A 288,358-nucleotide genomic window follows, 5' to 3' on the forward strand; every position below is an offset into this window, starting at 1 on the left:
GGAGAGAGTGAGTGTGTGTGTGTGGGAGAGAGTGAGTGTGAGTGTTGCTTGGGAAGCAAGCTGTTGTCTGTGTAGCCCACTCCCCTTCTCCGCACATCTGATGAACCCAAAGAAACGGCAGAGACCGATACAGTTTGACACCAGCGACGTCACGGGTGTTGCCAGTAGCGCTGAACTCTTCTCCCATTCCCCACTCTTACCTCTCTCACCCGCCTATCACCCCCCACCCCGTGTCTCCCCTTCCCTTTCTCCTCTGCCCCACTCTCCTCACCCAGTAACTTCCTTTCTCCAGCATCTTTACCTTTCCAACCCACCTGACTTCAACGATCACTCCTTCCCCTCCCCTACCTTTTTATGTTGGCATCTTCCCACCCCCCCCTTCCTTTCTAGTCCCGAAGGAGGGTCCTGGCCCGAAACGTTGGCTGTTTGATTCACCTGTGGTGCCTGACTACCGACTTCTGCATTTCCAGCATCTGCAGAATCTCCTGGTTTTGGTCGTCAGAGGCTCCCCCTGGGTCTGCTTCCTCTCCCCACCACCACCCTGGGCTTACAGCAACCTTCAGGAACCATGTGTCTTACACAGCCTCAGATTCGTTTTCTCTCACTCACAGGAAAATAGAATGCATGAAAACCCTTCCCTGTCAGAGTAGTGTAGGGATACTGTACCCGCTTGAGTCATTAATGAACCTTTGAAGGCAGGCTGCCTGAAAGAGGCTACCAGATGTGTATCTTTTTTTCTCATTTTCCAGTCCTGAGGAAGGGCCTCGGCCCAAAATATTGACTGTACTCTTTTCCATAGATGCTGCCTGGCCTGCTGAGTTCCTCCAGCATTGTGTGTCTGTTGTTTGGATTTCCAGCATCTGCAGATTTTCTCCTGTTTGTGCTACAGGTTGTGGAGACAGTTCAGGCCGTGGTGATCCGGCAGCCTGCTGGTTGTAGGGTAACAACTGTTTCTGAACCTGGTGGCATGTTGGAGCCAGGACTCTGCAGACAGGCAGGGCGAGGTGGGGTTATGGCTGGCAAGGAGTGTTAGACCTTGGTACTGCTCCTGCCGTTATCCCAATATCTACCGTCTCCGTGTGTACACTCAATCGGCTTTTTATTTTAAGGTTTCTGTCTACAGATTAGCTTTATTTGTCACAAGTGAATGCATCGTTTGTGTCAATAACCGACAGTCTGAGGATGTGCTGGGGGCAGCCCACAAGTGTGGCCACACTTCCAGCGCCAACGTGGTAGTGTGTACTGTGGTCACTTGGGTATGATGTTCTCCTCAGCAGGGGCTGTCTATTGATGCTATAGAGGCCAAACGGACACCCACACAGCATCCTACAATTGTCCAGCCTCTTTGGAGTGTGGGAGGAAACTGGAGCACATGGAGGAAATGCAAGCCGTCGCGGGGAGAATGTAGTTTTAGCAAGCAAAGACATCCAGATACCAAGACCAAAGCAATGTAATTGCACCTAAAAATCCGTTTATTTTTAAGACATGGGTGTGTTTAATCCCAGGCATTCTGTCTGAAATACCGGAGAAGGCATTACTTCACAGAGTTGAGTGTGTTCCCCAAAGGCCCCAATCAAAAGCACTGTGGTCAGGAGTTACACTTGCTGTGTGGAGGTTGGCATATCTGATGGTGGCAGGAAACGTGCAGGAGAGTTTTGTTTTAAGATGGAAAACCCACTACACTGGGGCAGTTCCACTCCCCTGACCTTGGAAGCCCGGGTCCAGTGGTGCAGGTAGTCGTCACAAACTGGCCTTTTCCTCGGTTGCAGTGGATGACCGTGACGTCGTCTGTGCCTCGTCATGCCCCTTAGCCCTCCATGAAGCCTTGCAGAACCAACTTCCTGGCCGTTCGAACTCACTGTTGATCTCATCCGCCCAGTCTGCTGGAGCTGGCTCCCCTCCCCTGGCTTAGCCCGCCTGTCGAGGCGGTGTACCGGAGCGTGGCCGCTGTCTCATGCAAACAGGGGCTCAGAGCTACAGCTGAGAGCTGAGGGTCCAGTGAGGACCAAAGTTAAGTGAGCTGCCCCAGAATGGACACAATCTGCCCCTTCACCAAAGTGCTACCCCCTCCCTGGACACCCCATACATGGGAAAGTTACTGATCTTTGCCCACAGAAAGGGTTTCATTATGAGAAACTTAGTAAAAGTTATGTCCCTATGATGGAAGCTTAAAACTTTTATAACTTTGAAGATACCCAATTTCAATACTTTTTTGTGGATGTTGTATTAGGACCCCCAGTCTGTCTCGTTCGGTTTAGAGCTGGATCTCATTGGGCTCCAAGAGTGGAAGTCTACAAATGAAATTAAAAGCAGACCTGACCCACCTGTCAGGAGGCCAGGTACTACCCCAGAACTGACAATTCATAAGTCAGAGGAGCAGAATTAGGCCATTCAGCCCATCGAGTCTGCTCTGCCATTCAGTAATGGCTGATTTATCATCCTTCTCAACCCCATTCTCCTGCCTTCTCCCCGTAACCTTTGACACCCTGACTAATCAAGAATTTATCAATCTTCACTTTAAACACTTGGCCCACACAGCCCTCTGTGGCAATGAATTCCACAGATTTGCTACCCTCCAGCTAAGAAATCCTCCACTTCTGTTCTAAAGGGACGTTCCTTAATTCTGAGGCTCTGCCCTCTGGTCCTAGACACCCCCCCCCCCCCCCCCAGTTACAGAAAACACCCCTCCATGTCCACTCTGTCTAGGCCTTTCAATATTCGGTAGGTTTCAATGAGATCACCCCCCCCCCCCACCGGCCCTTTCATTCTAATAATCTCCAGTGAGCACAGGGCCAGACCCATGAAACACTTCTCATGTGTTAACCCTTTCATTCCCGGGATCATTCTTGTGAACCTCTAAAAGCCTCTTAAGCTCAGAGGAACTGTCTGTTTCCTCTACTGCCCCTGGTAGCCCTGACCATTCTCTGCATTAAAAAAAACCCTGCCCCTCATATCAGCTTTGACTCCTCACCCCCAACCTTAGAAGCACATCTGCAGTTTGACATTTCTACCCTGGTGAACACTTTCTGACTGTTTCCCTCCGTCAGATTCCCCCCTCAGTCTCTGACACTCCAGAGGGCACATCCTAAGTTTATCCACCCTCTCCTTCCTCGTACGTTTCTAGAAGATTCATCGTATCTTCCCTCCCTTTTATTCCCTTAGGGATCCAGCTCCACAACTTTCTGAGGCAGAAAATTCCCCAGACTCACCACCCTCCGCAAAGTAGTTCCTACACACTTCAGTTATAAATGACCAGCCTCCTGCTGTAACTCTTGACTTCTCATTCAAGATCCATCCACCAATTAAAACACCTGCCCTCTTAGGGTTTTACCTGGCCTCCATTGCACGAGTACCACGAGTAAGGTCAGGGACAGGTTGAGGAGTCTGGGGCACTGGGATGAAGGTTACTGGGCCCTGGTACTGTGGCTGTCAGGGCTGCACTGTTGCCCTGGCCTTTAGACTCTTTGGGAAGGGGTTGGGCCCATGGAGTAGCTGTGGACAGCATGACAACACAGACCCCACCCCTCACATTTCTGTTCCCTTCTATTGGACTGCACCCTTTCCGAGGTCACTTCCAGAGCCGGTCAGAATGGACGGAAGGGAAAATCAGCTTCCCGTACACAGAGTACTCCCCAGGGAAAAGCAGCGTACATGGAATACACTCATCTCCAACCCCCACCATTCTTCATCGATCGGCCTAGTCAGGATCAACACCTCCCAAACCCACAGGGCAGAGCCCCAGTCACCTCCTGACTTTACTCCACCCCAACTGGGCCACTTATCACTCCTCCATCGTTACCACTGGGTCAAACCCTCGGACCTTCCCACCAAACAACATGTGAAGTGATTTCAAACCATCAAAGGCGATGGTTCGCAAAGGTAACAGGTGGTATTAATGAGACCCCCAAGAGTGATGCCCAGGTCTGAAGAACGAGCAAAAAGACAAGCAGGTTAAAGTTAATACCACCTCTTCTGTTCTAGCACAACTACAATAATGGTCCCCAACATCAAAGCTCAGCTCCAGAGATGCAAGGTCTTCCTTCATCATATTAAGCACTGCCAGCCTTTAGGAATCAACGTACTTTGAAACGTCGGTGTGGCTATCCCGGATGGAAAAGGGGGTCCAGGCCAGGATCTGCAGAGCCGCAATGCACATGGGAACCAGGCAGATGAGCCAAAACATGGCCCCATGAAGGTCCTCCAAAGCACTGCAGGGAAGAAACAGGACAGAAGTGGCTTCTCATTGTTAAACATAGAACACGGAACACTACAGGCCCTTCGGCCCAAGATCAATCTAACCCTTCCCTCCCGCATCGCCCTCCATCTCCCTATCATCCATCTAAGAGTTTCCTAAATACCCCTGACGTGTGTGTCTTTACCACCACCCCTGGCAGTGTTTTCCACACAGCCACTACTCTCTGTGGAAAGTATCTATCTCTGACATCCCCCCTATACTTCCCTCCAATCACTTTTAAATTATGCCCATCGTATTAGCTACTTCTGCCCTGGGAAACGGATTCTGGCTATGCCTCTTATCATTTTATCCACCTCTGTTAAGTAAGCTCTCATCCTCCTTCGCTCCAAAGAGAAAATCCCCAGCTCACCCAACCTATCCTCATAAGTCATGCTCTCAATTCCAGTCATCATCCTGGTAAACCTCCTCTGCACCCTCTCTAAAGCCTCCACATCCTTCCTATAATGAGGCCACCAGAACGGATCACAACACCACAAGTGTGGTCTGATCCTTCACTTCTGGTTCTACAGCGATTCTGAGAGTAACATATTCCAGGGAGCAATACTACATGTTCTTTGAATTACATTTTATTAACTTATTTATAGTAATAAGTGTATTTTTTTTTGCATGATTGTTTTGAGTGTGCTGGGCATGTTTTGCTCCTTGACTCCAGAGGAACACTATTTCGTTCGGCTGTATTCATGTGTGGTTGAACGATAATCAAACTGGATTTGATTGATTTAATATTTTGTTTAATGTGCTGTGTGAGATATGTGTATTGTGGGTGCACTTTGGTCCAGAGAAACATCGTTTCATTTGGTTGTATATATTACAGTCGGATGACAATAAACATTAATTTTTCAAGTCTCTGAAAAATTTAGAAAAAATCATATTGGATTTTTTAAGTTCCTTGAATAGAGGTTTGATAACCCGAAATGTTAACTATTCCTTCTCCACATATGCTGATAGTTTCTGTTGCGTGTTTGCGGAACAAGAACGACAACGGAGTAGTATTTTACTGAGTTACATTAGTAACGCTGCTTGCTGGGAAACTTTACAGTGCAGGAATGACGAACCAGTCCCGCTGAGATGAAGCACGTGCACACTCAAAAGCCCCCACAAAGAGAGAGCACCCCCTGCACATAGGAGAAACAATCATCCCATCATCCACACAGGTTCTCACAATCCATCTGATGCAGTTCAGTTTACTGTATTCTCTGGTTTTGGTAATAATATTCGATCCATAGTGGATCGATTCTGACAACTAGCAAGTGCACATGTGGCTGATTGTGCAATAACCCGATCGGGTCTGCTACACGCAGGAGACACTCTCCTTTGCTGCGAGGTTTCAAGTGACATTTTGGTCTCGGTGGACCTGCTTCGTCGTTCCTGTGCTGTAAATTACACAGAGCGTCTCATTACTAACATGACCCAATAAACACATTTAATCCCGCTGCCCCAGCAAATATTGGCAGAAGGTTCTGGCTCTTACCTTTGGTCTGATCGTGTAAACTCATCCTTCAGCTTCTCGTAGTCAAACTGGTTAAGCAGGGCCACGACCAGCATCGGAGCTAGAGACTGGGCTGGCTTCGTAAACAGAGCATTGGTTCCAAACACCATGGAGGACAGGGGGAAGCTGAAAGAGGGGGGACAGAAGTGACTCTTAAACTGCCTGAGGTGTATTTATAGACCACTATAACACAGAAACAAGCCACTCAGCTCATTCTGCCAAGTCCCATCCAGACCTAAGCCCTCCACACCACTCCCATAAACATACTTATCCAAACTTCTCTTAAACGAACCCACATCCAACACTTCCTCTGACAGCTCTTTCCACACTCGCACCACCCTCCAAGTGAAGTTCTCCTTCTTGTTCCCTTTAACATTTCACCTTTGACACTTAACCTATGGCCTCTAGTTCTAGTGTCACCCAACTTCTATCAAATTTCCCGATTCTTCTATGTGGAATTTGTGGAAAGCGGAGGTTGACAGGTTCTTGATTAGCCAGGGTGTCAAAGGTTATGAGGAGAAGGCAGGAGAGTAGGACTGAGAGGGATAACAAATCAGCCATGATGGAATGGCGGAGCAGACTTGATGGGCTGAATGGCCTCACTCTGCTCCTGTATCTTATGGACTGACTGTTTCTCCCAAATCCCAGCAAGATCTGGTGAAGTCTGGAATCCCAGCTCTCCAGGACATTACAGCGTGACACTGGCGTTACTCAGGAACGTCAGTGTACACCCTTGTTAACGAAGTGCTAGACACTCGCAAACGACCGCGAAGCCAGCGAGCCGGGACGAGCCTCACCTGCGTTTGTGCTTCTGAAGGTCGGCATCGATAAGGTCAGCCAGGGGCAAGTTAAAGAGACTGAACGTTGCTGACACCATCACCCTGGCAGAGACAGACATGTGGAGATGGGGATCTGATTAGAATTTTCACATCAAGAAAAAACATTCAGGATTGTTTAACGTCATTTCCAAAACACAAGTGTAAAGGAGAATGAAATAATTGTTACTCCAGATCAGATGCAGCACCAAAAAACATTAATAAAAATGACAATAAATATAAATGCAGAAGATAGCTGATATACATCGACTGATTGTATGTTCATAACATGATAAAATAGTGGTGCTGGGGGGTGTGGAACGGCCAGAGTAGACAAGACGGTACAGACTAGATGGGCCAAAGGGCCTGATTCTGCACTCTAATAGGCAGACTCCCAGAGGATGCAGATGTCAAATATCGGTTTTCAGAGCAATGTGGCTCTTAAAAGACAAGTAGCCTTGCACTGAGACCCACAATGACACTGGTAATCCGGATCTTCTCATCCCTTCAGTCGTCCTACACTCTACCTCACTCCATCCATAAACTGGGTGGGAATTCTTTCAGGAGAATTGTTTCTTCCACAGAAGCAGGTAAGTTCAGGGGAGAGGACACTGACATACCAGAGAACATCAACGCGGTCACGCTGGGGCAGCATGGTAGTGTAGCGGTTAACGTAATGCTTTACAGCGCCAATTGCCAAGACTGGGGTTCAATTTCCACCCCTGCCTATAAGGAGTTTATACATTCTCCCCGTAATCATGTGGATTTCCTCCGGGTGCTCTGGTTTCCTCCCACATTTCAGAGACGTACAGGTTGGGGTTAGTATGTTCTGGGCACGCTATGTTAGCACTAGAACTGTGACGACCCTTGTGGGCTGCCCCCAGCACATCCTCAGACAGTGCTGGTCATTGACACAAACGACACGTCTCTGTATGTTTTGACGTACACATGACAAAGCTAATCTTCTACAAAGTAAGCGGAGTAGAAAGTCTTGAAGTGGGTAAATCTGGGTGCATCCTAGGATGTTGTTGGGAAGAGGAGAGAATGCTTGGGCCCTGGCAGAGATTTTCACTCATCTCTGTCGAGTTATCCATCTACCTATTTAGCAAAGGGCCGCTTCCAGCCCCTCGAGCTGCAACGCTCCACCAGCAGCCCCCGATTTAACCCCAGCCAATTACAATGACCAGTTAACCTACTAACCCGTACGTCTGTAGACTGTGGGAGGAAACCAGAGCACCCGGAGGAAACCCACGCGTCGCACAGGGAGAATCCTAACAGACGATGCAGGGACTGAACTCTGAGCTGTAATCGTGTGGTGCTAACGGCTACGTTACCGTAGTGACCGCAGGTTTGTACCTGTGCTAGCCACAGGTGAGGTGCTGGGAAAATGGAAGCTGTCTGATATTGTGCTTGGAGGAAGAAGCCAGGGAACTACAAGCTGGTGTGTGTTACTGTGATGCTGGGAAAGGGATTAGGAGAGACATGATTCAATTGCATTTGGAAAATGCAACAGAAGATTAGGGATAGTCAGCGTGGCTGTGTGCATAGGAAACCATGGGGATTCTGAAGAGGAACCTCGTTCGAGGGTGGAACAAGCTGCCAGTGGCAGATGCACGATTGATCTCAATACTTCAGAGAAGTTTGCTAACTACATGGATGGGAGGAGAATGGTCCAGGCTAGGGTGTAGATCGATGGGACTAGACAGAATGACGGCTCAGCACAGGACAGTTCGACCAAAAGGCTCGTACTGCAGTACACGATGACTCTATAAATCTGATCGAGGCTTTTTGACACGATGACCAAGAGGACTGATCAGGGCAGGCTCGAAGACGTCGTCCACACTCTGTACGGATCTCAGCAAGGTCCCTTATCATGGCCTGGTCCGGAAGCTTGGCCATGTCATGGCAGGCAGCGTGACACCATTACAACTGGAGGCGTTCCGCAGTTCCGAGTTCATTCCGGCACTGTTCTGTAAGGAGTGTCTGTACGTTCTCCCCGTGGAATGTGTGGGCTTTCCCCGGTGACCAAGTCTCCTCCCACAGTCCAAATTAACCAGGTAGGTTAAACGGCCTTTGCCAATTGTCCCACGATGAGGTGAGGGTGAAATTGGGTGGGAATACTGATGCTAGGGCAGCATGGCTTGAGGGGACAAAGGGCCGATGCTGCGGAGGGAGGGAGGGAGAGGGGGAGAGAGAGGAAAGGAGGGAGGGAGAGAGGGAGAAAAAGAGAGAGGGAGGGAAGGAGGGAGAAAGAGGGAGTGGGGGAGAGAGAGAGAGAGAGAGAGAGAAAATGAGAATAAATGAATATGAATGAGAATTAATGAATAAATACTCGGGATCCAGGCTGACATTCGCTCTGCCCTGCTGTGACAGGACGTGGCAAAAGGACAACACGAGGCTTGTCACTTACATGTTTCCTACGAGGAAGACTGACAACAGATAGTGATAACTTGGTCCCAAAAGCAGCATGATGCCGGCGCTGAACAGCTCCAGGTAGAAGGTGGCAAGGATGATTTTGTAATAACCGACCCTCTTCAGCAGTGACTGGCCACTCAGAATCAGGAGCTGAGGAGAGAAAAGAGAAGCTATTTGATGCTGGGCACCAATTAGAAACCCCTCAAGTCCTAGCTTTTGAAAGATATATTGCCAGATGGTGCACAAGCTCCAGGATTCAAAATCTGCTGCAACACAAACCACTGGCCGTACTCAGCAGGTCAGGCAACACCAGTGAGGGGAATGGACAGTCAAGTGTTTCAGCTGGAGATCACTCACCCGGACTGCGTTATCAGTCCGTTTACAAAAGCCCAAGGAAGTAGTTTTCTGTCTGCACCTCTCGCTGCCTCAATAAACCAGCAGGCATGAAGACCAGGGACGTTCCCTCTCCTCCCCTCTCCCATCGAGCTGAAGGTACAAAATCCTGAAAGCACGTCCCACCAGGCTCAAGGGCAGCTTCTATCCCACTGCTATCAGACTACTAAATGGTTTTCTAGTACAATAAGATGGAATCCTGTCCTCACAATCTACTTTATAATATTGTATCTTATCATTTACCTGTGCTGCACTTTCTCTGTAACTGTGACACTTTATTTTGCACTGCTCTTATTTTACCTTCCTCTACCCCAATTGTCGTCGCGGCTATCTCTCGAGGTCGAGGATGATGGTCTTTGTTCTGTTGATCTGCTTACGGGCTCTCAAGTGGCTTGTGAGTCCAATCTTGGCTTTGAAAGTTCTTCCGCATTCAGGACAGGTCGTTCCAGATGGCAGATCGGGCTTTGGTTGTTGCTGCCTCTCTTTCCATTTTCTTCTCTTTTCTTCTAATTCTGCACATCTGTTGGCTTCGAAAGTTGCTGTTCCTTCTCGGATGATGGCTTGCCAGAGTTTCCTGTCCTTGGCATTGGTTTCCCAATTGTTGATGTCGATGTTACATTTCTTCATGTTGGCTTTTAAGACGTCTTTGAATCTCTTCTGTTGTCCGCCTCTTTTACGTTTGCCTTCTTTAAGCTGGGAGTAGATTTGTTTCAGCAGACGTTCGTCTTTCATCCGAACAACATGACCGCTCCATCTTAGTTGGTTCTTGATGACATAGTCTTCAATGCTTGTTGTTTTTGCTTCATTTAGCACACTGACGTTGGTTCTTCTATCTTCCCAGCTGATATTTAAGATGTTTCAAAGACAGCGTTGATGGAACTTTTCAAGTGCCTTCAGATGTCCCCAGTGCACTGTGAAATCAGCTGATTATTAATGATAGAAGCCATAAAACACTACAGCATAGAAACAGGCCCTTCGGCCCATCTAGTCCATGCTGAGCTATTATTCAACCTGAATCCGAGCCACAGCCCTCCCATCCATGTACCTATTTAAATTTCACTTAAATATTGAAATGGAAATCACATCCACCGCTTGCACTAGCAGCTCACTCCACTGTCTCACCACCCTTTGTGTGAAGAAATTCCCCCTCATGTTCCCCTTAAACATCTCACCTTTCACCCTTAACCCATAACCTCTACTTCAAGTCTCACCCAACCTCAGTGGGAAAAGCAACACACACACACACACACACGCACGCAATGCTGGAGGAACTCAGCAGGCCAGGCAGCATCTATGGGAAAAAAGTACAGTCGATGTTTTGGGCCGAGACCCTTCAGCAGGACTGGAGATAAAGAAGATGAGGAGTAGATCTAAAAGGTTGTGGAGGGGAGAGAGAAACACAGTGGAAAATTCCTGCTTGCATTGACCCCATCTATACCCCTCATGATTTTGTATACCTCTATCAAAAGGAACACCTCATCTGTGTGAACGGTATGTGAGTCGAGCTTTTCACTCTATCTCAGTACATGACAATAATAAACCAATTCCAATTTGCACCTTAATCATACACCGTCTTGTCATGGACAACCTCTACAATGAAGTAAAGATTCTTGCCACCTGCCCTCTCGATCTCCCATGTCACAGTGACCAAATTCTCTCGAAGCATACGGACAGGCTGCATCACAGCCGGGTGCAGACACACCAGCACCCTTGAATGGGAAACCCTACAGAAAGCAGTGGGTACGGCCCAGTCAATCACAGGCAGAGCCCTCCCAACCACTGAGCATATCTCCGTGAAACACTGTCGCAGGAAAGCAGCAACCATCATCAGGGACCCCCACCACCCAGGCCGTGCTCTCTTCTCACTGCTGCCATCAGGAAGAAGGTACAGGAGCCTCAGGACCCACACCACCAGGTTCAGGAACAATTATTACCCTCAACTATCAGGCTCTTGAACCAGAGGGGATAACTTCTGTCACCCCATAACTACACTGTTCCCACAACCTATAGACTTACTTTCAAAAATTCTTCATCTCATGTTCTCAATATTTATTTATTATTATTATTATTTCTTTTGTATTTGTAGTTTGCTGCTGTCTGCACTCTGGTTAAACATCCAAGTTGGGCAGCCTTTCATTGATTTTGTTATAGTTATTATTCCACAGATTTGCTGAGTATTCCCACATGAAAATGAATCTCAGGGTTGTATATATATACTCTGATAATAACTTTGCTTTGAACTGTGATAAATCAATTCCAATTCTCATCTTAAACATATGCTCTCTTGTCACTGACAGCCCCACCATGGATAAAGATTCTTGCTCTCTACCCCTTCTATCTTCCCACGTCACTTTACAACCAACGTATATAAGCTGTCTTATGTATACTTATTGTGGGGTTTTTGTGTGGCATCAGATCTGGAGTAACAATTATTTTGTTCCCCTTTCCACTTGTGTACCGGAGATGAGGTCAAACAAACAGTTGACAACAGGGTGGGTTACCTGCGGGCAGATAAAGCCGGCGCCATACATGATGCTCTTCACAAAGCCCGGGAGCACGTCCTGAGGGATGAGGTGGTCGGCGAAGATCAGCATGAAGTTGTTCATGAAGGCCAGGTGGAAGACCTGGAAGAAGTTCATGGTAATGAAGAGCAGGAAATCCTTCTCGGTGATGATCTGCTTGGTCAGGTAGAAGACGGAGGTCCAGGAGAGGTCATCCACGTTGTCCGCTCTGCACTTTGCCAACTTTTCGCCTTGCTCGTACTGGCTGATGCTGCGGTGGCCGGTATAGTGCATGCAGGCGAAGGCCAGCCCCGCGACACACAGCATGAAGAGCTGGAAGTTAAAGAAGTTCTCCATGTTGCTGGAGACAAGGCCGCAGAACAGGACACTGGAGGAGCCGACCAGCGAGGCCACTTGGTTGTACTTGATCAGCATCAAACGGCTCTCGTGCCTGGTCGAGATCTCGGCAAAGAGCGCGCACTGCGCCAGCAGGACGAAGGTCAACATCCCGTCAAAGGCGCACAGGGCGACGACCAGGTGGATCCCGCAGAGCCAGTCACCCTCCCGGTAGGCCCGCCAGGGGAACCAGGGCAGCAGGAAGGCGATGGCGTAGAAGGGAGCACCGTACAGGATGGAGAGCCTGCGCTGGGTGCAACACCGCAGGCTGGAGTTGTCCTGTAAGTAGCCAAACAGGGGGTCGTTGAAGGCATTCCACACCATGAAGACCACCTGAAGGGAAAAGCACAGTACATTCACTGCCGTGTCATACAGGCCCTTTGGCCCAACCAATCCATGCTGACCACATTGGTCAAAATTGATTAATAATGTGTATTGATTATCATTAATCATTGATTATGTTGATCAATTGATTAACATTGACCAGTCAATTTGAGATTAATAATGTATACTGATTATCATTCATCATTATTAAATGATCAATAATCCCAATTTCCTGCTCTCTGCCCACATCCCTCTCAGCCCTGCCCCTACATGTAGTTAACCAAGTGATCCTTAATTGTGCCTGCTTCCAAACACTGTCTCTGGCTGGCAAGTCATTCCATACACTCACCACCCTCTGCGTGATACAGTCCAGCCCTCAGCTCCCTTTCAGATCTTTCTCCTCTCATTCCAACTCAATGCCCTCTAGTTCTGGATTCCCCTATCCTGGAGAAAAGATTGTTACCGTCCACGTTATCCCTGCCTCTCATAGTGTTAAACATTTCTCAAGCCACCCCTTGTTCTCCTGCTTTCCAAGATATGAATACCTAGGCTATCCAAACGCTCCCCGTGACTCAGGCCCTCAAATCCCAGCAGCTCCCTTGCTGGGTTGTTACAACCTGGGAAAGACTTCCTGGTGGGAAATTTGGATTTAAGAAGGGAGAAAATGGTGGAAACACATCTCAAGGAGCTGACACCGGCACAGTAGCTGAATGGTGAGTGTGTTCTGAGATTCTACAGCACAGAAACAGGCCCATCAACCCACCTAGTCCAGCCCAAACTATTTGTCCGTCTACTCCCTCCACACCCCTCCCATCCACGTACTATCCAAATTTTTCTTAAATGCTGAAATCGAGCCCACCACTTCTGCCAGCAGCTCGTTCCACTCTCTCACCACCCTCTGAGTGAAGACGTTCCCTTAAACATTTCACCTTTCACCCTTAACCTATGACCTCTGGCTCTAGTAACCAATGGGACTCATCGGCAAATCTGAAGGCCCTTTACACTCCCATGTTACTGATCTAAAAACAAATACCTGCTATTATAATGGACCTCTTGTATGCTGTACTCTAGATCTCCAAACCCACCTGGGTGTAGTAGTAACCCTTGCACCTTTATGTCCCCCTGCCCTGCACTTTCTCTAGAACACTGTATTCTATGTTCCGTTATGTATAGATGGATAATTTATTGATCCCAAAGGAAATTACAGTGTCACAGTAGCATTACAAGTGCACAGAGAGATATTAGAAGAGAAGTAAGAAGAATAAAAAATAAGTTACCTTAAAAATAAGATTTATGAAATTTCCAAGTCAAAGATGACGGGATTTATAAGGTTTCCAAGTTCACACTGATAAGATGGTAGTGCAAGAATTATTGTAATATTATACAGTATTGGGCACACGTTCACACTGTCATAAACTCGATGTGCTTACATACGGACTGGTTTGTCTGGATGAAGTGTAAAGCAAAGTACTTCACTGTATCTTCGAACATATCACAATGATAAACCTCTCTACGCGGCAACAAATCAAAGCCGCCCCCCCCCCCCGTCCCGGACATTCTCTCGTCCCATAAGACAAGGGAACAGAATTAGGCCATTCGGCCCATCGAGTCGGCTCCACCATTTCGACTATGGCTGATCCATTTTCCCTCTCAGCCCCAGCCTCCTGCCTTCTCCCCGTATCCCTTCACGTCCTGACCTCTGCCTTAAATACACCCAGTGACTTGCTGGGCTGTGAGGCTCGTTGGGCCAGAGGGGCATGCTCCGGCTAAATCTCTATATAAACATGACGTTCCAAGATCCTATCTCTTCCTTTATAAGGAATTTGGGAGTCACGTTAAAATCACAAATTAACAAGGCACAAATATTCGAAGCTACCTTCCAATCTCTTCCCATCCCAACCTCCCACCCCCTGGAACCACGTTCTGAGCTCGGGGTGGGCTAAAGAGGCAGAGAAGTACACCAGGTTCTGCTCCCGTACCTAATAAAGTGGCCACTGAGTGTACGTGGTATGAAACGTGTTGTTATGTGGCAGCAGTACAGTGCAAATTAGTACAAATACCAAACACAAGTAATGGAAAAGAGTGAGAGGTAACACACACAAAATGCTGGAGAAACTCAACAGGTCAGGCAGCATCTATAGAGGTGGTGTTTATGAATGATTCAGATGTCTGACAGCAGAGAGGAACAAACTGTTCCTGAATCGTTGACTGTGTGTCTCCAGGTTCTTGTCTCTCCTCTCCATGCTGATGCAGGGTTTTGGCCCGAAACATCCCCCCAACCCCCAGCAGATGCTCCCAGACCCACTGAGTTCTTCTAGCAGACTGTTTGATGGTTCAACTCACCTGTGCCTGCTGAAAGTCCCTTTCCGATATTCTGTACCGATTTAAAAAGAGCTTCACATAGTAGAAGCTAAAGAGGTTGTTCATTAGCGCAGCCCCCAATGTTGTGAAGGAGTAGGCGAGCGCGTTCTGATGAATCCCCAGCAAGCTCAACTTCATCTTCATTAGTGAAGGACGTCCCAGCTGGAGGTGAAAATATTTTCCTGCCCGTATATCCACATCCACCACGTAAACGGCAACAGAATCCTAAATCTACCCTGGGGGAGAGAACAAGGAGAGTTTCAAATGATTCTCAAAAATAAAACTCATCTTCAAACATACTGAACAACTCCCAACTACTCTTAGAAAATCCCCAATGCTCTATCGAGCACCTTTGCTCCATCCACAACCATCAGCATTTCCCAGTGCCCAACCACCACCCATTCCCATTCTGACATGTTGGTCCATGGCCTCCTCTACGAAGAGGAATGAGGATTCTTTTCCAGAACATCGAAGATCTCCTCCTCCTCCAAAGAACAGGGTTTCCCTTCCTTCACCGTTGATGCTGCCCTCAGCTGCACCTCGCCCATTGTCCAGGCATCTGCTGCCACCCCATCTTTCCATTACCATAACAGGGATAAAGTTCCTCTTCTCCTTACCTACCACCCCATCAGCTTCTGTGTCTAGCACAACACTCTCCACAACTTCCCCCATCTTCAACGGGATCCTGCTGCCAAACACATCGGTCCCTCACCCCACCCCCCCGCCGCCCGCTTTCCACAGGGATTGCGCTCCCCACTAATCTCCCTCCTGGCACTTACCCTTCCAAGTGGGGCGAGTGTTACATCTGCCTACTCATCTCCTCCCTCACCTCCACTCAGGGCCCCAGACATTCCTTCCAGGTGAGGCATTTACAGTGTCCAGTGCTCCTAGTGCAGCCTCCTCTACCTTAGTGAGACCTGGCGAGGACTGGGGAACTGCTTCCCACTGCAACAGGATTCCTTGGTTAATTCCCACGCACCACTCCACAGCCTCCTCTGCTGCCACAATGGACAGACCCCGAATGGTAGTGAGGGAGGAGGCGGAGGGGCAGGTGTAACACTTGCAGGATAAGTGCCAGGAGGGAGATCAGCGAGCAGGCACGAGATGGTGGGAGTTACGGAGAATTACATGCTGGACGTGGAGGCTGGAGGGGTGCCGGGTGAGGACGAGAGGAACTCTATCCCTGGTCGGTGATGGGAGAATGAGGCGAGAGCGAACGTGCGTGAAATTTACAAGCAGAAATATCCTTGCAAGCGGAACAAGTGCTGCACCTGCCCCACACCTCCTCCCTCACTACCATCCAGGGCCCCAAACAGTCCTTCCAGGCGACGTGACACTTCATCTGTGAGTCTGTTGGGGTCATACACTGCATCCGGTGTTCCTGGTGTGTGAGACCCAACGCAGATCGGGAGACCGCTTCGCTGAGCACCCACGCTCCGTCTGTCAAAAACAGCGGGATCTCCCAGTGGCCACCCACTTTAATTCCACTTCCCATTCCCATTCCGATATGTCCATCCACAGCCTCCTCTACCGTCGTGATGAGGCCACACTCAGGTTGGAGGAGCAACATGTAGCCTCCAGCCTGAAGGCATGGACATTGATTTCTTGAGCTTCTGGTAATGCGCTCCCCCCGCCCCCCCAGTCACCATTCCCCTCTCTCAATTTATCACCTCCCTCTGGTGCTCCTCCCCCTTTTCTTTCTTTCTTCCATGGCCTTCTGTCCTCTTTTATCAGACTCCCCCTTCTCCAGCCCTGTATCTCTTTCACCAATCGACTTCCCAGCTCTTTACTTCACCCCTTCCCCCATTTCACCTGTCACCTTGTCTTTCTTCCTCCCCTCCCCCCACCTTCTAACTCTTCACTCCTCATCTTTATTCTCCGGTCCTGCTGAAGGGTTTCGGCCCGAAACCGCGAATGGTTAATCTTCTCCATAGATGCTGCCTGGCTTGCTGAGTCCTCCAGCATTTTCTGTGCGTGCTTGGATTCCCAGTGCCTGCAGACCAGTCCACAACTACTTTAAGACTAGAACTGTGGTCACTGGTCCCACGGTGCTCCCCCAACGTCCCCACCTATAACTGAAGGAAAGGCTAGGCTTTGGGGGTGATAATGAAGACGAGCTCCCAGTGGTCTGTGTCTCAAAACAGCCCCTGATGACCAAGTCCAGCTCCTGGCCTTCACATGTGGCTCAGCTACGAAGCCCAGTGGAACCATTTCTAATGACAGAAGGGGCAAAGGCGGGTTACTGGTGCCGGAAAACCAGTCATTCTGGGAAGATGGGGCTCGTCAGTTCACCTAGGAGAAGAAAAACTCTGATCTCAAACCTCCACTGCTTTGCAGCCACACCCACTCACGGGGAAGGCTTCAGGAGTAAAACCTGAGGAAAAATCCAGAGCTGGAGTCCCTGAGGCAGTCCGATGTTGAGTTCAACGCCGACCGGCAACTCCCGCGACACCGCTGGTGCCAAACTGTATCGGTCGCTGCCGTTCCCTTGGTATGGCTCTGCGTAGAGAGGGGTCAGCAGGCAACAGCTTCCTCTTCATCTCGCTCTGCCCAGGCATGTGTACCATGCAGATAGCTGGGACACGACATCCATGCCCACTTTGCCCTCCCTCTATACACTGCCCACGGAAACGTTCCTGCGTTCACTAGACAAATTCCACCTCGTTTGAACCCCTGACATTATGGCAATCCCAAACTATGTTAGGGAAGTTAAAAGCCCCTACCATGGCAACTCAGGGTCACATTTATCATCACTGATTTGACATGAAATTTGTTGTATTGCACAGGAATAACAAGATATGGTTCACGGACCTTTCAGAAGAGCGATGTTAGAGCAGATGTTTCTGAATCATTGAGTGTGTGTCTCCAGGCTCCTGTACCACCGCCCCCCCCGCTGGTATTAAAGGGAATCTGGGTGATGTGTGCCCCCTCCCCGATGGTTTTAAAGGGAATCAGGGTGATGTGTGCCCCCCCGATGGTATTAAAGGGAATCTGGGTGGTGTGTGCCCCCCCGATGGTATTAAAGGGAATCTAGGTGGTGTGTGCCCCCCCTGATGGTATTAAAGGGAATCTGGGTGGTGTGTGCCCCCCCCGATGGTATTAAAGGGAATCTGGGTGGTGTGTGCCCCCCCCGATGGTATTAAAGGGAATCTGGGTGGTGTGTGCCCCCCCCCGATGGTATTAAAGGGAATCCGGGTGGTGTGTGCCCCCCCCGATGGTATTAAAGGGAATCTGGGTGGTGTGTGCCCCCCCGATGGTTTTAAAGGGAATCTGGGTGGTGTGTGCCCCCTGATGGTATTAAAGGGAATCTGGGTGGTGTGTGCCCCCCCCCCGATGGTTTTAAAGGGAATCTGGGTGGTGTGTGCCCCCCCGATGGTATTAAAGGGAATCTGGGTGGTGTGTGCCCCCCCGATGGTATTAAAGGGAATCCGGGTGGTGTGTGCCCCCCCGATGGTATTAAAGGGAATCTGGGTGGTGTGTGCCCCCCCGATGGTTTTAAAGGGAATCTGGGTGGTGTGTGCCCCCCCCGATGGTATTAAAGGGAATCTGGGTGGTGTGTGCCCCCCCGATGGTATTAAAGGGAATCTGGGTGGTGTGTGCCCCCCCGATGGTATTAAAGGGAATCTGGGTGGTGTGTGCCCCCCCGATGGTTTTAAAGGGAATCTGGGTGGTGTGTGCACCCCCGATGGTTTTAAAGGGAATCTGGGTGGTGTGTGTCCCCCCCGATGGTTTTAAAGGGAATCTGGGTGGTGTGTGCCCCCCCCCGATGGTATTAAAGGGAATCCGGGTGGTGTGTGCCCCCCCCGATGGTATTAAAGGGAATCTGGGTGGTGTGTGCCCCCCCGATGGTATTAAAGGGAATCTGGGTGGTGTGTGCACCCCCGATGGTTTTAAAGGGAATCTGGGTGGTGTGTGTCCCCCCGATGGTATTAAAGGGAATCTGGGTGGTGTGTGCCCCCCCCGATGGTATTAAAGGGAATCTGGGTGGTGTGTGCCCCCCCGATGGTTTTAAAGGGAATCTGGGTGGTGTGTGCACCCCCGATGGTTTTAAAGGGAATCTGGGTGGTGTGTGCCCCCCCCCAATGGTTTTAAAGGGAATCTGGGTGGTGTGTGCCCCCCCCCGATGGTATTAAAGGGAATCCGGGTGGTGTGTGCCCCCCCCGATGGTATTAAAGGGAATCTGGGTGGTGTGTGCCCCCCCGATGGTATTAAAGGGAATCTGGGTGGTGTGTGCACCCCCGATGGTTTTAAAGGGAATCTGGGTGGTGTGTGTCCCCCCGATGGTATTAAAGGGAATCTGGGTGGTGTGTGTCCCCCCGATGGTTTTAAAGGGAATCTGGGTGGTGTGTGCCCCCTCCCCCGATGGTTTTAAAGGGAATCTGGGTGGTGTGTGCCCCCTCCCCCGATGGTATTAAAGGGAATCTGGGTGGTGTGTGCCCCCCCGATGGTATTAAAGGGAATCTGGGTGGTGTGTGCCCCCCCGATGGTTTTAAAGGGAATCCGGGTGGTGTGTGCCCCCCCCCGATGGTTTTAAAGGGAATCTGGGTGGTGTGTGCCCCCCCGATGGTATTAAAGGGAATCTGGGTGGTGTGTGCCCCCCCGATGGTTTTAAAGGGAATCTGGGTGGTGTGTGCACCCCCGATGGTTTTAAAGGGAATCTGGGTGGTGTGTGCCCCCCCCCAATGGTTTTAAAGGGAATCTGGGTGGTGTGTGCCCCCCCCCGATGGTATTAAAGGGAATCCGGGTGGTGTGTGCCCCCCCCGATGGTATTAAAGGGAATCTGGGTGGTGTGTGCCCCCCCGATGGTATTAAAGGGAATCTGGGTGGTGTGTGCACCCCCGATGGTTTTAAAGGGAATCTGGGTGGTGTGTGTCCCCCCGATGGTATTAAAGGGAATCTGGGTGGTGTGTGTCCCCCCGATGGTTTTAAAGGGAATCTGGGTGGTGTGTGCCCCCTCCCCCGATGGTTTTAAAGGGAATCTGGGTGGTGTGTGCCCCCTCCCCCGATGGTATTAAAGGGAATCTGGGTGGTGTGTGCCCCCCCGATGGTATTAAAGGGAATCTGGGTGGTGTGTGCCCCCCCGATGGTTTTAAAGGGAATCCGGGTGGTGTGTGCCCCCCCCCGATGGTTTTAAAGGGAATCTGGGTGGTGTGTGCCCCCCCGATGGTATTAAAGGGAATCTGGGTGGTGTGTGCCCCCCCCGATGGTTTTAAAGGGAATCCGGGTGGTGTGTGCCCCCCCCCCGATGGTTTTAAAGGGAATCTGGGTGGTGTGTGTCCCCCCAATGGTATTAAAGGGAATCTGGGTGGTGTGTGCCCCCCCCCGATGGTTTTAAAGGGAATCTGGGTGGTGTGTGCCCCCTCCCCCGATGGTTTTAAAGGGAATCTGGGTGGTGTGTGCCCCCTCCCCCGATGGTATTAAAGGGAATCTGGGTGGTGTGTGCCCCCCCGATGGTATTAAAGGGAATCTGGGTGGTGTGTGCACCCCCGATGGTTTTAAAGGGAATCTGGGTGGTGTGTGTCCCCCCGATGGTATTAAAGGGAATCTGGGTGGTGTGTGTCCCCCCGATGGTTTTAAAGGGAATCTGGGTGGTGTGTGCCCCCTCCCCCGATGGTTTTAAAGGGAATCTGGGTGGTGTGTGCCCCCTCCCCCGATGGTATTAAAGGGAATCTGGGTGGTGTGTGCCCCCCCGATGGTATTAAAGGGAATCTGGGTGGTGTGTGCCCCCCCGATGGTTTTAAAGGGAATCCGGGTGGTGTGTGCCCCCCCCCGATGGTTTTAAAGGGAATCTGGGTGGTGTGTGCCCCCCCGATGGTATTAAAGGGAATCTGGGTGGTGTGTGCCCCCCCCGATGGTTTTAAAGGGAATCCGGGTGGTGTGTGCCCCCCCCCCGATGGTTTTAAAGGGAATCTGGGTGGTGTGTGTCCCCCCAATGGTATTAAAGGGAATCTGGGTGGTGTGTGCCCCCCCCCGATGGTTTTAAAGGGAATCTGGGTGGTGTGTGCCCCCTCCCCCGATGGTTTTAAAGGGAATCTGGGTGGTGTGTGCCCCCTCCCCCGATGGTATTAAAGGGAATCTGGGTGGTGTGTGCCCCCCCGATGGTATTAAAGGGAATCTGGGTGGTGTGTGCCCCCCCGATGGTTTTAAAGGGAATCTGGGTGGTGTGTGCCCCCCCCAATGACGGATGCCACCTTCTTGTGGCACTGCATCCTGATGTTTTCGATGTTGGGGAGGGTTGTGTCTAGGACGGAGCTGACTGAATCTACTGTCCTCTGCAGCCTTTCAGACCACCACTGCTGGATTTTAAACTAAAACCAGGACAAGGGCACATACGACTCCCGTCCTAGCTCCCCGCATTGCCTTCCCGTGCCTCTTACCTGTTTTTAAAGCTCTTGGGACCAGATTACATCACAGAATGTTCTTTGTTTCATAATCCTGCACGAGCTCTCAGGTCTTCTTCTGCCGGTCTTTTAAATTTAAACAATCTCTCTCAAAAGAGAATTGGCAGATCAGCTTTTCTGAACTACGCTCTTAAACTGTGGAGCTCAATACCTAAAACCATAAGGGATGCAGACTCAGTTGACACTTTTAAAAATCAGCTCAAAACCTGTTTATTTAAGCTTGCCGCTAACTAACAATTTTTAACTTTTAATTTCACTGTAGCAGTGGGAGGTTGAAAATGTCGTGGAATACTCTGGCCAGCTGGTTGGCACAAGCTTCCAGGTACAGTACTCCATCGGGGCCATAAACGTGATGGCATTTACAGGCTGCCCTCGCCACAATCCTCGCTAGTTTGATCTGGCACAAATGACACATTTCACAGTATATATGAATATACAGAAATAAAGCTACAAGCCTATCTTTAAAAGCTGAGGATATTATGTCTCTGTCAAGTCACCCCTCATCCTCCTTCGCTCCAAAGAGAAAAGCCCCAGCTCACTTTTCCTCCTAAAGACAAGCTCACTAATCCAGGCAGCATCCTGGTAAATCTCCACTGCACCCTCTCTAAAGCTTCCACATCCTTCCTATACGGGCATCCTAGTGTGCATGCGCCGGCCTGCATGCAGCCTGTTACAGCCGTTCCGACCAGTATTCTTACTTTTTTAACTTACGCTATTTTTTGTATTTTTTTTCACAGTAACACGTTGAAGCTGCACCCTCTCTAACATGCTGGTAGAGAGAGTTTTATTTGGGTTCTTAGCGCTGGAAATAGTTACATTCCGACACGTCTCATTAGCGGGGCAGAAGCATGGTTGCACTGTTTATTCCAGGGACCAGCTGACTGAGCTTATGCCGGCCGGTTTAACGAGCAGAGCGGCGGACACCCCGGCTGAAATCTGGAGGAAAACACACAGAGGATGCGGGGGGGATCACAAAGGCGAGGAAAGAGGACCGGGTCGAGACAACAGAGACTTATGGAGAAGAGGAGTTCGCTGGGTAATAAAATGGATGAGTTCACGGTGCTAGCCAGGCGTCAGAGAACATTTCGGGAGCGCAGTGTTATGTGTTTCACTGGAACGGGGCTGCACGAGGACATACCCGATCTTTTCCATGGACGGCTTCCAGACCGTTCGGACTGACCAGAAGTGCACTGAGAGCGGTAAGCGTAAAGGAGTTGAGTGCTTACTGTTCTGGTTAACAACGGATGGTGCAATCCGGGGCATATTACGATCGAGGAACGTGTTTGTAGACCGGATATTGAACTTTTTACTGTTGGACCCCGGCCATATTCCACCAAGGTACAACACTGGGTGTTACGGGAGGTTGTTCCTGCCTGTGGCCATCGAACTTTGCAGCTCCTCCCGTGGAGGATCAGACACCCTGAGCCAATAGGCTGGTCCTGGACTTATTTCCATCTGGCATAGTTTGCATCTTGTTGTTTGATTGTTTGTGGTTTTTGTATTGCTATATTTATGCTCTATTCTTGGTTGGTGCAGCTGTAACGAAACCCAATTTCCCTCGGGATCAATAAAGTATATCTATCTATCTATAGTAAGTGACCAGACCTGAACACAATACTCCAAGTGTGATCCAATCAGACCTTTACTAAGCTGCAACGTTCCCTCAACGCTCTTGAACTCAGTCCCTGACCAGTCAAGCCAAACACTCCATTCACCTTATTAACCACCCTATCAAGATGAGGGGGGAGCTTATAGAAACATTTCGAATGTTGAAAGGGTTGGACAGAGTAGATGTGGGAAGGCTGTTTCCTTTGGTGGGTGCGTTCAGGACAAGAGGCCACAGTCTTAGAATTAGAGGGTACTCATTTAAAACAGAGATGGGGAGAAAATTTTTTGGCCAGAGGGTCGTGGATTTATGGAATTCATTGCCACATACAGCTGTGGAGGCCCGGTCATTGAGTGTGTTTAAGGGGGAGATTGATAGGTATCTAATTAGTCAGGGTATTAAGGGATATGGGGAGAAAGCTGGAAATTGGAACTAGATGGGAGAATAGTTTAGCTCATGGTGAAGTGGCGGAGCAGATTCGATGGGCCAAATGGCCTACTTCTGCTCCTTTATCTTGTGATCTTGTAAACATGCACAGCAATTTTGAGGGATCTATAGATGACACCTCTGTTCCTCCACATTGCTGAGAATCCTGTCATTAACCCTTCAAGTTCAACTTCACACTTTTCCAGATTAATCTCCATCTGCCACCTCTCAGCCCAGCTCTGCATCTTTCCAATGTCTAATTGCAGCCTACGACAACCTCTATTCACAACTCCACTTTTATGTCATTTACAAACTTACTAACCCACCCCTCCACTTCCTCATCTCAGTCATTTATAAAAAATCACAAAGAGCAGGGGTCCCAGAACAAATTCCTGAGGAACACTCACTGGTCACAGAGCTCCAAGGCGGAATATGCTCCATCTGCAACCACCCTCTGCCAACTCTGAATCCACACAGGGCATTCTTACCTAGATCGTACACCTTCTGTCTATCATGGGGAACCTTAACAAACCCCTGACTGAAATCCAGATACACCACATCCACTGCCCTACTCTCATCGTGCTTTGTCACATTCTCAAAGAATTCATCGTGGCTCATGAGGCATAACCTGCCCCTCACAAAGCTGTGTGTAACAGTGTAACTGGAGCGTGTGTGTGTGTTACAGTGTAACTGGTACTCGTAGGTGTGTTATGATGTAACTGGTGCCCATGTGTTACAGCATAAATGGCGTATGTGTATTACATTGTAACTGATGCACGTGTGTGTGTAACGGTATAATTGGCGCCCATGTGTTACAGTGTAACAGGTGCATGTGTGTTATGGTGTAACTGGTGTGTGTGTGTTAAAGTGTAACAGGTGTGTGAATGTGTTACAGTGTAACTGGTGTGTGTGTGTGTTACGGTGTAACTGGCGTGAGCATGTGTGTGTGTGTAACGGAGTAACTGGTGTGCGTGTGTTATGGCATAACTGGTGTGTGTGTGTGTGTGTTACAATGTAACTGGCATGTGTGTGTTACAGTGTAACTGGCGTGTGTGTGTGTGTTAGTTACAGTGTAACGGGCGTGCGTGTGTGTGTTACAGTGTAACTGGCGTGTGTGTTACAGTGTAACTGGCGTGTGTGTGTGTGTGTTACAATGTAACGGGCGTGTGTGTGAGGTACGGAAGAGATTTAACTGGGGGTGAGGAACCTGGCGAGCACCAGTGGGGAACAGATGTGCTCAGGGAAATGTGCAAGAGGAATGTGGAGATCGCTGGGTGGTTTGTCCCACTAAGGCAAGGAAAGGATGGCCGTGTGATGGAACCACGTTTGACAGGAGATGTGGAGCGTCTAGTCAAGAGGAAGAAAGGAGTTTACGTAAGGTTTAGGAAGCAAGGATCAGACAGGGCTCTCGAGAGTTACAAGGCAGCCAAGAAGGAGCTTAAGAATGGATTTCGGGTAGCAAGAAGGGACGTGAAAGGGCCCTGGTGAGTAGGATTAAGAAAAAACTCCAGATGTGTGAAGAACGGGAGAGTGACTAAGAGTGAAAGTAGGAACGATCAGGAACAGAAGAGGAAATGTGCCCGATGTCAGAGAGGTTGGGGAGGTCATTAATGAATACCTTCCATCCAGTGTTTGCTCTGTGGTGTACGTGTGTGCGCACACACATCTTTCGCTACTAGTGCAGAAGGGAATCTAAACTGCACACAAAGGTTTGTCACCCTCTACCTCGTTGGCATGTTGATTATATTTCATGATCGTACACAGTCATATTTCTTTTTCCGGTTTCTGATATGGATGTTGCTGACAGTGTGGAGTTCGCAATGATTCGTCTGCAGATTTTAGAACTGGTTTATTATACGGTTTAAATTGAAGAAATTATTGATTCACCATGTCAAATTCCAAAGAGCAAAGGATGTGAAGCACAAAAGTCTGCTCAATCGTTTAAAGCAGAATGGCTTCATGACCATTTCAAACAACTTTAATAATGTGAAAAGATTGATATTATTCCATAGTCTATGACAAATACAACTCAATGATCTGTATTGTTTTATTTCTTTCACACAATGAACAACAAACTGGCCTGGCTAGTTTATTATCTTTAGAAACACTTCCAGTTTACTTCCACTTAAAAACTCAGTGTGCACACATTGTTGTCACTGGGCAAAAAAACTGCACAGCACAAGATTTTTGTACACACTGGACATTAAAGGTTTGAGGGAACGTTGCTTGTATCACTGAGAGGGATCCTGATGTTGGTGAGGGTGGTGTAAAACGGGCTGATATGTTGGAACATGTCAATGGAACTTTTGAAAAACATTAGGAAGTTACCAGGGTGCACCCAGGTTGCTATGGGAACGAGGGAAGTGATGACTGCGCCTTTGGCTGTGATCTTAGTGTCCCACTGGCCACTGGGGTAGTACCAGATGATTGGAGGGAGGCAAATATTATTCTTTTGATCAGGAAAGAGAGTAGGGATAATATTGGGAATTATACACCAGTGAGTCTTACTTCAGTGGGGGGGCAAATTATTGAAGAGGATTTTTACACTGTAACACACACACATACCAGTTACACTGTCCCCTGCCACACTGTAACACACGTGCACCCATTACACTGTAACACACACTGCAGTTACACTGTAACACACACACACCACAGTCACACTGTAACACACACACTTCCCTGCCACACTGTAACACATGCATGCACACACAGACAGGTTACACTGTAACACACTCCCTGCCAGTTACACTATAATGCACACACATCCCACCAGTTACACTGTAACCCCCCCGTTACACTGTAACACTCCTCCCATCAGTCACACTGTAACATACATGTTCCGCCAGCTACATTGTTTTTAAAAAACATTACACTGCGACACAAACACCCCCACCAGTTACAGTGTATTTCCCCTGCCACCTCTGGGCCACTTACACTGTCCCCCCCCCCCCAGCCGGTTACACGGTATCCTCCCCCCACACACACACACCCCGGTTACACTGTATTCCCCGCCCCCTGGCACAGTAACACTGTGTCCCCAAGGCCAGTCCCCCCCCCCCCCGTTACACTGTATCCTCGGGGCCAGTTACACTGTATTCAGCCCCCACACCCCGGTTACTCTGTATCCACTGACTGGTTACTCTGTATCCCCGGGCCCGGTTATACTGTATCCCAGGGCCCGGTTACACTGTATCCCCGGGGTCCGGTTACTCTGTATCCCGGGGTCTGGTTACTCTGTATCCCCGGGCCCAGTTACACTGTATCCACTGATCCACTGACCGGTTACTCTGTATCCCCGAGGTCCGGTTACTCTGTATCCCCGGGCCCGGTTACACTGTATCCACTGATCCACTGACCGGTTACTCTGTATCCCCGGGGTCCAGTTACTCTGTATCCCCGGGGTCCGGTTACTCTGTATCCCAGGGTCCGGTTACTCTGTATCCCCGGGCCCGGTTACACTGTATCCACTGATCCACTGACTGGTTACTCTGTATCCCCGGGGTCCGGTTACTCTGTATCCCCGGGCCCGGTTACACTGTATCCACTGATCCACTGACCGGTTACTCTGTATCCCCGGGCTCTGGTTACTCTGTATCCCAGGGCCCGGTTACACTATATCCCCGGGCCCGGTTACACTGTATCCACTGATCCACTGACCGGTTACTCTGTATCCCCGGGGTCCGGTTACTCTGTATCCCCGGGGTCCAGTAACTCTGTATCCCCGGGCCCGGTCACACTGTATCCACTGATCCACTGACCGATTACTCTGTATCCCCGGGGTCCGGTTACTCTGTATCCCCGGGGTCCAGTGACTCTGTATCCCCGGGCCCGGTCACACTGTATCCACTGATCCACTGACCGATTACTCTGTATCCCCGGGGTCCGGTTACTCTGTATCCCCGGGCCCGGTTACACTGTATCCACTGATCCACTGACCGGTTACTCTGTATCCCCGGGCTCTGGTTACTCTGTATCCCCGGGGTCCGGTTACTCTGTATCCCCGGGCCCGGTTACACTGTATCCACTGACCGGTTACTCTGCATCCCCGGGCTCTGGTTACTCTGTATCCCCGGGGTCCGGTAACTCTGTATCCCCGGGCCCGGTTACACTGTATCCACTGATCCACTGACCGGTTACTCTGTATCCCCGGGGTCCGGTTACTCTGTATCCCCGGGCCCGGTTACACTGTATCCACTGACCGGTTACTCTGTATCCCCGGGCTCTGGTTACTCTGTATCCCCGGGGTCCGGTTACTCTGTATCCCCAGGCCCGGTTACACTGTATCCACTGACCGGTTACTCTGCATCCCCGGGCTCTGGTTACTCTGTATCCCCGGGGTCCGGTAACTCTGTATCCCCGGGCCCGGTTACACTGTATCCACTGATCCACTGACCGGTTACTCTGTATCCCCGGGGTCCGGTTACTCTGTATCCCCGGGCCCGGTTACACTGTATCCACTGATCCACTGACCGGTTACTCTGTATCCCCGGGGTCCAGTTACTCTGTATCCCCGGGGTCCGGTTACTCTGTATCCCAGGGTCCGGTTACTCTGTATCCCCGGGCCCGGTTACACTGTATCCACTGATCCACTGACTGGTTACTCTGTATCCCCGGGGACCGGTTACTCTGTATCCCCGGGCTCTGGTTACTCTGTATCCCCGGGCCCGGTTACACTGTATCCACTGATCCACTGACCGGTTACTCTGTATCCCCGGGCCCGGTTACACTGTATCCACTGATCCACTGACCGGTTACTCTGTATCCCCGGGCTCTGGTTACTCTGTATCCCCGGGGTCCGGTTACTCTGTATCCCCGGGCCCGGTTACACTGTATCCACTGACCGGTTACTCTGCATCCCCGGGCTCTGGTTACTCTGTATCCCCGGGGTCCGGTAACTCTGTATCCCCGGGCCCGGTTACACTGTATCCACTGATCCACTGACCGGTTACTCTGTATCCCCGGGGTCCGGTTACTCTGTATCCCCGGGCCCGGTTACACTGTATCCACTGACCGGTTACTCTGTATCCCCGGGCTCTGGTTACTCTGTATCCCCGGGGTCCGGTTACTCTGTATCCCCGGGCTCTGGTTACTCTGTATCCCCGGGGTCCGGTTACTCTGTATCCCCGGGCCCGGTTACACTGTATCCACTGACCGGTTACTCTGCATCCCTGGGCTCTGGTTACTCTGTATCCCCGGGGTCCGGTAACTCTGTATCCCCGGGCCCGGTTACACTGTATCCACTGATCCACTGACCGGTTACTCTGTATCCCCGGGGTCCGGTTACTCTGTATCCCCGGGCCCGGTTACACTGTATCCACTGATCCACTGACCGGTTACTCTGTATCCCCGGGCCCGGTTACACTGTATCCACTGACCGGTTACTCCGTGTCCATGATCTCCAGCCCGCAGCACCTTCACCGGATCCCGACCGCGGATGTTAGTCGGTGGTCCCGCCCCTTCCGCTTTCTGATTGGACACTGTAGAGGAAACGAGGGGGCGGGAGGCCGTCACGTGTCCAGGATCCCGGAGCGCGGATTGGCGGTGAGCGGGAGCGGTGGGCGGGGCCAGCCGCCGTCACACCCAGCCCAGTTCCGGGTGGAGCTGGACACGTCCCGGAGTTCAGGCCGGGTCCCGCTCCCGCTCCGCAAACGGGGCTCGTCCGCCCAGAGTTCACCGTCTTCCCTGCGGCATCTGTGGGAAAGCGTGAGCCGCCGGCGGGTTATTCCCTCTCCACAGACGCTGCCTGACCCGCTGAGTTCCTCGCATTTTGGTTTCTCCCGTTCTACGGCCCCTCCAGCACACACAACACGCTGGAGGAACTCAACAGGTCAGGCAGCATCTACAGAATCCAGTTCCACTCCCTCTCAAGCAAGGGGACATCAAAACATTTTAATATCAGCAAATAGACTCCCTGATGGGCTACAGGGTCAGACGTCTGGAGTATGAAGGGGCAGATGCAGAAAGGACAATCAATCCATCGCACGAGGAGTGCTGTGAGTGAAGACACCTCCCCCCGCAATCTGTCTAAAACAATGAAAACCTGAAAAGCCGAGCTGCCATTCCTCTCCTCCCACAGCCCAGTCACTGTATCCTCATAATTCCACCGCCTATTCCTGTTGTGTGTGCTGGACAGGCTCTCGGGTGGTGGGGTGGAGATGCATCCCCACCAAAGGAGGTGTAAGGAGCTCCTTCCCTCCGCCAGCCTGCAGGTCACCCTTGGACAAGGTGTAGCCCCCCGATCAGGGTCATGTGAAGCCATGGGAGCAGATGGTGGATGGTCGTACGAGCAGCCGGTGCAGATCACAAGTCCTGGTTATGTGACCACTGACACCAGGCAGACAATCTCTGAAGATAATGATAATGGCTGGGGTCACCCATCTTGTAAAGACACTACCCAGAAGAAGGCAATGGCAAAATTGGCAACAACAATCATGGTCATGGAAAGACGATGATCGCCCACATCACACGTCACAGAACATAATGATGATGTCAGATGATACAGTGTGTAATGATGTCACATGACAAAGCACATACCAAATGAATGATCCTATGCTCTAAGTTCATCTACCTGACCTGTAATTCTCCTTGTTTTGAAATGTATGCAACTCAGAACTTCTGTTGAATACACTGGCCTGGTGAGGTTGACAATGTGGCCTTACCAGTACGATACCCACACCCGAAGGGTTAAGCTGCAAATTGTGCCCCCAAAGACAAGGGACGATGAACCCCAGCTCGGGGTCAGAGGTCCCTGCAAGACCAGCGAGTCCTGAGGGTAATAACAGATGTCAAAGCCCCTGGGCCGGTACGTCCAGAGGTTGGAGGCTCAGTGCCTGTGAGTCTGTGTCCAGGCCAGGGCCTGAGTTTGGAGCTCCAGGGGTGCCCTGTCTGTCTGTCTGTGGGTGGGGTGGGATGCTGGGGAGGAAAGGGGCTTGTCCTGCTGAACATGGTGGGCCTGCAGTGCTGGTACCAGAATCAGGGCCAGATTAACCTAGTAGCAAAAGTAGCAGATGCTACGGGCCCCGCCTGCTTGCAAGCTGCAGTCTGGTGAAATCAGCATCTCACCGTCTCCTCACGACCGTTAGAGTGAGTTTCGGGTAGACGATTCATTTACACTTAAATAAATAAATCAGCCATCAGTCTTCTGTTCTTTGACAAAGTACTGTGAATTGAGTTCATAACCATGCATTTCCAAAAAGCTGTGAACCCAGTTTCATTTGTAATAATGCATCTCTGGCGCCTCTGAGACAAGAATGCTCAGTTTACAGGTAGTTGCGAGGACACCATATCTATGCTTTTTCAATATGAATTGTCCTCTATGTGAGCACGTATCATACCAGATAATGTATTATGGATTTTAACTTGCATTCCTAAAGGCCATGAATGCCAGTTTTGGCATACTGGCACCAGTAGAATGACTTTAATCAAGAGATGTGAAAACTTCAAAGAATTGTCTATACTTGTAACTATGAACTGTCCTTTGTGTTTAGCAAATAAATATTGAGCCTCAATCACAAGGTGGTTAGATCTGTCCTGCCAGGAGTCTCTGCCTGCTGTAACCTTGTTTTGTCGAATAAAGAAACTGCCTTGTACCTACCGGCAACGCGACACTCTGTGATTTCATCCACGCCACAACGACGACTATCTGGCAATGCTGTTGTTTTCATGTTGGGGAGCTGCATGCTGCATGGTACAGCATGTGTGTGCAGGCGTGTGTTGGCTCCTTGCTGTGTCGTGGTATAAATGCTCATGTAAACCAAGGAAGGGGACATAAATCATACCTATCTAAAACAACATGTGAGGAATTCATCAGTCTGACTGGATCCAGCATACTGGATCACATCATCAGTGAAGTGAAGAAATACAACTATTATTCTGTTTCATTGGATTCTGCTCCAGATATATCTAATGTGGACTAGCTGACTTCGACTGTGCGCTATGTTTTGCCGTCTGGACCAGTTGAAAGATTTGTGAAGTTTTTGGATATGGAAGGTCATAGTGCTGAACAGCTCGCTCAAAGTTTACTTGACTTTTTAAAAGAAAATGACATTGATATAAAAGGCTGCCGTGGTCAGGGTTATGACAATTCCAGCAACATGAGTGGCAAGTATAGTGGCTTACAAACGAATTAAAGAGCTGAATGAGTTTGCGGATTACATTCCATGTTTTGCACATTCACTAAATTTGGTTGGAAAATGTGCTGCTGAATGTTGTCAAGAAGCATTAATTTTCTTTCAATTTGTACAAAGCCTGCACACATTTTTTTCTGCTTCTACTTATTGATGGGATCTCCTTTCTGCTGCATTATCTGATGGTGGTGCTCATTTGCCCATTGTGAAAAGAATGTCAGATACAGGTGGTCAGCTCGTGCAGATGCAACAAAAGCATTTTTACACAGCTTTTCTGCAATAAAACAAGGCTTGGATGACATTTCAAATAACAATGATCAGAAGGCAGAGTGTCGACAACAGGCTTGTGGACCACTTTCAACCACGATGAAGTTAGGAAGAGGAATAATGGTCATATTCTGGGATCAAGTATTACAGCGTTTTCAAATGACCAGTGCTTCTTTGCAATCTTCTGGCCAAGACTTGAACTCAGCTTGTGCACTCTATGAATCCTTGCATGGATATATTCAAGCTATGTTTCTACTTTTTCAGACATTGAGCAAAAAGCCAAGGATCTGACTAAGTGTGAAGATTATCAACAGCAAACTTGAAGAAAACACAAGCAAAATTGCGCATATGATGATTTCAGTGGTTCCAGCACTCTTGATCCACTTGTTGAATCTCAAACGCCTTCTCAGAAGTTTAAAAGCCGAACATTTCTTGCCATTATTGACAGCTTGCTTTCTGCCCTGTCAAAAAGGCAGAAAGCTTATCTAAAGGTGAGTGGTGTTTTTGGATTCCTTCATCAGTTACAGTCATTTACACCTGAAGAGATCGTAAAGAGGTCATCAGATCTTAATAAATCATATCCGGTAGATCTGGAGGAAAGTCTTGTTGAAGAATTTGTGCAGTTTACTGAGCTGTTGAAAATTGATGTTGCTTCTCATATTGGTGCCAAACAAGACCTTGTAGAGTTACAGTTTTACAGTTTGATAACTGACAATTCTTTGGAGTCATGTTTTCCAAACGTAGAAGATGCCTTGTGCATCTATTTGTCACTCATGGTTACCACCTGCAGTGGAGAACGCTCATTCTCATAACTGAAAAGGACTGAAAATGAACTAAGGAGCACCATGGGTCAAAACAGATTGAACAATCTCACTCTAATGAGAATTGAACATGAATTTCTGCGTGAAATAGACATTCCCAGTGTCATCAACAAATTTGCTCATGCTAAATCTAGAAAATCTAACTTTTAAATTGTATTTTTGTTACTTTTGACATTTGAAATTGATCCCTACATGTAAGTAATACTATTACTGAAGTGTCAGACATTTGTCGTATTATCTGGCTGTATAGCAAATGAAAAAATTATATTACTTTACTATGCAAGTAAATAATTTATGTTTTAATACTTATGTGCATTTTTAAAATTTAGGGCCCCTTTATAACATATACTACAGGCCCGGCACCAGCTTAATCCGGCCCTGACCAGAATGTGTGGTGACACTCGTGGGCTGCCCCCAGCACACTGTTAGGTTGTGTTGATAGCTAACACAAACGACATATTTCACTGTCTGTTTCAATGTACACGTGATAAGTAAACCAATCAGAGATTACACAAACTGAGGTTACAATGTGATTTGATCAAAGTCTTTAATAAACTACAGGACTGATGAGGTAAATTCAGAAACAGATAATTTCTGCTCACACAGACACAAGAGAGTCGGCAGATGCTGGAAATCCAGAGCAACCCACACAAAATGCTGGCAGAACTCAGCAGGTCAGGCAGCATCCATGGAGGGGAATAAACAGCTGACGTTTCAGGCTGAGACCCTTCCTCAGGACTGGAAAGGAAGGTGGAAGAAGACTGAATAGGAGGGTGGGGGGAGGGCTGGAGTACAAACTGGCAGGTGACAGGTGAGACCAGGTGGGTGGGTGGGGAGGAGGTGATAGGTGGAAAAGATAAAGGGCTGAAGAAGGAAAGGAGAGGAGAGGAGAGTGGACTATGGGAGAAAGGGAAGGGGTTGGACTAGAGGGAGGTGATGGGCATCTGAGGTGAAGAGAAGGGATGAGGAGGGGAGCTAGAATGGGAAGTGGAAATACAGGAAGAAGGGGAGGGAGAAGAGGGAGATGACTTCTGCTGCTCAGGATCCTGGGGACAAGGAATTCTGGCATGAAATTGGGAAGCACTTCTATACTCTAATGGTGGGAGGTTTTGAATTCTCCTATCTCAGGATCATAAGACATAGGAGCAGAATTAGGCCATTTGGCCCATCGAGTCTGCTCCACCACTCAATCATGGCTGATTGATTTTCCCTCTTGACCCCACTCTCCTGCCTTCTCCCTGTAGCCTTTGATGCCCTGACTAATCAAAAACCTGTCAACCTCCACTTTATATACACCCAATGACTTGGCCCCCACAGCCATCTGTGGCAATGAATTTCATATTTTCACCTCCTTCCGGCTGAAGAAATTCCTTCTCATCTCTGTTCTGAATGAGTGTCCCTCTATTCTGAGGCTGTGCCCTCTGGTCTGAGACTCTCCCACTATTGCAAACAACCTCTGCACAGCCACAATATCTAACCTTTCAATATTTGGTAGAGTTAAATTTTTTTATTCTTTTAGACTCCATTGGTTTATCATTGGGGGTTGGTAGATTTTGGTAAATTGGTTATTATTGTCTCATGTGCCAAGGAACAGTAAAAGATTAAAGAGATTTGCTCTATATAACACACCGTACTTCAAAACATACAGCGGAATGCACGCTTCCCAACAACTCAAATCAGTCGGTATCTTGTATGCCATCCAAACAGAGCACTGAGGGAATAATAACAACAGAACACGGAGTCCAAACACTACAGGATGGAGGAATACAATCTCACTGACGTGCGGGACAGGTTTCGATGGGCTGAATTCCCCTGTTCACGTCACAAACTGCCACGACGCTCCTCGTTCTGGGTGCGGTACAACACACGGCCAGCAGGTGGCAGCCTCACCCCGCGGATTTGGATGGTTCTGTCGTTCACTTCGCTGTTGAAAATACCTCCAGGAAATGATGAATTGAGGAATAAACACACCCGTAGATAGAACCACGTCGCCATACAGCAGGAAAACAGGCCCTTTGACTCAACTTGTCAATTCTGAGCAGGATTCCCATCTAAACTAACGTTCATAGGTCAAAGTAAATTTATTATCTTGTGTTACCTTGAGATTCATTTTCATGCAAGTGTTTGCAGAAAAATAAAGAATTACAATAAAAGTTACGAAATAAAAAGATATTGAGTGTGTGTCTTCAGGCTCATGTACCTCCTCCCTGATGGTAGAAGCGTGATGGATGAAGCTTTTTGAGACGTGGCCTTTCGAAGGTGGCTTTGATGGAGCGGAGGCTTGTGCTGTGAGTTTACAGCCCTCCGCAGCTTTTTCCAATTTCCTTACATTCCATAACTTCCTTAAATTTACCGTGGAGTCTGTTGCCTGGTTGGTGACCAATTTCCCCAAAGCCAACATATCAGTTCTCTCTGAGTCTTACAACACAGAATCAGGCCCTTCGGCCCATCAATTCCATGCTGCCTAGCAACCACTATCCTTTTACATTGCCAACAGTTCCCCCAGATTTACACCTCGCCCGCACACTGGGGGCAATTAACTACCCACCTGCAGGTCGTTTTGAGCGTGGGAGGCAGGCAGAGTGCTCGGGGGACACCCCTGCGGTCACACAGACAGACGACTCTGTCGGCGCCGCAGGGCACCTCAGCCTTCAGTTCCAAATCTGGGCGCCAGAGGCCAGTCTCAGGTTGTGACCCAAGGGTCACGGTACAAAGATCAGATTTTCACGATCTTCCCAGATCTGGAGACTTGCAGAAGAACCCAGCCAGGCAGCCATGGGTGTGAATTCGAGTTCAGTGTTGGATTCAGTGGGAGCGGGGAGCAGGGGAGGTCCGGGGGGGGTAGGGTAAGTGACACGTGGGGGAACTGGGGTCATGAACGGCAGAAAGAGAGGTATGAGCTCAAATATCTGTCTGTGTTTGTATCTGTCTCTGTCTGTCTGTGGCTGTATATTTCTGTCTGTGTTTATATTCGGTATTCACCAATGAGAGGGAACTTGATGATGGTGAGGACAATATGAGTGAGGTTGATGTTCTGGAGCATGTTGATATTAAGGGAGAGGAGGTGTTGGAGTTGTTAAAATACATTAGGACAGATAAGTCCCCAGGGCCTGATGGAATATTCCCCAGGCTGCTCCACGAGGCGAGAGAAGAGATTGCTGAGCCTCTGGCTAGGATCTTTATGTCCTCGTTGTCCACGAGAATGGTACCGGAGGATTGGAGGGAGGTGAATGTTGTCCCCTTGTTCAAAAAAGGTAGTAGGGATAGTCCGGGTAATTATAGACCAGTGAGCCTTACGTCTGTGGTGGGAAAGCTGTTGGAAAAGATTCTTAGAGATAGGACCTCTGGGCATTTAGAGAATCATGGTCTGATCAGGGACAGTCAGCATGGCTTTGTGAAGGGCAGATCGTGTCTAACAAGCCTGATAGAGTTCTTTGAGGAGGTGACCAGGCATATAGATGAGGGTAGTGCAGTGGATGTGATCTACATGGATTTTAGTAAGGCATTTGACAAGGTTCCACACGGTAGGCTTATTCAGAAAGTCAGAAGGCAGGGGATCCAGGGAAGTTTGGCCAGGTGGATTCAGAATTGGCTTGCCTGCAGAAGGCAGAGGGTGGTGGTGGAGGGAGTACATTCAGATTGGAGGATTGTGACTAGTGGTGTCCCACAAGGATCTGTTCTGGGACCTCTACTTTTCGCGATTTTTATTAATGACCTGGATGTTGGGGTAGAAGGGTGGGTTGGCAAGTTTGCAGACAACACAAAGGTTGGTGGTGTTGTAGATAGTGTAGAGGATTGTCGAAGATTGCAGAGAGACATTGATAGGATGCGGAAGTGGGGCTGAGAAGTGGCAGATGGAGTTTAATCCGGAGAAGTGTGAGGTGGTACACTTTGGAAGGACAAACTCCAAGGCAGAGTACAAAGTAAATAGCAGGATACTTGGTAGTGTGGAGGAGCAGAGGGATCTTGGGGTACATGTCCACAGATCCCTGAAAGTTGCCTCACAGGTGGATAGGGTAGTTAAGAAAGCTTATGGGGTGTTAGCTTTCATAAGTCGAGGCATAGAGTTTAAGAGTAGCAATGTAATGATGCAGCTCTATAAAACTCTGGTTAGGCCACACTTGGAGTATTGTGTCCAGTTCTGGTCACCTCACTATAGGAAGGATGTGGAAGCATTTGAAAGGGTACAGAGGAGATTTACCAGGGATGCTGCCTGGTTTAGAGAGTATGCATTATGATCAGAGATTAAGGGAGCTGGGACTTTACTCTTTGGAGAGAAGGAGGATGAGAGGAGACATGATAGAGGTGTACAAGATAATAAGAGGAATAGATAGAGTGGATAGCCAGCGCCTCTTCCCCAGGGCACCACTGCTCAATACAAGAGGACATGGCTTTAAGGTAAGGGGTGGGAAGTTCAAGGGGGATATTAGAGGAAGGTTTTTTACTCAGAGAGTGGTTGGTGCGTGGAATGCACTGCCTGAGTCAGTGGTGGAGGCAGATACACTCGTGAAGTTTAAGAGACTACTAGACAGGTATATGGAGGAATTTAAGGTGGGGGTTTATATGGGAGGCAGGGTTTGAGGGTCAGGACAACATTGTGGGCTGAAGGGCCTGTACTGTGCTGTACTATTCTATGTTCTATGTCTATGTCTATATCTGTCTGTCTGTCTGTAACTGTGCCTGTTTGTGTATGCCTGTGTCTGTCTTTGTCTATGTTGGTACCTGTGTCATATCTGTCTGCGTCTGTGTCTGTGTATCTGTTTCTGTCTGTGCCTGTCTGCCTGTGTCTGTCTGCATCTGTCTGTCTGCCCATCAAATTATCAGGTTAAGTGGAGTTCACTGTGCTGTACAGTGAGCTACAGTACAGTGGAAAACTTGCTCTCAGCAGCTTCAGACAACACACGGACAGAAATTACACACACGTTGAAATCCAGCACAAAAAAGCCCAGAACAGTCCCCTCAACCCCGAGGCACTGGAACAAGGGAGCAGGGTACAGAGAGAGAGGGAGAAGGAGAGAGGGAGGAGAGAGGGAGAGAAGGGAGAGAGAAAGAAAGGGGTAGAGAGAGAGGGAGGGGGAGAGAGAGGGAAGGGAGAAAGAAAGACAGGGAGAGAGATGGGGAGAAAGCGATAGAGGGGGAGAGAGGGGAAGAGGAGGAGAGGAATTGTTTGTGTGCATTAGGCAGAAAGTGAGGGATAAACTCGAACCACACCTTTGATGAAGTAGAGATAATGATGCAGACAGTCTCACTGTTCAGTTGCATTGGCAAGTGCTGGTTTGAAGGTTACACAAGGTGTAAAGTACAACCGAAATCTTCCTGTGCTTGCAGTTCTAATAAGAGCACGTGTCCAGTCCAATCTACTCCAAGCCTGCAATTAACAACACCACCCTTGTGTCAAGGTGAAGAGCAGCAGAGTGGAAAGCACCCTTTGTGACCCAGTGCTCACATCAGTCAGCAACACAACAGTTAGAGTGTTGCACCAGCCATCTCCCAGCCACTGTCTGTAAGGAGTTTGTCCGGTCTCCTCGTGACCCTGTGGGTTTCCTCCCACATTCCAATGACATACGGGTTCGGGTTAGTGAGCTGTGAGTATGTTACGTTACCCCAGCACCTCCTTAGACCGGGCTGAACACTGATAGACACAAGTGAGGCATTGCACTGCACGGTTCCATAACACCATTAGACATAGAGCAAATCAGGCCATTCGGCCCATCGAGTCTGCTCTGTCATTCCATCACGGCCGATTTATTTTCTCTCTCAACCCTATTCTCCTGCCTTCTCCCCGTAACCTTTGACACCCTGACTAATCATGAATCTATCATCCTCTGCTTTAAATATACACAATGACTTGGCCTCCACAGCCGTAACAGTGAATTCCACAGATTCACCCCCTCTGGCTAAAGAAATTCCTCCTCATCGCTGGCCTACAGAGATGCCCCTCTATTCTGAGGCTGTGCCCTCTGGTCCTGGGTGCCCCCGTTATAGGAAACATCGTCCCCACATCCACTCTGTCTAGGCTTTTCAATATTCAATACGTTTCAATGAGATCAGATCCCCTCCCTCATTTTTCTTCATGTGACTAGTAAAGCCATTAGGTGGTGCATTCCATGGGAAATATCCACGTTTCTATAGCAACATTCACAGCTCCGGATGCCCAGAAGCCCTTTGCAATCAATGATACTCATCCAAGATGGATAGGTGTTTGGGTTACAGACAATGTTGCCAGGACTCCAGGGCGATGGTTGTCGGGGGACTGGGCAGGCTGGCACTTTCCAGGACTCCAGGGCGATGGTTGTGGGGGGACTGGGCAGGCTGGCACTTCATGTCTTGCCTGGTAAGAGACTTTTTGAGGTGTGTAAGATCATGGGGGGCAGAGATAGGGTGAATTTACTCCGTCTTTGTCCCAGATGGGGAATGAAGATCCAGGGGGCAGAGGTTTAAGTTGAAGAGGGACGGAGTTAACAGGAATTTGAAAAGCAACTTCTAAACACAAAGAGTATTGGAATTGGTTTATTATTGTCTTGCATACTGTTCACACAGATCAGATCATTGCAACTGTGCCTTGAGGTAGGAAAAGGTAAAACAATAACAGAATGCAGGATACGTCACAGTTACAGAGAAAGTGCAGACCGCCATCACCATTATGTGCTGTTGCATATGACATCACCATTATGTGCTGTGTCATATGACATCATCATTATGTACTGTGTCATATGACATCATCATTATGTACTGTCTTATGTACTTGCTTCACGTGACCCTGATCGGGGGCTAATCAGATGCTACACCTTGCCCAAGGGTGATCTGCAGGCTGGCGGAGTGAAGGGGCACCTTACACCTCCTTTGGTGGAGATGTATCCACCCCACCACCCAAAGTGGGGCGCGGGCAGACAGTAAGGTGCAAGATCCTAACGAGGTAGACTGAGGGGTCAAGAGGCCTCTTTTATCATACTAGAGGTATACTCTAGACGCTGACACTAGTGGGATAGAAACTGCCCTTCAGCCTGGTGGGACGTGCTTTCAGGCTTTTGTGTCTTCTGTCCGATGGGAGAGGGGAGAAGAGAGATTGTCCGGGTGGGTGGGGGCTTTGATTCTGCTGAGGCGGTGAGAGGTGTAGACAGGGCCCATGGAGGGGAGGCTAACCTGTGTCCACAACTCTCTGAACTTCCCTGAGGTCATGGACAGAGAAGGTGCCATACCAAACTGTGATGCCTTCCATGGTGAGAGTGGTCAGTGTATAGAACGTTACAGCACAGTACAGGCCCCTCGGCCCACAACGTTGTGCCGAACTTCTACCCTACTCTGTGATCAATCTCACCCTTCCCTCGTCCGTAGCCCTCTATTTTTCATACAGACAGATAGAATGAGCTGCCAGAGGCAGATACAATAACAAGGTTTAACAGTTGCTTGGACTGGAAAGGTTTCAAGGGACATAGGCAGGCAATTGGGACGAGCTTAGATGCGAATCGTAGTCAGCATGAATGAGATGGGCTGAATGGCCTGACATTGTGCTGTGTAAATAAATAAATGGTGCAAAGAACGAGCAAAACGGTGCGTTCATGGGTTCCTGGACTGTTCAGAAATCGGATGGCGGGGGAAGCTTTTCCTGAATCATTGTGTGTGGGTCTTCAGGCTCCTGCACCTCCCAGTGAGGGGGGGGGGGCACATCCTGCACAGTGAGGTTCCTTAGTTATGTTTTGCCGCCTCCTGACGATGTCCTCGGTGGTGCAGCGGCTGGTGCCCATGGTGGAGCGGAATGGGTTTACGACCCTCAGCAGCTTCCAGCTCTCCTCTACGTTGACCCCTCCGTTCCAGACTCTCCTCCATAGACCTCCAGAACTCTGCAGAACTTCCTTACTCTCCTAACGCAGTAGGGCCGGGGTACACCTTCCCTGTGATTGCATCAACCAGCTGGGCCCGGAGGTGCTGACACCACGAAAATGAAGCCCTTCACCCTTTTTGTTTGATTCAGCCGCACCGCCTTCGACAGCAGTGCACGGCAGATGAGATCACCTGTCACAGTGAGAAGTCCACGGCCTCTATCTCCACAGGGTTATTACTGCTGCACCTTCACACTCAGACACTGCCTGACTGAAGACATGCCAAAAGCTAAACCAGGAGGAATCTGGAAACTCAGCAGCCGGCCGGGCAAAGGTGAAGGCAGCCGATCAGTCTGAATCTATCCTGGGCCCAACATAGAGACAGAGAAAACCTGCAGCACAATACAGGCCCTGCAGCCCACAACGCTGTGCCGAACATGTCCTTACCTTAGAAATTACCTAGGGTTACCCATAGCCCTCTGTTTTTCTGAGCTCCATATACCTGTCCAGGAGTCTCTTAAAAGACCTTATTGTTTCCACCTCCACCACCATTGCTGGCAGTGCATTCCAAGCACTCAGCACTCTCTGCATAAAAAAACTTACCCCTGACATCTCCTCTGTACCTACTCCCCAGCACCTTAAACCTGTGCCCTCTCGTGCTAGCCATTTCAGCCCTGGGGAAAAGCCTCTGACTATCCACACGATCAACGCCTCTCACCACGTTGATGCAATTGCAAAGAAGGCATAATGGCAGCTATATTTCATTTGGACTTTGGGGAGACTTGCTATGTCACCAAGGACTCTCACAGATGTACTGTGGAGAGCATTCTAACTGGTTGCATCACCGTCAGGTATGGAGGGGCCCCAGGGTCGGAAAAAGCTGCAGAGAGTTGTAAATTCAGCCGGCTCTATCATGGGTAGCAGCCTCCCCAGCATCCAGGACACCTTCAAACGGCTGTGCCTCGAAAAGGTGGCATCCGGTATTAAGGTCCCTCCTAAACTGGGACACGGCCTCTTCTCATCGCTACCATCAGGGAGGAGGTGCAGGAGCCTGAAGACACACACTCAGTGTTACAGGAACAGCTCCCCCCGCCATCAGATTCCTGAACAGACAATCTGTGTCACTAATTGTTTTCCTCTTTTGCTCTGGTTTTGCATGACTCAGTCACTTTAATTTTTATATTTTTTTGTTTCTTACTGTAATGTTCGGGTTTTTTTATTGCGCATTGCAATGTTCTGCTGCTGCAAAACACCGGATTTCACAATGTGTGCGGCTGATATTAAACCCGGTTCTGATGGGTCCTCTCAAGTGGAATATTTCACCAGGTGTCTCTCAGAGTGAGGGAGGAGGGATCAGAGATGCTTCCTCTAACTCCTCCGGACCCGTCCCCTGTCCCAAAGTTGTACAGGCCTGCGGGTTCATCTGCCGCTGTAAATTGCCCACCGTGTGGGTGAAGGGGAGAGGGGAGTTGACGGAAATGGATCGTGGGGAATGGAATTGCTTGTATTGACTCAATGAGCCAAAGGGATCTCCTTCTATTTCCTAGAAATATATGGAACAGTCAGTCAAAGGTCAAAGTTCTAATAGTTTCCTTTCTTGTAAAAGTTATGAGTAATTAATGTTTATTTTATGTGAAGCTGCTGGTCTGTTGTGATGCTGCTGTGAGTTTCCCATTCTCCTGTGCACACACGGACTTCTGCAGGTGGCAATAAACTCCACTTTGGCTACTTAGCTCCTCAACACAGGTTTTACTGACCATGTTACCGTCTCAATCTTCAAAGTAAATTTATTATCCAAGTACCTACAGTACTGTGCTAACATCTTAGGCACGTGTAAAAAATCTGTAAAGTGAAGATGCTTACAAAAATAATGGAAGATGAAGTTTCTAAATATAAAAAAAATACTATAAATAGCAGTAAACAGTAAAAAAAAACTAAAATCAACATTTGGTGTGACCATCCTCTGCCTTTCAAGCTGCATCAATTCTCTTAGATACACTGTTGTGCAGTTTTATAAGAAAATCGGCTGCTAGGTTGTTCCAAGCACCTTGAGAATTTGCCACAGTTCTTCTGCAGACTTTGGCTGTCTCTCCAGGTAATCCCAGACAGCCTGGATGACGTTGGGATCAGGGCACAAGACGATAAAATGTGTGAATAAAAAATAACACACTAACACTGAGAAGGTGAATTGTGCAGCTGTTGAAAGTGAGTCGGTACGTTGTGGAATCTGTTCAGTGAAGTTACCCATTCCAGCTCCAGAGCCAATGGTTGAGGGGTGATAACTGCTGCTGAACCTGGCGTTGTGGGTCCCGAGGCTGCTGTGCCCTCTGCCCAATGGCAGCGGTGAGAAGGGGGTACATCCTGGTGGGTGGGGGTCCTCAATGACAGACGCTGCTTTCCTGCAACAGCACTCCCTGTAAACGTGCCCAGTGGTGTGGTCGACTCTGACATATCAAACCTTTCTGTAGACTTTCCATTCCTGACCATTGGTGTTTCCATACCAGGCCATGGTGCAAACAGGCAGGATACTCTCCACCGTGCATCGGTAGAAGTTTGTCAAAGTTTTTGGAACAATTCACGGGGAGTAGGTTTCTGTAACCAGGTGATCTCAACATGTTTGGAAATATTGACTAAACCTCAGGACAAACTTTCCTTAATAACAAACCACTGGTTCCTAGTTATAAATTGGGAGCTTTCATAACAAGCACTTGAGTGGAAACTAAACAGAACCAATCAATTACATTTGTCCCACCCAGAGTGAAGCACAGATTTAACGAGGAGCTTGTTGATTTTTAATTTATTTTATTTAGTGATACAGTGAGGTAACAGGCCCATCTGGCTCAATGAACCGTGCTCTCTTCTCCCCTCAGCCATCAGGCAGGAGGTACGGGAACCTCAGGACCCACACCACCAGCTTCAGGAACAGATATCACCCTTCAGCCATCAGGCTCCTGAACCAAAGGGGATAACCTTACTCAGCACAACACTGAACTGTTCCCACAACCAATGGGCTCTTCATCTCGTGTTGTCAATATTTATTGCTTATTTATTCATTATTATTATTTCTTTCTTTTTGTATTTGAACAGTTTGTTGTCTTTTGCTCTCTGGTGAACACCCGGGTCAGTGCAGTCTTTCATTCATTCTATTACAGTTATTATTCCATTATGGGCTTATTGAGTATGCCTGCAAGAAAATGAACCTCCGGGTTGTAAATGGTGACATGCATATACTTTGATAATAACGCAAACAACAGGAAATTCAAGCAACACACATCAAAGTTGCTGGTGAATGCAGCAGGCCAGGCAGCATCTGTAGGAAGAGGTGCAGTCGACGTTTCAGGCCGAGACCCTTCGTCAGGACTAACTGAAGGAAGAGTGAGTAAGAGATTTGAGAGGGGCAGGGGGAGATCCAAAATGATAGGAGAAGAAAAAAAAGGGAAAAGAAAAATAAATAAATAAAAATAAGTAACAGATGGGGTATGAGGGGGAGGTGGGGCATTAACAAAAGTTAGAGAAGTCAATGTTCATGCCATTTTTTCCTCTCCTTTTTCTCCCTCTGTCCCTCTAACTCTCTGACTATACCCCTTGCCCATCCTCTGGGTCCCCTCCCCCCTTCTTTCTCCCTGGGCCTCCTGTCCCATGATCCTCTCGTATCCCTTTTGCCTATCACCTGTCCAGCTCTTGGCTCCATCCCTCCCCCTCCTGTCTTCTCCTATCATTTTGGATCTCCCCCTCCCCCTCCAACTTTCAAATCCCTTACTCATTCTTCCTTCAGTTAGTCCTGATGAAGGGTCTCGGCCTGAAACGTCGACTGTACCTCCTCCTACAGATGCTGCCTGGCCTGCTGCGTTCACCAGCATTTTTTTTTGTGTGTGTTACTTTGATAATAAAGTTACTTTGAACTTTGCTTCCACCACCTCTCCTGGTCACCCATTTGAGGCACTGACCATCCTCTGTATAAGACACCTGTCCCACTCCTATCCTCTAAACACCTGCTCTCTCAGTTTAAAGTTATGAACTGAAATCTATGTTGGAAACGTTAAAACCCCCCATTGCTTTTACAAGTTACTGCAGAGTACTTACATATCTGTTCCTGCTGACTACTGGGAGGCTTGTTGTATTATGCTTGCCGATGTCGAAGTAAAGTTATTAGCAAAGTATGATATGTTTTTAAAAATGTAGTTACTGATTGAGATACAGACAATCCTGGCTTGTTTGAGCCACACCACCCAGCTACACTCCTGTTTAACCCAGGACAATTTTCAATGACCAATTAACCTACTAACCAATGCATTGTTGGACTGTGGGAGGAAACCAGAGCACCAGGAGGAAACCCACAGGGTTACGGGGAGAACGTACAAACTCCTTACAGGCTACTACCCTGAGATTAACTTTATTTCGGACACTTACAGGGAAATAAAGAAATACGATAGAATTTATGAAAAACAGCACATAATCAAAGACTGACAAACAACCAATGTGCAAAATAAGACAAATTGAGCAAATGGTAATAAAAGTGTCATACTGAGAACGTGAGCTGAAATGGGACCTCGAGGGTGAGTCTGCAGGTCGTACAATCAGTTCAGAGTTGAGTTGAGTGAAGTTATCCACACTGGTTCAGGAGCCTGATGGTTGAGGGGTAATAACTGTTCCTGAAACTGGTGGTGTGGGACCTGAGGCAGGCTCTCCTTCGTGATGGCAGCAGCGAGAAGAGAGCCTGGCCTGGAGGGTGGGAGTTGTTTGTTCTTTGTAAATGTGCTCTATAGTGGGAAGGGCTCTGCCTGTGATGGACTTTTTAAAAATTTATTCATTTACGGGACATGGGCATCACCAGCTAAGCTGGCATTTATTGCCCATCCCTGGTTGCCCTCAAGGTGGTGATGAGCTGCCTTCTTGAACCATCCCTGAGGTGTAGGTCCACCCACAGTGCTGTTAGGGAGGGAATCCCATGATTTTGACCCAGCGACCATGAAGGAACAGCGACATATTTCCAAGTCAGGATGCTGAGTGACTTGGGGGGGGGGTGGATTTCCAGCTGGTGGGTTCTTGTTCCAGGTATCTGCTGTTCTCGTCCTTGGTGGTGGTGGTGGGTCTGGAGGGTGCTGCCTGTGATGGAGCAGGCTGTATCCACCACTCTCTGTAGCCTTTTCTGTTCCTGGGCATTGACGATACAACCAGTTAGGATTCTCTATACTGAGCATCTATAGGGTGAACACCCCACTCCTGTTAGAAACTTCTTCCCACATGACTTTATTGGAAGATCCCTCCTGGATCTGGAAAAGTACTGCAACACTCTCCCTACCCAGTGGTGTGACACCCTCCCTAACCAGTGGTGTGACCATCTCCCTATCCAGTGGTGTGACCATCTCCCTATCCAGTGGTGTGATGATCTCCCTATCCAGTGGTGTGACTATCTCCCTACCCAATGGAGTGACACTCCCTTTCTCTTACTTACTCTCTCGGTGTGTTTATTTTCTCAGGTGTTTGTGCATGGAGGATCCTCAACCATCTTGGACCTGTAGGACAACTTCACTTGTTCCCACAACAAATGAACTCACCTTCAAGGACTCTTCACCTCATGTTCTCGATATTTATTGCTGATGTTTCTGTATTTACAGTTTGTTTTATTTTACACACTGGTTGTTGTCTGTCCTGTTGGGAATGTTCTTTAATTGATTCCATTCTGTTTCTTGTATTTGCTGTGAATGCCCGCAAGAAAACAAATCTCAGGTTGTATATGGTGATGTGGGAGTACTTTGATAATAAATTTACTTTGAAGTTTGTTTTCTTTTTGTATTTGTAAATGTTTACAGATGAGCTGTAAAGAGTACCCTGACTTCATCACTTCCCGTCACAGTCACCTCACGTACAGACACTCCTGTGCCCAGCGTCTCTTTATGGACAGACAATCAATCTGTGTGTACAAGCTACCTCAAGTATTTATATTCATGGTGTTTTACTATGATTATATTCTTTACCTTCTTGTGCTGCATCAGATCTGAAGTAACAATTATCTTGTTCTCGTGTACCGGAAATGACGTTGAACAATCCTGAATGCTAATGGTTGCATCTCAGCCGGGCCCGACAACTGCCCTGCACCACCGGACCCTGCAGGGGGAGGTAGGGACAGGCCAGTCCATCACAGCCTCGTCACGTCCTGCATCCAGCCCACCTTCACCTCCTGGCCAGTCGCTTGTCTCTGAGAGAGGATACAGGAGCTAGAAAACCAGGTGACCTGCCAGCTTGGACTCCTTCACCCCACCTTCTGATTCTGGGTTTAGCCCCCTCCTTTCCAGTCCCGATGAAAGGTCTTGGCCTGAAACATCAACTATCCCCTCCACAGACACTGCCCGACTTGCTGAGTTCCTCCAGCATTTTGTGTGTGTGTTGCTCTGGACTTGCAGCATCCGCAGAGTCTCCTGCGTTTCAGGACAGGTTCTTCCCCACCGCTTTGAGAAGCCTGAACCAACTACTTCTTTCACACCCCTTCCTGGTGGTACAGCAACATTCTCTGAATCTTAAATTCAATATTTGGTTATTTCATGATTGTTACTTCCATAATCTTCTCTTGCTTCAATTCAGATATGCACTACAATCAGAAACAGAAGGTAGTGGATATGGCCCAGTCCCCCCCACCTCTGAGCAGATCTACAAGGAAAGCAAAAAGCAGGTCCCCCACCACCCAGCCATGCTCTCTTCTCACTGCTGCCGTCAGGAAAAAGATACAGGAACCTGAGGGACAGTCATTACCCCTCAACCATCAGGCTCCTGAACAAGACAGTTAGAAGGTCTCGGCTCAAAACGTCGACCGTTCACACTTTTCCATGGATCTACCCGGCCTGCTGAGTTCCTCCAGCATTTTGTGTGTGTTGCTCTGATTTCCAGCGTCTGCAGATTTTCTCTTGTTTGTAGATACAGATACTTTATTGATCCCAAAGGAAATGAGTGTCACAGTGGCAGTACAAGTGCAGATATAAAAATGAGAAGTAGAAAGAATAAAGTTACCACAAACAGTCTGACAGGAGGGGGTCATCACTCCCCCGGCTATAGTTTGACTCATTATCGAGCCTAATGGCCGAGGGTAAGAATGACCTCATTTTGCACTCTTACTAAAGTGCTCCTCTGTTCAGCCAAGGGAGGGGGATAACCTCACTCACCTCAACACTGAACTGATTCTACAACCAATGGAATTTCAAGGACTCTACAACTCACGTTCTCAGTAATTAATTATTTAACTATTATTTATTTGAATTTGCAGTGTCTTTTAATTTTTTATAATTTTGAGATGCGGTGCAGAACAAGCAGCACTCACCTAGCCTAACCACAGGACAATTTACAATGACCAATTAACGTACTAACCAGTACGTCTTTGGACTGTGCGAAGAGACCACTGCGCTCCATGGGAAAGACGTACAAACTTCTTACAGAGGGCGTCGGAACTGAACTCTGAACTCCGACATTCCGAGTTGTGGGGACGTCGCGCTGACCACTAGTTAGTTGTGACGGGGCCAGTTGTCAGTCTTTGTGTGCAGTTTTGTCACTGGTTTTACTGTATTTCTTTGTTCTACTGTGAATGCCCACAAGAAAATCAGGGTAGTATATGGTGACATATATATACTTTGATAATACATTTGCTTTGAACTTATTGTTGTATTCATTATTTCCACATATACTGCAGGTGAGCCAGGAATTTTACTGCGTAACAGCACTAATGGAAGCTTTTGCATCGACTCTGTCACATCCATTGCCATAGCCACAACAGCTGCCATAGTTGGATACATCAGCAAGGGAGATGAGGCTGAGTACAGGGCTACGGTAGGAAACTTTGTCACATGGTGTGAGCAGAATTATCTGCAGCTTAATGTGAAAAAGACTAAGGAGCTGGTGGTAGACCTGAGGAGAGCTAAGGTACCAGCGACCCCTGTTTCCAGCCAGGGGGTCAGTGTGGACATGGTGGAGAATTACAAATACCTGGGGATACGAATTGACAATAAACTGGACTGGTCAAAGAACACTGAGGCTGTCTACAAGAGGGGTCAGAGCCATCTCTATTTCCTGAGGAGACTGAGGTCCTTTAACATCTGCCGGACGATGCTGAGGATGTTCTACAAGTCTGTGGTGGCCAGTGCGATCATGTTTGCTGTTGTGTGCTGGGGCAGCAGGCTGAGGGTAGCAGACACCAACAGAATCAACAAATTCATTCGTAAGGCCAGTGATGTTGTGGGGATGGAACTGGACTCTCTGACGGTGGTGTCTGAAAAGAGGATGCTGTCCAAGTTGCATGCCATCTTGGTCAATGTCTCCCATCCACTACATAATGTACTGGTTGGGCACAGGAGTACATTCAGCCAGAGACTCATTCCACTGAGATGCAACACAGAGCGTCATAGGAAGTCATTCCTGCCTGTGGCCATCAAACTTTACAACTCCTCCCTTGGAGGGTCAGACACCCTGAGCCAATAGGCTGGTCCTGGACTTATTTCATAATTTACTGGCATAATTTACATATTACTATTTAACTATTTATGGTTTTATTACTATTTAATTATTTATGGTGCAACTGTAACGAAAATCAATTTCCCCCGGGATCAGTAAAGTATGACTGAAGCTTCAGTGCTCTTCACGCAGCCACGCTCCCGATGAATGCAACAAGCGAGCGCTCCGGTAATTACACCGGGAGGAGCCCCGCCAGCTCCATTGTCTCGACCACAGAACTTTCAATGAGCCGCGCCCTCTCGGGGGGGCGGGACGCTGTCGGTCACGTGGCGTCGCGGACGCGGCGGATTGGCTGGGATTCGAACCGCACTCCAAGAGCGGGTGGGCGGGTCGCTGTCGGTCAGGTGACGTGGCGAGCGCGGCGGATTGGCTGCGGCTCGGTTTGTTACACAGGGGGCGGGGCCTGGCCGGCGGGGTTCCCGCCCCCCGGCCGGCGGTCCCAGTCTGGGCTGCTGCCCTTCGCCGTCCCGCCGCTGACTGCCACGTCGCTGCGATGGAGTGAGCGCCGCGGCGGTGCCGTCTGGCCGAGCGAGCCCGGCTGGCAAGCGGTGCGGTGCGGTGCCGAGGGCTGGGGCTGGGAGAGCCGGTGCTCGCTAAGCGCCACACGGAGGGAGGATGCTGACGGACAGAATAATGGAGGAGTTTGAGCTCCGGGAGGATTCCTGGTTCCAGCAGCAGCGCGATATGGAGCACGGTGAGTGAAACCTCGTGTCTTTTCTCTCGCGGTGGACTGTGCCTCTGTTCCGGGGCGGCGCCTCGTTCGAGTCCCGGTCCCGCGTTCTGTCACCTGCACCGGCCTTTGGTAGAGGAGACCGTCTCTGTTTAAGATTAAAAACCCTCTGATAGAACAGGTCGGTGCAATCTAGTTACTTTGTTCTTCTCTGCCCACCGCCTAAAGAAAACTTGAAGAAGCCCGGCTCAATTGGTTCTTTAACACAGCTGTCCCGGCTCGGGACGAAATGACCTCTGTTCCCATGCCTCCATCGAGGCGCCTTGTGTTTCGAGCATCTTGTGTCTTCGCTTCCTTTCGCTCCGCCGGGGGTTGGTGTTGAGTTTTACACAGTGATCGGCCGGGAGTTGTCCTTAACAACGCGGTACGGGGTAAGAATTATCCTGGGTGCTCAGGATTGTCCGAAGTCCTTGCATTGTAAAAAGGAAGGTTCTACGGTGCAAGTCGCAAAGACAGGAGATTCTGTGGACGCTGGAAATCCGGAGCAAAGCACTTAAAACGCTGGAGGAGCCCAGCAGGTCAGGCAGCATCTGCGGAGGGGAAGAGACAGTCGGCGTTTGGTCCGCGACCCTTCATCAGCACTGGAAATGAAGGGGCAATAAGTCAGGGAGGGTAGGGAGAGGGGCAGCAATACCGGGGGGGGTTGGAGTGAGAAGCTGGGGCGTGATGGGTGGAAGAAGTAAAGGGCTGAAGAAAGAGGAACCTGATAGAGGAGAGTGGACCATGGGGTAAAGGTGTGGGGCACCCCCAGGGGGAGGTGATGGACACGTGAGGATAGGGGATTCGGAGTGGGGAATAGGGGGAGGGGTGAAATTACCAGAAGTTAGAGAAATCGATGTTCATGTCAGGTTGGAGGCTACCCAGACAGAATATGAGGTGTTGCTTCTCTAACCTGAGAGTGGTAGAGGAGACCATGTCGCGATGGGGACGGGTGGCCACCTGCAAAGCCTGTGTTGTAGTAGATGGAATGAGGGTGCTCGACCGTGTAAGCTCGGGGACTGGGTGTTAATCAGGATCAGAGGTTGGGTGCTCAGGGAAAGTCCCACCCAAATGTGCACCTTGATGTCCTAGGATTGTCCCTGTTTGTGCTTGGAATGTGGGGGTCTCACATTTGTCCCAGGGCAGAAGCTGGTTGGCTCATGTTGTGCTGTTGCCGAGGGAGATTTTGCATTTTAGATCCAGTGACACTGAGAGGTGATGGTTGGGCTTGAAATCACTGGGGGCAGTTTTCTCTGGGAATCTTAGATTTAAAAACTGGGATGTGAAATTACTGAAGGGCTAGTATGAAGATGGGCTGAATGGCCCGTGGGACCACTGCTTCCCATGGCTTGGGCTTCCTGAAGAGTTTGGGGGGGGGGGGTTGTTACTGTGAACCATGCATATCTGCCTCTCTCTACAGTCAAAGCTCCCTGTGGTATCCTGCCTGGGAAAAAGGCCATTCAATCCATCAAGACTGTGCCTGCCCTGCGTTCCAGTGAGTCTCGCTCTTGCACCCGCTGTGTCGCTATGGCAACAGTGTTCTGAGTGAGCGCGCCGGTTGAATTGGACCTCGACAGGCGTGAATTCCCTTTCAAACTCCCTGAATCTGCGTCCGCTGACCTTTCAAGGAGGGTGTTCAGATCACAAAGGATCAACCCCTCCACCACCTCCCGCCCTTCCCAGTTCTGCCCCTCTCCCTCCCGCTGTTCCTAATAGTTATTTCAACTCGGCCTCCCTTGGCTCAACCCCTCCTCCCTGTCCACATTTAGTGGCAGAATAAATCCCAACAATGGCTGTTCTTTTGTTCCCCTCGTAACTCTGCCTGAGGATGCAGACAGATCTGGCCTTGTGCTGAAATGTTTGTGAAGAGTTCAGAGATCACAGATGATGGAATCCCCCATTTCTAATGAGGGTTCCAGTCATAGGACAGTACAGCACTGAAACATCTAGTCCATACCAAACTATTATCTGCCTGGTCTCATTGGCCTGTACCTGTACCATAGCCCTACCTACCCCTCCCGTCCAAAGATCCCTTGTGTTGCAATCAAACCTACGTGTGCTTCTTCCTCTGGCAGCTCATCCCACACTCTATCACCTTCTGAGTGAAGAAGATCCCCCTTAGATATTTCATCTTTCACATTTAACCTATAACCTCTCGTACTGGACTCTCCCAACTTTACTGGAAAAAGCCTGTTTGGATTTGCCCTCTCTAAGCTGCTCATAATTTTGTATACCTGTATCAAATCTCTTCTCATTCTCCTTTGCTCCAGGAAAAAATAGTCCTAACCTATTCAATCTTTCCCTATAACCCAGGTTCTCAAGTCCTGGCAACTCCCTTGTAGATTTTCTCTGGGCAGCTTCATGTTATTTGCCACCCCCCCCCCCCCCACCCCGGGAGTTGTGTTTTCTGGTTTAGTGGCAGCTTGTAACTGGCTGTAGGTGAAGATATAACTCTCTAAGTAATGCTCCGTATTTCTGTGGTTAAACTCAGTCATTGACCTGCTCTTTGCCATTCCTAAAGAGAGTGGCTGGCTAAATGGTCAGATTCAAGTTTATTGTCACTGACATACACCTGTAGACCTTGTTAATGCAACTATCTAATCAGTTGATCATATGACAGCAGCTCAATGTACAAGAGCATGCAAACACGGTCAAGAGGTTCAGTTCAAACTTCAGAACGGGAAAGAAATGTGATCTGACTGTGGAGTGATTGTTGGTGCCAGACGGGGTGGTTTGAGTATCTCAGAAACTGCTGATCTGGGATTTTCACGCACAACAGTCTCTAGAGTTTACAGGGAATGGTGCAAAAAAAAAGCATCCAGTCAATAGTATTCCTGTACCTAATAAAGTGCTCAGATGTTGCAAAATTAGTTATTTTGTAATACATTAGTGTAACACATTAAGAAAGTAACTACAAATTGCAGTAAGGAATGTGTGTGACAATCGTCATCTCGTTGCAGGAAGGATGTGGGAGTTCTGAAGGGTCAGGGGAGATTTACCATGGTGCCTCCTGATTCAGAGGGAATGTCCGGGGCTTTTCTCTTTGGAGCGAGGGAGGACGAGGGGTGGCATGGCAGTGGAATGGTCAGCACAATGCTTTACAGTCCCAGTGGCCCGGGTTCAATTCCCCTCACTGCCCGTAAGGAGTTCATACATTCCCCCTGTGATTGCCTGTGTTTCTCTGGGTGCTTCCGTTTCCTTCCACAGCCCAAAGTTGTACCAGTTGGTCAATCGGTCATTGTAAACTGCCCGCTGATTAGGCTAGGGTTAAATAGGGGGGTTGCTGGGCGGCTCAAAAGGGTGGGCAGACCCTGTTCCCGGCCGTCTGTCAATTGATGAATAAGAGGCATAGATAGAACGGAAATGGCGGATCAGTGAATCAAACAGCTAATACGAACAAAATAATTGAGTCAAATGGCTAATATGAAGGAGCATATTTTAAGGTGTTTGGATTGAAGTATGGGGGATGTCAGAGCTAGGTTCTTTTTAAAGAATGGTGAATGTGGGGTTAGAGGCAGATACATCAAGGACATTTAAGAGACTCGGGCACATGGATGAAAGAAAATTAGAGGGCTGAGTGAGAGGGAAGGGTTGGGTTAATCATGGACTAAGTTAAAAGGTCAGCACAACACAGGGGGCTGACTGACCTTGTGCTGTAATGTTCTGTCTTCTATGTTCTACAAAAGTAGTGGAAAAAAAGAGAAAATAGTGACAAGATGACAGAGCATAAAGGAAGAGACCCCTGTTGTGATTCTGGTTCTAGCTGAGACGGTACCGAGCTCCCAGATGTAAAGTTCAAAGTAAATTTATTGTGAAGTACACACAATTCGCCATACACAACCGAGATTCATTTTCTTGCAGGCACTCTCAATAAATACAGAGAAACACATTTAAAAAAACACTTAGAATACCGATTAACCAATGGAAGTGCAAAAGGCAGCAAACTGCAAAAACAAGAATAATAATAATAAATAAATATTGGACAGGAGATGGAGTCGGTAGGTTGTGGGGATGGTTCAGTGTTGGTAATCGGGTCGGTTGTAGGTTCGTAGCAGGATAAGTGTCTCAGTGTTGGTTCACTGTCTTTGTTGCCCTTTCTTGCATCATACAGTGAGGCAGGCTGAACACAGGGAGGGAGCGGCGAAAGAATCTCCAGGCTGTCTGTCTTGGCAGCCGGGCAAGGCAAGAAAAATACTTAGCCAAAGCCTTCTCGGTGTGCAGGCAGAACAAATCCGACTGCTTTACACACCGGGCTGTACAAAACACCTCTCCTTTGTGACTAAGAGTAGAATGTTGGTGTTGATCGTTTGTATGCCCACCAAATCTTCCTCCTCCCTGAGGGACTGGCTGAGACACGAACAAAGTGAGCGGCAGTTTTGGGAAGTGACTGAGCTCTCTCTTCTGTGTTGTCCACAGCTGAATCTGTTGCTGATGCATCTCGGATTGTCAGATTATACAGATTAGCTTGTCACTGGCTGTATCAGAGTCTGTTATGGAGGGGCCAATGCACAGGATCGGATAAACTGCTGTAAACTCAGCACAGAAATCTACAGCACATTACAGGCCCTTCGGCCCACAATGTTGTGCTGACCATGTAACTTACTCTGAAAACTGCCTCATAACCCTCTCCTTTTCTAAGCTCCATGTACCTCTCTAAGAGTCTCTGGGGGGGGGGGGACCCCTGTTGTATCCGCTTCCAGCACTGTCGCTGGCAGTGCATTCCCCACACCCTCCATCAGCACCAGCCTCCCCACCACCCAGGGCATCTTCAAACGGTCACGCCTCAAAAAGGCGGCAGCCGTGGTTGAGGACCCTCATCACTACCGTCAAAGAGGAGGGACGGGAGATGAAGACACACACTCATAGCTCAATGTTTCAGGAGCAGCTTCTTCCTCTCCGCCATCACATTTCTGTAAACACTCTCACTTTTTCACTCTTTGTACATCATTTTGTAGTGATTTTTAATATTTTACACTGGTACTCCTGTGCAGAACAATAAATTTCACAGCTTGTGTCAGTGATTCTCATTCACTTCATTGAGCTACAGTGAAATGCATCGGTTTGCGTCAAAAACCAACACAGTCCGAGGGTTTGCTGGGGTCAGCCCGCAATGTTGCCTCACTTCAGGCAGTAGCCCAGCACGACCACCACTCGCTAACCCTCACCCGTCCGTGTTTGGACTGCGGAAGGAAACCGGGTCACCGGTCCTGGAGAGAACATACAGACGGTGGCGGGAATTGAAAACTGTTCTTGGAGCTGTAAAGTACTGTGCTAATCGCTACGCTGCTTTTACCTGTTTTGGGTGTGAGAGTGTGGGTTAGGTTATCAGTCTGGGGAATGGACATTGACCTGAAATTTAAACATCCCACATCACTGGGTTCAGGAACGGTTATCACCCCTCAGCCATCAGGAAGGAAGTACAGGAGCCTCAGGACCCACACCACCAGGTTTGGGGACAGTTATCACCCCTCAACCATCAGGCTCCTGAACCAGAGGGGAAAACCTCACTCACCCGAACACTGAACCTGTGGCCTCGCTTTCAAGAATTATTTATCTCGTTCTCATTTGCTTATTTATTATTATTTTTCCTTTTGCGTTTGCACGATTGTTGCCTTTTGCACATTGACTGCTTCTGTCCTGTGTGTTCTGTTGTGAGAGTTCCTGCAGGAAAGTGAACCTCTGGGTTGGGTATGGTGAAATGTAGGTCCTTTGATAATAAATTTACTTTGAACTTTGTTCTCTAGACACTGTTCCATCTCATTTGTGTTTCTAAATATCTGGTGGCTGCGTCAGCTCTATTAACACTTTCCCGTGTTGATCTGTCGATGTTTCTGTCCCATTACTGACTCTGACAGCAGTGTGAGAGAACATCTTCTCTCACGCACGGGTGCGATCACACCTCATCTGCCGTTTTGCTTGTTCGTTCTCAGTTGCAGCAGGAGGGCTGGGCTTTACAGTCTGCTCTGCTTACCCTCAGCTTGCTTTGTCTGTTGGAAAAGAGCAGGTTCATCGTTGATCTGAGCCACTGGGTGTTTGTCAGAATCGGGTTTAATATCACCAGCATACAGGAAATGTGTTGTTTTGTGGCAGCAGTACATTGTAATACGTAATTAAAAAATCTAATTTACATTACTGTCCAAAATCTTTTGATGCACGCATGCAAATCTGCTTGGGAATGGTGAGGGTGGAGCACTGGGGTGGGGTATGATGTGGGTGCAGACACACTCCAGCCCTGATGCACCAGGTAAGGTTGTTTTGATTCCAAACAATCAGTTTGGTGTTGCTTACTGAATGTCTCTCTGGTGGTAATGTATATGGATTCATTATCCATTCAGAAATCTGATGGTGGAGGGGAAGACGCTGTTCCTAATGTGTGTCTTCAGACTCCTGTATCTCCTTCCCGATGGTAGCAATGAGAAGAGGGCATGTCCTGGGTGGTGGGGATCCTTAATGATGGATGTCACTTTTATGAAGCACTGCCTTTTGAAGTTGTTCCTGGTGGGGAGGCAATGTTCAAACAACCACTCATTACAACAGTGGTGTGCAGAAGAGCATCTCTGAACGCACAACGTGTTGAACCTTGAGGTGGGTGGGCTACAGCAGCAGAAGACCATGAACATACACATGGTGGCCACTTTGTGTGGTGTCTGGACCTACTTGTCGTTCTACCTGTACTGCACTCGTGCATGGGACGATAAACTCGACTATCTTTGTTCAGGGTGCCGTTGAAATTGGAGGCCCACCAGGGTTGTGGTTCTCGGGCTGGTGTTGGGACCCACTTCTTTTCACGTGGTACGTCAACCACCCGGATGACGGAGTTGGTGGCTTTGTGGCAAAGTTTGCATAGGATTCAGAGATGGGTGGTGGGTCAGGTAGTGTTGAAGCAGGGAAGCTGCAGAAGAACCTGGACAGATTGGGGGAATGGGCAAAGGCAGCATGGTAGTGTTGGGACGTGTAGGGTTATGCACTTTGATATAAGTATTGAAAACACTGTTTTCTAAATGAGGAAGTGAATTCAGAAATCGGGTGCAAAAGAGCAATACACAATAGGTGCAGAAGTAGACCATTCGACCCCTCGAGCCTGCACCACCATTCTGAGATCATGGCTGATCATCTACTATCAATACCCGGTTCCTGCCTTGTCCCCATAACCCTTGAGTCCCCTATCCATAAGATACCTATCTAGCTCCTTCTTGAAAGCATCTAGAGAATTGGCCTCCACTGCCTTCTGAGGCAGCGCATTCCACACCTTCACAACTCCACTGACTGTAAAAGCTCTTATAGATATGTAAAAAGGAAAAGACTGGTAAAGACAAATGTAGGTCCCCTACAGACAGAAACAGGTGAATTGATTATGGGGAGCAAGGACATGGCAGACCAATTGAATAATTACTTTGGTTCTGTCTTCACTAAGGAGGACATAAATAATCTTCCAGAAATAGTAGGGGACAGAGGGTCCAGTGAGATGGAGGAACTGAGCGAAATACATGTTAGTAGGGAAGTGGTGTTAGGTAAATTGAAGGCAGTAAATCCCCAGGGCCAGATGGTCTGCATCCTAGAGTGCTTAAGGAAGTAGCCCAAGAAATAGTGGATGCATTAGTGATAATTTTTCAAAACTCGTTAGATTCTGGACTAGTTCCTGAGGATTGGAGGGTGGCTAATGTAACCCCACTTTTTAAAAAAGGAGGGAGAGAGAAACCGGGGAATTATAGACCGGTTAGCCTAACGTCGGTGATGGGGAAACTGCTGGAGTCAGTTTTCAAAGATGTGATAACAGCACATTTGGAAAGCGGTGAAATCATCGGACAAAGTCAGCATGGATTTGTGAAAGGAAAATCATGTCTGACGAATCTCAGAATTTTTTGAGGATGTAACTAGTAGAGTGGATAGGGGAGAACCAGTGGATGTGGTATATTTGGATTTTCAAAAGGCTTTTGACAAGGTCCCACACAGGAGATTAGTGTGCAAACTTAAAGCACACGGTATTGGGGGTAGGGTATTGATGTGGATGGAGAATTGGTTAGCAGACAGGAAGCAAAGAGTGGGAATAAACGGGACCTTTTCAGAATGGCAGGCGGTGACTAGTGGGGTACCGCAAGGCTCAGTGCTGGGACCCCAGTTGTTTACAATATATATTAATGACTTGGATGAGGGAATTAAATGCAGCATCTCCAAGTTTGCGGATGACACGAAGCTGGGTGGCAGTGTTAGCTGTGAAGAGGATGCAGAGTGACTTGGATAGGTTGGGTGAGAGGGCAAATTCTTGGCAGATGCAATTTAATGTGGATAAATGTGAAGTTATCCACTTTGGTGGCAAAAATAGGAAAACAGATTATCTGAATGGTGGCCGATTAGGAAACGGGAAGGTGCAACGAGACCTGGGTGTCATTATACACCAGTCATTGAAAGTGGGCATGCAGGTACAGCAGGCGGTGAAAAAGGCGAATGGTATGCTGGCATTTATAGCGAGAGGATTCGAGTACAGGAGCAGGGAGGTACTGCTACAGTTGTACAAGGCCTTGGTGAGACCACACCTGGAGTATTGTGTGCAGTTTTGGTCCCCTAATCTGAGGAAAGACATCCTTGCCATAGAGGGAGTACAAAGAAGGTTCACCAGATTGATTCCTGGGTTGGCAGGACTTTCATATGAAGAAAGACTGGATGAACTCGGCTTGTACTCGTTGGAATTTAGAAGATTGAGGGGGGATCTGATTGAAACGTATAAAATCCTAAAGGGATTGGACAGGCTAGATGCAGGAAGATTGTTCCCGATGTTGGGGAAGTCCAGAACAAGGGGTCACAGTTTGAGGATAAAGGGGAAGCCTTTTAGGACCGAGATTAGGAAAAACTTCTTCACACAGAGAGTGGTGAATCTGTGGAATTCTCTGCCACAGGAAACAGTTGAGGCCAGTTCATTCTCTATATTTAAGAGGGAGTTAGATATGGCCCTTGTGGCTACGGGGATCAGGGGGTATGGAGGGAAGGCTGGGGCGGGGTTCTGAGTTGGATGATCAGCCATGATCATAAATGGCAGTGCAGGCTCGAAGGGCCGAATGGCCTACTCCTGCACCTATTTTCTATGTAACTCTCTGGGAGAAGTTGTTCCTCCTCAACTCTGTCCTAAATGACCCACCCCTTATTCTTAAACCATGCCCTCTGGTACTGGACTCTCCCAGCATTTAGAACATATTTCCTGCCTCTATCTTGTCCAATCCCTTAATAACCTTATTTGTCTCAATCAGATCTCCCCCCCCCCCCCCAATCTCCTTAATTCCAGCGTGTACAAGCCCAGTCTCTCTAACCTCTCTGCGTAAGACAGTCCGGACATCCCAGGAATTAACCTAGTGAACCTACGCTGCACCTCCTCCACAGCCAGGATGTCCTTCCTTAACCCTGGAGACCAAAACTGCACACAATACTCCAGGTGTGGTCTCACCAGGGCCCTGTACAAATGCAAAAGAATTTCCTTTTGGAAAGGATTGCCTAAAGCTAACTTGCCAGTGGTAAGGAAGGCAAGTGTAATGTTAGTATTCATTTTGAAGGGATTAGAATATAAAAGCAAGGATGTAATGCTGAGGCTTTATAAGGCTCTGGTTAAACGGCACCTGGAATGTTGAGAAAGTAGAGATGTGCTGACATTGGAGAGGGTCCAGAGGAGATTCCCAAGAATGAAAGGGTTCACGTGAGGAGCGTTTGCCTCTGGGCCTGTACTCACTGGAGTTTAGAAGTCAGTGGAGATCTCACTGAAACTGGCTGAAAGGCCTAGATAGTGGATGTGGAGAGGACGTTTCCAATAGTGAGGGAGTCTAGGGCCAGAGGAGATGGCTTTGGAATAAAAGGATATTCCTTTAGAACAGAGATAAGGAGGAATTTCCTTAGCCAAACATTGGAGAATCTGTGGAATTCATTGCCAAAGATGGTTGTGGAGGCCACGTCATTGGGTATATTTAAAGTGGAGATTCATAGGTTTTTGATTAGTCAGGGTGTCAAAGGTTACAGGGAGATGGCAGGAGAGAGTGGGATTATAAATCAGCCATGATGGACTGGCAGTGTTTTCTCAATGGGCTGAATAGCCTCATTCTGCTGCTAGGTCTTGTGGTTTAATGGTCGTGGTGTCTTATCTCCTGTCCTAGACCTGTACCTGGCAGCAGAGCTGGGCAAGGCCCTGCTGGATCGCAACACGGAGCTGGAGGAGGGGCTGCAGCAGATGTACAGCACCAACCAGGAGCAGCTGCAGGAGATCGAGGTGAGGCTGTGGAACTATGCCCCTCGCTGGGGGGGGGGGGGGGGGGGGAGAGGGTATATGGAGTCCCCTCACTAACGTGCCAGCCAGTTACATTCCAAACCATACAGAGGCCAGTGCTTACACCGAGATTTATTGGGTAGGGGCAGGAAGAGGCCATTCCTCCCCTCTGCATTGTCCTACTGTTCAACTGGATCGAACCTGTTCGGTATTTGGTCTGACAGATGGATACACAGCAGGTCAGGCAGCGTCTACGGAGAGGATGTTCGAGCTGAGAACCTTCATCAGGACTGGAAAGGAAGGAGGCAGAAGCCAGAATGGGGGTGGGGGAGGGAGAAGGAGTTGAAGCTGGTAGGTGAGGGGGTAAAGTGAGGAGCCAGGAGGGGATAGGTAGAAAAGGTTAAAGGACTGATGGAGGGGAGTAGACCATGGGAGAGAGGGAAGGAGGACGGGCACCAGGGGGAGGAAGGTGAGCAGCTTGTGAGGGTGGGGTAAAGGCATGAGAGGTTATAGAGATCGATGTTGATCCCATCAGGCTGGAGGCTACCCAAGCGGAATGTGAAGTGTTTCTCCTCCAACCTGCGTCTGGTGTCAGTGGGGCAGAAGAGGAGGCCGTCGACGGACATGTCATTGGGGAAGTGGAACTGGCCAGCCACTGGGCAGAGCCAAGTTCCTGCTGGTCGGCATCTAAATCAGGTTACTATCACTCACATACCATGAAATTTGTTTTGCGGAAGCAGTACAGTGCAAGACAAATTACAATAAATTGCAACAGGAATATTAAACAAGGCAAAGATTAAACCAGTGAGGTGTTCAGCAGTTCATGAACCATTGAGAAATTTGGTGGAGGGGAAGAAGCTGTTCCTGAAACAATGAAATCTAAATCATTAGACCAAACAGTTCATAAATTGTGTATCAGAAAGCACCTGATTGGCTGTAGATTGCTTTGGGATGTTGTAGGAGGGACAGAGTCCATTTTCTCCTACTTCACTAAAGCAGTTCATCTTAATCATAGACCCCACCTACCACAGACATTCTCCCCCCCGCACCCTGAAAACGCCAGACTCATACCTGTGTGGTCAGACACTTGATGGGATTTCTAGTACGATAAGATGGACTCTTGTCCTCAGTCTACCTCGTTGTGAGCCTGCGTCTTACTGATGGCACTGCCCCTTCTGTTTGTCGTTTGAGTTCATCAGGATGGATAGGATACAAGTGTTTCACTGGCGAAGGCTCTCAGCTCCCCTCTTCCTGCCCCCACCACCTTCTCTTTCTGGCGTCTGCCCCCTTCCTTTCCAGTCCTGATGAAGGGTCTCATCCCAAAACATCTCCTGGTTATACAACCACTGATGCCAGGCTCTGAACAGTATTGATAATGGCTGGAGTCACCTGTCTTGTAAAGACACCGCCCAGAAGAAGGCATTGGCAAACCACTTTTGCAGAAAAATTTGCCGAGAACAATCATGGTCAATGATGAACCAAGATCACCTATAAAATAAGACATGGTAGATGATATGAAGAAAATTCCAGGTGTGAGGTAACCAAGGCACTGTGTGCAGGAGTATTTCAGTGAGTGCACAGCCATGCAGCTTAGAGAGAACAATGCTCAGGAAATGAAAGGCAGTGATACAGACGGGGAGGAAGTTCTTCTTCCTGTGATGCCATTGTGCAGCTCTCTTGGGGAAGGGGGGTTTCCAGTCGGACAGGCCTCCCCCCTTCCTGCAGCCTCACTGCTTCTGTCCCGTCTCTCAGTACCTCACCAAGCAGGTGGAGTTCCTGCGGCAGACAAACGAGCAACACGCCAAGGTCTACGAGCAACTCGACGTGACTGCCCGCGAGCTGGAAGTGACCAATCAGAAACTAGTTATGGAAAGCAAGGCATCAGAGAACAAGATAACCAGGTAATGTGATGCTTTACCGTGACAGACTTGATTATCACAATCCGTGCGTGGGGCAGGTCTCCTTTTAAGCAACACTGAAGATTTTAAATTGCCTCTTATTCTGCCTTCCGGCCCCTTCCATGGTCCACTGTCTTCTGCTATTGAATTATTTCTTCAGCCCTTTTACCTTTTCCACCTATCCCCTCCCAGATTCCTACTTCACCTCCACCTCCCGGTCCCACTTATCACCTGTCAGCTCGTACTCTTCCCTTCCTCCTACCTTATTTTGGCTTCAGCGTCCCCTTTCCTTTCCAGTCCTGATGAGGGGTCTCAGCCCAAAATGTTGATTGTTTATTCCCCTCCGGAGATGTTGCCTGATCTGAGATCCTCTGGCACTTTGCGTGAGTGTTGCTCTGGATTTTCACATCTTGTGCCTGTTTGCCATTCAGCTTTGCTATGTCAACAGTCACGCTGGAATTGCATGCTCTAGCCAGTAGGGAGTGTTTGTTCACCCTCGCCCTCAGCAGATGCAAGTTGAAATGTGTGTGTTAACGACACAGCCACTCAGTGGTGACCTGCAGACACCCAGATCAGCCAAGGTTCCCCACAGATGGATGCACGTTGGTTCTTGTTGGTGAGATAGGGTCCACTTTGTGACCAAGGCTTACAAATTCATTAGCAGATCATAGAAACATAGAAAATGTACAGCACAATACAGGCTCTTCGGCCCACAAAGTTGTGCAGAACATGTCCCTACCTTAGAACTACCTAGGCTTTACCCATAGCCCTCTATTTTTCTGAGCTCCATGTAGCCAGCCGGGAGCCTGTTAAAAGACCCTATCGTTTCGGCCTCCACTGCCGCTGCCAGCAGCCCATTCCACGCACTCACCATTCTCTGCATGTAAAAAAAAAACTTACCCCTGACATCTCCTCTGTACCTACTAACAAGCACCTTAAAACTGTGCCCTCTCATGTTAGCCATTTCAGCCCTGGGGAAAAGCCTCTGACTATCCACACGATCAATGCCTCTCATCATCTTATACACCTCTATCAGGTCACCTCTCATCCTCTGTCGCTCCAAGGAGAAAAGACCAAGTTCACTCAACCTATTCTCATAGGGTATGCTCCCCAATCCAAGCAATACTCTTGTAAATCTCCTCTGCACCCTTTCTATGGTTTCCACATCCTCCCTATAGTGAGGTGACCAGAACTGAGCACAATACTCCAAGTGGGGTCTGACCAGGGTCCTATATAGCTGCAACATTACCTCTCGGCTCCTAAACTCAATTCCACAATTAATGAAGGCCAATGCACCGTACACCTTAACCGCAGTCAACCTGCGTAGCAGCTTTAAGTGTCCTATGGTCTCAGACCCCAAGATCCCTCTGATCCTCCACACTGCCAAGAGTCTTACCAGTAATGCTATATTCTGCCACCATATTTGACCTACCAAAATGAACCACCTCACACTTATCTGGGTTGAACTCCATCTGCCACTTCTGAGCCCAGTTTTGCATCCTATCAATGTCCCGCTGTAACCTCTGACAGCCCTCCACACTATCCACAACACCCCCATCCTTTGTGTCATCAGCAAATTTACTAAACCATCCCTCCACTTCCTCATCCAGGTCACTTATAAAAATCACAAAAAGTTGGGGTCCCAGAACAGATCCCTGAGGCACACCAGTGGTCACCGGCCTCCATGCAGGATACCTTATCAAATGCCTTGCTGAAATCCACATACACCACATCTACGGCTCTACTTTCATCAATGTGTTGAGTCACATCCTCAAAAAATTCAATCAGGCACGATCTGCCTTTCACAAAGCCATGGTGACTATTTCTAATCACATTATACCTCTCCAAATATTCATAAATCCTGCCTCTCAGGATCTTCTCCATCAGCTTACCAACCACTGAAGTAAGACTCACTGGCCTATAATTTTCTGAGCTATCCCTACTCCCTTTCCTGAATAACGGAACAACATCCACAACCCTCCAATCCTCTGGAACCTCTCGCGTCCTCATTGATGATGCAAAGATCATTGTCAGAGAGGCTCAGCAATCTCCTCCCTCATTTCCCACAGTAGCCTGGGGTACATCCTGTCCAGTCCTGGTGACTTATCCAACTTGATGCTTTCTAAAAGCTCCAGCACATCCTTTTTCTTAATATCTACATTCTCAAGCTTTTCAGTCCACTGCAAGTCATCTATAAAATCGCCAAGATCCTTTTCCGTAGTGAATACTGAAGCCAAGTATTCATTAAATACCTCTGCTATTTCCTCGGGTTCCATACACACTTTTCCACTGTCACACTTGATTTGTCCTATTCTCTCACGTCTTATCCTCTTGCTCTTCACGTACTTGTAGAATGCCTTGGGGTTTTCCTTAATCCTGTCTGCCAAGGCCTTCTCATGGTCCCTTCTGGCTCTCCTAATTTCATTCTTAAGCTCCTTTCTGCTAGCCTTATAATCTTCTAGATTCCTATCATTACCTAGTTTTTTGAACCTTTCGTAAAGCTGTTCTTGACTAGATTCACAACAGCCTTTGTGCACCAGGGATCTTGTACCCTACCATCCTTTCCATGTCTCATTGGAACGTACTTACTCAGAACCCCACGTAAATATCCCCTGAACATTTGCCATATTTCTTCCGTGCATTTCCCCGAGAACATCTGTTTCCAATTTATGCTTCCAAGTTCCTGCCTGATAGCCTCATATTTCCCCAAACTCCAATTAAACGTTTCTCTAACTTGTCTGTTCCTATCCCTCTCCAATGCTATGGTAAAGGAGATAAAATTGTGATCATTATTTCCAGAATGCTCTCCCATTGAGAGACCTGACACCTAACCAGGTTCATTTCCCAATACCAGTTCAAGTACAGCCTCTCCTCTTGTAGGCCTATCTACATATTGTGTCAAGAAATCTTCCTGAACACACCTAACAAACTCCACCCCATCTAAACCAATCTATTAGAGTTTTTCGAGGAGGTTACCAGGAAAGAGGATGAAAGGAAGGCAGTGGATGTTGTCTACATGGACTTCAGTAAGGCCTTTGACAAGGTCCCACATGGGGGGTTAGGAAAATTCATTCGCTAGATATACATGGAGAGGTGGTAAATTGGATTAGACATTGGCTCAATGGAAGAAGCCAGAGAGTGGTGGTAGAGAATTGCTTCTCAGAGTGGAGGCCTGTGACTAGTGGTGTGCCACAGGGATCAGTGCTGGGTCCATTGTTATTTGTCATCTATATCAATGATCTGGATGATAATGTGGTAAATTGGATATAAATTTATATAAATATAAATAAAAGGCCAAATCTCGATCATTGTGTACAGTTCCGGTCACCGAATTATAGGAAGGATGTCAATAAAATTGAGAGAGTACAGAGGAGGTTTACTAAAATGTTGCCTGGGTTTCATCTCCTAAGTTACAGAGAAAGGTTGAACAAGTTAGCTCTTTATTCTTTGGAGCGTAGAAGGATGAGGGGAGACTTAATAGAGGTGTTTAAAATTATGAGGGGGATTGATAGAGTTGATGTGGTTAGACTTTTTCCATTGAGAGTGGGGAAGATTCAAACAAGAGGGCATGGGTTGAGAATTAGAGGACAAAAGTTCAGGGGTAACATGAGGGGGAACAACTTTACTCAGAGAGTGGCTGTTGTGTGGAACGAGCTTCCAGCAGAAGTGGTTGAAGCAGGTTCGATGTTGTCGTTTAAAGTTAAATTGGATAGATATACGGACAGGAAAGGAATGGAGGGTTATGGGCTGAGTGCAGGTCCGTGGGAATAGGATAGGGTAAGAGTTCGGCACGGACTAGAAGGGCCGAGATGGCCGGTTTCCATGCTGTAATTGTTATATGGTTATATATACGGATCAGCAAACTTGCTGGTGATACAAAGATTGGAGGTGTGGACAGTGAGGAAGATTTTCAAAGCTTGCGGAGGGATTTGGACCAGCTGGAAAAATGGGCTGAAAAATGGCAGATGGAGTTTAATACAGACAAGTGTGAGGTTTTGCACTTTGGAAGGACAAACCAAGGTAGAACATACAGGGTAACTGGTAAGGCACTGAGGAGTGCAGTAGAACAGAGGGATCTGGTAATACAGATACAAAATTCCCTAAAAGTGGCGTCACAGGTAGATAGGGTCGTAAAGAGAGCTTTTGTTACATTGGCCTTTTATAAATCAAAGTTTTGAGTATAAGAGTGGGAATGTTATGGCTGAATTTGGAGTATTGTGTGCAGTTATGGTCACCAAATTACAGGAAGGATATAAATAAGGTTGAAAGAGTGCAGTGAAGGTTTACAAGGATGTTGTCGGGACTTGAGAAACTCAGTTACAAAGAAAGGTTGAATAGGTTTGGACTTTATTTCCTGGAGCGTAGAAGAATGAGGGGAGATTTGATAGAGATACTTAAAATTATGATGGGTATTGATAGAGTGAATGCAAGCAGGCCTTTTCCACTGAGGCTAGGGGAGAAAAAAACCAGAGTGACTAGTGGGGTACCGCAAGGCTCAGTGCTGGGACCCCAGTTGTTTACAATATATATTAATGACTTGGATGAGGGAATTAAATGCAGCATCTCCAAGTTTGTGAATGACACGAAGCTGGGTGGCAGTGTTAGCTGTGAGGAGGATGCAGAGTGACTTGGATAGGTTGGGTGAGTGGGCAAATTCATGGCAGATGCAATTTAATGTGGATAAATGTGAAGTTATCCACTTTGGTGGCAAAAATAGGAAAACAGATTATTATCTGAATGGTGGCCGATTAGGAAAAGGGGAGGTGCAACGAGACCTGGGTGTCATTATACACCAGTCATTGAAAGTGGGCATGCAGGTACAGCAGGCGGTGAAAAAGGCGAATGGTATGCTGGCATTTATAGCGAGAGGATTCGAGTACAGGAGCGGGGAGGTACTACTGCAGTTGTACAAGGCCTTGGTGAGACCACACCTGGAGTATTGTGTGCAGTTTTGGTCCCCTAATCTGAGGAAAGACATCCTTGCCATAGAGGGAGTACAAAGAAGGTTCACCAGATTGATTCCTGGGATGGCAGGACTTTCATATGAAGAAAGACTGGATGAACTGGGCTTGTACTCGTTGGAATTTAGAAGATTGAGGGGGGATCTGATTGAAACGTATAAAATCCTAAAGGGATGAGACAGGCTAGATGCAGGAAGATTGTTCCCAATGTTGGGGAAGTCCAGAACGAGGGGTCACAGTTTGAGGATAAAGGGGAAGCCTTTTTGGCCCGAGATTAGGAAAAACTTCTTCACACAGAGAGTGGTGAATCTGTGGAATTCTCTGCCACAGGAAACAGTTGAGGCCAGTTCATTGGCTATATTTAAGAGGGAGTTAGATATGGCCCTTGTGGCTACGGGGGTCAGGGGGTATGGAGGGAAGGCTGGGGCGGGGTTCTGAGTTGGATGATCAGCCATGATCATAATAAATGGCGATGCAGGCTCGAAGGGACGAATGGCCTACTGCACCTATTTTCTATGTTTCTATGACATGGCTTAAGGGGGAAAAGTTTAAAGGGAACATGGGGGGGGGTGGCTTCTTCACACAGCGAGTGGTGGGAGTGTGGAATGAGCTGCCAGATGAAGTGGTAAATGCGAGCTCACTTTTAACATTTAAGAAAAACTTGGACAGGTACATGGATGGGAGGTGTATGGAGGGATATGGTCCAGGTGCAGGTCAGTGGGACTAGGCAGAAAAATGGTTCGGCACAGCCAAGAAGGGCCAAAAGGCCTGTTTCTGTGCTGTAATGTTCTACGGTTCTATGGTTGTAAACCCCTCACTCTAGGGAGATGCCAATCAATATTTGGGAAATTGAAATCTCCCACAACAACCCTGCTATTACTACTCCCTTCCAGAATCTGTCTCCCTATCTGCTCCTCAATGTCCCTGTTACCATTGGGTGGTCTATAAAAAACACCTAGTAGAGTTATTGACCCCTTCCTATTCCTATCTTCCACCCACAGAGACTCCATAGACAACCCCTCCATGACTTCCTCCTTTTTCTGCATCTGTGACACTACCTCTGATCAACAGTGCCACAACCCCACCTCTTTTGCCTCCCTCCCTGTCCTTTCTGTAGCCATTTCTGCCCCTGAGCCATCCAAGTCTCTGTAATGGCCACAACGTCATAGCTCCAAGTACTGATTCATGCTCTAAGCTCATCCGCTTTGTTCATGATGCTTCTTGCATTAAAGTAGACACATCTCAAACGATCGGACTGAGCGCATCCCTTCTCTATCACCTGCCTATCCTCCCTTTCACACTGTCTCCAAGCTTTCTCTATTTGTGAGCCACCTCCCCTTCCTCTGTAACTTTCGTTCGGCTCCCACCCCTGAGCAATTCCAGTTTAAACTCTCCCCGATAGCCTTAGCAAACTTCCCCGCCAGGATATAGGTCCCCCTGGGATTCAAGTGCAACCTGTTCTTTTTTGCACAGGTCACACCTGCCCCAGAAGAGGTCCCAATGATCCAGAAATCTGAATTCCTGCTCCCTGCTCGCATTGCCCTCTCCCATCTCTGAGCCACAGAAACAGGCCCTTCAGCCCATCCAGACTGTACTGAACTGTTCTGCCCAGTTCCATTGTCCTGCATCCAGATCCTAGCCCTCCATAACCCTCCCATCCAAAATTCTCTTCAATGGTGTAATCAAACCGGCATATCTAATTTTTCCTTCCCTCCCCCCCCCCACCCCTTCCCAAGCATCCGAATGTTCCCCAGACCTCCAGCGGATGGTGGGAAGCTCCAGATGCCGAGCCTTTCGTAACTTGTCTCCCTGACCCCGCCCAGTGGAATGGCAGCTGGTGGTGCCTGGCAATCCCTCTAACTGAGCGTAGTGGTTAGTGTGCTGCTATTACACCTCGGCGTGCTGGTTTCCGGGTTCATTTCCAGCGTCCCCTGTTAGAAAGCTTGTACGTTCCCCCCGTGACGGTGTGGGTTTCCCCCGGGTGCTCTGGTTTCCTCCCACAGTCTGGTAGTAGGTTAATTGGTCGTTGTGAATTGTCCTGGGGTTGAATCGGGGGTTACTGGGCAGTGCGACTCGTTGGGCCGGTCCCATGCCGTGTCTTTAAACGAGTAACAGTAATAAGCAGTGGTGCCTGTGCCTGTTCTTCCTTGCAGCCTGACGGAGATGGTGGAGAGTCTCCAGTCTCACGTGGATGAACTGCAGCGGCAGATCGAGGATCTGAAGAGCAGGTCCCGACAGGAGTCGGAGAAGCGGAGGGCGGCGCAGAGCTCCCCCTGTCTCAAGGAGCTGTGTGACTTCCAAGGGTAAGACTGCCACGCCTTAAAACCTCTTGCTTTGGATCCAGACACAACAATGGACTCAGGGTGTCTGTCATGGGGGAGAAAGACTGTTCAGCACATCTCTGACCAGAGATGTTACTGGGGCTGGATGAAGTTACCCTGCAGTGACACTGGTGGCAGAGAGACCTTGTATGAACTGGGTTCCCAGCCTGAGACGCGCGGACCCCAGCATCAAGGCTGGGAACCCATCTCAATGCAGGCAAATGTGGTTAGTATGGATGGAGTTCAAAAAGAGGCCTGGAGGCCCATTCCCAGAAGCCTGGCGGACGCAGAAAGGATTCACGAGGATGTTACCAGGACTGGAAGGCTTGAGTTACAAGGAGAGACCGGATAGGCTGGGAATGTTTTCCCTGGAGTAAAGCTGAGGGGTGACTTTTTATGGAGGTTTAAAGTCGTGAAGGTGAACGGTCTGTCTATTCCCCCGGGAAGGGAGCCCAACACTAGAGGGCATGGGTTAAAGGTGAGAGGGGAAATTTAAAGGGGACCTAAGGGGCAACTTTTTCTCCCTGTTGGGGGAGGGAGGGAGTGGTGGTGATGGTAGGGACATAGAGCGAGCTGGTAGAGGTGGGCACCATTGGTGTTTAGACAGGCATAAGAAAGCTCTAGGTTATGAGCCAAATGCAGGCACATAGATTAGCTTAAGAAGACTCCTTGATCAGCATGGGTAAGTGGTCTGTATAACCCCAGGGAATGATTTTTCATGCATCTCCTGATTATAACTGGAATGTTAGCAGAGGAAAGTATTCTGTGTGGACTGCATTGGCCTGTTTAGAACTCTGTGAGCTAATGGGCTGGGCTGGGACAGCAGGAGTGGGTAGGGCCAAGTGGCCTTTCTCTGGCCTCATCTCTTCTCCCTTGCTGTGTGTCCACCCGCAGGTCGCTGGAGCAGGACCAGGCGCTGGCGGAGGAGCGGGAGCGGCTGCGGCGGACTGTGTCGTCGCTGCGGAGCCAGCTAGCGGCCGAGCGCCGGCGCACCGAGGAGCTGGAGGAGGAGCGGCGGCTGGTGCTGAGCGAGAGCGGAGGCCTGGAGCGCGGCCTGGCCGCCCTGCATGACTACACGCAGCGGCTGGCCGAGCTGGAGAGCAGTGTGGCCGATCTGCGGCGTCGCAGCACCGAGCCCCGCGACTTGGCCGGCCTGCTGGACAGGCTGCTGCTCTACCCGGAGCCAGCGAGCGACGGCCGGCCCGATAGCCCGGGCCCGGGCCCGGACCCCGGCCCCGCCGATGACCCGGTGCGCGGACACGAACTGACCTGCATCAGGCGGGCGGAGGCGGTGCGGCGCCGCGGTGTCTCGCTGCTCAACGAGGTGGACGAGCAGTACAGCGCGCTCCAGCTCAAGTATGATGAGCTGCTGAGGCGCTGCCAGCGCCCCGCCGCTGGGTTCTCCTCCTCCGGCAGCAGCCACAAGGCGGTGCAGACTCCAGGCCGGCTGGGCCCAGAGCCCGCTGCCCGCTGCAGCCCGTCCAGAGCGCTGCTGGGGGTCGAACCTGCCTCCATCTCAATCTCGACCTCGACCTCCACTGACGGTCAGCCCGAGTACAAGGCCCTTTTTCAGCAGATCTTCAACTGCATCCAGAGGACAAAGCAGGAGATCGAGGAGAGCCGTTCCAAGTACAGGCGGGGACAAGCGGCCGAGCGGAGGGCTGAAAAATAAAACTACCAGTACTGTGGCAATAAATCTCTCAGACTGGATCCAAACTTCATCTAATTTATTCAACAAAGACGATTTATTGCTTTGTTCGTTTTTCATTGTGGGTTGGGGGAAGAAGCCATTTTGATTCGAGCCAGATGACACACTTGGATGTAAATGTCTTTGTAAATCCCTCTGGAGTGTGACTGGGAATAGACTTTTCCTCAGAGAAAATGAATCTGTTTTTTTTAATTACAAGACACATTTCCAAAACTTGAGAACAAAAGCAGAAAATGCTGTGAATACTCGTGGGGTCAGCCAGCATGGGTGGACGGGGAAACGGGGTGAGTGCTTCAGGTGGAAGACGCTCCACGGAACTTGGGTACAGAGAAATGTTCTATGATGCAGCGACGGCGGGGAGGATTGAGGAAAATTCTGTTGGGGCGAGACCGCGATTGTCTGATGTGGAACTCATCCAGTTAGTGGAGGGGCAGATTAGTGTGGGAACAAAAGGGTTAAAAAGTTGTGGATTGCAGGGTAGTGGGGCAGGCAGTAGAGGCACAGCGGATAGTTCATTTGGAGCAGAAATGGGGAGTGAGTAAAGGACGGGTAGCTTGCATCCACATTCGCCTTATACCTGCACTGCTCCCATGGGTGCTGCTGAGGTATCCACCTGGACAGTGGAACGTTTGTCGAAGTCTGTGCTCTGAGGGTGTTTACACGCTGGCTTGTCCATGCCGCTGGGTTACTTACAAGCTTCCCAGTGCAGCCCGAGTGGTGAATTGGAAATGAACCTGGCATGACTCCCAACCAGACCCAGGAGGACTTGGTGTGAGGTCGATGACTTGCAGATCACTTCTGCTCAAACCTGTCCGTGTCCCAGCTGGTAGCCGAGGGGTCTGGCTTCCCTTTTTGTACATTGGGGGTGAGACCAGCAATATGAATAGTCCCCAGGCCCCTGCACAGATGGTCCAGGTGTTCTGACCATGTCTGGCTGTAGATGATAATGACATCTAGGTAGTCCTCACGGCCTTGGAGAACCTGTTCCATCAGCTGCTGGTGAACCATGAAGTCCAACTATGAACTGAATCAGTTCAGGAACCTGTGATGTGATATCTGCCCCCTCTGCTGTACAGCAACATCAGTTTCTGCCTGTCTGTGTCACGGACTCAGTTCCCTCCCTTGTCACCTATTGGGCAAGTGTCACTCCACATCTTGTGTCCTGCCCTCGAACTGCCCCAGCCACTCCTTCACCTCTAGAATTGATCCTCGGCATCAGTCCTGCACCCCCAGAGTACAGACATCCCCATAATCCACTCGGAAACTTAAACAACTTTGTATTCTGACCAAGGACCTCTCACCAGAAACATGAAACCTTTCTTCACCTGCTGCTTGGCCTCCTCTGAGTAATGCAAGCATCCTGATTTTTGTTTTGATCACCTTGGTCAATCTAACTGAATGTGCCAGAGGGTAGGGAGGGAGTGAAGGGGAGAGGGAGTCTCCTGTTACATTTCCCCACACCATCTCCTTTCAGATGGTGAAGTCCTAGTGGGTGAAGGGTTCCTAAGTCTCTCACAAGTGTGTTTGTGTAGGCACACTGGGGAATCATGGCCCCACCAACCTCTGCACTAGAGTCTGACCTCTTTCTTCCTAAGCTGAGCACACCTACTGCTGACAGCAGCTCAACAGTCCTCTCCTGGTCCAGACTTTCAAATTGCTCATCAAAGATCCTTCCTCTCCCGGGGATGAGGCCTTCAGAGCTTCTGTTGCTGTTCCTGTAGCTCTGGATTTTAATCGAATGGAGTTGCTAGCCCCATATCCAACCCTCCTCTCACAATCTGGCTCGGGACTGGCCATAGCAAAGTTGGAGCCTGTGCTCACGTGTGAAATTACCACCCTTGCATGCACACAGTGATCAGGCCTTTGGTTTGTGCGGGATAGAGTGCCCATGTGGAGATGCTCCGGTGTGCAAGTGTGCAAGTAAAATTCCAGTTACAGTGGACATGCTGGTGGTGCAGTCTTCTGTTTAAGTTGGTGGCTACCCCCTCCGTCCCACCTGTAGTAAGGAAAAATGCCCCAAATGTTGGAATTAGATTGATCACTCAAGTGGAGTATGATGATCTCATGATTGTTGGTGGGTCCTCCAGTGGCTGATCAGGGATCCACGTATTCCGGTGCTGTGTGGGCAAGAGTAAGTGGTGGCTGTAGTTGGGTCTTTTGATTGTTCAGTCTGTCCTTGTTCTCTGAAGTGGACTGGAAGTCGCTCTCATGTAGCACCCCCCCACCCCCCGGAACGGATTTCCTCCGGGTGCGTTTCTTAAATGTGGTCCTGAATGTTCAGCATCTGCACGTTGACCTTCCCTGTGGCCATGAAGCCGCAGAAGATGGGCAAAATTAGACTGACCAACATGCATGCGCACACTGCAGGAACTCAGCGGGTCGGGCAGCATCTATGGAGGTGAGTAAACAGTCGATGTTTCAGGCCAATATTGGTCATCAGGACTGAAAAAGGGAGAATCTGCCAGAATAGGGAAGCGGGGGGAATTGATGGAAGAGGTGAAGTGCTGAAATGGGTAGCTGTTAGAGGAGAGTGGACCATGGGAGAAGGGGAAGGAGGGGCACTGAGGAGAGGTGATAGGAAAGGAAGTGGAATGGAGAAGAAATCATTGTAAGTTAGAGAAGTTGATGATCATGCTGTTGGGTAGAAGGCCACCCATATGGATTGTGGTAATTAGAGTGGGATGTGGTGCAGGGTTGCAGCTCCTGCAATGCTAATTTGCAGATGGTTTCTGGGGGAGGGTGTGGCACAGTCCAGGGCTTTGAGCTCAGCCAGGAGTGAGGGGTGTGTGCAGTGTTGTCTGGGGGTAGCTGAAGGGAAAAATCAGCCCTTTTGAAAATGGAGAGTTCCTACCTTACTGCACCAGGGAGACTCTGGGTTCAATCGCAACCTCTGGTGCTGTCTGTGTGGAGTTTGCATGTTCTCCTGGTGCACCTGTTTTTTTAATCTGCCCCAGTTACTCTGGTTTCCACCTACATCTCAGAGGTGATGGTTGATGGGTGTTTGAAGATCCTCCAGAGGGAGGATGAGTTCTTCAGAGCTTCTGTTGGTGGGCTCTGTATTTTTATGGAGTGGGGTTTCTGGCCCCATGTGCAACCCCCCTCCTTTCACAGGGAGGCTTGGCAGAGTTTGAGTGGGGATTAATAGGTTTTGGGGGGGGGGGTGATGATTGTAAAGGGTTTTGATGGACTGTATGACTTGTAGCTACTCTCTCCTGGGTGGGGGGGGGAGGTGTGATGTGAAACAATTTATGTTAAAGGCCTTGGAGTAAGTGTGGCATTGGGAGAGGGAGGGGTACTTGCCCCTGGATTCAATCAACCCATTGGGGGGGGGGGGGGACTGGAACTTTGGCCCTGTGGGAGAGTCCCTTGTGAAGATGAGGTGGGACTGGTCCATAGGCTGGAATCACTTTAGTCTCAGAATTGCCCCTCCTACTCAGAGTGACAGTGGGCCATTGGTCTGAGCAGGAGGGAGCTGATGGTGCATCAACCTCCAGTCTTCTTCAGTGGAGGAATTACAGTTGACGTGCTAAATTCTCTTCACAATGACAAAGAAATTGTATTTCTGCTGGGTTTTTTTCCTCATCTTCTCCTGTTTGAATAAACTGTTGCTCTGGTTTGTACACTTCGTTCGGTGTTTTCATTGTAATAAACTTTCTCCCCACCCCACCTTTGATTAATGGCACTGAAATCTAGTGTAAGACCTAATCTTACCACTGAGGTAGTTTGTGCATAGGATGTTTCAGAATTCCACGGACCAGGAAAATTAAAATGTTCGTCATTGCCTGTAACCCATCTGGTCTCATCAAAATGACTGGATGTGCTGTGTTGTCTCATTGCCCTGATTTACTACTGCTTGATTATACAATGACCTGCTGTTTCAGGCCAAAACTTTTTGTCAGCAGTTTGTGTGCACTTTGAGTTCATTACTATTAACTACAGTCAGTTCACCATATCTCAGTCAGTGAAAACACCTCACTTTGGTTGAGGAAATATTAGAAAGAGGCAGAGTCTTACACTAAGGGTGGACTTCTGTATGCTAGAGTTAAGGGTTAAGACCCCTCATAAAATCGTAAAACACTACAGCAGAGAAACAGGCCTTTTGGTCTCCTAGCCTCATTCTCCCAAAGCCCCGGCTCCTAACAACAGTTCCATCCCAACCAATTGTCCCTGCTAATTTTCTGAATGCAGCAGTCAACATTTAAAGAGAGGAATAAACAAGTCAAAGTTTCAATGTTTTATTTACAGTTTAGCTCAGATGATACGTGGCAGCCATACCCACTGCCCATGTTCCCTCTTTCGTGAATTGACAACTTCACATTAAGATGCAATCTAAAAAATTCAATCATGTTACACGGGGAAAAACCTATCAAAGAACGATGTGGATTTGGTTACAACTCATCAGTATTAAAACCATAAAATTAAACTTTAATAGTTTGGGTGAACTTTTTGGTCACTGTGAGATTGTTCAAGATCACTGGCTCTCAATAGTGGGAAATTATTAGACTATGAATTTCTATTGAATGAAATAGAATCCTAGCCTTTTGACTAGGTAATGTTACTGATCTAGACCTTAGCCACGATGTATGGAGATTAAGGATGACTGCGAAGACTTTAAATGATATTTCATGATTCCTCACAGATAGATCCATTTTCCATCTACACAAAACCATAGTTTGAACAGAGGGTGAGCGTCAATAGGTCCGCGACTCATAACACTGAGTTGTGAAGGTGAACCAGATCTCTATTTGCCTTCCCTGGGGTTGCTCTACACAAAACTGTAGTTTGAACAGAAGGAGAGAGTCAATAGGTCCGAGTCCGTTAACACTGACTTGTGAAGGTTATTCACTTTCCCCGGGGCTGTTCCATCTGGTTCTGTCCGTTACAATCAAGTGTCCACGCCAACCATCACAGGCACACAGGCGTTAACCCAACACCATCGCTTGCTAACTTCACTGCCCAGCTCCGGAGTCAGAGCGGGGCATGGTGTAGCTGTCAGGAAGGTAAGGTCCCTTTCAGATACCACATCCCACCGTGGCTTGCACAGCAGTCCTGTGAACAGAGTTGAGATGGATGGGTACAGCAGAGAAACCACTTGTACAGGCAAATGGCCCAACCCAACACCGCACGGATATGCAGAGTTGTGGTCGCAGCTCAGTCTCCCCTCCATAGACCCGGTCTATACTTTTTGCTGTCTTGGTAAAGCAGCTAGCACAATCAAAAACTCAACCCACATCAAAGTTGCTGGTGAACGCAGCAGGCCAAGCAGCATCTGTAGGAAGAGGTGTAGTCGACGTTTCAGGCCGAGACCCTTCGTCAGGACTGAAACGTCGACTACACCTCTTCCTACAGATGCTGCTTGGCCTGCTGCGTTCACCAGCAACTTTGATGTGTGTTGCTTGAATTTCCAGCATCTGCAGAATTCCTGTTTGCGAAAAAAAAACTCAACCCAGCCCCGTTCTCTCTCCTCTTCTGGCCACACCTCCCACAGGGCAGAAGGTACCCAAAAACAAGGACCACTCTATAAGACTAATGAACAGTCCTTTGGAAAATATACTCTTGATGTCACAATCTACCTCATGGTGGGCTTGCACCTTATTGTCTAGCTGCAACATAGCTGTTACTGTTTGATTCAATCAGTATGGAGAACAACCAATGTGCAAACGATAAACGGTGCAAATAAAACTCAGAAAATAATATTGAGAATAGGGCATGGTAGCGTACCAGTTAGCACAATCACTTTACAGCTTCAGTGATCACCACCCAGGGTTCGATTGCTGCCACTGTCTGAAAGGAGCTTGTAGGTTCTCCCCACAGCTGCATGGGTTTCTTCTGGGTGCTCTGGCTTCCTCCCATAGTCCAAATGATGGTGGCTTATTGATTTATTTATAAATTGAGACCTTCCAGATCTTCGAGCAGTGCTGCCAGCAATCTCCTGCTTTAACCCTAGCCTAACCACAGGCAATTTACAATGACCAATTAACCTAGCATCTTTGCACTGTGGGAAGAAACCGGACAACCCAGAGGAGACCCACGTGGTCACAGGGTGAACGTATAAACTCGCTACAGGCAGCGGTGGGAATTAAACCTAGGATGCTGGTACGGTAAAGCACTGTGCTAACCACTACGCTACCGTGTTGCTTCTACACTTTGACCTGTTTGACATGGGTGACCCTACCAAGGGCCAAACCAAAGCAAAGCCAGCATAGCTCCCCGGGTCATTGAGGCACTCAACCCTCCAAACCCAATGACAAAGTTGTGGTCCTCTTGGAGGCCTTGCTATTGAAGTGTCTGGCAAGGTGGAAATCTTGTCACATGAACTTAGTTGAGTTTTTTTAAGATAAGATCATAAGATCTAGGAGCACAAGTAGGCCATTCGGCCCATCGAGAGCACTCCAATTCTTCCAGTCATCCCCACCCCCCTGCATTCTTCCCACATCCTTTGGGCGCATTTAAGGCATAGATAGATAGGTTCTTGATTACCCAGGGCATCAATGACTCTGCCTCCACAGCCACTCGTGGCAAGAAATTCCACAGATTTACCCCCCTCTGACTAAAGTAATTTCTCTGCATTTCTATTCTAAATGGATGTCCTTCGATCCTGAAGTCATGCCCTCTGGTCCTAAACTCCCCTACCATGGGAAATAACTTTGCCATATCTAATCTGTTCAGACCTTTTGACAGTCAGAATGTTTCTATAAGATCCCTCTTCATTCTCCTGAACTCCAGGGAATACAGCCCAAGAGTTGCCAGACGTTCCTCATACAGTAACCCTTTCATTCCTGCAACCATTCTCGTGAATCTTCTCCGAACCCTCTCCAATGTCAGTAATTCCTTTCTAAAATAAGGAGCCCAAAACTTCACATAATACTCAAATGTAGTCTCCCAGGTGCCTTACAGAGCCTCAACATCACATCCCTGCTCTTATATCCTATACCTCTAGAAATTAATGCCAACATTGCATTTGCCTTCTTCACCACCAACTCAACCTGGAGGTTAACACTTCAGGGTATCCTGCACAAGGACTCCCAAGTCCCTTTGCATCTCTGCATTTTGAATTCTCTCCCCATCTAAATAACAGTCTGCCCGTTTATTTCTTCCATCATACACTTTCCAACATTGCATTTTATTTGCCACTTTGCCCATTCCCCTAAACTATCTAAGTCTCTCTGCAGGCTTCCTGAACACTACCTGCTCCTCCACCTATCTTTGTATCATCGGCAAATCCATTAATCCCACAGTCCAAATCATTGACATACATTGTAAAAAGCAGCAGTCCCAACACTGACCCCTGTGGAACTCCACTAGTAACTGGCAGCCAGCCAGAATAGGATTCATTTATTCCCACTTTCTGTTTTCTGCCGATCAGCCAATGCTGCACCCACGCTAATAACTCCCCTGTAATTCCATGGGCTCTTATCTTGCTAAGCAGCCTCGTGCAGCACCTTGTCAAAAGCTTTCTGAAAATCCAAGTACACCAAATCTACTGCATCTCCTTTGTCTACCCCGCTTATAATTTCCTCAAAAAAATCGCAGTAGGTTTGTCATGCAGGATTTTCCTTTCAGGAAATCATGCTGGCTTTGGCCTATCTTGTCATGTGCCTTCAAGTCTCATCCCTAACAATCGATTCCAAGAACTTCCCAACCACTGATGTCAGGCTAACAGGTCTATCATTTCCTTTCTGCTGCCTCCCACCCTTCTTAAATAACGGAGTAACATTTGCAATTTTCCCAGTCATCTGGTACAATGGCAGAGTCTATTGATTCTTGAAAGACCATTGTTAATGCCTCTGCAATTTCTCCAGCTACTTCCTTCAGAACCTAAGGGTCCAGGAGATTTATCCACCCTCAAACCATTAAGCTTCCTGAGCACCTTCTCAGTCGTAACTTTCACTGCACAAACTTCACTTCCCTGACACTCTTGAATGTCCGATATACTGCAGACATCTTCCACCGTGAAGACTGATGCAAAATACACATTCAGTTCCTCTGCCATCTCTGTATCTGATTACAATATCTCCAGCGTCATTTTCTATTGGTCCTACTCTCTTTTACCCTTTATATACTTAAAAAAGCTTTTAGTATCTTCTTTGATATTAGTCACCAACACATTGGAATTTAGTTTCTCCTTCTCAAATTTCAATGTGAGCTCGATCATATTGTGATCACTGTTCCCTAAGGGAACCTTAACCTTAAGCTCCCTTATCACCTCTGGATCATTGCACAACACCCAATCTAGCATAGCCGATCCCCTCGTGGGCTCAACAACAAGCTGTTCTAAAAAACCATCCCTTAGACATTCTCCTGAGGTCCAGTACTGGCCTGGTTTTCCCAATCCACTTTCATGTTAAAATCCCCAATGATTATCTTGACATTGCCCTTCTGACACGCCTCTTCTATCACCTGCTGTAATTAGTAATCCACATCCCGGCTGCTGTTTGGAAGCCTGTTTACAACTGCCATCAGGGTCCTTTTACCCTTGCCATTTCTTAACTCAACCCATAGAGACTCTACACCTTCCAATCCTATGTCATTCCTTTCTAATGATTTAATATTATTTCTTATACACAGGGCCACACCACCCCCTCTGCCTACTAACCCATCTTTCCGATACATCGTATATCCTGATACGTCTGATCTTGCTATTCTTGCACTCGTTAGCACGTGGCATAGGCAGCAATCCCAAGATTACTACCCTGGAGGTCCTGCTTTTCAGCTTCCTACCTAAATCCCTGAATTCTCTCTTCAGGACCTCCTCCCTTTTTCTACTTATGTCATTGGTATCAATGTGTACCAAGTCTTTTGGTTGTTCACCCTCTCCCTTCGGAATACTTTGCACCCGATCCGAGACATCCCATACCCTGGCACCTGGGAGGCAACACACCATGCGGGTACCTCTATCAGGCTTTCAGAACTTTCTGTCTGTTCCTCTCACTATTGAATCCCCTACGACTACCACATTCCTCCTCTCCTTCTCTCCCTTCTGCACCACGAAACCAGGTTCAGTGCCAGAGACCCGATCGCCATGGTCATCCTCTGTCAGATCACCCCCCTCAACAGCATCCAAAACAAGATAACGATTACTGAGGGGGGAGGTCACAGGGGTGCTCTCTACTATCTGAGCTCTTCCCATCTCTTCCCTGACAGTCACCCAATTATCTAACTCCTACAGCCTCGGGGTGACTAACTCCCTGTAGCTCCTATCCATTTCCTGCTCACTTTCCCTAATAAGCTGTAGATCATCAAGCCGCATCTCCAGATCCCGAACACGGTCTATCAGGAGCTTCACCAAGAGAACTGAATATTTTTTTTGCATCAATGAGCAACACAGTCGAGAATGAGCTGGGGGCAGCCCACAATTCACTAACACTAACACGTCATTGGAATGTGGTAGGAAACCCACGTGATCATAGGGAGAACATACAAACTCCTTATATAGACAGTGGCAGGAATTGAACCCAGATTTCCCGTGTAGTGAAGTGTTACGTGAAACACTGTGCTACGGAATGGAATTGGTGCAAGATCAGTGTGGTCGAGATCACGGTGTCTGGTACAGACTCAGTGCACGAGGGTCCTGTTGTCAGGGTATGTGTGATTCGCCCAGGAAGGGGTGCAGGAGGAGAGAGACTGTATTAACCCTCACACATCATCTAGACCACACCATTACTGGGGTAACCTGACTCCCCATTTGCACTTACCTTCAGCACTCTGTCCACGTCGTGTTTACTGAGATTGTCTCCAAAATCCTGGCAGAGTTTGGACTGGATGACGTTCCGACGCACACGGTAATTTTTTGAAAAGATTTCAAGTAGTATCTGCCGATACTGAAACAAAAATGTTGTGAAGACACGTCAATGTCACATCTCTGAACAAGACCACTCAAGCCCATTCACATTTATCACAGGACTAGCACAAGATGGTAAGACATTAGGCCATTCATCCCATCGAGTCTTTCACTATCCTATCATGGCTGGTTTATTATTCCTCTCAACCCCATTCTCCTGTCTTCTTGTAACCTTTGACTATTCAAGAACTTATCAACTTTTGCTTTAAATACACCCAATGACTTGGCCTCCGTAGCTGTCTATGGTAATGAATTCCACAGATTCACCACCCTCTGCATAACAAAGTTCCTCTCTATCTCTGTTCTCAGTGGACGTCCTTCAATTCTGAGGCCTTCCCCCCAGTCCTAGACTTCCCCATTATGGGAAACATCTTCTCTACATCCACTAGCCCTTTCAATATTTGGCAGGTTTCAATGAGATTCCCCCTCAATCTTCTAAACAGCCATGGCACAGCAGGCCCATCCTGTAAGGAAAGCCCCATAATGACTCCCTTCTCCTATCCATGGAAACTGCAGCATTGTGGGCATTTACCAGATGCCCATTAGTGTGATGTGGTGAGTCAGCAGGTAGTGCTGATGTCCAATGGCCTGCATTCAATACTGACTCTGGGTGCCGTCAGCGCACGCTCTCCCTGTGACTGCTGTCAATGAACCCTTAAACGGGTATTGGCAGGCAAGAGATTGTGTCCGGGAAAGAGGGCGAGTGGGGCAGCTGAAATTACTTTGCTAGGAGCTAGCATAGACCCAATGGACAGTACGGTCACATTTGTTATAAAAAGGAAGTCTTTACTCTCAGCAGCCTCTCAGGTTCTGCAGATGCTGGAAATCTAGAGCAACACACAACAAAACACCGGATGACAGGTGAGGGAGAAGGTGGGCAGATGGGTGGGTGAAGGGGGATGAAGTAAGAAGCTGAGAGGTGTGTGATGTGAAGGCTGAGGGAGGAGGAATCTGATGAGAGGATATTTGATTTTGGAAGAAAGGGAAGGAGGAGAGGAACTGGAATGGGGAATGGAAAACTGCATATCAGGGAGAGAGGTGGGGGAGAAATTACCAGATGCTGGAGAAACCGATGTTCATGCCATCAGGTTGGAGGTTACCCAGACGGAATATGAGGTGTCCCTCCTCCAACCTGAGTGCAGCAGTAGAGGAGGCCATGAATCAACATGTCAGAATGGGAACGGAAGTCTAATTAAAATGATGGCCACCAGGAAATCCAACAATTGTGGCAGATGGAGTGAAGGCACTTTGACAATTTCATTTATGTTTTGGTTGTGTTTCCACCTATGTTAAATGTTTCATGAGCCCAGTGCACGTTACCTTCGCTAATACTGCCCTGGGTGCCAGCTTCATTGCCTCTCCTTTACCCAGAGACAGGCCAAAACCCAAGGGACATCATCGGTCTCAGTCAGAACAAGACACTTTGGTGGAGCTTACCTGGTCGAAGGAGTCCCCAGCCTCCCAAAGTGCAAAGATCTTCTGTTCGTCAGCTGAAGCGGTTGTCTGTGGAGGGAACTGCACAGGGAGTATACATCAGAGAAAGGGTCTGCACACTCGAACACAAAATGCCCACAGGATACAGAACCACCAGATAGACTGGAAACTCCTTACAGACAGTGGTGGGAGCCAAACCTCGATTAGTGATTGCTGGCACTGTAAAGTGACTACACTACCATGCCACCCCGAAAGGCTGGGCCCCGGCCCTCTGCCCAGCCCCTACACTGAACTGTACACATACCGTAGTTCTAACTCCTCCATTTCCAGCAATCTGAGAACCAGAGGGAATACCAGTGCAGTGTGCTCAACCTACAATTGCACACAGGCTAAACCAGGTAGGAAAAAGAATGTTCCTACATAAATAACATTAATGAATCAACAAGACATAGACTTCAACATAAATCAGGATGTTGCCTGGATTAGAGAGACTGTCTTTGAGGATAGGCTGACAGAGTGAGGGCTTTTCTCACTGAAGCGGAGGAGGATGAGAGATGACTTGTTAAGGGCGTACAAGATGATAAGAGGCAGAGATAGAGTAGACAGCCAGACATTTTTTTTCAGGGTGGAAATGACTAACATTAGGGATGATTGGAGGGAAGTATGGGAGGGGGTTTATAGAGTGTCAGAGGTAAGGTTTTTTTAAAAATATAGAGTAGTGGGTGCATAGAGGCAGATAAGTTAGAGGCATTTAAGATAGGCACACGGATGATAGAAAAATGGATGGCTACGTGAGAGGGAAATGTTAAATAAACTTGGAGTAGTCAAAAGGCCGGCAACAAATGGGCAACACTATTACAGCTCGGGTGTCGGAGTTCAATCCTGGTGACCTCTGTACGTCCTCCCCGTGGAATGCAGGAGTTTCCTCCAGGTGCTCTGGTGTCCACCCACAGTCCAAAGACATTATCGGGTAGGTTAACTGGTCATTGTAAATTGTCCCTTGATTGGGTTAGGGTTAACTTAGGGGTTGTTGGGTGATGCGACTCAAAGGGCCGAAAGGGGTTATTTGGTGCCGTATCTCAGTAAACAAATAAAACACCCTGATCTAAACGGCCTGTACTGTTCTATGTTCCAAACAGAGATTGATACACAATGAACGTGCAAAAGACAAGACATGATGGACACTGCTCTCTTGAGGGGCAGCACTCCATGTAAATGTGCTCGGTACTGGCGAGGGCTTCGTGGGCATGGACTGGGCTTTTCTGCTCCTGGGCATCGGTGTTTCCACACCAGGCCATTATGCAACCAGTTCACCGGGCATCCATGGATGTTTGTAATGATTCTGGTGACGTGCCGAATCTAAGCAAACTTCGAAGAAAGTACCATGCCTTCTTTGTGATGATGCTTACATGTTGGTCCCAGGACTGACATGGTAACGCCAAGGAATTTAAAGCTCTGACTCAGCTCTCATTCTCTGCAACCACAACTGCTGCCCTATTATTTTCTAGAGTAATGATCTAAATAACAGGAAGGAAAGCAGATCCCTTTAATTTAATGTCTGTTCTGAAGATAGGAGGCACTCAAGGTCCATTTGTGGTCTATATCATCACCAGGAGGAGGGAGTGAGCTGCCGACCTCGCATTGGATCCTGTGGTTTGCAGCATCCAGTGTGAATAGTTCAACCTGTCAACCTGAACTAAACGGGGAGATCTGAGCTCACCAAGGTCCCGAATCTGGACCTGGGTCCATGTGGGTGAAGGGAAACCAAATTAACAAGAGCAGAGGTGACCATTCAGCCCCTTGAGCTTGTACTGGCTGCTCGCCAACTAGCTCCACTCAGTATAGGATTACCTCAATTGCGGAACACGTTAATTGGATTAGCCAGCACAACTTTAAACACAAAACTCTCACAATTCTATACTTTCCTCCAAACACCTTAAAACAGGGGCTCTCAACCTTTTTTATGCCAAGGACCAATAGCATTAAGCAAGGGGTCCACGTACCCCAGGTTGGGAACACCTGTCTTAAAATTATGCCCTTTTATGCCATTTCCACCCCAGGAAAGTGTCTCCGGCTCTCCACTCAGCCTATGCTCCCTATCATCTTGTTCATTTTTATCAAGTCACTTCTCATCCTCCTTGTGCCTGGGAACTCTGCCAGTCTGACACACCACAGGGACAGAGGAGAGCAGATTGTAGAAACTTTTACGTCAGGGCAAGTTTCCAATCAGGCGCCAAGACCACACTAAGTGCAGCATTGCCTGGAAATCCACTCCCATTACAATGACTGGTGGATAACAGCCACTCACCCTCCTCATTCTGTGTGGTTGTTGTGCACAGATAGTTGTATTACAACCTTGAAAACGACCATGAATCACAAACTGCATTTCTGTGGTCATGCAGTACAGTCATTGTTTTGTTGAAGCACACAAGGTTGTCCTGCTGGCTTTGTGCCCACGACCAAGGAACCACTGGCCTCTTGACTAGCTATATGTCAACACATCCTTTCCAAGTACCAGGAGTTCACAAAACTTTGGTTACACTGTTGTGACACACAACCCCTGGGACGCAGCAGCGCAGTGGTTAGCACACTGCGATTCCAGCTCGGGCCGGAGTTCAGAGTTCAATTCCAACACCATCTGTAAGCAGTTTGTACGTTCTTCCCATGACCACATGGGTTTCCTCCCAAAGCCTAAAGATGGGTAATGGTAAGTAGGTTAATTGGTCCAGTGATTAGGCTGGTGTTAAGTAGGTGGGTTACTGGGCGGTGTGGCCTGTTCCACAATGTCCCTCTACATAAATACACTCAGAGTATTGAGTTCAGTTCTGGTCGCCTCGCTACAGGAAGGATGTGGAAGCTTTAGAGAGGGCGCAGAGGAGATTTACCAGGATGATGCCTGGACTGAGAGCATGTCTTACGAGGATAGGTTGAGTGAGCTAGGGCTTTTGTCTTTGGAGTGAAGGAGGGTGAGAGGTGACTTGATAGAGGTGTACAAGATGATAAAAGGGTGCACAAGAGTGGATAGTCAAGAAACTTTTTCCCAGGCTGGAATACAAGGAGCCATAATTTTAAGGTGATTGGTGGAAAGTATCGGTGGGGGTTGATGCCAGAGGTAAGTGTTTTACACAGAGAGTGCTGGGATGCCGGTAGAAAATGGAGGGTTATGTGGAAGGGAAGGGTTAGATCCATCTTGGAGTAGTTAAAGCACTGGTACTGTGCTGTACTGCTCTATATGCCAGTTCCAAAATCCAAATGTGCAGGAACATAAACAGCTGTGGAGGGGATTCTGCCCAATACATCACAGACATATCCCTCCCCACAACTGGTAGTACCTGCAGAAGAGTCCCCCTCATGAAGACAATGGGTACCAAAGATCCCCACTGTCCAGGCCATGCCACCTTCTCACGGCTACCACTGGGCAGGAGGTACAGGAGCCTGAAGCCCCACACTACCAACCAACACAACCCTAATCACTATCTCTGTATAGTAATGCTGTCACCACTTTATGCTCTACATTGGCTCTTTGAGTTTCCATGGCAATTGCATTCTTTCAAAGTTTATAGTACTTTCATTATCAAAGCATGAAAACTTGCCTCCTTACAGACAGCCACAAAGCAAAGAAACCCAATACACCCATTAAAAAAAGACCGTCAAACACCCAATGTGCAGAAAATAACAAACCGTACAAACAATAACAGTAAGCAAACGCCATTCAGAACTGAAGTTCTTGGAAGCGAGTTCACAGTCACTGCTGGTCCAGGAGCCCGTTAGTTGCAGACCACAGTCTCAGTTCAGCGCAGAGACGAGTAAACCTCACGGAGCAGTCAGCGGAACACCAGCCCATATCTTTCCTCTGGCCCTGACACCCTGACCTTTTCAATCTGGTCCGGTGTTGAAATCGGCCAAACGCTGGGTCACTCTCACTCTCAGCCCCGGGCCCTGCTGCCTTGATTTGGCCTGTACCCAAGCTTTCTAATCTGGCCCACCATTAAATCAGCCAAAGAGTGGGCTGCCCCTTGCTCTCAGGCCCGAACCCTGCCACCTCAACTCTGTCTCGCTTCCAAGAACGCTTCAGTGATGGCCAAACAGTGTGTACAAACCGTCCCTGCTCTCAGACTCAGACCAGTGCCCCAGCCCCACTGTCTCAATTCAGCCTGTACCTGCCACGCCGCAACCATCCTGCACCTTCAAGACTTCAGTTCACATCACAAAAATGCCAAGTCAGAAGCTCAACTCCAAAAGGGAAGATAAAGGCAACAGTGCAGTAATTAAGTGGTAATGATTGCAGTGATCATTTCCTAGAAATAGTGTGATTAATAAAGTAGCTAGTAGTTTTGCTTGCTACATAGAAACATAGAAAATAGGTGCAGGAGTAGGCCATTCGGCCCTTCGAGCCTGCACCGCCATTTATTATGATCATGGCTGATTATCCAACTCAGAACCCCGCCCCAGCCTTCCCTCCATACCCCCTGATCCCCGTAGCCACAAGGGCCATATCTAACTCCCTCTTAAATATAGCCAATGAACTGGCCTCAACTGTTTCCTGTGGCAGAGAATTCCACAGATTCATCACTCTCTGTGTGAAGAAGTTTTTCCTAATCTCGGTCCTAAAAGGCTTCCCCTTTATCCTCAAACTGTGGCCCCTCGTTCTGGACTTCCCCAACATCGGGAACAATCTTCCTGCATCTAGCCTGTCCAATCCCTTTAGGATTTTATATGTTTCAATCAGATCCCCCCTCAATCTTCTAAATTCCAACGAGTACAAGCCCAGTTCATCCAGTCTGAAATTCCTGCCATCCCAGGAATCAATCTGGTGAACCTTCTTTGTAGTCCCTCTATGGCAAGGATGTCTTTCCTCAGATTAGGGGACCAAAACTGCACACAATACTCCAGGTGTGGTCTCACCAAAGCCTTGTACAACTGCAGTAGTACCTCCCTGCTCCTGTACTCGAATCCTCTCACTATAAATGCCAGCATACCATTCGCCTTTTTCACCGCCTGCTGTACCTGCATGCCCACTTTCAATGACTGGTGTATAATGACACCCAGGTCTCATTACAAGCAAGTCGTCACTGTGTTTCACCAGCACATCTTAATCCTTTTATGAAAATTTATGTTTGTTCTTGTGAACGCTGTTTATCTGATGCTCAGTGCCTGTGATGCTGCTGCAAATAAGTTTTTCATTGTACCAGTGAACAAGTACGAGTGACAATAAACCCCACTTTCACTACAGCCTGATATACTTACATCAACAACATTACCTACGTGCAACTCAGCAGCCCCAAATTCTATTACTACATTAACTTTCTGGTGTTGATCTCTCTCACTTGAGTTAGTGTGTTCACTCCCTTGGTGTCTGTGCTGGGACTTTGGTAAAGCTGTATTTTCAAGTGCAAAGTGAGAGAGTGAGAGAGTGAGAGCTGGACGTGTCTGAATAGGACATTAACGAGACTCAGAGTGTTCCTCCCTTGAGCCCAATCAGATATTAATGTTTACTCAGCATTGTTAAGGGTGTGGGCTGTTCCAGTGTCATTTAGTTAAAAAGCAATTCCGGAAGCCTCAGTAATCAGCCCAAAGGCTTGTGGTGTCTTGTATGGAATGTGGCTGGTTTCATCCACACAACACTGAGTTTCAGGACATTCACTGGCAAAGACCTTCTGTGAGGTGATTATGTGCATTATTGCTTCAGGAAGCTGGAATGTGCCTTTTGATTGCGGGACGGGGTGGGGTGGGGTGGAGGAGCCACTTTGTCGAGCACCTTTACTCCGTCCACTAAGGGAGGCATGATTCCCAGCAACACACACAAAATGCTGGAGGAACTCAGCAGGCCTGGCAGCATCCATGGAAAAGAGTACAGTCAACGTTACGGGTTAAGACCCTTCCATAAATGCAGCCTGGTCTGCTGAGTTCCTCCTGCATTTTGTGTGAATTGCTCAAGATTTCCAGCATCTGCGGAATCTCTTGTGTTTATAATTAACTTCAACTGACATTTTAATCTTAATTTCAAAAACCAACCAACAACAGATGCCATTTATCGGTCAGATCTGTCGAGCTTCTGGATCACAAACACAAAGATCCCTCAGCCTAACTATTCATCATCATGTGCCGTGTCGTGTCGTATGACGTGGGCGATCATGGTCTCTCCATGACCACGATTGTTCTTGGCAAATTTTTCCGCAGCAGTGGTTTGCCATTGCCTCCTTCAGTGTTTTCACAAGATGGGTGACCCCAGCCATCATCAATACTCTTCAGGGATTGTCTGCCTGGTGTCAGTGATCACATAACCAGGGCTTGTGATATGTACCAGTTGCTCATATGACCGACCCCACCTGCTCCCATGGCTTCACGTGACCCAGATCGGGGGGACAGGAGGGAAAAGAGATGCTAAGCAGTTGCTAGACCTTGTCCAAGGATGACCTACAAGCTAGTGCAGGGAAGGAGAGTGTTACACCTTCTTTGGTAAAGATGTCTCTCTACCTTGCTACCCGCAACTATTGTTCCTTTCCACACCTCGTGGTGCATCGGGGGGGGGGGGGGGGGGAACCTTGCCATTCCTTTAGCATTCTTGTCTGATTTTTTTTTTTAAAAAGAGGCTGGAGTTACTAGCTCGATGCTCAACCTGGCACGGATGGAATGTGTGCAAGGAGCTGGCTGCATTCAAACCCAGGACCATTTGCCTCCACGTGTGGTGCAGATGCCACTACACCACTGGCTGGCAGCCTGTAACCACTAGCACTGGTAATTTAATAAGCTCCAAGAGGTTGCTAACATATCTAACAAAAATAGCAATTCACCAGTCCTGGCATCAACACACACAGAGTCCAGCCAGATTAGCTGAAATACTGAAAGTAATTCATTCAGTCTCTAATCCTGCCATCACCTTCTCAGTTCTTTTCTCCTGATTAAACTAATCTGTCATTCTAAAATGTTAATCGGATTATATCCATATTGGTTCGTTAAGGTTGTCATTGCTGAGGGTGGTACTGGGGACAAGCTCTCACTGCCTATTAAATGCTTCCAATGACGTGCGTCTCAAATAGCCTCCGACAGCCAAGTTCAGCTCCTGGCCTTCCTGTGTGCTTTAGCTACTAAGCCCAGTGGAACTGCTTCTACTGACAGGAGAAGGGGCAAAAGTGGGTTACCGGTGCCTTAAAACCAGTCGCTTCGGGCAGATAGGGCTCACCAGCTGTGGTTGGCAGCTCATCTAGGAGAAACTGTGCCCTCTGGTCCTGGACTTGCCCACTATAGGAAACATCCTCTTCATTTCCACTCTATCCAGGCCTTCCAATATTCGGTAGGTTTCAATGAGATCCCCTCATTTCTCTAAACTCCAGTGAGTACAGGCCCAGAGCCAGCAAATGCCTCTCATACATTAACCCTTTCCTTCTTGTTCACTTTACACCAAATGTGGTCTGGCCAATGCCTTACAGTCTCAGCATCACAAAAGCATAACCCACCATCAGGTTGAAAAATCACAGGTAGAACAGAGCAATGGAAGGGAAAAAGCAGAAGCCTGCTAACCCGCCTCATCTCCTGTCTGAGCCAGTTCTCACTCCTCCCTAAATATGCCTAACGATCTGATGTCAACAACCCATCAGGGCAGAGAATTTCGGTAATCTCCACACTATACAGAACATGACCACTCCATAATCTTAACCATGTTCTCTTGCTTGAGAGTGCTGCACCTGGCAGCATTGAAAGACACAGAGATGTTTCCTACAGCGCAGGAGTCTAGGACCAGAGCACTCAGCCTCAGAATAGATGGACGTCCATTTAGAACAGAGAAGAGGAATTTCTTTTGCTTGAGATAGCTGAGGGGACCAAATCATTGGATATATTTAAAGAAGAGGTTGATCAGTTCTTGATTAGGAAATACATCAAAGGTTACAGGGGAAGACAGGAGAATGGGGATGAAAAGTTATAATAATCAGTCATGATGGAATGGTAGTGAGGGCACAATGAGCCAAAATGCCCAATTCTACTATGGCTTTAAGGAGCCCACTGTGAACACCTAGCATCCCATACCCAGTACAATACAGACTGCGGCTAGGGAAGAGCTTTCTTAAAGCACTGTTGGATGCTCTTAAGTCAGGAATGGTGTTAATGACTGTCTTGTTCTGCCTTAAGGCCTGGTACAGGACCTCTTGCTGGTCCAGGAGTATCCTACCTTATTAAGTAACCCACTTGGCACGGACACTTCTGCAAAGACACAACTGATGCATGGGATGGAGGCACCATCCAGGATATTGCCATTCTACACTGACAAGCAGGCCCATGGCCACCTCTAGGGTCACGAAGAAGCCTCTCTCAGGTTGGAGGAGTAACACATCATATTCCACCTGGGTAGCCTCCAACCTGATTTCTCCAGTTTCTACCCTTCCCACTTCCATTCCCCGTTTTCCTGCCCATCATCTCCCCCTGGATCCCCTCTCCTCCTTCCCTTTCTCCCATGGTCCACTCTCCCCCGCCATCAGATTTCTCATTTTTCAGTCCTTTACCTCTTCCATCTATCACCTGCCAGCTTGTACTTCTTCTCCCCCTCTCCTTATTTCAGCTTCTTTCCCCTTCCTTTCCAGTCCTGATGAATAGTCTCGGCCCGAACGTGACTGTCTATTCCCTTCCATAGACGCTGCCTGACCTACTGAGTTCCTCCAGCATTTTGTGTGTGTTACACAATCCAGGACATGCCCTCTTCTCATTATTACCATCAGGGAGGAGGTATAGAAGCCTACAGGAGTGTGTACAGGTACACACTCAGTGATTTAAGAGCTTCTTCCCCTCTGCCATCAGATTGCTGAACTGTTCAGAATTCTACTTGTTCTGTTTATTCCCCTCTCTTGATGCTGCCTGGCCTGCTGAGTTCCTCCAGCATTTTCTGTGCGTTGTTCTGGGCTTCCAGCATCTGTACAATTTTGTGTTACCTTACTATTTTGCTCTTTTCACACTATTTTTCATATATTCTCATTGTAACACAGCACTTTTTAAATGTCTTGCGTTATACTGCTGCCACAAATCGAATTCCACAATTTATGTCAGTGATAATAAACCTGATGCTGAATAATGTTCTTGCAGTTGATGCAAACAAGTCCTGTTAATGGCATGATTTTTAGCAGGAGAGGAGGGAGAATGGCTCGGCACTTCGACTCCCCACAGACTGAAACATGACAGAAGGAAGGAAGATGTGTGAAGGTTTAGTGTGAGATCGACACCTGGTGTCTGCCATTTCAGCAGCTCAGATTGCTGTTCTCCAGTGAAGTGAAGGCAGCACTGGTATCTGAGCAGTACAGCGTTGTCACTCACACGTTCCTGAAGCTAGTACCAGACACTCCTGACTGCAGCCATCCCCACTGTACAATCTGTAACAATCAGCCCAAGATGAAGGGCAAGGCATTTGGCCACAGAAATCCATAATAGATAGGAGCAGAATAAAGTTATTCGACCCATCGAGTCTGCTGCATTATTTGATCATGGCTGATTTATTTTCTCTTTCAACCCCACTCTCCTGGTCTTCTCCCCATCGTCTTTAATGCCCTTCCGAGTATCTATATTTAAATATATCCAATGTATACCCGAAAGATGCATAATTATTATCTTCACTGCCAAATGAAGCAAATTTTTTTTGTTTTTTGAACACACCCCAAGAGCAGTGAGATATTTTCACAGGAAATATCTCACAGCGGCTTGGACGGTTGTGAAAATACGTGACCCTGGATGGCCGATATTTGACCTCAGTACTATTCTCCCACAATAACACTGAACCCTGTTAGATTCCAACAAACCTTTCTATCTGTCACAATTTACTCAGTGACTGAACCCTCTGTGATAAAGATTTCAAAAGACTTTTCACCTCAGCGCTAAATGGATGACTACTGAGTTGCCTGGTCCTCCTGTCCAACGCAAGTCCACCCCAAAAGGGTCACTTGGCACTGGAAGGCACTAGAGGTCCAGCTTAAAATTATCTGGTCTCTGGAGGCCAAAGATCCCATGAAACTACCCCAAAGGCAGCAGGGTAGATACGCCCAGTGTCTAGGTCTAACTTCACACCAAAATCACAGAACTGAAACACTACAGGAGTGCACCCAACAGAACTTCAGCATTCAATACATCAAGCTCGATAACCCGAGCCAGCACCATTACCCCATGCTCCATAACATCTGGCTACTGCCTTGCAGTTTGGATTAGAAAGAGAACATTACAGCACAATACAGGCCCTTTGGCCCACAACGTTGTACCAACTGTTTTTAACTTACTCTATCAATCAATTTAACCCTCCCCTCCCACATAATAGAAACATAGAAAATAGGTGCAGGAGTAGGCCATTCGGCCCTTCGAGCCTGCACTGCCATTTATTATGATCATGGCTGATTATCCAACTCAGAACCCCGCCCCAGCCTTCCCTCCATACCCCCTGATCCCCATAGCCACAAGGGCCATATCTAACTCCCTCTTAAATATAGCCAATGAACTGGCCTCAACTGTTTCCTGTGGCAGAGAATTCCACAGATTCATCACTCTCTGTGTGAAGAGGTTTTTCCTAATCTCGGTCCTAAAAGGCTTCCCCTTTATCCTCAAACTGTGGCCCCTTGTTCTGGACTTCCCCAACATCGGGAACAATCTTCCTGCATCTAGCCCGTCCAATCCCTTTAGGATTTTATACGTTTCAATCAGATCCCCCCTCAATCTTCTAAATTCCAACGAGTACAAGCCCAGTTCATCGAGTCTGAAATTCCTGCCATCTCAGGAATCAATCTGGTGAACCTTCTTTGTAGTCCCTCTATGGCAAGGATGTCTTTCCTCAGATTAGGGGACCAAAACTGCACACAGTACTCCAGGTGTGGTCTCACCAAGGCCTTGTACAACTGCAGTAGTACCTCCCTGCTCCTGTGCTCGAATCCTCTCGCTATAAATGCCAGCATACCATTCGCCTTTTTCACCGCCTGCTGTACCTGCATGCCCACTTTCAATGACTGGTGTATAATGACACCCAGGTCTCGTTGCACCTCCCCTTTTCCTAATCGGCCACCATTCAGATAATAATCTGTTTTCCTATTTTTGCCACCAAAGTGGATAACTTCACATTTAACAAAAACAACAGGAATTCTGCAGATGCTGGAAATTCAAGCAACACACATCAAAGTTGCTGGTGAACGCAGCAGGCCAGGCAGCATCTGTAGGAAGAGGTGCAGTCGACATTTCAGGCCGAGAGCCTTCGTCAGGACTAACTGAAGGAAGAGTGAGTAAGGGATTTGAAAGTTGGAGGGGGAAGGGGAGATCCAAAATGATAGGAGAAGACAGGAGGGGGAGGGATGGAGCCAAGAGCTGGACAGGTGATAGGTAAAAGGGGATACGAGAGGATCATGGGACAGGAGGTCCGGGAAAAAAGACAAGGGGGGGGGGACCCAGAGGATGGGCAAGAGGTATATTCAGAGGGACAGAGGGAGAAAAAGGAGAGTGAGAGAAAGAATGTGTGCATAAAAATGAGTAACAGATGGGGTATGACGGGGAGGTGGGGCCTTAGCGGAAGTTAGAGAAGTCGATGTTCATGCCATCAGGTTGGAGGCTACCCAGAAGGAATATAAGGTGTTGTTCCTCCAACCTGAGTGTGGCTTCATCTTTACAGTAGAGGAGGCCGTGGATAGACATGTCAGAATGGGAATGGGATGTGGAATTAAAATGTGTGGCCACTGGGAGATCCTGCTTTCTCTGGCGGACAGAGCGTAGATGTTCAGCAAAGCGGTCTCCCAGTCTGCGTCGGGTCTCGCCAATATATAAAAGGCCACATCGGGAGCACCGGACGCAGTATATCACCCCAGTCGACTCACAGGTGAAGTGTTGCCTCACCTGGAAGGATTGTTTGGGGCCCTGAATGGTGGTAAGGGAGGAAGTGTAAGGGCATGTGTAGCACTTGTTCCGCTTACACGGACAAGTGCCAGGAGGGAGATCAGTGGGGAGGGATGGGGGGGACGAATGGACAAGGGAGTTGCGTAGGGAGCGATCCCTGCGGAATGCAGAGAGAGGGGAGGAGGGAAAGATGTGCTTAGTGGTGGGATCCCGTTGGAGATGGCGGAAGTTACAGAGAATAATATGTTGGACCCGGAGGCTGGTGGGGTGGTAGGTGAGGACCAGGGGAACCCTATTCCTAGTGGGGTGGCGAGAGGATGGAGTGAGAGCAGATGTACATGAAATGGGGGAGATGCGTTTAAGAGCAGAGTTGATAGTGGAGGAAGGGAAGCCCCTTTCTTTAAAAAAGGAAGACATCTCCCTCGTCCTAGAATGAAAAGCCTCATCCTGAGAGCAGATGCGGCGGAGATGGAGGAATTGCGAGAAGGGGATGGCGTTTTTGCAAGAGACAGGGTGAGAAGAGGAATAGTCCAGATAGCTGTGAGAGTCAGTAGGCTTATAGTAGACATCAGTGGATAAGCTGTCTCCAGAGACAGAGACAGAAAGATCTAGAAAGGGGAGGGAGGTGTCGGAAATGGACCAGGTAAACTTGAGGGCAGGGTGAAAGTTGGAGGCAAAGTTAATAAAGTCAACGAGTTCTGCATGCGTGCAGGAAGCAGCGCCAATGCAGTCATTTATCCACATTAAATTGCATCTGCCATGAATTTGCCCACTCATCCAACCTATCCAAGTCACTCTGCATCCTCTTAGCATCCTCCTCACAGCTAACACTGCCACCCAGCTTCGTGTCATCCGCAAACTTGGAGATGCTGCATTTAATTCCCTCATCCAAGTCATTAATATATATTGTAAACAACTGGGGTCCATTGAGCCTTGCGGTACCCCACTAGTCACCGCCTGCCATTCTGAAAAGGTCCCGTTTATTCCCACTCTTTGCTTCCTGTCTGCTAACCAATTCTCCATCCACATCAATTCCTTACCCCCAATACCGTGTGCTTTAAGTTTGCACACTAATCTCCTGTGTGGGACCTTGTCAAAAGCCTTTTGAAAATCCAAATATACCACATCCACTGGTTCTCCCCTATCCACTCTACTAGTTACATCCTCAAAAAATTCTATGAGATTCGTCAGACATGATTTTCCTTTCACAAATCCATGCTGACTTTGTCCGATCATTTCACCGCTTTCCAAATGTGCTGTTATCACATCTTTGATAACTGACTCCAGCAGTTTCCCCACCACCAACGTTAGGCTAACCAGTCTATGATTCCCTGGTTTCTCTCTCCCTCCTTTTTTAAAAAGTGGGGTTACATTAGCCACCCTCCAATCCTCAGGAACTAGTCCAGAATCTAACGAGTTTTGAAAAATTATCACTAATGCATCCACTATTTCTTGGGCTACTTCCTTAAGCACTCTAGGATGCAGACCATCTGGCCCTGGGGATTTATCTGCCTTCAATCCCTTCAATTTACCTAACACCACTTCCCTACTAACATGTATTTCGCTCAGTTCCTCCATCTCACTGGACCCTCTGTCCCCTACTATTTCTGGAAGATTATTTATGTCCTCCTTAGTGAAGACAGAACCAAAGTAATTATTCAATTGGTCTGCCATGTCCTTGCTCCCCATAATCAATTCACCTGTTTCTGTCTGTAGGGGACCTACATTTGTCTTTACCAGTCTTTTCCTTTTTACATATCTATAATCATCCATTTTTCTATCATCCATGTGCCTATCTAAGATTCTCTTAAATGTCCCTAATGTATCTGCCTCCAGCAAGACCCTTAGCAGCATGCTCCATGCACCCACCACTCTGACATCCCCCCTATACTTTCCTCAAACCACCTTAAAATTATGTCCCCTTGTATTAACCATTTCTGCCCTGGGAAGTCGTCTCTGACAGACCACTCTATCAATATCTCATCTGTACACCTCTGTCAAGTCACCTCTCATCTTCCTTCAATTCAAAGAGCCCTAGCTCTTTCAACCTCATAAGACATGTTCTCTAATCTGGGCAGTATCCTGGTAAATCTCCACATCCTTCCTATAACGAGGCGACCAGAACTGAATGCAATATTCAAAGTGTGGTCAAACCAGGGTCATACAGCACTGCAACATGATCTTGCAGCTCTCAAACTCAATATCCCAACTGATGAGGTCCAACACACCATACGTCCTAACCACCGTATCAACTTGCACGATAATTTTGACGTAGTCCCTCTGTTCCTCCATATTGCTAAGTATCCTGTTATTAACCCTGTACTCTGCCTTCAAGTTTGACCTTTATAAAAGCATCACTTCATATTGTTCCACAACAAACCATACCCTCTGGTAACCTCCCCAACAACCCACACCCTCCATCTAACCACTGTTTTCATCAGTAATTAAGACAATGAACTGAAGTCCCTATCCGAGGGTGTAAAGGAATCTCTCCTGTTGCTGCCTCAGGCCGTATAGCCAGGCAGCTGAAACTAGTTACTGATTAAGTCCAGGAGCTAGATATTACAGCTGTATTTGGAGAATTGTGTATAGTTTTCGTTACTCTTCTATAGCAAAGACATCATTAAACTAGAAAATGTGCAAAGTTTAATGAGGAAGCTGGTCTTGACCTGGTAACAGCTGCTTCCCTCAGGCTGTGAGGCTAATGAATACCCTGTCACCACCAAGGTCTTGTCACTAGGACAGTGAGCTGTTTACCTGTGCTGCACACTATAAGCATTTTTATATTAAAATTTTAGTCATTATAAATATATTTCATTCACTTATTTATGGCAATATTTTGTCTCGCGTGCCGTGTATGATACGTTTTGTGGGCGCACCATGGTCTGGAGGGACATTGTTTTGTTTGGTTGTATATACAGTTGCAAGAAAAAGTTCGTGAACCCTTTGCAATTACCTGGTTTTCTGCATTGCTCATAAAATGTGGTTTGATTTTCATCCAAGTCACAATAATAGACAAACACAACCTGCCTAACAAATAACACACAAACAATTGTACTTTACATGTCTTTACTGAATACATTGTTTAACCATTCACAGTCCAGGCTGGAAAATGTGAACCTTTGTATTTAATAAGTGGTAGATCTCCTTTAGCAGAAAAAACCTTCACCAAACATTTCCTGTAGCTGCTCATCAGACCTGCACAATGGCAAGGAAGAATTTTAGACCATTCCTCCATACAAAACTGTTTCAGTTCATTAGTATTTCTGGGATACCTTGTATGAACAGCCCTCTTCAGATCATGCAACAGCATCTCAATTGGGTACAGATGTAGACTCTGACTTGGGCTATTCCATAACATGAATTTTCTTACTTTTAAACCATTCTGTTGATTACTCTTGTGCTTTAGATCATTGACTTGTTGCATTATTAACTTCTAAGTTTCAGGTGATGGACCACTATCCTGACATTTTCCTGTAAAATGTCTTGATACAAAATTGTACTCATTGTTCCCTCAACAATTGCAAGCTGTCCAGGCCTGACGCAGCAAAGCAGCCCTAACCATGCTGCTCCTTCCACTAGGCTTCACAGTGGGGATGAGGCTTTGGTGCTGGTGTGCAGTGCCTTTCTTTCTCCAAACACAGCAGCGTGCATTTCTGCCAAAAAGTTCAACTTTTGTCTTATCTATCCGCAGAACATTGCCCCACCAGCACTGTGGAACATCCAGGAGGTCTTTTGCAAGCTTGAGATGTGCAGCAATGTTTTTTTTGGAGAGCAGTGGTTTCCTCTGTGGTGTCCTTCCATGAACACCATTCTCATTCAGTGCTTTTCTGATAGTGGACACATAAACAGAGACAATAGCAAATTCTAGAGATTTCTGCAGGTCCTTTGCTGTTCCCCTTGGGTTCTTTTTCACCTCCTCCAACATTGCACATTGTGTTCTTGGTGTGATCTTTGCAGGATGGCCACTCCTTGGGGAAGTAGCGACAGTACTGAGTTTCCTCCATTTGTAGACAGTTTCTCTTACTGTGGACTGATGAATACTCGGGTGTTTAGAAATACTTTCGTAGTCTTTTCCAGCTTCATGTTCTCTACAATTTTTCTTCTAAGGTCCTCTGAAAGTTGTTTTGATTGAGGCATGGAGCACATAAACATATTTTTCTTGAGAAGAGCAGGTTCTATCAGTAACCTGACTGTGTGTCTTTTTTTCATAGGGCAGTGCACCTGTATAATCCAGACCTCCAATCTCATTTCATTGCTTGGAGCACCTGACTCCAGATAGCTTTTGTAGAGGGCATTACCCCAGAGGTTCACATACTTTTTTGAACTTAGACTGTAGTTGTTTAAATAGTGTACTCAGTGTTGATGAAAAGTACAATTGTTTGTGTTTTATTAGTTCAGGTAGATTGTGTTTGTCTGCTATTGTAACAGATGAAGATCAGACATTTTATGAGTAATTAATGCAGAAAACGAGGTAACTGCAAAAGGTTCACAAACTTTTTCTTGTATGTATAGTCAGATGACAATAAACGTGAACTCTAAAGTGGTAAAGTGGAAGACAGACAAATGCGAACTGAGGTGCTTTGGGAAGTCAAATCAGGATTTGTACAGTGAATGGCAGAGCCCATGGGACCGTTGTACAACAGAAAGACCTTGGGGTAGAGGTAAATGGTTCCTTCAGGTTCATGTGCTGTGTATATATAGTTTTGTCTGGTTGTACATTTTTACAGTAAGATAACAATAAACATGAATACTTGAACTATAGGGAGAAGTTCAATGGCTAGGACTTTATTCCTTGGACCATAGGAGTCTGAGGGGTGCCCTTACTAGAAATGTATAAAATCACGAGGAGTAGAGACTGGGTGAATGTGAGTCTTTCTCCCAGGGTTGGAGAATTACACTCAGCGGGCACAGGCTTAGGGCAAGAGGGGAAGAGATTTAATAGGAAACTTTAGGGGTAATTAGCTGGTCAGTATGTGAATGCTGTCCTAGTGACGAGGCTGTGGTTGTGCCAGGGTACTAACTCTCTCAGCCTGTGGAAGAAACTGTTACTCAGTCAAAACCAGCTTCCTCGTTAATCTTTTCTGCATGTTTCCCAGCTTAATGATGATCAATTCCAAGAACCAGGCAAGTAGGCATGATCAATCAGATCCTGGTGAGAACATGGCAACTGAATGGCTCTACTATACACTGAAGAACCTTCCCTTTCTCTGCAGGCTATTGAGTGCACGTATTTGGCAGGTCATGAGCCAATGAATCACAAAGAAGACATGCTACACTCCATTAGGATTTTGAGGAGACCCTAGTAAATTTCCACGGGTATATGGTGCATCATCATCTGGTATGGAGGCTCCAGTGTGTAGGTTTGAAAGACCAAAAGACCATCATACATGAGATGGCATAATAATAATTTGGTGATTCGGCCCGGAGTCTGCTCTGCCATTCCATCATGGCTGATTTATTTGCCGTCTTAACCCCTTCTTTTGTCTTCTTCTCATAACTCTGAACACCCCGACAAATCAAGAACCTATCAGCCTCCACCTTAAATATATCCAATGACTTGGCTAACACGAATCAGTGCAAATGTTTAACCCTACTTCTCTGTTGTTGTTCTTGCTTTGCGTATACGTAACAGTATGTGAAATAAGCTGCCAAAAGGGGCATTTGAGGCAGGAACTATACATAGGTGGTGGGGTGGAGATATGTCTCTACCAAAGGAGGTGTGAGGTGCTCCTTCCCTCCGCCAGCCTGCAGGCCACCCTTGTGCAAGATGTAGCACCTGCTTAGCCCCCAATCAGGGTCACGTGAAGTCATGGGGGCAGATGGTGGATGGCTGCATGAACAGCCAGTGCATATCACAAGTCCTGGTTATGCGACCACTGACCTCAGGCAATCTCTGAAGAATACTGATAATGGCCGGGGTCACCTGTCTTATAAAAACACTGCCTAGGAGGCAATGGCAGACCACTTTTGTAGAAAAATTTGCCAAGAACAATCATGATCACCCATGTCATACAACACACCACATAATGGTGATAACAACTGTACATCAGTGACATTTAACAGACACTCAGACAGGTAGATAGATAGGAAAAGTTTACAGGCCAAAGAAAGGCAAATGCGAAGAACTGAGATGGAAATCTCTGGTGACACAGACAAGATGAACCGAGCTGCATTACTCTACGAGTATATGGAAGCCTGGTATGGAAACACCAGTGCCTGTGAACGGGAAACCCTACAAAAAGTGGTGAATATGGCCCAGTCCTTCACAGGTAAGGCCCTCCTCACCACTGAGCACATGTACAAGGAGCGTTGTTGCAAGAAAGCAGCATCCATCATCAGGGACCCCCACCACCCAGAACATGCTCTCTTCTCACTGCTGCCAGTAGGAAGGTGGTACAGGAGTCTCAGGGCCCTCACCACCAAGTTCAGGAACTGTTATTACTGCTCGAACATTAGGCTACTGAACCGGAGAGGATAACTTCGCTCACCTCATCACTGAACTGCTCCCACAACCAATGGACTCACTTTCAAGGACTCTTCATTTCAAGTTCTCAATATTTATTGCTTATTTATTTATTTATTATTGTTTGCTTTTTTGTTTCTTTGTATTTACTGTGAGTAACCACAAGGAAATGAATCTCAGGGTTGTATATGGTGATGTATATGTACTTTGATAATTAATTATTCATTCTAACAAACCGTTCTTGAATTTAAGTTCTTCTAACGAATGCATTCTTTTATTTTTCCTACCCAGTTTTACCCCCCTTCTACCTTCTTCATTATAACTCCGGTATTCTTGGAACCCAGCCCAAAAGATGCCCTTCTATATGCTCGGTTACTTACAGGCACCAAGATCTGCTTGCAGCCACAGTCCAGAACGGTCTCCTGTAACATTCGGTCTGAGATGCCACTGAATAAGATGTGGCCAGGGGGCAGACTGGCCAAGTGCAGGTTAAACAGCCGCTTCAGTTCACTTAAACTGAGCACGTAGTGTTTCCTGAGCATGCTGTACACAAAGTCCCTCAGCTCCACTGACGCCAGCTTGCTCTGCCCGCCCGCGTGCTCATCCGCTGACTCACGGGAGCTCTCGTCTGTGTGGATGCCATTGGTTACCCTGCTGCCCGACCACGGCTGTGTGTCCATGGGTTCCTCCTCACTTAGCGGCTCCTCCTTGATCCTGACAGGAAGCAAGGAGCTGCCGGGGTCCTGCGTGTCCGCTCCATGGGGGGACTTCCGCCGCCAGTAGTCGCTGTCCAGGGTGGCATGGTTCTCCCGAAGGCGCTCTTTGGCTGCGGCTACCCGCCGCTCGCCGCTCAGCACCACAGGCACAGCTGTTCAAAGACAAAGCAAAGGCCAGTCACTCCCAATGCTTTCATGGGAGAGGGGGAGGGGGCACAATAACATAGCATCTAGCACAACACTTTAGAGCGCCAGTGTCCCGGGTTCAATTCCAACCAGTGTCTGTAAGGAGTTTATATGATCTCCCTATGACTGTGTGGGTTTCCTCCAGGAGCTCTGGTTTCCTCCCACATTCAGATTAGATTAGACTATTTTCATTTAAAATATGTACATTGAAACAGACAGCGAAACATGTCATTTGCATTAACAACAAACCGAGGATGTGCTGGGGGCAGCCCACAAGTGACGTTACACATTCCGGCACCAGCCTCAGACTTAAATAAAAAATTCCAATTTCTTTAATCTCTTATAAAAGTCAGAGAACTATAGCAAAGAATCAGGCTATTCATCCCATCTAATCTAAAGTAAAGGTATCTGTTAGTCTTGCGAGACCATGGATCTGCGCCTGGAAAGTCTTCACTCTCCAGGGCGCAGGCCTGGGCAAGGTTGTATGGAAGACCAGCAGTTGCCCATGCTGCAAGTCTCCCCTCTCCACGACACCAATGTTGCCCAAGGGAAGGGCATTAGGACCCATACAGCTTGGCACCGGTGTCATCGCAGAGCAATGTGTGATAAAGTGCCTTGCTCAAGGACACAACACGTTCCCTTGACTGGGGCTCGAACTCACGACCTTCAGGTAGCTAGTCCAATGCCTTAACCACTTGGCCACGTGCCCACACCCATTTAATCTACACTGCACTATTACTGGCCCCATCACTGAGTTGCTGCCAGACGATTGGCTGATTAAATATTTGCATTAACGAGTACACACTGAGAGTGCATGTCTGAATGTTACCTGCTAATGTCATTCAAGGGAAGTAATGCAGACAGGCCCTATTATGCCTCATCTGCTGGTACCCAGGTCTCAAATGGGAGTCACAAGATTGAAATAGGCTCCTTCCCCATCCCAGACCAATCCAATGACCCATGTTCAAAGACAGATTCTGCCCCACTGTTATTGATCAGTCTCCTAGTATGAAGTGTTGACCTCATAACTTTGAACTTCATTGTCTGCCCACACTACGCTTTCCTGGCATCTTATATTTACTTATTTAGAGAATCAGAACAGTAACGAGCCAACTACATCCATGTGACCAGCTAAGCTACTAATCCATACGTCTTTGGAACATTCGAGGAATCTCAAACATTACAGGAAGAATTTACAAACTCCTGAGACAGTGGAGGAGTTGAACCCAGGTTGCAGAAGCTGTAACAGCATTACATGAACCAAGAGGCTACTGTCATACTAACAGTAACACTTTAATCCGCATTCTGTTATTGTTTACCCTTTGATCTGTATGTAAGACAACTTCTTCACCCTACTATCACAGTATGTGATAGTAATAAAACTATTTACCTATCTGGGATTGACTGTAAGCCTTTCCTGCTTCCATTGAAAGGCCTAGATAGAATGGACGTGGAGAAGGGGTTCCCTATAATGGGGGGGGGGGGGTCCAGGAGCACAGCGCACAGCCACAGAATTGAGGGACATCCCTTTAGAACAGAGACAAGGAAGAATTCCTTCAGCCAGAGGATGCTGAATCTGTGGAATTCATTGTCACAGATGACTGTGGAGGCCATCATTGGACGTATTTAAAGCAGAGGTTGCTAGGTTCTTGACTAGTTAGCGTGTGGAGAAGGCAGGAGAATGGGGTTAAGAGGAAAAATATATCAGTTATGATGCAATGATAGATCAGACCTGATGGGCCGAATGGTCTAGTTCTGCACCTATGTCTTATGGCCATATAAGCCAGCTATTGATTTTGGTAAGGCACACAAAATGCTGGAGGAATGAACAGTCAAGAGGTGGCACACTAGTGCAGTGATTAGCATGATATTATTACAGTGCCAGTGACCCGGGGTTCAATTCCCGCTGCAGTCTGCAAGGAGGTTGCACATTCTCCCCATGGCCGCGCGAGTTGCCTCCCCACATGCCAAAGACCTACAGGATAGTAGCTTAATTAGCCACATGGTTGTAATCAGGCAGCTCAGGCTCATCGGACCTGTAACTGTGCTATATCTAAATAAAACAAAATTCAGACCAAGACCCTTCATCAGGAGCCGATTGACTGTTTATTCCCTTCCACAGATGCTGCCTGATCTGCTGAGTTCCTCCGGCACTTTGTGTACGTTGCTCCGGTTTCGCAACATCTGCAGAATCTCTTGTATTCTGATCTTGTTGGTTTTCCTAGTCACTTATGCCGTCTCAGAGTTCTGCAATCTTGCAGCATTTAGATATTATTGCTCACTTTTCCCCTCCCCACACCTTATTCTGGCATCTGCCCCCTTTCCTTTCCAGTGCTAATGAATGCTATTGGCCCAAAATGTCCCGTCCATTGATGCTGCTGAGTTCCTCCAGCATTTTGTACGTGTTGCTCTGGGTTTCCAGCATCTGCAGAATGTTTGTGTTAATAATATATTGCAGATGTTGGTTAGGATCTGATTGAGTGCACAGGTGTCTCATATGTTAACTCATTTTCAGGGCCATTCCCACAGGACTGCATGATCAGGAGCTGATCTAATCTCAGGCACCATCACCGCGCAAAGAAACAACAGCTGTGTCTGAGGGAGAGTGCGCTGTGAAATCTCAAAGAGCCACCAGCTATGCTGCTTGGCACCTAACAACGAAGCCTCATTAACATCTGCGGTCCACTGGCGTGCAAGCTGATTCCTGGCTGCCTGCAATAATCTAATTCACACTTGGCTGCTACAATGCCAAAACACATTTGATTGATGGAATTGTTCTCAGGTTCAGATTTCTATACTACAACAACATAAAAATATACAGTAAAATGTGTCATTTGCACAAGGCCAACACAAGGATCACACACAAAATGCTGGAGGAACTCAGCAGGTCAGGCAGCATCTGTGGAAATGAATAAACAGCCGATGTTTCAGGACTGGAAAGGGGAAAGATGCCAGAATAAAAAGGTGGAGGAGGGGCCCTGAATGAAAGTAAGGGAGTACGTGAATGGGCAGCTGTAGCACTTTGGATTGTAGCACCACTGTAGTGTAGTGGTTAGTGCCATGCTATTACAGCTTGGGGCACCAAAGTTCAGAGTTCAATTCCAGCACCCTTTGTAAGCAAGCTTGTACATTCCTTCCCGTCTGCGCGTGGGTTTCCTCTGGGTGCTCAGACCAAAGACGTACTGATTAGTAGGTTAATTGGTCACTGTAGATTGCCCCATGATTAGTCTAGGGTTAAACTGGAGGGTTGCTGGGTCATTCTGGCGGGTTGCTGGGCAGTGCAGTTTGAAGGGCCTACCCGGCACTGCGTCTCTAAATAAACGTGCTGGGGGCAGCTGTAAATATTTCACATTCGAGTGCCAACACCACAGCAGAGAAAGATGCTCCCTCTAATCCATGCCTAACTATTATTTTGCCGAGTCCCTTTGACTTGCACCTGGACCATAGCCCTCCCATCCATGTACTTAACAAAACTTATCTTAAATGATGCAACCGAACCCACATCCACCCTGAGTGAGGTTCCCCTCAAATATTTAAACTTTCACCCTTAAACCCATGACCTCCAGTTCTAATCTCATCAACCTTAGTGGAAAATACCTTATCTGTACGCCTCATAATTTTGTACATCTCTGTCAAATCTCCCTTCATTCCCCTACGCTCCAGGGAACGAAGTCCTAATCTATTCAAACTTTCCCTTTAATCCTACGATAACATGCCCACCATGAGTGAGTCCAACCTTGCTCATCCACAAGATGTGCGGTGCCAAGAACAAAGTTCAGCAACACTTCACAACTGAACTTACATTTGATTTGTCTGATAACACGAATGAGGTTTCCCTACAAAAAGCAGTGGATCCAGCCTAATCCATAAAAGGCAAAGCCCTCCCCAGCACTGAACACATTAACAAGGAATGCTGCCACAAGGAAACAGCCTCCATCCAGGACCCCTGCTGAGCTCTTCTGGCTGCTGCCATCGAGGAGATACAGAAACCTTAGGTCCCAAGTTCTCGGGTTCAGGAACAGTCATTACCCTGCAACCATTAGGCTCTTGAACCATGTGGATAACTTCCATCACCTCAACAATGAACTGACACCACAACCTATGGATTCACTTTCAGGGACTCTACAACTCGTGTTCTCAGTATTACTTATTTATTGTTATTTGTATTTGCATTGACTTACTTTGCACATTGATTGTGTGTAGTTTTACATTGATTCTATTGTTTTTCATTGTATCTACTGTAAATGCCCACAAGAAAATGAATCTCAGGTTACTATATGCTGAAATGTAGGTACTTTGATAATAAACTTATTTTGAACTTTGAGGTTTTACAATCATAATGAGTCGCTTGCGATTTGCAAGAATTAATATTTAGCACCGATTTCCCAATTGATTAAAAGCTGGTGACCTTATCGCTCTTACCTGGTTGAGAGTCGTGTTTCTTTGGCATCATGTCTTCCTTGGAGAGGTTGTAGACTTTCTCTAACCTGCAGACAAAAAAAAACCCAATAATAAACACAAGGGATTCTGCAGAGAAGTGATGTGTCAAGAAGCTGGCATCCATCGTTAAGGACCCCCATCACCCAGGCCATGCCCTCTTCTAATTGTTACCACCAGGGAAGACGGACAGGAGCTTGAAGACACATGCAGTAAAACAAATTTCACGACGTACATCTGTGATAATAAACCTGATTCTGAGATTCACGCACAATATGCTGCAGGTCAGCAGGCAAAGGTTTCCAACCTGGGGTCCAGGACTTGCTTATTGGTCAATAGCATTAAAAAAAATTGGGAACCCCTGATGCAAGAAAAGGAATAAAGATTTGCTTTTCGGACTGAGACCCTTTATTAGTCCAAGTTGCAGAAGCAAACTCACGACCCCACATTTAAGTCTACAGTCTGCCTTGCGAACACAATCAATCTGTGATTTTATGTCACAGGATTCTGAATTTCTGGGTCAATTTGGATTCATTATTCCTTGAAAGTGGCATCACAGATAGATAGGGTCATAAAGAGAGCTTTTGGCATATTGGTCTTCAGAAATAAAAGTATTAGGTACAGGAGTTGGGATGTCATACTGAAGTTTTGTAAGAAATTCCTGAGCCTAATTTGAGAATTGTGTGCTGTCCTGGTCACCTACCCACAGGAAAGATGAAAATAAGACTGAAAGATGCAGAGAAAATTTACAAGGATGTTGCTGGGATTCGAGAACCTGAGTTATAGGGAAAGGCCGAATCAGCTGGGTCTTTATTCCTTGGAGCACGGGAGAATGAGGGGAGATTTGATAGAGGTAGACAAAGTTACAAGGGATATAGATAGGGTAAATGCAAGCAGCTTTTTTCCCCTGAGGTTAGGTGAGACAAGAATTAGAGCTCGTGGGTTAAGGGTGAAAGTTGAAATATTTAAGGGGAACCTGAGGGGCAGCTTCTTCACTAAGAGGGTGTTGGGAGGGCAGAATGAGCTGCCAGCCGACGTGGTGGATGCGGGTTCAATTTCAGCATTTAAGAGAAATTTGAGAGTGGTACGGGGGCTATGGTCCAGGAGGTATGGGGGCAGAGGGTCTAGTGGGGCCATGGTCTGGGTATGAGGGGCATGGAGGGGTATATGGGGGTATTGAAGGAGTATGGGGGGGTCCATGGTCCAGGTATGAGGAGCATGGGAGGTGGGGGGCTATGGTCCAGGGGTATGGAGGGGCTATAGATACACATATGGGAGGGGTCTGGGTATGAGGGGCTATAGATACACATATGGGAGGGGTATGGCGGGGCTATGGTCCGAGGGGTATGAGGGGTGGCATAGATACACGGATGGGAGGGATATGGTGAGGCTATGGTCTGGGAGGGCAGGCTAAAGATAAACGGATGGGAGGGGTATGGGTGGGGGCCAGTGGTCTGGGTAGGGGTCGATGGGAGTAGACAGATGATTAGTTTGGCACTGAATAGATGGGTCAAGGGTCCTGTCTCTGTGCTATAATGTTCTATGACTCTATATTAAATATAGAGACTTTCAAAATTAATTGTCCCTCAAATTAAAGTTTTGTTTAGACTACAGGAGCAAATAAGTTGCCAAACATGCACAAGGGCCCCCTCCACCACAGGTAATGTTTTAATGAGTTATTACTCTTGCTATCAATTTGTGCAAACTTAACGAAGGATTCTGATAAGGGTTGCGATGTCACAGTCTTGTTAAGGGGAAACTATTGGCACTGGCCGTTATTTCTCGAGTTAACCGACAAAGGCAGCTGGATTCCCACGCGCGGAGTTTATCAGAGAAAGCCTGAAGCGGCTGCTGACAAAAACACCAGCAGCGTTTCTCCAGCAGGTGCAGGGTTTCACCGACAAGCGAATGAACATTAATTACTCAAATTATGTGAACTTAAGCTCCTCATCGGCTAACCCTGCTGCAAAATACATTGAGAGCTGTTCACTATGTACCAAATGTTTTTTTCTTAAAATGAGTGTTCAGTACTGAATAGCAAAAGTGCCTGCTGTTATTGAGTTATTCTGTGTTCTTTGAGTCTTTCAAATAAAGTTACTTTCAAATAAAAATTTCAATCTCTTAAACACAAGAGATGCTGTAGATAGTGGAAATCTAGAACCACACACGCAAAATGCAGTGGAATTCAGCATCTATGGCAGAGGTTCCCAGCCTGGGATCCACAGACCCCTCGCTTAATGGTGTTGGTATCTCTCCACAGCATAAAACAGGTTCCAAACACCGATCTATGGAGAGGAATAAATAGCTGACATTTTGGGCTGAGACCCTTCATCAGGAGTGGGAGGAGAAGGAAGCCAAAGCCAAAACAATAAGGTGGGTGAGGGGGAGGAGGGGAGGAGGACAGGATCAGTTTACTCAGTTCTATATCACATCTCTGTAAGCCACACTGGGGCGGTGGGGGGGGGGGGGGGGGTTGTTAGAGGAGTAAGGACACATTTATTAATAATACTGAGAGAAGCAAAAACGTTTGCAAGTGATGCTTGATGGAGGGAGGGGAGAGTCATAGTCATACTTTATTGATCCCGGGGGAAATTGGTTTTAGTTACAGTTGCACAATAATAAATAGTAATAAAACCATAAATAGTTAAAAGTAATATGTAAATTATGCCAGGAAATAAGTCCAGGACCAGCCTATTGGCTCAGGGTGTCTGACCCTCCAAGGGAGGAGTTGTAAAGTTTGATGGCCACAGGCAGGAATGACTTCCTATGATGCTCTGTGTTGCATCTTGGTGGAATGAGTCTCTGGCTGAATGTACTCCTGTGCCCACCCAGTACATTATGTAGTGGATGGGAGACATTGTCCAAGATGGCATGCAACTTGGACAGCATCCTCTTTTCAGCCACCACCATCAGAGAGTCCAGTTCCATCCCCACATCATCACTGGCCTTACGAATGAGTTTGTTGATTCTGTTGGTGTCTGCTACCCTCAGCCAGGAGGAGGTTTTCACTGAAATAGACGCTGTCTTTGCAGTTTTGCTGAGTACACCTCCATTCCTGCCATATAATTTGATTCGAAGAAGGAGTCTGAGAGTCTGAGTGGGAGTGCCGAGAAAGACATTTTTGAAATTTTCGTTATTTTTTTTTTCTCCAACGGCGTTCAGAGAGGCGGGACTGCGCAGGTGTGTGACGTCGGGCAGTGCAGCGCGGCAGATTTAAAAGGAACAGAGCCTCATAGAGCGGGCAGCGGAGTGAGCCGGGAGCAGAGTGAAGACTTAAGGGCTTCGGCTCAACGGGCTTAGGTGGAAACGGGCGAGGCGAGGGAGGTTTGGCATTCATTTTCTGTTGTTATTTGAGGAGAGGGGCAGTATGAGTGTGAGGGCAGTTTGCTGTTCTCGGTGTCGGATGTGGGAGGCCCTGGAGTCTACAAGCCTCCCGGACGTCTACATCTGTGCCAAGTGCATCGAGATGCAGCTCCTAAGGGACCGCGTTACGGAACTGGAGCTGCAGCTCGATGACCTTCGTCTGGTCAGGGAGAGTGAGGAGGTGATAGAGAGGAGTTGCAGGCAGGTGGTCACGCCGGGGCCACGGGAGGCAGACAAGTGGGTCACGGTTAGGAGGGGGAAGGGGAAAGGTCAGGTAATAGGGAGTACCCCGGTGGCTGTGCCCCTTAACAACAGGTACTCCTGTTTGAGTACTGTTGGGGGGGACAGCTTACCCGGGAGAAGCGACAGTGGCCGTGCCTCCGGCACAGAGTCCGGCCCTGTAGCTCAGAAGGGTAGGGCAAGGAAGAGGAAGGCAGTTGTGATAGGGGACTCGATAGTAAGGGGGTCAGATAGGCGATTCTGTGGACACAGTCCAGAGACCCGGATGGTAGTTTGCCTCCCTGGTGCCAGGGTCCGGGATATTTCCGATCGTGTCCAAGATATCCTGAAGTGGGAGGGTGAGGAGCCAGAGGTCGTGGTACATATAGGTACCAATGACATAGGTAGGAAAAGGGATGAGGTCCTGAAAGGAGAATATAGGGAGCTAGGAAGGGGGTTGAGAAAAAGGACCGCAAAGGTAGTAATCTCGGGATTACTGCCTGTGCCACGCGACAGTGAGAGTAGGAATGCGATGAGGTGGAGGATAAATGCGTGGCTGAGGGATTGGAGCAGGGGGCAGGGATTCAAGTTTTTGGATCATTGGGACCTCTTTTGGCGCAGGTGTGACCTGTACAAAAAGGACGGGTTGCACTTGAATCCTAGGGGGACCAATATCCTGGCAGGGAGATTAGCGGGGGCTACTGAGGTGACTTTAAACTAGAATGGTTGGGGGGTGGGAATCAAATTAAAGAGGCTAGGCGTGAGGAGGTTAGTTCACTACAGGGGGATGGGAACCAGTGCAGAGAGGCAGAAGGGTGTAAAGTGAGGGTAGAAACAAAAAGTACTATGGAGAAAAGTAAAAGTGGCAGGCCGACAAATCCAGGGCAAGCATTAAAAAGGGCCACTTTTCAGCATAATTGTATAAGGGCTAAGAGAGTTGTAAAAGAGCGCCTGAAGGCTTTGTGTGTCAATGCAAGGAGCATTCGTAATAAGGTGGATGAATTGAAAGTGCAGATTGTTATTAATGATTATGATATAGTTGGGATCACAGAGACATGGCTCCAGGGTGACCAGGGATGGGAGCTCAACGTTCAGGGATATTCAATATTCAGGAGGGATAGACATGAAGGAAGGGGAGGTGGGGTGGCGTTGCTGGTCAAAGAAGAGATTAACACAATAGAAAGGAAGGACATAAGCCGGGAAGACGTGGAATCGATATGGGTAGAGCTGTGTAACACTAAGGGGCAGAAGACGCTGGTGGGAGTTGTGTACAGGCCACCTAACAGTAGTAGTGAGGTCAGAGATGGTATTAAACAGGAAATTAGAAATGTGTGCAATAAAGGAACAGCAGTTATAATGGGTGACTTCAATCTACATGTAGATTGGGTGAACCAAATTGGTAAAGGTGCTGAGGAAGAGGATTTCTTGGAATGTATGCGGGATGGTTTTTTGAACCAACATGTCAAGGAACCGACTAGAGAGCAGGCTATTCTGGACTGGGTTTTGAGCAATGAGGAAGGGTTAATTAGCAATCTTATCGTGAGAGTCCCCTTGGGTAAGAGTGACCATAATATGGTGGAATTCTTCATTAAGATGGAGAGTGACATAGTTAATTCAGAAACAAAGGTTCTGAACTTAAAGAGGGGTAACTTTGAAGGTATGAGACGTGAATTAGCTAAGACAGACTGGCAAATGACACTTAAAGGATTGACGGTGGATATGCAATGGCAAGCATTTAAAGGTTGCATGGATGAACTGCAACAAATGTTCATCCCAGTTTGGCAAAAGAATAAATCAAGGAAGGTAGTGCACCCGTGGCTGATAAGAGAAATTAGGGATAGTATCAATTCCAAAGAAGCAGCATACAAATTAGCCAGAGAAAGTGGCTCACCTGAGGACTGGGAGAAATTCAGAGTTCAGCAGAGGAGGACAAAGGGCTTAATTAGGAAGGGGAAAAAAGATTATGAGAGAAAACTGGCAGGCAACATAAAAACGGACTGTAAAAGCTTTTATAGATATGTAAAAAGGAAAAGACTGGTAAAAACAAATGTAGGTCCCCTGCAGACAGAAACAGGTGAATTGATTATGGGGAGCAAGGACATGGCAGATCAATTGAATAATTACTTTGGTTCTGTCTTCACTAAGGAGGACATAAATAATCTTCCAGAAATAGTAGGGGACAGAGGGTCCAGTGAGATGGAGGAACTGAGCGAAATACATGTTAGTAGGGAAGTGGTGTTAGGTAAATTGAAGGGATTGAAGGCAGATAAATCCCCAGGGCCAGATGGTCTGCATCCCAGGGTGCTTAAGGAAGTAGCCCAAGAAATAGTGGATGCATTAGTGATAATTTTTCAAAACTCGTTAGATTCTGGACTAGTTCCTGAGGATTGGAGGGTGGCTAATGTAACCCCACTTTTTAAAAAAGGAGGGAGAGAGAAACCGGGGAATTATAGACCGGTTAGCCTAATGTCGGTGGTGGGGAAACTGCTGGAGTCAGTTATCAAGGATGTGATAACAGCACATTTGGAAAGCGGTGAAATGATCGGACAAAGTCAGCATGGATTTGTGAAAGGAAAATCATGTCTGACGAATCTCATAGAATTTTTTGAGGATGTAACTAGTAGAGTGGATAGGGGAGAACCTGTGGATGTGGTATATTTGGATTTTCAGAAGGCTTTTGACAAGGTCCCACACAGGAGATTAGTGTGCAAACTTAAAGCACACGGTATTGGGGGTAAGGTATTGGTGTGGGTGGAGAGTTGGTTAGCAGACAGGAAGCAAAGAGTGGGAATAAACGGGACCTTTTCAGAATGGCAGGCGGTGACTAGTGGGGTACCGCAAGGCTCAGTGCTGGGACCCCAGTTGTTTACAATATATATTAATGACTTGGATGAGGGAATTAAATGCAGCATCTCCAAGTTTGCAGATGACACGAAGCTGGGTGGCAGTGTTAGCTGTGAGGAGGATGCTAAGAGGATGCAGAGTGACTTAGATAGGTTGGGTGAGTGGGCAAATTCATGGTAGATGCAATTTAATGTGGATAAATGTGAAGTTATCCACTTTGGTGGCAAAAATAGGAAAACAGATTATTATCTGAATGGTGGCCGATTAGGAAAAGGGGAGGTGCAGCGAGACCTGGGTGTCATTATACACCAGTCATTGAAAGTGGGCATGCAGGTACAGCAGGCGGTGAAAAAGGCGAATGGTATGCTGGCATTTATAGCGAGAGGATTTGAGTACAGGAGCAGGGAGGTACTACTGCAGTTGTACAAGGCCTTGGTGAGACCACACCTGGAGTATTGTGTGCAGTTTTGGTCCCCTAATCTGAGGAAAGACATCCTTGCCATAGAGGGAGTACAGAGAAGGTTCACCAGATTGATTCCTGGGATGGCAGGACTTTCATATGAAGAAAGACTGGATGAACTGGGCTTGTACTCGTTGGAATTTAGAAGATTGAGGGGGGATCTGATTGAAACGCATAAGATCCTAAAGGGATTGGACAGGCTAGATGCAGGAAGATTGTTCCCGATGTTGGGGAAGTCCAGAACGAGGGGTCACAGTTTGAGGATAGAGGGGAAGCCTTTTAGGACCGAGATTAGGAAAAACTTCTTCACACAGAGAGTGGTGAATCTGTGGAATTCTCTGCCACAGGAAACAGTTGAGACCAGTTCATTGGCTATATTTAAGAGGGAGTTAGATATGGCCCTTGTGGCTACGGGGGTCAGGGGGTATGGAGGGAAGGCTGGGGCGGGGTTCTGAGTTGGATGATCAGCCATGATCATAATAAATGGCGGTGCAGGCTCGAAGGGCCGAATGGCCTACTCCTGCACCTATTTTCTATGTTTCTATAATGTAATGCTGGGGGTTTATAAGGCATTAGTCAGTCAGACCTCACTTGTAGTGTGTGAGCAGTTTTGGGCCCCTTACCTCAGAAAGGTTGTGCTAACATCGGAGAGGGTCCAGAGGAGGTTCACGAGAATGACCCAAGAGGAATGAAAGGGTTAATGTATAAGCAGCTTGTGATGGCTCTGGACCTGTACTTGCTGGGGTTTAGAAGAATGGGGGGGGGGGCAGGAAGAGGAGATCCCATTGAAACTTATCATATATTGAAAGGCCTAAACAGGGTGGACACAGAGAGAATGTTTTCTATAGTTGGGGAGTCAAGGACTGAGAGGTACATTCTCAGAATACAGGGAGATCCATTTAGAATGGAGATGAGGAGGAATTTCTTTAGCCAGAGGATGCTGAATCTGTGGAATTCATTGCCACAGGCGGCTGTGGAGGCCAAATCATTGGGTATATTTACAGCGGAGACTGATGAGTTCTTGATTAGTAATGGCGTCAAAGGTTATGGGGAGAAGGCAGGAGAACAGGGTCGAGAGGGATAGTAATTCAGCCATGAAGGGTCTCGGCCCAAAATGTCGATTATTTATTCCCCCCCACAGATGCTGCCTGACCTGCTGAGTTCCTCCAGCATTTTGCGTGTATTACTCTAGATTTCCAGCATCTGCAGAATTACTTGTGTTTATAGAATGTATTAAAAAGCTGGCTCTCCCACACAATGCATACCAGCAGTTCCTGTGGAATGCAATATCTATAGCAGACAGCACATTGAACAGAAGAATAAGCCCCGTTCTCCACACACTTCCTGACTAAAGGACCTGGGTTTTGTCAGCAATCCCTTGGTAAAATAACATCACACACTCACTGAAATCAACAATGGTGCACTGAGAGACTGGAGAGGCTTCTCCTACCAGGGAAAGAACCAATGAGAGAGTGTAAAGAAGCCTGCACCAAGGGCTTTGTGTGAGCTGTGATTAAAATATTGCTGCCTTTGCACTGAGAAAACAGGAAAACAAGCTCAACTAGTACAGCATTTTAATAAAATTTCAATTATGTGGAATATTGCACAGGAGGCCAATGGGCGGAATAAAAGGCAGCCAGATCAAATTAATATCTTCAGCGCAGACTATTATGTTACCGTAGCAACAGTTTCACCTGATGGGAAACCAAAGGGAAGGCTGAGCTCAGGAGTCGCAGCCAATACCTACAGCCCACCTCTCCATCCCCACGGTGAAACAATGCAACTTTTCAACCAAGGTCAGCGAGTAGAGGTTGAAGGCCTGATGCCTGCATGCCTGGGGCCTCGGTCTGAAGGCCCAGAGGCATCCTGTCATGGGTTGGAAGCCTGTGGGTGTGTGCATGCAAAAATGGTTTGTTTTGTTCAACACACACACAATGGTGGAGGAAAGGGAGCATCTATGGAATGGAATAAACAGTCTACGTTACAGGCCGAGACCCTTCAGCAGGATTGGAAAGGAAGGGGAAGACATCGGGATAAAAAGGTGGGAGGAGGGGAAAGAGCACTATTGTTGCTTGTGGTATGTTGTGTTCTGCTGAACATTGTGGACATGCTATATGTTGAAGCTGGAATGTGTGGTGACACTTGCGGGCTGCCTCCAGCACATCCTTAGCTCGCGTAGGTTGTAAAACACAGAACGACACATTTCACTGTATGTTTCAACGTACACGTGATAAATAAATGAATCTAATCAAATTTGAAAAGGCAAAAGACTCTCAGCTACCAGATGGCCAGCTTAGTTGACTATCCAACCTTGGAAACTCACTAAAGTCTGAGGGAGAAAGGCTAAAAACATGAAGGAGAGACATCAGAGATGCTGTCCTTCTTCAAGGAAAGGGGCTTCCCTTCCTCCCCCATTCCTCTACCCTCATCCATGTCTCCTCCATTTCCTGGACATCCACACATCCCATCTTCCCACCACCTTAACAGGAAGAGTTTGTCAAGCACCCCTGCTGAATCCAGCAAACGCGGAATTTCCCGGTGGCCAACCATGTTAATTCCTACACCCATTCATATTCTGATATGCTGGTTCATGGCCTCTTTTGCCACGAGGCCACTCTCAGGGTGGAGAAGAAACACCTCATATTCCGTCTGGATAGCCTCCAACCTGAAGGCATGAATATCGATATCTCCTTCTGGTAATTCCACCCCCTCCCCCTTCTATTCCCAACTCTGGTCTTTTACCTCCTCTCCTCACCTGCCTTTCACACCCCTACCCCGGTACTTCTCCTTCTTCACTTTTTCCCATGTTCTACTCTCCTCTCCTATCCTCCTTTCCTGCCCTTTACATTTTCCACCCAACTGGTTTCACCTATCACCTTCTAGCTGGTCTTCCTTCTCCTTCCCCACCTTTTTATTCCAGTATCTTGCCTTAAGGGCCTCGGACTGAAACATCAGCAGTTTATTCACTTCCATTGATGTTGCCTGACCTGCTGAGTTCTGCCAGCATTTTGTGTGTGTTCCTCAGAATTTCCAGCATCTGCAGATTCTCGTGTCTAGTCAAGATAACTGAGTGTTTTCTGGAAATGTCCTTGGACAGGGAGCTGCCGTTTGTTCGGAACAGTCCTGGAGAAGAGAGTCTGCATCTCGCTGGACACCTTAGGCTCCACTGAACCCTACCTGGCGGCCCTTAAGGAATCTGAGCCCCTTCATCTCGTGTTTATTTGGGAGAAAGGCTGAGGGCAGTTCAGGGGTTCCAACATCACTGTCAGATGAGACTCTCATGCAGTGAAGAGGGACCACAAACAGGAGGTACAATATTTCAGATGAAACATCACGCTGTCAACCTAGAGTCCATGGACCTCTCAGCTAATGGTAGAGGAAACTCTGCCATAGACCAAAAGACACAGAGCAGAATTAGGTAATTCGGCCCATCCATTCTGCTCCTCTAATTGAACATGGCTGATCCATTCCACTGTCAACCCTACTCTCCTGCCTTCTACCCGTAACCTTTGATATCCTGTTTAATCAAGAACCTATCTACCTTCACTTTACATATACTGTACTCACAGATTCACCATCTTCAGGTTAAAGAAATTCCTGTTCATCTCTATTCTAAGGGATCTCCTTGTACATAAAGATACCACAGTAGTTCTGAGGAGTAGGAACTTCCCCAGTAACCTAGAGCCAACATTGTTCCTCAATTAACACTGTTAATACTGATGATAATGTTGCGGTATGTGGGAGTTGGTGCGTAAGTGTTCGCTTTGTTTCCTGCACTGTCACAGTGACTTTATTCTAAATGTTCACTGGCAGTCAGAAACTGTGATGTGTGCTGAAGAATTACAAACTAATCTTTTTTGAGCATAGGGAATATCTGAACAGCATAATAATATTTGACTTGGCTCATCTAGTTCGTGTCAAACTATTGTTCTGCCAAGTCCCATCTGGACCATGCACCTTCAAACTTCTCTAAATTGTTCAAACGGAACATACATCCATCACTTCCCCTGGCAGCTTGTTCCACACTTGCACCACCATCTGAGTGAAGTTCCCCCTCAGGCTCCCCCTTAAATGTTTCACCTTTTACCCTTAACCTATGACCTTTAGTTCATGTCTCATCCAAACCTCAGTGGAAAAAGCCTGCTTGCATTTACCCTATCTAAACCCCTCAATTTTGTATACCTCCATTACATCTCCCCTTATTCTCCTACACTCCAGGGAATAAAGTTCAAACCTATTCCACCTTTCCCTCTAACTCAGGTCCTCATGTCCCAGCAACATCCTTGTAAATTTTCTCTGCACTCTTTCAATCTTATTGATATCTTTGCTGTACACAGGTGACACGAACTGCACACAACACTCCAAATTCGGCCTCACTAATGTCTTACACAATTTTAACGTAACATCCCAACTCCCGTACTCAAAACTTGATTTATGAAGTCCAACATGCCAAAAGTTTTCCTTACGAAGCTTACATTAAAATAATGCTTACATCAACACTTTGAACCAGTTCCTTATGCTGCCCCATAGTAAGGACTTTGCTTCTTTTCATTTACTATACTTTCCTTCTATTTCCTTTCTGTTCTGTACGTCCTGCATTCAGGGATTGGGCAGAAAGAACCAAATCCTCAGCAAACTATAGAAAGGTATTATTAAAAATGCAGGAAAAGAGTCCGTGCACCTCTCCTCCCCCAAGTAGTCCCCGCACCCCTCCTCCCCCAAGTAGTATAAGCAGTTCTACTCATTACTGCTGGTGTGTTTAAGGCCAGTTTCTCAGCTTCACCCAACCCCACCCCATCCCGGACCGAGTGAGGCATCAGATTACTTGGCCTGAATTCCCATCCAAAGCATGTGCTGCCTCTGGGCCACATCCGGATGCTTCTTCACAAACTTGGAGTCGTGGGGAAGCAGGAACTCCCAGCCTTTGTTGACACGGGGAACAGCCATTTGCTCCAGGAAATCCTTCACATCTTCAGGAGGGAGCTGATGAAATAAAGACAAGCAGAGATGAGGGATGAAGGAGGTTGCACAGCCTTCAAGTTACTGAACTCCCATCTTGAGTGCGTGCAACAGACTGCCGGGGCTGGTGGCGGAGACAAATGCATTAGGGACATTTCAGAGACACTTAGATAGGACAATGGAGGGAAGGGTGAGATTGAACTTTGAATAGATTAAAATCTACCAAGGTAATGTAGTGGTTAGCATGACACTATTATAGCTGGAGGTGTTCTGGGATTCGGAGCTCAGTTCTGGCATCATTCTGTAAGGAGTCTCTGTACACCCTGCCCGTGCAATCAGTGGGTTTCCCCTGGGTACTCTGGTTTCCTCCCACAGTCCACAGACATCATGAGTAGGTTAACTGGTCATTGTAAATTGTCCCGTGATTAGGTTAGGGTTAATTGGGGTTGTGTGGCTCGAAGGGCCGAATGGTCTACCCCACCCTGTACCAATAAATCAACAGTAAAACAAAAGATTGGCGCAATATCAAGGGTCAAAGTGTCTGTGCTGTGCTATAATATTCCATCATGTTGAAAGAATGTAGTTAACAACCAGGCAAGCACGGCTTCTAACTGTGCTTACGCACTGAGGTTTCATTTGCAGACAATTTTCTCCACTGTATGTTTAAGATAATATCCTGTGTGTTGTTTATACAGATGTGCCTGTGGTGCTGCTGTAAGCAAGCTTTTCAATTGTCGCACCTCACTGTACTTGCACGCGACAATAAACTCAACTAGGAAAGATTAAACCATAAGGCACAGGAGCAGAATTAGACTATTCGGCCCATCTAGAATGCCCTGCCATTCAATCATGGCTGATTTATTATCCCTCCCAACCTCGTTCACCTGACTTTCCCCTGTAACTGGTGACGCCCTGACTGATCAAGAACCTATCAACCCCCACCTTAAATATACCAAGTGACATGGCCTCCACAGCCACGTGTGACAATGAATTCCACAGATTCACCGTCCCCTGGATAAAGAAAGTTTTCATCTCTGTTCTGGGGCTGTGCCCTCTGGTCCGAGACTCACTCAGTACTGGAAACATCCTCTCCACGTCCATGCTATCTAGAACTTCCAATATTCAATGAAATCCTCATTATCGACACCCCAGCAAATACAGGCCCAGAGCCAAACACTCCCGTGTTAACCCTTTTATTCCTGGGATCATTCTCGTGAACCTCCTCTGGATTCCCTCCAATGCCAGCACATCTTTTCTTAGGTGGGCCCAAAACTGCTCACGATATTTCAAGCACAGTCTGATCAATGCCTTACAAGTCTTCAGCATCACATATTCTAGTCCTCAAAATAAATGCTAACATCGTATTTGCCTTCCATACGACCAACTCAACCTGCAAGTCAACCTTTAGGGGATCCTGCAGGAGGACTCCAAAGCCCGCCTGCACCTCTGATTTTTGAATTTTATCCACATTTAGAAAATGGTTTACATCTTTATTCCTTCTACCACAGTGCATGACCATGCACTGAATTCACTACACTGTACCCCGTCGGCCACTTCTTTCCCATTCTCCCAATCAGTCTAGGGCCTTCTGCAGGTAAGGCTCAGAGTAAAATTTATTCCCAGAGTAAATTCACTTCACCACAAACATCCCCGAGATTCTTTTTCTGCAGCCATACTTAGCACAACTGTAGAACAGTAACTGTAAACATCAGGAACTGTTCACTGTAAACCGTGCAAATGTAGATGTAAATAAATAGCAAAAGCAGGTACCCTGCTTCCTCAATACTGCCCCTCCACCTATCTTTATATTATCCATGGACTTGGCCATGCAAATCACTGAGAACATGAAAAGCAGTGGTCCTAACACCCATCCCTGCAGGTCATCACTAGTCACCAGCAGCCAACCAGAAAAGGCTCCCTTTATTCCCACTCTTTGCCTCCTACCAATCAGCCACTGCTTTATCGAAGCTAGAATCTTTCCTATAATACCATGGGCTTGTAGATTGTTTAGCAGCCTCATGTGTGGCACCCTGTCAAAGGCCCCTGAAAATCCAAGTAAACAACATCCACTGACTGTCCTACCTGTTATTCACAGAATTCCAACAGATTTGTCAGGTTAAGATTTCCCCAGTCAGTAAACCATGCTGACCATGGCCTATTGTGTCAGGTGCCTCCTTGTAGTCTGAAACCTCATTATCACTGAGACTCCAACATTCTTCCAACCACTGGCCTATAGTTTCCTTTCTTCTGTCTCCCTCCCTTAAAGAGTGCAGTGACATTTGCACCACCACAAGAGTGGCTGACACGGGCATCGCAACACATCATAAGTCTGGCAGAGATAACACTCCAGTCACCTTGATTACAGCAGCGACTTCTTTCCGGATGACCCACAGGTCCTGCGTAAACTTCCACATCTACAGATGGGGAGACAAGGAAAAGATTAGACAAAATCTGGTGGCACCGTAGTGTAATGCCATTACAGCGCCAGCCACCTGGGTTTAATTACTTCAGTCTGTAAGGAGTTTGCACATTCTGTCCATGACCGCACGGGCTTTCTCTTGGTGCTCTGGCTTCCTCCCGCATTTGACAAATGTACAGGTTAGCAGGATAATTGGGCAATACGGGCTCGTTGGGGCAGAAGGACCTGTTATCACACGGTATCTTTAAACAAACAGAAATTGAAAGTCAGGGTGAAGGCTAAAAGCATGGGCCTTGCTTGCTCATTTTCACAATGTACTTCTCAAATTTGAGACAGGACGACGATCTCCTCATGAAGACTACAGCAGCTGGTGGGATAGATGATGGGAAATTATTCCTGCTGGTGGGATAGCTGATGGAAATTATTCCTGCTGGTGGAGAGAGCCTAAGGTAGAGGGGACTGAACCCTGGAACTTGAGGCTGCCCAGGGGAGAGGTCAATAAGTACACCATCACACAGTGCGAATATGAGTCTTGTCCTAACCTCTGTCTCCTTCAACACACCCTCATCCAATACAGCAGAGCTCTGCCACGTCCAGCACAAAAGGCAGGGTCTCCTAATGGCCACTGATTTCAATACTACCAGAGGACACATTCAGGGTGGAAGAGCAACACCTCACATTTCATCTGGGTGGCCTCCAAGCTGATGGCATGAACATCGATTTCTCCCTCTGGTAATTTCTCCCCCCTCTCCCTCCTTTTCCCATTCCCACTTTAAATCCCTTCTGTTCTCCTCACCTGTCCATTACTTCCCTCTGGGTCCCTCCTTCTTCCCCTTCTCCCATGGTCTACTCTCTTCTATCAGATTCCTTCTTCTCAATCTCTTTATCTTTTTCACCTATCACCTGCCAGCTTCTTGCTTCACCCCGTTCCCCCACCCACCCACCTTCCCTCTCACCAGGTCTCACCTATCACCTGCCAGTTATACTCCTTCCTCTCCCTCCAACTCTTATCGTCTTTCACCCCCCCCCACCCACTTGCAGTCCTAATGAAGGGTCTTGGCCCAAAATGTCTACAGTTTATTCATTTCCATAGATGCTGCCTAACCTGGTGAGTTCCTCCAACATTTTGTGTGTTGCTCTGGATTTCTAGCGTCTGCAGAATCTCATGTTTGCAACCTGAATTAAATTATTGTTTATGTTGGAACATCACAAATGAAACAGCTTTTTAGATAAATAACAGACACAACAAAAATGTCTGCATTATCTAATGCTTCAGAGCCTGATATAAAGACCGACAGTGCATTTATGTGATGCCTTTCCCAACTTTCTCACGGCACTATACAGAACGCAAACAGGGCAGTCTCCCCCCCAATGACTTGGCATTAGCTTTGTCACATCGAAATAATGTGAAGCATGCTGCTTGTGTCAATAACCAACAGTCCCAAAATGTGCTGAAGGCAGCCAGCAAGCTGTCCCAAATGCTTCAGGCACCAACACAACATGCCCTCAACTTACTAACCCTAACCTGGAGCAGCCGGAAAAAGCCAACATGGCTATGGGAAAAACGCACAAACTCCTCACAGTGGCGGGTTTGAACCCAATTGGTGATCGCTGGTGCTGTAAAGAGATTGCGCTGTTTTGTTATTGTATCGCCCTTGTGTGACAAAATAAAGTTCAGCTCTCATTATTAACCCCTTCATCATCATCAATGAAATATCCATTTATCCTGGGACTTTTGTCAATGTAGGACATTAGTGCCTGCACTGGGACATACCAAAAGTGCTTATAGGATTGCACGTCATCCTTATTTAATCCAGACCTGATCTGATATGTCTGCATTTGTGTACTCACAATAAAGTCCCTTCCTCTGCACAGAACTTCCGCAGCAACTCCACTGTGGGGACTGCAGGTATCCTTGGGGTACAGCACGTCACTGGCCAAGAGAAGACAGCGGTACATTAGTCGAGAGTTAAACACCGATTCAAAAGACAAAATCCAACCACAGAAATGCTGCTTCTCCATAGGTCTGATGAATTGAGAGCTAATGTGACAGGGCAGCACAGTAATGTAACGGTTTACAGCGCCAGCATTCGGGGTTCATTCCCGCTGTTCTCACATCTGACCACATTCCAAAAACGTACGAGTTAGGGTTTGTTGACTATGTTGGCACCAAAAGCATGGTGACACCTGCAGGCCGGCCCCAGCACATCTCGGACTGTGTTGGCTGTTGATGTAAACGATGCATTTCACTGTATGTTTCAATGTACATTAACGAAGCTAATCTTATCTTCCAACTCAAATGTTCAGTTGAATGAACGCAGACTAAAGTTCATTAAACCTACACAGAAATGCTCAGCAGGTCAGGCATGTGGAATTGGAATCAGTTACTGTCACTTGTATCGAGGTAGAGTGGAAAAGTAAACTTGTAAGAAAATGTCATAATGTCAGCGATTGGTAGAAGTAGCAGGTGAGAGATATGCACAAGAGATTCTGCAGATGCTGGAAATCCAGAGTAACAACACCACTGTCTATAAGGAGTTTGTATGTTCTCCCTGTGAGTTTCCTCTCGATGCTCCAGTTGCCTCCCACAGTCCAGACATACCTGTCAGTAAATTAATTGGTCATTGTAATTGGTCCTGGGATTAGGCAAGGGTTAAGCAGGCGGGTTGCTGGCGACACAGCTGGAAGGGCTGGAAGATACTATACCTGAATAAATAAATAGTGCTGGGGGAACTCATGCAGCGTCTATGAAAATAAAACATCAACTGTTTATTCATTTCCATAGGTGCTGCCTGACCTGCTGAGTCCTGCCAGCAGTTTGTGTGTGTGTGCTGCGTTGCTATGGGAGAGATAAGGGAGAGTTTAAACCAGCCAACAGCACAAAGGTTCAGTTCAATTGGGCCGAATATTCAGAGATTATGAAAAAAAATTAAAATAGATGCACATAAAAGGGTTTGAACGATACTGGGTCCTCAAGGGAGCAACTTCAGTGTAGAGTGGCATTAGAATGACAATGTCAGCTGTTCATTAAGTGATCTGGGTAAACGCTGATGGACAGAGTTGGGACAAGACCATTGTACTGAGGAACAGGAAAATGCTCCATGAGGAATGAAGAATGTGGTCAGTGGGGTAGGGTGAGGGCGAAGTATGAACATATACTGTTCAGCACAGAAACAGGCCCTTTGACCTACCCTATCTGTGCTGACCACACAGCCAAAACACACTTACGCAAAAAGTAAAAGATACCACAGTAGTATAACCACTAGTGTGATGCTATTAGAGCACCAGCGGTCTGCATTCAATTCCTGCTGCTGTCTATAAAGAATTTATACGATCTTCCCACGATCACACGGGTTTCCTCCGTGGGGCTGCCACACTCTGAAGGTGTGGGTTTCTCGGTTAATTGGTCACGGGTGTAACCGGACGGCACGGGCTCACTGGGTAGAAAGGGCATGTTACTGCACTGGATCTCTAACTAAAATAACAAATTCCCCTCAACTTGGAGAATTCTTCTGAAGGCGATGTTTCCTCAGCCTAACTCGGGAACAGGAAGCTTGTCCTGAACAAGACACTGGGCGATTCTTGGCACCTACCTCTTAACCACCCAGCATCCCTGAACCAGCATGGCCACCTGTTGAATACAACGCAGAACGGCCGTGGAATCGACACCCGAGCCCAGGAGACCCATCAGATTCGCAAACTGCACCACCTTCACTGCAGTGAGAGAGGCAGAGAACCCCGTTAGAAACAGAACTTGTGTCAAGCAAAGCTCATATTGCAATGACTGAACCAACATTATGCTACACCACAGTAGAACGGCGGTTAGCGCGATACTATTACAGCTCAGGGTTCAATTCCGGCACTGTCTGTCAGCAGTTTGTACGTCTTTCCCTTGAGCATGAAGGTTTCCTCTGGGTGCTCCAATTTCCTCTGACTGGCCACAGACGCACCACATTAGCAGCATTTAAAAGCCATCGAGACGGGTCCATGGACTGGAGATGATTAGACAGCTATGGGCCAAACACAGGAGGATGGGTATGGACAAGCCGGGCGAAGGGGCCTGGTTCCATGCTGTGTGACCCGATGACGAAATAGGACACTCATCTCAAAATGCCCCAACATCACTCACCGTTCTTCATCAGCGTTCTGACTTGATCTGCCAGGGGCAGAGTCCGCAGCTGAACCATAGAGAGTACGTTGCTGGGGGCTAGGGGTACCTTCCTGCAAGAGGAGCATAGGCCATTAACACCACAGGACCTCACCATTCAGCCCATCAACGCTGCTCTGCCATTCCATCATGGCTGATTTATTATCCCACTCAACCCCAATCACTTGTCATTTACCCCGTAACCTTTGACATCTTTACTAATCAAGAAGTTAGCAACCTCCGCTCTAAATATACCCAATTTCTTGACCTGCACAGCAATGAATTCCACAGATACACCACCCTCTGGTCCGAAACTCTCCCACTTATTGGAGACATCCTCTCCACATTCACTCTATCTAGGATTTTCAAATAGAATGCTGTAGCAGCACTTCTGGGCTATATCATCACCCACAAAGACCTAACCTCAGCACGAACAGAAGCTGGGGCTAACAACAAAGATCTGCGGGATTTTGAGGTTGAATAGGTTAGGACTTTATTCTCAGGGGTGTAGGGGAATGAAGGGAGATTTGATAGCGGTATACAAAATTATGAGGGGTATAGATTGGGTAAATGCAAGCAGGTTTTTTCCCCTGGGTTGGGTGAGACTACAACTAGAGGTCATGGGTTTAAGGTGTAACGTGAAATATTTAAGGGGAAATTCCTTCACTCAGAGGATGGGAGTGTGGAACGAGCCACCAGCATAAGTGGTGAATGCAGGCTTGATTTTGATGTTTGAGAGAAGTTTGGATAAGAACGTGGATGCCAGGGGTATGGAGGGCTGTGGTCTGGGTGCAGGTCGATGGGATTAGGCAGATTAACAGTTCAGCACGGACTACATGGGCAGAAGGGCCTGTTTGTGTGCTGTAGTGCAGTATGACTGAGGTATATAAAAAATGTCGACTTACAACTCTTCTTCTTCAACTGGTGGCATCAACATGGACAAATACTCGCTGCAAAGAGAGGGAAAATCTCAGTGATCTGAGCAAACCGGACTTGGACCTCTGCAAAATTATTGGCCCCCAGGTTTCCTAAGGTTGTCATAGCCTTGGGGGGGGGGGGGGCAGAGAGAGGGGTAGTGGGGTTAAGCTCCCACTACCTATGAAATTCTCCCAAAGGCATGCATCTCAAATAGCCTGATAACCAAGTCCAGATCCTAGCCTTCACGTGTGGCTTAGCTACTAAGCCTGGCGGAACCGTTTCTACTGACAGAAGGGCCAAAGGTGGGTTATTGGCGTCTTAAAACCAGTCGCTTCAGGCAGATGAGGCTTGTCAGCCGTGGTTGTCAGCTCATCCAGGAGGGAAACTCAGATTTCAAACCTCTGCTGCCTTGCAGCTATACCCACTCATGGGGAAGGCTTCAGGAGTAAACCCCAAGAAAAAAATCCGGAGCTGGAGTTCCTGAGGCAGTCCTATGTTGAGTTCAATGCCGACTGGCAGCTCCTGCAACACTGCCGGTGTCAAACTGTATCGGTCTCTGCTGTTCCTTTGGATTCATCAGGTGCGTGGAGAGGGGGAACCTGCTACTTGGCCAAGAACTAGCTCTCCATATCATACTGCCCAGGCCTGTATATCACGTAGATATCCATGGTCAACCCCAACCAACGGCATGCCTCCTAGTCCCCAGGACATTCAGCTCAATTGAGAGACACTTAATACAGCTTTGGGAAGAAGCCCCAAACTTATCTGTACTTAATGAACAATCTGCTAGGGTGCTGGAGGCAGGCAGGCCGAAGGTGGCCTGTCCTGGGGTTAGAGAGCTGCCTGTGTGTGTGTAGGTGCATGGGATGTAGCAACAGGGCCTGTTCACTCTTGCCTCTGTTGTTTTGTGAACATTGTGGACATGCATGTTAACAGCAGAAAGTGTGGCGACATTTGCAGGCTGCCCCCAGCACATCCTGGGGCAGTGTTGGTTGTTAACACAAATGACTTATTTCACTGTATGTTCTGTATTATCATGTCTTTGGGAACATTGTGAACGTGCTAATGCTGGGCTGCCCCCAGCACATCCCCAGATGTGTTGGTTGTTAACGCAAATGGCACATTTCACTGCATGTTTCGATGTACACACGTGACAAACAAAAGAATCTGAATCTACTTGTTTAAATACTGTCTGTAGATTTATCAGATACTATATCCAAAAATCTTTGGCAAAAAAATCCCTTCATAGACTTGGGCAAAACACTACAAGGTAGATCAGATTTTTATATCTTTATAACTTGAAGCACACTGTACATCCTGTCCGTACACATTCTACGGGCATCACGATAAGATAATGTGAAGCGCAGCACGCGAACACCCTGCTCATACCTGGGGGATTTGGTTAGTTCAGACGTCTCCACCATGCTGGCCAGCTGACTGAAGAGATACTGCCGCTCGTGTTCAGACCGGCTGTCCTGGATACAAAGCAGATGCACTTTCAGTAACTCAGACGCAGCCAACACTGCCCCCTGGTGCCCATCTCTGTAACAATCTGGTGGCTCCCAACACTCCCCAATGAAGCCCCACTCTTTAAAAATATAACAGATCCATGCCAGGTACACTAAATTAAACATGCTCCTTTAAACACCTTTGATGCCTTCTCAATCTTCTCATAAGGCATGCTCTCTAATCTAGGCAACTTGTTTAAATTAAGGGACACACAGGGTGGTAGCTTGGAGCTCAGGTTTGAGAGGGACCAAATCAGAAATATTACCACTGATGTACTGTATGTCATGTAATCTGTTGATCTGTTGCTTTGAATAGAGTACTCCTGCCTTCCCACTACTGGACTGACTCCCATCCACTTCTCTCAAGGATGCTGATGAAGAAAACTGCGAGGCTCCCCACCTGCGTTCTAGCAGAGCACATTGAGAATGGGAATTGCAAGGCAAGACCCTGCAGTGGATTGTGAGGAGTGCTGAGGGAATCGTCGGTGTCATTCCCACCCTCCCCCAACCATTCAGGACATGTATCAGAAACGTTATTTCCATAGGGCTCTCAGCATTATCGAGGACCTCTCCCATCCACCCCACAGTCTCTCTGACCTTCTACAGTCAGGTAGAAGGTACCGCAGTATAAGAATGAGGACTGTCAAGCTGGGTAACAGCTTCTTCCCCCAGACTGTGAGACTTCTGAACACCCAGCTACCACCTAGTAGGTATGACAGCACTAGTGGCAGTAATATTGTTGTTTATTTAATCATATGTAATATATGCACTGTCAACTTGTACATCCATAGAATATTTATCTGTTAATATTATTTTAGATGCTGTATGTGATATACGTACTGAGTTTTGCACCTTGGTTTTGTTTGGCTGTATACATGTGTACCGAGTTTGACACCTTGGTCTCGGAGCAATGTTGATTTGTTCAGCCTTATACACGTGTACAGTTGAGTGACAATAAACTTGAACAAGCCCACAACGTCAGGCTTGTGCCTCTGTGGAAGATCAGAGAAACGCTAATGGTGTAATCAGACAGAAGTGGAAGCAATACCTGGGAATCTGCAGAATACAACCAGGTGGACATTTATATTAAAATGGACCATGAAACAGGAGCAGGATTCCTACTCCCTGTGCTGGATAGAATGTAATTGTGTAAGTGACCAGAACTATAAGATGGTACAATGATAGTGGGGACAGAGCATACACACCTTCACACCACAGTAGTGCAGGTAATGCCAGGGCTCCTCCGCCTGTTTCTTCTGTAGGAACTCGTAGGACTGAATCCGACGCTGGCGAGCCTGCTCGGTCTCGGGACGTGAGAAACGCACCTAAAAGTAACACAATAGTGTGTCGGGTAGTAGGCACAATTATTTTTAGATGTACAGTGAGGTCCCACAGAGAGAAGCCCAGCAGCTGAGAACGATCAGGGTGGCACAGAGTGTAATCCAGTGCCCGGATTCGACCCCTGCCGCTGTCTGTACGTTGTGACTGTGTGGCCTTCCTCTTGCTGCTCCGGTTCCCCCCACATCCCAAAGACATACAGGTTAGTAGGGTAATTGGTCACACAGGTGATTGAGCCGCACAGGCTTGTTTGGACAGAAAGTCCCGTTACTGTGCTGTACCTTTAAATAAATATAACAAACAACCAGAACACAGAACTACATAAAGTAACCAATAAAATTACTACACAAAAACCACTAATAAATAGAACTACAGCACGTTACAGGTCCCATGGTCCACAATGTTGTGCTGACCCTTTAACCTACCCCAAGATTAATCTAACTCTTCCCAAACCCATAGCCTCCATTTTTCTATCATCCATCTGCCTAAGAGTTTCTTAAATGTCCCCAATGTATCTGCCTCTATCACCACATTCCACACAGCCGCCACTCTCTGTGTAAAAAACCTTACCTCTGACATCCTCCCCATACTTTCCTACAATCACCTTAAAATTATTCTCCTCATATTAGCCATTTCTGCCCTGGGAAAAAGTCTTTGGCTGATCAATGCCTCATTTCCTTGACCTCATAGAGCAGGGGTTCCCCACCTTTTTTATGCCAATAACACTGACCATTAACTGAGGCCCATGGACCCCACATTCGGAATCCTTGGCTTTACAGTGACATTACATTAGTTTACTTTTTACCCTTGGTTATTAAAAACAGAACTCAACCACTTGATTGTGAAAAGTGAAATTTTAAGGCTTTGTAGAGTTGAGTACCCCTACAGAGGTGGAGCACAAGGCCCACTTACTGTGATCTGCTTCACATCATCTTCGGCTTCATCCTGGGAAGAATCACCAGCTGCAGGAGAACAGGTCATATTTACTCATGGGCTTGAAAACCACGAGACAATAGACAATAGGTGCAGGAGTAGGCCATTTGGCCCTTCGAGCCAGCACCACCATTCACTGATCATCCACAATCAGTACCCTGTTCCTGCCTTCTCCCCATATCCCTCCACTCCGCTATCATTAACAGCTCTATCTAACTCTTTCTTGAAAGCATCCAGAGAATAGGCCTCCACTGCCTTCTGAGGCAGAGCATTTCCCCCCAACCTCTGGCAACTGTGGAGGCTGTGGCAAGGCAAGGGTTAATGTCGTGGCAAGGATAGATCACAGTCAGTCCTGGCAAGAAAGCTCTTTGAAGAGCATCACTTCCCTTTTTCACAGCTGCAAACTGGAGCCATTTGGTATCCAGAGAAAAAATAATAGCATAAGGATTCATGGTTCACAAACCAACTGTGGGACAATTGTCGGTTGTCAGTTTGTACGTTCTGCTGACTTTTAACACCTCCATTCTGAATGGTGGCAAGGTGGAGATACATCTCGACCAAAGGAGGGTCTCCTTCCCTGCTCAGGGTCACATTAAGCCATGGGAGCAGGTGGTGAATGGTCGTATGAGCAGCCGGTGCACATCACAAATCCAGGTTATGCGACCACTGATACCAGGCAAACAATCTCAGAACTGATAATGGCTGGTGTCACCCATCTTGTGAAGACACTGCCCAGAGGGCACAGTAGCAAAACAACTTCTGTAAAAAAGTTTGCCAAGAGCAATCATGAAAAGACCATTATCGCCTACATCATACAACACGTCACATAACGAACGATTGTGAATGACCATTGATCTTGCAAGTAAGGACTTCAAACACAGTTTACCAAATGGTCAATATTCATAACTGCTGATGAATTTGGTATAACAATGCCATTTCTCTGTTCAGATTTCAGTCCTGTTTGGTGACAGGGACCGGGATATTTTCCTTGTGCACAAGTAAATGAAGAGTGATTGAGGAATGAGCACGAGTTTTCAGAATCTGGTTAACCAACAGCAGATAAACATGCATTCACCTCCGTCACTCATTGACAGAAAATTTTAAAAACCAAAATAAGCTTTGTTCATAATGAAATAAATTTACAAAAAAAAATGGACAGCACCTTTTCATTCTTATATTCGTAGACAACACATTCAGGGTTAAATTACTTTTTTTAAACCAGTAACACAGTAGCCACTCATGTGGCCCCTGGTATGGTATAGTGCTATAACGATTGAGGGGCTTCCATACCAAAACTGGCCCCTCCTGTACAATATGGAAGAACACTATAACATGGTCATTCCCCACCGAAGCATGGAGAGAACAGTTATGATGATTGAGGTTCACTGGTGACTTGCAAACTAGCCGTATGACACCATGGGTCACAGAGTGCTGCTGAACCATACTGTCCAGGCAGAGTGCTCTGGACCCACACCATCCTCACCGTACAAATATCCCCTTTACTTACTATCCAATTCTCGTCATTCTGACATTGGAAGGTTCAGAGGTTCACAAGAATGATTCTAGGAATGAAAGGTTTATTATATAAGCAGCGACTAATGGCTCTGGGCCTGTACTCAATGGAATTAAGAAGAATGAAGGGGGATCTCACTGAATCCTCTTGAGTTTTGAAAGACCTAGAAAGAGTGGACGTAAAGAGGATAGCAACACACATCAAAGTTACTGGTGAACGCAGCAGGCCAGGCAGCATCTCTAGGAAGAGGTACAGTGGACGTTTCAGGCCGAGACCGTTCGTCAGTTAGTCCTGACGAAGGGTCTCGGCCCGAAATGTCCACTGTACCTCTTCCTAGAGATGCTGCCTGGCCTGCTGCGTTCACCAGCAACTTTGATGTGTGTTGCTTGAATTTCCAGCATCTGCAGAATTCCTGTTGTTGACGTCAAGAGGATGTTTCCTTTGGTGGGGAGTCTAGGACTAGAGTACACAGCTTCAGAATAGAAGGATGTTCACTTAGAATGGAGATATGGGGAGTTTCTTTAGCCAGAGGGTGGTGAATCTGTAAAATTCATAGCCACAGGCAGCTGTGAAAGCCAGGTCACTGGGTGCATTTAAGTCGGAGGCTGACAGATTCTTGATTAATCAGAGCATGGAAGGTTACGGGGAGAAGCAGGAGAGCGGGGTTAAGAGGGAACTGGATCAGCCATGACGAAATGATGGAGCAGACTCAGTGGACCAAATGGCCTAATTCTGCTAAGCCACATGTGAAAGACAAGAGCCGGACTTGGGCAGCAAAGGCTGTTTAAGGCAAGCCATTGGGAGCATTTAATAGGCTGCGAGAGCTCATCTCCACTACCACCCCTGGCTCCAACAACCTTAAGGACACTAAGTTACTATAAAACTTACATAATATATAAGCAAAACACTACAAACCACTTTCCCCTTTCCCAATAGGCAGAAGATACAAAGCCTGAAAGCGTGTAACACCAGGCCCAAGGATGACTTGCACCCCACCGTTATGTCTATTGAGTGATCGATGAAACGGACTCTTGTTCGCACAATCTACCTTGTTATGAGCTCGCAGTGCACTTTCATCGCAACTGCGGCACTATTCTGTATTGTTATTGTTTTACCTTGTTCTACTCAAATGCATCGTTGTAACAAAATGCACTGTACCGATGGCACGCAAACAAAATTTTTCATTGTACCATAGTCATGTGACAATAATAAACTAATTTCCCAGTATTCGGGATAGGAGTTAAATAATGGTCTTGTCAGTAACTCTCACAGACTAAAAACGAACGATTAACATCAGGAGGCAGGAAGGAAAGCCTTTCTGCCTTTCAAGAGCACAGCCTCCACCGGATCCAGGAACCTTTGGAATACTGACTTCCCACGCTGCTGCTCTGACCCTCTGCAAGGTGTCCCACAGCAGCATCACCCACCCGTAGGCCGAGGCCGACCCACCAGACAGCACCACCCACCCCGACTCCTACCTTCATTTGCTGCCTCCCTTTCCCGATGCTTTGCGTCCGCTTTGTCCAGGTAGGAAAAACTGGGTCTCATCTGAAGCATTCCATGTAACGGGGTGACGTGTAGCTCGCCTGTTGCACAACATTAGGAGAGAAAACTTATCCAGGGTACTCACACCAGGCACTCTCTCAAAGACAGATGCTCGAGCCTGACATAAAGGGAGCGGTTTGACAGGCTACGATTTCATTGCTTAGAGAGTGGGACACTGAGAACTGGTCTTATAGAGATGTATAAAATTGTAGGGGACAGAAATAAGGTAACACACATCAAAGTTGCTGGTGAACGCAGCAGGACAGGCAGCATCTCTAGGAAGAGGTACAGTCGACGTTTCAGGCTGAGACCCTTTGTCAGGAAATAAGGTGAACTGTCTTTCCACAAAAGTTGGGGAATCAAAGTTCAAAGTAAATTTGTTATCAAAGTACACTTATGTCACCATGTACAACCCTGAAACTCATTTTCTTGCAGGTAATCATAGTAAATTTGTAATAGAATAACATAATACAATACAGGTGCCCCCGCTTTACACCACTTCGCTTTTACGAAAGACCTACATTAGTACCTGTCTTTGCTAACCGAAAGAAATCCCGAGGATTTTTGCTTTTATGAAAAAAGGCGCCCGCTTTGAACTTCTGTTTGCGCTGAGAAAGACTACCATGACCGTGAAGCCTTGCGTGGGCAGGTGTGTGCGCATGCGTGTAGTTGCCTTTTTTTTTTTTTAGGTTTTATGTGCTATTTGGTATGATTTGGTAGGTTATTTTTTGGGTCTGGGAACGCTCAAAAATTTTTCCCATATAAATCAATGGTAATTGCTTCTTCACTTTACGCCATTTCGGCTTACGAAAGGTTTCGCAGGAATGCTCTACTTTCGGATAGCGGGGGAAAGCTGTACATGAAAAAACGCACGTCCAAACAGCGCCAGAAAAAGACAACAAACTGTGCAAATATGAGAAGAGAGGAATAATAATAATTCACAAATAAACAATAAATATCGAGAACATGAGATGAAGAGTCCTTGAAAGTGAGTCCCTAGGTTATGGGCACAGTTCAGTGTTGAGGCAAGTGAAGTTGAGTGAAGTTATCCTCTTTGGTTGAGGAGCCTGATGGTTGAGGGGTAGTAATTGTTCCTGAACCTGGTGGTGTGAGTCCTGAGGCTCCTGTACCTCCTTCCTGAAGGCAGAGGGGAGAAGAGAGCGTGGTGGTGAGGGTTAATGACGTTGGAGAACCAGAGGGCATCAGTTTAAGGTGAGGGGGGAGAGATTTAATAGGAACATGAAAGGCGTTTAAAAAAATACACAAAGGGTGATATCTCAGCTGCCAAAGTGGCTAAAGCAGATACAATAACAGCTTTAAAAGACAGTTGGATAGGTACGTAGATTTAAAAGGTCCAGAACGGGGGTTCCCAACCAAGGGTCCACAGACACCTTAGTTAATGGTAAGGGTCCAGGGCATAAAAAAAATTGGGAACCCCTGGTTCAGAGGGATGAGGGCTAAATGCTGGCAATGGGACGAGCTTTTTGGGGGCATTTTGGTCAGCATGGACCACTTGGGCCAAAGAGTCTCTTTCCGTGCTGTCTGACTCTAAAAACAGTGCTACGGGAACTCACCAGCCAAGTGCCAACACTGACTGGAATCTCAAGTCAAGTCTATTGTCATTTTGACCATAAGCTGCTGGTACAGTACACAGTCAAAACAAAACAAGGACCCTGGTGTTACATGAAACAACACAAAACTACACTAGACTAAGTGAGACAGCACAAGGCTACAGTAGACTACGTGAAACAACGTAAAAACTGCACTAGATTGCAGACCTGCACAGGACTACATAAAGGGCACAAAACAGTGCAGGGCAGTACAATAATTAATAAACAAGACAATAGGTACAGTAGAGGACAAATTACAATATAATAATAAATGATGTAGATGTCAGTCTAGACTGAGTACTGAGGAGTCTGATGGCTTGGGGGAAGAAACTGTTGCACAGTCTGGTCATGAGAGCCCGAATGCTTCAGTACCTTTTGCCAGATGGCAGAGGGAAAAGAGTTTGTGTGAGGGGTGCGTGGGGTCCTTCACGATGCTGTTAGCTTTGCGGGTGCAGCGTGTGGTGTAAATGTCTGTAATAGTGGGAAGAGAGACCCCGATGATCTTCTCAGCTGATCCCACTATCCGCTGCTGGGTCTTGTGATCCGAGATGGTGCAATTCCCGAACCAGGCAGTGATGCAGCTGCTCAGGATACTCTCGATACATCCTCTGTAGAATGTGGTGAGGATGGGGAGTGGGAGATGGACTTTTCTCAGCCTTTGCAGAAAGTAGGGACACTGCTGGGCTTTCTTTGCTATGGCGCTGGTGTTGAGGGACCAGGTGAGATTCTCCGCCAGGTGAACACGAAGAAATTTGATGCTTTTAACAATCTCAACGGAGTAGCCATCAATGTTCAGCAAAGAGTGGTCGCTCCCTGCTCTCCTGAAGTCAACAACCATCTCTTTTGTTTTGTTCACTTTCAGAGACAGGTTGTTGGCTCTGCACCAGTCTGTTAGCCGCTGCACCTCCTCTCTGTATGCTGACTCGTTGTTCTTGCTGATGAGACCCACCACGGTTGTGTCATCGGCGAACTTGATGATGTGGTTCGAGCTGTGTATTGCTGCACAGTCGTGGGTCAGAAGAGTGAACAGCAGTGGACTGAGCACACAGCCCTGGGGGAGCCCCGTGCTCAGTGTGATGGTATTGGAGATGCTATCCCGATCCAGACTGACTGAGGTCTCCCAGTCAGGAAGTCTAGGATCCAGTTGCAGAGGGAGGTGTTCAGGCCCAGTAGGCTCAGCTTTCCAATCAGGTGCTGAGGAATGACTGTGTTGAAAGCTGAACTGAAGTCTATGAACAGCATTCAAACATATGTGTCCTTTTTGTCCAGGTGGGTGAGGGACAGGTGGAGGGTGGTGGCAACGGCGTCATCTGTTGAGCGGTTGGGACAATACACGAACTGCAGGGGGGTCCAGTGAGGGAGGGGGCAGCAGGGTCTTCATGTGCCTCATGACGAGTCTCTCGAAACACTTCATGACGATGGATGTGAGGGCAACGGGACTGTAGTTGTTGAGACTCACATATCCATCACTCAGACAGCCTGTGTCCAAGTCTCCTCACCGTAAGAGGGGAAAACAATTCAATGTAATTCCTTTTCACGCGGCTGCTGACCAAGCGCGAGGCATTGCACTGTGGGACGTTAAACCGGGGCAGGACTTGGACAGTAAGTGGCAGGGCCCTGGGGAGTGTGCAGAACGGAGAGACACTGGAGAACACAGAGACTATGGGGAGTGGGTACAGTTCCCTGAACGCGGTGACATGGTGTTGAAGATGACATCTGGCACCGTCAGGACATAAATCATCGGTAAGTGCTGGAGTACAGTTCTGGTCACACAGCTATGGGAATTATATCATTTGTACAAAGGAGGTTCACCGAGACGTTGTTGGCACTGGAGGGCCTGAACTATAAGGAGACCCTGAACAGACTGGGACTGTTTTCCCTGCAATGGAGGAGGCTGAGCGATGACCTTATAGATCAGGGGCTCCCAATCTGGGGTCCACAGACCCCTCGTTTAATGGTAGGAGTTCAATGACATGAAAGGGGTTGGGAACCCCTGCTCTAGAACTTTATAAAATCATGAGGGGCATAGATACTGTGGATGTTAATAGTTTTTTTCCCCAAGGTAAGGGAGCCTAAACTAGAGGGCACTGATTTAAGGTGAAAAGGAACAGATTTAGAGGGGGCATCAGGGGCAGGATTTTCCACATAGTCTGTAAGGAGTTTGCATATTCTCCCTGTGAACACGTTGGTTTTCTCTGGGTGCTCCAGTTTCCTCCCATACTTCAAAGACGTGTGTGTTAGGAAGTTGTGAGTACACTACGTCGGCGCTGAAGCATAGCGACACTTGCCGGCTGCACCCAGCACTTCATTGTTTTACCCTGAAAAACCAAAAGCTACTTGTGAACAGAGACTGCTCGCAGGATCTTGAAACCGACCCACACCCGCAGCCATGACTGTACCTGGCCCAGGGATAAACCTGAGGATTACTGGTGTCACAAGTACGAGACTAATCCAATTCCCTCACCTTTCCTGTAGACGGCAGCAGCGTAGCGGGAGGTGTTGACGACAGACTGGATCGAAGAGAAGACTTGTTTGTCCATGAGTTTCCTGGAGACGAGAAAAGTGCAGCCAAGGTTTACATCAGACAAGGTAACCAGGGCTACATCAATGTCACAAGGTCAAAGAATCTAGAGGTTTCCATATACTAACTTGAGCTTTATTTTCTTGTAGGCATTTACAGTCAATAAAGAAATAATCAAATTATTGAAAAGCAAAGACCGTCAAACAACCAATGTGCAAAACAGCAAATTGTGCAAATAAATATACTGAGAACAAGTTGTAACGAGTCCTCAAAAGTGAGTTTGTAAGTTGTAGAATCAGTTCAGATTAGAGGTAAGTGAAGTTATCCATGCTGGTTCATGGATAACATGGAAGCTTGTCAAAGTTTTTGGTGACATGCCAAATAGATACGAACTTCTAAGAATGCGCTGCCATGCTTTCTTTGTGATGGCACTTTATGTGCTGAGCCCAAGCCAGATCCTTGCATAAGTTAACGCCAAGGAACTTAAGGCAGCGATTTTCTCCGCCTCTGATCAAACTGGAAGAGAGAGTGTGAAATCACCAGCTAGGTTGATGCAAAGTGCAGACAGACCAGGGGTCTCCAGCCTGGGGACCACAGATCCCACAGTTAACGGAATGGGTCCATGGCATAAGAAGTTTGGGAACCTGAGCTAGGGTAAAGCTTACCTGTTGCTGCAGGAGGACTCTGACATGGTAAAAGGGACACTCGAGCCAGTTCAGCACAAACAGAAGCATCCACTGTGGGGTGCACGGCCACTCGAAAGCTACAATCTGGACACTGAGGGGCAGGGTCCCACATAGCACCCACAAACACGTGAGGAGTGGGTTGGGGTAGCAGAGTAGTGCAGTGGTTAGTGTAACACTATTACACGCAGGCGACCCGGGTTCCCGTAAGGAGTTTCTACATTCACCCAACACTGGATGGGTTTCCTCCCATTTTCCAGACATACCGGTTAGAAGGTTAATTGGTCACATGGATATAATTGGGCAATGTGGCTTGAAGGGCTTGTTATCATCTAAATAAAGAGATAGTTTTTAAACAGGGCACAGGCGAGGGAGGGGGATGGTGCTTTGCACACAGGATAAATGAAGTGGATGAAACCTACAGGTGACAGCAGAATAACAGGAATGTACAGAAAAGCATGTGATGTTTTGTGTTTTATATATACTTCTATGACTAAAGTTTTGTTTTGGAAATTCTGCTTAGTCAAGTCATCTTCAGGAGGCTAAAGAAACCTTGTATGTCCCCTTTGATCCTTGTCAATTTTTAATCAATGCACCATCCTATCTGCACAACGGTTTGGTACAGCAACTGCTCTGCCTGTGACCACAAGAAACTACAGACAGTGTGGACACAGCTCAGGACATCACAGAAACTGGCATCCCCTCCACGGATTCGAGGCAGATTTACCCCACCCACCTCGGGCGTTCTCTCTTCTTCCCCTCTCCCATCGGGCGGAAGATACAAAAGCATGAAAGCACATACCACCAGGCTCTAGGGTAGCTTCTACCCCACTGTTATAAATCTCCTGAATGGACCTCTTGCACAATAAGATGGATTCTTGCTCTCACCATCTCTGCACTTTCTCTGTGGCTGTTACACTTTATTCTGCATTGTTATCGTTTTACCTTGTTCTACCTCAATACACTGTGTAATGATCTGATCTGTATGAACAGTATACAAGACAAACTTTTCATTGCACCTTGGAACATGTGACAATATATTCTACCTCAATGTGTTGTGTAATCACCTGATCTACTTGAACGTTATAAAAGACGTGAGAATGATAAGCCTCACTGGGACTAATCGCTGTGACATTACTTACGTTGTATAGGTGCTCCCAGAGTCGTCGGTGCTGGCACCATCCACGTTCAGCGCTATCTGCTCCCCCTTGCTCCGACAGTAGTTGGGACTCATTGTGTCGATTGCCATTTCCACTTCCACCTACAGGGAAAGCCAGCAAACATCAGGGGGATAACTTAGAGAAACAGCACAGTAGCAGGTCCTCATTCTCCCACAAGCCCGGGCCACCCAATTACACCGACGTGACCTATTAACCCACTAACCCTGTGGGAGGGAACAGCAGCAAACCCACAGTCACGGGGAGAACGTACAAATTCCTCACGACGTACAACGGAATTGAAGCAGACCACTGGCTCAGTAACAGTGTCACACAACTACACTGCTGTACCGTCCACAGATCAGAAGCAGAGGAAGAGATGCATTGTACAGTAAGCCGGAGTCTCCCAATGAGAGTCCATAAGACACAGGAGCAGAAGTGGCTGATTTATTTTCCCTCGCCACACCATTCTCCTGCCTTCTCCCATAGCCTCTGACGCCCTTGCAACCCATCAACCACAGCTTAAATATGCACAATTACTTGACCTTCACAGCCATCTGTGGGAATGAATTCCACAGATTCACCACCCTCGTGCTAAAGAAATTCCTCATTTGTTGTAACATTTGAAACAAGTTCAAAGCATATTTATAATCTACGCCATACACAACCTTGAGATTCATCTTCTTACAAGCAGCCACAAAGCAACAAAAGAGAACAGAATCCACAAAAACCCACACAACCAAGGCTGACAAACACCCAATGTGCAAACAATAAAAAAGATAAAACAAATAACACACAGAACATGAACCAAGTCCCTGTGACTGAGTCCACAGCCACGGAGCCAGTTCAGCACTGGGGCAAGAGCAACTGGTCCAGGAGCCCGATGGCTGCAGGGCAACAACTACTCCCAAATCTGGCAGCGTGGGAGCCTCAAGACTCCTGCTTCACCCGCCTGATGGCAGTAGCGAGATGAAGGGGAGACAGGTCAAATGCAGGCAGGAGGGACAGGCTCAGGTGGGGGATCTTGGCTGACTCGGAGAAGGGAACGGAACAACAGCTGGTCCTTCACCTTCGGCCTCAACTCCTTTATCCTTTTAATCTGGTTCAGCGCTTAGATCGGCTAAACATCAGTTTGCTTTTGCTCTCGGACCCCGACCTTTCAGTTCGGGGGTGGGGGGTCTTCGGGTTCTGCCCCAACAATGGCCAATGCGACAACCACCATACCTGCAATGCAGAGTCCAGTTAGCCTAATCCTTCAGGAGACCGCATAAACGGCAGATGGCACACCTCCGAAAAGAAAATTACAGGCTTCAAATTGCAGTGATTGTAGTCCAGAAGCATAGTTAGTAGAATAGCTGGCAGTTTCATGAGCTTCCCACAAAATGCTGCTGTATGCTACCAGCACCATCTTGGGACACTCTTCTAATCCCAACCCGCAGTCCACAGACCCCTTGGTTAATGGTAGGGGTCCATGCTATAAAAATGGTTGGGAACCGCTGCTCCAGACTTTCCTATGCAAAATGCTGCGTGGCCTGCTGATTTCCTCCAGCATTTTGTGTGTGTTGTTCAACTTTCCAGCACCTGCAGACTTCTCCTAGACTTTCCCATTATCGGAAACACCCTCTGCGATAGTAAAGTGACAGTAACAGAAGAGATAGCAGCGGGACTTGGGAAGGTGGGGGCATGGTACCGTAGTGGTTAGCGTAACACTATTACAACACCAGAAACCCAGTTCAATTCCCACCGCTGTCTGTAAGGAGTTTGTACATTCTCTCTGTCACTGCATGCAGTTCCTCTGGGTGTTCCGGTTTCCCCCATACGGGTTAGTACGTTAACTGGTAATGTGGGTGTAATTGATTTCTTTGGACTGGAAGGGCTGTATCGCCAAATAAATTAAATTAATAAAAATGGTGGCAGCTCCAGTGAGGACGGGGTTGTGAAGGAGGAGAACCAGAATTAGTGTTCCACGCTGAATTCCAACGCGAGGGAGTAAATACCTTTACATTATGACTCCTCCGCAATGTACAGACGTGAATTTATAAGCCTAACGGCTTGTAGAAAGAAGCTGTCCTGTAGATTGTTGGTCCTGGCTTTACTGCTGTGGTACCGTTTGCCAGATGGAAGCAGCTGAAACACTTCATGGTTGGGGTGACTGGTGTCCCTAATGATCTTCCAGACCTTCTTTATGCACTTGCAACTGTAAATGTCCTCAATGGAGAGAAGTTCACATCCACAGATGGGCTGGGCTGTCTGCACCACTCTCCGCAGTGTCCAGCAATCAAGGTTGGCGATGCAGCCAGTTAGGATGTTCTCAATGGTGCCTCTGAGGCCTTGAGGATTTGGGGGATCATGCTGAACTTTCTCAGTTGCCTGAAGTGGAAGGGACGCTGTTGTACTTTTTTTTTGCCACAAAACCAGTGTTTACAGTCCAGGTGAGATCTTCAGTGATGGGAATATCGAAGAACTCGAAATTACTCACCCTCGCAGACTTTAATTTTGAAGCGAAGCCCTGCCGACTTTTATTTTGATGGCACTGCCACCTTTAATTTTGAAATTCAGTTCAACCACATCAGAAGGGCAGCTATATTGTTATTTAGTAGAAATTTTTGGTCAGACCAAAGCACAGATACACAATCCTGTGTTGCCTTTCTTCCATTTGTGCCATCAAAATCATTGCCTTTTAACGGTTAATCAATTGCACAAGGAAAGCAGTACACCCGCTCCCCCCATCACTCAGAAAGCCCTGGTCCGCTAAGACAACCTGCCTTTGAAATGTCTTAGCTATCCTCTCACTCCACTGGCCCAGAGGAGCTCACGCGAGCCCAGCTGAACAGTTACCTCTGCCACTGGCTGGGTAGGTCGGATGGGCAAAAACACCCCCTCAGCAGGGTCACCCACCGACCAGCAGGGCAACGGGATCATGGCAGAAAAGGGGACTCACCTTCTGCTGTTTAGGCTTTATTCTCGCGGACAAGTGGGTGATGTCATCGTACTTCATTGTAGCTGGACGCACCGGGTACTACGGACGAAAGAAAGAATGTTGGCGAGGCAGGCTTACTTTAATTAAAAAAGATGAAGGGCACAGAGAAGGGGCTCGACGAGACACACACCTGGAACAGGTAGAGCTTCTCGGCCAGACTCTTGGCTAGGTGCACATCGATCTGCAGAGAAAGGAGAGATGTATTACTGTGGGTGCTGGCAGATTGTACTCAACCTCTATTGCAAGCACACTTCATTCCTTCCAGCAGCCACTTAAAACCAAAGCTCCTCTCATCCAAATAATTTAGCCAGAGGAGTGCCCACCCTCAAAATGGGGACATAGATCCTTTAAGGAAGGCGACTGACAAGTCAGAGCACTACAGCACAGAAACAGGCCCTTTGGCTCTTCCAGCCCACACCGAACTGTTACTCAGCCTAGTCCCCTGCACACCGAACTGATACTCAGCCTAGTCCCCTGCACACCGAACTGTTACTCAGCCTAGTCCCCTGCACACCAAACTGTTACTCAGCCTAGTCCCCTGCACACTGAACTGTTACTCAGCCTAGTCCCCTGCACACCAAACTGATACTCAGCCTAGTCCCCTGCACACCGAACTGATACTCAGCCTAGTCCCCTGCACACCGAACTGTTCCTCAGCCTAGTCCCCTGCACACCGAACTGTTCCTCAGCCTAGTCCCCTGCACACTGAACTGATACTCAGCCTAGTCCCCTGCACACCGAACTGTTACTCAGCCTAGTCTCCTGCACACCGAATTGATACTCAGCCTAGTCCCCTGCACACCGAACTGTTCCTCAGCCTAGTCCCCTGCACACCGAACTGTTACTCAGCCTAGTCCCCTGCACACTGAACTGATACTCAGCCTAGTCCCCTGCACACCGAACTGTTACTCAGCCTAGTCTCCTGCACACCGAATTGATACTCAGCCTAGTCCCCTGCACACCGAACTGTTCCTCAGCCTAGTCCCCTGCACACCGAACTGTACTCAGCCTAGTTCCCTGCACACTGAACTGTTACTCAGCCTAGTCCCCTGCACACTGAACTGTTCCTCAGCCTAGTCCCCTGCACACCGAACTGTTCCTCAGCCTAGTCCCCTGCACACCGAACTGTTACTCAGCCTAGTCCCCTGCACACCGAACTGTTACTCAGCCTAGTCCCCTGCACACCGAACTGTTACTCAGCCTAGTCCCCTGCACACCGAACTGTTACTCAGCCTAGTCCCCTGCACACCGAACTGTTACTCAGCCTAGACCCCTGCACACCGAACTGTTACTCAGCCTAGACCCCTGCACACCGAACTGTTACTCAGCCTAGACCCCTGCACACCGAACTGTTACTCAGCCTAGTCCCCTGCACACCGAACTGATACTCAGCCTAGTCCCCTGCACACCGAACTGTTACTCAGCCTAGTCCCCTGCACACCGAACTGTTACTCAGCCTAGTCCCCTGCACACTGAACTGTTACTCAGCCTAGTCCCCTGCACACTGAACTGTTACTCAGCCTAGTCCCCTGCACACTGAACTGTTACTCAGCCTAGTCCCCTGCACACCGAACTGTTACTCAGCCTAGTCCCCTGCACACTGAACTGTTACTCAGCCTAGTCCCCTGCACACCGAACTGTTACTCAGCCTAGTCCCCTGCACACCGAACTGTTACTCAGCCTAGTCCCCTGCACACCGAACTGTTACTCAGCCTAGTCCCCTGCACACCGAACTGTTACTCAGCCTAGACCCCTGCACACCGAACTGTTACTCAGCCTAGTCCCCTGCACACTGAACTGTTACTCAGCCTAGTCCCCTGCACACTGAACTGTTACTCAGCCTAGTCCCCTGCACACTGAACTGTTACTCAGCCTAGTCCCCTGCACACTGAACTGTTACTCAGCCTAGTCCCCTGCACACTGAACTGTTACTCAGCCTAGTCCCCAGCATTGACGTGCATCAAGACCAAAGCCCTCCCATCCACACACTTAAGCAGATTCCTCAGATGTTGCAATCACTGGCACTCGCACCACCATCTGAGTGAAGTTTCCCTTAAATATTTCTTTCACCCTTAACCTATGACTTTCTAGTTCTAGTCTTGCCAAATGCCACTGGAAAAAACCCACTTGCATTTACCCTATCTGTACCGCTTAATTTTGTATACCCTTATCAAATCTCCCCTCATCCTTCTACGCACTAAGGAATGAGTAGACATCGACCACAACACTGGGAGAGATAAACCTGCTATTTTCACAGTGGTATATTTCACACCATTCAGCAGTAGACAGGGCATTAATCACAAAGGTAGCACCTCAGATGTCCATTGAAGAGAGCGAGATGTGAACACACAACCTTGCCAGACCAGCTCAACCGAGACTCCCACGGAGCCACAGAAATAGAAGCTGCAGACGCTGCAATTAAGAGATTAAGGGAGCTAGGGCTTTACTCTTTGGAGAGAAGGAGGATGAGAGGAGACATGATAAAGGTGTACAAGATAATAAGAGGAATAGATAGAGTGGATAGCCAGAGCCTCTTCCCCAGGGCACCACTGCTCAATACAAGAGGACATGGCTTTAAGGTAAGGGGTGAGAAGTTCAAGGGGGATATTAGAGGAAGGTTTTTTACTCAGAGAGTGGTTGGTGCATGGAATGCACTGCCTGAGTCAGTGGTGGAGGCAGATACACTAGTGAAGTTTAAGAGACTACTAGACAGGTATATGGAGGAATCTAAGGTAGGGGCTTATATGGGAGGCAGGGTTTGAGGGTCAGCACAACATTGAGGGTTGGCACAACATTGTGGGCCGAGGGGCCTGTACTGTGCTGTACTATTCTATGTTCTATAAATCTGTCGCCACAAATGAAAACGCCGAAGGGACTCAGCAGGTCAGGCAGCATCTATGGAGGGAAATGGACCGTCAATGTTTCAGGTTGAGGCCCTTCATGCAGTCCTGATGAAGGATCTTTGCCCAATATGTCGACTGTTTATTCTCCTCCATAGATGCTGCCTGACCTGCTGAGATCCTCCAGTATTTTGTGTGTCGCTCTCAATTTCCAACATCTGCAGAATCTTTTCCATCTCTATTTTAAAGCACATTGTGGTCTGGAAGCATCGGTATATTTTTGGTTGAATGATTTTGTATCGAATGAACGTAGAACAGCTTATGCCGGTGATGTTGTGTCGACCTTTTAACGTACTCCTAACCCTTCCCTCCCTATTTTTCTTTCATCCATGTGCCCATCTAAGAGTCTCTAATATATCCTTAATGTATCTGCCTCTACTACCCACCCTGGCAGTCTGTTCCATGCACCCACCTCTCTGCGTAAAACACCTGATACCCCCCTGCAATACTTACCTTAAAATTATGCCCCCTTGTATGGTTACTTATGCCCCAGGAAGAAATCTCTGGCTGTCCACTCTTCACACTTTTCTGTATTGAACTCCATCTGCCACTCCTCAGCCCAGCTCTGCATCTTGTCAATGTTCTGGTGTAACCTGTGACAACCTTCTACACTACTGGTCGCCAACCTTTTTAAGCCCAAGATCCCCTACCTCGGCCTTAGTGAAAAGCAAGATCGACCTACTAAGTCATTTAGACACACGCATGCACACCGGGGCAGAAGGGACTGGAAATGGAGCCCTGCAGCTCCGGAAGCAGTCTCTCTTTGCAGGCCGCTTTCCATAGCGGGAGTGTTGCTATGTTACCATTACCTTAATTGGTATTATTTATTTTTATAATGCTCACATTAACACAACTTTAATTCTAAGTTTCATTATTTAATGCTATTTCAACACGAAAAATAAATGAATAAAAATTAACTGTTGCACTCAGTGTGATGACTGGGGCTGAATACTTTCTGCTAGATCCCTGAAAGTTTGAGACAGTCTGTGAGGTGCCTGTCAGTAAGACAGCTCCTGTACTTAGATTTAATAACTTTCATCCGTTGCAGCACAGCGCCCTTGCAAACCTCCTGACAGACTGAATATTTGAATGGACAGTTTCCTTTGTTAGACTGAATGTTGAATCTGCCATGTTTTTCAGGTGTTTTGTACTGGTAAACTGTTACTGAGACACTAGTATAAGCTTCAGAGGTACGCAAGATAATGACACCACTGTTTTTTGTTTCCCAGTTCTTTTACATTTGGGGAATGTTGGAATTTAAAGGGGGAGAAGTGTTGTAATGTAAGCATTATAAAGATAGGTTGATGCCGATTAGGATAATGGTTCTCCCGCTAGGGAGAGCTGTTTGCGGGGAGAGGTTGTTTCCGGGGTTGCGGGGTTTTGCTTCCGGTCTTTTCTGCGAATTTTTCCTTTTTTTGGGGATCTACTGTTTTATTCATTTATTTTTCGTGTTGAAATAACATTAAATAATGAAACATAGAATTAAAGATGTTGTAATGTGAGCATTATAAAGTCTCAAAGATTGACCGGTCGATTGCAATCGACTGGTTGGCAACCACTATTCTACACAATCCATAACACCCCCATCAAAACACACAGAAGCGAGCCTTGGTTGTAATTCAGTGGGAATCCATGGCCCAAACTCTTGTGGATAATGAGGACTGAGCACACAGAAGCAGTAAAATAGTGACATACAGTTGGAGATTGGGAACTGAAGGGATATCAGAGAAGCATGAACCAGGTGACCAACACAATACCAGAGGACATCCATTTAAAGAACTTGGAGGAAAGTGCAGTGACTGTGTCACAGATAGGTCTTCTTTATACACAGAGACTGGTGAATGTGTGGAATGCACAGCCGTAGGTGGTGGTAGAGGCAGATACATTCACGACAATTAAAAGACTCAGGCACACAGAGGGAGGAGAAACGGAGGGTTCTGGGCTGTGTAGGAGGGAAGGGTTAGAATGATCAAGTAAAGAGGCAAGAAGGCGCAGCAGTTAGCACACTTTACAGTGTAGCAGTTAGGTTTCAATTCCCACCGCGGTTGGTAATGAGTTGTACCTTCTCCCTATGACCATGTAGCTTTCCTCTGGGTGCTACGGTTTCCTCCCATATTCCAAAAACATATAGGTTAGGGTTAGTGAGTTGTGACGTGCTACGTTGGCACTGGAAGGATGGCGACACTTGCAGGCTGCCACCAGCACATCCTCAGACTATGTTGCTCAGTGACACAAAGGATGCAATTCACTGCAAGTTTTGAAGATAAACGTTACAAATAAAGCTGATCTTTATGTAGGTTAGCACACGGTGGGCCAAAGAGCTCGTACTGTGCCGAGGCTCTAAATCTACAAGGAGCTGGGGACAGCATCTCCGCCGTTACTGAGAAAGCTCTAGAGGTTCACTCACCTCTTGTACAACTGGGTCATCGTCTTCGGTTGCCATGCCGACAAAGGAGCGCTGGACTGCCCACTGCTGGCCGGTCTGTGCTCCCACACCTGGAACATTAGAAGCAGGTTGCTGGTAAGTTCGGCTCCTCATTTGCCCACTACCCTCCCCCAGCAGTGATCTCCAAAGCTGACCAGGTACCAGCCAAACACAGCTCAGAGGATTCACCAAGCCAGCGGAACAGGCTGCTGCTGAGGAGCCTCTGAAGCTAATGTGCAGTCCAAAGGCAAGAGTGGTACTGTAACGTAGCAGTCAGCACAAGTGATCCCACCACAGTCCGTAAGGAGTTTGTACGTTCTCCCACTGACCGTGTGAGATTCCTCCGGGAGCTCCGGTTTCCAGACATACAGGACAATGCGAATTGAGGGCAGGCTATGCTGGCACCAGAAGCACGGTGATGCTTGTGCGCTGCCCCAGCACATCCGTGGACTGTGTAGGTCAGTGACACACATGATGCATTTATTGGTGTGTGTCAATGTACAGGTGATAAATAAAGACCATAAGATATAGGAGCAGAATGAGGCCATTTGGCCCATCACATCTGCTGTCATTTTATCATGGCTGATCCATTTTCCCTCTCAGCCCCAGTCCCCCGCCTTCCCCCTGTAACCCTTCATGCCCTGACCAATCAAGAATCTATCAACCTTTGCCTTAAATATACACAATGATTTGGACTCCACAGCTATCCGGGGTAACAAATTCCACAACTTCACCACTCTCTGGTCAGCAGATGGCCCTCTATTTCGAGGCTGTGTCCTCTGGCCCTAGACTTCCCCACCATAGGAAACATCCTCTCCATGTCCACTCTATCAAGGCCCTTCAACATTTGATAGGTTTCAATGAGATCCACCCCTCCCCACCCCTTATTCTTCTGAATTCCAGTCAGTACAGGCCCAGAGCCATCAAACACCCTTCATGTGACAAGCCCTTCAATCCCGGAATAATTTTCACGAACCTCCTTTGAATCCGAAATAAAATAAAGTGAATCTGTGAAGACAAATTGGATCTGGGAATACAGGTACATAATTTGCTGAAAGTGGCATCACAGGTAGAGAGGCTTGTAAAGAAAGCTTTTGGCACACTGGCCTTCATAAATCAATGTATTGAGTACAGAAGATATGACATTATGTTGAAGTTGGATAAGATGTTAATGAGGCCTAATTTGGAGTATTGTGTGCAGTTTTGGTCACCCACCTACAAGAAGGGTGTAAACAAGATTGAAAGAGTACAGAGAAAATTTTACAAGGACGTTGCTGGGTCTGGAGGACCTGAGTTATAAGGAAAGACCAAATAGGTTAGGACTGCATTCTTTAAAATGTAGAAGACTGAGAGGAGATTTGACAGACATATACAAAATTATCAGGGGTATAGATAGGGTAAATGCAAGCAGGCTTTTTCCACTGAGGTTGGTTGGGACTACAAATAGAAGTCATGGGTTAAGGGTGAAAGGTGAGAAATCTAAGGGGAACATGAGGGGAAACCTCTTCACTCAGAGGGTGGTGAGAGTGTGGAACGAGCTGCCAACGCAAATGTGCGTGAGCTCAATTTCTCCTGACCCTCATGTATTACCCAACAACTAAGGTCTTATGTAACCCATTGCATCTATAACTCCAAATAACTGTTTTGAAACGTTCACATCTAGGCAACGTCATCATAATTCTTTCTCCATAGACCTCTTCAGTCAGCAGGTTTGTTACCAGTTGGAATTCATAACCAGGACAGATGAAGTAAGAAATGGGCTTTAATATCTCCTACATTGTCACGTGCTCAGGCTGCTGTGTTTTATTACAGCAAGTAACTTCAGTCACTGCTGTAATGTAGGAAACACATCAATGCCAGCTCTCACAAACAGCAAAAAGCTAAGATCAGAATTAGGCCAATCGGCCCATCGAGCCTGTTCACCATGGCAGATTTATCTCAACCTCATTCTCTTGCCTTCTCCCCGCAATCTTTGACACCCTGATTAATCAAGAACCTATCAACCACCGTTTTAAATTTACTCAATGACTTGGCCTCCACAGATGGTTGTGGCAACGAATTCCACCACACTCTGGTGCTACTTTCCCACTATAGGAAACATCCTCTCTAGATCTTTCAATAAGATTCTCTTCATTAACTCCAGAAAGTACGTTAACCCTTTCATTCTAGGAATCATTCTTCTATTCCTCCATCTAATGCCAGCACATCCTTCCTTTGCTATAGGGCTCAGAAATGCACACAATACTCGAAATGTAGTCTGGCCAATGACTTATAAACCTTCAAATGACTGGATAATTTATTTTAGAAATTGCAGGCAGAAGTATAAATATTGACTTAAATGTAGGAGGGAATCACCTCAGCCCAAATCAAAAGAGTTTTGTGTACTTTTTTTTTGACGCGGCAAGTACAACCGCCATTAAACCTCGCACTGACAGGGTTACACTCCCACAGTCCTTCGTCAAAGCATTGGCCGAGATTTGCTGCTCTACTCTCAGGAGTTGGTCTTGAACCCGTGACCTCCTGTCTTTAAAATGTTCTTGAATCATGCCACAAGAATAATGCCACAGCAATTTACTACTAGCCACCAAGAATATAGGGGTTAAATTAGTTAGATTTATTTCTCAAGTCAAGTTCAAAGTAATCGAAGTACATACACGTCCCCATATACTACCCTAAGGTACATTCTCTTGCAGGACATTACAAGAATCAAACAGAATCGAATTTATGAAAAACTACGTAAGCAAAGACTGACATCAACCAACGTGCAAAAGCCGAATTATGCAAATAATTTTAAAAAGTACTCGACACGTGTACATGGACACCTAGTGAAACGTTGTCAATGACCAACACAGCGTGAGGATGTGCTGAGGGCAGCTCAGTGTTGCCATGTTTCCACCAGCAACATAGCACGTCCACAACTTACTAAGCCGAACCTGTACGTCTGTGAAACGTAGGAGGAAAGCAGAGCACCCAGAAAAAACCCACTCAGTCACTGAGCGACATACAAACTCGTAAAAGTATATATGAGTATTCAAGACCACGAGGGGCATAGCTATGGTGAAACAATGTAGTCTTTTTGCTGCACAGCTGGTATAAAAACAAAAGGCCATACGTTTAAGATCAGAAACGAGAGACAGATAAGGGATATTGGGGCTGCTTCTTCACGCAGAGGGCTGGTGAACTGCCAGAAACAGTGGTTGAGGCAGGGACATTAGCAACAATCAATATCCATCTGGATAAGGAGAAGTTTAGACAGCAAAGGGACAAACATGGGCAGATGGGATAGTCACCATGGACAAGATGGGCTGAACAGCCTATTTCCAGCTCTCTACCAGCAGAAAGGAAGGACTTTAATTTTAAAGTAGAGAAATGAGACAACTTTTTCTCAGAGTTTAGAACCAAACCAGGGAGAGCAGCAAACAGTTGGATGTGGGGGCGGGAGTGAAATAACAGGATGTAAAACACTTCTGTCAAACCTCACCAACAGGGATCTTCACTGATTCTAGATTGTTTAAGGCAGCAGTCCCCAACCACCAGGCCGCAAAGCATGCGCTACCGGGTCGCGAGGAACAATATGATTTGGCGATACGAGTCAGCTGCACCTTTCCTCAATCCCTCTCATGCCCACTGCTGAACTTGAACACACGCGGTCATTACCCACGCGTCATCAATGTCAGCGCGGGAAGGAGATCAACTCCTCGAGCTTGCAAATGATGGCGGGCTGAAAAGTATGTTTAACATAACATCTCTGCTGGCAATCTGGATCAAAGTCAAGGCTGAACATCCTGAGATAGCCACGAAAACACTGAAAACATTGCTTCCATTCCCAACATATCTCTGCAATGAATGCAACCAATAAAATTGCAGAATAGACTGGACATAAGGAACCCCCTTCGAGTATCGCTGTCTCCCGTCACCCCTCGATGGCACCGTCTTGTTGCAGGGAAACAAGCCCAGGGCTCCCACTGATTCAGCGATATTGGTGTGTTGCAATGATTTTGTATGTTCATACGGGGGGAAATATGTGCTGTGTGTTTAATATCCAAACGTTACTTAAAATGTTATGATGCTATTGACTTATAAATGATTTTTATATGGTTATATAACCATATAACAATTACAGCACGGAAAGAGGCCATCTCTGCCCTTCTAGTCCGTGCCGAACGCTACTCTCACCTGATCCCACCGACCTGCACACAGCCCATAACCCTCCATTCCTTTCCTGACCATATAGCTGTTCAGTTTAACTTTAAACGATAATATCGAAACTGCCTCGACCACTTCTACTGGAAGTTCGTTCAACATTTACTTCAATCTCCCCTGATAATTGACCTATCACTATATGCATGTGAGGAAAACATGCGCTGTGTGTTTAATATTAAATAAACCCTTTTAGAAACGAAATTGAGTGTATTAGCCACTTATCACCCATATTCCGGTCATGATTAACACCCCCGAATAAAATCGCCAAAAACGCTTGTAGGAAAAATTCAGCACATACACGCATGCGCACACAGGTGCCCGCGCAAGGCTTCATGGTCATTGTAGTCTTTCTCGGGGTAAACACAACGTATTTGACTGCTACTCTTGTCCGTTGGCAATCCTACCACCCGTCCCCCGGGGTCAGCCGGTCCGCAAGAATATTGTCGATAATAAACCGGCCCGCGGTGCAGAAAAAAGGTTGGGGACCCCTGGTTTAAGGTCATTTCCAGTACACAAGCGTAAAGGGGAACGAAATAATTGTACTCTGGATCTGATGTAGCACACAATAAATATAAATACATAAGATAGCTTATATAAGTAACACACATCAAAGTTGCTGGTGAATGCAGCAGGCCAGGCAGAATCTCTAGGAAGAGGTACAGTCAACGTTTCAGGCCGAGACCCTTCGTCAAGCTTATATACACGGATTGCGTTATGACTCCGTCGCAATGTACAGACATGTGAATTGACAAGCCTAATGGCTTGCAGAAAGAAGCTGTCCCATCGCTTGCTGGTCCTGGCTTTAATGCTGTGGTACCGTTTGCCAGATGGAAGCAGCTAACACTGTTTATGGTTGGGGTGACTGGTGTCCCCGATGATCTTCCAGGCCTTCTTTACACACCTGCTGCTGTAAATGTCCTCAATGGAGAGAAGTTCACATCCACAGATGCGCTGGGCTGTCTGTACCACTCTCTGCAGTGCCCAGCGATCAAGGTTGGTGCAGTTCCCGTACCAGGCAGTGATACAGCCAGTTATGATATTCTCAACGGTGCCCCTATACAAGGTCTTGAGAATTTGGGGGGTCATACTGAACTTTATGGATTGTATGTCCATAAAGCAATGCTAGACACTGGAGTGTCTGTACAGAAGGTGACTCCATCAGGAAATGATAAAGTATTGCTGGTTGGAGTAGGTCAGTGGGTGGAGGTGTTGATCAGCCTTACTGTTTGGGGAAAGTAACTGTTTTTGAGTTTGGTGGTCCTGGTGTGGATGCTACATAACCTTCACCCTGGTAGGACTGGGACAAACAGTCCATAAGCAGGGTGTGTGGGTTCCTTTATGATGTTAATGGCCTTTTCCCCACATGTTTCTGTACAACTACAACTGTAATCATTGCTCTGAACCTCCACACTTCACAAGCACCCTTTATGCTGACTCCAGAAACAGATGAAAAACAACCTATATTACAAACACATTAAAGGCTGGTCTATACTCATGCGCGTTGCTACAACAGACAACACATCATGCAAGAAGTATGTGGATTGCAGGTTCACTGAGGTGAATGACTCAGAAAACACAACAGACGATTAGAGGGGAGGAGAAGGCTTTGCTCTCTGTGCACACTTCAATAACAAGTCAAGAGCAGCTTTGCTTAGGGGCTGCAGCCTTGAGTAAGCAAACATGGCTTAATATCCAAAAACTCCCATGTGTTAGGGTTGGGCTCCATAACTGACACTTACTCAAGATGTTTAGTGTCATTTCCAGCACACAAGTGTAAAGGAGAACAAAATTATTACTACATAAAATAGCCTATATATAGAGATTGATTGCATATCCATAAATGACACTAGGCACAGGAATGTCTGCACATAAGCTGACCGACAGGAAATGACGAAGTAGTGCTGGTTTGGGAAGTGGAGGGGTGGGTTAGTAACAGGAGGCATTGATCAGCTTTGGGGGAAGTAACTGTTTCAGAACCCCCTTCACTCCTCCTCACCGGGGACGAAACCCATATTCCCTCCTGCTCTTCACCGGGGTCGGTACCCACCCTCCCTCCCTCCTCTTCACTGGGGATGGCACCCACACTGCCTCCTCCACCTCCACTCCGGGGACGGAACCCAACCTCCTTTCCTCCCTCTCCACCGGGACAGCATGCCTCCTTCCTCACCGGGGACGGCTGGCTCCCTCTCTCCGTCCTATTCACCGGGACGCCACCTCTGTACCCCAGTTTGTGCCACATGCAGAGCTGCCCGGTGGGATTCTGTCCGCCGGCAGCCGTACCGACGCCGTTGCCGTTACCTGCTGGCGGAGCCTGGGTCGCGCTGACCACTTCCACCGCGGGAACGGAACCGCCTCATCAGGGGTAAAGGAAGGACGACCAGGGGCCTCAGCCTGTAGTGGACACAGAGAGAAAGTCGCCGGTCAGGGCAGTCCACGAAACGGACATCTGTCTTAATCTAGCTCGCTACTGTAACCAGACTCAAGGCCTAGGCCTCACCGCGCTGTCCACCGCACACTCGAGGATTCACTGTGCCGCCGCCGCTGCTGCTGCTGCCCTTTTCCCGGCCCCGGACTCACCGCGCTCCCCAGCCGCTCACTCCCTCAGGCGGTACCGGCAAAATGACTCAGGCCGCCCGCAGCCATGGAGCCGACACGTGGGCCCGACTCCTACCCACAATCCCCAGCGCAAGCTCGCTGGCGGTCGGAGGACCACATTACACCAGGACGCGTGGTAGCGCTGGCGGTCGGAGGACCACATTACACCAGGTGACGGCGTATATCTGGCGGTCGGAGGTCCGTATTACACCAGGACGCGGGATGGTTCTGGCGGTCGGAGAACCACATTGCCCCAGTTCACGGTATTTATATGGCGGTCGGAGAATCGTATTATGCTAGGACGCTGGATGGCTCTGGAAATTGGAAGACCGTACTAAATGAAGGTGCGGGATGTTGCTGGCGGTCGGAGGACCGCATTACTCCTGAACGCGGTGTCCCTCTGGTGATTGGGGGAGCTCATTGCACACCGTCACGGGGAGGGGCCCTGGCGGCCGGAGGACAGCATTGCACCGGCCGGGGAGTGGTGGTCTTGCAACTGCTGGATCACATTACACCTGGACAGGGGGCCCTGGCGGTCGGAGGCTTGCATTACAGCAGGACGCGAGTCTCTGGCGGCTGGAGGACCACATTACACAGTCAGACAGGGTGCAGAGGGCAGGCGGTTTGCATAACTCAATCCACCGGACCAGTGAACTCCTGTTGGTCGGAGAACCGAATTAAACGGGAACACGGATGCACGGGGAGTCCTGGTGGCTGCAGGACCGCATAACACCGCCATTCTGAGAATGGGGTTGAGAGCTAATAAATCAGCCATGATTGAAAGGCGAAGCAGATGCGATGGGCTGAATGGCCAAATTCTGCTCCTCTGCCTTGCCGTTCACCATACTCCTATAATGGAGGACCAAACTGCACGGACACGCGGGGGGCTCTCCCCCGTGGCCGGAGGACTATACTTCACCAACTCAATACCATTCACAGATCCTGCCTGATCTGAACTACACTTGCATATCCACATAAAGCTTTAGGCCGGTCAGTCAGGAACTGGAAATCTATTCCAGCTGCAGCTTAACCTTCACATGTAATGATAATAAAAACACCTTAATTGAAAAGAGTAAAAAGGAATTTATTCTCACCAAGCTCATTCATATTACACAAAAACTGTAAATTTCTAGGGAACAAGTGCCTGTCCCTATTTGCAGAAGGGCACTTGTCCCCTTTGTAAAACCCAGACTGACATCAATGTACGATTATTCTTGATCTTAGCACTGAAGAGACATGAATTATGGCAATTTAAAAGATCAACGACCCAAAACAGTTTCCCTCACCACAGCTGCTGCCCAATGTTATTTCCAACAATTTAGATTTTTAGTATTTTGCAACATGCCTAAATATATAGGATTATCCCAGAATGCCAAATTGATGTTCTTTTCAAGCTGATGTTCATCTCTGTATTGCTGCCCATTTCCAGCAGCGTGATTTTATTCGTATTTATACTTCACTCTTTGATTATCGAATTTCAATGACTATGTGCGTATCTTTGAACCCCTTTCCAGATTAACGATAGCTACTTCCAGTGGTCAAGAGTACAGGCTTTCTTGGGATCTGCTGCTACCTCGGCTGTTACTCTTCGTGGTACTTGCTCTCAAGTATGGTACAAAGCTGACTACAAAGTGCTCGCACTGTGCAGCCAGAAATTCTGAGGGTTAGCTAACAATGGCTCGGGCTGGAGGGTTAAAACATGCAAGGTTTTGGACAGGGAGTGGCCTTTTATTTAAATAAGGCAACGAGTACATGAGGCTGAGAAGCTACACATCCAGCCCTACCTGAACAGTTAACATGATAACACTGTGCTTGACATTCAGAGGGTGATGCAGCTATTCAAGGACAAGCTTTCAAGTCTGCTATGGACTGAGTCTTGATCCAGAAAATCAGGCTGGTGTTGTTAACAATGCCATCGCATTACAGACTGGAAGGGTTAATGGCAGGATTCTGAGCAGTGTGGAGGATCAGATAGAACTTGGGGCCTAGATCACAGACCCTCAAAGTTACAGAAAAATGTGTGAGGAACTCAGCAAATAAGGCAGCATCTATGGAGAGGAATAAACAGCCAACATTTTGGACTGATACTCTTCACCAAATCTTGGCCCAAAAATTGACTGTTTATTCCTCTCCATAGATATTGTTTGACCTGCTGGTCTCCTCCAGCATTTTGTGTGTTGCTCTGGATTTCCAGCATCTGCAGAATCTCTTGTGGTTATGAATCCTTGAAGTTGTTGTCCAAGTTGATATAGTTAAGGTGCATGAGGTGGAAGCATGTGGAAGTGTTAGAGGGTGCACAGGAAGTTTACCAAGATGCTGCCTGGATTGGAGAGCATATCTTATGAGGCTAGTTGAGAGAGCTAGGGCTTTTCTCTTTGGAGGATGATGAGAGGTGATTCGATAGAAGTGTACAAGATGATGGAGAAGAGGGAGGGGGGAGAGAAAAAACAGCCAGAGCAGTGATTGCTAACATAAGGTGCCATAATTTTAAGGTGATTGGAGGAAAGTATGCAGGCTAGATGCCAGAGGTAGATTTTTTTTTATTACGGAGAGAATGGTGAGTGTGTGGAACACCTTGCCAGGGGTGGTGATAAAGGCAGGTACATTAGGGACACTTAAGAAATTCTTAGTTAGGCACATGGATGATAGAAAAATGGAAGGCAAAGTGGGAGAGAAGAGTTAGATTGATCTTAGAGTAGATTAAAAAGGATGCCTTATGTTCTCTAAGGCAGGATTTACCTTATGGACAGTGGCTCCAAACCACAGCTGGAAGAGGAATTCAGAGCACATCTGCATTTGGAATGGTAGGAAGTCACCATGTCCATAAGTCATGTCATCCTGGGACTCAGAATGTGCACAGACCACAAAGGTAGCTGCCTTCTGTAGAGTGGAGCGTCTCAGGCGAATCCCAGCACTGTGAAGTCACTCCCCTCCTGAGCCATTAAAGAACCCATGGCCCAATTTATTCTCAGTATTAGAATCATACTGTACTATAGCTCAGAATCAGGCCCTTCAACCCACCTAGTCCATGCCGAATTGTTACTCAGCCTATTCCCATTGATGCACACCTAAACCATATCCCTCCATACCCATCCACCAGTTTATCCAAACTTCTGCATCCAGAACTTCCACCTGGCAGCTTGTTCCACTGAAGATGTTCCCTTAAACATTTCACCTTTCACCCTTAACCCAAGACCTCTAGTTCTAGTCTTGCCCTGTCTCAATGGAAAAAGCCTGCTTGCATTTACCCCATCTATACCCCTCCCTCAACTAATAGTGCTATTATTATCAGTCATCCTGGAGTTAGAGGTAAGTGTGAGTATGTGTATGAGTACGAGAGTGTGAGAGTATGAGAGAGAGAGAGAGAGAGAGAGTGAGAGTGAGAGAGAGAGAGAGAAAGGCAGAGAGAGAAAGGAAAAGAAAAGAGCAGGGCTTGTTTCACTGTTGTTGCCTGGTATGTTGTGTTGTTATTGTGGACATCCTATGTTGGTGCTGGAATGTGTGGTGACACTTGCAGGCTGCCCCCAGCACATCCTCAGACTGTTGGTTGTTAACCCAAATGACACATTTAACTGTATGTTCTGACGAACGGGTGATAAATTAATCTGAATCATCAACACCAGACATTCATTTTGCAAAATGGTAACATACATTCAGTAATTTCCTGCTGCTTTACTATCAGAATAGCTTTTCTGTAAACCCAGAGCTGAAAACTGACAGAACTGCTCGTGTAGTAACCATGAGGAAATTTCCTTAAGAGTAAATGTTAGAACCAGGAAGTCATTTATGATTTGGGCATCATGTAGCGTAGTGGTTAGCACACAACTACAGCTTGGGACATTTCAGAGTTCACTTCCGGATAGGCTGCTGGACACTGCAGCTTGTTGGACCAGAAGGGCCTATTCCACGCTGTATCTCGAAATAAAAATAGATATATTTAGTCAAAAAAGCACATCCTGGCCCTACCATCTAATCATAAGGAAAGTTCAAGTTTTGCAACAGCCCCAACACAAAGTATATACATACAAAGTGCTGTTAAACTCCACACGACGCCAGTGCTAACTGTACCACGAGCAGCCACACAAGCCCAAGGCATCATCCATCACACAATGAAAGACAGCGGAGGAGGCCCCAAGGGTCCATCGGTGACATGGGAAGACAGCCAGTGGTCACTGAATCGCCCCCAGCAGTATGCAAAGCATTAATTCATTCCTCCATCCTGGCCCAGGCCTCCTCAGCTTGCTGGTAGTACTGGTTGGCGAGTCTGCCTTTCAAGTTAGCCATGGCTGCCTCTGCTGCTTCGGTGAAGAGATCGCCTGCGGAAAGCATCAAAACCCCACGTTAGACAAGCGAAACAGCGTGATGCCGTACCCATCACCCAACCCATTCAATTCACCATCTGCCCCCAGTCTGGTAAGAGCCCGAGAATGTACTACACGAAGGATGTGATTAGACAAGGGAGGGCAAAGAAAACATTCAGAACTTAGTGAGCTGGAGAATGTGAAAAGAGTCTCCAGCAGGACTGGAATTGCAAAGACAGACTGTATAGACCAGACCGCACACACAAAATGTTGGGATCATCAACTGTATCTGGTGTGCCCGCTGCAGCCCCCTCTACACTGGTAAAACCCAACTTAGATTGAAGGAATGCTTTGTCGAGCACCTTCACTCCATCCACTGCAAGATTTCCTGGTGGCCAACCATTTCAATTCAATTTTCTGTTCGCATTCCGACATTTCGTTCCATGGCCTCCTCTACTGTCACGATTAAGCCATCTTCAGGTTGTAGACGCAACATCTCATTGTCTGGGTAGTCTCAAACAAGATGGTATGAACATCAATTTCTCTAACTTCTGGTAATTTCTCCCCACTCATTCTTTCATACTTCTTCTCTTTTCCTCGCCTGCCCATCACGTCCATGGCCCCCCCATCCTCCTTCCTGTTCTCCCAAGGTCCACCCCTTCTCCTATCAGATTTCTCCTTCTTCAGCCCTTTACCTCTTCCACCTTTCACCTCCCAGTTTCTCGCTTCATTCCCCAGCTCTCCAGGTCTCACCTATCAGTCCTGAGGAAGGGTCTCAGCCCAAAATATTGACCGTTTATTAATTTCCCTTCATGCTGCCTGACCTGCTGAGTTCCGCCAGCATTTAGTGTGTGTTGTTCTTGATTTCCAGCATCTGCAGATTCTCGTGTTTATCACCTATCACCTGCTGAGCTTGTCCTCCTCCCCATCGGCCCCCCACTTTATTCTGGCTTCTCCACACCCCCCCCCCCCCCCCCACTTCCAGTCCAGACAAGGAGTCCTGGCCCAAAACATCAACTCTTTACTCTTTTCCACAGACGCTGCCTGACCTGCTGAGTTCCTCCAGCATTTTGTGTGCGTTGTTCTCGATTTCCAGCATCTGCAGAATCTCTTGTGTTTATGAACAGACTGAGACTGTTTTCACTGGAGTGAAGGAGGCTGAGGGGGTGACCTGACAGAGGGGTATAAAATCATGAGGGGCACAGATATTGTGAAAGGTCACAGTCTTCTCCCCAGGGTAGGGGAGTCTAAAACTAGTGGAAATAGATTCAAGGTGAGAGCAGAAGGATTTAAAGAACATCTGAGTGCTAACTTTCCATCGAGAAGGTGGTGGGAATATGCAATGAGCCACTGGAGGAAGCAGTGGAGGTGGGTACAATTACAATGTTTAAAAGAGTTTTGGGCAAGTACATGGATAGGAAAGATTTAGATTGGGGTTCCCAACCTTTCTTGTGTCATAGACCCCCACCATTGACAGAGGGGTCTGTGGAACACTGGTTTAAAGGGATGTGGAATGAGTGGAGGCAAATAGAACCACCTTGTGTAGGCAGCTTGGTTGGCATGTATGGGCTGTGCCGAAGGGCCTGTGTCAGTTGATCTGTCTCGTGCATTAATCAGTTAACTGGCCCATATGGATTACGGGCGCCTCACTGATTGTTCTCCACAGTGGACAAGTACACCAGCATCCAACACGTGGATTTGCCGGAAACAAAGGCTCTGAGGCGAGGCGTTGTTTTCTTTGGATTGAATCAGAATCAAGTTTAATATCACTGACATACGTCGTGAAATTTGTTGTTTTGCAGCAGCAGTACATGCACAGACACAGAGAGGAATACTGAGGTCCATGTAGAAATCTGATGGTGGAGAGAAGAAGCCATGCCTGAATCGTTGAGTGCAGGAGACGGTTTAGTGAATACGGGCCAAATGTAGGTGCCTCAATCTGGCTCGGGTAGGCACTGTGGTCAGCACAGACAAGCTGGGCCGAAGGGCCATGCGGTCTAAGTTTCTCCAACGTCAGTGCATGGGCAGCGGTGTACGGAGTATAAAGGAGGGGACAGGACACAAGCAAAGAGAAGGCTGTGGTCCAGGGGAGAAGTTTACCTGCTGTCTGTGGATCCGGCTCGACACCAAACCCCCCCGTCATGTGGATCTCTGCCTCTCGCGCCAGGAGACTGTACTTGGGCTCGTCCCCCGTGCCATCGTATTCCCCTCCCTCGTCATACTCTGTCATGTTCAGAGCGGCATTGTACCAGTATAGAGCTTCCTTCCAGTCACGCACCCTGTGGGAAGGAGTTAGTCACTTTACACGTAGACCTGCATGATCCCTGCCACGCCTGCCCCACCTCTTTCCAGTATGAATCAAATTGTTCCAACTTTTGATTAACAAGTGCTGTTATCTTCTCCATTTTGTAAATGTCCATTGTAATTTCCATCCATGCATTTAAAGTTAGGATCTCCTGTGATAACCATTTCCTGGTAAGAGTCTTTTTACCAGCCACCAGCAGTATACTCATTAAATATTTATCTCTTTTCAACCATTCTTGACGTATATACCCAAAATATATGGTCTTACTTTTTAAGGGTATTTCACATTTAAAGATGTCTTGTAGGGCACTGTGTATCTCACTCCAATAGTCTTTGATAACTGGGCATTCCCAGCAAATATGATAATGGTTTGCATTTTGACTTCCACAATTTCTCCAGCAAACAGGGAGGTTACTATCATGATGGGATTTCTGAGAGGGTGTAATAAAATATCTTATCAAGTTTTTCCAACCGAACTCCCTCCATTTCTGTGAACTGGTACACTTCCACTGATACCTCCATATTATTGTCCATTCTTCCTCAGATATAATTATTCCTCCTTCCTTCTCCCATTTTGTTTTAATGTATGAAGTCGAATGTGTTTTAAGATTTGATGAACTCTTATACACGTTTGAAATGATTCTACTACTGTTATCTGAATCATATGCTTTTCTAAATAGCTCTGCCAAACATGTACTTGCCTTGGTTACATTTTTAATCATCCTATTAACATACAGTCGCATCTGTAAATACTGATAAAGGTCCTGTTTTTCTAATAAGTGTTTCTCTTTAAGCATTTCAAAACTGAACAGTGTTCCTTCTTTCATTATATTGCAAAGAACTGTTATTTCTTTGGCTGTCCAGTCCTTAAATCTAGCATCCAGTTTATTCGGTGTTAAATCCGAGTTATATGCACACCATTTAAGAATTGCTGTATCTCCCTCTAGTTTACATTCTTTTATAATAGTTTCCTATATTTTAAGAGTCCATTTCACCCACAGGTCATCAATAGTATTTATGTACCTTTGTAGGTTATCATCAGCCAAAATTGCCTGTATGGGGATGGGAAGTATCCCCTCCTCAATGTTTTTCCATTGAGATTGTGGGCATCATTTATTTTAATTTTCAGAGTGCTTGGCAGCTGCTCAGAGGAGCTCATGGCTGCCGATTATTGGGACAAGGTTTGAGGAGTCAGGGTATTTATGAAGCTTTGAAATTTGCATAACCTGGCCTTTCCTAACGATGACTGTGAACAAGCCATAGCCCTAACAAGCTAACTGAGGTCTGAGACCTTGGTAAAAGTTATCTGAGAGCTCAAATCTCTTGGGGTGCCTAAACCTTTGCATGGTGCTCCTTTCCTTTTCTTTCCCCACTCTAAAATCGTAGAAAACTAAAATAATACACTAATCTTGCTTAAAATGTTGAAAAGAATGTTTCATCTTTAACTTTATGACTTTTGGAGATCAGTTCATCTTCTACTCACTTAACTATTCACAATAACAAAAACTTTGACCAGGGGTGCCCAAACTTTTGCATGCCACTATATAGAGAAACAAAAAGAAAAATTGCTATAGTTCTTTGCTGACAGCGAATCAAAAAACATGACCCCCCTTTCAGACATGCAATTCTGCTTAGTTGTACAATCCAGCTCTTTGCTTTGGAAGTGGCAATAACCAACTTCCTGTAAGGAAATACAGATACCTTGTTAGGTATTTTGTCTGTACTGTACTTCAATAAATTTCAGTTGTTTTTCATTTGTCATTTCTTATTTCCTTATTCTTCAAAGTTGAGATGATCATCAAATTGGTTCAAGGTGTTCATTTATTTAATCCTTTTGCCTGTGATTCCACAAAATCACTAATCAGGCACTGTACATGTCCCAGTCGTTCTGGATTTGTGGTGGCCAACCTATACCACCAGGCTCAAGAACAGCTTCTACCCCACTGTTTGTTTGTTTGTTTGTTTGTTTATTTATTGAGATACAGCACAGAACAGGCCCTTTTGGCTCTTTGAGCCACACCTCCCAGCAACCCTAGCCTAATCATGGGACAATGTACAATGACCAATTAACCTAGCTACCAGTACATCTTTGGATTGTGGGAGGAAACCAGAGCACCCGGAGGAAACCCACACAGGAGAACGTACAAACTCCTTACAGGCAGTGGCAGAAATTGAACCCAGGTCACTGGTATTATAAAGCGTTGGTAATCACTACACTACTGTGCAGCCCTAGAAGGACAAGATGGACTCTGACCTCACAATCTACTTTGTTGTGACCTTGTACCTTATTGTGCACTGCACTTCTTCTGAAACCTAACATTTTATTCCACATTCTGTTGTTGTTTTCCATTGTACTACCTCGATGCAGCGTGTAGGAACAGTATGCAAAACTGGCTTTTCACTGCGTACGTGACAATAATGAACTATTTTACCAATTTAGCAGCATCAGAACAGATCTCATGTCTGCACTTTCTACTTCAATAGCTGACATATCCGTCACGATAGAAACCCCTCAACACAAGAGGTCGGCGAGGCAGGAGCACCCACTCCACGTCCCTGCTGCCTTCCAAGCCTGACTGTGTGGGGGGAGGGAGAGGGTCACGTACCGGTCGGGACCAAGGCTGACTCCAGTGTCGAAGGCTCGAGCTGCACGAATCATGGACGGACGATCCCCTGCTTCCGCACCCATCAGCAGGTAGTCAAAGCCAACCTTTCGGTGCTCGTCACTGTCCTGCCCACACATGCCAGAGTCAGAGACACATCAGTCACCGAGTTATAAACATTCAGAGGATCAGAGCACAGAATTACATCCTTCCGTCTACACCAGTCATCAGGCACACATTTATCACACTAATCCCACACTCCCAACAACTCCCCCAGATTCCACTCCTCACCTATAAACTAGGGTGCAATTTACAGCAAGCAGCCAATTAAGCCACCAATCTGAACACCTTTGAATGTGACCTTATAGAGATTTATAAAATCATGAGGGGCATAGAAAAGGGGCATGGTCACAGCAATGAGTGGCACAGTAGTGTAGTGGTTAATGCATCGCTTTACAGTGCCAGTGAACCCCAGTCAGGGTTCGATTCCTGCCACTATTTGTGAGGAGTTTGTATGTTCTCACTGGGACTGCATGGGTTTCCGCTGGGTGCTCCGGTTTCCTCCCACATTCTACAGAACGTTAGGGTTAGTAAGCTGTGGGCAAGTTATGTTGGTGGGAGCATGGCAACATTTGTAGGCTGCCCAGCACAATCCTCATTGATTTGATTTGATGCAAGCCACACAGTTCACTGTATGTTTCGTCGTACAGTGCATGTGACAAATAAAGCTGATCTTTTTCCATGGGGGGGGGGGTCTATAGCCAGAGTGGTTTACAGTGAGAGGTTAAAGATTTAAAGGGGACCCAAGGAGCAAGTTGAACCTCCAAGGGCGGAGGTTATATGGAATGAGCTGCCAGGAGGAGTGACAGAGGTGTAATACAGTCACAGAAAAGTACCGCCAGAACCAGGCCCTTTGGCCAGAAATCATGGTGGGTACAATTACAACATTTAATGAGTGCATGGGTGGGAAGAGGAAATGGACTTGCTGTTATTATTTTGTTTTGTTGCTCATTTTCTGCTGAGCACAGTGGGCATGGTGCTGGATTGTGTGGCGACACTTGGGGCTGTCCGCTGTACATCCTTTAAGTGTGATGGCTGTTGATGCAAACAATGCATTTGACTCTATGTTTCGATGTACGTGTGGAAAATAAATGTAAGACATTTGGACAGATCCACAGATAGGAGACCTCCAAGAGGATCACAACCTTGTTGTGGTTTGGAGGCTTGTGTGCCTCAGTAAGCTGGAGAGCTACGTTGGCTGGAGTCAGGGCTTTATGCTTTAACTCTTAGCAGGTCAAATGGTAGAGGACAGACTAAGAGCGGTCTACCGGTCCTCCAGGTTCAGGGGTTCAGCTCAGGGCTAACAACCCTGACTGGTAAAACTGTTACGGAAACAGCAATGAAGAATCCTTCCATGTGGCCAAGGACAGAGAGAGAGAGATGGAGGACCTTCATTGCTGCCCTAAATCCGGCGGCATAATGGGCAATTAATTAATTAGACAGGAAAGGTTTAGAGACAAATGGGGTAGGCTCAAGACAACATGCTCCGCATGGACAAGATAGGCCAATTGGCCTGTCTCTGGGCTGTGTGACCATCTATGACAAACCCATTGATACAGACATCACAGGCAGATCGCCGGACGTACCTCCACAGTGACGTCAGTCAGGATGTGGTGGGGTAACTGCAGGTAGATAAGACTCAGGGCAACGATGGCTTCCAGCTCCCCACAGAGCGCAGCGTGCTCGAGGTGGAAGACGGCAGACTCACGGTCCCACTCCTCCAGCTTTTCACAGAAGCGGCCTGCCTCGTGGTACCGTACCATGGCTAGGTGCACCTATACAAGCAACAGAACTGTTACCCTGAGAGTCACAGAGAGCTGGGAGGCAAGACAGAGAACAGGGGATGGGGGTTCTCAGGGCAGCAGGACCACGGTCAGAATCACCTACATGAGTCGAGGGCTGCTGGATTAGGGTGTAGGATAGTTAATTTTCTTGAGCAACACACACAAAATGCTGGAGGAACTCAGCAAATCAGGCAGCATCTATGCAGAGGAATATGGAATATACAGTCAATGTTTTGGGCCGAGACCGTTCATCAGGTCACCTGATTTTACAATGTCCAGTCAGACGTAGAGACAGTATGTGGAATCCATCACCTCTTACCCTCTCCATTACCGTGAGAGTGGAAGAAGTCCGAAAGCCAAGGCCCCTTCACCCCAGCCCATCAGATATAGGGAATGAGCAAACAGCTGGATCCCAGTACTGCTCTCAGCTGGAAGTCTGGTGTAGGGGTCTGTGAGTTAATGCAGAATAAAGTCAGCAATTTTGTTCCCTTCCCCACAGATGCTGCTCTACCTGCTGAGCTCATCCACTACATTGTTACTCCAGGTTCCAGCATCGGCAATCTGTCTCTAAACTTTAGACACTCAGCCGCAGAGATACTTGAATGCAGCCAAACCTTGGTTAATGAGGCAGATTTTAATGAGTTCTATATCCTGAAGCTATGGCAGTGCAGCAATTGATAAGGGATTTGGAAGCTGCCAATATTCCATGTCCATAAAGACCATAAAATATAGGAGCAGAATAAGGCCATTTGGCCCATCGAGTCTGCCCTGCCATTTTATCATGGCTGATCCATTTCCCTCTCAGGCCCAATGTCCTTCCTTCTCCCCGTATCTCATCATGCTCTGACTAATCAAGAATCCATCAACCTCTGCCTTAAATATACCTAAAGACTTGGCCTCCCCAGCCACCTGTGGCAAAGAATTCCACAGATTCACCACCCTCTGGCTGAAGAAATTCCTCCTCATCTCCGTTCTAAGTAGTCATCACCCTATTCTGAAGCTGTGCCCTCCGGTCCTAGACTCCCAAAGAGCCAAAGGGACTGTACTGTGCTGTAGTGTTCTATGTTCTACCTACTGGCACTGTGATTTACCAAGTACGGAGTGCTGATGTTAAAGTGCCATGAGTCCACAAGACCACCATGGGAAACATCCTCTCCACACCATCTCTATCAAGCCTTTCAACATTCAATGGGTTTCAGTGAGATCCCCCCTCATTCTTCTAAATTCCACCAAGTACAGGCTAGAGCCATCAAACACTTCTTATATGATAAGCCTCTCAATCTTGGAATTGTTTTTGTGAACCTCCTTTGACCCCTATGTCAGCACATCATTTCTAACATAGGGGAACGTGGGCACGTTGTGTTGGGCACGTGGCCAAGTGGTTAAGGCACTCCTCTAGTGATTTGAAGGTCACTAGTTCGAGCCTCAGCTGTGGCAGCATGTTTGTGTCCTTGAGCAAGGAACTTAATCACACATTGCTCTAGTCTATGTGAGGAGTGGTGCCCCACACAGACTTCCAATCTGCACCTTGTAAAGCATGAAAATGCCCGATGCAGGCCTCTCATGGTCTGAGTCCACATTCCCTCGACGTTCCCTCCCCATAACATAAGGGACCCAAAACTGCTCACAATATTCCAAATGAGGCCTCACCAGTGCCTTATAAAGCCTCAGTATTACATCCTTGCTTTTATATTCTAGTCCTCTTGAAATGAATGCTAACATCACATTTGCTTCCTCACCACTGACTCAATCTATAAATTAAGTCGGAAAAGCATACTGTAGGGGAGATCCCCACCATTGGACGTACCTTGCCCAGAATGGACTTCCCAATTTTCTTTTCCTGTTTGAAGGCATTAAGTCGCTGCACCTCAACAGCCACGCATGAAGGCCAGTGCGAGTGAGCTCTGGAGGAGTGGTAATGGTTCCACTTGTCTTCGTTATGGTGATCCTTCATAACAAAACATAGGTTATACATCAGTGTGCTGTCTTTGAAGCAGGTCAGTCTGCACACCGACAACAGGCTCAAGGTGCAGCACTTGCCCAGCAGGTTTAACACACAAACTACTTCTTTACCAAGTGCGCTCTGTGCAAAGACCATTGTCAAAAATCACATCTGCATACAAATAGAGCAGCGCTGAACTAGTTACTTAGCAATTGCCTCAAGCTGGCTATGTATGGAAAGTCTACACAAGATGGTAGATACAGTCCAGCCCACCAAAGGCACAGCTCTCCCCACCATTGTGCAAAACTACAAGGAGTGCTGTCACAGGAAAGCAGCATCCATTATCAAAGATCCCCATCATCTAACTCATGCTTTCTTCTCACTACTGCCATTGGACAGGGAGTACAGGAACCTTAAGTCTCACACCACCAACTTCAAGACCTGATATTATCCTTCAACAATCAGGCTCCTGAACTGGCTTAGATAACTTCACTCACCTCAACAATGAACTGACTCTACAACCTAAAGACTCACTTTCAAAGACTCTACAAACAACTCATGTTCTCAGTATTGTTTTTAAATTTGCACAATTTGTCTTCTTCTGCACATTGGTTGTTTGTCAGTCTTTGTTTACTTATAGCTTTTCATAAACTCTTTGTGATCAGACCATAAGACAAAGAAGCAGAATTAGGCCATTCAGCACATCAAGTCTGCTCTGCCATTTCATCATGGCTGATCCATTTTCTTCTCAGCCACAATCTCCGGCCTTCTTCCCATATCCCTTCATGCTCTGACCAGTCAAGAATCTATCAACTCTGTCTTAAATATATATATTTCTTTATTTTCCTGTAAATGCCTGCAAGAAAATGAATCTCAAGGTAGCGTATGGTGACATACACGTTCTTTGATTATAAATTTATTATAACCTTGACACTGTGTTTCCAAGTTAAACCCAAACAGTTCCAGCTATGTTCAGTCCCTGTGTTAGACTACACAGGCAGAGCAGAAGGGATAAATGTGCACGCTAACCAGTGCCATCCATTTTCCCCCCAGTTGCGAGTAACAGTCCCACAGACCATTTCGTCAGACATGGATATGGGGATGGAGAGTGATGGAAGGTCTCTTGACGAAGGACAAACACCAGAGGAGGGAGAAATGTTGCAGGCTGGTGGCCAGAGAAGACAGCCGGTCCTGGGGCTGGAAGACAATACATGTGTGACTGAGGCTATACAAGGTATTGGTTAGACTGCACTTGGGAGTATCATGAGCAGTTCTGGGCCTTTTATCTAAGAAAAGATATGCTAGCATTGGGGAGGGTCCAGAGGAGGTTCATAGTAGTATTTGATGGCTCTGGGCCTGTACTCGCTGGGGTACAGAAGAATGATGGGGAATCTCATTGAAACCTATTGAATATTGAAAGAGGACGTTTCTTGTAGTAAGAGAATCTAGGAGCAGAGGGCATAGCCTCAGTATACGAGGACATCACTTTAGAACAGAGATGAGGAATTTTTTAAGCCAGAGTTGGGTGAATTTGAGGAATTCGTTGCCACAGGTGGCTGTGGAGGCCAAGTCAGTGAAAACATTTAAAAAGCAGAGGTTAATAGGTTCTTGATTAGTCAGACCATCAAAGGTTATGGGGGGGGGGGGGGAGAGATAATAAATCAGCCATGGAATGGCAGAGCAGACTCAATGAGCCAAATGGCCTAACTCTGCTCCTGTCTTATGAACAGAGAAAAGAGGGAGCGATCTTTTAAATTTGAGGTGCACAGAAATTACGTTTTGCAGAGGGAATTGCATCGCTGGAATTCTCGACTTCAGAAAGTTATGGAGACTGGATCACAGGGGCCATTTAAAGAGAGAGCTGAAAGTTCAAAGTAAATTTATTATCAAAGAACCAACATGTTACCATGTACTACATTGAGATTCAATTTCTCACAGGCATTTACAAAAAAATATGTAAACAAAGGTGGACAACCAATGTGCAAAAGAAGACAAACTGTGCAAGTAAACAAAAATACTGAGAAGATGAGTTGTAAAAAGTCCCTGTAAGTGAGTCTATAGGGTTGTGGAATCAGTTCAGAGTTGTGGTGAGTGAAATTATCCACGCCAATTCAGGAGCCTGATGGTGGTAAGGTATTAACTGTTCCTGAACATGGTCCAAACTGGGGAACTCAGGCCCCTGGGCCAGTTTTTTTTTTTGTGTTCAGACAGGAGCCAAACCTGCAAGTGGTGCAGTAAAAGCAGACAAGCTATCTGCACGCCGTGTACACCATGCAATATCAACAAAAAGCACAAACAGAAGGCAAAAGATCAAGCTGCCATGCATGGTCACCGGCAGAGTCCTATGGCTGGGTTTGAGGATGTTTAAGGACTGGCACACACTGGGCCTCGCATTTCCCTGATCAAACAACAATCAGAAGGAAAGAATGTTAAGAAATAAAACCATAGACAATTATGAAAGAAATACAGCACACTGGAATGAACCCAACAAAGGTCAGAATAGACATTGAAGAATAACCGTAATGCTCTACATACCCGCCGGATACTGTCTTCATCAGATTCACAATACCTTCGCACATTTGAGTTTACCTAAGAGGAATTATAAAGCAAAACATCACAGGTGGCAGTGACATCAGACTCAGAGATAGATTTGAGTGGAATTATGCGCATGTTGTGTTGGACTTCACAACACAGGGGATGAGTTCAAGAACTGTGAGGTAATGTTACAGCCCTACAAAACTCCGGTTAGACCATACTTGGAGTATGGTGTTCATTTCTGGGCACTTCATTATAGAACAGGTTGCGCAAGATAGGTCTTTAGAGAGGAGGAGGATGAGATGCGACTTGACAGAGCTGGACAAGAGGCATCGATAAAGTAGAGAGCCAGCGCCTTTTCCCATGATGGAAATAGCTAATACGAGTATGCATAATTTTAAGGTTTTCGGAGGAAAGTGTAGAGGGATGTCAAAGGTAGAGCACTGTAGCACAGAAACTGGCCATTCGCCCCATCCTGTCTGTGCTGAACTGTTATTCTGCCTAGTCCAATCAGCTCGCATGTACAACATAACCCTCCATACACCTCCCATCTTTCTTTTTTAAACACTGAGAGGGGTGGACGCCTGGACCACATTGCTGGAATGGTGGTAGAGGCATCCAAGAGTCTTAGATAGACACAGGGATGAAAGGAAAATGGAAGGCTTTGTGGGAGGGAATGATTAGATTGACCTTAGATTAGTCAAAGGGTTGGCACATTTTCATGGGCAGAGACCTGAGCTGTGCTGTATAATTCTATAACTTAAATACTAAGTGTCTATGGTAGCCTCCAACTCCACATGACATTTGCTGCATATCTGGTGAACAGTCAGCACTTCTGTGATGATATAAATAGTAGCAAAAGTTCACACCAGTGCTAACTATCCTGAGCAGTCGCGTCATTTTACAGAACAAGAGAACGAGTTTCCAAGGTTTGGGACAAATGGATCAGTCAGCCTTCATGTCCATACATGAACTCAGTTAGCTGAGTGAGCTAACTCCATACCCCAGCTGAGTTAGCTCTGCACACATGCAGACCACAGACATAGGAGCAGAATTAGGTCATCCAGCACAACGAGTCTGCTCTACCTGTTTCTTTAACAGCCTCAACAAAGAAAGGTGCTGAAGGGACCCTAGGATCTGAGACAGAACAGACTCAATGGGCCAAATGGCCCGATTCTGTTCTTAAGTCTTATGGTCATAGAGTGGCAGGTTTCTATCGCTGGTTGACACTCCTTTGGTTCTGCGTCGTTGCCAGTAGAGACCAGCCAGACAACATAACCGGTTTCCTTCCCGTCTGTGCTGCACACTCCTGTGGCTGGTCCCTGCTAAGGAAGTTTGGCATGGTCAGCACAGGAGAGTGCAGGAAAGACAAAGCAGGTGGTGGTCATCTGGTGACTGTTTTGTGCTGATATCTCCTCCTGCCCCCATTTCATCACAACCTTCAGCAGCTCCTTTCATTCCTTTCTCCAACACGAGCTTATCCTGTCTGGCCAAATCGTCAACTTCCACATTCCTTCCTCTCTCTGCCTGCACCAAGACCAGAAGACATAGCACAAGGATTAGGCCTTCTGGCCCATCAACTCTGCTCTGTCATTCAACTGTGGCTGATTTACTATCCCTCTTAACTCCAGTCTCCTGTTTTCTCCCCGTAATCTTTGATGCCCTGACTAATCACAAACCTATCAACCTTAACTTTAAATATACCCAATTACTTTGCCTCCACAGCCATCTACAGCAATAAAGCTCACGGATTCACCACCCTCTGGCTACAGAAATTCCTCCTCAACTCTGTTCTAAAGGGGCGTCCTTCTATTCTGAGGCTGTGCCCTCTGGTCCTAGACTCCCTCACTATAGCAAACATCCTCTCCATGTCCACTCTATCTAGGCCCTTCAATATTTGATAGGTTTTAATGAGAACCCCCGCCCCCTCCATCCTTCTGAATTCCAGCAAGTACAGGCCCAGAGCCATCAAACACTCCTCGTATGTTACCCCTTTCATTCCCAGGATCATTCTTGTGATCCTCCTCTGGACTCTTCTGAACATCCCACTGGATGTGCCTTCCACTGACGCCCTCTAGCTCTGGAGCACCCACCTCCTTTTCTCTCTGTCTACCCCATCAAACCCTCTCATTATCTCTCCATTACAGGGAAATGTTGTTTATTACCCGGTCTGCCAACTCCCCATCCAGTTCACTCCTCCGCTCACTGGGACATCCACTGTCCCCTCCCGATTCAGACATCTGGCAGGAAAAAGAGAAAGTAAAAGACCATTAGACAAAGCAAGCTCGGGTACTGCTCTCAACCTGACACCTGCGGTAGGGAAGGACATTACACAAAAATCAAAAACATGCAGACAGCAGGAATCCGAAATAAAATGACTGGAAATACTCAACAGGTGAGGCTGCATCAGAAGAAGATATAACTTTTCAGAGTTAACCTTTCTAGGAACTGGGAAAGAGGTTACAACAAAGACAAAGCTGCAGGAACAATGGACATAACAGTTTGTGATAGCCAATCAAAAGGGTCAATGGGACATTTAGAGGACCATTACATTTGTTTATTACATTAGTCATGTAATAAACTGCTGATCTCCTGGGATTTTCACTCACAACAGTCTCTACACCAGGGGTCCCCAACCTTTATTACCATAAGACATAGGAGCGGAATTAGGACATCTGGCCCATCGAGTCTGCTCTGCCATTCAATCATGGCTGATCTTTTTTCCCTCCTCAGCCCCATTCCCCAGCCTCCTCCCCATAACCTTTGGTGCCATGTCCAATCAAGAATCCATCAAGTTTTACCTTAAACACAACCATCAACCTGGCCTCCAAAGCTGCCTGTGGTAACAAATTCCACAAATTCACCACCCTCTGGCTAAAGAAATTTCTCCACATCTCTGTTTCAAATGGACATCCTCTATCCTGAGGCTGTGCCCTCTTGTCCTAGACTCCCCCACCATGGAAAACATCCTTTCCTCATCTACTCTGACTAGGCCTTTCAACATTTGAAAGGTTTCAATGAGATCCCCTCCCCCATTACTTCTAATTTCCAGCAAGTACAGACCCAGAGCTATTAAACGTTCCTCTTATGATAACCCTTTCATTCCCAGAATCATCCTTGTGAACCTCCTCTGAACCCTCTCCAATGCCAGTACATATTTTCTTAGATGAGAAGCCCAGAACTGTTTACAATTCTAAAGGTGAGGCCTTACCAGTGCCTCAGCATCACATCCCTGCTCTTGTATTCTAGACCTCTTGAAATGAAAGCTAACATAGCATTTGCCTTCCACACCAACGACTCTACCTGCAAGGTAACCTTTAAGGTGTTCTGCAGAGGACTTCCAAGTCCCTTTGCACCTCAGATTTTTGGATTTTCTCCCCATTTAGAAAAATATGCACATTTATTTCTAGTACCAAAGTACATGACCATACATTTTCCAATATTGTATTTCATTTGCCACTCTCTTGCCCATTCTCCTAATCTGTCTAAGTCAGGGGTCCCCAACCTTATTCGCACCGCGGACCGGTTTAATATTGACAATATTCTTGCGGACCGGCCGATGGGGCGGGGGGGCGGGGGGGTGTTCAAATTCAACAGTGCGTGACAGGGATGAGGAAAGGTGCAGCTGACTCATGTCGTTTCATATCGCCAAATCACATCGTTTCCTCGTGGCCTGGTGGCACATGCTTTGCGGCCCGGTACCGGTCCGCGGCCCAGTGCTTGGAGACCACTGGTCTAAGCCCTTCTGCAGCCCACCTGTTTCCTCAACACTAAAAGTGGATGAACTACAACAGCAGAAGGCCGTAGACATTCAGGAGGTACCTAATGAAGCAGCCATACCTACTTTTTATAGTAACTAATAGTAATTTGTTATGCCTGCTCTGTACTACTGCTGCTACAAAACAACAAATTTTACAACTAACATCAGTGACAATAAACCTGGTTCTGATTCTGCTTGTCGTCATCACCATGTGCTGTGTTGCACGACATGGGTGATCATGATCTTTCCATGACCATGACTGTTCTTGGCAATTTTTTCCACAGAAGCAATTTGGCATTGCCACCTTCTGGGCAGTGTCTTTACAAGATAGGTGACCCCAGCCATTATCAATACATTTCAGAGATCGTCTGCCTGGCGTCAGTGGTCGCATAACCAGCACTTGTGATCTGCACCGGCTGCTCATACAACCATCCACCATCTGCTCCCATGGTTTCACGTGACCCTGATCGGGGGGCGAAGCAGGTGCTACACCTTGTCCAAGGGTGACCTGCAGGCTAGTGGAGGGAAGGAGTGCCTTACACCTCCTTTGGTAGAGACATATCTCCACCCTGCCACCCAAACAGTTCAACTACCATTTCTGATATAAGAAACAGAAAGACCAAAGGCATGAAAGTGTGTATTGTACAAATACCACCACGGTTTATAGAATGAAAAACAGTTCCACAAGTTAAGGACTATTTAACACAGAACCATATGTATTACAAGGGTTGCAAATAAAGCAGGGGGTTCTTACCCGTCGCTCACCCAGTGAGCCATTGTGTTCACTGCTTAGATTATCAACCTCATTAAACACTGTCCAACCTAACAGAAACAAGAAGAAAAACTGCAGATTATTAGAGGTGCCTAACCTCACCGTGAAGAGCAATAAGGGTTTGCCCCCTAACAAGCTTACACTCAGAAGCATTGCGTAAATACAAGAGGAATTTAGGCAGGAATTTTAGAGTAAGCAACACATAGAAGGTACCACCATAGCAAACATTAATAGTGTGGTTGGGCCAAAGGGTCAGCAAAGACGCAGTGAGCAGAAGGACTTGTTTCTGTGCTGTATGACCTACAAATGGTCACCTTCAGCAATAGTTCTTCTTAACTATATATAGGCAGCAGAAATCTCAATCGGAGAATCAAGGGAGGGAACAAAGGGCAAAAAGAGAATTTAACTATCTTCACATACACTAATTGGATTTTGAAACTATTCATTTAAACAGTCCTATTCCAATTTTACAATGGGATCCATTTGCTGATGATTGGAAAAGTAAAGGACTATTTCTAATACTGTACACTAATGGGCTCTGCCTGGGGTGTACGGATGGCACAGCAGTTAATGTTACAGCCACAGCACTCCAGTGGCCTGGGCTCCATTCCAACCTCCAGTGCTGACGGTGTGGAGTTTGCATGTTCCTCCACAGGTGCTCTGGTTTCCTGCCACATACAAGATAGAATATTACAGCACAGTACAGGCCCTTCAGCCTACAATGTTTTGCTAACCCTTTAAACTACTCTAAGATCAATCTAACCCTTCCTTCCCACATAACCCTCTATTTCGCCATCATCCATGTGTCTAGTGTCTTAAATGTCCCTAATGTATCTGCCTCTACCATCTCCTCTGGCAGGGCATTCCATGCACCCACCACAGTAATGTTCTATGTTCAGTCCTTTGAGCATATACTATTTACTTAGATCAGCAGCAACACACACACACACACACACACACACACACACACACACACACAAGGCTAGAGGAACTCGGCAGGTCAGGCAGTATCTATGGAGGGGAGTGAACAGTTGATGCTTCAGGACAAGACCCTTTATCAGACTTGCCGAGTTCCTCCAGCATTTTGTATTGCTCTGGATTTCCAGCATCTACAGAAGTTCTTGTGTTTATAGTTAGAATGGGCTGACCTGTATCCCAACCCTAATATCCTCAATTACACAGCTCAACAGATTGTGCTCCTGAGCAAACTATAACCCTGGGGCAAAGACTGCCCACGCTGAACCAGCTGAACAAGTATACGTGAGGAGGCTGGATTACCCATAGGAGATTTGCCCAGCATGTCTTCCTTCGGACTCCAATAGGGTGAGGGTGAGCAGGGGAGGGAGTCGAATGGGCTGTCACTCACGTTTTCATCTCCAGAGTTCTCAGAGAGGCGACGGAGGATAGGAGGTCTGGAGCCAGACAGCGTCCTTACCCTATTGCTGCCGCACACTTCCTCACTGCCTCGAAGGACAGTCTTTGCTGTTTTCTGAACCAAAGACACAGTGGAGAGGAAAATACAGAAGGCAAATAATCAGAATGCTGCCAGAGTTTCTGCTCATCTTGCACCAAGCAATAAAGTACACACTCACTGCTGCTCAACCACACTGGCAAAAGGCTGCTTGCATTTACCCCACCTATACCTCTCAATTTTGCATACCTCTATCAAATCTCCCCCCTTCCCCATGCTCCACGGAATAATCCACTCAAGAAGCTGATGGTAGGATTGTATACAGGGGATCTCAGAGAACATGAACATGAACACACACACTAGTGAGCGTGTGGAACTTGCTGCCAATTATGGTGGTAAAGGGCAGAAACATTAGTGACATTTAAGAAACTCTTAATATATCTGCCTCTACCACCGCTCCAGGCTGGGCATTCCACACACCTACCACCCTGTGTGTAAATAAACCTACCTCTGACATCCCTCCACAACCCCCCCCCCCATACTTTCCTCTAACTACCTTTAAATTATGCCCCCTAGTATTAGTAATTAGGCTCAAGTTCATTTTAGTGGATAAAACCACTGTGTGGCAACTCCACAAGACACTCTGGGTGATGCTTAATGGCCAGAGTGGAGATATTCTCACATCTCTACGGTACTTTGGTACGGAGACTAAGATTAATCTCAGAACCCAAAGTCAAATTATTTTATTATCAAAGTACATATGTGTCACTCTGTACTACCTTGAGATTCACTTTCTTGAAGGAATTTACAAGAAAGAAACACGATAGAATTTATGAAAAATTATACATAAACAAAGGCTGACAACCAATGTGCAAAAGAAGTCAAAATTGTGCAAATGAAAAATAACAATACTGTGAACATGAATCGTCAAGTTCCTGAAAGCAAGTCTGTAGATTGGGCAATCTTTTCAGATTTGGGGTGAGTGAAGATATCCATGCTGATGGTTATAGGATAGTAACTGTTCTTGAACCTAGTGGTGTGGCACCTAAGGCTTCTTTACCTTCTGCTTGATGGTAGTAGCGAGAAGAGAGCATGGCCTGGATGGTGGGGGTCCTTGATGATGAATGCTACTTCCTTGTGGATGTGCTACTTGTAAATGCACTCAGTGGGGAGGGCTTTGCCAGTGATAGACCAAGGGCCAATGTGGAGAAAATAGCCAGTCGACCCACTGCTCTGACTGATGAAAGTGACCATCTTTGGGGTGTAACTGTCATCCAAGTGCAATCATGTAAGAGGGCCTGTGTCACATGTGAAAGAGCAATCTAACCCGAGGGTCCAGGCATCAGATGGGGGTGTGCAATACACTACAGCGATAACACAAGACACTAACCAGTAAATTCTGTGCATGCTCCAATGCTGCCATTTCCTTCTGCGACAGATCGAACGGAGTAAGCCCCATTGTCTTGCAAATGCTGTTGCAGGCATGAGAGTGAAAGAACAACGCCATCCCTCGCACACCTACGGTGGAAATTGGAAAGTTGGTGCAAGCCACGGTTTGGTCCGGCAGTGCACAGCACAGCTCTCCAGGGTATCCATGGTCTAACCCACACTCCAATTCGACAGTCTGCCCAGCGATGGAACAGCCTCGAGGCTGGTGGGATATGGTGGCAGAGCGTGCACCAAGTCGACAGTCTGCCCAGCGATGGAACAGCCTCGAGGCTGGTGGGATATGGTGGCAGAGCGTGTGCCAAGTCGACAGTCTGCCCAGCGATGGAACAGCCTCGAGGCTGGTGGGATATGGTGGCGGAGCATGGGCATGCTCGCTGATGTTTGATGGAGCCGTAAATGACCAAACACTGACCTCCGGCAGAACTCCCATTCATCCTGCTTGGGTGCAAGAAGTGGCCCCATATTCTCCATCACTTCTTGGGAATTAATCTGATAAGTCTCCTCTGAAGGAACTTAGCGTCCTTCCTGAGGTGTGGAGCCCCAGGATGGACTCAGTTCTCCTACCAAGAGCCCAGCAGAAATCCGAGCTCTTAGCAGGATTGAGCCCATCCTAGCACGGCCTCTGAAAAAGAGAATGTCACTTTAGAATAGAGTTAAGGAGGAGCTGAGAGGGAGGTGAATCTGTGGAATTCACAGACAGCTGTTTAGGCTAAGTCAGTGGGTACATGTAAAGCAGAGATTGATAGGTTCTTGATTAGTCAGGACGTCAAAGGTTATGGGGAGAAGGCATGAGAATGGGGATGAGAAGGAAAATGAATCAGCCATCACTGAATGGTGGAGCAGACTTGATGGGCCTAATGGCCTAACTGTGCTCCTATGTATCCTTTGTCATCTGCAGGGGGTGTTTCTAAACCACTAACTTCTATTGTTTTGTTTAATCCTATAACCTTATATTTAAGAAATTCTACACATCCTTCCAAAGCTAAGATTCACAATTGATTAGATCAGTCACAGATACATTTAGGCTCTAACATACAAGACATTACCCAAGTTGCCATCTCCAAAGTCTGTGCCACTGGACGTGTGGATCTGAGGGTCTGTGTACAGGTCACCCACTCCTTGGATATCCACCACTATCAGCTGGTGCGCCGAGCGTTCAAAGGTGAAATGACTAAATGCCTAAAGTCAGTGACAAAGAAAGAGAGAATTATTTATCACTGTCATACACAGTTTGTCTTTTGCACATTGATCATTTGTCAGTCCTTGTGTGTAGGTTTTCAAGGATTCTATTGAACTTCTTTGTTCTACTGTGATTCTCTCAAGAAAATGAATCTCAGGGTTGTATGGTGACATACACATACTTTGATAATAAATTTACTTTGAACTGTGAACAGAGGGAAGAGAAATGGCGGGGGGGGTATAAAGAGAGAAATGAAGAGAGACAGAAAGAAACAGTGGTTTGATTTCAGTGCATGGTTCAAAACTTACATGATTGTCAAAACACTACAGTACTACTTGGCCATTGATATCACAGGGTGAATGCACCAGTGAAAACACAAAGACGCACAATACCATTCTTAAGCACACTATGAAAGTTAAATGGGGTAGGCCAGAAGCTGGGAATCCTGTGGTAACTCACTTTTGTACACTAAGTGACCCATCAGACTGTCAAGTAACCACCTATATTGATCCTATTTATCAGCACTGGAACTGTAACCTTCCATCCCTTGAAAGGTTCCACCCACCCTGCTCATTGGCTGTTGGTCCCACTCCCATTAGGGAGGAGACTACGTCGCATCCACACCAGGACCATCATGCTCAAAACCAGTTACTTTCCCCAAGCAGTAAGACTGATCAACCCCTCCACCCACTAACCCACCCCTCCACACCCCTAACCACCACTACTTTATCATTTCCTGTCAGTCACCTTATTCCTGAGCCCAGCGTTACCTTAGGGACATACAATCAATCTACGTATACAAGGTAGCTTGTGTATTTATATTTATTGTTTTTTTTAAGTTATTGTGTTCTTTATCTTATTGTGTCTTTTGTGCTGCATCGGATCTGGAGTAACAATTATTTTGTTCTCCTTTACGCTTGTGTACTGGAAATGACATTAAACAATCTTGAACTTTGGCCCAACTTGTCTGATCTAGTCCAATTAGCCTGCATTGGGCCCATTCCCATCTATGCAGCTGTCCAAATGCCCTGTAAATACGGTAGGAATGCTCACCTGTGGAGTGAGGCGAAAGTTTTCGTCCCTCACAAAGCCCGAGTTGGAGTTGTATTTGATGTATTTGCCCTCGATGTAGTGTTCTAGATGGTACAGAGGTTTCCCAGGTCTGTTCTTCATCTCCAAAATACACATTTGCATGATGTCCACCTAACATCAAGGACACAAATGGACAATGTCTTTTTTGAACAAGTTGAGGCCATAACTTTCATGATACTTTCGAAAAGGCAAACATCATAGCCCTTTCCCACCACTATCCCTATTTGCTGCTGCACCACTGACATCAGACACTTTACCCTATAAAGACACACTCTGCTTCTCAGGACTCCTGCAGCTACCTGGTGGTCAGACCTTGTCTTCTTCTGTCAACTCTCATCACCTGTGCTCTGCTCAGATGTCCTCCAAGCAAATGCTGGGCTGATCCCTCGTTCACTCACTCCCTTCACTGGCTGAAATTCCACTTCCTTTTTACTTTTTAAACGAGGAGAAATTTCTTTAGCCTGAGGGTAATGAATCTGTGGAGGCCAAGTCACTGGGTATATTTACAACAGTGATTGATAGGTTCTTGATTAGTAATGGTGTCAAATGCCATGGGAAGAAGGCAGGGGAATGGCATTGAGAGGGATAATAAATTGGCGATGGTGGCAGAGCAGCCTTGATGGGCTGAATGGTCAATTCTGCTGCTATGACTTATGGTTTCAATGATTCCCAGTTAAACTTAGTGACACGTGAGCTGTTAATCCTGCAGTCCAACAACAGCTGTCAGCTCAGGAAGAGATGCAGAGCTGAATAAAACAGACATTCAAGGTCATTACTGCTGACTGTAAATACAGCTTGTGATTTTATTTGAAGTTCCCAATGAGATTACAGGTTCCTAATTCTTCTTTATGGACTTATTAGTGTCTACACTGTGCTAACTTGCCTAAACCTCTCAACACCAAGAGAAATGGGGCAGTTAGATCATAAAACCTGTGGGGGCAGCACGTTAACATAATCCATCTCCAAATATTTGAATTCCTTAAGAGGGGCACGAAAGCGTAGTGGTCAGCACAATGCTTTACAGTGCCAGCAACCCAGGTTCAATTCCTGCTCATCTGTGAAGAGTTTGTATGTTCTCCCACTGACTGCATGGGTTTCCTCCGAGTGCTCCAGTTTCCTACCACAGTCCAAAGACGTACAGATTAGGGTTAGTGAGCAAGTTGTGGGCATGCTCTGTTGGCACCAGAAGCATGGCGACACTTGGCCCCCTGCACATCCTCATACTTGTTCATCGATGCTAATGACGCATTTCACTGATTCAATGTTTCAATGTACATGTAACAAATAAAGTGAAGTAGATTTCTATTTTAATTCCACTTCCCATTTCTATTCTGACATGTCAATCCATGGCCTCATCTACTATCGCGACGAGGCCACACTCAGGTTGGAGGAGTAACACCTTATATTCCGTCTGGATACCCTCCCACCCGATGGCATGAACATCAATTTTGCAAACTTCCGGTAATGTTCCCACCCCTCCCCCCCTTCACCATTCCCTTTTCCTTCTCTCACCTTATCTCCTTCCCTGCCTATCACCTCCCTCTGGTGCTCCTCCTTCTTTTCTTTCTTCCATGGCCTTCTGTCCTCTCCTATCAGATTCCCCCTTCTCCAGCTCTGTATCTCTTTCAACAATCAACTTCCTAGCTCTTTACTTCACCCCTCACCCCCAGTTTCGCCTATCACCTTGCGTTTCTTCCTCCCCTCCCCCCAGCTTCTAATTCTGATCATTTTTTTTCTCCAGTCCCAATGGAGGGTCTTGGCCTGAAACATCTACTGTATACTCTTTTCCATAGATGCGGCCTGGCCTGCTGAGTTCCTCCAGCATTCCGTGTGTGTTGCTAGAATTTCAGGGAATTGACAGATGTTCTCGTTTGGATTTCTATTGAGTGAGCTTGAGTTAGATGAAGCCAAGATCTAGATCAGCCACTACACAAACTGAGTGATGGATTAGGCTTGACAAATAAGAGTAACCCCTGCTGTTCCTGTGCTTTACATTTACAGTCCTACTGACCACTCCACCTGTTTGGGAGGCTTGTGTCTGCTGTACTCCTCGCCCCACAGCTTTGTCTCCATTTGGAGTCGCACGTCCTCGAAGTACACATCTCGATCCACAGAGTCTATGTAACGCTTTGCAACATAATTGGAGGCAGACTTCCACTGCTGGTGACGAGTGAAGTTTGAAAGTTTCTTCCTGTTGAGCACAACAGACATCAAAATTAACCGACCAGCAACTAAAAATCCCTATCGAGCCACCAAGCTCCTGAGATGAATAGATCATAACCCACAATTACCACAAACATCCCAGCTCTCTGGAGTAGTTTCTGCACTTCACTCACCCCCACCACCCAAATCAAACCCCTCCCCACCCCCTGCCAACACTCTCCCCTTCCCTAGCAACCCCGTTCCCTCTCCCCCAAACACATTCCCTGGTCCACCCCTTCCAAAATACTCGACTCCTTGCTGAGTACAATCTCACCAATGAAAATCTCACTGCAGTATCTGTGCCAAGTGGCACAGAGAGAAGCCCAATCTCTGTCCTGTTGCAGTGATGCAGAAGCACACACTCAGAGTCACATATAAAGATTCAGAGAACATAGAACACTACAGCACAGTACAGGGCCTGTTGCAACTTTTTAACCTACTCTGAGATCAATCTAATGCTTCCCTCCTACTTGCCCTCCATTTTTCTATCAAGTGTTCCTAATGTATCTGCCTCTACCCCCACCCCTGGCAGGACGTTCCACACACCTGCCACTTGGATTGAACTTTCCCCCTACTTCTTAGGCTGAGCTGCCAAGCAAAGATTGTGTGCAATCTATATAAACAAAACCATTGAGAAGCATGGGTTGAATAGGTAAAAAAATATAACAGCATTTCCTGTAGAAAAATGGCAGTAGGGGTATTGAACACAAGGTCTCCTGTTTGAGTGTTCTGGAGTACAGTACACTAAGGTTTTCTGCTGTTTTTAGTAACACCGAACTATCCCTGGCTGTGAATGTACACAGCTGACAAACACACCAGCTGGGAAGATGTCCTGCCTAATGTCTGAAGAGTCTCTCAACCCTTCGAGATTACAGGCTTCCAAATCCTCATGGATTCATTAAGTGTCCTAACTTACATAATCCTCTCAACACCAAGACAGCTGGACTATGTTAGATCACAGAACTGAATGACCACGTGAATTGACTTCAAAGTTCAAAAAGTTCAAAGTAAAATTTATTATCAGGGTACATACGTGTCACCACATACAACCCTGAGACTTTTTCCTGCGGGCATACTCGGCAGATCTCTCGAACAGTAACTGTAAACAGGATCAGTGAAAGAGCAAGAGCATAGAAGATAATGAGAGCATGAGATAAGATAAAGAGTCCTCGAAGTGAGATCATTGGTTGTGGGAATATCTCAATAGATCAGTGTAGATATCCTCTTTTGTTCAAGAGCCTGATGGTTGAGGGGTAGTAACTGTTCTTGAACCTGGTGGTATGAGTCCTGAAGCTCTAGTACCTTCTACTTGACGGCAGCAGCGAGGAAAAAGCATCGCCTGAGTGGTGAGAATCTCTGATGGTGGATGCTGCTTTTCTATGACAGAATTTCATGTAAATGTGCTCAATAGTTGGGAGGGCTTTACCTGTACTATACTAGGCCAAATCCACTATCTTTTGTAGGATTTTCCAAAGGCATTGGTTTTCCTGTGCCAGACCGTAATGCAGCCCAATCATCACACTTTCCACCGCACATCTACAGAAGTTAGTCAAGGTTTGTAATGACTTCTCCGCAGACTCCTAGTGAAGCTGCCCCGCTTTCTTTGCAATTACCTTTATACAATGGGTCCAGGACAAGTCCTCTGAGATAGTGACATCCGGGAATTTAAACTTACTGACCCTCGCCACCTCTGATCCTCAGATGAGTACTGGTTGATGGACCTCTGATTTCTGTTGACAAAGCTCTGGGTAGATGGAGCCAAGATCAGGATCAGCCACAGTACAAACTGATTGATGGATTAGACCATAAGACAATAAGACACAGGAGCAGAATTAGACCATTTTGCCCATCTAGTTCTCTCCGCCATTCCATCATGGCTGATTTCTCTCAACCCCATTTTTTTCCTGACTTCTCCGCATAACCTTTGACGTCCTTACTAATCAAGAACTCATCAACCTCCATTTTAAATATACCCAATTACTTGGCCTCCACATCTATCTGTGGCAATGAATTTCACAGATTCACCTCTATCTGGCTAAAGAAATTCTTCCTCGTCTCTGTTCTAAAGGGACGTCCTTCTATTATGAGGTTGTGCCTTCTGGTCCTAGACCCTCCCCTATTGGAAACAACTTCTCCACGTCCACTCTATCTAGGTTTTTCAATATTTGGAACTTTTCAATGAAATACCCCTCATTCTTCTAAACTCCAGTGAGTACAGGCCCAGAGCATTCAAATGCTCCTCATACATTAACTGCCTTATTCCCAGGATCATTTTCATGAACCTCCTCTGGACTTTCTCCAACACACTCTTTAGACAAGGGGCCCAAAATTAGGTTCATCAAGTAGAGTAATCTACCCAGAGTTTGTTCAACAGAATTACACTAACATGGTATTCAGTTCTGTGATCTAACTTAGCCCAGTTCTCTTGGTGTTGAGCATTTTAGTCATGTTACAACACTGTAGACATCAATGAATCCAGAAAGAAGAATGAGAAACCAGTGATCTCATTGGGGACTCATCCCAATCCTAGCATCTCATCACATCAACTCAAGCTCTTGCCAGATCCCACACAAACATTAATCCAAAATAGATTTGCAAACAGGACTAAAATAGAAATGTGATAGGGCATGGGAAATGGGGCAGAAGGTGACAAATGGAGAGCTCATTTGATCAGGCAATTTCTCCTGTGATAGTATGCCATAGTAATTCTATCGAACTTGAAGAAAAACTTTAAAATATCAGCAGTTATTGCATGCACAATTTATTCTTAACCAACTCCCCTCTGTTACTGTGTTGTGTGTTCCCAGCTCTTTGCACTTACTGTTGAAAGTATCCTAACTGGTTGCATCATGGTCTGGTATGCAAGTTTGACTGTGCAGGGACAGAAGACGCGGCAGAGAGTGGTGGACTCTGCCCAATATGTCAGGGGCACATCCCTTCCCACCACTGGGAGGAGCAACACCAGTCACTTCCCTTAAGAAGGCCACATCCATAATTTAAGATACCCAACATCCGGGCCTTGCCATTTTCTCAGGACTACCACCAGGCAGGAGGTAGAGGAGCCTGAAGTTCCACACCACCAGGTTCAGGAACAGCAACTGCTCTTCAACCATTCAGTTCTTGAACTAATTGGTATAACCCCAATCACTGCAGTATAGCAACACTATGACCCCTTCGATTACTTTTGCTGCCCCAGTAAAGCAGTCATTATCAAAGACCCTACCTACCCCAGACATTCTCTCTACTTCCCCTCCCATCAGAAAGTACAAAAGCCCAAAAGGATGTACCACTAAGGCTCAAGGACAGTTTTTATCCCACTGTCAGAAGCTATTCAGTGGGCCTCCAGCACAATAAGATGGACTCTTGACCTCACAATCCATCTTGCATGCACCTTTCAGTCTACCTGCACTGCATTTTCTCTACAACTGTAACACATTATTGTACATTCTGTTATTGTTTTACCTTGTACTACATCAATGCACTGTTGTAATGAAATAATCTGTATGGATGGTATGCAGAAATAAGTTTTCCCACTGTACCTGGATACACAATTAAACCAATTGTGTTCTTTCCTGTAAAAATTGTTTATAATTTATGTTTTATTTCTTATGAACGCTGTTTATCTGACGCAATGTGCCTGTGATGCTGCTGCAGGTAAGTTTTTCTTTGTAAGCATTCTTACATGGACTTATGCAGGTGACAATGAACTCCACTTTGATGTTGATTTAGGGGCAAACCAGGAGTCTGACATCTCAGATACCACACAAGCAGGGGACAATGAACTTGACTATAATGGTCCCACCAACAACTCAAAAGAAACCATCAACCAACACAGAATTGTTTCTGTCTGGAGGTTTCCAGGACTGTACTGTTCAGTGGTGCATCAGATGAGTAAATTAATTACTCAGAGATCAAAGATTAGCTTTACTTGTCTTCACATGTACATCAAAAAATATAGTGAAATGTGACATTTGTGTCAATAACCAACACAGTCCAGGGATATGCTGGGGGCAGCCTGCAAGTGTCACAATGCTTCCAGCACCAACATAACATGCCCACAATTTACTGACCCTAACCAGTATGTCTTTGGAATGTGGGAGGAAACCAAAGCACCCAGTGGAAACCCAAGCGGTCACAGGGAGAACATACAAACTCCTTTAAGACAGCAGCAGGAAAATGTCAGGGAAATCTTTGGTACAACATGGTAACATAGCAGTTAGCCTGATGCTATTACAGCACCAGCGACCAGGCTGCTTGTGTGGTGTTTGTATGGTCTTCCTGTGACCACGTGGCTGGGTTCCCCTGCCGGTGCTATGGTTTCCTCCCACATTCCAAAGATGTAGAGGTTAGTAACTAATTGGTAACATGGGTGTAATTGAGCAGTGTGGGCTCACTGGGCCTGTTACCACACTGTACCTCTAAATAAATAAAATACATGACAATTTAAAACCGGAGGTTTTTTAAATAAATCATAAACACAAGAGACTCTGCAGATGCTGGAAATCCAGAGTAACACACACTAAATGCTCGAGGAATGCAGCAGGTGAGGTAGCATCTAAGGAAATGAATAAACAGTCGATATTTCAGGCCGAGACTCTTCATCAAGACTATCCTAATGACGGGTCTTTGCATGAAAATTGACTGTTTATTCATTTCCACAGATAATGCCTGACCTGCTGAGTTCCTCCAGAATTCTGTATGTGTTACAGAGCAATTCATCTTTGATTAAGTCCTATTATGGAGAAAAGGAAGATTGAAGATTGGATCAACCCTACCTCTGTATTAATTACCAATATTCCTCTGGGGGAAAAAATTCTAATTCTCTCTGCCACCACATTTCATACATAATTTAAATGCACCTCCAGAAGGAAGAGTGATGAGTTATGGTGGGGAATTTGGAGGCTCATGTTCCTACCCAGGCATCCCTGGTGTTTCCCAATCTAGTTCTACGACAAGAAAAAATAAGAGCGGAACTTACGTTCGGTAGCATTCCCGCATGGCACCACGGCCAAAGGGCTGAAAGAGAAAGACCAAGCGTTCAATTTCAAATTTTTAAACAGGTTTGATATATAAAAAGATGTCATAATTGTTTTTGGGAGAAGTTCTCGTGAACCCACACTTTGCTTTTGGAAGTCAGATCCACATCACACTGCTCCTCTGCACAACAGCACTCTGTACAGGGCTGCAGGGGGATCTGGCATATGCTGTTCCAGCCTTAGTCCGTGCTTAGTTCCTCCAACAGTGAGCAGATGCATTTCATAGGCTCAGTAAACCAGTGAAGTGAAGTGATCCCTCCCGCCCTGGACATTCCCTCTTCACCCCCTTCCCATCAGACACAAGATGCAAAAGCCTGAAAGCATAGACCACCAGGTTCAAAGACAGCCTCTACACTATGTTATCAGACCTCGTACAATAAGGTGGACTTTGACCTCACAATCTACCTAGTTATGATCTTGCATCATATTGTCTACCTGCACTGCACTTTCTGTAGCGACTACACTTTATTCTGCATTCTGTTATTGTTTTACTTTGTTCTGCCTCAATGCACAGTTGTAATGATCTGATCTGTGTGAACAGTATGCAAGCTTTTTAATGTTCCTCATTAAACAATACTTCAGACCTCTTTCCAGCTGTTCTAATAGTGAACAAGGGTAACCAATAGCCAGACTAAAGAACTGAAATAAAATAATCTTCATCTTGAGTTTACAATAAACTGGAATGGCAGGCCCCAATTTATTGATAAGCATTCATTATATTTAATCATCATTAACAGGAATAACTTTCTAAACTATAGCAAGCGTTCAATTTTCAGCAACATGATGCCACCAAGGGATAGTGAAAAGGTACAAGGACAACATCACAAGCCACTAACTAGTTCCGAATCACAATCAGGCTTATTATCACTAACATCTCTCATGAAATTTATTATTTTGCAGTTGTAGTACAGTGCAGTACATAAAATAAACAATAAATTACAATAAAATATTGAAATATATATCTATATATTAAATAAATAGTCATAATAAGAGCAAACATATAGTGAGGGAGTATCCAAGGGTTCATTATCCATTCAGAAATCTGATGGTGGAAGGGAAGAAATTGTTTCTGAAACACTGAGTGTGTGTCTTCAGGCTCCTGTACCTCCCTCTTGGAGTTTAGATGGAAACTATAACAGTCAATGAGTGGAAGAGGGTTGGGGGGTGGGGAGAAATCAAAGGCATGAACCTCACCATCCATCTTCCCACATACCAAATTTAACCATATTAACAGAGATGAGGAGAAATTTCTTCGGCCAGAGGGTGGTGAATCTGTGGAATTCATTATCACAGACGGCTGTGGACAGCAAGTCATTGGGTATATTTAAAGAGGAGATCAATAGGTTCTTGATTAATAAGAGTGTCAAAAGTTACAGGGAGAAGGAGGGGAATGGGGTTGAGAGGGATAATAAATCAGCCGTGATGGAATGGCAGAACTCACTTGATGGGCTGAATGGCCTAATTTTGTTCCTATGTCTACCCTGAACAGCTTGGTCAAAAGCAAAACCCATTGGCAGCAAGTCCAACTCCAAATGCCCAAGAAGTTGTTTTAGTACAGGGCAAGAATTTAATGACACAACAAACAACCCTATTGGAAGAACTCAATAGCTCGAGCAGCACCAGCAACTTAATGAAAATGTTGAGGAAGCTGGCTCCATGACTGTACACATGCCTGAAAGCACCAGCTGTCATTCATGTCCAAACTGCTACAAGCCAGGTTATTCTGCCATCACCTGTAATAACACTCCACACTTTATGGAGAAAACCTGACTGGAAGAGGTGAAGGCAGCCTTTAATGTAATAATTACAAAGGGATACATAAGACCGTAAGACACAGAAGCAGAAGTTGGCCATTCAACCCATTATGTCTGCTCCACCATTCCATCAAGGCTGATTTATTATCCCTCTCAATCTCATTTCCTGTCTTCTCCCCATAACCTTTGACACGCTATCAACCTCCACTTTAAATATACCCAATGACTTGGCCTCCACAGCATCCGTCGAAATGAATTCCACAGATTCACCACCCTCTGGCTAAAGAAATTCCTCCTCATCTCTATTCTAAAAGGACCTTCTTGTATTCTGAGGCTGTGCCCTCCGGTCCTAGACTCCCCCACTATAGGAAATATCCTCTCCATGTCCACTCTATCCAGGCCTTTCAATATTCATTTGGTTTCAATGAGATCCCCCCACTTTCTTCTGAACTCCGGCAAGTAAAGGCCCACAATCACCAAAAACTCCTCATGTTAACCCTTTCATTCCTGGGATTATTCTTGTGAACCTCCTCTGGTACTCTCCAATAGCACATTTTTTCTTAGATACTGGGCCCAAATCAGCATGATTTGGTAACAACACTCTTACCTGTTTTGCCATTTTCATGAGTACTTCATCTTCAACCCACTTTCCTGAAATAGCATTATACCTGTTGAGACAGGAAAAGAGGGGATGATGTAAAATTTGAACCATTTCTCTTTACCCACCTACCCCTAGTTTTGTTGAGATTTTTCTGCAAGCTAAGGTTCAATTGGAACAGTAACAGTGGCAGCATGATTAACCTAGAATAGCAATAAGGGTGCTACAGTAGCGTAGCAGTTAACACGATGCTATTGCAGCTTGGAGTGTCAGTATTCAGAGTTCAATTCTGGTATCGTCTGTAAGAGCTTTGTTCATCCTTCCCGTGAACGTGTGGGTTTCCTCCGGGTGCTCCAGTTTCCTCCCACATTCCAAGTTAGTCGGTTAATTGGTCATTGTAAATTGCGCTAGGAGTAAACAGGTGGATTGCTGAGTGGCTCGGCTCATTGGGACAGAAGGGCCTGTTCCACACTCTCTCTTTAAATAAGACAATGAACCCCAAACCTCAAATCTTCTCATCCTATCCATGCACAGCTGGGCAGGTTAAGTTTAAGATGAGGTGATTCACTTTGGAAGGTCAAATTTAAAGGCAGAGTACAGGATAACTGACATGATTCTAAACAGTGTGGAGCAACAAAGGGATCTTGGGGTCCACGTCCATAGATGCTCGAAGTTGAAAGGGTGGTTAAGGTGGCGTATGGTGTGTTGGCCTCCTTTAGTTGGGGGAATTGAGCTCAAGAGCAGCAAGATAGAACATAGAACATAGAACAGTACAGCACAGTACAGGCCCTTCGGCCCACAATGTTGTGCCAACCCTCAAACCCTGCCTCCCATATAAGCTCCCACCTTAGGTTCCTCCATATACCTGTCCAGTAGTCTCTTAAACTTCACTAGTGTATCTGCCTCCACCACTGACTCAGGCAGTGCATTCCACGCACCAACCACTCTCTTGAGTAAAAAACCATCCTCTAATATCCCCCTTGAACTTCCCACCCCTTACCTTAAAGCCATGTCCTCTTGTATTGAGCAGTGGTGCCCTGAGGAAGAGGTGCTGGCTATCCACTATATCTATTCCTCTTATTATCTTGTACACCTCTATCATGTCTCCTCTCATCCTCCTTCTCTCCAAAGAGTAAAGCCCTAGCTCCGTTAATCTCTGATCATAATGTATACTTTCTAAACCAGGCAGCATCCTGGTAAATCTCCTCTGTACCCTTTCCAATGCTTCCACATCCTTCCTATAGTGAGGTGACCAGAACTGGACACAATACTCCAAGTGTGGCCTAACCAGAGTTTTATAGAGCTGCATCATTACATCGCAACTCTTAAACTCTATCCCTCGACTTATGAAAGCTAACACCCCATAAGCTTTCTTAACTACCCTATCCACCTGTGAGACAACTTTCAGGGATCTGTGGACATGTACCCCGAGATCCCTCTGCTCCTCCACACTACCAAGTATCCTGCTGTTTACTTTGTACTCTGCCTTGGAGTTTGTCCTTCCAAAGTGTACCACCTCACACTTCTCTGGGTTGAACTCCATCTGCCACTTCTCAGCCCACTTCTGCATTCTATCAATGTCTCTCTGCAATCTTTGACAATCCTCTACACTATCTACAACACCACCAAACTTTGTGTCGTCTGCAAACTTGCCAACCCACCCTTCTACCCCCACATCCAGGTCGTTAATAAAAATCACGAAAAGTAGAGGTCCCAGAACAGATCCTTGTGGGACACCACTAGTCACAATCCTCCAATCTGAATGTACTCCCTCCACCACCACCCTCTGCCTTCTGCAGGCAAGCCAATTCTGAATCCACCTGGCCAAACTTCCCTGGATCCCATGCCTTCTAACTTTCTGAATAAGCCTACCGTGTGGAACCTTGTCAAATGCCTTACTAAAATCCATATAGATCACATCCACTGCACTACCCTCATCTATATGCCTGGTCACCTCCTCAAAGAACTTTATCTGGCTTGTTAGACACGATCTGCCCTTCACAAAGCCATGCTGACTGTCCCTGATCAGACCATGATTCTCTAAATGCCCATAGATCCTATCTCTAAGAATCTTTTCTAACAGCTTTCCCATCACAGACGTAAGGCTCACTGGTCTATAATTACCCGGACTATCCCTATTACCTTTTTTGAACAAGGGGACAACATTCGCCTCCCTCCAATCCTCCAGTACCATTCCTGTGGACAACAAGGACATAAAGATCCTAGCCAGAGGCTCAGCAATCTCTTCTCTCGCCTTGTGGAGCAGCCTGGGGAATATTCCGTCAGGCCCCGGGGACTTATCTGTCCTAATGTATTTTAACAACTCCAACACCTCCTCTCCCTTAATATCAGCATGCTCCAGAACATCAACCTAACTCATATTGTCCTCACCATCATCAAGTTCCCTCTCATTGGTGAATACCGAAGAGAAGTATTCACTGAGGACCTTGCTCACTTCCACAGCCTCCAGGCACATCTTCCCACCTTTACCTCTAATCGGTTCTACCTCCACTCCTGTCATCCTTTTTTTCTTCACATAATTGAAGAATGCCTTGGGGTTTTCCTTTACCCTACTCGCCAAGGCCTGCTCATGCCCCCTTCTTGCTCTTCTCAGTCCCTTCTTAAGCTCCTTTCTTGCTTCCCTATATTCCTCAATAGACCCATCTGATCCTTGCTTCCTACTGCCTCCTCTACTGCCATGATGAGGCTAAACTCAGGTTGGAGGAGCAACACCTCATATACCGTCTAGGTAGTCTCCAGCCCCTTGGTATGAACATAGAATTCTCCAACTTCTGGTAATTCCCTCTCCCTCCCTTCCCCTATCCCTATGTCACTCTGCCCCCTCCCCCAGCTGCCTACCACCTCCCTCATGGTTCCGCCTCCTTCTATTACCCATTGTGTTTTCCCCTATTCCTTCTTCACCTTTCCTGCCTATCACCTCCCTGCTTCCCCTCCCTCACCCCTTTATCTTTCCCCTTACTGGTTTTTCACCTGGAATCTACCAGTCTTCTCCTTCCCACCCTCCCCCCACCTTCTTTATAGGGCCTCTGCCCCTTCCCTCTACAGTCCTGATGAAGGGTTCCGGCCCGAAACGTCGACCGATCTTTTCCACGGATGCTGCCCGACCTGCTGAGTTCCTCCAGCGTGTTGTGAGTGTTGCTTTGACCCCAGCATCTGCAGATTATTTTGTGTTTAAGATAATGTGGTAGCTCTATAAAACTCTGATTTGACCACACTTGGAATATCTTGTTCGGTTCTAGTTGCCTCGTTACAGGAAAGATGTAGAAGCTTTAGAGACAGTGCAGAGCAGATTCACCAGGATGCTGCCTGGATAAGAGACTTTGCCTTATAAGGACAGGCTGAGTGAGCTAAGGCTTTTCTCTTTGGATGAAAGGAGAATGAGAGATAACTTGATAGAGATATACAAATTGTTAAGAGATGTTGATTGAGTTGATAGATAGAGACATTTTCCCAGGGCAGAAATGGCTAATACCAGGGGGTATAATTTTAAGGTGATTGGAATAAAGTATATGGGGGACATCAGAGGTATTTTTCCTCCCAATAGGGAGTGGTGGGTACATGGAACATGCTGCCAGGGTGATGGTAGAGGCAGATATATTAAAGGCATTTAAGAATCTCTTAGAAAGGCACATGGATAGAATATTGGAGGACTATGTAGGAGGGAAGGGTATGATTTCCCTTAGGGTCAGTTAAAAGTTTGGCACAACGTTGTGAGCCGAAGGGCCTGTAATGTGCTCTATGCTTTAATCCACCCTGAGTTGGTGGACATCTCTACTGCAGCCTGCTGCTGATTTTGCAGTCAGAATGTTACTTCTCGTTCCCAACATCATGGGCATGCCACTCCATGGGGCTGAGAGGGAATAATGAAGAGCGATCAGTGACAGCTACTTGATGACCACATTGACAGGTTATAAATTTTCCCACAATAAAATTTTAAACCAGTTTACCACCAGACTTGCTGGAATTTCTATTTCAAGCAGAAGCTATTCTATTTTTGGCTTTAGAGAAGGGGAATAAAATCTGCAGTGGATCTCAATAGCTCTGCCTCGTGACAATGTGTTGGCAGCAAAAAAATGGACAAGTAGTCACTAAATGTTTTCAATTTCAGGGTAGGAACAAACATGATTGTTCAGCTCCCAGTGAGTTTAACCATATACTGTGGTGGCACAAGCTTGATTAAGCTGGCAAATTGCCAAGCTCAGTCATAAATCAAGAATGTAGTAATAATAAATTGTTTATAGAGGAACTTTTCATACAAACAGTTTTGTTCAAAGTGCTTTATAATCCAATAAAGTGTAAACACGAAGATAAAAAAAAATAAAAACATGAAAATAAAAGACAATAAGATGTTGGTTAAAAGCAAGGTTAAATAAATAGGTTTTGAGCAGGTGTTTAAAAGCGTCATCTAAGTGCATTGCTTATAGTTTTAGCTATTAAATTCCACAGTTTAGGAATAGAGTTCAAAAAAGCAGAGTTGACAATTCTGATAGAGACTGCTTAGATTTAAGAGACCAGCTGAAGAAGACCTGAGAGCTTGAGCAAGGTTATAAAAAGAAAGTGATTCTGTGATGTACTTCAGTCCCAGAACACCGAGAGCTTTAAAAATGAAATTTAAAATCAATTCTAAAAGCTTGTCAGGGCTTTGCCAGAGTCAGCCAGCAATGGTGATGCCTGGTTACAATCTTGCTATTTAAAGGTTGCCCTCTCACGCCCAGCACAGAGATCCAAATGTGGTTAAAACAGCAAATTATGCTAATACTGAAAGAAATTTTATAATCTTCAAGCTAAGGTATTTTTTAAGATCTTTAAAGAGACCTTTAACAATTTAAAGTTCTTTAAAGATTAGTTTCCTTTGTCACATGTACACCAAAACAGTGAAATGCACCATTTGAGCCAACGACCAACAGCCTGAGAATGTGCTGGGGGCAGCCCACGAGTGTCATCATGCTTCCAGCACCAACAGGGCATACCCACAACTCACTAAACCTAACCCATGCGACTTTGGAATGTGGGAGGAAACCAGAGCACCTGGAGGAAACTCGTGAGTTATTCATGGAGAGAATGTACAAACTTGTTACGGAGAACTGTGGAAAATGAACCCTGATAACTGGCAACGTAAAGCTTTACACTAGCTGCTATAATTATAGTAAACTGCCTCTCGTCTTTGAAAGATATCAAAGCCTTGTGCAAGGACTGAGGATTTCTGACATGTGAAAACTACAGAAGTTGAGATAGTTCTCCTGTCTGATAGACTAAGAAACTGTTTACACAAGCATAGCAGGCAGTAATCACAGAACACATAATTAGAATAATTAGCAAGAATGCCATGGGATGATAAGTATTTTACACAGTGAGTTAATATAAGCTGGGGGAAAAAAGAAGGTGCAGAGCCAGTTGTAAGCATAGTACAATAGAGCACAGGAACAGGCCCTTCAGCCCACAGTGCCTGTGCTGACTGATTCCAATTTTAATGAATCCCATCTGTCTGCACATGGTCCATACCCCTCCCTTTCCCCTCTATTCTAATTTCTCTAGAAATGCCTCCTAAACCTTCATACAATTCCAGTTCACTCTACAAGGCAAAATATTGCAGGACTATGGAGACAGAGACCAGGGTGTGTGATGCATTGGATTGTTTTGATTCAGGTAAGTCAGAAGTGCTGCATGGCTATGACCTCAGTGACCATTCTCCATTTGGATAGAGAGCTCGAGTTGGCCCAACATGGGCTGAGGGGCCTGTACTGTGCTGTAATGTTCTATTAAACCTCAACATCAAAAGGTGCAAGGAAGGAGTAAGACTTTGCCCTGTGTACAAGGAAAGATGTCAACACTGTTTTTGCTTTATTTCAGTGGAACTGTTGAGAAATTAATTTGTATTTTAAAATCTGTGACCTAAAGGTAGCTCTGGAACAAATGCTGGCAAATTTTCTGATGTCTTCAGTTTCAGCACATTCCAACTCTACCACCTCAAATCATGTTTATTGTGCGTTGAATCACTGTTTCACAGAATATCACCCTAACATACTATATATCTTCTAAAAACCTTAAGAAAATATTTATTTATTTAGACATAAGCGAGGAGTAGGCCCTTTAAGCCACACTGCCCAAGCAAACCCAAAGCCGTGATTAACCCTAACCTAATCACAGGACAATTTACAATGCCAATTAACATCCAACTAATTGAAGAATTTTTTTCCCATTTTTCAATCAGTACAGTGATCTTAAGTTCTCTTTCCCAATCAGTTTTAATTTTATTAGATACATCAGGACATAAATTCATAATTATATTATAAATAATTGCTACAACACCTTTCTGAAAAAGATCTAAATCTAAAATTTTTTCCAAAATATCCATTGGATATAAATGTGGAAAATTAGGAGAAACAGTTATTAAAAAGTTTCTAACCTGTAGATATCTAAAAAAGTGAGATCTAGGCAAATTATATTTATTAGGTAGTCGTTTGAAGGGCATAAAACAATTATCCAAAAATAAATCACGAAATCGTACTATACTTTTGATTTTCCAATCTAAATAATATTGATCCATAGTGGAAGGTTCAATTAATTAACTCATCCTCTATATGTGCTAAATATGCATTGATACAGTTTAAAGTAATGCACAGGGCTCATATGTCCAAAGATAAATTATTTTGTTATTACTCTTATATAAATCCTATATATGATAGATGTCATTCCAAGATAGCTTCTTTAACTTACATGTTTTGGTCATGTCCTTTGTTGAAAAAATATTGGAAAGATATTTTTGATATTATTTCAATGGTTTTGAATATAGACTTACAACTTCACCCAATTACTGCTATTTTTGGGTTACCAATGATAGAATCAAATCATTTAACCTCTTCAGCTCGTCGGATGATTGTATTTCTTACTTTAATGGCTAGAAGATCCATTTTGCTGAATTGGAACGAGATTAATCCTCCCACCACATTTCATTGGTTTTCTCAAACTATGCTGTGTTTAAATTTGGAAAAAATTAGAAGTGTTGTTTATGACCCTCTATTAAATTCGAAAAGACTTGGAGGCCATTTATTCAACATTTTCATATGACATAATTTGACCTTTTCCAAACTTACTTATTTCTTTGTAATATTGGTTGAGACAGAGTCGTCGACATTAAGATTTTCTCTTCTCTTTTTTTTAAGATGTTATAAAACAGCCCATGTCTTTTTTTTTTCTTTAGTTGATTAATTCTGTTTAGATTAGTTTTTTTTGGGGGGGTTATAATTTTTTTTTCCTTTTTCATGATTTTTTTTAGATATCTTTCTTTGTTTTATATTGTTCATTTGTATCCTATATGATTGGGAGTTTTATCATTTAAGTGTTAACTGGCTTTATAATCACTTATGCTAATTATAACAATGTATTCCCAATAACTTTGTACCATTACCATGTTATGTTTATTTTTATGGAACTAATAAAAAGATTGAAAAAGAACAATTAACCTATCCAGTATTTATTTAGACTATGGGAGGAAACCAGAGCACCCAAGGAAAACCCACTCATTCCGCGGGGAGGATGTACAGAAATTCCTTACAAAATGACACCGGAATTGAACTCAAAACTCCGGAACGCCCTGAGTGATAATAGCACTGTGGTAACCGCTATGCTACTGTGGTGCTGATTAGAACAGTAGAATTAAAGCAAGAGGAACAGACCTGTAACGAGTTGCTGTCTCTGTCTCAATTTCTTCCAGGTGGAATTCAGCCCAAGGATCAGGCATGTGCTTGGCTTTTTCAAATGCATGCTTCCAAGCTTCCTGCACAACAGAAGGAACAGCTCATTTCCTTTCAAAGTACTGGTGCCAACACTGAATTTTATTACAAAATGTATTCTGCATAGGGCGCTGTGTTTTTTTGTAGTTGTAAACCAGTCAGGGGTCCATATCAGAACCAGGAGCCAAAGTCCAATCACAATTCAATGCTGGAAGTGGAGTGAACATTCACGAATATCCATAACCAAATATTTACAATGTATACAATGCAAGGGAGAAAAAAAAATCTGATTTCAAGTCCAAAATATGAACACTAATCCAAGCAAAAGCTTCAATCAGTGCTCAAGATCCGGTCTCAGTGCGATTTGAGAAGATTAACAAATGCACGCTATTTTAACCCGCTTAGGTTCAGAAATTACCTTACAGAGGACGATGGGAAACTAGCTTTGCAGAGGCTGACCTTCGAGCTTCTTGTTTCAGGCCACTTTAATTCTCAATCCTGCTCCTACTCAATCTGTCTGTGAGCTCCTTCACTGCCATAACGTGGCCCAACGTAAACTAGAACAATAATACCTCATCTTCCCTCTGGGCACCTGCAACTTTCCGTAATGAAGAATGAATTTTCCAACGTTATCTCCATGAGCACACTTGGAGTGGGTATACTGCATTTCTCATCATTGCTTAGATATTAATTAGCAATGAAAATAAGTCCATTTCCTTTCGTACTATTCACCTTTCGATCAAAGTTCATAGAAAACTTATTTTCAAAGTACTATATATGACACTCTATACTACCCTGAAATTTACTTTCTTGTAGGCATTCACAGTAAAACAAAGAAATATTTTAGAATCAATGAAGAACTACAAAGACCGGCAATCAACATGCAAAAGACGGCAAACAGTGCAAATACACAATAAGTATACAATATTGAGAACATGAGTTGTAGAGTCCTTCAAAGAGATTGTCCAATCAGTTCGGGATTGAGATGAGTGAAGTTATCCACACTGGTTCAGGAGACCAATGGATACTTCATAATACATTCATTCACTTGACAAGTCAAATCTGACAATGCCCATTTCAACTCCTTTACAATGCAGGTGCTGAAGAATTTCAACAGCATGTTGCCCTTCAAAAGCCTGGTTCACTGAGGGCAGTCAGGAAGCTTCCACAACCTTGCTTTCATGCAATGTTCAAGCACTTGCATCAGATGCAATACTTGCTTTCACATGCTTGAGTGCACAAGCAGCCCTGACCAAAATAACTGATCATTAGTGCTATTGCTTCGTAACAGCACCTGCTATAAGATTGAGGTTCAATTCCCACCACAGTCTGTCAGGAGCTTGCTCGTTTTCCCCATGACCATGTGGGTTTCCTCAGGTGCTCCAGTTTCCTCCCAAATTAGGGTTACTTTCTGAGTTCCGCAGGGATCGCTCCCATGCAACTCCCATGTCCAGTCATCCATACCCACTAATCTTCCTCCTGGCACTTATCCTTGCAAACAGAACAAGTGCTACACCTGCCCCTACACCTCCTCCCTCACTACCATTCAGGTCCCAACCAGTCCTTCCAGGTGAGGTGACACTTCACCTCTGAGTCTGCTGGGATCATTTATTGTATCTGGTGCCCCCAGTGTGGCTTCTTGTATATCAGTGAGACCCTACGTAGACTGGTAGACCACTTTGCTGAGCACCAACACTCCGTCCGCCAGAAAAAGCGGGATCTCTCAGTGGTCACCCATTTTGATTCCACTTCCCATTCCCATATGTCCATCTATGGCCTCCTCTACCATCGCGAGGAGGCCACAGTCAGATTGGAGGAGCAATATCTTATAGTCCGTCTGGGTAGCCTCCAACTGCCTTCCTCTGGTGCTCCTTCCTTTTTTTCTTTCTTCCATGGCCTTCTGTCTTCTCCTATTGGATTCCCCTTTCTCCAGCCCTCAGTTCTTTATTCATCCCTCCCTCCTCCCAGTTTCACTGATCACTGTGTATTGCTTCCACCCCTCCCCCCACCTTCTAATCTGACTCCTCATCTCTTTTTTCCCCTCTAGTCCTGCTGAAGGATCTCAGCCCGAAACGTCGATTGTACTCTTTTCCATAGACACTGCCTGGCCTGCTGAGTTCCTCCAGCATTTTGTGTGCATTGCTTGGATTTCCAGCATCTGTGGATTTTCTCTTGTTTCTGTTAGGGTTACGATCAGTAAATCGTAAGCATGCAACACTGGCATGGAAGCATGGCGACATTGTAGGCTGCCCACAGCACATCCTTGATGCAAATGGCACATTTCACTGTATTTTTATCTTTAAATATAGAAGCCATGAAACAAACTTTGACATAGATCTTCACGATAACTACTGCCAACATACAGTGCCCAGTTCACCAACTCTTGTAGTTGGAATTTTTGTCATCTGTAGAATTTATTTTTGCATCTGAAATATTGATTTATTTGTGGATAAATGGTATGGTCAACACAGACAAGACAATAATATTTATTCTGGATCACTCCTTCCAGCGAGTGGATTCAGAGTGTTCGTCAGGTCAGCTGACAATTATCACTATGTTGTTTTTGGATAGGATTTCCCTCCAAAGTCATTAGGTAAGCACTTGAATGACAACAAGAGAATACTATTGTTTTGGGATTGCTGTTGTTCCTACCTGCACATTGTGGCACACTGGGCGCAACTTCGCCATTTCTTTAGCATTTTTGTCTGTTTTTTAAGAGGCCAAGTTGCTAGCTTGACATTCAACCCAACACGGATGGAAATGTGCAAGGGCGCCCGCCGGATTTGAACTTAGGACCACACTTTTTGGGATAATAGATTTATATTCATCTCTGTCAAGTGGCAAATTAAGATTCTACAAAACCACTTTTTTTTTTAATTTGAAGAAAGAGATAATCAACTTTCAGTGCAACTTGGTGTCTTCTGCTCAGTTTATCTTCTGTGAAGAAATAAATAGCCAATCTCAAAAAGTAAAAATTAAATTTGAATCACATTCTTTGAAAAATTTGAGTGGACCTTAGATTGGAAAATGTGATCTGAAAAATTCAGTTGACTGTTTATTCATTTCCATAGATGCTGCCTGACCTGCTGAGTTCCTCTCGCATTTTGTATGAGTTGATTCAGTTGGAAACTGTATGCAGTTTGTGGTTGAATTAGCAGAAGTTGAGATAAGCCAGAAAGGTTGCTGGGAAATGCTTGAAGGATACTGTTAGTTTATTTTTAATCTAAAATAAGATTTTTCTGAGAAAATAGTCCAAAGAAACTGATTGCAACATGGAACAGATAAAAGTAAAAGGCAGCAGAGATAATAGGTGTGGCTGCCTCTAATACAACACAACGCAAACTTATTCAAAATTACAACTCTAAAGCACATTCACAACCTCAGATGTACCTTGAACAAATCTCATGTGACAAGATGAACTGTTGACCTCAATCTACCACATTATGTTCTTGTTCCTTATTATCTATCTGCACTGCAACACTTTATTCTGCATTCTGTTATTGTTCTCCCTTCTACCACCTCAACGTACTAAGTAATGATTTGATCTGCATGAACAGCAAGACAAACTTACATTGTATCTCAGTACATGTTGATATTGAGAAACCTATTCCAATGCCAATGAGCTGTACAGACAATACAGCACTTTGCCTCTGTAGTTACTGCTGTAGTGCAGAAAACACCGGTGACAGTTGCTATAACAACCTGCTGAGGGATAATTATTGGTCAGAAGACCAGGACTTCTACTGTATGTCTAAGAAGCCAGGAGAGATCTTGGTTTTACATGCCTTCTGCAAGATCCTCAACTTGTCCAGAGGTTGGAAGGCCAACGTCTGCGAGTCCACAGCCAAGGAATGGAGGCCGAGAGGCCTGTGTGCGTGTGTGAGCGAGAGGGAGGGAAAGGGGCTTGTTCTGCTCAACATTATGGACATGCTATGCTGGCACTGGAATGCGTGGCGACATTCACTGGCTCGCACCAGCACATCCTGGTAGCTAATGCAAACGATGCATTTAGCTGTATGCTTTGATGTACATGTGATAACTAAATAATTCTGAAATCTGAATCTACAAGACTTCACTATTAGACACAAATCCTTCCCTCGGTGCTGCACCGGATGTTGGCCTACATTACTGCCACAGTTCCACAACACTGCCGAAGAAAGCGGTGTCACAGGTAGACAGGTTAGTCATGGCTAAGATCAACTCCTGCCTAAGCAAGGACCTGGACCCACTGCAATTTTCTATCATCACAATAGTCTACAGCGGATGCAATCTCACTGGCTCTCCACTTGGCCTTGGATAATCTGGACAACAGTAATAATCAGGTCAGGCTGCTGTTTATTGACTACAGCTCAGCATTCAACACAACCATTCCTACAGTTCTAATCGACAAGCTCCAAAACCCGAGCCTCTATGCCTCCCCCTGCAAATGGATCCTTGACTTCCTCACTGGGAGACCATAGTCTGTGTACGTCAGAATAACACTTCCATCTCACTGACAATAAACACTGGCATGCTAGCCCATTGATCTACTCTCTCTACACCCATGACTGTGTGGCTAGGCACAGATCAAACACCATCTATAAATTTGCAATGACACAATTGTTGGCGAATTTCAAATGGTGACACGGAGCATACAGGAGTGAAAAACATCATCTGGTTGAATGGCGTTGCAGCAATAACCTTGCATTCAATGTCAGTAAGAACAAGGAATTGATGGTGGAATTCTGGAACAAAGTATCCAGGGAACACACACCGTCCTCATCAAGGGATCAGAAGTGGTAAAGGTGAGCAGTTTCAGGCTCCTGGGTGTTAACATCTCAAGGGTCTTTCCTGGGCCCAGCAGATAGATACAATTATAAAGAAGGCACAACAGCGGCTATATTTCATTAGATTAGATTATGAAGATACGTAGTCCTCTTTTATTGTCATTTAGTAACGCATGCATTAAGAGATGATACAATATTTCATCCGGTGTGATATCACAAAACACAGGACAGACCAAGACTGAAAACTAACAAAACCACATAATTATTACATATAGTTACAACAGTGTAACAATACCATAACTTGATGAAGAACAGTCCATGAGCGCAATAAAAAGTTCAAAGTCTCTCAAATGTCCCACATCTCACGCAGACGGGAGAAGGAAGGAAAACTCTCCCTGCCATGCCCGACCACAGTCCGACTCTGAGTCATCCGAAAGCTTCGAGCCTCCGATCAGCTCTCCAACACCAAGTACCGAGCACCATCTCTATCCGAATGATTCCACTTCAAACTCGGTCGCCAACAGCAGGCAAAGCCAGGGATTTTGAGACCTTCCCTCCGGAAGATTCTCGATCGTGCAGTAACAACAGCAGCTAACTTGCGTTTCAGAAATTTCTCCAGATGTTCCTCTGTGCTTTCACGTCTGTCTCCATCAAATCAGAATTGTCCACGGCCCCTATTTAACGGATACGATATCATTTTCACCGGAGGGCTGCGCACGCGCAGCACGCTGCTATCTCTTCCTCCCGCCTTTAGGAGTCTGAGATGACTTGATATGCCACCAAGCTCTCGTAAATTTCTACAGATGTACTACGGAGAGCATTCTAACTGTTGCATCACCATCTGGCATGCACAGCATTGGGAAAAGCTGCAGAGGGTTGTAAACTCAGCCAGCTCCATCATGGGCACTGGCCTCCCCAGCATCCTGGTCACCCTCAAAAGGCGATGCCTCAAAAAGATGGCATCCAGCACCCAGGACATGCCCTCTTCTCATTACAATCATAAAAGAGGTGGTAGAGGAGCCTGAAGACACACACTTAATGTTTCAAGAACAGCTTCTTCACCTCTATCATGTGATTTCTGAATGGACAATGATCCTACGAACACAACTTCACTATTTTTCCTCTCCTTTTGCACTACTTTAATGTTCTATTTTTACATATACTTATTTTAACTTGTAGTTTTTATTATCTATTGCACTGTACTGCTGCCACAAAACAACAAATTTCACAACATATGCCAGTGATAATAAACCTGATTCTGAATTGGTCATAAAGAGAACTTTGGCCACAATGACCTTCATGAATCAGGAGTTGAGGTGTTATATTGACCAAGCTCAAGAGTACTGTGTGCAGTTCTGGTCAACTCCCTGCAGGAAAGATATCAATAAGATTGAAAGAGAACAGAGAAAATTTACCACAATGTTGCCAGAACTTGAGGACTAGACTTATAGGGAAAGACTGAGTAGGTTAGAACTTAATTCCCTGCAACATGGGAAAATGAGGGGCGGTTTGATAGAGGTGTACAAAATTATGAGTATAGATAGGGTTAAGGCTTTTTCCACTTAGGTAGGGTGAGACTAGATCTAAAGGCCATAGGTTAAGGGAGAAGGATGAAATATTTAAGGAGGAACTTCTTCACTCAGAGGGTGTTGCAAGTGTGGAGGTGGAACGAGCTGCCAGCACAAGTGGTGGATGTGGGTTCAATTTCAACATTTAAGAAAAGCTTGGATAGGTACATGGATGGGAAGTGAATGGAGGGCTGTGGTCCAGGTGCAGGTCAATGAGACCGTGCAGAATACGAGTTCAGCACAGACAAAATGAGACTAAATATGATTCTATAATGAGCAAGACGGGAGAAGGCGTCTGACATCAAAAATCAGGAGGACCAGAAACCTACAATGAAAAGGCTGACGTGACTGATTAATTTCTAAATGTAATCCTGTGGTATCCTCTCTGGTGCCACATTAGCCCTACCTACATTGGCAAATTGGTTTATTATTGTCACATATACCAAGGTACAGTGAAAAACTTATCTCGTATACTGCCCATACAGATGATTTCATGGAAGTGCATTGAGGTAGTACAACGGAAAGCAAAAACAGAATGCAGAATAAAGTGTTTCAGATAAAGAGACAAAAAGTTGCAAGGCCATAACAAGGGTCAAGAGACCAAAAAGCTACTGGAGGAAAGAGAGAGGAAGTGGCATTAGAGCAGAAGATGGTAAAGAACAGGCAGAAGTACTCAATGCAGCTTTGAGCTTCAGGCCATTAAGGTCATTACTTTGCTGTCAAGAGTGCGGGCAATCAGGAAACGGAAAATAAACAGTTGCTTCAGAGGAAGTCTTCACTGAGTTTGTTGGCCTCGACTTGAATCTATCCTCTGACCACCTCCTCCTCAAACCATCTCAGCCACGGTTTTAGTTTCTGCACTTCTTGTGTGTACACGCACGCACACACACGCACACACACGCTGTGGCCAAGAGGTCAGTCCTCATCCCTGTAGGTCTGCAGAAGGAAATGAGTTCACAGCAGATGACAACGCAGACTGGTGTTCTGGCTTTCTAGCTGGAGATTTGGTAAGTAAATGTTGCTACAGCCACACAGTCAGCAGGACTGTGTGCAAGTCTGTGGAGGCAGGGCTCAGCTCCTGACTCACTCATTCAGCTCAGCTCATTCAGCTGAGATCACTGACCCTATGATCCTACCTCCGACAGTGAGCAGCTTCTCTACCAGACATTGTGTTAAATGTGGCTCCACAGCACAAATAATAAAACTCCCAATAACCTGCCAACCAACCATTCAGAAGTCCTAATGGTTCAGCATTTGGCTCACCATGCATGCAATTAACCAGAACCCCAGCTCCCAAACTTGTTTTGACTACCTTCTATCTATGTTAATAACTAGAGTGATAGCTCTGGTCACCTAACTACAGGAAAGATAGCAGTAAGTTTCGAAGAGTGCAGTAAAAATTTACAAGGATATTGTTGGTACTTGAGGACCTGAACTGAATAAATTAAGACTTCAGTCCCTAGAATGCAAGCCAATGAGGGAGATCTTACAGAGATACACAGGCATTTTCTCTTCAGGTCCCTGTTATGTCCTGTGAATACAGTTATTTGTTCCGTGCTGCGGACTCCTGGTACACTGTATCAATGGAACCGTCTCAGTACATCCGTCACCAATACTGACGCACTGTTTATATCTCTGTCATGTTCAACTTACGTCTCTGACCTCTGACTACAGCTAACACACAGTGAAACCAGTGGCTCCCACTTATCTGAAACACCAAAACTAAACAGAACCACACCTCTGACTCTGAAGATATTTAACAATTACCATCACTATCACAATTCTTTTCAAACTGACACAGCAAGAAATTGGGAAATGAGTTAAAAGGGGCAGATTCCAAACCCCAGAGCTGGCAACAACAAAAAAAAACTAATATACCTCATTTAATATTAGCAACAGATTCCAAGACTTACACCAGAGCATTTTCAAATCAAACATACGTCAAAATATAAACTGACAATAGGACAATTAAGAGACTCGTTAAGCGAGTTTAAGAGGCATCTTAAAGCTGGTGTGGAGACAAGAGGAGGATGAAACTGTGGAGAGAGGTTAGATGGGAGACAGGAAAGAGATCAGCAGTGCTGGGATCCAGGAGAAAGATGAAAATTAAAGAAGACAAACTCAAAATGGAAGAAGAATTAACGGTCATGCAGGTTATGCAAGACTTGAACGAGGGGTTATAGGTTAAGGGTTAAAGGTGAAATATTTAAGGGACACCTGCGGCAGAACTTCTTCACTCAGAGGATGGTGAGAGTGTGGAATGAACTGCCAGTGGATGTGGGCTCAATTGTTCCAACGAAGACAAGTTTGGTTAAGTACATGGATGGGAGGGGTATGGAGGGATATGGTCCAGGTGCAGATCATTGGGACTAGGCAGAAGATCAGGTAGGCATGGATTAGATGGCCTTTTTCTGTGCTGCGTGGTGCTCTAGAACATCAATAAAGTGAATTTATAAGGGCTTTGAGGTATTAATTGGAAATAAGACCTTTTAGCCCTGAACATTCAGCGTCGAGCACGCTGGATTATCACTGATAGAGTTTTATTGGACTACTGTTTTGCCCGGTTCAAGGACAGCTTCTACCCAGCTGTTACAAGATGATTGAACAGTTCACTAGTACAATAAGACAGACTCAAACTCATTATGGCCTTGCATCTTATTGTGTCTGCAGTGCACTTTCCCTGTAATTTGCACTTCATTCTGCTTTCTGTTCCTATTTAAATTTGTACTACCTCTATGCAGTGGTAAGGTGAACTGATCTGAGAGACAGGATTAGAATCTAAGACTAGCTTTATTTGTCACATGTGCATCAAAACATACGTGAAATGCACTGTTCGCATCAATGACCAACACCGTCTGAGGATGTACTGGGGGCAGCATCCAAGTGTTAGCATGCTTCCAGCACCAACATAGCTTGCCCACAACTTACTAACCTGTAGGTCTTTGGACTGTGGAAGGAAACTGGAGCACCTGGAGGAAACCCAAGCAGTCATGGGGAGAATGTAGAAACTCCTTATAGACAGTGGCAGGAAATGAACCTGGGTCACCAGCCCTGTAAAGTGTTACAGTAACCGCTGTATAGTTTTTCACTGTACCTTGGTACATGTGACAATCATAAACCAATTTACCATTGTAGGCTGGGCAAATCTGGCACCACAGGGTTGCAACAAAGGATTACGTTGCAATATAAATAGGTCACTAGACACCCCCCCAGGCAATTAAAAGCTGTTAAACACAGATATATAATGCAATTTCTAATACATTGCATTCAAAACACATTATTATTAGACTAAGTGGAATTGAAATTCTGTCCTTGTGTTTGACAGTGTCAGAATGACACCATACATCCTGCTCTCACACATCAACATCAGCTCAAAGTTGCTTTTTAAGAAGAAGGAAGCGATTGTAAACAATCTACTTTTGCTCTTATGGCCCACTTCAGATCACTAAGATTTGTATGCTGTCCAACTTCACCAGCAAAAGCCTTTTGTCTGGATGCATCACAGCTTGGCACGGCAAATGCTCTGCCTGAGAGCTCAAGAAACTACAAATTTGTGGACACAGCCCAGTACATCAGAGGAACCAGCCTTCCTGCCATCTACTCTGTCTACACTTCTCACTGCCTTTGTAAAGCAGACAGTATGATCAGACTCCATCCACCCCAGGCATTCTTTCTTCTTCCCCCTCTCATCGGGCAGAAAGATACAAAAGTCTGGAAGCACATACCACAAGGCTCCAGGACAGCTTCTAACCCACTACTGAATGGACCTCTTGTTTAATAAGATGGACTTGTACTCACAATCTACCTCATTATGACCTTGTGCTTCAAAACTAGCCTGCACTGCACTTTTAATCCTTTTGCATTGTTAATGTTTTACCTTGTTCTACCTCAAGACATTGTGTAATGATTTAATCTGTATGGACAGTATGCAAGACAAGATCCTTATGGTATCTTGATACAAGTGACAATAATACACCTATTCCAACACCAAATGATCCATAGACACTGGTGTACCAGGAGACCCTGCAACAAGCAGCACCCACACAATAGTTCAATAATTCTATTTAGTATCAGAGAATGTATATAATATACAACCTGAAATTCTTACTCTCCACAGACATCCTCAAAACAGAAGAAATCCCCCAAAGAATATATGACAGAAATAAAAATGCAAGCCCCCAAAGCCCCCTGCCCATCCCACGCATTAGTATCCAACTTTTACTCACAATTAAGTGGAGGGAATTCGCAAATTGGTTTTATTATTGTTACATGCATTGAGATACAAAGAAAAATATGCCTTGCACACTGACCAAAGGGATCAAGTTATTAAGATAAGACAGTAACAGAATGCAGAATAAAGTATTACAGTTACAGCAAAAGTGCAGTGCAGGCAGACAATAAGGGTCAAGATCCACTGTTCAATAGTCTTATAACAGTGGGGAGTGAGGTTGAAGCTGTCCTTGATCCCGGTGGTACATGCTTTTGAATCTTTTCTGCTCGATGGGGGGGGGGAGAACAGAATGCTCTTCTATGGAATGCTCCTTATTGGAAAGATTCAATTAAATGTAATACTAGTGCCTGTAATAACTCCGCCAGGGACACCCCCAAGCCCACTACGAAAGGAGGAGGGTTGGGCATGGAGTTAGCAGCCCTAACCTGTAAAAGCCCGGAGCTACAGAAAACCCAACAAAAGCTCCAAAGACCTAATTCCTGGGAGAGCAAGGTTCTTCGGCTAGAAGACATATGAAGTCGTGTGGTAAGAGCTGAAGCTACAAGGCCTATCAACCTTCTATTGGCCCAGGACAGCCTATGCCCCAGATGGGGTGATGGGCTTAAGAAGTGCCTGTAATGCTCTGTCAATATGTTTTGGTTTTCAATAGTAAAACCAGTTATTTGTTCAATGCTGTGGTCTCCTGGTATGCTGTGTCAATGGCACCGTCTCAGACAGGGTACAGTACATTCCTCAAACCAACACTGACACACTGTTTATATCTCCAGCATGTTCAACTCACATCTCTGACCTCTGACTGTACTTTGACTAGAACTAACGTAGAGTGAAACCAGGAGCTCCTGCTTATCTAAAATACCAAAACTATCCTCTGACTCCGAGGATATTTAACATTTGCCATCACTATCATAATTCTTTTCAAACTGACACAGGAAGGAATTGGGAAATGAGTTAAAAGGGGCAGATTCCAAACCCCAGAGATGGCAACAACAAAAAACTGTATTAATATACCTCATTTAACAGTAGCAACAGATTCCAAGACTTACATTAGAGTATTTTCAAATCAAACATACACCAAGATACAAAGTGACATTAGGACAATTAAGAGACTCGTTAACCGAGTTTAAGAGGCATCTTAAAACTGCTGTGGAGAAAAGAGGAGGATGAGACTGTGGAGAGAGGTTAGACGGGAGCGAGGAAGAGATCAGCAGTGCTGGGGATCCAGGAGGAAGAGATGAATTCTGGTTCAAACACAAGATGGAAGGATGATTAACAATGACATGCAAGAAAGTATACAAGCTAATCAGGGACAAGATGGTTACAGAGTAGAAAACACAATGAAATGATTGCATATATTCGACCTACCCGACCTCGGTCAGTTAATGAGCCAAACTTAGGACTGGTCTCGTGATTCTGAAGGATACAAGATAATTTGAAAAATACAAAAATGAAAATTTTATTTTAAACAAAACTTTGCCTGTTAGCGTTATCTGTGGCACAGTTACATAATCTGTTTCTAATTATGGAAAAAAGTCCCTGTATATATTTTTGATTTACCTGGCCAATATTAACAGAAGTTTAATTTAATTTTCTCCACGAAATGACACAAGACACCAATAGTTTTCTGAAAGTTTAATACAGCATACTGATTTGGTCAAATTATTTCTCAGATTGCATATTGGCTAATTAGTAAAGTAATAATTAAATGTCAAAGCAAAAACAAAGTACTGGCAACACGCTGATCCACGGACAGAGAAACACATAACACATGTAAAAAGCTGGAGGAACTCAGTAGGTCAGGTAGCATCTATGGCGAGGTAAAACAGCCAACATTTCAGGACAAGACCTCCATGTTCCTCTGGATTTTCAGCCCTTGTGTTTATGAGAAACAGAGTTAATGCTTCAGTTCATAACCAGAAGAATCTGGTATCTCAGGGTAGAATAAAGTGACATATATGTACTTAGAAAATAAATTTATTTTGAACCATGAATCATTCACTGAAATATTAACCCTGTTGCTCTTTCTTCCCAAATGCTGCCTGACCTGCTGAGTTTTTCCAGCATTTTATTTTTGTTTTTACTGTTGGTTTACAGCATCTGTAGGTTTTTAACCACAAGATATACCACATTTACCACAAAATACACCACTTTTAACTCTGCTTTAAATTTGAACACCATATGAGTACTTTTATTTTTTCCGTCTCACTCCTTGGAATATTTTTGGCATGCTTGTAGATTCTAATGCTGGTTAATCCCTTTCTGCTCTGCTGACAAAGAAAGAAAATGACTAAAAACTGATTAGTTTAGCAGCAAACCTCCCCAAAATTGTTTTACATGAAATACACATCCTTCTGCTCTACTCTCAGAATAAACAAACTGCTCTACAAGCATTTGGATTGAAATTTGCTGTGGGACGAGGAGGAAAAATTTGCATTAAAAAGACCATAAAACATAGGAGCAGAATTGGGCCATTCAGCCCATCGAGTCTACTTCATCAATCCATCATGGCTGATTTATTATCCCTCTCAACACCATTCTGCTTTCTCCCCAAAACCATTGACGCTCTTGCTAATCAAGAACCTATCGACCTCTGTTTTAAATATACACAATGACTTGGCCTCTACAGCCGTCTGTGGCAATGAATTCCAGAGATTCACTTCCCTCTGAGTATAGAAATTCCTATCTCTGTTATAAAGGGATGTTCTTGTAGATATGCATGAAAATTCACCAAGTAGCGAAACTGTTAAACAGTCATGAGAGACAGCAGATGCTGGAATCTGGAGTAACAGACTCCTGAAGGAACTCAGCGAGTCAGGCAGCGTCCTTAGAGGCAAAGGGCTGGTTGACATTTTGGGTTGAGATCCAACATCAGCAATTTCTACTGACAAGTGAAAGGGTTAATGTCTGAGGAGCATTTGTTGGCTCATGAGCTCCACCTGCTAGAGGCTCGAAGAATGGGGGAGGGGGGAAATCTCATTGAACCCTATTGAATATTGAAAAGCCTCGAAAGAGTGGACACGGAGAGGATATTTCCTATAGTGGGGGGAGTCTAGGACCAGAATAAAAGGACATTCCTTTAGAACAGAGATAAGGAGGATTTTTTTTTAGCCAGAAGGTGGTAATTCTGTGAAATTCATTGCCACAGACAGCTGTGGAAGCCAAATCACTGTGTACATTTAAAGCAGAGGTTGATAAGTTCTTGATTAGTAAGGGTGTCAAAGTTATGGGGAGATGGCAGGAGAATGGCATTGGGAGGGATAATAAATCAGCCATGATTGAATGGCGAAGACTTGATGGGCCAAATGGCCTAATTCTGCTCTCATATATTATGGTCTCATTGCATACCATGGTCACATCAGGTGACTTCAAAGCACTTTACAGACAATGGTGTCCCCTTTCTTTAAAAGAAAGTGCAGTCACTGCTGCAGTACAGTTCAGCACACTTCTGCAAATTTTTGGGAGATAAATGACAAGATTATCTGTTTCTGTAATGTTGAGGAGGGAAAAATATTGACTCTAGGACACCTCCTCTCTTCTCCAAAATATCACTATGGAATCTTTTACATCAACTGGCAAAAGACTCCTCTCAGTAGAAATACGGCACTTTCCACTCTATATGTCCTATCTCAATGAACAACCACCTTGCACTCAAGGCACCATCTAGGACATGCCCTCTTCTCATTACAGCCATCAGGGAGATGTTACTGGAGCCTAAAGACCCACACTCAATGCTTTAGGAACAGCTTCTTCCCTTCCACTGTCAGATTTATGAATGGTCCATGAACACCACCACCACTATTTTGTTCTCTTCTAACATTTATTTATTTATTATTCTAACTTTCTTTTTAAAAGGTGCTTTGCACTGAATTGCTGCTGTAAAACAAATTTCACAAACATACTGTACATCAGTGATAAGAAACCTGATTCTGACCATCAGAATGCATTTACATGCTGGAGTTTCTGGTGTGGGACTTGACCCTTGAACTGACAGGATGTGACTAATGACGTCACACATCACTCACACAAAATGCAAATCTTTGTTAAAGAAAGGGCACCAGGATTTCACCAATTTGTATGCTACTGGCATCCTACTGAATATTCAACAAGGCACCAATTCCAAAAAGAAACTGTAGTTACCATCTGGTTAACCTGCCCACACCTAAAGCCGGATTTCAGCTTCAATAAACTAATGACTACCCGCCTTCTAATCTCTAAGCGTCTGATTAGTAAAGTTTCAGTTTGTAAACAACCAGCGTTAGTATGTTCCAGGACAATAAGCACGTGCAAGGCTCTCACTCACTGCAATGAACGTTGGTTAATTTTCAAGCATTACTTGTATATAGAAATACATTAGTGTACTAATCAAAGGGCAGAAATAAAAACATAAAAACGAGAGATCTTAAGACTGTACCTTAAAGTTGAATGACCTTACAGGGGAGCTGGAAGTTTCACAAAGTTTACCCTTCAAGTAATTGCGATTGCATATCTTATTTGACTTATGTTCATCATAATCTGTGATGGAGCAGATAAGATACTGCTCTTCATCATCACTGTCGTCCACGGAGTTTCGACTTGTACTGCCAACACCTTCGATCTCAAAGATCAGGTCATCTTCTGCCATAGTTAACTGCCAATATTTCCAGCTTCAGGCAAATGTCTTGCAAAACAGGTTCTCCTGCAGACAAAACAGATCCAATCATCAGATGCCCATGGTATTATCAATTCATTACTGGACTCTTAATAAAAGAAATACAATACACAAAATGTAATCATTACTTAACTTCAGTTTCACTGTTTCATTTCATCCAGAGATTAAAGATTTAAAGATTAGTACATCGAAACATGGAGTGAAATGCATTGTTTGCATCTATGACCACAGTCTGAGGATGTGCTGGGGGCGGCCCGCAAGTTGCCATGCTTCCGGCACCAATATAGCATGCCCACGCTTACTAACCCTCTCTCCACCAAGTTCAAGTTTATTCTCATCTGACTGCACATATATACAACCAAACAAAACATTCCTCTGGACCATGATGCACCCACAAAACGTATACCACAGACAGCACATAAAACAAAATGTTACCACAAATAAGTTAATAAAACATAATTCAAAGTGCATGTAGTCTGCAGCACAGATAAACAGTAAACAGCTCACTGTCCAAGTGACAGGACCTCAGTGGTGCAGAGTATTCATAGTCACACAGCCTGAGGGAAGAAGTTGTTACCAAACCTGGCAGTCCTAGTCCTGATGCTCCTGTACCTCCTTCCGGATGGCAGTGGGTCAAAGAGATTGTAGGATGGGTGGAAGGGACCCTCAACAATGCTTTGGGCTCTTCGTATACAATGCTCCCACTAAATGTCACAAACAAGGGGAGTGAGACCCTGATGTTCCTGTTGGCACTTTTTTTATACTGTCCTTCATAGGACCTTGCAGTCCAATGCCTTACAGCTTTTATAAAGGAAATATTTTTCTTCTTTAATAAAGGAATATGATATAGGACCCAGTGCTTTCCCAGCATTTATGACGAATAAACTCTTCTCGGGCTTCCTGTCGGTACAAGTATCAATTATAACCAACATTTCGATGACAAACTCTGATCTTCCAACAGTGATTATGCCTGGGCATATCTAGTCTGGTGGTATTTATACCCCCATAGTTCACCCATCTTGATTGGTTAGTGTTCGTCCAATCAGGTTTCTGCTCTCCCACCTTGGAATTCCAGTTGTTACTTAGAGTGAGACCTTCATCTTTGTTAAAATTCTTTTCCTCTAGTTTTATTTTGATGGCTTCCTTTACCAAGCAGTCCCAAAGGCCATTGGTGCAGCACGGTGGTTTTGTGCCATCGATATCAACCCAATGGCCATTGTGAATGCAATGTTCTGCTTCCACCGATTTCTCTGGGTAACCCAAACGGATACACCTCATGTGCTCCTCGATGCGAGTTTCCACAGTGCGCCCTGTCTGGCCAATATACACTTCTCCACATTCACAGGAAATCCTATAAATGCGTAAACTGTGATTCCTTTGACTCGTAAAAGCTATGATTTGAGCTTTCTTCCCCAAGGAAATAAGACCATTAGGCAAGATGTTCCTACAGAATACTGTAGCTACAAGGTGAAGAAGATCAATCAGGCCCTTAAAAGGGCCAGCAGAAAAACCAGGAAACCTAACAACGAGGAAGAACCCATCTTTACTGCCTGTCCTTCCATGGTTTCTGGAAGGATCACCAGGGTACTTAGAAATAGCAGATTAATACCATCCACAAACCCGTAAGAAAGCTCAAATCACAGCTTATGCCTGTCAAAGATGACTTGGGACCTGGGTCGGCTGGCGTTTACAGGATTCCCTGTGAATGCAGAGCAGTGTATATTGGCCAGACAGGGTGCAAGGTGGAAACCTGCATCAAGGAGCACAGGAGGTGTATCCATTTGGGTTACCTACAGAAAATGGCAGTAGCAGAACACTGCATTCGCAGTGGCCATAGGATTGACTTCAATGGCACAAAACTACTGTGACGTGCCAACGGCTTTTGGGACCATCTAGTGAAGGAAGCCATTGAAATAAAACTAGAGGAAAAGAATTTTAACAAAGACGAAGGCCTCGCTCTAAGTAAGACTGGAATTCATTTGTAAACAAGATGGGAGAGCGGAAACCTGATTGGATGAGGACTAACCAATCAGGAGGGATGGACAATGGGGGCATAAATACCACTGTACTAGACATGCCCAGATATCATCCCTGAAAATGCTAGAGTTTGTTATCGAAACGTCAGTTATAATCAATACCTGTACTCGGCTGGGAGCCCAGGAAGAGTTTATTCAGTATATGATACACATAACACAATGATTAGTTATTCTTAGTTTCACTGTTCATTTAATCCAGAAATTAAATATCAGCTTTGTTTGCACATGTATAATCGAAATATACAGTAAATTGCATCGTTTGCCTCAACGACCAAAGTCCACAAGTGTTTCATGTTTCCAGTACTAAGAGAACCTGCCTACAACATACTAACTCTTTTCTCTTTTATAAAAAGAATCTTTTTTCTCTAATAAAGGGAAATATGATATGCAAGACACAATGATTAGTTATCCAGGTTTCACTGCTTATTTCACCCAGAGATCACATTTTTACAGCATAAACTTTTTCATTTGCAGTTCCACTTGAGTAATTGTCTGAAATATTTACAGACACTAATTCCCCTCCCAGTTACATTTCACTCACAGACACAGAAATCCTCCCTGGTCTATCAGCACCCCTTCCTTCTCTGTATATAACCGCCACCAGGTTTTCCCTACCACAGCACATGCCAATTAAAATCATCAGCTGAAACCTGCGAGCCGATGCAACAGCTGGCTCCAGACTCACATACGTGTCTGTCCACGTGAAAAGTACATCAAGTTCTAGTGGGGCAGCAACACTGTGCTCTTGGGGGCAGGAATGTACCCAAACACAGAACCTCTCGCTACTGAAAGCAGTCTACGCATTAGTCTTCGTGCCTCTAGCATTCATCAACCACTAGTGATAATGCCATGCACATTAAAAACCAACCCAAGAACAAAAGCACTCTCTACCAAATATATACAAAATGTGGTGTAACAAAAACATTCTGTCTGGATGCATATCGGCTCAGTACACCAACTGCCCTGCCTATGACTGTAAGAAGCTGCAGAGTTGCAGACGCAACTCACTACATCACAGGAACCAGCCTCCCCTCCATGCACTTTGTCTACACCCTCACCACCTCGGTAAAACAGCCAGTAGGATCAAAGAGCCCACCCTACTCCAGACATTCTCTCTTCTCCCATCAGACTGAAGATACAAAAGCCTGAAAGCGCAAGGACAGCATCTATCCCACTGTTATCAGATGCTTGAATGGACCTCTTGTATGATAAGATGGAATCTTGGCCTCACAATCTACCTCATTATGATCTTACATGTGATTGTTTACCCGCACTTTATTCTGCATTGTTACTATTTTATCTTGTTCTACCTCAATGCACTGTGTAATGATCTGATCTGTATGAAGAAGTGTACAAAACAAGCTTTTGAACATTTAACAATAGTAAACCAATTCCAATATATGCTAAGCAATTTGCTGAGCTTTCTGCAAATAGCTGATTACAACAGCAGAGTGACTAAACTCTCAGAAGCACAGCTTCAGCACACAAGGCTTGCACCCAACATCCAAACAATTTCATTCATGCCAGCTTGTACCTCTTCCTCTCCTGCCACCACCTTATTCTGGCTTCTTGCCCCTTCCTTTCCAGTCTTGATGATGGATCTCGGCCCAAAACATTGACTGTTCATTCCCTTCCATAGATGCTGCCTGACTTGTGGAGTTTCTCCAGGATATTCTGTGTTGTTCATTGGTTCCAGCTTCTGCAGAATCTCATGTGTTTCTCATTCACAGCACCGTGTGGTTGAAAGGGCAGTTATTTAACTTGCTGTGGCTGTCAGCTCTCTCACAGAATTAATCAAGCAAAAATATATTGGAAATAGGAAGGCCATCTGTCCCCTCAAGTCTGTTCCACCATTAATAATTTCATGGCTGACATGAACACCTGCATTCTTGTCTTTCCATGGTGAGCTAACACCCCGAGAGAATACCACCAGGCTGATCTCCTTCTGGAGTTCTTTTCAATAATCCATAATCCCTGAACTACGTTTACAAGATTTATCAGCTTTTCTGGCTTTTTTACCTCATGATAGGAAAGATGTAGAAGCTTTCAAGAGGGTGCAGAGGAGATTTAACAGGATTGGAGAGCATGTCTTATGGGAGAGCTAGAGGCTTCCTCTTCGGAAAAAAGGAGGATGAGAGTGACTTGACAGAGCTGTACAAGATGATAAGATGCATAGTTTGAGTGGACAGGCAGAGACATTTTCCCAGGACGGAAATGGCTAATACAAGGGGGCATAATTTTAAGATAACTGACGGAAGTATTAGGGGAGGGGGATGTCAGAGGTGGGTTGTTATTTGTTTGTTTCGTTTTACACAAAAAGTGGCAGGGCGTTCCACGCACCCACCAGGGGTGGTGTCAGAGGCAGATACACTAGAGACTCTTAGATAGGTATATGGATGATAGAAAAATAAAGGACCATGTAGGAGGGAAGGATTAGACTAATCTTAGGGTAGGTTAAAAGGTCGGCACAACATAGTAGGCCTTTGGGTCTTTATAATGCTGTAATGTTCGATGTTGTATTTTTATTCACACTTCCTGCTCCTCTCCCAACTAACAGTTTGCTCCCCCTGCCCCACTGCTTTCACTAAAGGCACTGCTGGAAAAAAAACTATTCTGTTCTTGAAGAGACCAGCACTCACTGGAGAAATTTTAGAATAAATGGTGCCATGGTCATAGCCACAGTTGTACAGTACAGAAACAGACCCTTTGTCCCAATAATGTCTATGCTGACCCATACTAATCCCACTAGCCTGCACTGATGAGATATCCTTCCGTACACTCATATAAAGCCAAGTGTCAGCCAGCTCCTTGTAATTGTGGGGCATCACAAACCAATTTCAGTCCTTCCTGCCGCTGTCCCTAAGGAGTCTGAATGTTCTCTCTCTGGCCATGTGGGTTTCCTTCCACATTCCACAGATGTACAAGTTAGACTTAGTTAGTTATGGGCAGGCTACGGTGGTGCTGGAAGCATGGCCCAGTGCATCCTCGGACTGTGTTGGTCAGAGACTCAAACAATGCATTTCACTGTATGTTTTGATGTACATGTGACAGGCAGAGGAGGAAAGCTGGGGAAAAGACAAAGTTAATCTTTAGCTTTTCTTCAGCTCTCCTCTGATGCCTGTACCTCCTCCAACACAACCAGAAATTGTGTTTGTTGCATATAGCAAAACTGTTTAACAAGGCATTTTAACGAATTATCGATATTAAACGAAAACCAGTTTGTTCCAGCACGAGTTTTTAAAGATTTTTGCAATCACCTCCAACATAGCTTGAGCACTGCTCCCTTAAGAGTGCACTCAACAGGAACTCATTGGGAGGGGGGAAGGGTGAGAGAGATTAGCTTTATTTGCCACACGTGCAACAAAGCACACAGTGAAATGTGCATCAACAACCACAGTCCGAGGATATGCTAGGACAGCCTACAAGTGTCGCCGCGCTCCCAGCACCCGTGTAGTATGCCCACAATTTACTAACCCTAACCCGTACGCCTTTGGAATGTGGGTGGAAACTGGATCACCCAGAGGAGAACGTACAAACTCCTTGCAATCTGAACCCCGATCTTCCGCATCACTGTAAAGTGTTACACTAACCGATATGCCATCTTGCCTGCTTTGTATCAAATGTACACAGAGATTAGACACATCTGGGTTGTTTTCCCTGGAGGATGACAGAAGCATATAAAATTTCACAAGGCAGGGGCGGGGAAGTATAAAGAAGATCCAGGAGGCAAGTCTTTTTTATTTTGCACAGAGTGGTGGGTTCCTGGAACATACTTCCAGGGGAAGTGGTGAAGGCAGAAATTTTATGTTACTTAGATACAGTATGGTAACAGGCCCTTCCGGCCCAAAGGATCCATACAGCCCAATTGCACCCATTTGACCAACCAACCTACTAACCTGTATGTCTTCGGAATGTGGATGGAAACCAGAGCACCCGGAGGAGACCCACAGTCACGGGGAGAACGTACAAACCAATTAGACAATGGTGGACTTGAACTCTGGTTGCTAGCGCTATAATAGCATTACGCTAACAATTACCATACTTTACCACCCTTAAGTGACTTGGGGAAGAGAGTGAGAATGCGCACACTCCAGCGCACAGAATTGAACCTGGGTCTCCGACTCTATCCACTGCGCCACTCTATCTTAGCGATGTTTAAGAGGCATTTAGACAGACACATGAACATCTTATTTACTTTGATTGATTTGAAATACAGCACAGAAACCGGTCTTTCCAGCCCAATGAGCCATGCCACACAGCAGCACACCAATTTAACCCTAGCCTAACCACAGGTCAATTTACAATGACCATTTAACCTACTAAGCACTGCATCTTTGGTACGAGGGAGGAAACCAGAGTACCCAGAGGAATCCCACGTGGTCATAGGAAGAACATACAAATTTATCACAGACAGCACTGGAACTGAACTCCGCACTCCAACGCCCCGAACTGTAATAGCGTTGTGCGAACTACTGTGCTACTTGTGGTGCCCCCAGGGAGGGAATGAAGGGATGCGGGCCACATGCAGGTAGTTTAGGTCAGCAGTCTGTACCGTCTACAACACACATTGCGGTTACCTGCCCAGACTATGTCAACAGTTCCTCCAGTCTGGCAATTTCTCATCACCCAAAGGCAGAGGCAGCAGACACTTGGAAACACCACCATCTGCAGACCCTCCCTGGTTCTCACTCCAGCCTGGCTTAGAAATATCTCACACCAACACACCCTAGAAGCCTGAAGTCTCAGACCACCAGGTTCAAGAACAGCTCCTTCCCTTCAACCACTCCGTTCATGAGCTAACCGACAAAACCTCATCACAGCTGTTTAGTAACATTACAATCACTACGCACTTAAAAGGACTTCGTTTCTTTTCTTCAAAAACACAAGAGATTCTCCAGTCGCTGGAAATCCGAGCAACAGACACAAAATGCTGGAGGAACTCAGGAGGTCAAGCAGCATTATGGAGAGGAATAAACAGTCAACCTTTCAGGCTGAGACCCTTCATTATAATTACAAACAAGAGAAAATCTGCAGTTGCTGGAAATCCAAGCAACACACAACAAAATGCTGGAGGAACTCAGCAGAAGTTCAGAGCAGCAACACCTTATATTCCACCTGGGTAAAAATTCCAACATGCCAGTCCATGGCTTCCTCTACTGTTGCAATGAGGCCACACTCAGGTTGGAGGAGCAACACCTTGTATTCCATCTGCGTAGCCTCTAACGTGACAGCAAGAACATCGATTTCCTTGAACTTCCGGTAATGTTTCCCCCCACCATTCTCTGTTCCTTTTTTTCTCTCTCCCTCTCACTTACAAGGAACATTTGATGGCTCTAGGTTTGTACTCGCTGGAATTCAGAAGGATGAGGGAGGGATCTCATTGAAACCTTTCGAAGGCTGAAAGGCCTAGATAGAGTAGGTGTAGAGAAGATGTTTCCCATGGTGGGGGAGTCTAGGACAAGAGGGCACAGCCTCAGGATAGGGGGCACACTTTCAAAACAGAGATGCAGAGAAATTACTTTAGCCAGAGGGTGGTGAATTTGTGGACTTTGTTGCCACGTGCAGCTGTGGAGGCCAGGTCGTTTGGTGTACTTCAGGCAAAGATTGATAGGCATTTGATTGGACATGGCATCAAAAGTTTCAGGGAGAAGGCCAGGAACTGGAGTTGAGGAGGAGGAAAATAGATCAGTCATGATTATATAGCTGAGCAGATTTGATGGGCCAGATGGCCTAATTCTGCCCCTATGTCTTATCTCTTTACCTGCCCATCACCTCCCTCTGGTGCTCCTTCCCCTTTTCTTTCTTCCTCTCTTATCACATTCCCCCTTCTCCAGCCCTTTATCTCTTTCACCAATCAACTTCCCAGCACTTTAATTCACCCCTTCTCCCTTCCTGGTTTCACCTATCACCTTGTGTTTCTGCCAACTCTCCCCCCACCTTCTAACTCTGACTCATCTTTTTTTCTCCAGTCCTAATGAAAGGTCTCAGCCCAAAGCATCGATTAAACACTTTTCAATAGATGCCGCCTGGCCTGCTGAGTTCCTCCAGCAGTTTGTGTGTGTTATCCTCCATTAAAATTATTGTAATCTTGTAACAATGATGTGTAATTTATGTTTTTTTCTTGTAAATGCTGCTTAGAAAAAAGATTGGAGGGCTATGTGACCTCAGAATAGAAAGAGGCCCCTTTAGAATGGAAATGAGGAGGAATTTCTTTAGCCAGGGTAGTGAATCTGTGGAATTCATTGCTACAGACTGCTGTGGCAGTCACATAGAACAGCATCGGGTACTGTTCAAGTCATTGGGTATATTTAAAGCACAGGTTGCAAGGTTCTTGATTTGTAAGAGTGTCAAAGGTTACGGGGTGGATAGGCAAAAATCAGCCATGATTGAGCTGTCTCAATAGGCTGCATGGTCTAATTCTGCTCCAACGTCTTATGAGTTAGACTGATCTTACAGTAGGTTAAAAGGTTGGCACGTCGTGGGCCTAAGGTCTACACTGTGCTGTGCTGTTCCATGTGTATATTATGTGCTGCAACTTGACTTTCCTTTGCGATGTGTATGCGCAGATGACAATAAACTCGATTTTCATCGCCACTGGGTCCCCATCTGGAATGTCAGTTTCAAGCGATGAATCAGAATGAGTACAGCATCAACTTTGTCCACCGCCACAATAAATACTGGCCTTGATGCTAACACCCGCATCCCTAAAAGAGAACTAGAAACGCAGCCATCAGCCGCTCAAATATCAGACTACTGGCACCAAATGTTCTCAAAGCAAAGCCAATATCCGATGAACAGTGTGCTTATGACAAACTGCCTGACAGCACCGATGCAAACCCCAACTTCAATTGCAGTCTCACTGCAAGGTTGGTAGCAACGCCCTCTATCGCATTGGTATTTTGAATGAGATTGCGTGTTTACACGCAAAGTGCCTCCACATTTAATACCTCCGCTAAAAATCCTAGAGCATCCGGACAGAGACTCCCTTCAATCTCTCTAATCCTGAAGGAATCGATTCTAGGAAACTCGTTACCGATATTAAAACGCCCGAAAATCAGACTGCCCAATATATTTCTCTGGGGTTGTCTCTAACGTTGAAGCAACCAGCATACTGTTTCAAATCGCAAAATGCTAAGCGCTGTAACTCGTTTGCAAAATGTTCACGACTTCCTTTTCCGAGCAGAAGACGCGGTTTCAGCGGCACAGTGCACGACGTCGCTGCAAACATTCTGAATGCACGCATCATCCCAATAACAACGATATCGATCCACGGGGGACTGCGCCCGTACAGGACCACACGACCAGGATTCTGCAACACACGTTAACTGATGCAGTATGTGGCGGCAGTGTAGGTGAAAAGTTCTTACCGCAGGCTCCGGACCCCGGCACCAGGGCGAGTAATGCATGAAATCCTCCGCTCCAGAGTGTCAGCGTTTCTGCAGAGCTTGCTCACAAACGATCTGCCAAGGAAGTGGAAAGACGTGTAACAGGCCCCCAGCTGTCTCCGCCCGAACACGCGGTGCCCGTTCCGCCCACTGACGGCTCGGCCACGACGCGCCCGCCGCTCTGCACGTACACATCTCCAGCGGGGACACGTTGCAAACCCCTCCCTTTCTCCGTCCCACTACCGGGAGGCTGCTTTCAAATGATAAACCCCCACTATCTCACGTCAGTAAAGAAACCATCATTCATTACACGGGAGTTTTCAAACTTCCCCTCCAGTCTCATCCACCACACCAACAATAGAAAATGGTTTATAATGTCTCTTCTATTTTTCATTAAGAACATAGTTTATTTTAGAAACAAAAATATCACCACATAGCTTTAACTGTAAATCATCCCATTCCCCCAGTATATGCCCTTTGCACCATGAGGGAGGAGATACAGGAGGTTCCTCAACTTATTAGGAACGCTTCCTTCCCTCTGCCATCAGAATTCTGAATGGACCATGAAAAGGACCTCATTATTCTTTTCTCTCTTTTTGCACTATTTATTTTAGTTAGTTACTGGCTGTAATGCCACTGGTGTTTAGGGCAACAATATAGATTCTCCACCTTTGTCTGTCCTTTGACATCTTTATTGTACCCCGAGGTGTGGTTCGGGGTCCTCAATTCCGCCTCTGTGGTACAGTATAGCACCAAGTTGCCTTTGGTCTCCCGCGTTTCCTTTGGCCCGAGCCTCCAGAACACCCTCTGTATTTTCTGGCCAAGAGAGATCTCCAGCGATGCCCAACTCCTTCAGTGTCACCAAGAAGGCATGGGTTCAATCATCATTTCTCATTGTAATTTATGGTATTTGATATTTTGCAATGTACTGCTGATGCTTCAAAACAACAAATTTCATGACATATACCAATAGTAAAAACCTGATTCTGATTTTGAACAGGTGCAATAAGTGGCACTGATGATTTATATCTGATTAACTTAATAGTTTGAATGTAATTTCTTCCCCCTCTCCTTCTCCCTTTTCCTTTCCCCATTCTGGTTCCCCTCTCACCCCTTCTCTTCTCACCTGCCCATCACCTTTCCCTGATTTCCCCTCCTCCTTCCCTTTCTCCCATGGTCCACTCTCCTCTCCTATAAGATTCCTTCTCCAGCCCTTTATCTCTTCCACCTATCACTTCTCAGCTTCTCACTTCACCCCCATCCTCCACCCACTTTCCCCTCACCTATCACCTGCCAGTTTACTCCTTCCCTCCCCCACCTGCTTCTGCCCCCTTCCTTTCCAGTCCTGATGAAAACTCTCAACCCAAAGCATCTAGTGTTTATTCCCCTCCATAGGTGCTGCCTGACCTGCTGAATTCCTCCAGCATTTTGTGTGTTACTGCTGATGGATCATTTGGAAATAATATATTGATGTCTTGCTGACATAACATAACCATTGTAAGTAATTAAAATGATACCTTAAATTAAGACAATGCAAAGTCTCATTTTATAAAACAGTGTATTTATGAACATAACTTAGTTTGAGGTAATGTGTGTGTTATTTAGAAGAAAACTCTTTGTATCTGTCATGGGAGGGGGCGATGATAGCGGACCCAAATGCAAGACACAGACACTGAGGTACTAGGAACAGGACAAGGCTTATCGAGATAGCAAGGGGAGTCAGGAAGAAATGACGCTGGATATGGACACAGGCCCTGGACGAGACAAGGACACCGGGCTGGGTTAGGACTATGACTAGGACAGCGGGACCAGGACGAGGAAGTTGGAACTATGAGCCTGGGCTAGGACTCTAAACCAGAGACTGCACAGGGACCCGGAACCTGGGTCTTGACCCCGGATCTAGGCGATGACAAGATGTTGCCACAGGACTGGATGTGGAACTCCTGCACAGGACGAGGCACATGGATAGGATGAGAACACAAAGCCTTGACTTGGACAAGATGAGGTTCTAGGACATGGCTTGGACTGGACGAGGTTCTTGGATGTAGCTTGAACTAGGGACTCCTGGACTGAACGAGAGACTCCTGGACAGGACGTGGGAACTCCTGGACAGGATGAGGGAACTCCTGGACAGGATGAGGGAACTCCAGCACCGGGTTAGGCGAGAAACTCCAGGGCAGGGAGTGGAACTCCAGGCCAGGACTTGGCTCTTGGACTAGGCTCGGTTAGGCCCTTGGGTACGAAGCCGGGACTCCTTCTTGGAGTGCAGGGCTGGGACCCTTTCTAGGACACGGGGCCGGGATGACTCCTGAGGATACTTGCCGAGGGAAACTGCCGGGGATTCGGATGGGGAGGGGAAGGGAACAGTCCAGAAGGGAATCCTTGGTTTGCAGAGGTATTTATGTGCCAGCCCAAAACGAGAATCAGGTGCCCCAATTAAGGCACCCAATGGAACAAGGGAAACAGGAAAACCCAGAATAAGGATCGATGAACCAGAATGTGGAATTCACGGACCGGACCATGACAGCATCGAGTAATCAAAATAAGTGGGCAAATCGGATATGATAAGGGAAATATGAAATTGTCTATTTTATCGGCGAAAATATGCCGCAGCAATAATATCGAAACTCAAGAGATGTTACAGCTGCTGGTAATCCAAAGCAACACACACATCATGGTGGAAGAACTCAGCAGGACAGGCAGCATCTACAGAAAGGAATAAACAGTCAATGTTTCAGGTTGAGATCCTTCATAAGGACTGGAAAGGAAGGGAGCAGAAGCCAGAATAAAAAGGTGGGGGGGGGAGAGCAATAATATTTAAATGCTGAGAGATTACAGAGCTCTGAGACGCCGAAGGATACAGCAAGTGACTAGTAAAGTCAACAGAACCAGATTTATTATCACTAATATATGTCATAAAATTGCAGTGATACATAAAATATACTATAAATTGCAATAAAAATACATAAATAAGTTGTGCAAAAACAGAATGAAAATACAGAGATGGTGTTAATTGTCCATTGGAAATCTGATGGTGGTAGGATGTTGGAGATCTTTCACCAGTCTGCTGTAGTGAGTGCAGTATTCTTTGCAGCTTTATAGCATCCTCTTATAGAAAATCTCTCATACCAAATACAATAAGCATGTACAACAGTTCATCTCTGTTCAACAGGAGAACACACATCATAGTACAATAGTCTCTGCTTTATTATTTCATACATTATTGTACACTGGTAAATTATTACTCTGTACTTCATTATTTGTTAAATCTGCACACTGCCAAGTGTGCTTTTAAATGTTGCTGCTGTAACGAATGAATTTCCTACTTGGGATCAATAAAGTACTTGTTATTATTCTATTCAGAAACTGGTCCTAAAACATTGAGTGACTGTCTTCAGGTTCCTGTACCTCCTCGATGGTAGTTATGAGAAGAGACCATGTCCTGGGTGGTGGGGGTCCTTAACTATGGATGCCAGCTTTTTGAGGCCTCACCTTTTGAAGATGTGCTCTATGTTGGTGAGGCTAGTGTCCACGATGGAGATGGCTGAATTTATTGTTTAGTGTGAAGGAAGGTGATACGCAAGAAGGGAAGTTATGCTTCAGTAATATAGGGCACTGGTGAGATTATATCTGGAATATTGTGTATTCCAGAAACAATCTACATTGCAAATATGGAACTGTCCTTTAATGTTTAGCACATAAAATATAGAGCCCCACATCAATATGATGTCTGCTGTATCTTGTTTTGTCAAATAAAGAAGCTGCTTCATATATACCAGTATTTTTCTCTGGTGACTTCATTCATGCAACATCAGTAACCATACACTACACTGAGGTTAATTTTCTTACAGGCATTTGTCAGAATCAGAATCAAGTTTATTATTACTGGCATGTGACATGAAATTTGTTAACTTAGCAGCAGCAGTTCAATGCAGTACTTAATATAGAAGAGAATAAAAAATAAAATAAAATAATAATAATAAAGTAAATCAATGACAGTATATGTATATTGAATACATATAGTGTTTGTAGCCCAGATATTGAACTTTTTGCTGTTGGACTCCAGCCATATTCCACCAAGATACAACACTGGGCGTCACGGGAGATTGTTCCTGCCTGTGGCCATCGAACTTTGCAGCTCCTCCCGTGGAGGGTCAGACACCTTGAGCCAATAGACTGGTCCTGGACTTATTTCCATCTGGCATAGTTTGCATTTTGTTGTTTGATTGTTTGTGGTTTTTGTATTGCTATATTTATGCTCTATTCTTCGTTGGTGCGGCTGTAACGAAACCCAATTTCCCTCGGGATCAATAAAGTATATCTATCTATCTATCTTGAATAGATTAAAAATGTGCAAAAAACAGAAATACTGTATATTTTAAAAAGTGAGGTCGTGTCCAAGGGTTCAATGTCCATTTAGGAATCGGATGGCAGAGGGAAAGAAGCTGTTCCTGAATCGCTGAGTGTGTGCCTTCAGGCTTCTGTACCTCCTACCTGATGGTAACAGTGAGAAAAGGGCATGCCCTGGGTGCTAGAGATTCTTAATAATGGGCGCTGCCTTTCTGAGACACCGCTCCCTGATGATGTCCTGGTTACTTTGTAGGCTAGTGCTCAAGATGGAGCTGACTAGATTTACAACTCTTTGCAGCTTCTTTCGATCCTGTGCCATAGCACACCACCCACCCCCATACCAGATGGTAATGCAGTCTGTCAGAATGATCTCCAAGGTACATCTATAGAAGTTTTTGAGTGTATTTGTTGACATGCCAAATCTCTTCAAACTCCTAATGAACATTGAGAGGAAAATAACAAAATACAACAGAATTTGTGGAAAGCTATACATAAAGACTGACGAGTAATCAATGTGCAAAAGAAAACAAATTGTACTAATTAAAGTAAATATTTCTGAGAACATTGACTTTTAGAGTCTTTGAAAGTAAGTCCATAGACTGTGGAATCATGTTTTGGGTTGAGGTTACTGGAGTTATCTACTCTGATTCAGGACCCTGATGGTTTAAGGGTAATAACTGTTCTTGAACCTGGTGGTGTGGGTCCTAAGACTCCTGTACCCTCTTCCCGATAGCGGCAGCAAGAAGACCACATGTTCCAGATGGTGGGGGTCCCTGATGATGGATACTGCTTTCTTGTGCCAGCGCTCCTTGCAGACGTATTCAATGGTGGGGAGGATTTGGTCTGTGATGGACTGGGCTGTATTCAGCACATTTTTTTGAATAGACTTTTCCATTCTTAAGTATTGGTGTTTCCATTCCAAGCTGTGATGTAACCAGTCAGGATACTCCCCCAATGTGCATCTATAGAAATTTGTCAAAGTTTTAGATGACATGCTAAATCTGCACAAACTTTTAACAGAGCAGAGGTGTTGTCATGCTTTCTTTATAAAGCATAGCGTCCCAGGACGGGTTCTCCGGTCTTGTGCAAGCGAGCTGGAGTGTTTGCTGACATCTTCAACTGCTCCCTGCTTCAGTCTAAGATCCCCTCGTGCTTTAAGAAGGCAACGATAATCCCAGTGCCGAAGAAGAGCAAGGTGGCATGCCTGAATGACTATCGACCTGTGGCTCTGACATCAATTGCTATGAAGTGCTTTGAGCGATTGGTTATGGCTCACATCAACCACAGCCTACCGGTCAACCTCGATGCTTTGCAATTCACCTATCGGAGCAACAGGTCAACGGCAGATGCCATCTCTCTGGCCCTACTTTCCTCCTTAGAACACCTGGAGAATAAAGACGAATACGTAAGGCTCCTTTTCATTGACTACAGCTCTGCCTTTATTACCATCATTCCAAATAAACTGATTCCTAAGCTCCAGAACTTGGGCCTTAGCACTCAGATCTGCAGCTGGATCTTCAACTTCCTCACAGACAGGACCCAGGCTGTAAAAATAGGGGACCTTTCCTCTACGATCACTCTGAGCACCGGTGCCCCACAAGGCTGTGTACTCAGCCCCCTGCTGTACTCACTGTACACCCATAATTGTGTAGCCAAGTTTCCATCGAGCTCAATATATAAGTTTGCTGATGACACCAATTGTAGGCCGTATCTCGAGTAATAATGAGTCTGAGTACAGAGGGGAAATTAAGAACATGGTGGCATAGTGTGAAGACAATAATCTATCCCTCAATGTCAGCAAGAGGAAGGAATTGGTTGTTGACTTCAGAAGGAGTAGCGGACCGTACAACCCCATCTACATCGATGGTGCGCAAGTGGAACCGGTCAAAAGCTTTAAGTTCCTCGGGGTCAATATCACAAATGACCTGACTTGGTCCAACCAAGCAGAGTCCACTGCCAAGAAGGCCCACCAGCGCCTTTACTTCCTGAGAAAGCTAAAGAAAGCTAAAACCTTCACTCATTTTTATAGATGCACTGTAGAAAGCATTCTTCTAGGGTGCATCACAACCTGGTATGGAAGTTGTCCTGTTCAAGACTGGTAGAAGCTGCAGAAGATTGTGAACACAGCCCAGCACATCACACAAACCAATCTTCCGTCCTTGGACACACCGCACACTGTCGGAGCAGCGCTGCCAGGATAATCAAGGACATGCCCAACCCAGCCAACACATTTTTCGTCCCTCTTCCCTCCGGGAGAAGGCTCAGGAGCTTGAAGACTCCTACGGCCAGATTTGGGAACAGCTTCTTTCCAACTGTGATAAGACAGCTGAACGGATCCTGACCCGGTTCTGGGCTGTACCCTTCAAATATCCAAACCTGCCTCTCTGTTTTTTTGCAGTATATGTTTTCCCTTTTCTATTTTCTATTTATAATTTATAATTTAAAATTTTATGATATTTACTATCATTTTGTACTCCAGGGAGCGCGAAGCGCAGAATCAAATATCACTGTGATGATTGTACGCTCTAGTATCAATTGTTTGGCGACAATAAAATAAAATAAAGTAATGGCACTTATAAGCTGGTCCCAGATGCTCTCATATGATAATGCCAAGGAACTTAAAGTTACTAGCCCTCTCCATCTCCAGTCCCCTAAGGAGCTCATGGACCTCTGGCTTCCTCCTCCTGTAGTCAACAATAAGCTCTTTGGTTTTGCCGACATTGAGTGTTGCAGCATCAATGAACTAGATTTTCAATCTCCTTCCTATATGCCAATCTGTTACCACCTTTGATTCAGCCAACAAGGTAAACTCTTGACCTCACGATCTACCTCATCGTAGCCTTTTCATCTTATTGTCTGCCTGCACACTAACACTTTGTTCTGCCTTCTGTCACTGCTTTTCCCTCAATATACATTTTGAATTAATCTGTATGGATGGTTTGCAAAACTAAATTTTTCCACTGTATCTCTATACACATGACAATATACACTGGTACCAAAAGAATGTTTCCTCTCGTGGGAGAATGGAGAAATTAGAATTTTGGAGAAAAATTAAATAATTTTTTCCCTTTTTGAAGGAGGTGGGCGTTTGGAACTTTATCCCTAATAGGGTGGTGGAGACAGTGTAGAAAGCAGAAGTGGATAAATTCTTGATAAGCAGAGAAAGGTTAAACACAGGAGATTCTGCAGATGCTGGAAATCCAGAATGCAGAGGAACTCAGCAGGTCAGGCAGCATCTATGGAGAGGAATAAACGATCAGCTTTCGGACTTCAGGACTGGAAAGGAAGAGTGCAGATGCCAGAATAAAAAGGTGGGGGAGGAGAAAGAGGACTAGCTAGGTGATAGGTGAAGCCAGCTGGGTGGGAAAGGTAAAAAGCTAGAGAGAAAGGAATCTGATTGGAGAGGAGAGTGGAGCATGGGAGAAAGGGAAGTAGGAAGGGACCCAGGGGGAGGTGATAGGCAGGTGAGGAGAAGTCGTAAGAGGCCAGAGTGAGGAATAGAAGAGAGAAGGGGGAGGGAAAAATTTACCCGAAGAAGAAATTGATGTTCATGCCATCAGGTTGGACAGAATATGAGGTGTACCTATTATGTTTTGTAACTCCAATTACAAGAAAAACACAGAGCCAGGAGATAACTTGTCTACGTTTAGTTTAATTGTTTCTTTTACTTTAGCAATGTGCGTGCGTATGATGTGGTAGTGTAATGACACATGCCATTTTACGTAAACAAAAAAGAAATATAGTTACAATATTACTCAAATATATTTGAAATATTGAATATGCAACTGTACCGGAAGGAAAAATTGATATTCATGCCATCAGATTACCATGGGTAAATAGCAGCATAGACTAAGAGGTTACAATCAGATCAGTTATGATCTTAAGAAGCAGGCTTGAGGGGTTAGGTAGCCTATTCCTGCTCCTTATTTATGTGCATTGTTTTGGTGCTGGCGATACATGGCAACCTTTTGAAGGCAGTTCACAAAATTTCTAGATATACTTTTTCTGAACTATTATTGCTCAATCTGCAGCCTGTAATTTCATTTTACTTTTGACCATCTAAGCTTTTTCACACAAGAAAATGAATCACAGCGTAGTACATAAATGGTGACATACACATAAACTTACTTTGAACTTTGATCCAGATCTCTGCCTGGTGAAGCTCATGGTATCGCTGTGCAGGGTAACTTTACCCAAATTTATTATGTGCCACCATATTCTCCTCCCAATCACTTTTTTCTAACTTTCAGTTCTCCACCCAGTCTGATACCCTTCTGTTTCACATCCTACCATCTCACCCTTAATCCTTCCCACTGCTGTCTTCCTTCCCCCTTCCTATACTCCCCCGGATCACAAAACCATCCATTACCCTACAACCCCATTTCCCCCTGCCCCAATACTTCACCTGCCCTCAATCCCCATTCAAGGGTAGGGTCCCATATATTGTCCACACCCACAGCTTACCAATCCTTACCTGCCCCATTACCTGTATCTCACTACTTATGCCCCCAGTCTTCACTCTCCCTCACTCTTCTCTCTGCTTCCTCAGTCCTCACCCCACTCTACCTAATCCTCATCCTCATCCCCGTCTCCTCACCCACCTTACCCAATCCTCATCCCCTTCTCCTCACCCACCTTACCCAATCCTCATCCCCCTTCTCCTCACCCACTCCCTATTGTCCTCACCTTCCCCAACTCCTCACCCTCACCTGTCCTCTTACTCAATGCCCCTATTCCACACTACTCACCCACTCCCTACCTTCAACTCTCCTCACTCTGACTCATAGCCTCTTACCCACTCCCTCACCCCCAACCCACTCCCTAACCCCAAAGCCCACTCCCAACACCCTCACTCACTCCGTAAACCCTCATCTCTCTCCCTACCTCTACCTTCAACTCTCCTCACCCTGACTCATAGCCTCTCACCCACTCTACCCTCACTCACTCTGTATACCCTTGCTTAGTCCCTACCTACACACTCACTCCCCTCCCCTTCACCCACCCCCTACCTACACACCCACTCCCCTTACTGCTCATTCACCCTCACACCCTCACGCACCCTACACTCTCACTCCCCTACACATTCACCCAGCCCTACCTACACACTCACTCCCCTCACCTCACTCACCCCTTCCCTACACTCTCACTCCCCTCACCCACCCCCTAAACCCTCACACTCCTCACCCCACTCACTCCCTACCTACACTCACTCCCCTTACCGCTCATTCATGCCCACACCCTCATCCACCCTACACACTCACTCCCCTCACCTCTCACTCACCCTCACACCCTCATCCACCCTACACTCTCACTCCCCTCACCCTTCACCCATCCCCTACCTACAACTCACTCCCCTCACCACCTCCTACACCCTCACCCACTCTTTAACCTCTCTCTGTCATTCCTTCCCCCACCCGATTCATCATCCCTTTCACTCACTCCTACCCCCTCCCGATTCATTATCCCTCTTACTTACTCCTCAGCCCCCGATTCATCATCCCTCTCACTCACTCCTCACCCCCGATCCCTCTCACTCCTCAACCTCGATCCCTCTCACTCACTCCACACCCCTTCAATCCTCTTCAATCCCTTCACTCCACACAGCTCCATCAACACCTCCATACACACCCTCACCCACCTATCGGCCTCCTGTCGTCGCTCCATCCGCCAAGAGACAGCGGGAACCTTAAAGCCGCCTACACTGAGCGCGGGTACAACATCTCACCTGCCAATAAACCGACTCTGAGGCTATGGCGGGAGGAAGGCCGCCATCCAGACTCTAGGTTGCCTAGTGACCGCGAGACCGAGAACGGCGACTACGGCTGCGCAAAGACGGGGAAATAGCGGCCGAGAGGCGCTTCTGCCGTCGGGGTAGCGTGGCCGAGTGGTCTAAGGCGCTGGATTTAGGCTCCAGTCATTTCGATGGCGTGGGTTCGAATCCCACCGCTGCCAAGGCGTTTCTTTTTGTTAAATTGTTTATAAATGTAATTATCATAATTTGTTTCACATATTATGCAAATATTATATAAATAAATAAATTTACAAACTAAAAATATATAATATAACATTATTTTTAATACTTTCTAAATATTACAAAAATTAAAGACCTCGATCTAATAAACCATTAATCATAAAATATCAAACAAACATGAACTCACATAACTATCAAAATATAATATTACATATTTTGTCAATAATAATAACAAACAATAGTACTGCATGAATTAGAACTTACATTTTGAAAGTGTTTTTAATGGCCAAAACCTGAATGGACATTGAACCCATGAACACTACCTCTCTACTTTTTATTTTTTCTCTTTTTCAATACTTATTTAATTTACTACTACTTACTGTAATTCATAGTTTTTTTCCCTCTATTATTATATATTGCATTGTTCTGCTGCCACAAAATCAACAAATTTCTCTACATATGCCAGTGATATTAAACCTGAGCAACACACATAAAAATTGCTGGTGAGCATCTATAGGAAGAGGTACAGTCGACATTTCGGGCCGAGACCCTTCGTCAGGACTAACTGAAAGAAGAGATAATAAGAGATTTGAAAGTGGGAGGGGGAGATCTGAAATGATAGGAGAAGACAGGAGGGGGAGGGATGGAGCTAAGAGCTGGAAAGTTGATTGGCAAAAGGGATATGAGAGAATCATGGGACGGGTGTTGCTTGAAATTCCGGCATCTGCAGATTTCCTCGTGTTTGCGATATTAAACCTGATTCTGATTTCTTTTTTCCATTGATGCTGCCTGGCCTGCTGAGTTCCTCCAGTATTTAGTGTGTGTTGCTCAGTTTTATGAGAGAATTGTTTTAACAAAATTTGATAACAGCAGGTTGTGGTGTGAAATATTCTTGGTGGAGCATGAACTACACACTGTACTCCAAATGTGGTCTGAGATGAAGCAGCAAGGAACAGGGATCTTTGCTGGGAATTATTTGTTGGCCTCTGAATCTTGTGCTTGCTGTAAATAAAGAAATTAGAAGCATGTGTGACAATACAGAAATGACACGATCTACATACATCCAATAAACCAAGTTAGCACTAACAATATGAAGCGATGCTCAGCAATTCTGTTGAACTTGGGGAGTGTGCTATGCTGGAGCTGGAATGTGTGGTGAGGTGACACTTGCAGGCTGCCCCCAGCATAACCTTAGGTTGTGTTAGTGCTTAACACAAATGACACATTTCACTGTATGTTTCGATGTACACGTGATAAATAAATGAATCTGGATCTGAGGGCGAATTCTTGGAATGTACAATAGAATTCAAGTAAGTTACAGTGAGTCCATAGGTTGTGGGGACAGTACAGTGTTGTTTTCCCCTGTTGTTCAAGAGCCTGATTGTTGAGGGGTGATAACTGTTCCTGAATCTGGTGGTGTGGGTCCTATTTCAGGTTGTATACTGTATACATTCTCTGACAGTAAATAGAACCGTCGAACTATTGAGCATGAGATGACGAGTCCTTGAAAGTGAGTCCGTAGTTTGTGGGAACGTTTCAATCATGGGGCAAGTGAAGTTATCCCCTAATGGTTGAGGGTAACATCTGTTCCTGAACCTGGTGGTGAGTCCTGAAGCTCCTGTACCACCTTCCTGGTGGCAGCGGCGAGAAGAGAGCATGACCTGGATGGCTGGGGTCCTGATGGTGGATATGCTTTCCCAATAGCACTCCGTGCAGACGTGCTCAATGTCGACGTGAAATGAACTGTCCAGATGGCACATAAACTAAGGTTTTTTCTGTATCTGGGTGGAAATAACAATAATTTATCTTTATCATCAAATATTTACTTACTAACGTCCATCACACCAGCTTCTTGCCTAACCGCAGGAGCCCAGCAGAGGGCAGCGCTGACCACCCAATCTGTAGGTGGGTGGCAGATCTTCGAAGGTGGGCAAAATCTTTCAGAATTAGGTTTATTAACACTGACTTATGTCATGAAATTCGTTGTTTCTCGAGAGCAGTGCAGGGTAATGCATAAACTATACTATAAATTACAATAAGAAAGTACACAAAATACTATAAACTATAATAAGAATGTATTTTTAAAATTCATGCAAGAAGAGTGAGGTGAGCTATTCAGAAATCTGACTTTGAAAGGGAAGAAGCTATTGCTGAATCATGGGGTGTATGCCTTCAGGCTCCTGTGCATCCTCCCTGATGAGGGGAGGACATGTTCTGGGTGACGGGGGCCCTCAATAACAGACGCCACCTTCCTGAGGCATCGCCTTTTGAAGATGTCCTCAGCGGTAGGGAGGCAAGCGCTGAGTTTGCAACTTTCTGCAGCTTTTTTCTGATTCTGTACGTACCAGACAGAATGTTACCCATAGTACATCTATAGAAATTTGCAAATCTTTGGTGACATTCTCAAATTCCTAATGAAGTAGAGTGTGCCTCCTCACAATTGGAATTGGAGTTGGTTCCGGTTCCAATTCGGTGTGTTGGGCCCAGGATAGGTCCTCTGAGAGTCATGAACCCTCCCGACCAGCGAGGGGCGCCAGAGAGCAGCCAATCTCCGCGCACCTAAACTCCTTTGAGTTCTTTAATGACTACTTTTAGCATTAAGTTGTCAGTGTTTTTCGTGACGTTCTTTATGTGAATGTGGTTTCCGTATTGAAGCACCTTCAATAACTCCAAAAGACTGAAGTAGGGTAAATACTGAAAGGCTTTTATTCGCTGTACAATACTACCTCCATGCTGAGTGTCTGCCCCCAGACTGAGGGGGAGGGGCAAGGCGAAATCACCTTTATTCAGGGAACTGTGGGAGGAGCCACAGGGGCAGTCAGCAGAGGGGCGTGTCCAGACAGTTAACCCAGTTACAACATATATATGGTTTCCCACACGTATACTTCGCGTTCTTAAGTGATTAGTTTTTGATTTTGACCTGCATGGGTTTCCCATGTTATATGTTCTATTTAAGGCTATTCTGGTCGGGGACTCATTACTGAGTCCTGTGTACGCAAGTTGAGCTCTTGGTTTGATTATTCCCTGTATTATTCTCTGAATAAATCTTCATCATTAATTTCTGCTATCCGATCCCAAGTTTGAGCCCACTCATCGGAGGAGCGTTACACTGAGATATTGACTCCCAGGAATTCCAACCCTGGGGTCTCTCATATCGGTTCCGGCAGAGGTTATCAGACCTTAATTGTTAACTCCGTTTCTTCCTGATCTCAGAATCGGAATTGGGTTTATTACTGACATACTCTCTGTGGCCACTTTACTAAGTACAGCAGTGGAACCCGGTGTAGTCCTCTGATGCTTAGCCCATCCACTTCAAAGTTCAATGTGTTGTGTGTTCAGAGGTGGTCTTCTCACACCAGTGTGGTAACAGGTGGTTATTTGAGCTCCTGTCAGCTTGAACCAGTCTGGCCTTTCTCCTCTGACCTCTCTCATTAACAAGGTGTTTTCACCCACAGAACTGCTGCTCACTGAATGCTTTTTTTTGTACCTTAACTCTAGAGACTGTTGTGTGTGAAAATCCCAGGAGATCAGCAGTTTGAGATATTGAAACCACCCCGTCTGATACCGGCAATCATTCCACAGTCAAAGTCACTTAGATCACATTTCTTCCCCATTCTGATATTTGGCCTGAACAGCAACTGAACCTCTTGACCATGTCTGTGTGTTTTTATGCACTGAGTTGCTGCTACATGATTGGCTGATTAGATATTTGCATTAACAAGGTGTACCTAATAAAGTGGCCACTGACTGTTGTGAAATGTGCTATTTTATCACAGTGCCACACATAAAAAATTACTGTGAATTGCCTTATATAGATAGTGCAGAAAGAGAGCAAGATAATGAGGCGGGGGCCATGGGTTTATGCTCCATTGGGATCTGATGGCGGAAGGGGAGACATATTTATTTTAACGGTACAGCGTGGAGTGGGCCTTTCTGGCCCTTTGAGCCACGCCACCCCAGCAAACCCCGCCAGACTCAGTTGACCCAAACCTAAACACAGGACAATTTAAATGACCAATTAACCTACCCGGTACGTCTTTGGACTGTGGGAGGAAACCAGAGCACCCGGAGGAAACCCACACATTCCACAGGAAGGATGAACTCTGAACTCTGAACTCTAGAACGCCCTGCGGTGAGATAACATCCTGCCAACCGCTAACTACTGTGTTCTTATTCCATTTGGAACTCTTACCCCACTTTGAACTATATCTTCTGTAAACAAAGTGCTCTATAAATAAAATTATTATTAATGGTAATATTGGGGCCTGGCCTGATGCCGCGGGCATATCTCCCACCCCAGCAGTGTGACTGGACTGCTGTAAGTACCTGATCTGGTTCACTGATGTAGATCAGTGATAGTCTCCACCCCTACAGGAATTGACTCCATCCCAGATGCCCATATCCACCCAATGCCTACTTCTTTTCCTAGCCAGGGCCTCAATATCCCTCATCATCCAGGGTTCCAAATTCCTTACCAGTCTTGCCCGTTGCTCTAACAGGGACGTGCAGACCTTGCACTCTCATCATCTCACTTTCAAAGCCTCCCGCTTGCCAGAGATCCTTTTACCCATTAGCAACTTGCCCCAATCCACTTTACCTTTCCCATATCTAATGAAAGGGTTAACTTATGAGGAGTGTTTGATGGCTCTGGGCCTGTACTCGTGGGAGTTTAGAAGAATGAGGGGGGATCTCATTGAGACCTATCAAATATTGAAAGACCTTGATAGAGTGGATGTGTTTCCTATAGTGGGGGAGTCTAGGACCAGAGGGCACATTCTCAGAATAGAGGGATGTCCATTTAGAACTGAGATGAGGAGGAATTTCTTTAGCCTGAAGCTAGCGACTCTGGAATTCATTGCCGTAGTTGGCTGTGAAGGCCAAATCGTTGGGTATATTTAAAGCAGAGGTTGATAGGTTCTTGATTCCTGAGGACTTCAAAAGTTACAGGGAGAAGGCTGGGGTTGAGAGGGATAATAAGTCAGCCATTATGGAATGGTGGAGCAGACTCGATAGACTAAATGGCTAAGTCTTGCTCTTAAGTCTTATGTTCTAATTTAAAACTAATATAACTCTGGTCATGGGTCCCAAATTGCTCAATTTCCTTTCTTTAATACTGTCAAAATTTGCCTTTCCCCAATTTGGAACTTCAGAACCAGATCCATCCCTTTCCCTAACTAATTAAAGTCTAGTAGAACTATGGTTACTGCTCCCAAATTGCTCCCCACTGTTAGCTCAGTCATTAATCCTGTCCCATTTCCCAAATAGAGTCAAAACTTCTGTTCTTCGGCCCTGCAGTGTCATCTGTCCACCTCCCTCCAGATGCTGCTCGACTTGCTGAGTTTATCCAGTGCATTCTCTTGTGTCTCGATAGGTCAATTGGATGCTGCAGATCCCTCCCCTCCAGTGTAGGGATTCCTGACCTTCGTTATGCCAGTGAGCTGAGGGGTCCGGGACCCCGCGTTGAGACCCCCTGCTCTAGTGTGTTAGCTGAGTGGGTGCAGGAGTTCACTGCTTAACGTGATGCAAACACACAGCTGACTGTGTGCTGCTGGATTTCACACTCCGGCGGAGGAGGGCTCCTCCCGTTGGTGCTGCCCTCCGCTGTTCACTCAGTGGAAGACAAGCCGGATGGCCTTTGTCTGCAGCTGCACTTGCACAAGATGAGGAACTGCTGCATGCTTGTTCTTGCAGAAACATGGCTCCAGGGCAAAGTCCTATGCACCATCACTCTACAGGCCCTGGCACTCAGGCACATGGGCTGTATTTTTACTTTTTAACATGGTGCTTGCAACTGTATGTTTTTCTGCTACCATAGTTATATAATTATATGATTATATGGTGGCTTTATTACGTTCACTTTCCAGAAGTGGCTGTGTGACCTTGGCTTCACTAGAAGAGAGATCAAGCCAACCAGCAGGGCTGTAGCTGAGGCGGCAGAGAAAGAATCAGCATGGGTGTGGACCAAGTATGTCCGGAGGGGCAGATAGTCAGACAGCGTATACATATCTTGCAAACCCTTCAGTAGTTGCATAGACACCTGAAGAGCAGACTATCTGTTGGATGGAAATGACCAACAACTCTGATCGAGGCAGATGCCAAGTTTTTAAGCTCACCAGTGGGAGGTGGTGCTTTAGCACTGCTGGCCCACCACCTCGAGGGAGTCTTGATCATAAGCGGGCTGAAACTCCTGAAGACAGGTGGCAGATCAACTGATGATCCCACTGGTGATAGCACAGGACAGTTAACATCTTAGTCCACGTGTGTTTTCAATTCTTATGTACTATGTGTGACTACTGGTACTGTGCTGTGCACCTTGGCCCCAAAAGAACACGGTTTCATTTCGCTCTATGCAAGTATACGGTCGAATGACAATTAAGTTTGTACTCTAACTTAATTTATTCATAGTAATATTACTTTGTGTGTGAGTTACACATACTATTATGTGCTCCTTAGTTCAGAGGAACATTGTTTATTTGGCGGTATATGTGTATATGGTTAAATGACAATAAACAAACTTAAGGAATTGCAAAGTAGGAATAGACTTCCTTCATGAGCTAGCAGAGGCTAAATGGGCCAAGTGGCCTTCTTCATAGTAAGGAATGATGGTTCTCCAACCATGTGCGTGGTCCGCTCCCCCAGTTTGCCGGGAAGAGGGGGAAGCGTCAGCGAGGCAGCCCTACTCGTCGACGGAGGAGCTCACGGGGTTTTAGCTGGGAGAGGTGGTCAGAAGCGGGCTGTGTCCGCGGGGCAGGGGATGAAGAGCAGTCAACAGCAGAACCACCAGCACAAGGAAAGCAGCTTTCAGCAGCAGACGGAGGGAGGAAGCCCGCTGCCGCCGCGCTTTTACCGACTGCTTGACGTAATCGGTCAGGTCGTACTTGCTGGGATGGTATCTCAGCTGCTTCCTGGCTTTCTCGATGCTGAAGGTGTGCGTGACAGAAATGTTCTGAACCTGCGGAAAGGAATGTGAGGAGTAACTAAACAGGCAAGGTCACATCACCTGCTAGAGGCCGCTCGGCCGGCACTGGCTCCCTGGAATATCCCACGCATCCCCGCAGAGCTTCCCTGCTGCTTTTCACCCCTTTCCCATTCTTGTTGGATTTGATAACTTTGCCACGCATGTGAGGATGTATTCAGTGGGGGAAGGGATGAGGAGGGTACCTGCTGGCCACCAACCCATTGCCTGCTTTTGGGTGGAGCGTCTCAGGTGAGGCCAGCACTATGAAGTCGCCCCCTTCCTGAGCCATTAAAGAGCCCATGGCCATATTTATTCTGGGCAATAGAGTCAGAGCACTACGATACAGAAACAAGCCCTTTGGCCCATCTAGTCTTTGCCAAACCATTAATCTGGCTAGTCCCACTGGACCATAGCTCTCCGTACCCCTCCCATCCAAACGCCTGATCCAAACCCCTCTAGTTCGGATGTCGCAGGCAAACCCACATTCGCCACTTCCACTGGCACCTCATTCCACACTCTCACCACCCTCTGAGTGAAGAACTTACCCCTCAGGCTCCCCTTAGATATTTCACCTTTCACCCTTAACCCATGACCTCTAGTACTAGTCTCACACAACCTCAGCAGAAAAAGTCTGCTCCCATTTATTGTGTATTTGAGTAATTTTGCAAATACATTTTTGATTCCTTTCTATCCCCTTTGGTTCAGTCCCTTCCCACCTACATCCATGACAACCCTCATGCCCTCGATCTTCTCAGTAATTTTTAATTCCCTGGTCCTGACTGCCCCAACTTCACCATGGACATCCGGTCCCAATACACTTCTATCCCCGCATCTGGAAGACCTCAAAGCCTTCCGCTTCTTTCTTGACAGAAGAACCAGCCAATACTCCCTCCAGCAGCACCCTCTTCTGCCTGGCAGAACTGGTCCTCACCCTCAACGATTCTTCCTCCCACTTTCTCCAAACTCGAGGGTTAGCCATGGGCACTCACGTGGCCCCCAGCTATGCCTGCCTTTTCAATGGTGATGTAGAACAGTCTATGTCACAGCCTTCCCCAGTTATACTCCCCAACTCTTCCTCCACTTCACCGACAACTGCATTGGCACTGCTTCATGCACCCACACTGAACTCGTCAATTTCATCAATTTTGCCTTTAGCTTCCACCCTGCCCTTAAATACACTTGGACCATCTCTGATGACTCACTCCTATTCCTTGATCTCTCTGTCTTCATCTTTGGAGACAAACTATCAACCAAAATCTTTTACAAACTTACTGATTCCCACAGTTATCTCCACTATACCCTTCTTACCCCTATCTCCTGTGAAAATGCTATTCCCCTCTCACTGCGTCTGTCCCCAGGTTGCAGCTTTCCATCCCAGGACATCAGCCATGTCCTCCTCCTTCAAAGAACAGGGTTACCCTCCCTCTACTGTTGATTCTGTTCTCACCTGCATCTCCTCCGTTTCCCGTACATCTGCGCACGCTCCATCTTCCCTCTGTCCTTACCTACCACCCCATCAGCCTCAGCATTATCCTCCATCTCCAAAGGGACCCTACCACTAAACACCCTCCCCGCTTTCCACAGAGATTGCTCCACAATTCCTTGTCCATTCGTCACTCACCATTAACCTCCAACCTGACACTTAACCCTGCAAGAAGCCTAAGGTGCTACACCGGCCCATACACCACCCCCCCTTGCCTCCATTCAGGGCCCCAAACAGTCCTTCCAGGTGAGGCAGCACTTCACCGCTTTGTCAAGCTCTTCCACACCATTGACCACAAGTGGGTGGCCAAAGATTTTAATTTTCGTTCCCATCCATTCCAACATGTCGATCCATGGCCTCCCTCTGGGTGGCGCAGCAACACCTTGTATTCTGTCTGGGTGGCCTCCAGCCTGATGGGATCAACATCGATTTCTCCTTCTGGTAACCCCTCTACTCTAATCCCCACTCTGACCCTGCACTTCTTATCACTTCCCCTGGGTCCCTTCCCTTTCACTGACGGCCCACTCTCCTCTCCAGCCCTTGACCTTTCCCACCCACGGCTTCACCTATCACCTTCTAGCCAGCCTCCTTCCTCACCCCCCACCTTTTTATTCTGGCATCTTCCTCCTTCCCACTCGGTCCTGAAGAAACGCCCCGGCCCAAAATGTCAACTGTTTATACCTTTCCATAGATGCTGAGTTCTTCCAGCACTTTGTGTGTATTACTTCGCAAATATATTGTTTGATTAAGTATTCTTGTTCATTTAAATAATTAATTACAGGCTATATGTGAAAGCAGGTGAGTTGCACACATCATAACTCTCCTATGTTATACGTGTGTGTCTCACTTAAAGTAAAAACAAAACTAGGTACATCATTCCTGGCTTCATGTTTTTGCGTTCAATTAGTTGAAGGTTTTGGAGTTCCAAAAACATCACATTTACTCTGTCCGTCCTGCACTCTCAGCCATCAGTCAGCCTGAGTTTAGAGGACTGTGTATGTGTGTGCATACATGGGAGGGAGGGAGGCACGAGGCTTGTTTCCCTGTTGATGCTCGGTATGTTTTACTGTGTTCTGTGTTCTGCCAAGCGTTGTGGGTATGCTACATCACTGAGGTGACCCCAGCACAATCCTTGCTGATTTGATGTGAGGCCGACAACCCATTCCACCGTGCGTTTCAATAAAGCTAATCTCGAATCAACCACGCTGCCTGCAACCTGAGGAGACTGCAGGGTCGTGGACACAGCTCAGCACATCATGGAAACCAGCCTCTCCTTCTCGCTGCCTCAGTAAAACAGTCAGCATAATCAAAGACCCCACCCATCCTGGAGATTCCCCCTTTTCCTGCTCCCATCAGACAAGAGATACAAAAGGCTGAAAGCACCTACCACCGGGGTCGAGGACAGTTTCTACCCCCCGTTATAAGACCAGTAAACCTCCTGTACAATAGAGATGAACTCTGAACCCTTGATCTACCTCATCATGCACTCTCCCTGTAACTGTAAAACTTTATTCTGCATTCTGTTGTTGCTTTAACTTCTGCTACCCTGATGATTTCACCCTCCCCCCCCCCACCTTCTTATTCTGGTTTCGCCCCGCCCCTTTATTTCCAGTCCTGATGAAAGCTCTTGGTTTGAAAGGTTGACTGTTTATTCCCCTCTATAGATGCTGCCCAACTTTGAGATCCTCCAGCACTCTATGTGTGCTGCTCTGGATTCCCAGCACCTGCAGAATCTCTGGTGTCTGGGACTGGGTCTGTTGGTCAGTACCTTGGTGCGGGTGAGCAGGGGAGGGATCTCCACCACTGGTCTCAGGGCCATGTGCAGATATTCCATCAGAGCAGCTGCAAGACAGAAGAAGAGGTTGTGATGATGGTGTGAGAGGTCCTTCCTATCTGTGACATCCATTGTTCGGGCTTTTATCTTGAACTATAGACCTGTCAGCTTTTAATTTGACAGCGCTGCCACCTCAATTTTGAAATTCCGTCAGATTACATCAGGAGGGCGGCCATTTTGTTTTTTTAGTACAAATTTTCAGTCGGACTAAAGTACAGATACATAATCCAGTGTTGTCTGTCTTCCATTTGCACCATCAAAATCATCGTCATTTTACTCTTCATCAATTGTGCATGTCGGTGGGGTGGCAGGGTGGGGATCTGACCCTACCTAAGGGGGCATAAGGCTCTCCTTCTCTTGGGCAAGGGGTACCACCTGCTTAGCTCCCCCCCAACCCAATCAGGGTCATGTGAACCCATGGGAGCAGGTGGTGGATGGTCGTATGTGGAGCTGGTGCAGATCACAAGTTTTGTTATATTGGCAATCTCTGAAGAGTGTTGATAATGGCTGGGGACACCCGTCTTGTACAGACATTGCACAGAAGGCAATGGCAAACCACTTCTGTAGAAACATTTGCCAAGAACAATCACGGTCATGGAAAGACCACAATTGCCCACGTCACGTAATGAATGCACACGCGGAGCTTTGACGCTCCTGACTCCCATGTTTAGCTGAGTGGAGTTCGGCTTTCTGCTGAATTGTGTACTTCCTGTTCCACACGCAGAGCCATACACCCATCAAACCGTGCCGCAAATGGCAGACCCAGGGCCCCTGCACCTGGACAAAATGTCCGGCCCAACTGCTGTGGGAGGGAGCTTGGGCAACAGGCGGGACATCCTCACAAAAGCGACGTGGATGAATGAGGCGGTGGAACAATGGCCACACCCACACATTACCCCTCCCTCTCCAACATCCCCTCCATCTCACTCCCTCTCTGTCCCTATCCACCTGCTCCCTCCCTCACCCTTGGGAGAGCTAAAGGGTGGAGGAGGGGCGAGGGGAGAAGAGGAGGAAGGCAGACCATTCCCTCTACTCCTCTTACCCCGTCTCTCTGCCACTCCCCCATCTCCAGCCTCTGTCCCTCTCTTGTTGTTAGTGAGATGGGTATGTCTGGCCAAGGTCAGGATTATCAGCACAGAGATATGGAAGAGACAAAACCACCCAGAGCCACGACAAATGATGGTATCTCACCTGCTGTGTAAACAAGCCGGGTGGGAACATGGAGCCAAGGTCGGTAGCCTAGCTTTACAGACTAGTGGGGAGGGGAAGAGAGAGACATTGGGTGAGTTCAGAAACAGCTGATTCCACTGCAACCCCACTTCCCGCGACAGAACAGGCAGAGGCTACAACCCTCTGCAGCTTTTCCCGATCTTGTGCATTGGCGCTACCATACCTGACCTTGATGCCTCCAGTCAGAATGCTCTCCATCACGTATCTATAGAAATTTGCAAACATCTTTAGTGACATACGAAAGTTCAAATGAATTTATTATCAAAATACATAAATCCACCATATACAACCCTGAGATACATTTCCCTGTGGGCATACTGAATAAATCCATAATAAAACAACAGTCATAACAGAATCAATGAAAGACCACGTGTTCAATCAGAGTGCAAAAGATGATAAATTGTGCAAACACAAAATAAATAAATAATAATAATTTGTTACGTACCCCGTGACGGGTTAGAGAACCAGCAGAAATGGAAAACACCTTGGCGTCTGGTATTGCTGTTAACTAATGCTCGTTTATCAGTAATTACACAATACAGTCATATAAATTCAGATATATCAAACAGGTTAGCAAAGTTCATGCATATGTAAGTGTGGAAATATAAAAACCAAGCTTCTTCAAGCCTAGGGGGTAAATGGATACAGTCTTACGGTGATGGGTAAATGAAATCAGTTCAGTTCGTGGTTATTGAGTTGAGTAGTGATGGACAGAGAGAGGTGTTGTAGTTGTCCGAGTAAGTCGATACTGTTGATTCTTCCTGTGGTCCTCCGGAACTTCCAAGTTAGCCAAGCTTGACCCATTTAAGAGCACCGTCTTCAAGCGATTATCAATCAACCTAGGCAAAGGTTAGACACACTGGTAGATTCCACAGGGTCGCTCTTTCATGCACTATACATTGATCCCTCACAATTGATCCTCAGTCCCACACTCGTGAGCACCTGGACAGGATAGTGGTAACTTCACCACACCTTAGTGCGTCTGCGTGTCCTGTGAAACAAGCAGTTACGCTGGTTTAAATACTGTTGTGCTGAACACCAGCTGTCCATCAAGTAGCTCCTCCCTTCTCTCTCTGTAGGAACTCAGAAGCTGGCAGTGTCCTTGCAGAAATCCCATATAAACTGTGAGCAGACTTCGCTCCGCTCTCTCTCAGTAACAAGCTGTTTGCGCTGTACAGCTGCACGCTCTCTCTCTCTTTTTAAAAGCACAGTCCATAATGAATAACTCAGGATATCGTCACACTTCCCTCCTTTTGGGAAAAATGATGAAGGAGCAAAATTTTAGTCTAACAGTAGATTACAAATTTTGAAACAATACATGTATAATTATCAGATAACAGAGCAAAACATGTACAATTTCTAACTTAATATCTGGATAAACAATCAGCTATAATGTCAGTACCTTTCACATGTTTTATTTTCAGTTCATATTCTTGCAAGATCAGACTCCAGTTTAATAACCTTCTATTCTTATCCTTCATTTCCCCCAGAAACGCTAACGGATTATGGTCCGTGTAAACCACAAGTGGTTTCTGGGCAGGACAAACATAGACTTCAAAATGTTGTAAAGCCAGAATAAGTGATAGCAACTCCTTTTCCGCAGTAGAATAATTTTTCTGGTGCACATTAAATTTCTTTGAGAAATAAGCTACTGGATGTTCAATTTCATCATCATCCTTTCTGTAACAATACTACCCTGGCAGCTTCATCACTAGCGTCTATCGCTATAGAGAATGGTTTTGAAAAATCAGGTGCTTTGAGCAGAGGATGATAACACAGAATAGTTTTTAGTCATTTAAATGCCTCCTGGCAAAGGTCACTCCATACAAATCTTTCACTCTTCCCTAGGAGTTTTGTTAGGGGGAGAGCGATGTTTGCCAAGTTCTTACAGAACTTACAGTAATACCCAACCATTCCTAGAAACCTTCTTAACGCTTTCTTGCCCATCGAAATGGGAACTTCAGCAATGGCTTGAACCTTGGCCTCTACAGGAGCCTGTTGGCCCTGGCCTACTGCATAGCCCAGATATGTAACTGTGGCATGACCAAACTCACTTTTAGCCAGGTTCACAGTAAGATTGGCCTTGGAAAGCCTGTGTTATGTACCCCATAACTGGGTTGCCAATGGAAATGGAACACTCGTTGGAGTCTGTGATTACTAGGAACTAATAAAGTTTTATTACAGAAATAAGTAATACAGTACACTAATCGCAAGGATTGAAATGTAACAGGTTAGCAATGATAATACACACATATACACAGAAATAGGGTAATAGGAATCAACCAAGCTCTATCGCAGTCTAGGGGTAAAATGATCAGTCTTAAGTGAAGCAGAGTTCAGTTCAGTTTAGTGCAGTTCGAAGTAATCGCTGTTGTTGTACCATTGGAGAGAGAGAGAGTGAGAGATGCAGTTGGTTTCGGGCAGACCTTTTGATGTCTTCTGATCCCACTGTGGTCACCGACTGTGACCCCTCCGTTCTAGATACAATCGTTCTTCCGCAGTGAACCCGGCACCCGGGCAAGGGCAGACACACACCCCAGGTTCCCACCGATCGTACCTTTACACCCTGTGAGCCTCTGATCGATTCCCGCGAACCAGTCCTCCAAACTCCTACCAACTTGTGGGGGCACACTGCTCTTTCCAGGGTCTCGTGGCGTGTTGTGCCTTAGCAAACCTGCTCTTTTTATTCCCCTGCTGGGGTATCACCTGTCCATCAAACTTCAAACAGTTCAGGTTCAAAGCAAACAGTCTGTTAATATCTGAATTGTGTTTCTTTCTCATTAATATCTCTCTTCTCTCTTATTAGCATTTTGAATGTTTCTCCATTGTCTTCCGTTATCTCTCTCATTAGCATCATCCGTCCGGTAGCTCTGCTTGGCGTCACACATGACACCTGTCAAATAGCTTTTCTACAGCTGCAATATGTTCTTCCCACGTGTCCTTCCATACACCAGATAATCAATATAAGCCCCTGTATTTTCTAAACCCTCAATCACTGAATTCATCATCCTTTGGAATGTCCCTGGAGCACTTTCCACCCAAAGAGTAAAACATTGTACTCATACAGTCCAGATGGCGTCACAAATGCAGATATTTCTTTAGCCCTTTCTGTCAAAGGAACACACCAGTATCCTTTTAACAGGTCAATCTTTGTAAGGTATTTAGCCTTCCCTACTCTATCAATACAGTCAACCACTCTTGGGATAGGATAAGCATCTGTCTTGGTTATTGCATTAACTTTCCTGTAGTCAGTACAGAATCTAATGCCTCCGTCCAGCTTAGGGACAATAATGCGGGGTGATGCCCAGTCTGGGGTAAACGGCCTATAATGCCGACTGTCAGCATGTATTCAATTTCTTGTTTAACCATTTTATTTTTGTCTTGCCTCATTCTGTACAGGTGCTGCCTAATTGGATCAACTTTACCTACAATTACGCCATGCACTGCAGCCGCACACTGTCTTGGAATGTCAGGGAATAAATATGTACACTTGCTAATTAAGCCTTTCAAGTGTTTTTGTTGCTCAGGCTCTAAATGATGGATTTTACAGTCAAGATTTTCCAAAACAACAGTGTTTTCAAGCTTTGTGGAAGACTACACTGAGTTCATTAAAATTATCTGGTATCTCAGTACCAGGCTCCACAGCTTCACGTGTTTTCATAACAGTACTCACAGGCGCTATCCTATCATACCAGTGTTTCATTTTAATTTGAGCATTCTGCAAATTCTGCTTTGCAAGCTCTCAAGCCTGGTTAAGCCTATCTCGAAACTTCAAAACATAATCCAGCACACTGACACATACTTTCAGATCAGACCACTATTCTCTGACCAAGGTCAAAGGTCTTCTGGGCCTGTGACCGAAAACAAGCTCAAACAGACTAAACCCCAATGATTCTTGAATCAAATCCTTAACAGCAAATAAGAGTAAGGGAACCCCCCTCATCCCAGTTTTTTTTTCCATTTTCCACACAATACATTTTAATCATGGTCTTAAGAGTGGAGTGGAACTGTTCCAAGGCTCCCTGGGACTCTGGGTGATATGCAGATGACACAATGTGCTTAGCTCCCAGTTCTCTAACTATCCCCTGGAATGTTCTCGAAGTAAAGTTACTGCCCTGGTCAGATTGAATTTCTTTGGGCAGACCCACCAGTGTGAAAAACTTGCTGAGTGCTTTTACCCCAGTCTTGGCCTGGATGTTTCTGAGAGGCACTACTTCAGGAACCTAGACGCAGTACACATAATTGTTAACAAGTACTGATGACCAGCTGTGGTCTTTGGCAATGGGCCAACACAATCCACTATGACCCTAGACAAAGGTTCACCAAAAGCTGGTATCGGTTTAAGTGGTGCTACTTGAATAACCTGATTAGGTTTCCCATCAACCTGGCAGCTATGGCAAGTCCTGCAAAAATTCACAACATCCTTTCTTAAATCAGGCCAGTAGAATTCCTTTATAATCCTGTTCACTGTCTTTCTCACTCCAAAATAGCCACCTAAGGGCATACTATGAGCCATGTTTAAAATCTCAGCCTTGTAAACTTTCGGAACCACTACCTGGTGCACAATAGCCCAGTCCTCACTTGCAGGCACAGTGGCTGGTCTCCACTTCCTCATTAACACCCCGTCTTTAAGGTAATATCCCACTGACTCTTTCTGAATCTCATCCTCGGAGAGAGCTGTCTCCCTTAAAACTACAATTTCAGAATCCCCCTTCTGTTCCTCCATGAATTCCTTTCTAGATAAGGACAAACCTTTCTCATCAACCTTACTCTCTCTAAGTCCTGCTGGAATAGGGAAGGTAGAAAAGTCTCTGATAAATCATCATGAGCATCAGCAGACTTTTTCAACATGCTTCGGGTTACTGTGCATGTGGGGTAAACATCAGTATTCATGGATGGGTCTTCAGCAGCAGCCCTGCTTGTTAGCTGCACTGCTGGATAAACATCACCTTGGATAGGTGTCAACCTCCCCCCAGTGTTTACTAAACTCAGCACTACCACCAGACTTATGAAAACCATGTGTAAATTGTGAAAAGTTCCAAACAATCCATTTATTCCATTCCTACAACCTTTAGCTCGATCTGTCTCCATAGTAACCTTTGCAAGTGGCCTCTCAAAATCAAAACAATCCCTTTTCTCCACATCACAATCGTGAAAAGCAACTCCATAACCTTGAAGGTGTTTACATCCAAATGTTAAAACAAAATTCAACAGAGTAGCACATACTTCTTCAGCAGGCCATTGTCCTGAAAGCAGGGTCAAAGGTTGCGAAACCAATCCAACCTTCCCCAGTATTTTATTCAAAAGTCCAGAGACAGCACCCTTCTCAATATCTTCTGTAACATTTACCTCACCAATTTTCATCTCATCACTAACTTTTAGAACACTGCCTAATACAAGTGACTGAGAATCCTCCATTTCCACTGGTACCAAGGTTAACTCCTTATTCACTGAACCAAGTCCCCCTGGCACAAAAGGACTGCATTCCTTTTCCACCGAGTCAGACACCTCAGACCTTAACTGAGCTTCAACACAAGGTTCAGTACCTTGTGAGTCCACAGGTACTTCAACAACCTGAACACAGGCAATCCGGACAGCTGCCTCTTCTAGGCTGCCATCACCTGTCCCAGTTTCAAATTCAAGGTCACCCTGATCCTCCCAGCTCCTCTCTAGGAAACTCTCATCTGGAGTAAACTCAACCTCGTGGGTTAAAACAACTTCACCTGCTAATCTAGCAGACTCCCGCAAGGTAGCGGCACCCTTTTCATCTAGGTACGCCCTTACATCATCGGGAACACACTTCTTAAATGCTTCAATCGACACCAGCTCTTTCAAGCTGTAAATTTCAGCAGGGTCCGACACTGGACATCCCAGCTGCCACATCTCCCTCTCAATCTCCCTCTCTCTGTTTGTCTGCCTCTCTAGCCTCATGGACCATCTGCTTTTCTGCTTCATCAGCCTCGAGCTGTTTTAACTGCAACTCATGCTCACACTTCATTTTTGCTGCCTGAAGCTGAGCCTCAGCCTCAGTAAGTACTTCACCTTCAGCAAACATTTCCGACACTTCCTCCTCAAATGTTCCTTTGGATACATAATGCTGTGCTATTAACGTCTGCATCTGAGCCCTCTTTATTCTAGTAGTCACCCTAACTTTTAACTTATGAGCAATTCCCAACAACACATCCCTCTTCCAATCATCCAATGCCTCAGGGGCTGGGTCTGCCTCAAACTCATTAACCTCAAACTCCACTTCTGCTGATATTCCACACAATCAAATCAAAAGGGATTTTCCCTAATCAGATCAACTATTCAATCAAGCCCCCAACAATTTTTAGAATAGCTCCCACCAATTTGTTCATTGGATAGATGCAGGCCCCAATTTGTTACGTACCCCGTGATGGGTTAGAGAACCAGCAGAAATGGAAAACACCTTGGCGTCTGGTATTGCTGTTAACTAACGCTCGTTTATCAGTAATTACGCAATACAGTAATACAAATTCAGATATATCAAACAGGTTAGCAAAGTTCATGCATATATAAGTGTGGAAATATAAAAACCAAGCTTCTTCAAGCCTAGGGGGTAAATGGATACAGTCTTATGGTGATGGGTAAATGAAATCAGTTCAGTTCGTGGTATTGAGTTGAGTAGTGATGGGGAGAGAGAGAGGTGTTGTGGTGGTTCGAGTAAGCCAATGCCGTCGATTCTTCCCGTGGTCCTCCGAAACTTCCAAGTTAGCCAAACTTGACCCATTTAAGATCACCGTCTTCAAGTGATAATCTACCAGCCCAGGCAAAGGTTAGACACACCGGTATACTCCACAGGGTCACTCTGTCACGCACCAGTAATCACAGATCGACCCTCAGTCCCACACTCGTGGGGACCAGGACAGGATAGTGGTAACTTCACCACACCTTAGTGTATCTGCATGTCCTGTGAAACAGGCAATTATGCTGGTTTAAATACTGTTGTGCTGAACACCAGCTGTCCGTCAAGTAGCTCCTCCCTTCTCTCTCTGTAGGAACTCAGAAGCTGGCAGTGTCCTTGCAGAAATACCAAACAAACTGTGAGCAGACTTCGCCCCTCTCTCTCTCAGTAACAAGTTGTTTGTGCTGTACAGCTGCACGCGCTCTCTCTCTCTCTCTCTCTCTTTTTAAATGAATAACTCAGGATATTGTCACAAATAATAAATAAATAATCATAACTATCGAGAACATGAGTTGAAGAGTTCTTGAAAGTGAGTCCATGGGTTGTGTGGAACATTTCAGTGATGGGACAAGTGAAGATATCCCCTCTGGTTGGAGCCTGATGGTTGAGAGGTACTAACTGTTCCTGAACCTGGTGGGGTGGGGTGTGGGTCCTGAGGCTCCCGTACCTCCTTCCTGATGGCAGCAGCGATAAGAGAGTGTGTCCTGGTGGTGGGGGCCCATGACAATGGATGCTGGTTTCCTGTGAGGACACTTGATGTAGATGTGCTCAGTGGTGGGAAGGGCTTTACCTGAGATGGACTGGGCTGTATCCACTACTGTTTGAAGGATTTTCCTTTCAGGGACATTGTTGTTTCGATACCAGGCTGTGATACAGTCAGTCAGTATACTCTCCACCACACATCTATAGAAGTTAGTCAGAGTTTTAGATGTCATGCTGGATCTCCGCAAACTCCTAATGAAATATAACCTCTGAGTGCTTCACAATTGCATCAGTGTGTTGGGCTCAGGTTAGATGCTCTGAGATATTGTCAGCAAGGAACTTGGAACTGTTTGACCTTTCCACTGCAGATCCCTCAGAGACTTCTGGTATGTGTTCCTAAACTCAATCAATTCCTTGGTCTTGCTTGCCGTTGTGATGAACTCTTGGTCTTCCAATCTACCTCTTCGTGGCCCCTACACTGCACTCTCTCTGTAGTTGTAGTGCTTTATTTTGCATCCTGTTTTCTCTTCTCACTGCTGCCACCAGGTCCACGAACAGTTATTACCCCTCTGGCACCCAGAGAGGACAACCTCACTCAACTTCACTCAACCCAAAGGTGAACTGTTCCCACAACCTATGGACTCACTTTCAAGGACTTTTCATCTCATGTTCTCAATACAGTATTTGATTTTTTTTTTCTTTGTTAGTATTTGCACAGTTTATTAACTTTTGAGCGTTGGTTACTTATCTTTAATGTGTGGTTTTTCATTGACTCCATTGTGTTTCTTCGTATTTACTGCGAATGCCCACAAGGAAGTGAATCTCAGGGGTTTATATGGTGACATATGTGTACTTTGATAAACTTACTTTGTACTCTGGGCTTGTTACCACTTCAGTGTACTTCTGGAATGACCTGTCCGGACCGCAGGCAAGCAAAAGCTTTTCACTGTAGCTTGGTACGTGTGACAGAAATGAATGATCACTGACTGCCCACAATAAACACAAGAAGTTCTGCAGATGCTGGAAATCCAGAGTAAATCACACGAAATGCTGGAGGAACTCAGTAGGTCTCTCCATAGATGCTGCCTGGCCTGATGAGATCCCCCAGCATTTTGTGTGTGTTGTCAATGCAGGTGCAGGGCCCATTGACACTGAAGGGTCTTTATTGGTTCTCTCTTCACAGATGCTGCCTGATCATAAAACATGTGGACATTTGGCCCATCAAGTCTGCTCACCATTCCATCATGGCTGACTAATTATATCTGCTGTCTTCTCTCCGTAACCTTTGACACCCTTACTAATTAAGAACCTATCAACCTCTGCTTTAAATATACCCAATGCCTCGGCCTTCATAGCTGCCCGTGGTAATGGTGTCCACCAATTCACCACCCTCTAAGTAAAGAAATTCCTCCTCATCTCTTTTCTAAAGGGTTGTCCCTCTATTCTGAGGCTGTGGCCTCTGGTCCTCGACTCCCCCTCTGCAGGAAATATCTTCTCCACATGCACTCTATCTAGGCCTTTCAATATTTGATAGGTTTCAATGGGATCTCCCCTCATTCTTCTAAGTTGCAGTGAGTTCGGGCCCAGTGCCATCAAACACATCAAACATTCCTCATACATTGACCCTTTCATTCCCAGAATCATTCCTATGAACCTCTTGGACCCTCTCCAATGCCAGCACATCTTCTCTGAGAAAAGGGGCCCAGAACTGCTCACAGTACTCCCAGGTGCAGTCTGACCGAAGCCTTACAGGGCCTCAGCTTTATAAAGACCTGCCGCGTATTTCCCAGATTTTCTGTTTGTATTTCCGTTTTCCAGCATCTGCAGTTTTTTTACGATTTTATTTAGTGACACATCGCGGAATAGGCCCTTCCGGCCCTTCGAGCCACGTCGCCCTGGCAACCCCACAATTAACCCGAACCTAATCACGGGACAGTTTATAATCCGGTACGTTGTTGAACTGTGGGAGGAAGCCGGAGCACTCGGAAAACCACGTGCTCTGTGCGGAGGACAGAAAGACTCCTCACAGAACGGAGTCGGGATTGAACTCTGAATTCCGGAAGGCCGCAAGCTGTTATAGTGTCATGCTAACCGCCTCGTTACCGTGGCAACTCCTTCCTAAAATAATATGGAGGATTTTACCTGAGTATGGACAGGACGTCAGGAGACCTACCAGAGGGGTTAACCATTCAAACACGTTCACGGCCTCGCCATCATTGACGTAGCATGTCTGTCCACCCTGCAAACACAAGATGTCAGGCCAGTAGCAGACATGAGCCCGACCGACCCACCACAGCAACACACACAGAATGCCGGAGGGACTCGGCAGGTCGGGCAGCAGCAACGGAGATGAATAAACAGTCGGCGTTTTGGGCCAGGACTGGGAAGGAAGAGAGAAGATGCCGGAATAAGAGGGTGGGATGAGGGAAAGGAGGACAAGCTAGGAGGTGATTGGTTGGGGGGGGGTGAAGTAAGAAGCTGGGAGGTGATAGGTGGAAAAAGCAAAAGGCTGAAGAAGAAGGAATCTGATGGGAGAGGAGAGTGGACCATGGGGGGAAGGGAAGGAGGAAGGGCACTGGGGGGAGGTGATGGGCCGGTGAGGCCAGAGTGGGGTATTGTGGTGGAGAGAACATGGGAGAGTCACCAGGATTTCACCTGGATCAGAGGATTTCAGTTATAAAGGGAGAATGGACGGGCACAGCTTGTTTTCCCTGGAACGAAGGAGGCTGATGGAAGCATGTAACACTCTGAGGTGGGGGGGGGGAGACTGGGTAGAGAGCAAATGTGTTCTTCACATCGTGGGGGAAGCTCAGGCAAGAGACAAGGTGTCTGGATGTGGGTTCGAGTTCAACAGTGAAGAGAAGTTTGGATAAGTACATGGGTGGGAAGGCTTTGGTCCAGGAGCAGGTCGATGAGCCTGGGCACAATAACAGTTTGGCATGGACTAGATGGACCAAAGGGCTTGTTTCTGTTCCGCAATGTTGTAGGAGCTTTTGTGTGGAGTGTGAGTAGGGGTCTCGGGATGGAGGCATACTCTCTATGTTGAGACAAGTACTTGAAACAACAGACCTCCGACCGGCAAAGGGTTTAATACAGATAGGTTGGAGAGACATTGGGTCATAAGGCACACATCCTTGCATTCATCTCAGAGGACTAGAGTAGAAAAGAAAGGAGCTAATGCTGAGGCTTTATAAAGCATTTGTCAAATCGCACGGAGTTTTGCACCCCTTATCTGAGAAAAGATTGGCATTGGAGGAGAGTCACAAGAGTGACCCCTGGAATGAAAGGGTTAACGTAGGTGGAGCGTTTGACGGTCTGTATTTGCTGCAGTTTAGAAGAATGGGGGGGGGGGGAATCGCCATGAAACTTATCAAATGTTGAAAGGCCTGGACAGAGAGGATATTTCCTACAGTGGGGGAGTCTAGGACCAGAGGACGCAGCGTCAGAACAGAGGGTTGTCCATTTCGAATGGAAGTGAGGAGGAATTTCTCTAACCAAAGAGTGGTGAATCTGTGGAATTCATTGCCACAGGCAGCTGTGGAGCCCGAGTCACTGGGTACATTTAAAGTGGAGGTTGACAGGTTCTTGATCAGTAAAGGGGTCGGAGGTTACAGAGAATGGGGTTGAAAGGGTCAATAACAATAAAGCGAAGCTTGATAGGTGATTGATTAGTAACGTTTGGTGGGTTTCAATGAGCTTTCCCCCCTGCAGGTTTATTTTTGTCACTGATTGGCAGGGACGCGGGGATTTGCCCTACCGCTACGTGATCCCTGGCAGCCGTGAGAGCATCAGTGGTGAGGATGTGACCTTGCACCAGGTTGCCCACGTGGACCCAGTTCATCTTGGCCTCGGGGTTCCCGAAGGTGAAGCTGAACAGTCGTCTCTCGATGTTCACCTGCAAGGGCCGTCACTTGGAGTTAGAGAGGCAGCGGTAAAACGCCAAGCCCGCCAGCTCTGTGGCCTCCCCTCTGTGACCACTTGGAGGTGCGGACCACTGGAAGTGAGGTGGGGCAGATCAGGGGATGGACTGCAGCAGAGGACGGTGTTGATCCCCCAGTTGGTTCAGTCCTGGTCACATTGAATGACAGTGCAGGCTGGATGGGCCGAGTGGACTCCCCCAGCTTGTGTTCTCATGAGGCAGTGCGCCCTGATACCCAGTCCAAAGCCGCTCCGTTTCCTGCCGCCCTCACAGAGCTGTACGGCACAGAGAGGTTAGCTTTATATGTCACACATACGTCAAAACACAGTGAAATGAGTTGTTTACGCCAACGACCAACACAGTCTGAGGGGGCAGCCCACGAGTGTCGCCACACTCCTAGCACTGACATAACATGTCCGCAACTTACTAACCCGAGCCCGTACGGCTTTGGAACGTGGGAGGAAATCAGAGAGCCCACGTAGCCACGGGGAGAACGTACAAACTCCTTACAGACAACAGCAGGAACAGAACCCTCATCGTCGGTGCTGTAAAGCGATACGTTGACTGCTACAGTACCGTGCCACCCGCATAGAAAGACCAGCTTGACGTGTCATAGGTATATCGAAACATGGAAGCGTACAGTGAAATGCATCGTTTGTGTAAACGGCCGACACGGCCCCATTTTAAGGTGATTGGAGGAAAGCGTAGGAAGGTGCCAAAGGACAGTTCTTCACAGAGAGTGGTGGGCGTCTGCAACACCCTGCCAGGCCTGGTGATGGTGGCAGGGACATGAGGAACATTTAGGAGACAGCTAGGCACAAGGGTGATAGAAGACTGTGGGAGGGGGAAGGGCGATGTGGGAGGAAAGGGTTAGACTGGTCTTCATCATCATCGTCATGCGCCAGTGCACATCAGAAGACCTAGTCATGTGACCACTGACGCCAAGGTGACCATCTCTGAAGAGTGCTGATAATGACCGGGGTCACCCATCTTGTAAAGGCACTGCCCAGAAGAAGCAATGGCAAACCATTTCTGTAGAAAATATTGCCAAGAACAATCATGGTCATGGGAAGATTGACCCTGGTGTGGGAGGGCATGTACTGTGTTTTATAACACAGGCCCTCTAGTCCAGGAAGCATCTTCGGAAATCTTTCTGCACCCTCTCCAATTTGACAGTGTCTTTCCTAAAACAGGGTGACCAAATCTGTACACAGTTTGTGCTTGTAATCTTGCTTCATCTCCAACATGTGGTACTGGGGGGATGGGGGCGCGGTGTCTAGTCAGTAGACTGTTCAGGGCAAGATCCTTCAGTGTTGATGAGCAGAGGGATCTTGAGGTCCAAGTTCATAGCTCCCTGAAAGTGGCAACACCGGTTGTTAGAGTGGTTAAGAAGCCAAACGGCATGCTTGTCTTTATTAGTCAAGTCATTGAGTTCAAAGTCTAGGAGGTTATGTTGCAGCTTTATAAAACTCCAGTGAGGCCACATCTGGAGTATTGCAAACAGTTCTGGTCACCGCATTCTGGGAATGATGTTGAGGCTTCGGGGAGGCTGCAAAAGGTGCTTACCAGGATACTGCCTGGATTAGAGGGTTACAGTGTGTGCTGTAATGAGAGGCTGGTCAAACCTGGGTTGCTTTCTCTGGAGTGGTGGAGGCTGAGAGGAGATCTGATAGAGGTTTGTAAGATTACGAGAGGCATCGATGGAGTAAACGGACAGTATCTTTTTCCCAGGGCTGAGATGTCTGATACCAGGGAGTATGCATTTAAGGTGAGGGGGGTAATTTCAAAGGAGATGTGAGGGGCAGGTCTTTACACACAGAGAGTGGGGGGGGGGGGTGCCTGGAATGTGCTGCCTGGGGTGGGGGTAGAAACAGAAACACTGGGGACATTTCAATAGGCACACAGATGTGAGGAAAGTGGAAGGATATGGACATTGTGTAGGCAGAAGAGATCAATTAGTCATTGATTACTAATTTAATTGGTTTGGCACAACATTGTGGGATGAAAGGATGATACACTACCCTGACTCAGGCCTTTCAGCACACACTCTCCATGCCCACCCCATCCATAATCTCCCTTCCAGACCAGGCTACTTGGACTAGCTCACGTGAACACCGTACCCTATTTGGGATCTAAGGCAGAGCAGGGACAGAAGGAAGATATTTGTTGGGTTAGACTGTTTAATGGTTACTTTCTTTGCAGCTTAACAATTGTATTTTATTTGTATTTATTTTGTCTATGTGTATTTTGTATAACTACTTATACACAAGTAACACACATCAAAGTTGCTGGTGAACACAGCAGGCCAGGCAGCCAGAATTCCTGTTGTTTGTGTTGTTATACACAAGTAACTGTTTAGTATGTTTCCTAGTGGTCACAGTGTGTATATGGAATTGCTCAGTGTGCCCCCTAGTGGTCACGGTGTGTATTTGGAATTGCTCAGTGTGCCCCCTAGTGGTCACGGCGTGTATATGGAATTGCTCAGTGCGCCCCCTAGTGGTCACGGCATGTATATGGAATTGCTCAGTGCGCCCCCGAGTGGTCACAGCGTGTATATGGAATTGCTCAGTGCGCCCCCTAGTGGTCACGGCGTGTATATGGAATTGCTCAGTGCGCCCCCTAGTGGTCACGGTGTGTATATGGAATTGCTCAGTGCACCCTCTAGTGGTCACACTTGAATGAATCTGAAAAGCTCTGGAGCTTCTCTTGGTTTGGCAATGGGGCTATCTGAATGGCTGACTCTTATCTACAAATTTTAATGGAATCAGACCATAAGATATAGGAGCAGAATTAAGCCATTTGGCCCATCGCGTCTAATCCGTTATTTCGACATGACTGCTCCAATTTCCCTCTCAGCCCCAATCTCGGCCTTCCCGTATCCCTTCATGCCCTGACCAGTCAAGAATCTATCAACCTCTGCCTTAAATATACATAAAGACTTTGTTCCACAGCTGTTTGTGGCAAAGAATTCCACAGATTCACCACTCTCTGGATAAAGAAATTCCTCCTCATCTTCATTCTAAAAGGGTGCCCCTCTATTCTGAGGCTTCTGATCTTAAACTCTCCTATCATAAGAAACATCCTCCACATCCACTCTATCAAGGCATTTCACCATTCAATAGGTTTCAATGAGGTCACCCCTCATTCTTCTGAATTCTAGTGAATACAGACCCAGAGCCGTCAAATGCTCTTCAAAAGGATCAGCCATGATGAAATGGCGGAGCAGACTCGATGGGCAAGATGGCCTAATTCTGCTCCTATGTCTTATAGTCTTATGGTTTTATATGATAAGCTATTCAATCCCAGAATCATGTTCGTGAACCTCCTTTGAACCCTCTCCAGTTTCAACACATCCTTTCTGAGATAAGAGGACAAAACTGCTCACAATACTCCAAGTGAGGCCTCAACAGTGCTTCATAAAGTCTCAACATTACATCCTTGCTTTTATATTCTAGTCCTCTTGAAATGAATGCTAACATTGCATTTGCCTTCCTCACCACAAATTCAACCTGCAAATTAACCCTTTAGGAATCCTGCACAAGGACCTCCAAGTCCCTTTGTGTCTCAGTTTTTTTGTATTTTCTCTCCATTTAGAAAATGGGCGACCCTTTCATTTCTTCTACCAAAGTGCATGACCATACACTTCCCGACACTGTATTCCACCTGCCATTTCTTTGCCCAGTCTCCTAATCTTTCTAAGTCCTCTCTAGTTCCTCGGAACTACCTGCCCCCCACCTGTCTTCATAACATCTGCAAGCTTTGCAACAAAGCCATCAATTCCATCATTCAAATCATTGACATATAACTTAAAAAGAAGCAGTCCCAACACAGACCCCTGTGGAACAGCACTAGTCCCCGGCAGCCAACTAGGAAAGGCTCCCTTTATTCCCACTTCTGGCCTCCTGCCAATCAGCCACTGCTTTATCTATGCTAGAATCTCCCCTGTAATACCACGGGCTCGTAGCTTAAGTAGCCTCATGTGGCACCTTGTCAGAGGTCTTCTGAAAATCCAAGAACACATCAACCGATTCTCCTTTGTCTACTCTGCTTGTTATTTCTTCAAAGAATTCCAACAGATTTGTCAGGTAAGATTTTCCCTTGAGGAAACCATGCTGACTATGGCCTATTTTATCATGTGCTTCCAAGTACCCAGAGACCTCATCCCTGATGATCGATTCCAACATCTTCCCAACCACCGAGTTCAGACTAACTGGCCTGTAGTTCCTTTCTTCTGCCTCTCTCCCTTCTTGAAGAGTGAAATGACTTCTGCAATTTTCTAGTCTTCCGGAACCATTCCAGAATCTAGTGATCATTGAAAGATCATTGCTATTGCCTCCATGATCCTTTCAGCCACCTCTTTCAGAACTCTGGGGTGTTCACCATCTGGTCCAGTGACTTATCTACCTTCAGAACTTTCAGTTTCCCAAGAACCTTCTCTCTAGTGATGGTAACTTCACACACATCATGCCCCCTTGACACCTGGAATTTCCACCATACTGCTGGTGGCTTTCACAGTGAAGAATGATGCAAAATACTTATTCAGTTCATCCGCCATTTTATTGCCCCCATTACTATCTCTCCAGCATCGTTTTCCAGTGGTCTGACATCCATTCTCCCCTCTCCTTTACACTGTACATATCTGAAGAAACTTTTGGTATCCTTGTTAATATTATTGGCTCGCTTACTTTCGTATTCCAACTTTACCTTCTTAATGACGTTTTTAGTTGCATTCTGTTGGTTTTTAAATGCATGTCAAGCCTCTAACTTCTCACTAATTTTTGCTTTATTTTATACCCTCTCTTTGGTTTTAATGTTGGCTTTGATTTCTCTTGTTAGCCATGATTGCATCATCTTGTCTTCTGAATACTTCTTCTTCTTTGGGATGTATATATCCTGTGCCTTCTGAACTGCTTCCAGAAATTCCAGCCATTGCTGCTCTGCCATCATCCCTGCCAGTGTTCTTTTCCAATCAATTCTGGCCAACTCCTCTCTCATGCTTCTGCAATTTCTTTTACTCAACTGTAATACTGATACTTTAGCTTCTCCTTCTCAAATTTCAGGTTGAATTCAATCATATTATGATCATTTTCCACTATGGATTCTTTTACCTTAATCTCTCCAATTAATTCTGGTTCATTGCACAACACTCAAATTCAAATTAGCTGATCCTCTCATGGACTCAACCATGAGCTTCTCTAAAAATTCAATGTCGTAGGCAATCTAGAAATTCCCCCTCCTGGAATCCAGCACCAACCTGATTGTCCCAATCTACCTGCATATTGAAGACTCACATGACTATTGTAGCATTGGCCTTTTGGCAGCGTTTTCTATCTCCCAGTGTAATTTGTAGGCCACGTCTTCACTACTGTTTGGAGCTCTGTATACAACTACTTTTACAGTTCCTTAGCTCTAACAACAATGATTCAACACCTTCTGTCCCTATGTCAGCTCTTTCTAATGATTTAATTTCATTTTTTACCAACAGAGCAACGTCACCCCTTCTGCCTGTCCTTTCAATACAAAGAGTATCTTTGGACATCAAGTTCCCAGCTATAACCTTCTTACAGTCATGATTCAGTGTTGCCTAAAACATCATACATGCCGATCTGCAAATGTGCTGCAAGTTCATCGAGCTTTTTCTATATACTGTGTGCGTTCAGATATATCACCTTCAGTCCTGTGTTCACTCTTTTCAATTTTATCTACCTTTTACGTTGCATCTCATCCTGTTGACTGCAATTTTGCCCCATCATCAGCCTCTCCCCACTACGCATTGCCTCTATTTGTAAACCAGTGACCTCATCTTCAGCATTATTGTCCTTACCTATAGAGTGTAAAAAGAGCTAACTACATACCATCTTTCATCTTCTCATCAGCCTCCGCTCCTGCTAATGTCCGCATTCTTATCCCTAAAGGTTCCAATGTTTTCTGATTTTGTTTCAGTTTTCCAGCATCTGCTGATCTGGACCATAGACCATAAGATACAGGAGCAGAAGTAGGCCATTCAGCCCCAACTCGTCAATGCTGTCCAAAATTTCCATCTGAGTCAGTCCCATGTATAGAACATTAAACATTGCAGAACAGGCCAGACCCTGTTGTGCCGGGATTTTAACCCACTCCAAGATCAATCTAACCCTTCCCTCCCACATAGCCTCCATTTTTCTATCAACCATGTGCCTAAGAGGATCTTCAATGTCTCTATTTGCTGACATTTGGCCCTATAACCATTTCCTTAAACCTCACAATTCCTCTTTGCACCATTTAAAAAATTGTAGCATGTTATTTTTTAGTGTTTTGCACTGTACTGCTATCACAAAACAACAAATTTCACGACATCTGTCAGTGACAGTAAACCTGGTTCTGAATTTGATCCACGAAGATGTCTGGGTGTCTTTTAAACGCTATTGTCAATGAACCTGCTTCGACCGCTTCCTCTGGCAGCTTCTTCCATTTTGTGTGAAAATGTTGCCCCTCACTTCCCTTTGGATTTCTGCCCTCTCACCTTAAACCTGAGCCCCCCAGGACTTGATTTCCCAGCGCTGTGAAAAAAAACTGTGCAAACATCCCTCGAGATTCTATAGACCTCTCAGTATTTTATGCTTTGCTTTGTTCCTGTCTGCCGTGTAATTAACTTATTTTGAGATACTGCGTAGAACGGACCCTTCCAGATGAATGAGCTGTGCTGGGCAGCGACCTCCTGTTTGATCGCAGCCTAATCACAGGACGATTTACAGTGACCAATTAACCAAGCTGGAGTCGGTGCTGCTCCCCCCCCACTCCCCGTGTTCACTCAGCCGAAGACAAGCTGTACGGTGTTTACGGCAGACTGTGGCAACGTTCATGGCTCCGGAACCTGGACTAAGTTTTTCTGTGTGTGACGTATTTTACTGATAACTTACATGTGCTTTGTGCTGTGCGTGACTGTTGGTACTTGGCCCCGAGGAGAACTGTCTCATTTTGCTATATTCATGGGTGTTCATGTATGGTAGAGTGAAAATTAAGTTTGAACTCGAACTGGTACGTCTTTAGAAGGGAACTGGAATACCCAGAGAAAGAGCTGGTGATCACAGGGTGAACGTACAAACTCCTTACAGAAGGCATCGGAGCTGAACTCCGATGCCCCGGGCTGTAATAGTGTCGGGCTACCGTGACACCAAATGGTCCACATGAGTTCTGTTCACCGTGCCCACCCATTACGGTTTGGAGGTGCGACGGGGTTGGGTACCTACCGCGACCCGTGCCAGGTGTCTCTGCTCCAGAGGCCCGTAGATTCCCGGCGGTCAGAGTACACAGGTCCGGAGGGTGCGGCCATCTGCGAGGGTAGATCAGGGGAGAGGGTATCAGGCGGAGGTACGGGAGCAGTTCCCAGCACAGCACTGGCCTTCTCGCCCGTGAATTGCGCTGATCTTTTAATCTACGCCAAGGTCAATCTAACCCCTTCCTTGCACGGAGCCTCCATTTTCCTATCATCCGTGTGCTGGACTAAGAGTTTCTTAAATGTCCCTGATGTATCTGTCTCTGCCACCACCCCTGGCAGGGTGCTCCACACACCCACTTCCCTCCGTGTAAAGAACTTATCTCTGACATCCCCCCTATACTTCCATCCAGTCACCTTAAAATTACACCCCCTCGGATTAGCCACTTCCACCTTTGGACAGGGTCTCAGGCTGTCCACTCTTATCATCTTGTACCCCGCTATCAAGTCACCTCTCATCCTCCTTCGCTCCGAACAGAAAAGCAATGGATCACTCAACCTTTCCACATCAGACATGCTCTCTCATCCAGGCAGCATCCTGGTAAATCTCCTCTGCACCCTCTCTAAAGTTTCTACATCCTTCCTGTAATGAGGTGACCAGAACCAAACACAATACTGCAAGTGAGATCCAGTCAGGGTTCACAGAGCTGCAACATTACCTCGTGGCTCTTGAACTCAGTGCCCCTGACTAATGGCGCCCCACACACTTGCACCTTCTTAACAACCCCATCAACTTGAGCGGTCCACACACTTCCCTTTGAAACGTCAAGGGAGGTGAAAATTCCACCCCCAGCTTCCCAGCTGCCTGACAGGACAGGAGAAGTCCTGGAATATACAGTGCAGAGTGTGTCAGTCGGGTGCTGTCAGATCAGTTAATGAAACATTTAACTCCCACAGGGGATTGTTTAATTCACATTATCCTGCCGCTAAATTTACACTCCGTCATCCGACACGTCCTATGGAGTTGCAGTCCCACGGGGACGCTCAGTGACACCTCAGCTCAGCAGCTTGTTGGGGAAGGTTTAAATGTACAAGCCGGCAATTTGGAAGGTTAAACTTGAGGGCAGAGGACAGAGATTCTTAGCAGTATGGAGGAACAGAAGGATCTTGAGGTCCATGTACCCAGATCCCTCAAAGTTGCTGTAGGTTGAGAATGTGCATGGTGCGTTGGCCTTCATTAGTCGGGGTCTGGTCCTACAACGCGGTGGGCATCATAGTTCAGAGTTCAATTCCGGCATCCTCTGCGAGAAAGTTTGCTCGTGTGCTGCAATTTCCTCCCACAGTCCAAAGATGGTCCGGTTACCAGGTTAATTAGTCGTTGTGAACTGCCCTGTGACTAGGCTGCGGTAAGTCAGTGGGTGTTGGCTCAGGGCGCCGGAAGGGTCTGTTCCACACCGTCCCTCTAAATAGATAATAATTTCCCATGGTTTGGGAAAACGGGAATTGCGAGAACAGGATCGTGCTTGGAGAGGGAGGAGGTGTGGGGTCCCAGGTAGTGGTAGTGATGACACTTACTCATCAGCGGTGTTCCGTCTGCCGCCAGGACTATCTGATCCGCCACTGCCTTCGTCCTGGAATAGTTGTCCGCGTGCTGGGGAGAAGGACACAGCTCGGAATTACATAGATCTATCCTGGTCCCGGCACATCGACGCAATCGCGAAGGAGGCACACACGCCAGCGGCCACATTTCATTAGGGGTTTGAGGAGATTTGGTGTCCTAGATTAGTTAAGATTCAAGATTCAAAATTGTTTAATGTCATTTCCAATACACCAGTGTAAAGGAAAATGAAATAATTGTTACTCCAGATCAGATGCAGCATCAAAAAACACAATAATATAAAGACCACAGTAAATAGAAATACATAAGCTAGTTTATATACACAGATTGATTGTGTGTCCATAAAGTGACACTGGGCACTGGAGTGTCTGTACACAAGGTGACTGACAAGAAATGATAAAGTAGTAGTGTTGGGGGTGTGGAGGGGTGGGTTAGTGGGTGGAGGTGTTGATCAGCCTGATTGCTTGGGGAAAGGAACTGTTTTTGAGTCTGGTGGTCCTGGTGTGGATGCTATGTAGTCTTCTCGCTGATGGGAGTGAGACAGACAGTCCGTGAGCAGGGTGGGTGGGATCCTTCATGATGTTACTGGCCCTTTTCCAGCACCTTTCTGTATGTATGTCCTTGATGGTGGGTAGGCTGGTAACGGTGATATAACCAAGGACTGTAGCAAATCTCTACCGATGTAGCATGGAGAGCAGTTTAACTGTTTACATCACTGTCTGTATGCAGGGGCCACGGCACAGGATTGTTCAAATCCGCAGAGTTGTAAACTCAGCCCCTCCGCCATGGGCACCAACCTCCCCATTACCGAAGACGTCTTCTAAAGGCGATGCCTCAGGAAGGCCGTGTCCATCATTAATGACCCCCATCGCCCGGGACCTGCTCTCTTCTCATTGCTACCATCAGGGAGGAGGTACAGGAGCCGGAAGTTACACAGTCAACGCATCAGTGACAGCTTCTCCCCTCTACCGTCAGATTTCTGAATGGACAATCTATACTATCCCACGATGTTTGCTCTCTTTTTGCATTCTCTCTCTCTCTCTCTCTCTCTATATATATATATATATATATATATATTGGGAGTTATAGCCATTTCTAATCTACTGCACTGTACCACTTCACCATTTCACAGCACACAGTATGTCCGTGATAACAACCTGATGGGTTGTGTGTGCAGGGCGGGGAGTGGGACTGTTTACGGGAAGGGTCTGCAGTGAGCTGGCCCGTCGGGTGCCTTGTGTAGAGGGACATAGGGAAGGGTGGCTTCATCACCCTGCTCGATGCGCTCTCCTCTGAACGCCACGTTGACGGTGCTGGTGTAGATCAGACGTGGGACGCTGCGACGAAGGCACACTGCGGACACAGAGAGGAGGATGGTGATGTCGTGGTCGGACCGCACTCACGCGTGGGCTCTCGTCAATCATCCATGGATGCGGGTAGCACGAAGGCGTCGTGGTTAGCGAAACGCGTCACAGCGCCAGCGACCCAGGTTCGATTCACACCGCTGTCACCGCGGTTCTCCCCATGACCGCGTGGGCTTTCCCCGGACACTCTGGTTTCCTCCCACATTCCAGAGAGGTACGCGTTCGGTTTATTGGTCACATGGGTGTAACTGGGTGGTGTGGGCTCGTAATATCTCTAAATAAATAAATTCCATTTCACTTACAACGACTCTGAAACACTTAAGTCCCAATAGATAAGCTGGTAAGGGTTGCCGTAGGAAATTTATTGCAGATCCAGGGTATCACACGGAGGACCGGGAGCTCAGCAGGTCGGGCAGCTTTGGTGGAAATGAATAAACAGCCCACAAGATGAAAGACAATGTTTCCTGATGACGGTTCTCAGCCTGAAACATCGACTATTTAATCCCCTCCATATCAACTGGCTTGAGGAGGGATATCAGCTGCACAGAGGATGGACCAAGTGGTCTCCTCCTGCTCTTGCTCCTTGAGAGACTGACGTTTGCTAGGGAACCACTTAAACCCAGTAATTCTTCTCACCTCTTCTTCCCGTACGAAGGCTCTGCTCAAAGCTCATCTCTTTGCCCAGATGTGACAGAAAGGCCTCGCGCCTTTGGACAGCAAAGGTGCTACACAAATGCAGGCTTTACAACAGAAGCCGGGTGACAAACCGCCTCCTCACCTCTGATGACATTTCTGGTGCCGTCGATGTTTATGGACTCGATCTGGTCTTTGTGAAGCTGTAGGGACGGAAGTTCAGAGCAGATAAAATATAAAAGGGGAGGTGTTCACAACGTGTAGTTTAACCCTGACCTGTCCAGTAGACGCTGGGATTCACAACGATTGGGGTTCAAAGGTGAGCCGCAATTTTGTGCCTGTTAGAGTCAATAAACAGAAAGCAATCAGTCCGTCCATTACAGGTCAGTGCCCATCCATTACAGGTCAGCCAATGCCTCCATTCAGTGACCCACATTACAGGTCAATCAGTCGCTCTATTACAGGTCAGTCAGTGACCCTCCATTACAGATCGGTCAGTGACCCTCCAATACAGGTCGGTCAGTCACTTGCCATTACAGGTCAGTCAGTCAATCTCCATTACAGGTCAGTCAGTCACCATCCATTACAGGCCAGTTAGTCCCTTTCCATTACAGGGTCAGTCACACTCCATTACAGGTCAGTCAGACCCCCTCAATTACAGGTCAATCAATGTCTGCATCCACAGAAATACCTGTCTGGCCCCCATGTCCCGTTTTCCCCCAGCTACACAATCCTGGACAAGGCTGCTATCCTGATCTTCTCATTTTTCTCCTCTCACCCCTCCCTGCCTCCCTCCTTCCGTCCTGTCACTCCTCCCTTCCCTCCCCCCTCTCACCCTCCCTGACCCCCAGATACAACACCCGATCCCTGCCCTCTCCATTTTCCCAACGATTACAAGCAAATTAAGAAATGGGCGCGTGTCAGACAATACCGAGCCTGCACAAAAAATTCCCCTTTAATTATTAAAAGGTCATTTTCTAGACTGTGCTGTCATCATCAGTGTGGCTGGGGGAAAGACCAGACTGCTCAGACCGCGAGGGGCGTCCATATTTCACCAGGCAGGCTAACTCAGGAGCAGCTTCTATGGGGGGGAGGGAGGGAGGCAGGGGGATGGAGGGGGAGAAGGTAGGGAGGCAGGGGGATGGAGGGGGAGAAGGGAGGGAAGCAGGGGGATGGAGGGGTGAGAGGGAGGGAGGCAGGGGGATGGAGGGGGAGAAGGTAGGGAAGCAGGGAAAGATACATGAATGGGAGGCGTATGGGGGGCTGTGGACTGCATGCAGGTCGATGGGACTGGACAGAATAACAGTTCAGCCCAGACTAGATGGGCTGAAGGGCCTGTTTGTGTGCTGTAGTGCTCTACAACTATGAAAGGGGAGAAGGGAAAGAGCAGAAAGAGGGAGTGGAGCGGAGTGGAGGAGAGGAAGAGTAGGGGAGAGAGAGGGGGAGAGTGCAGAGGGAGGGAGGGGTTGGGGAGGGGCTCCTGATCACCCAGCCCGGTTTAACGCTATAATGGAGTTCACCTCGGACAGGATACGGCACCGCCAAGAGGTTCCACTCACCTGCTCCGCACCCGACATCCCATACGAGACAGCGTGGTACACACAGTCCACTCCCTCACTGGCCTCATAGAGCTCCTGGTAATCCCTGACGTCAGCCTGCAAGGAGGCAGTAAGGGAGCCCGTCAGACCCCCTGCTCCTCCGGCCCAGAGCCCACCTCTGGAACTGGGCAGATAACTCACGGTGGTGGGGTCCTGGGCCAGATAACTCAGGGGGTTTGAAAGATGCATAACTCGGGGGGTTTTGAGGGTTGGATAATTTGGGGGGGGGGGTCAAGAGCTGGATAACTCAGGGAGAGTCAGACCTACACTTGCAGGCTCATTTCAGACTCCACCCATCTAACAGGATTCACCTGACCCTTGTTTCAAACTCATTACCTGCAGCCTATTGAAACCCCCTCTCCCCACACCCCTCTCGTTCTCATCTACAGTCCTGTTCACTCATCGAACCAGCCAGCCTCAACCAGTCGCTCCTTGCCTTCGCTGTCCCTGACTAAGGTTTACCGTGTTGGGTTTAGTTTCTGTTTGCTCTTGGTTTGAAGCCTCTCGTGGCCTGTTATTTTGCCGTCTATTATTGAAGTTACTGTTCAGCGCTGAATCACCTCTGTGGCTCTGCTTTTGGGTGAAGCTTCCTCACAGGGCTGGGTGCCTCCCAGGGTTCCGACTCCAGATTACTCATGGGGTTGCAAGGCCAGATGTGTTGGGGTTCAATGGTCGAATTACTCACAGTGAACGAGGGCTGGATAGCTCAGCACAGTGGGGTCAAAAGTCCGGATAACTCAGAGGGTCTGAGAGTCAGATAATTCGCGGCGTTCCTGATCTGGATAACGGTGGGGGGTGGGGGGAGAAGGTTTTGAGAACCAGATAACTCAGGGGTCTGGAGAGCAAACCAGTTTCCTGTCGGAGATTGCCAGTGCCCGTGTGGGGGCCCAGTTACTGAGTGACCGGATCTGCTACAGGGAGAGTAAAGATATGGAGGGGCCGACCAACTCCACAGAGATGGGAGGAAATCTCTGTCACGGACGGTCCCAAAGCTGGCTGTGGAAGGAGGAGGGTTGGATATGGGGCTAACAACCCCATCCCGTAAAAACCCGGAGCGACAGAAACACCACCAGAAGCTCCAAAGACCTCATCCCCGGGAGAGCAAGGATCCTTGATGGGCTTACACGTTGAAAGACCGGCCCAGGAGAGAGGACTGGTGATCTGCTGTCAGGGCCTGTGCCTCAGGAGGGGTACTGGGCTTAAGAAGAAGAGGATAACATAGGAGCAGAACCAGGCCATTCGGCCCAGCATCTGCTACCCCATTCAACCATGATGTATTATCCCTCTCATTGCTCTTCTGCAATGTTCCCGTAAACTCTGTGGGATCTTGCTGTGCACGAGTCCTATGTTGGGGTGTAGTCTCTTGTTATCTGTGCCGATGGCTTGTAGGGGTGGGGAGGGGGCTGTAGAGAGACCCTCCGGCGCAGTGTACCATCCACTAAACAGTACCCTCCCCACAAACTACCTCACCCCACCCCTCCGAGGAGGTCGAGGGCCAGAGCAGGGCAGGCTTTGAGGGGTCACCTCACAGAGGGAGCACACACAATCTGGAGGAACTCAGCAGGTCAGGCAGCGTCTATGGAGGCAAATAAACAGTCGACATTTCTGACTGAGACCCTTCCTCGGGATTGGGACACCCTGCCCGAAACGTCGAATGCATCGATCCGCCTAGACGGCAGCCGAACAACCAGGGTTCCCTCCCTCCCCTCTCTACACGTGCTCCTTACCCGTACCAAGGAGGCTCCAGCAGGGAGTGCCCATCTCAGTTCCTGGATGTCCAGGAGGGTGACAGTGGTTCCCAGCCGGGCAAGGGTGCGGGCCAGTCTGTACCCGAAATAGCCTGCGCCCCCGGTCACCAGAGCCTGGCTCCCTCGCTTCTCCGTGGCTGGCCTTATGCTCCCTTTGGCGGGGCTCCTGGGGGCCTCGGTGCCGGGCGGAACCCCTCCTCGGCCGTCGGGCTGGGTGTCGCTCCTGGCCGGATTCACCTCGCAAGCCTCCATGAATGTTGCCGGGTGGGCTGGGTGGGGTGGGTGGGGGTTGCACCCGATCCAGCAGGCTGTGGGGAAAACCAAAGGAGTAAATATGAGCACGTGGCCAGGTGGTTAAGGCATTGGACTAGCAACCTGAAGGTCGTGAGTTTGAGCCCCAGCCGAGGGAACGTGTTATGTCCTTGAGCAAGGCACTTAACCACACAGTGCTCTGCGACGACACTGGTGCCAAGCTGTATGGGTCCTAATGCCCTTCCCTTGGACAACATTGGTGTCGTGGAGAGGGGAGACTTGCAGCATGGGCAACTGCTGGTCTTCCATACAACCTTGCCCAGGCCTGCACCCTGGAGAGTGAAGACTTTCCAGGCGCAGATCCATGGTCTCGCAAGACTAACGGATGTCTTTACTTTAAATATCCAACAAGAACACCTTCTGACATCCCTCCCTCAAGATCCAACGCTGATCACATCTTCCCGCTCCCCCAAGTGGAATGCCCAATACCACAGGGCAGCATTTCAGGAGAGAGAGGGTAATTACAAAGGAAATGCAAGGGCAGGTCTCTTACACAGAGAGTGGTGGGTCCCTGGAATACACTGGGCTGGTGGGAGAGCAGATACATTGGGGACTTTTAAGAGATGTTTAAAAGACAGATGAATGTGAGGATATGGACATTGTGTAGACAGAAGAGATTAAGTTAGTTGGCTATTTGATTACTACAGTAATTGTATCGGCACAACATCCTGGAGCGAGGGGCTTGTTCCTGAGTTGTACTGCTTGATGTTCTGAAAAGTAACTTTCCTGGGAGTACATCGCATCTCCCTTACCATGGCTGGGTCTGCGCCAACAGAGTTTAAAGAGTCTCACCACCGTCCTGTCGAGGGCGCTTGTGTCAGGCCTGTGTCCCTACAGATACAAGAGATGTACACACGGAACACTGGGTTACACTGGACTGTTTGAAGTTTTCCCGTCTCCTTAATGTAGGAAATCATTCCGAGCTGGTACTGATCAACATCTGACACCGAGTCACAGGTCAGGAGATGGACAGCCCAGTCCATCACAGGTAAAGTCCTCTCCAATATCTACATGGAGTGTTGTCCCAGGAAAGCAGCATCCATCATCGGGTCCCCACCACCCAGGACATGTTCTCGTCTCGCTGCTGCCATCGGGAAGGAGGTACAGGAGCCTCAGGACCCACACCACCAGGTTCAGGAACAGTTATCACCCCTCAGCCATCAGACTCCTGAACCAGAGGGGTTAACTTCACTCACCCCATCACTGAATTGTTCCCACAAACTATTGACTCACTTTCAGGGACTCTTCATCTCATGTTCTCAATACTTATTGTTTATTTATTTATTACTATTATTATTTCTTTATTCTCTTTTGTTGTTGTTGTCCTTTGCCCGTTGGTTGCTTGTTGGTCCTGCTGGGTGCCATCTTTCATAGATTCTATTACATATCTTGTATTTACTGTGAACACCCACAAGAAATAAATCTCAGGGTTGTACATGTGACATATATGAACTTCAATAATACATTTACTCTGAACTTCAGAGAGAAAATCAGACACAATCATAGAGGAGAGAGTGAGAGAGAGTGCGAGAGATGAGAAGTGTTCGTATCTTCCCCTCCAGCATCGGATGTCTGGACGGTTTCCTCCTCGTTATTCCGAATTCACTGGTAATAGATCTGATTCCGAGACAGAGAGGCGCGAGACGATAGATAGGGAGATGGGAAAACAGACGGGGGGGGGGGGGGCGGGATGGAGGACTCAGACACGGAGAAACTCCAGATCTGGGGCCAGCATCAGGCTGACGGAGGGGTGGGATGTGCACAAGTGATAGGAGCAGTAGACCATTCGGCCCATCAAGTCTGTTCCATCAGGGCTGATTCATTATCCCTCTCAACCCCATTCTTCTGCCTTCTCCCCGTAACCTTCGACACCCTGACTAATCAAAACTGATCAACCTCCGTTTTCAATATATCCAATGGCTGGGCCTGCACAGCCGTCTGTGGCAATGAATTCCACAGATTCACCACCCTCTGACTAAAGAAATTCCTTCTCATCTTTGTCCCAAAGGGACATCCTTGTATTCTGACACGATGCCCTCTGGTCCTAGACTCCCCCACTACAGGAAACCTCCTCTCCACATCCACTCTATTCAGGCCTTTCAGTATTTCCTGACGTTGGTTAGTCCTGACGAAGGGTCTCGGCCTGAAACGTCGACTGTACCTCTTCCTAGAGATGCTGCCTGGCCTGCTGCGTTCACCAGCAACTTTTATGTGTGTTGCTTGAATTTCCAGCATCTGCAGAATCCCTGTTGTTTGCGCCTTTCAATATTTGATAGGTTTCAATGAGGTTCCCCCCAGCCCCGCCATTCTTCTGAACTCCAGTGAGTACAGGCCCAGAGCCATCAAATGCTCCTCACACATTCAGGGGTAGCAATGCCGGGGGAGGGAACCGGAGCAGGAGAATACGGTCGAGGGGCTTAATAAATCTGCTGTGATAGAATGGCGGACCGCGTGGTCAAACCCTGCTCCGCGGTGCAGGCAGGGTCGGGGGTGGGGAGGGCACGTGGTCACAGAGAGAGTGTGAGATCTCCACATAGACAGTGCTGGAGGGTGGGATTGGATTGGATCCGGGTCGCTGGAGGGTGGGATCAGATCAGATCCGGGTGGCTGTAGGGTGGGATCAGATCCGGGTCACTGGAGGGTGGGATCAGATCCGGGTCGCTGGAGGGTGGGATCGGATCAGATCCGGATCGCTGGAGGGTGGGATCGGATCTGATCCGGGTGACTGGAGGGTGGGATCGGATCCGATCCGGGTGGCTGGAGGGTGGGATCGGATTGGATCTGGGTCACTGGAGGGTGGGATCAGATCGGATCTGGGTGGCTGGAGCCACGGGGTAGCGGCTCTACCCGCTGACCCCACCACGTTGATCTTCGTGACACCCCCGACCACATCGATCCTTCACCCTGTCACAATGACACCTTCAGTACTGAGTCCTGTTCCACGTTACCGGCGGGAGGGACACTGTGAAATCAGCTTTAAAAGGCTGAATTATAAACTACCGGATTACCTATTCCTAATTCCAATATTTCCCAGTGTACTCCACGAGGCTCAAGGACAGCTGCTATCCCATTCTATAAGACGATTGAGTGTTCTCTCGGAGGAAGAGATGGACTCTTGGCCTCACAATCTTAAACACAAGAGGTTCTGTAGATGCTGGAAACCCAGAGCAACTTCTTATTCTGGCTCCTCCCCCCTTCCTTACCAGTCCTGATGAAGGGTCTCAGCCCGAAATGTCGACTGTCATGCCCTACATTGATGCTGCCTGACCTGCTGAGTTCCTCCAGCATTTTGTGTCTGTTGCTCTGACCTCACCATCTACCTCGTTACGACTTTGCAGCTCATTGCCCTCCTGCACTGCACCTTCTCCGTAACTGTGACACTTTATTGTGTTGTTTCCACTGCACTGTGCTAATGAACTGATCTGCATGGCCGGTATGCAGGTTTTTCACCGTACTGCAGTACGTGTCACAGTAATAAAACAATTTATCAAAAAGAGTCGGTCAGTAAAACCAAATACCTGCAAATCCTGGAAATCGGAAAGAAAACCAGGCTCACGAGAATGATCCTGGGAATGAAAGGGTTAACTTATGAAGACCGTTTGATTACTCTGGCCTGTAGGAAATTGAGGGGAATCTCATTGAAACCTATCAAGTATTGATAGGGCTCGATAGAGTGGATGTGGAGAGGGTGGAGAGGATGGAGAGGGAGTCCAGGACCAGGCGAGACCGTCTCGGAGTAGGGGGATGTCCTTTTAGAACAGAGGTGAGAGGAGGAGGAATTTCTTTAGCCAGAGGTGATGAATCTGTGGAATCCATTGCCGTGGGCAGCTGTGGAGGCCAGATCACTGGGTATGTTTAAAGTGGAGGTTGACGGGTTCTTGATTAGTCAGGGTGTCAAAGGTTATGAGAAGGCAGGAGAATGGGGTTGAGAGGGATAGTAAATTACTGAATGGCTGACAGACTCAATGGGCCAAATATAGAAAATAATCACAGGGAAAAGTCGAACAGGTTCGGACTTTATTCCCTGGAGTGCAGGAGAATGAGGGGAGATTTGATCAAGTTAGACAAAGTTATGAGGGGTATAGACAGGGTAAATAGAAGCAGGCCTTTTCCACTGAGGTAGACCAAGACCAGAACAATAGATCATACGTTAAAGGTGAAATGTTTAAGGGGGGACTGGATGGGCCAAAGGGCCTGCTTCTGTGCTGTAATGCTCAGTGACTCTAATGGCTTAACTGTTGCCCTGTCTGAAAATACGCTCGGGTTCAGGTTAGGGAGGGTCAGCCCGAAATGTTCCCTCCAGACGTGCTGCCCAGTCTTCCAGAGCACCTCGATTGTCATTCACTCAGAGAGCTCCGAACAACCTGGCGATGGAGACCTTGCCCACTAACAAACACTCTGATCCCCCCAGGGAGCCTGAAATGCCCACACGGAGCAGGAGAGAGACTTGGCAAATGGGTTGGGAGTGGGAATCCTACCTGGAACTGTATTTACTGAACCAACAAGGCGCGAGTCTTCTCCGCAGTAAACCGGGCTGAAAGGCCCCGGATTACTCAGGGCAGTTACAGGCTTGTGGGGGGGGGGGGGGGGGTGGGGAGGTTTATCAGTACCTCAGTCCAGCGTTCCCCTTCAGTTATACCCTCTCACTGAAACGTTCCGTACACAGGAGAGGAGAGGAGGCCGCTTAAGAAACCAGCGCTTGGGTGGTGAAGTGCATCCCTGACAAGTGAGCGTGGGATGCGGATGTCACACAAGAAGCTGCTGTTATTTAATCCCATTACACAGGGATCCATTTTAAATGAGGCTTTGCAGGAATCACCTAACTGGCCAGATAACAAGTGGCAAGGTGAAATCCAAACACAAGGGATTCTGTACAGAAACTCTTCGGCCCATCGACAGGGCACTGAAACGGGCCCTTCAATACGACCATAAGATATAGGAGCAGAATGAGGCCATTTGGTCCATCCGGTCTGTTCTGCCATTTCATCATGGCTGATCCATTTTCCCTCTCAGCCCCAGTCTCCTGCTTTCTCCCCGTATCCCTTCATTCCCTGACCAATCAAGAATCTATCAACTTCTGCCTTATATATACATAAAGACTTGGCCTCTACAGCTTCCTAAGGCAATACAGATTCACCACTCTCTGGCTAAAGAAATGCCTCCTCATTTCCACTGTAAAAGGACGCGCCTCTATTTTGAGGCTGTGGCCGCAGGTCTTAGACTCTCCCATGATCGGAAACTCCCCCACCTTCCGCCCATTGACACAGCACAGAAACAGGCCCTTCGGCCCATCGACACAGCACAGAAACAGGCCCTTTCGCTGACACAATGTCCGTATCCCTCCATTCTCTGCACACCCAGGTGCCTGTAGAAAGCCTTCATCGTAACTGCCTTCACCAAGGCCCCTGCCAGCGCTCTCTGTTTAAGGACTTGCCTGCAGAGTTTACTGGCACCCCTGGGGGAGAGGTTCATAAGAAGTGGGAGCAGAATCTGGCCATTTGGCCCATCATGTCCCCTCCATCACGGCTGATTTATTATCCCCCCTCAACCACCTCCTTCTCCTGCGTGTGGCCAAACTTCCAGGAATAGTCAGAGTACTACCGCACACTAACCGGCCATTTGGCCCCTCTAGTCCATGACAAACTATTATTCTGCCTAGTCCCATCGACCCGCACCTGAATCATAGCCTCCTTACCCCTCCCATCCATGTACCAACCCAAACTTCTCTTAAACTTTGAAATCGATCCCACATCCACCGCCTGCTTGTTCCATACTCACTATCCTCCGAGTGAACAAACTCCTCCTCATGCCCCCTTAAATATTTCACCTTTCACCCTTAACCTATGACCTCTAGTTCTAGTGTCACCCGACCTGTGGGGGGGGGGTAAGCCTGCTTGCATTCACCCCATGTTAACTTTTCATAGTTTCGTACCCTCTATCACATCCCCCCTTCCACTCTCCTACACTCCAGGGAATAAAATCCCCCCCTAATAACTCAAGTCCTCAAATCTTGGCCACGTCCTTGTAAATTTTCTCCATACTCTTTTAATCTTATTAACATACTTCCTAAAGTTAGGTGACCAAAACTGCACACAGTACTCCAAATTTGGCCTCACTACCCAACTTCAACATAACATCCCAACTGTACTCAGCATTTTGATTTATGAAGGCCAATTCATAAGACACTGGAGCAGAATGAGACCATTCAGCCCATCGAGCCTGCTCTGCCATTCCATCATGGCTGATCCTGGATCCCACTTGTAACCCTCAGGTTCTGTTGTCTGTGTGAGTCTCGGGAAGACCATCTCTGGCCCCACCAAACGTGTGAGATTGAGGTGCAATACCCCGTTTGTGTGGATGCTGCGTGATCTGTTCCCCCATTACAAATCAGCACCACGAAATAACAGATGGTATACCCCGTATGCAATTAAACAATTTAGCTTTATAATTCTTCATTTGACTAAAACAAAAAGAAGTAAAACAAAAAGTGCCTATTTTAACGTAACAGTCTAATGTGCACAAGTTGGAGTTCATGGTTTCCCATCCGCCGGTCCTCCATCGATTTCCCTGAGCTTCATCACTCCCGGCCCCACACCAAGTCCACTCCTTCCTGGTGTCTATGACCTCTCCATTCTGGCATCTTCTCTCTTCATCTTCCGCCGAACAAAAGACCCAGATCACCTTGGCCTTAGGCACACAGGAAAAAACACTCCCCTCACTGGACGGCGCACATTCCAAAGCCCCCATTATCTCTAACCATAACCCAAACACTGCTGCTGCAGAGAAACCATTACATTAGCAGAGCTTCTACACAAAGACCATTACATTAGCAGTGAAACCTTTGCCAGGGTGTTACACACTCAACCACATACACCTGCTTTCTCGCCACATCCTTAGATGCCCTGACCGATGGGGAAACGATCAACTTCCCCTTAAATATACCCACAGATTTGGTATCCACCGCAGTCTGTGGCAGAGCATTCCACCCACTCACTATTCTCTGGCTAAAAAAACTCTTTACCTGAGTATATTCTGAGGCTGTGCCCTCTAATTCTGGATACCCCCACCATAAAAACACCCACCTTATTTAGCCCTTTCAACATTCAGTAGATTTCAATGAGATCCCTGCCCCCCCCCACATTCTCTAGGCAGCCAATGGGGAGAGAGTAGGTCATGTGACATTAGATTGACAACACCCAGCTCCGCCCCAAGCCCCCCGTCACTGATTGAGCCCAGTTCCAGATCCCCCCTCATTCTCCTGAACTCCAGGGAATACAGCCCGAGAGCTGCCAGATGTTACTCGTACGGTAACCCTTTCATTCCTGGAATCATTCCCGTGAATCTTCTCTGAACCCTCTCCAATGTTAGTATATCCTTTCTAAAATAAGGAGCCCAAAACTGCACACAATACTCCAAGTGTGGTCTCACGAGTGCCTTATAGAGCCTCAACATCATATCTCTGCTCTTATATTCTATACCTCTAGAAATGAATGCCAACATTGCATTTGCCTTCTTCACCACCGTCTCATCCTGGAGGTTAACCTTTAGGATATCCTGCACAAGGACTCCCAAGTCCCTTTGCATCTCTGTATTTTGAATTCTCTCCCCACCTAAATAATAGTCTGCCCGTTTCTTTCTTCCACCAAAGTGCATGACCATACATTTTCCAACATTGTATTTCATTTGCCACTTCTTTGTCCATTCCCCTAAACTGTCTAAGTCTCTCTGCAAGCTCTTTGTTTCCTCAACACTACCCGCTCCTGGACCTATCTTTGTATCATCAGCAATATCATGATAATCGTTGGGGATTTTAACATGAAAATGATTGGGAAAATCAGGCCAGTACTGGACCTCAGGAGAGGGAATTTGTAGAATGTTTAAGGGATGGCTTTTTAGAACAGCTTGTGGTTGTGCCCACTAGGGGATTGGGTGTCGTGCAATGATCTGGAGGTGATAAGAGAGCTTAAGGTTAAGGAATCCTTGGGGAACAGTGATCACAATTTGATTGAGTTCACTTTGAAATTTGAGAAGGAGAAACTAAATTTCCTCTGGTCCTAGACACTCCTAGAACCATCCTCTCCACAACCACCTTATCCAGGCCTTTCAATATTCGATAAGTTTCAATGAGATCCCCCCACATTCTTATAAATTCGAGTGAGGACAGGCCCAGAGCCATCAGATACTCTTCTTACATTAACCCTTTCGTTCCTGGGATCATTGTCCTGACCCTCTCCGATGCAATCACAACTTACTTTCTTTCTTTTTCTTTGGCGTGTGCCTGCGTGCGTGTGTGTCTGTGTGTCCATGATGATGAATTTTTCATGGCTTTTTCACAAGGCGCAGAGCGAGAGAGAGAGAGAGACTGTGTGGCGCGCCACTCCTCACACAGACAGTATATTCCCTTTATTTTACGAGGTCGAGTTGCGATCGAGACACTCAACCCGGCACGGATGGAAAGTGTACTGGGGAGCGGACCCGACTGGTTTCGAACTTGGGAACCTCTGCTTCCGGGTCTGGTGCTGATGTCATTGCACCACCAGCCGGCCCGCCATCACAATTTCCTTAGGAAAGGGGCCCACCCCAGTGACCAGCTCCAGACTGGCTGCTCCCAGCTGCTTGCCATTCAGCCCACTGTCCAGCCAGCCAAGCAATACTCAGCCCTCCCTCTGTACTGTGCACTCAATGCTCCTGTTCGTGGTCTCCATCCGCTTCAAGGTTTGACGTTTTGTGCATTCAGAGATACTCTTCTGCACAACATTGTTGTATCATGATAATTATATCAGCAGTTTCTGAGGTACTCAAACCACCCTGTCTGGCACCAACAATCATTCCACTGCCAAAGCCACTTGGATCACATTTCTTCTCCATTCTGATGTTTTAAAGTGAACAACAGCTGAACCTCTTGACCTTGTCTGCATGCTTTTACGTATTGGGTTGCTGCCACATGATTGGCTGATTAGATATTTGCACTAACAAGTAGGTGTACCTAATAAAGTGGCCACTTAGTATAAATGGGAAAAACACTAGAGCCATGTGGTTATTGTTGAGGGAAACACTGACAGAGACAGTCTACATCTCAAATAATTTTGCTGCATCTTCGTCAGTTTCCAAATATGTATTGTCACAAACCCCATGACGGGAATAAAGGACCAGCAGAGATGGAAAATACTTTGGAGTCCAGTATTGTTATAAAGTAATAATATTTATTAGTAACTACACAATACAGTAATATAAATGTAGATAAATCAAACAGGTTAGCAATGACTACATAAAAATAAGTGTGGAATATATGTGTATGAGAAACCAAGCTTCTTTAAGTCTAGGGGTAAAAAGATAGTCTTACGATGATGAGTAAACTTCAGTTCAGTTTGGTTCGTGGTATTGAGTTGAGTAGTGATGGAGAGAGAGAGGGAGAGATTTGAGTCTTCAGGCGAGCTGACGCCGTCGATCTTCTCGTTGTCCTTTGAAATCCTTTAAAAGTCACCGACTGTGACTTTAACAAAGGGGACCAGTTTTCTGTGGTGGAGCTATTCCCCAGGCGAGGGTGGACACATGGACAACTCCCCACCAGTCAACCCTTTTCCTTTCCACTGCAAGAGCGACGGATCGATCCGCCTGATCGATCCTCCAAAACCCACTTTTCCTGCGGGCACAACAACGCTCATTCAGTGTCCAGGACATGTGTCTGAGGTCTATCTTCCCGTGCTGAGCATCAACTGTCACTCAAATAACTCCTCCTTCCTCTCTCTGTGAAGAAATGCAAGCAGGCAAAAATCCTTGAGAAGTGTCAACAACCTGCCGAAAATCATAACATTGAGTGTCCATTAAATAACGCTGCCTTCGGTCACCATAGCAACTTACGAGCTGCTCGGTGCTGTCTCCAACACAGCAGAAATCCAAAAGTTAACCAGGTCTTTCTCGTTCCTTAAAGTGACAGTCCAACAGTTAGTCTTCGTCTCTCTCTCTCTCTCTCTTCAAAACAAGATTTTGATGTTAAATAACTCTTCCTCTTTTCAAAAGCACAGTTAATAGGGGTGAAGAAACACATTTCATAGGGGTAATTCCGGACCCCGTCACAGAATCATACACAAATAACTTGTTAAAGAGTTGAAGACCACGAGTGAAAGATGCTGGTGTAAATTATCCACACAATTCTTAGTACGGAAAAAATGCTCCAAAAACCAACTGGAAACTTAATACAAATCCTTTAGATCCTCGGCATTGCTTTTTGAGGGAGTGTAAGATCCAGTGGGCAAGCATTCCCAAGAGAAAGGACTGAATCTGCCGTTCAGGTAGGATTAACCAAGACTAGGGACAATTTCATATTAAAGCCATGATACAATGAGTTATAAACGAGGTGTGTTCTCTCACTTTCCCACACCTTCTTCCTGAAATGTTAACTCTGCTTCTCTCTCTACAGGCGCTGACTGACCTGCTGATTGTTTTCTGAATTTGCTGATCTTACTTCAGATTTCAGTGAAAATGAACTGGTGTTCCATGCCAGCATGCCCACCTGAGCCCCTTTCTGTTCTCCTGCATTTGACCTGTCTCCCTCTCTTCTCACTGCTACCATCGGGCAGGAGGTGCAGGAGTCTTGTGTCCTGAGCGGCCAGGTTCAGGAGCAGGTGGTGCCCTGGAGCCACTGGACTCCTGGCCTTCACTTGCCCCGGTGCTGAACCGACTCTGCTGCCTGTAGACTCACTTTGGGGGACTCTGCCTTTGTTCTGTAGGAACTTCCAGAGATTCTCTTGTACTTATTTATTTTCCTGTGGATGCCAGCAAGAAAATAAATCCTAGTGTTGTTTATGGTGTCCTGTACGTACTTTGGTAATAAGTTTACTTTGAATTTTGAAATTTCCAGCATCTGCAGTACAATTTTTTCCAGGAGTTAAGAAGCTGTGAGGTAATTCCGAAGGCGCGGGTCTCGAAGGGTGTGTGATTCCTCCGCCAGCTGGTGATGTGTTCTAAGCTTCACCGGATTTTGAGCCTCGTGTTGGTTGCTTTTCCAAAAGTAAACTTCTATTGACAACAAAAGAAGCACAATTAGCGAGAACAGCCGTGGGCAAATGATGAGATTTTACACGTTATAACGATCAGGCCAACCTGCTTCTGTCCCACTGTTTCCTACAGGGCAGCTCATCAATACAATTTCCACAATGGAACAAGTCACCAAATAGATTTCCCATCTGTGATACAACCCACCAATAGGATTTCTTCTCAGTGGTAAAACCCACCAATAGGATTTCCCATCTGTGATACAACTTACCAATAGGATTTCCTCTCAGTGGTAAAACCCACCAATAGGATTTCTTCTCAGTGGTAAAACCCACCAATAGGATTTCCTCTCAGTGGTAAAGCCCACCAATAGGATTTCCTCTGTGGTAAAACCCACCAATAGGATTTCCTCTCAGTGGTAAAACACACCAATAGGATTTCCTCTCAGTGGTAAAACCCACCAATAGGATTTCCTCTCAGTGGTAAAACCTACCAATAGGATTTCCTCTCAGTGGTAAAACCCACCAATAGGATTTCCCATCTGTGAAACAACCCACCATAGGATTTCGCTATGTGATACAACTTACCAATAAGTTTTCCTCTCTGTGGTAAAATCCACCAATAGGATTACCCCAGAGGGATATAAGTTACCAATACAATTTCCCCAACAAGAGAAGATCTGCAGAAGCTGGAAATCAAAGTAACACACACGAAATGCTGGAGGAACTCAGTAGGCCAGGCAGCATCTATGGAAAGGAGTAAACAATTGACGTTTTGCGCCGAGACTCGTCATCAGAACCTGACCAATACATACATTTTGTGTGTATTAATACAATTTCCCCTCTGTGTACAACCCACCAATAGGATTCCCCCTCTTAATACAGCCAATAGGATTTTCCCTCTGTGGTAGAACTTGCCAATAGGATTTTCTCTCTGTAATACCAACCCACCAATAGGGATTTAGCTGCATCATGTAGGCCATCAATCACGGTTGAACATGCCCCATTTCCAATGGCCTGTGTGTCTGTAGATGAGTCAGGCAGTGATACTGTCCTGTCTGATAGCACAGTGAAACCTCTTCAAAGTGAGCGTGAGGGTAGATAACTGGGGCTGGAACAGAAGATCCCAGCTGTCACACCCACCTGAAGGAACGGGCTTGTGTCAGGAACCGCCGAGCTTTAGTAATTTCTTCAGAGAGCCTCTTTAGATCGTCACCCTCAAAGGCAGGAAGGTTGGGGTCCTGTAAGCAGAGAAACAGACAGAAGAGCCACTGAAGGACACACTTGTTAAAGACTGAGGTTTTAAGGGCTAATGTCCCACTAAACAATAAACACTGTACAACTCTCCATCAAACTCAAAGACTGTGTTACCCAACTACGTTTACATAGATAGTGTTTCAGGTCCCAGTCGAACTGCTGGGGCAGAGAACGCGACTGTCAGTACAAGGACCCGGCATTTCTTATACAATCAAACAGCAGGAAAGCAGGCCCTTTGGCCCATCGAGTCCATAGTGACCCTCACCTATTTTCCCAATCCTACACTAACGCCATGTTCCTATCAATTCCCCCCCCCCCCCAGATTCTACCAAAGACATCCAAGACCACATTTGGAGAATTGTGTGCAATTCTGGTCACCCTGCTACAGGAAGGTGTCATTAAACTAGAAAGGGTGCAAGAAAGATTTGTGAACATGTTCCTGTGAATGAAGGGCTTTTAATTTAGAGATTTTTGGTTCTCACACATCCTTAAATTATGCTGATCACACATTGCTAATAATTCTGCCCTTACTGGGAGACTTCGCTGTAGTTTTAGTCATGAATTTTGTTTTGCTATGATTGCTAGAGATTCTCTGTTGAGTAAGTAAAACAGAATATTTGCTGTTCTGTGAACAAATTAAATCTGTTTGCTGTTCTACGAATAGACTCTGTTTGTTGTTTTATAAACAAATAGACTCTGTTTGTTGTTCTGTAAACAAATAAACTTTGTTTGTTGTTCTGTGAACAAAGAGACTATCCACTGGCTTCATACAGGTGTCAAATATCATTATAGAAATTATCAGTTACAACAGGAAATTAGATAACAACTAGTAACTTTAAATAAAGTAATTTCATGAACTTACATCTTCATCAGAAAATCCTTCCGCTATCATCTTGTGCGCCACCAGCTGCCCGTCAAGGGCTCCATGACAACGATGGAAACGCCCTCTGGTCTGGGCTGCCAGATTCTTGAGGAACTCATTGGCAATGCTGTCGACAAAACACCAGGGGTTAATAGGCTGACTGGGCAGAGTCTGTCTGCATCAACAGAGGGTCCAGGATGAGTGGGGAGTCTCCTGTTGGTCCCACTTTCCCCCCATTTCCCATTGCTTCCCAGTAACTGTAACCAGCTGATTAACACACTGCTCCTCTATTCATTTCAAAAGTTCAAAGTAAATTTATTTTCAGGGTATGTACTGTATCTGTCACCAGATACTATCCTGAGATTCATTTTCTTGCAGGCATTCACAATAAACAAAGAAATCCAGCAGAACATGCCGGAGTATTGTGAGCAGCTTTGTGCCTCCCATCTAAGAAAGGATGTGCTGGCGTTGGAGACGGTCCAGAGGAGGTTCCCAAGAATGATCCTGGGAACGAAAGAGTTAATTGATGAGGTTAGGACAAGTGTTTGATGGCTCTGGGCCTGGACTTGTTGGAGTTTAGTAGAAAGTGGGGGGTGGGGAGAGAATGTCATTGAGACATGCCAAATATGGAGTGGAATGCATGTTTCCAATAATGGGGGAACGAAGGCCCCAGAATAGAGGGATGTCCTTTTAGAACAGAATTGTTTTTAGCCAGAGGGTGGTGAATCTGTGGAATTCGCTGTCACCAACGGCTGTGGAAGTCAAGTCATTGGGTGCAGATACCAGTGATATTAAATCAGATTGTGATTCTATACTCAAAGTGGAGATTTGATTAGTCAGGTTGTCCGAGGTAATGGGGAGAAGGCAGAGAGTGGAGTTGAGAGGATAATGAATTAACCATGATGGAATGGTGCAGCAGACTCGATGGGCTGAATGGCCAACAGTACATCTTATGGTGAGTCAGTGGGAGGATAGTGTATAGGTCAACAGCAAAAGACACAGCTCCAGATCACGGTGGGGAAATGGCAGATGTTTAATCCAAGGTGTTACACTTTGCAGGTCACATGTAACTGGGCCGTTAATGGCCGGCTCCTGAGGAGCACTGGTGTACAGAGGGAGGTCGGGGGGCAATCTACGGCTCCCTGTAAGTGACCACGCAAGTAGACAGGGTGGTAGGGGAGACATTTGGCACATTTGCCTTCACTGGTTTGGCTACTCGGCCAAGAGGAGCACAACCTTGTCGTTGGGTTTGGAGGCTTGCCTGCCTTAATGACCCGGAGAGCTACGCTGGCCGGAGTCAGGGTTTTATGCTTTGGCTCTTGGTAGGTTCACCCATGCCAAACAGGTCAAAGGGTGAGAGGTCAGACTAAGAGTGGTCCACCAGTCCTCCAGGGTCAGAGGCTCGACGCAGGGCTAATCACCCTGACTGGTCGAACAAAACTGATATGGAAACAGCAATGAAGAATCCTTCTACAGCCCACCCGTGTGGGACGGTATTCCAGGGACAGACACAGGTAGAGGACCTTCACTGCTGCCCTGAATGCCAGCGGGATAACGGACAGGAAGTAAGGAGGGTTTGCACAAGGAGGTCATGTTGCAGTCATTAGGAGTTTACAATTGGGAGTTTTGGGCGCTGTTCTCTTTGCCACATTAGAGGGGGGGATATGGAGCTTTTGGAGAGACCACAATATATAGGAGCAGAATTAGGCAATTTGGCCCCTCTAGTCTGTTCTGCTATTTCATCACAACTGCTCCAATTGCCTTTCAGCCCGAAGCTCCTGCCTTTGCCTCGTATTCCTTCACATTCTGACTAACCAAGAATCTCTCAACCTCTGCCTTAAGCAGACATAAAGACTTGTTCTCCACAGCTGCCTGTAGCAAAGAATTCCACAGATTTACCACCCTCTGGCTAAAGAAATTCCTCCTCATTTCCATTCTAAATGGACACTCCTCTATTCTGAGGCTGTGCCCTCCGGTCCGAGACTCCCCCTCCATAGGGAACATCCTCTCCACATCCACCCTATCTAGGCCTTTCAACATTTGATAGATGACAGGGGGCAAGAATTTTTTTCATATAGAGTGGTGGGTGCAAGCAGATATGATCAAGGTGATTAGGAGGCATTTTACACTGTCCCATGTGGGGTGTAGGGGATGTCCAGAGAGGGGTAGCACCTCTGGTGAAGGGGTTTGTCGTGTCCAGTCTGGGGCAGCTCGCTCACCTTTGGTCCCCACCAAACACTCAGCTCTCACCTGTGGCTCTGAGTAGCTGTTTGCATAGGACAGAGGCCACACCCCAGTACACCGCTTTGACAAGTGAGGGTAAACCAGGTGAGGGTAGCTGGCAGCCTCTCACCTCAGTGAGTTAGCGATATGCCTGTCCAAGCATGCACACTTAGCTCTGGAGGACTGGGCGGATGAGACCTACAGAGGTTGGAAGGTGGTACTGTAATGCTCTGTGGAGAGCGAAGGACACAACGAGGCAAAGACATGATAAACCAGCACTACACAGGCCCATGAACAAGAGGGATATGGTTGACGTGCTGGCAGGAGGGATGAATAATCTGTGGGCCAATTTGCTGTCCCGCTCTACATTCACCTGTCGGTGCAGTTGAACGAGACGGTGTGGACTTTCACTCCCCGGCCGAGGTTCATCTGCTGCGTCTCCTCCAGAACCAGCTGGCAGCTGGTGTTGGGCTTGCCGTCCGTCAGCAGGTAGACTCCCTGCACGTCCACGTGCTGAAAGGCCCTCTGTTAGCAAGAGACAGCAGGTGAGACCTCCACCACCCTCAGCTCTCCAATGCAGTCGGCTGCCCTCACCCACACCCGCATTACTTTCACACAAGCCTCCCTGCAGAATCTGATCTCAGAAGAACATAAAAAAGAGCAGTCGTCAGCCACTCGCCCCTGGAGCCTGCTCCACCAATCAATACAATCATGGCTAATCCGACTGTCTCAGCTCCACCCACCTCTGTTTTCCCTGTAATCCTTAATTCCCTTTATAAGCAAAAATCTATCTGACTGTGTCTTAAATATATTTAATGATGTAGCCTTTACTGCCTCCCTGGGCAGAGAATTCCACAGATTCACCACTCTCTGGGAAAAAACTTTCTTGTTATTTGCTTATTTAGAGATACAGGCCCTTCCAGCCCAACGAGCCCACTCTGCCCAATTAACCTGCTAACTCATCTGTACGTCTTTGGAATGTGGGAGGAAACCAGAGCACCCAGAGGAAACAGACACAGCCACGAGGACAACGTACAGACAGTGGGGGGAAATGAACCCGAGTCGCTGGTACGGTAATAGGGAATACGGTTACGCCAACTGCCACGCCACCGTGCTGAGCCGCTCCTCACCTCGGTCCCAAATCTAATCTCCGAATCCTGAGGCTCTGTCCCCTGGTTCTAGTCTCACCTACCAATGGAAACATCTTTCCTGCCTCTATCTTACCCAGCCCTTTCCGAATTATGCGTGCTTTATACGATCCCGTATCACCCCTCTCCCCAACACGCACTGTCACCTCATCATTCACCTCAGCCTTCAAATTCCCATCCTTGTGGGCAAATCCCTCCACAATAGAGTAATTCCTCCACAATGGAGAAATTCCCTCCTTATGGATAAATTCCTCCACAATGGTGAAAAGATCCTTGTGGGCAAATTTCTCCACAATGGAGAAAAGATCTTATCTACCTTATGTCTGTTTGTCCATTTCTTATACTTTTATACGTTTCGATCAGGTCACACCTCTGCCTCCTTCACTCCAGAGAAAACAACCCCAGCCTGTCTCATCTTTCCTCATACCTAAAGTTTTCTAATCCAGGTTGACAACCTGGTGAATCTCCTCCGCGCTCGCTCCAGTGTGACCACATCCTCCTATAGTGTGGTGACCAGGACTGCACTCAGTACCCCACGTGTTGTCTACCAATGCTTTGTAAAGTTGCAACATAACCTCTCAACTCTATATTCTGTTCCCTGGCCAACGCAGACAAGCTCGGCACAAGCCTCCTTCACCACTCTATCTGCCCCATTGCCGCTTTCAGGGCGGCCCTTTCGTCTGTCACCAGAGACTCTACAGATACATCGTGGAGAGCATTCTGACTGGTGTGAACAGGATGGGAAACAGCTGCAGAGGGATGTAAACAGCCAGTTCCATCATGGGCACCAGCCTCTCCAGCACCAGGACAACTTCGAAAGGCGTTGCCTTTCATCATTAAGGACCCCCACCACCCAGGACATGCCCTCTTCCCATTGCTACCATCAGGGAGGAGGTACAGCAGCCTGAAGACACACACTCAATGCTTCAGAAACAGCTTCTTCCCCTCCGCCATCAGATTTCTGAATGGACAATGAACCATGAACACTGCCTCACTAACTTTGCTCTTTTTACACTGCTCATTTAACCTATTTTATATATTTCTTATTGTAATTCATAGTGTATTTTATATATTGCACTGTACTGCTGCCACAAAACAACAAGTTTTATGACAAATCAGTAACATTAAACCGGATTTTGATTCAGGTTCTGAGCTGTGGGCTTGAACCCCATCGGTTGCTCTCTGTAACCTCCTCTGGTCCAACAACCTGCTGAACTCTCTGCCCGTAGCAAATACCCAGTTTGCTGATCCTCCTCCCCGTCTGCCTTCACCCATGGACTCCAATCCTCCCTCTACTCAGTTCTCTGAATGTAACTTGGTCTTCAGCAGTTTGGTAATATTCAAAGACTCTCCCATGGGCTATATAAATGAAAGTTGTTGTTGGTGTGCTGAGTGTCCCTTGGGGTAACCAACCAGAGTGACAGTGAGAGGAACAGGTTACATCCTCACACCTTCCTGGTGTCAGTGAGACCCGTTACCTGTTCCACAGACTTCTGAATATCCAGCACAAATTTCCATCTGCCCCCACTGTTTCCCCAACAATCCTAAGGACCGGCAACTCGATGGGCTGGCAGACTCTATCCCATTCCCCGCTCGCCCATGCCAAGCCGAGTGGACGGTCTCCGGTGGGTGCCAAGCACGGGCCAGGCCGTGGGACGAGTGGTCAGTGCCGGACACTGACCTGTAGTGCCTCTAGAGTGCAGGTGTTTCCATGGGCGACGGAGCTCGAGACCCACTGAACAGCGTCGTGGCAGGCGTCGTCAGTGGCCTCCACCAACTCCTCCCTCCAACTGTCCACATGCTCCGCGAACGACAGCAGGTTGAAGCTGGAACAACACACGTGGCAATAAATGAGCGATCTCGAGTCTCTTTCTCCCCACAGCCACTGGCTGACCAGTTGGACATTTCCACCTTACCCTGACCAGCTTAAAGTGTATCCGCTCCCAATGAAGTCTCCAGTTTGGTTCACCTCAGCTTCTTTACTTGACCATCCCACTTGTTCCCCCAACCCTCTGCATACTCCTATCTCCCCTCGCCCTGTACCATTTTAATACAGTGAAATTCCAATCTTCACCCCTCTCACTGTACCGTTCCAATCTTCACCCCTCTCTCAGTACCGTTCCAATCTTCATCCCTCTCCCCGTACTGTTCCAATCTTCACCCCTCTCCCTGTACCGTTCCAATCGTCACAGCTCTCCCTGTACCGTTTCAATCGTCACCCCTCTCCCTGTATGGTTCCAATCTTCACCCCTCTCCCGGTACCGTTCCAATCTTCACCCCTCTCCCCGTACCGTTCCAATCTTCATCCCTCTCCCCGTACCATTTCAATCTTCACCACTCTCCCTGTACCGTTTCAATCTTCACCCCTCTCCCTATACCGTTCCGATCTTCACCCCTCGCCCCGTACCGTTCCAATCTTCACCCCTCTTCCCGTACGGTTCCAATCTTCACCCCTCTTCCCATACCATTCCAATCTTCACCCCTCTCCCCGTACGATTCCAATCTTCACCCCTCTCCCCATACCTTTCCAATCTTCACCCCTCTACCCGTACTGTTTCGATCTTCACCCCTGTCCCCGTACAATTCCAATCTTCACCCCCTCCCCGTACAGTTCCAATCTTCACCCCTCTCCCCGTACGGTTCTGATCTTCACCCCTCTCCCCGTACCGTTCCAATCTTCACCCCTCTCCCCATACCATTCCAATCTTCACCCCTCTCCCCGTACGGTTCCGATCTTCACCCCTCTCCCCATACCATTCCAATCTTCACCCCTCTCCCCGTACGGTTCCAATCTTCACCCCTCTCCCAGTACCTTTCCAATCTTCACCCCTCTCCCCGTACCGTTCCGATCTTCACCCGTCCCCGTACAATTCCAATCTTAACCCCTCTCCCCGTACAGTTCCAATCTTCACCCCTCTCCCCGTACGGTTCCGATCTTCACCCCCTCCCCGTACCGTTCCAATCTTCACCCCTCTCCCCATACGGTTCCGATCTTCATCCCTCTCCCCGTACCGTTCCAATCTTCACCCCTCTCCCCATACCATTCCAATCTTCACCCGTCTCAGTGTACCATTTCAATCTCCACCCCTCTCCCTGTACCGTTCCAATCTTCACCCTCTCCCTGTACCGTTCCAATTTTCACCCTTCTCCCCATACTGTTCCAATCTTCACCCCTCTTCCCATACAGTTCCAATCTTCACCCCTCTCCCTGTACCGTTCCAATCTTCACCCTCTCCCTGTACCGTTCCAATCTTCACCCTTCTCCCCATACTGTTCCAATCTTCACCCCTCTTCCCATACAGTTCCAATCTTCACCCCTCTCCCTGTACCGTTCCAATCTTCACCCCTCTCCCAATACCATTCCAATCTTCACCTCTCTCCCCGTACAGTTCCAATCTTCACCCCTCTCCCCGTACGGTTCCGATCTTCACCCCTCTCCCCATACGGTTCCAATCTTCACCCCTCTCCCTGTATCATTCTAATCTTCACTCCTCTCCCCATACAGTTCCAATCTCCACCCCTCTCCCCGTACCATTCCGATCTTCACCCCTCTCCCCGTACCGTTCCAATCTCCACCCCTCTCCCCGTACCGTTCCAATCTCCACCCCTCTCCCCGTACCATTCCAATCTTCACCCCTCTCCCCATACGGTTCCAATCTCCACCCCTCTCCCTGTACCGTTCCAATCTTCACCCCTCTCCCCATACCATTCCGATCTTCACCCCTCTCCCCGTACTGTTCCAATCTCCACCCTTCTCCCCGTACTGTTCCAATCTTCGCCCCCTCCCCATACGGTTCCGATCTTCACTCCTCTCCCCGTACTGTTCCGATCTTCACCTCTGTCCCCGTACAATTCCAATCTTCACCCCCCTCCCCGTACGGTTCCAATCTTCACCCCTCTCCCCATGTGGTTCCGATCTTCACCCCTCGCCCCATACCATTCCAATCTTCACCCCTCTCCCCGTACGGTTCCAATCTTCACCCCTGTCACCGTACAATTCCAATCTTCACCCCTCTCCCCGTACAGTTCCAATCTTCACCCCTCTCCCCGTACAGTTCCGATCTTCACCCCTCTCCCCGCACCGTTCCAATCTTCACCCCTCTCCCCATACGGTTCCGATCTTCACCCCTCTCCCAGTACCGTTCCGATCTTCACCCCTGTCCCCGTAC

The 288,358-nt window shown here is 46.6% G+C and overlaps 6 protein-coding genes and 1 non-coding gene across 15 annotated transcripts in view; 2 read left to right on the plus strand and 5 right to left on the minus strand.

Annotated features, from left to right (window-relative positions):
- Window positions 1–2,729: 2,729 nt before the first annotated feature.
- On the minus strand, window positions 2,730–28,842 carry mfsd13al (major facilitator superfamily domain containing 13a-like). Of its 4 annotated transcripts, none has more exons than XM_072269162.1 (8): window positions 28,761–28,834; window positions 21,327–21,501; window positions 14,932–15,185; window positions 11,869–12,597; window positions 8,970–9,124; window positions 6,542–6,625; window positions 5,727–5,870; window positions 2,730–4,208 (listed from the first exon to the last, which is right to left on the minus strand). In XM_072269162.1, exons 3-8 carry the CDS (start codon window positions 15,091–15,093, stop codon window positions 4,067–4,069), a joined length of 1,416 nt encoding a protein of 471 aa, XP_072125263.1. In that variant the 5' UTR covers window positions 15,094–15,185; window positions 21,327–21,501; window positions 28,761–28,834; the 3' UTR covers window positions 2,730–4,066. The 4 variants fall into 4 exon arrangements, with proteins under 4 accessions (XP_072125263.1, XP_072125266.1, XP_072125265.1 ...); XM_072269165.1 differs by lacking the exon at window positions 28,761–28,834 and adding an exon at window positions 28,716–28,735; XM_072269164.1 differs by lacking the exon at window positions 21,327–21,501 and having other exon boundaries at window positions 28,761–28,842.
- Window positions 28,843–49,326: 20,484 nt separating this feature from the next.
- On the plus strand, window positions 49,327–73,978 carry cdr2a (cerebellar degeneration-related protein 2a). The gene is made up of 5 exons (XM_072269167.1): window positions 49,327–49,609; window positions 59,758–59,870; window positions 61,620–61,768; window positions 68,880–69,029; window positions 69,942–73,978. The coding sequence occupies exons 1-5, from the start codon at window positions 49,531–49,533 to the stop codon at window positions 70,717–70,719; spliced, it is 1,269 nt and encodes a 422-aa protein (XP_072125268.1). The 5' UTR covers window positions 49,327–49,530; the 3' UTR covers window positions 70,720–73,978.
- Window positions 73,979–74,974: 996 nt separating this feature from the next.
- On the minus strand, window positions 74,975–153,012 carry polr3e (polymerase (RNA) III (DNA directed) polypeptide E). Of its 3 annotated transcripts, none has more exons than XM_072269173.1 (22): window positions 152,899–153,012; window positions 152,620–152,712; window positions 146,101–146,189; window positions 140,924–140,974; window positions 140,755–140,832; window positions 137,799–137,917; window positions 135,917–135,999; window positions 131,776–131,883; window positions 128,764–128,813; window positions 127,719–127,838; window positions 126,395–126,480; window positions 124,993–125,037; window positions 124,070–124,161; window positions 123,534–123,654; window positions 121,792–121,873; window positions 119,876–119,935; window positions 117,388–117,545; window positions 105,662–105,726; window positions 100,718–101,205; window positions 82,034–82,111; window positions 80,451–80,576; window positions 74,975–75,804 (listed from the first exon to the last, which is right to left on the minus strand). In XM_072269173.1, the coding sequence occupies exons 3-22, from the start codon at window positions 146,134–146,136 to the stop codon at window positions 75,748–75,750; spliced, it is 2,103 nt and encodes a 700-aa protein (XP_072125274.1). In that variant the 5' UTR covers window positions 146,137–146,189; window positions 152,620–152,712; window positions 152,899–153,012; the 3' UTR covers window positions 74,975–75,747. The 3 variants fall into 3 exon arrangements, with proteins under 3 accessions (XP_072125274.1, XP_072125275.1, XP_072125276.1); XM_072269174.1 differs by having other exon boundaries at window positions 152,819–152,907; XM_072269175.1 differs by lacking the exon at window positions 152,620–152,712.
- A 967-nt stretch (window positions 153,013–153,979) lies between these two features.
- On the minus strand, window positions 153,980–220,251 carry eef2k (eukaryotic elongation factor 2 kinase). Of its 4 annotated transcripts, XM_072269168.1 has the most exons (19): window positions 220,067–220,251; window positions 210,427–210,690; window positions 207,381–207,428; window positions 195,397–195,497; window positions 187,709–187,769; window positions 185,290–185,327; window positions 180,129–180,300; window positions 178,071–178,220; window positions 176,884–177,016; window positions 175,779–175,906; window positions 174,256–174,466; window positions 172,960–173,027; window positions 170,611–170,685; window positions 168,446–168,499; window positions 165,776–165,916; window positions 163,771–163,959; window positions 162,128–162,252; window positions 159,318–159,496; window positions 153,980–157,232 (listed from the first exon to the last, which is right to left on the minus strand). In XM_072269168.1, exons 2-19 carry the CDS (start codon window positions 210,634–210,636, stop codon window positions 157,123–157,125), a joined length of 2,193 nt encoding a protein of 730 aa, XP_072125269.1. In that variant the 5' UTR covers window positions 210,637–210,690; window positions 220,067–220,251; the 3' UTR covers window positions 153,980–157,122. The 4 variants fall into 4 exon arrangements, with proteins under 4 accessions (XP_072125269.1, XP_072125270.1, XP_072125271.1 ...); XM_072269169.1 differs by lacking the exon at window positions 207,381–207,428; XM_072269170.1 differs by lacking the exons at window positions 174,256–174,466; window positions 175,779–175,906.
- Window positions 220,252–230,304: 10,053 nt separating this feature from the next.
- On the plus strand, window positions 230,305–230,386 carry trnal-uag (transfer RNA leucine (anticodon UAG)). The gene has a single exon. It is a non-coding gene; the product is annotated as a tRNA-Leu (tRNA).
- Window positions 230,387–237,111: 6,725 nt separating this feature from the next.
- On the minus strand, window positions 237,112–273,324 carry sdr42e2 (short chain dehydrogenase/reductase family 42E, member 2). Its single transcript, XM_072267321.1, is given in 13 exon segments — window positions 237,112–237,357; window positions 240,615–240,688; window positions 241,872–241,932; window positions 251,492–251,557; window positions 253,076–253,213; window positions 260,467–260,549; window positions 262,008–262,083; window positions 263,285–263,403; window positions 264,193–264,250; window positions 265,607–265,702; window positions 267,373–267,701; window positions 271,224–271,232; window positions 273,318–273,324. Coding segments are annotated over 13 exon segments (1,362 nt in total).
- Window positions 273,325–276,961: 3,637 nt separating this feature from the next.
- Window positions 276,962–288,358, minus strand: part of vwa3a (von Willebrand factor A domain containing 3A) — a 60,651-nt gene continuing 49,254 nt past the window's right edge. Inside the window, 5 exon segments of the mRNA XM_072267322.1 lie at window positions 276,962–278,724; window positions 279,843–279,940; window positions 280,819–280,945; window positions 283,415–283,566; window positions 285,871–286,015. Of these exon segments, the coding sequence (XP_072123423.1) occupies window positions 278,670–278,724; window positions 279,843–279,940; window positions 280,819–280,945; window positions 283,415–283,566; window positions 285,871–286,015 (577 nt within the window). The 3' untranslated portion in view covers window positions 276,962–278,669.

This window comes from Mobula birostris, chromosome 9, assembly GCF_030028105.1.
Source record: "Mobula birostris isolate sMobBir1 chromosome 9, sMobBir1.hap1, whole genome shotgun sequence".
NCBI lineage: Eukaryota > Metazoa > Chordata > Chondrichthyes > Myliobatiformes > Myliobatidae > Mobula > Mobula birostris.

What these genes read in the sequence shown, in the direction of transcription:
- mfsd13al (XM_072269164.1), bottom strand. Translation starts at nt 15,093, where the DNA reads ATGAAGATGAAGTTGAGCTTGCTGGGGATTCATCAGAACGCGCTCGCC. An exon ending in GTCTTCCTCGTAGGAAACAT is followed by an intron (nt 6,626 to 8,969) that starts GTAAGTGACAAG and finishes TGTCTCTGCCAG; the next exon opens with GGTGATGGTGTCAGCAACGT. An exon ending in CTTCAGAAGCACAAACGCAG is followed by an intron (nt 5,871 to 6,541) that starts GTGAGGCTCGTC and finishes CCCCTCTTTCAG; the next exon opens with CTTCCCCCTGTCCTCCATGG.
- cdr2a (XM_072269167.1), top strand. Translation starts at nt 49,531, where the DNA reads ATGCTGACGGACAGAATAATGGAGGAGTTTGAGCTCCGGGAGGATTCC. An exon ending in GCAGCGCGATATGGAGCACG is followed by an intron (nt 49,610 to 59,757) that starts GTGAGTGAAACC and finishes CTCCTGTCCTAG; the next exon opens with ACCTGTACCTGGCAGCAGAG. An exon ending in GAGCTGTGTGACTTCCAAGG is followed by an intron (nt 69,030 to 69,941) that starts GTAAGACTGCCA and finishes GTCCACCCGCAG; the next exon opens with GTCGCTGGAGCAGGACCAGG.
- polr3e (XM_072269175.1), bottom strand. Translation starts at nt 146,136, where the DNA reads ATGGCAACCGAAGACGATGACCCAGTTGTACAAGAG. An exon ending in TGCTGCCGTCTACAGGAAAG is followed by an intron (nt 131,884 to 135,916) that starts GTGAGGGAATTG and finishes GTTGTGCAACAG; the next exon opens with GCGAGCTACACGTCACCCCG. An exon ending in GCAAGCAGATCTTGGTGCCT is followed by an intron (nt 82,112 to 100,717) that starts GTAAGTAACCGA and finishes CTCCCTGTGCAG; the next exon opens with TTCCCTCCACAGACAACCGC.
- eef2k (XM_072269168.1), bottom strand. Translation starts at nt 210,636, where the DNA reads ATGGCAGAAGATGACCTGATCTTTGAGATCGAAGGTGTTGGCAGTACA. An exon ending in GTCAGCCTTGGTCCCGACCG is followed by an intron (nt 159,497 to 162,127) that starts GTACGTGACCCT and finishes TCCTTCCCACAG; the next exon opens with GGTGCGTGACTGGAAGGAAG. An exon ending in GCCGGATCCACAGACAGCAG is followed by an intron (nt 157,233 to 159,317) that starts GTAAACTTCTCC and finishes TGCTTTCCGCAG; the next exon opens with GCGATCTCTTCACCGAAGCA.